Source organism: Caretta caretta, chromosome 13 (assembly GCF_965140235.1).
Source record: "Caretta caretta isolate rCarCar2 chromosome 13, rCarCar1.hap1, whole genome shotgun sequence".
In the NCBI taxonomy this organism is placed as follows: domain Eukaryota; kingdom Metazoa; phylum Chordata; order Testudines; family Cheloniidae; genus Caretta; species Caretta caretta.
The window spans coordinates 17,657,321-17,895,201 of NC_134218.1; the positions used below are offsets into that span (position 1 = coordinate 17,657,321).

The 237,881-nt window shown below is 41.9% G+C and overlaps 5 protein-coding genes, 1 long non-coding RNA gene and 3 other non-coding genes across 16 annotated transcripts; 1 reads left to right on the forward strand and 8 right to left on the reverse strand.

The window, feature by feature from the left end:
• Nucleotides 1-1,132: 1,132 nt before the first annotated feature.
• Nucleotides 1,133-5,963, reverse strand: LOC142068354 (uncharacterized). Its single transcript, XR_007352645.2, has 5 exons — nucleotides 5,895-5,963; nucleotides 5,189-5,345; nucleotides 4,253-4,398; nucleotides 2,941-2,986; nucleotides 1,133-1,573 (listed from the first exon to the last, which is right to left on the reverse strand). It is a non-coding gene; the product is annotated as an uncharacterized LOC142068354 (long non-coding RNA).
• Nucleotides 2,792-2,885, reverse strand: LOC125622686 (small nucleolar SNORD12/SNORD106). Its single transcript, XR_007352775.1, has one exon. It is a non-coding gene; the product is annotated as a small nucleolar SNORD12/SNORD106 (small nucleolar RNA).
• Nucleotides 4,497-4,588, reverse strand: LOC125622689 (small nucleolar SNORD12/SNORD106). The gene has a single exon (XR_007352776.2). It is a non-coding gene; the product is annotated as a small nucleolar SNORD12/SNORD106 (small nucleolar RNA).
• LOC125622685 (small nucleolar SNORD12/SNORD106) lies at nucleotides 5,430-5,521 on the reverse strand. The gene has a single exon (XR_007352774.2). It is a non-coding gene; the product is annotated as a small nucleolar SNORD12/SNORD106 (small nucleolar RNA).
• An 842-nt stretch (nucleotides 5,964-6,805) lies between the features above and the next one.
• Nucleotides 6,806-22,243, forward strand: LOC125622253 (retinol dehydrogenase 10-like). Its single transcript, XM_048820121.2, has 5 exons — nucleotides 6,806-7,261; nucleotides 14,426-14,524; nucleotides 16,911-17,056; nucleotides 20,751-20,882; nucleotides 21,550-22,243. The coding sequence occupies exons 1-5, from the start codon at nucleotides 6,806-6,808 to the stop codon at nucleotides 21,665-21,667; spliced, it is 951 nt and encodes a 316-aa protein (XP_048676078.1). The 3' UTR covers nucleotides 21,668-22,243.
• Nucleotides 22,244-25,639: 3,396 nt separating this feature from the next.
• STAU1 (staufen double-stranded RNA binding protein 1) lies at nucleotides 25,640-79,370 on the reverse strand. Of its 5 annotated transcripts, none has more exons than XM_048819797.2 (16): nucleotides 79,206-79,369; nucleotides 71,637-71,705; nucleotides 60,310-60,586; nucleotides 58,369-58,493; nucleotides 53,847-54,060; nucleotides 46,187-46,325; nucleotides 45,267-45,432; nucleotides 38,050-38,148; nucleotides 36,353-36,583; nucleotides 35,472-35,615; nucleotides 34,360-34,506; nucleotides 31,540-31,612; nucleotides 29,928-30,247; nucleotides 29,039-29,161; nucleotides 27,387-27,472; nucleotides 25,640-26,694 (listed from the first exon to the last, which is right to left on the reverse strand). In XM_048819797.2, the coding sequence occupies exons 3-16, from the start codon at nucleotides 60,500-60,502 to the stop codon at nucleotides 26,607-26,609; spliced, it is 2,148 nt and encodes a 715-aa protein (XP_048675754.1). In that variant the 5' UTR covers nucleotides 60,503-60,586; nucleotides 71,637-71,705; nucleotides 79,206-79,369; the 3' UTR covers nucleotides 25,640-26,606. The 5 variants fall into 5 exon arrangements, with proteins under 5 accessions (XP_048675754.1, XP_048675758.1, XP_048675757.1 ...); XM_048819801.2 differs by having other exon boundaries at nucleotides 36,353-36,565; nucleotides 53,904-54,060; nucleotides 79,206-79,368; XM_048819800.2 differs by having other exon boundaries at nucleotides 53,904-54,060; nucleotides 79,206-79,368.
• Nucleotides 79,371-91,762: 12,392 nt separating this feature from the next.
• On the reverse strand, nucleotides 91,763-95,011 carry LOC125622201 (uncharacterized). Its single transcript, XM_048819986.2, has 2 exons — nucleotides 92,945-95,011; nucleotides 91,763-92,349 (listed from the first exon to the last, which is right to left on the reverse strand). Exons 1-2 carry the CDS (start codon nucleotides 93,516-93,518, stop codon nucleotides 92,261-92,263), a joined length of 663 nt encoding a protein of 220 aa, XP_048675943.1. The 5' UTR covers nucleotides 93,519-95,011; the 3' UTR covers nucleotides 91,763-92,260.
• A 114-nt stretch (nucleotides 95,012-95,125) lies between these two features.
• CSE1L (chromosome segregation 1 like) lies at nucleotides 95,126-130,403 on the reverse strand. 4 transcript variants are annotated; one of them, XM_075118776.1, is made up of 25 exons: nucleotides 130,383-130,403; nucleotides 123,374-123,469; nucleotides 122,444-122,586; nucleotides 116,592-116,693; nucleotides 115,370-115,515; nucleotides 114,956-115,046; nucleotides 114,585-114,692; nucleotides 113,044-113,136; nucleotides 111,670-111,837; nucleotides 111,461-111,590; nucleotides 110,614-110,679; nucleotides 109,117-109,319; nucleotides 107,854-107,938; nucleotides 107,050-107,111; nucleotides 105,753-105,889; nucleotides 105,501-105,604; nucleotides 104,761-104,858; nucleotides 103,588-103,738; nucleotides 101,315-101,523; nucleotides 100,399-100,496; nucleotides 100,135-100,220; nucleotides 98,886-98,967; nucleotides 97,945-98,091; nucleotides 96,580-96,811; nucleotides 95,126-95,660 (listed from the first exon to the last, which is right to left on the reverse strand). In XM_075118776.1, exons 2-25 carry the CDS (start codon nucleotides 123,456-123,458, stop codon nucleotides 95,571-95,573), a joined length of 2,916 nt encoding a protein of 971 aa, XP_074974877.1. In that variant the 5' UTR covers nucleotides 123,459-123,469; nucleotides 130,383-130,403; the 3' UTR covers nucleotides 95,126-95,570. The 4 variants fall into 4 exon arrangements, with proteins under 4 accessions (XP_074974877.1, XP_048675937.1, XP_074974876.1 ...); XM_048819980.2 differs by lacking the exon at nucleotides 130,383-130,403 and adding an exon at nucleotides 130,254-130,360; XM_075118775.1 differs by lacking the exon at nucleotides 130,383-130,403 and adding an exon at nucleotides 129,789-129,903.
• A 2,686-nt stretch (nucleotides 130,404-133,089) lies between these two features.
• ARFGEF2 (ARF guanine nucleotide exchange factor 2) lies at nucleotides 133,090-192,630 on the reverse strand. The gene is made up of 39 exons (XM_075118777.1): nucleotides 192,322-192,630; nucleotides 179,929-179,959; nucleotides 173,889-174,012; nucleotides 172,505-172,651; nucleotides 171,437-171,616; nucleotides 170,241-170,460; nucleotides 169,234-169,305; nucleotides 168,704-168,855; nucleotides 166,721-166,851; nucleotides 165,872-166,106; nucleotides 165,488-165,587; nucleotides 165,032-165,171; nucleotides 162,466-162,574; nucleotides 161,149-161,350; nucleotides 159,849-159,960; nucleotides 158,967-159,172; nucleotides 157,832-157,916; nucleotides 157,561-157,732; nucleotides 155,727-155,878; nucleotides 155,178-155,306; nucleotides 154,510-154,668; nucleotides 152,412-152,559; nucleotides 151,070-151,169; nucleotides 150,175-150,215; nucleotides 149,918-150,087; nucleotides 148,358-148,509; nucleotides 148,039-148,211; nucleotides 145,287-145,447; nucleotides 144,308-144,438; nucleotides 144,075-144,204; nucleotides 143,521-143,656; nucleotides 142,548-142,686; nucleotides 142,415-142,469; nucleotides 142,049-142,163; nucleotides 141,510-141,640; nucleotides 139,938-140,106; nucleotides 138,426-138,564; nucleotides 137,214-137,331; nucleotides 133,090-136,875 (listed from the first exon to the last, which is right to left on the reverse strand). Exons 1-39 carry the CDS (start codon nucleotides 192,458-192,460, stop codon nucleotides 136,699-136,701), a joined length of 5,382 nt encoding a protein of 1,793 aa, XP_074974878.1. The 5' UTR covers nucleotides 192,461-192,630; the 3' UTR covers nucleotides 133,090-136,698.
• Between the last annotated feature and the right edge of the window lie 45,251 nt (nucleotides 192,631-237,881).

The following is a 237,881-nucleotide window of genomic DNA, read 5'->3' on the forward strand; positions in this document are numbered from 1 at the left end:
GCTATCTGTTCTGAGGTTTGGTCTACACATGGAATTTTTCTACTGAATGCATCCAACGAAGTGAGCTGTAGCTCACAAAAGCTTATGCTCAAATAAATTTGTTAGTCTAAGGTGCCACAAGTCCTTTTCTTTTTACATGGAAATTGTATCAGCATAACTGCATTGGTCAAGAGAGTGAAAAACTACATCAGAGTTGCTATAGCTATGCAAGAGTGCTGTCAACATAGCTACCCACATTCAGGGAGGTGTTTCTACACCAACAGAAAAACCCTTTGCCAGCATAGGCTGTGCCTACACTATGGGGCTATGCCAGAATAATTATGCCAACGTTGTTGCTGTAGTGTAGATATACCCTTTACCAATACCATGTGTCAGAAGCAGGGAGATGAGGGAGCCAAGACACTAAGAACTCACTGCTTCAGTGCAAGTCTGGCTATCACAGCGGCCCCAAAGCACGCAAACCATCTGGTGCAGGATGAATTACCAGCTCTAAGACCGTATGTACCGACTAGGCCCCAGAACCTTGTTCTCTTTAGTTTCTTGCTGCAACTGAGGCTCTGGCTCTCCTAAGTTGCCAGTAAGCAACACCCACCTTCCCAGGTGCATGTATTTGATTATGACCATCCAGTTCTGTAAAGTAAAAAGCCCAACAAAACCTAGACAGCTTTTAGAGCCCCCAGCCACCATGTCAGAATCTCATGCAAAGTAGGTTTTAAGAAAGGAGTCTCCAAGGAGGATGATTGAGGGGTAGTTTTATCTGTCTGAAAACAAGTTGACAGTTGGGTATTTTCCTCAATTTAACCATTTAAAAGCTTCCCAAGATATTGGCATCACCTCATGCCAGGGTCTGCATGCCATGTCTAGAACAGGCTATCGAAGTATTTTGTTATCTCCACTACTGTGGTATTTCAGCCCCTCAAAAACACTAATGGATTTATCTTCACAACATAGGAAAGCATAATCCTCATTTTACACATGGGGTGCTGAAGCCAGATCAAATGACTTGGCTGAGGTCCAACAGGAAATCTGGTTAAAACAGCTTGGATTTCAACCTGATGCCTAGAGGCCCAGGCTCTGCTTAACCACACAACCGTCCCATTCATATACAGACAGAAGCACACACTTCAATCCATTTAAGAAGTTACCTCAGTACTTTTAATGATTTTTAGTACAAAAGAACCTTCCACATTACAGCAGTGGGTTGAACCCAGCTTGCATGGGGTGAATACAGCCATTACGGACACAAGAACACTAGACATAGCATGTTACTGCATAAAAAGAGGTCAAGATTCATAGATGGTCAATCCCTTCCACTGAAATGGCTCATGAGCTTTGAGAGAATAAATTACTAAAGCTCCATGGCATGTCTTAAGGAGGCAGGACATGCAGTATTTCTTACTCCACGCAGAAAGAGGGAAGTTTGACCATGAAGTCAGAGCAGAGCAATGTGGATACAACAGCCTAGACTCAGGATATTTTGCTGTTACTGACAAACGTTCGCAATATTAACAGGAGCTTTCTGCTACTTCACAGGGGAACTTCTGCTTCATGCTGACATTGACAACTCCTTCACCTGTCAAGGGAAAGTGAACATTTAGTCATATGAACTCTGCCAATTTTACAAACAGTTAAGGCAGCTCTTGTCACTTTGCACTTCTAGAGTGACACATGGGAGTTTGAGCCAGGATTCAACCTTTTGTGTTGTGTTTTCCACAAGCTAAAATAAGGAACAGCTACTTCTCCCCCTCCATATCACTTAGAGCATCTTAAGACCCAATGCAGCTACAGCAGTAAATGCAAACTTAGTAGAGCAAGACACCCACATAATGAACTGAAAAAAGCAGACTTATGTTTAAATTTGCAAAGGATTTTGGAAAAATTAAGACTATTTGCTTCTTCACAACAGATTGAACTTTTCAGTCCCCAAAGGGAAGCGTATAAAGGAGGCAAACACCTTGAATGAAAAGTTGAGGCACTCAGTAATAATCTTCAACAAAAACTCTTTTTACTCATTGAAGTTAAATTTGGTGTTAAGACCAGTTTCAAAGTAATTTTGACTAAATAATATTCTTTTCCCCTCTTAACTGAGCTTTCTATCCACAAGTCCTGTGACACAAACACTAGTCACTAAAGGATATTTAAGCACCTAAGCAGTTGTAATTTTCAAGAGCACCAAGATGCATCATTCCCATTGATTTCAATGGGAATCAAGTGGTAGGTACTTCGGAAAATTCCACTAGGCACCTGTCTGCATCTTAGGCCTCTAATACTTTTTTAAAACCTGGCCCACATTCAGTCTTTCAGCCAGGATGGGACCTGAAGTACTAACAAAAGTTTACTGACGACCCACCCACAAACACATCATAAACAAGTGAAAACAGCAGAAACCCCAGCCATACCCCTCTCCCCCCCAAAAATAAACTCAGTCACCTTTAATAGAGCAGTAATAGCACACAAGCTATTTTTACAGTCAGCTATGCCAATGAAGCTAGAACAAAATGTAGGTCATTGAAGTTACTAGACTGGTACAGCAGTATCTGCAGGTCCCATGAAAACATGGATTGTGCTCAGTACTGACCAGCTAATGTTTGTTACGCATGTTGAAGACAGTTTATATATAGTCCAAGTGTTACTGAGATGTGTGCAAAGAGCACCCTCAATTGCTGTCTGCCTTCAGAGTAGCCTGCATTTATGTGCAACCATTTTGGGCATACAGGCCATGGGCATGGAGCTCTATATATGTAATGAATTGGTATTTACACAGCAACATGAACAGGGAAAGCTCTCTGCATCTGTGGAATCAGACAGCCTGGCTAAAATGCAAGTTTTGGTCAGCATTGCCGATCTGATGGGGAAAAAAGTCTGAAGTCATCACATTCCACAGAACATGCCTTTCAGGTTGTCAAACACTTTTTTAAAAAAATTAAAACCACAGTTTACCTTTAGAAGATCCTCAAGTCTATGTTTATGGACAACGTAATAGTTCCTGCAGGAGAGATATTGTACAGGAGAATTAATGACTTTCAAGGGCAGCTGGCATTTAAAATATTCAGTCTGCATCTTAGAAAGTCTATGATCTACAGAGCAGCAAGTGGGTGCATTTGCATGACAAAAGGTTTATTTTATATTCCACATTGAGTGCCATTATTAATCTAACTGAATTGCTAAGAACAAGTATCAAATTATGAAACAATTTGAACAGCAATACAGGAGAGATGCATGGATCTGAAGAACTGGGTTTTTTTTACCCACAAAAACTTATGCCCAAATAAATCTGTTAGTCTTTAAGGTGCCATCGGACTCCTCGTTGTTTTTGTGGATACAGATTAACACTGCTACCCCTCTGATACTATGCAGCTGTTCCTACAATATACTTCTGGTCCACTGCTCATCCTATCATTTACCCATTCCGTTCCAGGTCAAACTATTAAGCTACCACAATGGGATCTGTCTAACAGGATGCAAAAGAGATAAGGTGGGTGAGGTAATATCTTTTATTGAACCAACTTCTGTTGATGAGACAGACAAGCTTTTGAGCTTCACAGAGCCTTCAGGTCTCCACAAAACGCAACACACCAGCAAACCCTTTTTTGCTTCCACCCTTGACTGGCCTGCACTTCATGGGAAGTTTGCAAGACATTTCTCAATGCTCCCAGACTTCCAGAAATGTTCCTCATTCACAAACCATTTGCAAAGCTTAATGACCACAATCAACTATGTGCCCATTGCCATCCTGCAACCTGCGCAATGGTAGATTGGCTGGGCCCTGGCTTTTTGTGTTCCTCACCACTGGACATGCACTGCTGTTTACATGCAGTATTTGCCACCGATGTCTAAGGCTGGCAGACTTGGTCAGCAACGTATCTGGGGGCAGTGGAGGGACAAGATATTTCTGCAGAAAGGATGCATCCAAAGAGAAAGGGGTGGTGTTTTTTTCAAATGATACCTAAACAATGTTTAAAAGGCTGCAGTCACTCCTACTCTGGAGGCACTAAGCATAAACTTCTAGCCTGAAGGTAAAGGAATTAAATGTCTGTCTTGTCTATTAGAGCGTAAACTCTCCAGGGCAGCATCTGTCTACTATTGTTTGTACAGTGTCTAGCATAATGGTGCCCCATTTCCAGTTGGCCCTTATGCACTATCATAATTAATAATAAATAAGTGGGATTCATGACTGCTTTAGAGCCAGTCTCTCCCTTGAAGGGAGAAATTATTTGAGACTACTGACAAAGATATTTATTCAGAAACTTACCACTCTCTCCTAGTAGTGGCTCACAAGTGGCTTGTTAACCAGGGCAGTGTCCTCTCTTTCCAAGACTCTTCAGGTCACCATGTCACCTTTCTCTCAGTGAGCCAGGTCTCCCAGGCTCACATTGCTCCACCCTTGCTGCCATGGACCTAAAAAGTACAAAGCCATGGGGTGGGATTAACTACTGAGTATGAGTCAGTGGAGGGGGAGGGGGAGAGAAGAGAGGAAGGAGAAAGGGCCCTTCCCTACTGGTGTATCAGACTGAATCTGGCTAAAGCAGTGAAAAATCAGCACTGTCGCTCTGATGGGGAAAAAAGTTTAGTCATCATGTACACCAGTGAGATCTCAGCACCAGAGTGAGCTGGAGGAGGGAAGTGCCAGGGCAGCATGCGAATGACATCCTAGTTTGCATGCAGTTTCAGCAAGGCAGACACATGGGACGTATGTAGCTAACTGGTTATCTGCACATTAGGCTGGCATACAACTGCACAAATGCACTTCACTTTTTTAATACATCAGCCATAAGAGTACCAGTTACATGTTTCAGATGAAGACTGCAGCACTTCTAGATGTTACAGTGGTAGGTGCTATAGAAGCCTAAGATAGAGGAGTCAGTTGTTTGGTCACATGTGGAGAAAGGAAAACACATGCTGAGAAACAGGTGGAAGAGAAGAAACAGTGTTATAACGGCAGATAGAGACAGGGGTTCACGAAAGAGCAACACTTTTAAAGATGGGTGCCTAATATAGCAAAGAGAGACTAGGATACTGGACAGAGAAAGTGGCAAAAAGGATGCAAAATAAGAGTAGCTTACATCTGTTGGCTGGGGAAATGGTGATATGGCTGCCCTAAGCAAAGTTTCACACTATTTACATGCAGGCACCAAGAAACAAACTTGGAAAACAGCAGCAAAAGGTATTTATTCATAGACGGACTTACGGCTGCCACCTCCACTAGGGTCAGGAAGGGCAATGGACACAGTGGGTTTGTAACCAGAGCACCGGTGCTTCCTGCTGGTTCTACTCTGGAGCCGCACCTGGCCTCGCTCTCCCAGGCCGGGTCCCCAGCACATGTTGCTCGCTCCTGCTCGCTGGACCTGAGAAGCAGAAGACCGAAGAGGCACAAGAGATTTAGCCCCGCTGGCCATCCGGCGGGAGCAAAGCAAAGGCCGCCTCCCCGGGCTGGTGCATCAGACACAATCTGGCTTAGCGCAGCGAAATCAACACTGTCGCTCTGATGGGGAAAAAAGCTTTAGTCATCACGTGCACCGGACTGCGGGGGAAGCCCCGGCGGCGGGACCAGGGAGCCACCAACCCGGTCAGCGGCTACACACTCCCGGGCCCTCTTACGGGGGAGCGACACGCTGCTGGGGGGCGGCCAGCGAGAGGGCAGGCTGGAGCGGCAGGGGCAGCCGCTAGCGAAGGACTCCCCCAGGCAGCAGGGCGCTCCCGCTCAAGGGCCGCGGCCGAGCTGCAGCCGGCTCCCCGCGGCCCTTGCGGAGGGGACGCCCCATCAATACAGGCCGAGTGCCGCAGCAGGGGCTACGAGGCACTGCTGGGGCTGGACAGGGGCCAGGCACCGGCGCCGACGGCCGCGGATTGCATTGGATTGCATGCCACCCCCCAGCCCCGCACAAGCCACTCACCGGCGCCCTCAGCGAAGGGAGCGAAAAGGAGAGCGCACGCCCGCAACACGTCCTTATATAGCGCACTGTGCCTCACTGCGCATGCTCCACCCAAGCGTACCTGGGAAACGTAGTCCCAGAGGCGCCCTCTGTGTCGGGCCACGCTCGCTCCACCACGCCCGGGCTCACCGCTCTGGGCGCTCGCGAATCGGGCTCCCTCCCCGCTGGCTAGTGTGGAGATAGACACAGAAAGGCTCAGCGGTTGTGCAACCCCCTATTGTAGGAGCAGGAGATGGGCCTGGGGTGCAAGGGTCTGGTTTGTCCCTTCTCTCTGGCAGCCACATGCCAGGGCGGGTCTGGGTTGCTAAAGCCCCATCAAGCAGGTCCTGTGCCCAGGTGGGCCTGAGACCACTGGGCGGGAGTCTGGACAAAGACAGCGAAGAGAAAGCGTAACGTGTCCTGGAAAGCAGCGTGCCTGTTTCATTCCAGTCCAGTGCTTTGCTGTGCACGAATCACAGTTTTCGCATCAAAAGCAAGCAGGACTCTGACATTTAGCACGTCAGTGGTTTCAGGGCAGCAACTGTGGCAGTCAGAGGTCGAGCTTGTGCAACGTTTCGTACAAGAAACCCTCCCCAACTGTTACACGTTCAGAAAAGCCCTGAGCTGCAAATCTAAGGGCTGATCCTGCTGCAAGCTGCTGAGTGCTCTCAATTCCTGGTGAAGTCAATGAGAATCAATGGCACTTAGCACCTTGCAGGATCAGGCCCCTAATACCTCCATTGTAGTAGAGATCCCTCCCACTTATTGCTAATGGTGGCAGGCCAGTATAATCTCTTAATCCTGCATTTCCCTATATATCCTGTCTGGACTGTGCTATCTGAGGCCTTCACTACATTGGTGTTCCACAAGATGCTCTTATTTTAAAAGAAACAATGGGTGTGCTTATAGATTTTCTGCTACTCACAGCTAAAGTTGTGGGCTATATAATCCAGTCCCTTGTGCGGTGGATAAAGAGGCCCACAGAGAAAAGAGTCACCAATGAAATATGTTTAATAACAGGTACGGCCAGTTCAAAAGGACTGGGTCGGCGTTTTGCTTTAGAACTCGCCCAAAAAGGTGCGACGCTTGTCCTGTGGGATATAGACACAGATGGTAATGAAAAGACTGCAGTGCAGGTGAGGGAGCTAGGGGCCAAGGCTTATGCTTACACCTGTGACGTGAGCCAGCGAGAGGACGTCTATAACACTGCAGAGAGAGTGCGACGGGAGGTGGGAGATGTCACCGTCCTGATAAATAATGCTGGGGTTGTAGCAGGGAAACCGATCTTGCAGTGCTCAGATGAACTTCTGGAAAGGACCATGAAGACTAACTGCTATGCACATTTCTGGGTAAGTGTCATTTAGTGCAGAAAACCAAGTATAAAATGATTGAGAGGCAGGGTGCTCTTGTGCATTGGGCACAGGCTTGGAAGCAAGCCCTGGTTTCTGTTCCTTACTCTGCTGTCTGACCCTAGAGAAGTCACTTTACCTCAGTGTGCCTCTTTCACTTATTTATGCTCTTTATTAGAGACGAGGTGGATGAGAAAGATTTTTATTGGACCTTCTTCTGTTAGGGAAAGAGATAAGCTTTTGAGCTTATACAGAGCTCTTCTTCAGTTCTGCTCTTTGTGACCGGGACTGACTCTGACTACTCACTCTCCAGCACATCCTGAAGGCAACCGATGTGGCCTATTTTAGACCAACGGCAGAAGTGAATTAGAGTCCAGCGCAGAGAGAGATGTGGCAGGGCCCCTCTACCTAGGAATTCACCCACCCCTTTATCCCTGAAGGCCAAAGTCTTGGCCTTCAGGACATGCTGCAGCAGAACCCATCCAATTGTTCAGGGATTTGGGACAGGGTGGGTTCCCTGTATTTGGGTGCTGTTGATTCACTGTCTGACTTTGGACATTGAGGTGTCTCAAGGAGAAGGGGTGGCGCAGGACAGGGGGCTGAGGGAAAGGGGCAGTGCATCGCGTGCTCCTCCCAGGGGCTCTCGAGCGATGGCAGCACAAGGGCATTGCATCACAATGGGGCGGAGAGGTGGGGCGTTGGCAGACGGGGAGCATGGGCTACTGCTCCGGGGCCGGGCCATAGTTTGGATGCTGGCACTGTCCAAGGGACCCGAGCTTCTGGACAGGAAGTGGCGGGGGAAGTGGGTGCCCCCCAGCCACTGGCCACCAGTCCCCAGTGCACTGCACCCCCAGGCTGCCCGAGCCAGATGCCACAGGCCAGGCACTGCTGGTGAGTAGAGCCCTGCACGATTGTATCCACATCCAATCCACTATCTGCAGAAATGGTCAGTGGCTCTCCATGGATTTGCAGGGCTCTATAATGCATAGCATCCAGCTAGAGCTTGAAGTGAGCACGTCCGGTTGAGACAAGCATCAGAAGGAGGATATTTACCAGGGCTGTCCCACAACATTTTGGCACCTGAGGCGGGGAGCTCAAATGATGCCCCCTTGCCCCCTCACTTGGGCCAAAACTTTAAAACTCTGGGTCCTAGTGGTGGCCCCCTACAGTCTGGCACCAGAGGTGGCTATCTCAGTTCGCCCCATGGTGGTAAGGCCAATCCTGCGTGCGGTGCAGCCTGGGCCTTTGGGGTGGCTGCTTAGGGAAGTCCTTTGCCAGCATGCCTCCTTGGCAGCTGGCCCTTTAAAAGTGAAGGGAGAGAGGCAGCTGCTGCCCGAAGGTGGCCCTTTTGCCTGGGAAGGCTGGTTGCAGGCCTGTAGCTGTCGCTGCCTCGGCTCAGGGCCAGTAAGTGGGAAGGTGGGTGCTGGTCGCCTCTGGGCTGGTCTCCCTGAGAAGGAGGTGGTGGCCCATCCTGCCTCCCCCGGGGCCTTGCGAAGTGGGAGACGGGGCAGGGCGAGGCCTCCGGGGCGCACATCCTGGGTTTCCCGGAGCAAGCAAAAGGCAAGCCAAGTGCAGGAGGGCGTCCCCAGGGAGGCGTGAGAGCTGTGAGCAAAGCGGGTTGTGTGGGAGCTGCCCCTGTAGGGTGCGTGCAGGTAAGGCACAGGAGCAGGAGGCAGCCTGTCCTGGGTGGTGCGTTGCGCCTGGGGGTGGTGCGCGGGGTTTTGTGGCGGGGGGTGTGAGTGTGGCAGGGGAGCTTTGTGAGGGTCCCATTTCAGGAGACAGTGTGTGGTGAGGGTCACAGGGGGTCGCAGGGGGGTGGGGAGGAGGCTTAGGCGTGGTGTGTGTGGGCCAGGGGCTGTGGATGGTGGTGCAGGGTGGGAGTGTTGGTGTGGCAAGGGAGGGGTGTGAGGCTGGTGGTGTGGGCGTGAGCATGTTGGGGGGAGAGGGAATCGGCAGCATGGAGCAGGCAGGGCATGTCTGTGTTCTTGCTTAAAGGCAAAGTGGTAGTCAACAGCGTCTATGGCCATACCACCCTGAACATGCCTGATCTTGGAAGCCAAGCAGGGTCAGGCCTGCTTAGTACTTGGATGGGAGACCTCGTGGGAATACTGGGTGCAGTAGCTTTTGCCTGCCCTTGCCACGTTGCCTGGCTGCAGGTCTAGGTCTACCTCCAGCACATTTGCCGCCTCGTCCTCACTTGCTTCTGCAAAGGTCTCCCAGGCTGTAGCCACCTCGCCTGCCGCAGCCGAGGGTAAGGGCTTTGGACGCCCGGCCCCATGGCGTGTTTGTTTTCTTTACCAGCCCGTGCTCTTGCCCCCTTGGCAGCAGGTGTGGGAGGCCAGCTGGCTGAAGCGGTGGCAGGCACCCCAAGGCCTGTTTGCCCTCGCGTTTCCTACCTGCTGCTTCAGCTCCACCGGGGGGAGCGGAAGGCTGGAAGAAAGGAAAGCTACAAGCCTTACAGTGCGATTAGGAAAAAGAAAAGGAGTACTTGTGGCACCTTAGAGACTAACCAATTTATTTGAGCATAAGCTTTCGTGAGCTACAGCTCACTTCCCACAACATTTTGGCACCTGAAGCGGGGAGCTCAAATGACACCCTCATTCTCCCTCACTTGGGCCAAAACTTTAAAACTCTGGAGCCTAGTGGTGCCCCCCCCCACAGTCTGGCACCGGCTGCCTCAGTTCGCCTCATGGTAAGACCAGCCCTGACCATTTTTTACTACAATCTCTGCCTTCTAAATGGGTCCTGGCATCACAGTTTAACATTTGAAATATTAGTTCCTTCTTAACCTTTTTGGAGGCAGGTTGAGATTCCCTTTTCATTGGGAAGACCCCTCTACTCACTGCTAGAGTTCAATATTTTGTAGTACAAAAAATTCCAAAGATTTGAGTCAGGGTTATCAATAGATCTCAAAGCACTTTGCAAAGTTGGATGAAGGGAAAATGTAAGGTTCAGAAACATTAAGTGACTTGTCCAACAGCATACAAATGCAGTGAAAAAACTGGGAATAGAATCCAGGTATTCTAGTCCTGTACATGATACAGTCTAGATCACACTCGCAGCTGTTTTCCTTCAGGTCTGTATACTACTGTCTCATTTTTAGACTAGGTAGTTATACAATTTGTCATTTTATTAGTCCAAGATGAAATTTAGTATAAAAATTACATTTGGAGCAGCTATCCCCTAGCTAAAATTAAAAGTAATGGCAATCGGTCATTGTACTCTAAGGCTTGATAAGGTCACCAACAGAGAACAGAGATAACCCCCACTGGGGTGGGTTTATATCTTCCTCTGAAGCATCCTGCACTTGTTATTGAGAGAGATCAGATACTAAATTAGATGGATTGCTGATCTAATACAAAGCAGCAAGGTTCTCATGCTCATATTTTTTGAACCAAAACATTAGAAAATCAGAGCATTGAATCCAAAAGCAGTAAATTATCATAACCCTTCCTACATGTGAAAATAGACCCTGTGATCATTTATGATCAAATATTTTACAGTTTAGACTATGCAGAACCTCAAGGTCCTGTGGGACACAGTTCAGGAGTGAATTGATTGTTCTATTTTGGGGTCTCTCCAAGGAGTGTTATAATTTATTATTTTTATTATAGTAACATGTAGGAAGCCCAGTCTTGGACCAGGAGCCCCTTAGCTGCTGGACAAACAGAATAAAAAAAAATACAGTCCCTGATTCATTCATTACAAACTCTCAAACTCACCCTAAGCAGAGTTCAGGGGAAAAGAAATTTCCGATTTTCCAAATCTATAAAACCAACATTTTGAATTGGTTTTACTCAACATAAAAGTGTTAATTTATGGCCAAAAATTAAGTCAGATTGAATTTTCCAGGCTTTGAAGTCTTGATAAGATCCCTTTAAATATTTCTCCACTAAGTAACTTGACTCTTCCCAAGAGAAAGGCATTGATCTTGAATGAGAACAGTCTGTCTCATAAATGGCACACTCAGACATGGCTGCATCAGTGATTTTATATCCATAGATTCACCTTAGTCAGGAGAACTGAATGGTCATCCATATGTTTTAGAAATACTTTGACAGAGCGGGCCACATAGCATCTGTGAAAACACACTGAAGGTATTTCTCAATCTGCATTGCTTGGGCAGTGCCAGCTCAGCTGTGTGTGTTTAGAAAAGTCAGCCAAGCAGAGTGTTCCAATCCCTGTGATAACATATACATGCCAGGGTGGTTTCCAAGGTAGAACTCCGAGCTGCCGCCCAGAATTTCCCTGGTGAATGAAACCTCCTCTGGTGGCCAGGCTAAGATCAACAACAAAAGAGTTGGTGTTGAAGAGACACTGCAACACAGCATAGCAAGGGGGAAAGCTGAAGAACCCTCCCCATTCATGTCTTGGCTTCACGTCGATGAGCTTTGAGAAGCAGAGTGATCAATCGGAACCAACAAAGGATTACAAAGTGAGCAGTCCTGGGTTCCACGTCCCACTATGCTGATGACTCCCTCTATAGCTCCTACCTATGTAACCGCTCTGTGCCTCAGTTTCTTTGTGTAAAATGCACATTGGTTCTGCTGAGTAACCAAATATAGCTATTTGGTTGCTCAGATCTACCAAGTTACAGGAAGCTTTAGCACCATTTGACTTGCCACACTGGTTTTTAAGCCAACTCACCAGCCTATGTTTCATAATTGAGATTCTTGTGACAGCAGCCAAACCAAAACCAAGCCAAAGAAAACTAATGTCCTGAAACCCTAGTGGATGAAGAGGATGGTTTAAGGATGTTATTTAAAATCTGACAAAAGTGCAAGAAGACATCCTGCAAATGTGTGTACTACACTGTGAAAATATACCAAATTCTCTCTACAGAGCTAGCCAGAGGAGAAACCCACGTGAGGTATTCTGTGCTCACTCTCTCAGAAACAACCTAACCCATGTGGTTTCATCCATCTCCTTATTTAGGGGGATCATATGGCGATATAGTGCTGAGTGCATATAGGCATTATGCAAAATGTTGTATTATAAAACTGTCCATTTAAATTCTGGTGACAATTATTGTTCAGTATGACTTAGGTTTGTAGGTGGCTAATTCTGGAAAGTAGCTTATCAACCAGGACTTGGGGAAATGAGGTCTGGATCCCGTTAATCCCAGTTTCACAGCACTGAAAGACAATCAGATGAAGGACATTTTAAGAGGATTGCAGCGAAAACTAATCTTGTTACACCGCAAAACCATCTCACATGTGCAACCGAAAACTAACTTTAAATGGGCATCAGTGTTTCCTAAATTGGCAGGATAGGGGAAGTGGGAGGGGCTAGGATAATCAAACACATGGCTGAGACACATGGCTGGATTTACTTGATTTCCCGGGGTAACATTCAGATTTTTTCATAGAAATCTCTTTGGCTGGAGCAGTGTTTAAATATGGTTTCTTAACTCACTTTGGGTTGATTGTAGCAGGGCCCTTATGAAGGCAGAATAACGTTTGTAAGTGCATGATAAATGGTCAGAACCCACCTCAGCTCCCATTGTTTTTCACTTTTGGATGCAGACAGAGCTCCTCTCTGAGATTCACTGGCTTCCAGCCAGCTTATGAAAGCTTTGCTGGATTCCAGCCATGTACCAGTGCATTACCCAACAGAACACATCTCCCACGTGACAGCCGCACAGTTGTCAGAGTGCTCACTCTCTTGGCATGGATGCTTTTGGCACAGCACTGGAAGGTAAAGATGCTTCTGGGCTGCGTCTGCATTTTAGCTTTGTCTACATTAGAGGTGGCTGTTCTCCTACCAGTGCATCTCCACCAGTGGGAGCAACGATAGGAGTGGCTGCTGGCATTGGAACCACTCCATTGTCTAAGCCTGCGCAGAGCAGCTCTAGCCAACAGGATGGTTACAAGGCTGCTGGCGGCCTGAATTACCCTGATGCTCTCGTTGCTGTCCACAGTAGGCTAATATTCTCAGTGCTCTACAACAGTGGTTCTACAACGCAAGAGGTCTTCCAGGGGAGTGCATCAACTCATCTAGATATTTCCCTCATTTTACAACAGGCTACGTAAAAAGCACTAGCGAAGTCAATACAAACTAAAATTTCATATGACTTATTTATACTGCTCTATATACTAAACACTGAAATGTAAGTACAATATTTATATTCCAATTGAGTTTATGATTATATGGTAACAAGGAGAAAGTAAGCAATTTGTCAGTAATAGCGTGCTGTGACATTTGTATTTTTATGTCTGTTTTTGTAAAGCAAGTCATTTAAGTAAGATGAAATTTGGGGGGTATGCAAGACAAATCAGACTCCTGAAAGGGGTACAGCAGTCTGGAAGGGTTGAGAGCCACTGCTCTACAATCTGGAAAACCTTCATTTGCAGCTGAACATTAAAGGGATGTGTTTTCAACAACCTCTAAATGTGAACACCCTGTATGGCAGACTGTCATTCTTTTGCTCAAGTGCCCAAATAAAAGTTAATAAAACAAGAAAAATGTCTGAGTTGCTAAAACAGACCACACTGGTTTCTGCGAGATCCTTAAGTGTTTAGCATATAAATGGCCAACTGCTAGGTATGGGCTTGAACCAGAACCCTGAATCTGAACTATTTCAAACTTGGATGGAGTTGAAATCAAAACAACAGCTTTGGCCTCTATGTAATAAGAAGCTAAACCAAAACCACAGAGCCAAACACCCCCAAACGTTGGGCAAGTTCCAATCCAGGTTGTAATTTTACAGCTCAAGCTCATCTCTCCTAGCTGCCTCATTTTAAATCACATGCATCGTTGACTTGAAAGCCATGAAAAATCTCTCATCTGAAATCAGCAACGCTGCTCAGGGGCTGTGTGGAATGTTCATAAAAATACACCTGTCAGCATCTTTACTGCATGTTGGGAAAATCTCCATGCAGCTGCCAAATCAGAAACATTGATCATTCGGAATAAGGAAATTGCAAATGCCTAAAAATCATCTACTCCACATAATGGAATAAGGGAGAGTAAAAGAAGCTGCTTCTCTGCAGTAATAGTTGAGCCATGAGTCTTTTAAGCTGCAGCTAAGAATAGAAATAAATGTGTGTCCTAGCAGAGCATCAGCAAAACAGACCTTGGAGCATTGTACCCACTATCTTAGATGTGCAAATGTAATAGACGAATGGTGCACATGAATAAGCTTTCTTCTTTCTGTCCATACAGACTGTCAAGGCTTTCCTCCCAAAAATGATGGAGCTGGACCATGGTCACATTGTGACGATAGCAGGATCCTTGGGCCTCTTTGCAACAGCTTGTGTGACGGTCAGTAGCTATGGATCACCAAAGTGTGTGGTTTCCTTTCACACACACTCCCCCCGCTCCCCCAGCAGCTGGTGCCACAGACCCCCCCAAGATTCAATCAGGGGTATTTATGGTATAAGTCATGAACAGGTCATGTACTGTGATTTTTTTGTTTCTTGCCTGTGACCTATCCATGACTTTTACTGAAAATACCTATGATTAAATTGTAGCCTTACTTTTCAGTTGGAATTAATTTCATGGGTTGATTAGGCCCCCCAAATTTGGTTGATAAAACAGGAAGCATCACTAGGGAGGTTGTAGGTTAGTGGCCCGAGCACAGCGCTGGGATACTCCGAAGTTGTAATACCACCTCTGACACTGGCTCTGGGGGGCCTTGGGCAAGCTACTTAATCCTTTCCAGCCTCAGTTTCCTTATAGCTAAAAGGCAAATAGTAATCATTACCTCCATCACAGGCACCTGGAAAGTCTTAAAGTGCTATGGCAAGCACCCCGATTATTTTCCCAGCATATTTCAAATGTGTGTTGTGGAGTTCAGTCTATTATCCATATTAAAAAAGTAGGGTGTTTATTGAGAGATCTGCTTGTCACAGTAGCTTATTGGTGCTAAAACCTCTAAATATGTTCTCAAGCTCTGAGCGCAAATTACCTGGAATGTACAATAAAAATAGGACATTAGATGCTAATGGAAAGGCCGTCAGAAGCAATCTGATGGCCCAAATTTGGTAAGGGATGGAAAATGAGGTCCCTGAAATTAAGAAAAACTGACAGGTGATTTTTCTTCATTATAAATACAAGATTTTTATGCATCCCTTTAAAGTGCAGTGACAATATTTATTAGGCATTTGCAAAGTATTACAGGAGCAATATTAATGCAGAGGTTGGATTTTAAAAAGCTAGAATGATGGTGTAAATACACCTCACTTCTCAGGTCTGCACTGACCTGATTTGTACGGGGAAGTGAGGCTCACAATTGTGCACACTGCACATTTAAGCGCTATAAAAACCTGGCTCAGAGTCAGATCCAAGCCAATGGAAAGACTTCCATTGGGTTTGAGATCACATCCTTAGCTCATTGGCACCTGCAGTTTATCAGCAGGCATTGCTAGTAAAAGGCATTTCTCCAGGGGCAAAGACAGACATTCTCCTGGATCAAAGAGATGAAGGAGATTATAGAACAATATGGTGGAACAGACAGGAGTTTAAATCAGAGGTAAAAAGGAAAAATATTTTGAGTACAGCCAACTCACTGAAACCTACGAAAGCATCCTTGTGTCCCATTTACTTGGGACCATCCTTTGGCCCATAATATTTACCTCTTTTTTACTTGAGTAACTAGTCAAAGCTCAGGCCCAGAGGATGTTCCAGCTGTGAGCAGAAATTGATGTTGGTGTCTGATGTTTTCTTTGATGTTTTTTAATCAATCAATCAAGGAGTGTATAAAGTCCTGCTTCTCCTAACACAAGAGGAACGGAAAAACGGGATAGTTCTTTGTTTACAGCCTCAAGCTTCTTTATCCAGCACCAGACCCAAAAGTCCCTTCTCTAGTTTCTTCCAGGGTCATACACCAGGTTGTCCAGGCTCTCGCTCTCTCCCAGTATGTCTTGCTTCAGTCTCTGTGTATTCTCTCAGTTTCTATCTGCACTTCAGTTTGTCCCACCCATGTTTAAACAGTACCCTGTCAAAACCCCGCACCCACAGGCACCGGCTTCCTCCTTTCCCAGGGGGTGCTCCATCCTTACCCACCCCAGACCCCACCCCCACTCCACCAAGCTCCTGCCCTGCCTCTTGCTGCCCAGTTCCACCCCCCGCCCCGAGCATGCCGTATCCCCGCTCCTCCCCCTCCCCCCAGCACCTCCTGCATGCCGCAGGAGAGCTGATTGCAGTGTGTGGGAGGTGCTGAGAGGGAGGGAGGGAGGGGGAGCAGTTGATCAGCAGGCCCACCAGTGGACAGGAGGCATGGGGGGAGGAAATTGGCAGAGGGAGCTGGCTGCAGGTGGTGCTAAGCACCCACTGATTTCCTACATGATGGTAGTTTCTGGGCAGACTCCATTATGCCGTGTTTTAGGTGCGGCCGCTTAGATGTTTTGTACAGCTATATTAAGGGTGCGTCACACCCATCACAGTTTCAATGAGATTTTAACCCAACCCATAACAATATTGAAAGGTGGCATGTGGAAAACCAAGCAGGTCACAGGAGTGTCCATTTTCAGTGCATGTTCAAGGGAATGCTTTGGTTCAATGAGCAAACCTGCTCTGTGCAGAGAAGCCAGCCTGCTGCACTCCCGTAGCTAAGCTAGAAATTGCCATCTACTACCTAGGAGTGTTTCCAGTAAGAACAAGCCTCTTCCCCCACCTACCACTAGCCAAAGCCTCTCATTTCCTGCAGGATTACTGTGCAAGCAAGTTCGCAGTAGTTGGATTCCATGAAGCTCTTAGCCATCAGCTGAAAGCCAATCGAATCAATGGAGTGAAGACTACTCTGGTGTGCCCCTGTCTTGTTGACACGGGCATGTTCACTGGATGTAGAATCAGGTAAAACCATTTACATTTGACTCATTCGCAGACACATCATACCTGTCCAGCTGCTACCAGGGTCAGTTCCTCAGTTGTTAGGGAACCTGAAAGAACAACTCCAGCTGACTTTGTAGACAACTAGAATCAGCAGACACCCCCAACATTTAGCCTTGCAGCAATTCTGCCCTGGTTCAGCTGCTCAGATAATGGAGCAATTAAACTCTCCTTTAATTAGCCTAGCGTACTTGTCCCTTAACATTACTGAATTATAGCAGGTTGGATCACTAGTGTAGAACACTGATGTGTTTTTAAGAAAGGGCAGACAGCAAAATCAGAATGTAAAGCTGGCATCTCTTGATAAAAGTAAAGAGAACTTGTAAAATCCTTACCTACAAAAATGAAAGTATGAACCATCCTTCCTCTGAGGGGTGGATGCAAATGAGAGCTTCTGTGAGAATACTCAGGCTAGAAATGGATCATCTAGAATGATTGGCCATGACCAAGAAACCAGGGGAAAATTGTAGCAAACTTTGGCAATTCCAAATTGCAGGAACTGTCAGTACTCACATGTTCCCTCAAGAACAAAACATTTCAAACTAGAGTGAACCTTCTGGATGATACACTAACATGAAAATAAAGATTACCTTCCTGTAAGAAAGGGAGGAACCCTATACTGAAATAGATTTCTCCATTTATAAGACCAGATCCACATTACAGCACAGGACCAGGAGAAAGGATGCCCTTGTTGTATTCCTGACTCTACCACTTTGAGATCTTGGACAAGTCACTCAGCTTCAAGTTTACCTATTTGCACAATCACAGGAGCGTTAATTGCAAAACACCTGGAAGCCCCTGAATGCAAGGTGCTAATTTTGTGCAAAGATTTTTATTAATGAAGTAGCCTGTATAGAATTTGCAAAGAGTGCATGATTCTCTGGCCAGGGGGAGTGGGCATAAATATCCCACGATATGAGAATAAATTCCAGGTGATGAAACACGACAGGGTATATAGTATTTCTCCCCACCACATAGGAGTAATATCATAAGCCATCATACCTTTTAAGTGTGTTTTGCAGGGTTAGGGGCTGGAGGTAGGCCTCCCCTCTCCCGCCACACTCATGTATAACTGAATTTTAATGCTGAGCTCCCAGTTCATCTGTCCAAAGAGGATGAGCACCCAGTAGACCAGAACTCAACTAATGTGGAGGTGTTCAAAAAGAACTACAGCTTGGGTACGAGACCCTCATGTATGGCATGTCTGCACTACAAGTGCTATAGTGGTACAGGTACAGCTAAGCTACAGTTGTGTATGACACTTGTTACCATGATGGAAGGGGTTTTTCCATTGCTGTAATAAATCCACTATCTCAAGAAGCAGTAACTAGGGTGATGGAAGAACTCTTCTGTCGAACAAGTGGTGTCTATCCCAGGGTTTAGGGCAGCTTAACTACATCTTATGGGTCACTTGCTGGTTTAAAGTCGCATAAATGGTGACTTCTCTGTAACCTGAAGTCTTTAAATCATGGTTTCTAACCATCAGAGGAGTGAACTTTTGGAATAGCCTTCCAAGGAAAGCAGTGGGGGCAAAAGACCTATCTGGCTTTAAGATTAAACTCAATAAGTTTATGGAGGAGATGGTATGATGAGATAACATGATTTTGGTAATTAAATTGATCTTTAAATATTCATGGTAAATAGGCCCAATGGCCTGTGATGGGATGGGATCTGAGTTACTATAGAAAAGTCTTTCCTGGGTATCTGGCTGGTGAATCTTGCCCATATGCTCAGGGTTTAGCTGATCGCCATATTTGCGGTCAGGAAGGAATTTTCCTCCAGGGCAGATTGGAAGAGGCCCTGGAGGTTTTTCGCCTTCCTCTGTAGCATGGGGCAGGGGTCACTTGCTGGAGGATTCTCTGCTCCTTGAAGTCTTTAAACCACGATTTGAGGACTTCAATAGCTCAGACATAGGTGAGAGGTTTTTCGCAGGAGTGGATGGGTGAGATTCTGTGGCCTGCGTTGTGCAGGAGATCAGACTAGATGATCATAATGGTCCCTTCTGACCTTAGTATCTATGAATCTATTTGAGGACTTCAGTAACTCAGCCAGAAGTTAGGGGTCTGTGTCAGGAGTGGTGAGGTTCTGTGGCCTGCCACGTGCGGGAGGTCAGACTAGATGATCACAAGGGTCCCTTCTGACCTTAAAGTCTCTGAATCTATCTCAGGGGTGTGAATTTCTCACCCCCCTGCACGACATAGGTCAATTTAAGTTTCAGGTGTAGACCAGGCCTCAGATAGTAAACCTAGAGTCATGACTGTGGAGCACTACTCACAAATGTGCTCTGTGCTTAATGTTGGTCATTAAATTAAAACTAAACTGATAAACAGCTTACAAAAGGACCAGATTCAGCATGCAGCACAACTCCACTAAAAATCAATGGCGTGGCAATTGAGAGAGTTGCAACCAACTTCTGCGTTTGGCCCAGTTTGTCAAGGTGTATCATTTCAGGTAGATCAGGCAACTCTCTTCCTTGCCTGCATGAAGCCAGACTCCCAAAACACTGCAGATTTGGTCTGCAGAAACGAAGCTTTTTTAAAAAAGATATCACATGACGCTGTTCCATTTGAGAGTCAGCCCCTACACTTTGAATGGAACAATCATTACTACACAAATTCAAAGGCTCACTAAAAATGACCGTTACCTTTGACGTTAGCATAATATAAAGAACTCCGCAATTATTGCTAGTAATCCTTACCAGGAGCCGGAATTGTTTAAATTCATTTAAGCCAGGAGCACTTGAAGTTGTACAACACCAACAAAGGTGATATCTGAGCTAATAACGTAAAAGCTTTGTTATCCAGCATGTTGGAGGAATGGGGGTGCCAGTTAGTCAAAAATTATAGTTAACTAAGAGTTGTACTTACCAACGGAATACCAATTTTCAAAGAATTAGAATACAATAAAATGAATCAAGTATAAAATAGTTTACAGCTACTCACCACTCCAGTAGTCGTACTGCACTGCAGAGTGGTTGGTTTCTTGAAGCACTTAGGTGTATACAGGTAAAGTTTTCTCTACAGGAGGTTATCTTAGGACACTACATATCACTATGGGCAGTGCATGGCATACACCCAGATCACTAAAAATACACAACATTAAACTATACTGAACATAATTTAATCCTTGGTGATTCAGAAGGCACTTCAGGATCTTGCAGTGCCTCAGTCATCATCAATCACTGTTGTAGATGTAGGTGGTGTAGGAGATTGGGCTGAATCTGTAATGACTCAGACACACCCTGGAAGTGGCTTTTTTAAATAAACCCCTGATATCAGCTTGTTTACGTGTCTTCTGCCATTTTTCCATAAAAACAGTGCAGAATGTGCAATTACATAACCTCCTGGGCAGTATACTAGTCCTGGTTACTAAATTGAAGACTTGTATTGGGAGATATCAGAAATGCTGGTTAATAGAGCTTTCCGGTTGATAAAACGCTGGATAACAGGATAACACAGCGTTTACTGTAATTAGAACAGGTTGACAGGCTAGACACCTTGGTTTATGAACTCCCCTGGATCTACCTAATATGGTTTAAAAGGAAAGGTTGACACTTTTCCTTTATGCAGTGGTGGTTTCAGTAGGGTTATACAGAATCTAATTTCCCCCAAATTACTGATTTCTTTCTTAATGAAATACTTACCAATTGTTTTTCTAGGCAAGAGCTGGATGGTCTTCTCTCTCCATTAAAACCAGATGACTGTGTGAAGACAGCAATGAAAGGAATACTGAATAATCAGCCCATAATATGTATCCCCAGAGTGATGTACTTTGCAGTAGTTTCAAAACAGTAAGTATTTCCACTCGGGGAATTGCAGCCACATTAATTCATTTTGATGGTACTCTGTTTCAAGATGCAGTTAAAAGTGAAATAATTGGCTGTAGTGTTATCTGATGGTCCCAAAATGGCTAGAACATTCAGATTTAATGGAAAAGCATATCAGAAGGTTCTGGGTCTGCTACTTAGGAAACGCTATTCTCCCCTCTGCTAAAAAAGATTGTTTTAAATATGCAAGATGCTACACCTACATCTTATGTTTGAAATAGCAAAAACCATGGAGGTAAGATGTTTTAGAATAGGAGATATGTAAGATACTCTATCAAAGGCTTTTTCAGATTGTCAGCTACATTACATTTAATGTTTATCAATTAGCAGTTTGGGGAATACGTCCTGAAATCTGACAGGGAGAAGATGGATTATTTAATAATGTTCTAGCTTTTTCACCTTTAATCTTACAAATTTTTACTGTATTAGAATAGTGTTAGTCACATACAAGATTCTTTTCTTTCTTTGGATGGAGAAGGTAGCATAGATATCCTCTTGGGTAAGTTTTGTTCACCTTTCAATATATTATTTAGATCTAGTCCACAAATTCAATCAAGGCCCTAAAAAATTAAATGAATAATGATCTGAGAAAATTAAAATCTTTTCTTAATTACTGAAATTTTATTTCCAGCCTCCTACCATGGGATGTTCAAGTTCTTGTTCACAAGTTTTTGGGTATTGATAAGTGTATGCATCCATTCATTAGACAAAGGGAAGCGAAACGCCATCTCGTAGCAACAGGAAGATGAAGATTGGTACTTGCACAGATTTTTTAACAGCTTCTGGAACACTTTCTTAATCTAAACTCAGCTGGGAAAACCTGGTGAATAAAATCACTTCAGTGTAGAAACACTTAAAGGTCGCATCTTATATTGATCCATACTTGCTCTTTTGGTCTACGTCTGCAGGCTTTCAGGAGAATTCTGGCGACATCCAGCATTTATGTAATAGTTACTACACACAAGGGGGAGGGCTAGTTGAATGGTATAAATACATGCATCAGCACCTGATGCTTGGTGCCTTCACTGCGCACAGGCACTTCTGAACATCCCATCCTTTAGTCTATGCATTAGAGCCGGGAGAGAGATCAGGTCTTTGACTTTGCTCCAAACTGGAGTAGTATTTGGACCTAAAGTCCCAGGAGATGGCAAGGAGATGAGGAGAATACGTCTTTCCGGGATTTTTTTTTTTTAAATTGTTTTCTGGACTTCTTGGCCACCACACTATAAAGCAGGGGAGGGGTCATGTATTTTCAGACATGCTTCCCTTAGCTGCTTTTGGATGGGAAGTTTTATGCTGTATGTTCTCAGCTGGGGATAAGAGTAAGGGGTATGGGAAAGAATCCTCTCGTAGATCTGGATGACTTCTTTTGAATTTTAAAAGTTATGAGAAACAGGAAAATTTCAAAAAAATGTATTTCCCCCCACCTCGTTTTTCATCAGCTGTATCCACTTGGTTATGGGGATATTCCATTAGAAAGCTGGGAGAATCTTACAGGATGGCTGCTTGAATGCCCGTGTTAGGACTTTATAGGAATACCCAGGGTCCTTGTTAGTTAAAGCTAGGTGTCTGGTAAATACATGCTGTGCACATGCTTGTTTTGTGATGTGGATAGATGCTGTGCCAGGGGAAAACCCTACCATCTCCGAGACAGTCCCTTGCCCTGATAGGACAAGGGTTCTTGGGCTGGGAACAGACTAGACAATTCTCTTTTAGTTGCTGCTTGGACAGGCACTTCACAGATGGAACATTTGTTTACATGCTCCACACCCTGCTGCTGTGAGGCAGGGAGAGCTGACGGTTCCAGAAATCACTGGTCTGCTCTGAAGTTTGGAGGAAGGCACCCTAATCTAAAGCTGCTCCCATCCCAGTAGTTTGTAGGATTTGTGCCTAAAGGCAATGGCTGAAGAGAGAGCGCTTGCCTCAGCTTGAGGCAGACCACTTGGTGACAAGAGGAAGAGGCATGGCTGAGCAGATAGGTCGTCTCAGTTCCACTACACAGGAGGTAAACCACTGCTGTGGATACGAGCATGAAACACAGATGCCATTTATAAATGTGAGAAGATTCAATGTGAAGCACAGTGAAGCTTGTCTTAAGTGTGTGTTTTGATTTCAATGCTGAAAGTTGGTGTAAATTGAACTTTCTCACCTACCTCACAGGGATGTTGTGAGGATTAGTGTCTGTACAGTGCTAAGAACACGTAAAGTGCTATATAAATGCTATTACTACCATGTGAGAGAAAGCAAAGACTGAAAAGAAAGATCACAGTCTCAATTGCTGTTAGTGTAATTGTTAAGAGACTGATAGATAGAACAGGACTAGATATTTTAAATGTTAGATTTTCCTTACACTCAGTCACGATTTGAAAGGCAAACCCAGTACAACAGAACCTCAGTTATGAACACCAAAGTTAAGAACTGACCTGTCAGCACACACCTCATTTGGAACCAGAAGTACACAATCAGGCAGCAGCAGCAGAGATGAAAAAAAGCAAATACAGCACAGTGCTGTGTTAAATGTAAACTGCTAAAAAAAATAAAGGGAAAGCAGCTTTTTTCTTCTGCATCGTAGTTTCAAAGCTGTATTAAGTCAATGTTCAGCTGTAAACTTTTGAAAGAACCACCATAAGTTCAGAGTTACGCACATTTCAGAGTTATGAATAACTTCCATTCCCGAGATGTATGTAACTCTGAGGTTCCACTGTATTACTAAATTGCATGACCTTTTGGTCTGCAAAGCTTCTCCCCTTGCTGAAGGTTCGTTAGGTTCTGGGACACTGAAATTGTTATAGTCAGTAACCCTAAACTTAGACAAAAAGATAAACCCAGAAAGATTGTATTAATGAGAGCAGAAAATGCTCCTGGACTGGTTCGACTGTCTGTCAAAATCTCCCATTGCATGAAAAAATAACTTAAACCAATTAAACCAAGAGTCTGATGCAAAGGCATGTTTTTAGAACTATAAATCTTGCAGTCTACTTATATGAGGCTCATTAGCAAAAACAAGACTTACCAGAATTATAGACTTGCAGTGGGATTTTTACTTCAATGGGAGGAGTTTGGCCAATGGTGAACACTGTACATTTTAGTCATGTGTATGCACGTTTTTAGGGTCTAAGAAGATCAAAGCAATAGGAGTTTAGCATAGAAAAAGTCAGAGGCAGTATTGCCTCGTGGATACTGGAGAGGGATTCAGAAAACTTGGGTTCTAGTTTCAGGTCTGCTACTAGCCTGGGCTGGGCTAGTCACTTCAACTTGCTGGGCAAGTCACTTCAACGTCAAGAACCTTAGTTTCTCCATCTGTAAAACGGGGAGAATGATATGGCCTCCTTTGTAAAGCACTTCAAGATCTACTAATGGAAAATGCTTTGTAAGAGCTGGGTATTTATTATACACTTGTCCTATCCTACTCTGCATTAAGAGTAGACTAAATAGAATAGAAGGACTAAATAGAATATAAAACCCAAGCAATAATGTAACAAAGCAGCTCGAGTACAGCTCCAGGTGAAAAAAAAAAAATGCTTTCCTTTTGCACATTCTTGGCCCCACTTACCACCCACCTCCCCATAATCTGATGTCCTGTTATCTGGCTTTGGGCCAGGGACCTTATCCTGTGTCTAATGTCCCACATACACATATGGTGCTAGTGCGTCTAGGAATGCATTAGGTATTTGACAATGGACACATTTGATATTTTTTGTTAAAAGTTCACGTGGAGCACTGTCATACCTCAACAGCTACACAAGCCAAGACAGCCAGAACTGTAGGCTGGCCTGTTCAGCTTAGTGAGAAGAGTTACCCAACTGCAGAACAGAGACCTATGGTGACCACCTGCACCATCGTTCAGGTTTTCCATTATAAACGATTTTCCAGGGAATTTCTAAGTTGTAAGAATTTGCAATACAGAGTCTCAGCCTAGCAAGTCTTTTTTTTAATTTTTAAATTTACAGCATTTTAGTTCTACAAATGTAAAAAAACTTTACAATGCTTTTTGCACTTATAATGATCAAAAACAACTTTGATTTAATAAAAATTTGGTAAGCAGTTAATATGGCCCAATTGCTTAATAATGTGAACAAAATAAGGTTTAATATGGCCGAGACATTTAACTTTGAATAAACAGCATGTGCAGTAACTGCTTTTCAGAAGAACATTTACTTCACATACTGCATGTGGATATTTAGGAAGAGCTGCTACAGGTTACCAGTTAAATATACATTTAAGGTAGTTCACATCCAAATGTTACACTGTTATGTGTCAGTCTATGGTGCCAATTCTTGCTGCTAGAGGGAAGGTTTTGGGTGTTTAAGTAGTACCCCCCAAAAATTACTCAGTGCAAAGCTAAGATTATGACACAAATTACAAGCAAGCAAGAAAACTTAAAAGTAGAGATCTAAGTATTGATATCATTTCAACCTGCTGTGCCACGTTGCTTTTCAAAATCATGTTATAATTTTGTAAGGCTCCCATTAATGTATTTAAGCTAGACATTGTGGCACCAAAGACAGAGAGCGTACCCATATTACTTTTGAATTTCCTTGACCTAGCCAGTTTGTCACAACCTCCACATTACTAAAAAGTAGTTATTTATAGGTTATTGATTAACCATTGTACAGTTACTTCATAGTTTTACATTACAGCCCGTACTATATCACAAGCATTACAAATCCTATCAAAAAGGAGCCCCAGTAATGGCATACAAGAATAAATTAACCAAAAAATTTTTAGTATTACCATTTATTGGTGACAAACACTACGTTTTACTTACATTCCATGGGGAGAAAAAATTCCAGCGTAAACAATGAACTGAAGCAGTACTTAACTTGCAAGGCTATCGTGCTTTACCTGGACCATATGCAAAAAACTTATTGCACACAGAATTGTGTGCAATAACACAACATCAAAAGCAACACAGTTTATATATAAACATAGGTAATTTTTTTCAGCCCTACATGGAGATGTAATTAAACAGTATAAAGCACTCAAGGAAAATCAATCTGCAGTTTTATATGCACTACACTGAGATCATATCCTGTAATGTAGTGAGTTGTGTGCCACTATATATCTCTCTCTCTATATATATAGATATACATAGATATATATCTATATATATATACACACACACACACACACAATCTTTAAAACATAGATCAGAGATTATTTAAACTCCTGTTGCATTCAAGTCCCCCCATCCCCCACAAGAAAACTAGAAATTAACCAAAATCAAACAAAGTTTAAAATTCCTAAAATGTTTAATTCATACAACCGTTGGAGAATTAAGTTAAGTTTGCCGAAGTCCTTGACTTTTTTTTTTTAAATGGAGGGCACACAATTTGTTTCCAGTGAAACTTTGCTATTTCAGTAAAAACAAAATAACCACATACATGGATATGATCTTCCCAAGTTAGTTCACAGATAACATCAGTCTCCGAAGACAAAGTTTCTAAACTGTGCTATTGTTCTAGATACAATTAAGAAACTTTTAAAGGAAAAATTTATAGTGTCATTTCAATCAAAACAGTATAATGAAACTAAAAATTTATCACTTTGAAGAAAAAGCAACGGTTATGATTTAGATACTACAGTAGGTTGGAAAGACTGTAGCACTCTAAAACGGTTAGGTTACATTAATAGGAAGCATTTGATTTTCTCTGGTGCTTTCAGGTTTGGGTCCAGTCAAAAGCCTTTTCAGGCAGTGCTGTCCAGTGTTTGTCCCAAAGTGTTTGAGTTAGCCGGTTTGAGGAGAGGGTCACTTTCCATTTCTTGTTTCACACATCTAGAAATGAGAAACACCACGTTACTCAGAGGATCCTCCTGTAACGCTATTTTCACTAACTGTCTTGACACAGAGGATTTTATATTGCCACGAAAAAAAGAGTTCACGTGAACCAACAGGCTCCCATAAAGTTTTTTCTGAGTTGATAGAAAGTGTGCTGCCAGTTCCATAATTTAATTAGCTCAAACTTCTTGATCAGCAAAGGAATTTGTTTACAATTCCATTGGCAATTTAGACAACAGTAAGCTGGCTAACCTGGATATTCTGTTTATGGTTACATATTCAGAAGACTCTCTGAAAAAAGGAACTACTAAACATTTGTTAAAGCAAGTGGGTAAGAGTAAGATTCATGGAGCATAAGACCAGAAGAGAGAATCAGATGATCTAGTTAGACTACCTGTATATATCATGAGCCATTACATTTCACCCAATTACCCCTATATTGAGCCCAATAACTTTTCTTTGGCCTGTCATAAAAATGTCCAAGCTTAGTCATAAAACTTGTTCTCTCACCCTTAACAAGATAATAGCTTGATATTTTAACTCTCCTGGCCAAAAAAAGCCAAAGACAAAAACAAACCAACCTTACAACATTTTATTTGCCTGAGGTAAGGCTGTCCTTAAAAGGTCACAGCCACTTTTACTTTACTGCAAGGGAAAAATATTGGCCAGAATTAATTTCTTTCACTCACACAGACATTGGTCCATTTCCTTGTCGTGGCATCTCTGTACTTTGTTGGTCCAACTCAGACAGCAACTTTAAAATGTTCAGTGCAGCCTAAAGAGAAGAGTCATTTCTTTTAGTTCATTTGGGGGAAAACAGGACTAAAGGCCAACTTGAAACCAGGCATCAAAGTAAAGCCAAGTCTAATTTTCCTCCTGTGTAGTTAGTATTGAGGAAGGATGAAGGTTTCAACATGTAAGAGCATTTTGTAGCACTAGACAGCAGTAGAATGCTGTGGCTTTGGATTTCCTACTGCATTTGTTCTTAGGGGAGGGGACAATGGATCCAACAGTGCCAAACATGACCACCACCACTGGCCTGCTACTTGTGTCATTAAAGAGGTCATTACCAATTATTTATTTCTAACCATATTGATACCAGGCACAGATGGTTAAAATGAACAGAATCAGAAAATGCTTTGCCGGAAAAGTGAGCTACTATGTTACATTTGGATGAAAATATAGGTACAGTGTGATTACTCTTTAACAGGCTATAGGTGTTTTGTCACAATGTAACAAACAGGTCATCTTCTGGGCTGAACTGAAAAAGATTTTTCAGTAATTTGATTAGGATCAGGCTTTGGACTATTCTCTCTCTTTTTTTTAAAAATTATTTTTGGTTTAATATTAACCTTAAAGGTTAGTTATGTCATATGCATAAATTAAAGATAAATATATGAAAACATGCAAGAGACAGTAAAATTATTTCCTAAGGCTGGTCTTAAAGTTTCTTCCCCAAATTTACAGCTTTTTCTGTTACATCTGTTTGTATGCCTAATCTTATATACATTCTTTGAACAGGATGGGCAGATATCTATGAGTACTTCAAAGTGAGGACATAAGTCAGGTTAAAAAGAAATCTCTAGAAAAATTTAAAAGATTATAAAATATAATAAAATATCCTATAAATAATCCAAGTATAAAGATAAAATATATTTGTGTGATTTAAATTATATTTAAGAGTTAAACTGCCATGTGAGGCTGTCAACACCATTCACCACTGAACAGCCCAGGAATGACAAACTTTTTCAAAGTTGTAATAGACTAGATGCATGTTACCAACAATATAAGCACCTTTCAGACTGGTACAACTAGGTCTCTCCCTCAAAGTTTACAGTCTAGGAGATAATCTCCTTTTAAAACCTACTAGATCTGAGAGTGTCTTGTACTATCTAATGGGAATGACATTGTTTTCATCTTGGTTTACTTTTAGCAGGAAGTCTAGCCTGAAGAATTATAATAGAATCAGATAAAAGTGTATTTCAGTTCCCAATGAGAAAATATCAATAGGTATTTATGTTCTGAAAGTTCACTTTATACATTTTCTTTACTAAATGATCATGTAAGCTAACTAATCACAGCAAGATAAGAAAGCAAGTACATTTTATAGGCCAAAATGGTGAGCATGTATTTAGCATTTTAAATATCAATTCTACATCTGAAGTACATCAGTATAGAGTAAATCAATTTAAGTGCTTCTGAGGTTTGCAACATGTTGGAGAAAAATTAACCAATTACACAGCAAAGATATTTGGCTGTGAAATGACGTCTTGGATGATCAATTGCACCCCTTGCTCAATGCAGACCAAAGAAGATAGTATATCAGTGATAGTTGTCATACCATATCATGGCAAGATTCTACATCCTTTCCAATTCCATGGCTGATCAGTGGTGGCTGAGAGGAACAGTTTATAAGAGATACAAACTCGTTCTTGTTATTTTTTGGAAAGTCTTTGTATTCCACCTGAGGAAAAAAAAAAGAAAAATGCTTCAGTTATTCTCAATGAACTGTGATAAGAGTAAATGTATTCCAGCCACTATGTAGTATCTGCCCTCACCACAAAACCATGTTCAATCTAATTGAACAATGATTCTTATAAAAACTAGTAAAACCATTTATTCTGAAGCCTAACTTTGAACCTGTAATAATTCTTGAACACATAAGAGCTCCTAGATGAAAGGTGCTGTATAAAAGTTACTGTTGCTGTCATTATTCCGACCATGGGTACTTGCCATTTTAAATTCTTCATAGTATAATTTATCCATGAAATTCTTGTTTGTATTAATGCAATGCAGTAGTTGAAATGTAAATTCCGATTAAAGAAAATATGGAAGATGACTAATTTGTAGCCTACAGCAAGTGTCAAAGTACCCAGGGATTTTTCAAAAACTTAAATTTGGATCAGCCAATATTGGTCGGCTATATATTCTCACGTTAAGGAAACACTTTACAAAATGGAACTTAATTCCATTTCTTAAAAATAGACTTTGAAATAGCACTGAATTAAGGTAGGACATGAATCAAAGAAATGCATATTTCAAATACTAAAACTCTAAAATTCAAAAGGTTTTCCAGCTGGAGAAAAATATTAATAGGAAGCCAAGGGCAACTTAAGTACTCTCAGAATCAGAAGCAATTGGTAGAGAGAATTTTATTAAATAACCATCTAATCTAGTATGGTAAACCCTATATAATATTTTTCCAGCTATACCTCAGATTGAACATTTACCTGGATTCCCTGAACACCGGAAAGGTAGTCCAACTGTTCAGAGGGCCTAGTGAGTGGTCCATGGGGTACGTGGCCTGATGAGTTATTATTCTTCAATATGGTCTCAGCAGTAGGAGATGTACCACCATATAACAGCTCTCTAGCAATCATGGCTGTTACTGTAGCCTTGGCAGGATTAGGGGCTGCCCTGTTGAACTCTTTGGTGTGGTGTCCTTGATTGGCTCCTACAGCTTGTGCAACCTCTGGGACCATGGGAAGAATTCCAGCAGGAAGCTGCTGATGGCTGAGATAAGGCATCCTAAACTCATCATCTTTATTACCTGAAGAGAGAGAGGTACACATTAAATAGATTCTAGCCATTTATAAAGGGAGCCTGGTCAGCATACACCTAAGAATTTATAAATCTCTAAACATCTACAAGTTTTTGTTGTGTTTCAATAGTCGTCACACTTACTGGGCTTGATTCATCTCCACTGTTTCGGAAGGGTGCAACTGCACCCTGGGTAGTATTTGCAATGCTGCGTTGAATGAATTATTCAATGCAACGGCTGTTTCTGCCAAAGGTGCCCCTTTATCCCCAAGTGCCCTGACTACAGCCTCTCCAGTGGAGCTATCTTGCGTTGCTGCAGCTACACTCCAGGTGGCCTTTGACATCAGGGTCTCTTATTTTACTATAAAAAGAAAAGGAGGACTTGTGGCACCTTAGAGACTAACCAATTTATTTGAGCATAAGCTTTCGTGAGCTACAGCTCACTTCATCGGATGCACCTGTCATTATTTTACTATGTTATCTGAATCACAGTAGCAGCATAGGGAACCACACAATGACCAGACTTCACTGTGCTAAGCACTGTACAGGTGGTAAAAAGAATCCCGGACCAAGACAGCTTACAATCTAGGTTATGACAAGACACAGCAAGTTGAGGAGAACACATGAGGAGGAACATGAGGTTAGTAAGCAAGCATGTCATACAATAAGCAGAAGTCACAGCTCACCGCCTGCCTAACTGTTGTCAACCAATAGTTATTTGTAGGCACCATGGCAGAAGTTAGATTTAAGAAGAGATTTCAAAGAGGATAAGGTAGTGACCTTTTGCAGAAGTTCTGTCCCTTTATCCCCTGACAGAGGCTCATACGGAGTACCATGGGAGAATATGAGATGGTGTATCTGAGGGGTGGGTACAGTGGCAGATCAAAGGCAGGGGTCAGCATCATGGTAGATTAGATAAATTAGGTAGGGCATGACTACAGGATGAACACTAGAAATGGATGAGGGAAGGGATGACAAAGTCAGAGCACAAGCGAGGAAAATGATCTTGGAAGCAAATAAAGTTTCATAGCCAGAAGATGGGTGTAACTTGGGGCACAATCAAGCCCCTCTATTAATAAACTTTTAAGGACTAATTCACACAAATCCATGCTCATTCATCGGAGACCTGACGAGCAGAACCAGAACTATTTGCAATAAGGCAGCTCCTTAAAGAAAGCTCATCTGGTACTCCATATACACAGCAGGCTAAGTGCAGCAATCAAGTCAAGAAAGAAACATATCTTGCGAACATACACCCATAATAAAATAAAGGGCCAAATTAATTTCAGTCATTTCACTTACTAGCTGAAGTTTCTTCAGTGCCTGGTTCAAAGAAGGTTACTTTTCTTCCATCGCCTGGTTTCTTTACTGGTGTCTAAAAAAAACCCATAAACCAATAACTTTTCCTTAAAGATTTCACGATCTAAGTGGTTCAATTGTCACAAAACTTTAGAAAAGGATTCCAGTTGCACACCCAGAACTTAATCTTTACATAGCCATGCAAGAACAAAACAAATTAAGTGAATCATACACACACTAGGTAGGCAAGACTACATTTAGTCTATGAGTAAGTGCTACTGAAAAGCATTGTAGCTCAGAACTGGATACTCTTGGTTGGTACTGTTAAACTGAGTGGGCTAAAGTGAACCTAGGCTGAAGATAATAAAGCTTAGTCTCAATCTTTAAAGCTGACTGCACAGCCATATGAGTTGCCTGAGATTACTATGCCTTCTCAAAAGGAAGTATTATGGTACTGTATCGTAAATGTAAACTGAAAGGATTTATTTAAAAAACTATCCATTAATTCATGGTTTCAAATTAAGCCAAGTTTTGACCCTGTCCATTCTACAAATCTTGACTTCCAGAGACCTCCATGACATTTTCTGCTTCAGCCCCTGGGGTTGTGGGACTGGAACTGGCAGCCAGCAGGGCCCCGGCAGGGTTCCAGCAACAGGCGACAGCCTCCTCAGGGTGCCCTCTTTGGGGTTCCAGTGACCAGGGACAGCCTTGGGTGGGGGTGGAAAGGAGAGAAAGGGGACGGGAGAAAGAGGAGAACCCTGCAGCTCCCAGCCACCATGGAAGCAGGGGAAACCATGGAGTCGCAGCAGCAAAAGTCACAGATGGGTCACAGCTTCCGTGAATTTTTGTTTATTGCCTGTGACCGGTCAGTGACTTTTACTAAAAATAACCATGACAAAATCTTAGCTGTAGTTATCACTATTCCTAGAGCAGTAATGACATAGATAACATTGGTGTACAAAGGGAGAAAAATATCTTATTAATTTCAAGCATCATTAGTCAGTAGAAGTCAAATTTCTAAATGTATAAACCAAGGGAAAAACTTTTCAATTGTTTTAAGTACCCAACAGAATCCAATATTAAGCTACATAAAAATAATGTTATCATGAGGTCTAATATAAGCCTGCTGAAGCTTAGGTCCTCAGACCAAGGATTTTAAATATCACAAGCTATAAGGCGGATAGAAAGCTGGCTAGATCGTCGGGCTCAATGGGTAGTGATCAATGGCTCCATGTCTAGTTGGCAGCCGGTATCAAGTGGAGTGCCCCAAAGGTCGGTCCTGGGGCCAGTTTTGTTCAATATCTTCATTAATGATCTGGAGGATGGCGTGGATTGCACCCTCAGCAAGTTTGCTGATGACACTAAACTGGGAGGAGTGGTAGATACGCTGGAGGGTAGGGATCGGATACAGAGGGACCTAAACAAATTACAGGATTGGGCCAAAAGAAATCTGATGAGGTTCAACAAGGACAAGTGCAGAGTCTTGCACTTAGGACAGAAGAATCCCATGCACTGCCACAGACTAGGGACCAAGTGGCTAGGCAGCAGTTCTGCAGAAAAGGACTTAGTTTGCCCACCTCTGCACTAATGCCCACGGGCCACATCCAGCCCACAGAACTGTCCTGTCCATCCCTTGAGCTCCCGGCTGGGGAGGCTAGACCCCGGCTCCTCCCATGCTGTCCCCCCTCCCCTGCAGGCAAGCTGCCACACAGGCAGCATGGCTGGCTCCGGCTGGGCTGCGGGCTCCTGCTGCTCTGAGCTGCATAGTAAGGAGGTGGCAGTTGGATAAGGGGCAGGAGGTCCCGGGGGCTGGTTGGATGGGGTGGAGGTCAGGGGGCATTTGGATAGCCATGTGAGTCCCAGGTGACCTGTCAGGGGGCGCGGGTGTGGCTAGGGCAGTCAGGGGACAGGGGGGTTGGATAGAGGGTAGGGTTCTGGGGGTGGGGGGCGGTTTGAGGTGTGGGGTCCCAGGACGGTGAGGGGACAAGGAGCAAGGGGGGTTGGATGGGTCGGAGGTTCTGAGGGAGGCAGTCGGGGGCGGGAAGTGGGAAGGGGCCAAGCTGTTTGGGGAGGCACAGCCTTCCCTACCTGGCCCTCCATACAATTTTGCATCCTGATGTGGCCCTCAGGCCAAAACAAGTTTGCCTACCCCTGTTCTAGACTGTTCTCAGTGGTACCACATGACAGAACAAGGAGTAATGGTCTCAAGTTGTAGGGGGGGAGGTTTAGGTTGGATATTAGGAAATAAAAACCTTTTCACTAGGAGGGTGGTGAAGCACTGGAATGGGTTACTTCGGGAGGTGGTGGAGTCTCCTTCCTTAGAGGTTTTTAAGGTCAGGCTTGACAAAGCCCTGGCTGGGATGATTTAGTTGGTGATTGGCCCTGCTTTGAGCAGGGGGTTGGACTAGATGACCTCCTGAGGTCCCTTCCAACCCTGATATTCTATGATTGAAGCTCTGACCCATTCCGTGAAGAGATGGTCCTCCAGCAACATTATGTCAAGAGCAGATATAGTACTGTCAAGACCCAGGAGGATCTGTATTATATGTGCCCCAACACTACTCCGCACTCAGTGGCTAGTGCACAGGGCCATGATTATACTCTTGTTCAGAAACTCACTGGGGCCTTGATACCAACAGGTAGTACTAACTGGCACTCCCTTTCACTCAATGCATTGTAGCTGGATTACTGCTGTCTCTTGTCAAATGTGCTGCGGTGGGAAGTATGAACTTGATATACTCTTGCCCCCTGCACCTCTGCCAGTCATCATTTCACTCAACATTTGCTGAAATGCAAAGTGGTAGTAATTTAAAAACGTGTTACCTTCTCTTCTGTCTTTAGTGCTGGCTTTGGGGGTTGAGGCTGGGGGACTTTGAAACCTAAAAGCTCCAGCATGTTTTCAGCTGCATTGCGTTTAGCCACTTTCTTGTTCGTACCCATTCCTTCAGCTGTGTGCATGCCAACTTTCACCTGGAAGAAACAGGGACAAAGAAAAAGCAAATAAATCCTTATAAAAGTAAAACCAGTGTATGCTCATTAGTGGCCCATTTGTCTCAAATATGGTCTGAGTGATCAGAGAATCAGCTGAATTGATTTATTGGCCTAACCAAGTTTGTCTTTTGATATAATTGATCGTTCTCCTTCTCCCCAGCACAAAGCCGCATACAAGTACAATAATCAGCTGTATTTCATGATCTCACTTTGGCATTGGCTTAAATGCTCTGTCAAGCCAAGAAATTTATATTCAAAAAGTTACCAAGTTAAAGTAATTGGCTCAGAATTCTGCAGCTTTCTTGGTGCAATGGAAGTGCAGTAAGAATTCACATCCTTTTACATAGTGATAGTTTTCTGCCTTGCTCAGCATAAAAGACAGAGGGCTGGAAAGCATTTAAGCACTTTAACTACCGAGGGATGGTAGTTAATCAGCCACAAATCAGCAGAATACCTACTGTCACAAATGCTACCAAATTACTGGAATTTGCAATGCAGAGTGAGATTTTGGACCACAGCACTTCTAATGGGAGAAGGAAACTAGTGAAAAAAGCCAAGGGATTCTCAGAGCTACATTTCAATGAAGCCCACATTTTAGATGTATGAAGCACCTACTATCATATTCGGCAGCACTTTGCAATTCATGTTAGTTTTATTTTTGCTAAAAAAAAAGAAAATTAGAGCATGATGTAGGTATGAGATAGTGTTCCAGCAACCTATCCAGCTTTTTAACAGGACTCAAGCTAGGAGAGATTTGCTGTCTTGAGTCCTTATCCTGCTCCAATGGAGTCAGAGAAAATATTTCCTAATGAGGTCAGCGGAATGAAGGGTGCAATCCTGCTAGCTACATTTATCATTGTTGTAAAGTCTGGTAACCCTAAGCTAAAAAATAAAAATAAAAAATCAAAGCCAGGCAACCAGAGATCTGAAATCAATATACAAACCTGCATAACAAACTCCCTGCGCCTTGGAAGACCACGTTCTGTGATGAGCATGTACTCTGGCTCCTTCTCTTTTTTGGCCTGCTGTATCTGAGCAAGTCTGCTAATGGGATTCATTCCTTGGCCATATTCTGGGCTTGTTTGCAGCTAAGGTGGAAATAACGTTGAAGAAATAAGCTGACACTTGTGAATATTTGAGTACAGTAATCCTAAATGTAGTGTGCCAATTCATTCATTCAACTCTGGGCTTTAGATTCTCTAAAAAACACCAAAACCTGCTTTATGAAACACTACAAAAAGCAATACCAATAGCCAAACAAAGTAGCCAACTTAGTTCTTCGATAACCTGCCACCAGCAAGCGTCACAAGTTCAGCTTATTTTGAATGTTAGGAGACTAGTGCTGAAAGTACAGTCTCTGAGGGAAGTGGCACCACTAAAACTAATCGACAAACTGCAATGCCCTTAGAAGCTTGAAAATAAGATAAAACTAGTAGTTTATAGGGTAAACATTCTTCTATGTCAGGTTTCAGAGTAGCAGCCATGTTAGTCTGTATCCGCAAAAAGAACAGGAGTACTTGTAGCACCTTAGAGACTAACCAATTTATTTGAGCATAAGCTTTCGTGAGCTACAGCTCACTTCATCGGATGCAACTTCTATGTGTTTTCTCATTGTTCGCAAAGCTAACATAATTCCTCTTTAGTGCACCGAGGCCAGAGCTCCATTAACAGTGGATGCAGGTTAACTAACATCTCAGTTGCTGCTTGGGACTGCTGGTTTAGGTGCAGCATTTGAAAAGGTGATTTATAATCAGCTTGGAATGTCCCTCACCCTATGACATTTTACAGCAGTTAAATTTGAGTCCACCATAAAGTATTTTTTTACCTTCACTATTGATTTTGTTTTCTTTTTGATTCGTGGCTTCATTTTCTCAACCATAGGGAGGGGTGGCAGTTTTTTCAGTTCCTCTAGGACCGCTATTGCAGCATTTTTCTTTGAGATCTTCTTGCTCTTTCCTTCACCTTCACCCATAAATTCTCCAACGAACACCTTGGTTACAAAGCTCTTCATATGCGGAGGACCACTTTCCTTTGTCACCTGTTTCAGAGGGAAAAACTGAGTGAAAGCGTGATAAACACTTATTAAAAATGGTAGGGCACACTGGTTATAACAAACTTCACTCACAAAAACTGTCAAATGCGGAACACTCACATGGAACAGCATTCCTGAAACAATCCAGGTAGTGGCTGTTTAAATGCATCATCACTAAGTATAATGGATATATCACCCACCCATCCATAATTTGCTAAGATATTTATATCTGGAAAGGTTTATGTACAGCAAGCTGTAAGTAGACTTTACATGCTACAAACATCATTCACATATTTAATTTACTGTTTTTACCTTTCAACAGGAAACATGAGTGTTCCTCTTTTTTTGGTGTATATTTTGTGTATATTTCCACACAACTAACATCACCTCTTTAAATGGTTCATATTACAATAATTTGATCAGTAAAGAGTAATTATTTAAGGTCTAAAGTCTACTGTGATTTTAGTTCAAAGAAACAGAGCATATCGCAGAAATGTGAGGAACTGTTGCTTACAACTTACTAGGTCTTTGAACAGACATTCTCTATTTCTACTCACACTTTAAAGACACCAAAGGCCCATATTAATTGACAGTAAAGAGCTCAAATATAAATAAAAATTTAAACTCAAGTGTATGACAAGCAGAGGATTGAAAATGTAACAGATCTGTCATTAATCTAGTGTTTCACAAAACAGATTAAAAGCAATTCAGTGATATGCAATTGTATTTTATCTCATAAGAACTCAGGTGTTTGTGTGAAGACCCACTGTGTCTTCTGCACATCACAGCAATACGATAAATTAAAGTGTTAGTGCAACAAGATATTCCTCTGGCAGGTATTCATTTAATATAACAAATAGTTGAAGGAGAGATGGACAAGGAGGGAACCAAGAGTGAGAAGTGGCAGGACAATTTATGCATATGAGGCCAAAGATTCTGCAGTTCTTGAAGCCAGGAGAGCAAATTTAAAGTAACAGTAACCCCATGATGATTCTTGAGGATTAGGGTAATATGGAATGGGAACCTGATTGTGGGATTCCCCACCTTGTTTATCCCTCACATCTGTGCACAAATAAGCAAAGGCTTCTGTAACTTGCCTTTACAGGGACACTTTAAACTCTTTCCCTTCTTAACTCTGCTTTTATTGTTCTAACTATAGATGTGATTAAAAAAAGTTTCGTGCAAGATCCTTTCAGGATTCATTTTCAAAAAGCACCATACAGGGTTTATCCCGCAACAGAACTACTCACATGTGAAGTAATTAGCATTGGGTGCCAATTCTGGGGTGGCAGAATTTGTTTTTTAAATTATATAGATCTGGAATGATCAGCTTGAAACTCATTAAGATAAAAGCATATTCAGAACTAACACGAAGCTTTAAAGGTCTGTTGTATTTGTCTAAAACAGAGCCACTTTACGTAATTTTAGCTTAGTATCCTAAATTAATATTCTAACAAAGAATAACTCTAGAGCTTGTAAAATAAACATACCTCAAAATTCACAGGCAAGTTCCTTTTAAGTGCAATCTCAAACACTTGGCTTATTTCAGATTTATTGAGATTTTCATCATCTGGTTCTTTTCCATTAACCTAAAAGAAGCATAATTATTTAAATAAAGATCCCACTAATTGACATGTTAGCAAACCAGTTTATGGAACCCATAAACCTTTAAGTTGTCTAACCTTTACTGTCACTTTTCATGAGAATGTGCAATACACCAGACATAGTATAGACACATAAGTTTAAGAACCTTGTTTAGTGAAAAACAGGTTTTATGTAAAAGCCTGATAAGATTCACAAGTGCCCACTGAAGGAAGGAAAAAAAATACACCACAAAGGCCAATAAGCTTCAAAACTATTTTTGTAAGTGTTGAGACAAACTCAAGTGTTAAATTAACCGGTTTCCAAATTGAAATACACTTGTGAAATATTGTAATGTCATAAGCTGATTTAACATTTGTAAGACTGTATCAGATGAAAAAAAGGCAGGAGAAATTTGAATTCCAAGTGTGGGACTCTCATGAGTGATGGTTAATTAGTTTCTGGGATAGTCACGTGTTCTCCACATGCTTCTGTTTAATCATTTGCTCTGCACATATTTCTAACTGCAGAAACATAAGCAATTACAATGCATCACTCGCAAAATGCCTAAAAATTAAATGACTGAGTCTAAGGGTACCTCTACAGTACGACATTTCGAAATTATTCTATTCGAATTTTCGGAAGCTATTTTATACATTCAGTCTTCTATGTCCCCACTAAAGCGCGTGAATTTGGCGGATTGCATTCACAGTACCAAGGCTAGCATCGAATGTCGGAGCGGTGCACTGTGGGTAGCTATCTCACAGTTCCCAACACCCATTGGAATTCTGGGTTAAGCTCCAGTGCATGATGGGGCAAAAACATTCTCGTGGGTATTTCTGGGTGCGTGTTGTCAGAAAGCTACGGCAGACAATTGTTTCGTGCCTTTTTGGTGTGCAGACACCATACTGCTTTCAGCAGACGGTGCACCGCTGCTCTCCTGCTACTATGAATCCACCTTTCATTTCCTCTTATCTTTCTATGTAATCTCTACTATCTACTCTTTCTCATCGAATGCTTCCGCTGCCAACTCTGATTGGCTATTGTGAACCGAGCAGCACAGCTTCCGCCGCCAACTCTGCTCTCCCGCTATTGCCACGCTTCCGAGCTTCTCCATGTTGTCTGTCCTGGGCTCCCACCTCCGTGAAAGCCACAGTAGACAACCATTTTCAGCCTTTGTTCGGCTACCGTGAACCAAACAGCACAGTTTCTGCTGCCACTTTGCTCTCCTACGTTTCACGCCCTTTTTCCAGGATTACCCCTGCAGGCGCCATAGCCATGGAGCCCGCTCAGAGCTCCACTGCAATTTTGACCATTGTAATGCGCATTATCCAGCAGCGTGTGCAGTACCTGCAAAACCGGGCGAGGAAACGACAGCGCGATTACTATACTGATGCGGACATGGACACAGACAGCACGGTATGTGGCGATTGGGAGACCATGGTGCTGTTGGGCCAGGTTCATGCTGTGGAACACGATTCTGGGCCCGGGAAACGAGCACAGACTGGTGGGACCGCATAGTGTTGTGGGTATGGGATGATTCCCAGTGGCTGAGAAACTTTCATATGCGTAGAGCCACTTTCATGGAACTTTGTGACTTGCTGTCCCCTGCCCTGAAGTGCAAAGACACCAAAATGAGAGCAGCCCTCACAGTTGAGAAGCAAGTAGCCCTAGACCTGTGGAAGCTTGCAATGCCCGACAGCTACCCATCAGTCGGGAATCAGTTTGGAGTAGGGAAATCTACTGTGGGGGCTGCTGTGCTGCAAGCAGCAAATGCAATCATTGACCAGCTGCTATCAAGGGTAGTGACTTTGGGAAATGTGCAGACCATTGTGGATGGCTTTAATGCGCTGGGGTTCCCTAACTGCGGCAGGGGGATAGACGGAATGCATATCCCTATCTTGGCCTCGAAACACTGGGGCGGTCAATACATAAACTGCAAGGGGTACTTTTCCATGGTGCTGCAAGCACTGGTGGATCACAAGGAATGTTTCATCGACATCAACGTGGGATGGCCAGGAAAGGTGCATGACGCTCGCATCTTCAGGAACTCTGGTCTGTTTGAACAGCTGCCGGAAGGAACTTACTTCCCAGACCAGAAAATTACTGTTGGAGATGTTGCACAGCCTATAGTTATGCTTGGGGACCCAGCCTACCCCTTAATGCCATGGTTCATGAAGCCGTACACAGGCACCCTGGACAGTAATAAGGAGCAGTTCAACTATAGGCTGAGCAAGTGCAGAATGGTGGTAGAACGTGCGTTTGGACGTTTGAAAGCACGCTGGCGCAGTTTACTGACTCAGATCTCAGCACAACCAATATTCCAATTGTAATTGCTGCTTGTTGTGTGCTCCACAATATCTGTGAGAGTAAGGGGGAGACATTTATGGCGGGGTGGGAGGCTGAGGCAACTCGCCTGGCAGCCAGTTTCGCACAGCCAGACAACAGGGCAATTAGAGTGCAGCAGGGCATGCTGCACATCAGAGAAGCTTTGAAAGCCAGTTTCATGACTGGCCAGGGTACAGTGTAAGAGTTGTGTTTGTTCCTCTTAAAGTTACCTCACCCCTATAAAGATAGAGAGATCTATCTATATGAATGAAAGGAAATAAAGTCACAATTGTTTAAAAAGCGTTCTTTATTATTTGTTGCACAAAACATTGAGAGAAATCAGAAGCTAGATGGGGGAGAGGAGGTATTGGGTTGGGGGGGTGAAGGAGGAGGGAAGGACAAGTCCAGAAACCAAACCAAAATTTAGGATATGCCAGCTTTCTGCTGCTTGTGCAATCCTCTGGGGTTGACTGTGTGGGTCCCTGTAGCCTCCCCGCCCACCATGTTCTTGGGTGTCTGGGTGAGGAGGCTATTGAACTTGGGGAGGAGGGAGGGTGGTTATTCAGGGGCTGCAGCCGCAGTTTGTGGTCTTACTGCCTTTCCTGCATTAGATCCACCATACAGAGGAACATGTCCGTTTGCTCTCCCATGAGCTTGACCAGCGTATCCTGCCTGCTCTCATTGCGCACGTCCCTCCTATCTTCATATTCATGTAATGCTTTACGTGACTCCGCAATTGTTTGCCTCCACACATTCAACTGAGCCCTATCAGTGCAGGAGGACTGCATGAGCTCGGCAAACATGTCATCCCGAGTTCATTTTTTCCGCCTTCTAATCTGGACCAGCCTCTGGGACGGAGTAGATAGGGGCCGCGTTGAAACATTTGCGCCTGCTGCAGGCGGAGAAAAAGGGAGGGTAGTGTTTTAAAAGATCCCTTTGTTCTCTAAAATGTGACACTGTTTCTCAGTGAAACAGGCAATTCATAGTACACAGAACATGTTCTTTCTGTACAAGGTCTCATTTTGCCTCTTATGCTGAAGTGCCTGCCACTTTGGTGTGAGTAAGCCATCACATGTGGCCAGGCAACAGAATTCAGCTTGCAGGCAGCCTGCGGGCTCTCTGGGATGATTGCTTCACACAACACCCTCCCTCCTGTCCCCCACACCCACTGCAGGGCTCTGATGAAGCTCTGAGCAGGGATGAGCCCTTTAAACTAAACGCGAACAGCCCAGCACAGCTGGGTTTCCCTCCACCCCCTACTGCGTGGCTCCAATCAAGCTGTCACTCACCAGAAGTGCCTTCTCCAGGGTCATGGTCCGGGAGCATGCTTTGGGAGTAGGGGGAGGCTATTGGCTCCAGCATTAAGAATTGTTCCTGGCTAGGGGAGAAAACAGATTCCCACTTGCCACTTGTGCACTGTCCTCCTCCTCCTCTTTGTCCTCCAAAAACTCATCCTCCTCGCTCCATGCTACTCCCCCCTTGCAGGTGTCCACGGACAGTGGTGGGGTAGTGGTGTCGTTACCCCCCATAACTGCATGCAGCTCACGGTAGAAGCAGCATGTATGGGGCTGTGACCCAGAGCACCTGTTCGCCTCCCTGAATTTTTGGTACACTTGCCTGAGCGCCTTGATTTTTGTACGACACTGTTCTGTGTTCCTGGAGTAGCCACTTTCCGTCATGGCCCTGGAGACTTTAGCATACGTATCTGCGTTCCTTTTTTTGGAATGTATTTCTGCCATAAAAGATTCGTCTCCCCAACATGCAATGAGATCCAGTACCTCCCAGTCGGACCATGCTGGAGCTTGTCTGTGAATCCGGGACTGCATGGTCCCCTGTGATGGTGGTGACCAAACAGGAAATTCAAAAGTTCCCAGGGCTTTTACTGCCTACCTGGCAAGTGCATCGGAGATCAGAGTGTTGTCCAGAGCAATCACAAGGGAGCATTCTGGGATAGCTCCCGAAGGCCAATATAGTTGAATTGTGTCCACAGTACCTGTAACCCGGAACTGTGATCTCGATTTTAGCGCTACTCCACTTGCCGAGGTGCAGTACAGAAATCAGAGTAAAGAGCCCTTTAAAATCGAAAAAACTGATTTGGTCGTGTGGACAGAACCAGTTTTATTTCGAGGTAACTCGGCTAATTCCGAAATAACCGCATACTGTAGACCAGGCCTAAGATCATGCACCTTCCACTAGTAGAGCAATGCTATCTTGAGCACATCACAAATTACTGTTTCATAAGTTTGTTATGGCCTTACTGCACTCATGTTCCGCACAAGGTACAAAGGTGAATTTGATAGGCAGAACAACAATGACTAAGGAACTCTAGGACTTGAGCTGTCAGGCACTGGTGGGGAAGATACCACAGTGGAGAGGAATAGTGTCAATTTACTAATCACTTCATTCCATAACACCATATGGAAAATGGGTTAGCTTTTTTAACTTGGAAAATAAATATACCCTGAAGAGGCCTTGTCAGGTTAAAAATAGCTAATTAAAAAACAGTTTCCTTGAGTTACTACCATCTTAGGGCTTGGCTACACTTACATTTTATAGTTCTCTAACTTGCTGGCTCAGGGGTGTGAAAAATCACCCCTCCGAGCACAGCAAGTCAGAGCACTTTGAAGCGCTAGTGTAAACAGACTCAGAGCGCTTGGAGCTAATCTCCTTGTGGAGGTGGATTACCAGGAGCGCTGGGAGACCTCTCTCCCAGTGCTTGTGCGCGACCACACTCGCACTTCAAAGCGCTGCTGCAGGAGTGCTCCCGTGACAGTGCTTTGAAGTTTCCAGTGTAGCCATGCCCTTAGATTGAGACATTAAGCATTTAGAAATCTAGTTTACTACTCACCATTTATGGTCCTACATCCCAACCCAAGTGAAATATGAGTAAACAAAATACTTACCATTTTCACTTGTTCTCAGACAGTTTTACTTTCTCTCTCTCATTCACTAATACTTAGTGTGGGAGTAAGTAAATCTCAACATGCTTCTCATAATAAAAACATCCAATATTTCTGGTTCTCTCAGTACTATGTACATCATGCCTGCTTCCAGCCGTCAAAGTCCAAACTACATACAGGCATGTGGGTATGTACTCTTTATGTTCGCAAACTCTGGTCCACACAATAGCACAACTGGTATAGAATTGAGGAACACGCTGAAGCATATGACAGCTGTTCAGGCAGTATCAGAATCAGTGCTAGAGCTAGAATGTTCATCTCTTGGAGTGCACCCCAGGAGAAGATGTAGTTAAGACATTTGGCCTTCCAGATCAAAAAGCAGTAGTCAAAAGGTTTTTACATCAAGTTCTAACACTTTTCTGATTTCAGATTCACTCATTTTGAGTCTACCATGGTGTGACAGAACCGAAAGGAAAGGACATAGAATGACCATTTCAGGTCTTAACCCATACCCCTACAATAGTGAATGCGGTCAACTTCAAACTCCCTAAATGTAATTAGTTCATCAGTGCCACCTCTACTGATGCTATTTCAGTGACTTCCCCTTTTAGTTTCAAAATATTAATTAGCATAATAGTTTTAACCTCTAGTTCCAGATGCATTGAAGCATTCCCTGCTCATAATTTTGAAACTTTACAAACTTTTCCTTGTTAAGATGACCAGATTTTTCTTTATTGGACTATCTTTTCTCCTTTTTTAAACTGCCAAGGGAGGGCAATCCAAGAAATACCCCATAACTTATTTCATTAGTAGCTATGTTATAGTTTGTAGTCTAGATGTGTTCAAATGATTAAATACATATGAAGAATGTAAAGAACAGTTGACACTTCATGAATATAGTGAAAAACAAAATTAATGAAAAACGTACAGAAACAGTTCCACCTTAGCGTTTGCGATCTATTAAGGCAGAAATTTGCAGGTAAATTGGTTTGATTTTTAGTACTCGACTTAGAGAAATACCAATGTGTGGTCATCTCTGGCCTTGCATACTGCAAGCTAATTCATTCCGGCCCCTAGCTTCTTGCTTCCAGTCCATACAGAAAACACAGCTAAAAATCTCTATCTCTAGTCATGTCACTCAGTTCAAACCACTCTGAATTCTCCACCATCCAAATTGACTTAAGGCATTTCTTCCTCACCTTTGAAGCCCTGCACATATCTGTTCTTTTTTACAATATATGTTAAGCATGCACTGTTGCTCTGGGTACTTAATATACAAGTTTAAGCATAAACATTTAAGACAGACGCACAAATTTTCCCCAAGGCATACCTAGAAATGCACCCCCCCAGGAACACACCCGCACCTCTTCATGCATCTTCCATACAATTCCTTATCTTCCAATAGCCTCTCATTCTTCTAAACCTTTTCAAACTTCTACAGTGTTTATCCACACTCCTGGCAAAATTCCTACATCATGTCAAACTCATACTGACACTATGTACTAGAGGTGTCTGAACTAAGCTGCAAGTTGCTTGTGAGAGATCTCTCGCCATAGGTTTGTACAGCACCAACCACACCATCGTAAGTTAAATATTAACAGTTTATCTGTTCCTGCTGCCTATCACCCATCAGGGATCAGTCTACTGGTGACAATCCTACAGGAATTATGATAGCACAAAGCAATGAATATGACCTCACACAGGGAAACCCTGATTGTGTAGATGTAGTTCTATTTGTCCTATAAGTGGCTCCATTAGATACTACAAGTGTTAAGCTGTTAAAATTAAGTCTTCCAAGAAGTGCAGTTTCTTTTTAAACGAGCAAAGAATATTTAAAACTGCATTTCCACTTTTAAGGTACCTCAATTCATTTCAGACATTTTCAGGTTAATTCCTACCTCTGGTTTCTCAGGCAGGGGCTCATTTTGCAGAATTTTCAGTGCTTTAGCAGCTGCATCATGCTTAGCAGCCTGTCTTGTTCTTCCTTTCCCATGAAACTGCTGTCCTCCAATAGAGAGCTCAACTTGATAAAGTAAGGGTCCAACAGGAAATGGGTAAAAGTACCTAAAATTAGAAAGGCAAGTTTGCCTGATTGAAAATTGCTGGTAAGCTACAAAGTCAACATTTAGGGTTAAACATCATCTATTAATGAGTCTCTCAGCAACTGAAGCTCAACAATAAACTCCTATAGTAGAGAGCCAATTTGAATACATTGACCAATTTGAATGACTAATGTAGGACTTTTTAAATACTTACAATATCTACACTAAGTTAAACATTTTTAATACTTTTGAAGCACAGAGAATGATAGCATAGTAAATTAAGTTTTTATACACTTGACAAATGACTAAGCAAGGAACAATGGATTTTTATACTCAAGTATTTCAGACCAAAGTCAGTACTTAAAGGCATACAGCCAACTTCAGAATAAAACATGTCTAAAAATGTTTTTCCTATTTTCCCTCACACCTAAGATTATAACTTAGAGGAAATTTTGTCAGTTTATTTAGTGAAACAACAATGAATATGTTCTGAACTGCACAATTTCATTGTTTAGCTCCTTTCCCTGCTTTGGATTTTTTCCACACAGTAAAGAGAAAAATTTAAAGAAAATATGATTGTAAAAAACAAACTTGCAGAGGTACTTGGGGCAGGAGTGGTTCCTGAAGAATATACTGGCTAAAGTTGAGTGTCCCTTTAAGGCATGTTTTATTTTTAGAGATTATTTTAAAAGTAGCAGCAGCAATGCATGCATATTGAAGAAAGGAACTCAAAGAGTACGGGACTGATTACAAAACTGAAAAACTGTAGTACATACCGTGGAGGATAAGCACCACCTCTCATATTATAGTTGTAGGTAGATCTCATCCCTGTGTAAGGGTCAATAGGTTTGTACATAGGTTTCTTTCCCAGCTTCATGCAAAGAGCATTTAGCTCCACTGTGGGGGTTACACTATCTAGATAAATAGAAATATAGAATATAGCTGTCTAAGTGTCAAGGCAGAGTAAAATCAGGTAAAAATCTCAAACTAGGACAGATTGGGACTAGATTCTTGGTGCACACATCACAATAATCTGTAGTGAATTTGTGAATGAGTATGAGTGAAAGTATGTACAAAAAGTTTACCACATACATAAAATGGATCCCAGAGCAATCTAGTACTGCTATTGGACTGGCAAGTCTTGTTGCAATCAATTGAGCTTTCTAGGTTCTGATACATTTTTAGGATACTTCCTTTATACAATACTACCAAATGTTATGGGAAACCACACAAAAATGAAGGTTTCTTTCCCAAGAGGTACCTTCTTTTATATTAACAAACAGCTGTATAATTTTACCTTTGGCATTTAACTGGAAAGAAATATTCGGAAATTATGAACAATAAGCTAAAGAGGACCTTTACAGTTCTCCATTTCCAAACAATGCAGTTGGTTTATTTGGAAGGGACATACAATGGCATTAAGAGGCACAGCTGTTTGCCTCCAGGTGGGTCTGGCCAGGTTGAAGATTTGCTACACTAGCTTGTAATTTTATTGCCATTTAAGAAATTAATGGCTCTCTAATTTTGGACCCAATGAAACAAAGCATCTGGGCCAAAACTAGAAGACAAAGATAGTTACTTTATACTAACGGGATGTTCTTCCAGATGTGTGGTCTCTATCTCTATTTCACTGTGCGAAAGTGTGCACTCCATGCGTCCGGAGCCAGAGAATTTTGAAAGCAGAATCCCTTCATCCGCACATGCGCCCTGGTTCACCTTATGTCTCCAACCAAGGAGATAAAAGGTAAAGACAGTTATCCCCTCTCCATTGCGAACGAAAAGATGATCCAAAGCAGAGGAGGGAGGACGGTAATAAAATACAGACAGGGACCACACATCAAAGAACCTCCAATTACTACAAGGTAACTTTCTCTTCAAGTGCTGGTCCCTACATGTATTCCACTGTGGGTGATTCACATGCAGTACTCAAGAGGAAGACGGTTAAAGATGCAGATGGCAGAGCCAAACAAAGGAGTACTATTCCGAAGGATGCATCAGAGGAGTCCTGGACCAAAGCACAAAGTCTCACAAATGTGTGGCTAGAACTCCACGTAGATGCTTTGCAGGTATCAAGCAGAGGTACTTCCTGAAGTGATGCCACAGATGTCACTTGCATTCTTGTGCAATGAGCCCTTACCACATGGAGGGAGGGAGAAAGAAATTAGGATAGCTGACAGAGCAAAATACAACCCAAGATCCATTGAGAGATTCTTTAACAGGCTTTAGCCTGACCCTGAACTCTTTCCACTATGGTGACAAATAGTCTGGGAGACTGATTGTTTTTGTCCTTTGCAGGCCAAGGCACACCAAATGCAAAGGGAATGGAGCCTCCTTTCTTCTAAGGATGCGTGAAGTTTTGGAAAGAATACAAGTAAATGAATTGACTGGCTCAGGGGAAACTCAAGCTACTCTGGGGATTAATTTAGGACATAAAGGTAATGAAACTTGTCCCTATGAAACACAGCATAAGGGGCTCCGCCATCAGGGCTCCAAATTCACCAACCCTCTTGGGTGAAGTGATGGCTACCAGGAATGCAACCTTCATGGATAGGAGAGACATGGAAACAAACTAATGGTTTGAGTAACAAAAGAACAAGATTTAAATCTGATTAAGCAAGCTATTTTCTCTCTCTCGCTCTCCCGTGCCTTCAAATCTGCTACCTCAGTGGTTCCCAAACTTGTTCACAAAATGTTACAAGGGTTCTCAGGAAGACAGAGACACAGAGACAGACTGATTCTAACTATGCCTTTCCAGAGTTTGCTAGTCAGTGGGTGCATGATGATCGAGTAACACTGTGAAGGTGGATGGTATGCACTGACTGCTGCCAACTGGACCCAGAAGGAGCTAATAGACAAATCTGGTGTCTTTAAGGAAAGAATATAGTCAAAGATAAGAGGAACAGCCACTGCTTCTGAGGGTACACATAAGACAGAAAAACACCTCCACTTGGCTAGATGACATTTTCTAGTGAACTCCTTTCTACTATTAGAAAAGAAGCTCTGTACTTCTCCAGAACATGATCATTCTATGGATGATGCCCATCCAAAAACCACACCCTGAGGTGAAGTGGACAGGGGTTGGGATGCTTGGTCAGGAGATTGGAAAATATCCTAATAATGATCAGTGCCCAAGATGACATGCACAGAGGTTCGTAAACCAAAACCATCTCGGCCAGTTGTGGGCAATGAGGATGACTCATGCCCTGTCCTGCCAAATCTCCTGTAAGACCGGAAGTAGAAGTGGTAGTGGAGGGAAGGCATAATTCAGGTGGTCTGACCATGGAAGAAGTAGAGTGTCACCCTGTGAGTGGCAACCTAGGCTTCTGGAGCAGTATATTTCGTACTTCCTGTTCATTTGGTAGGCAGACAGGTCCCTAGTGGGGGGGTCCCGTAGAGAGCAAAGATATGGTTCACCACACAGTTGTGTGGCACCAACTTGTGGCTAACAGCAAAATGTCTGCTGAAAGAGTCCTCTAGCATGTTCTGATTTCCCAGAGGGTAGACTGCCCACAGGGTGATCTGACTGCTGATGCACCAGTTGTACAAACTAACCAGTTCTGCATGCAGGTGGACAGATTTTCCTCCCCACATTTGTTGATGCAAGACAGTCATGATGTTGTCCTACACTGAGGACATGGTGACCTTGAATGAATGGGAGAAAGGCTTCACAAGTCTTTCAAACTGCTCACAATTCCAGAACTTTGATGTGCATCCTGGACACTCGAGATGTCCAGGTGCTCTGCACTGTACAGTTGTCCACGTGAGCTCCTCAACCCAACAGGGAGACATTTGTAATGATCGCCCTTGTTTGGAGGGGAGGCAAGAAAGGAAATACCCAAACATACCTGAAGGGGATTCTTCCACCATTGCAGGGATGATATTATTTTGGTAGGAACACTCACTATGGCACTGAGATTGGTGGTTTGATGAGTACATTGTTTGAAGCCAAGCCTGAAACCTGTCCATCTGCAGGTAAGTCCTTGCCATGATCCAATTTAAGGATGCACCAATAAAGGCTAAAGTTTACACTGAGCCCCAATGAGGAGAGGAGTTGCAGCATTTCCAAAGTCGATGCACAGGCTTTTTGGTATATAGGCTGTGTCTCTATATAGGTTGCCACTACAGAGAATACCCTGATGAAGGCCCTGGGGGCGGAAGCAATGCCAAAAGGGAGTACTTCATAATGAAAGTGGTCGAAGCCCACCGTAAATCTGAGAAAACATTTGAGCAGGGTAGATGTCTATGTGAAAGTAGGCATCCTTCATATCAAGAGCTGAAAGCCATATTCTCTGTTCCAGGGATGGGATTATAGATGACAACGTGACCATGGATTCTTGAATCTGCAAATAAAACTGTTGAGATGGCAAAGATCCAGAATGGGTCTCCAATCACTCTTCTTTTGGGGTACTAGGAAATACATCCAGTAAAAATGTGGTACTGAAGAGGAACCTGCTCTATCACTCTTCACTCTAAGATGGATTCTACTGCTTGTTTGAGAATCTTCTCATGACGAGGCTTCTGAAAAGAGATAGGGAAATAGGGTGCCCAAGGTAGACACAAACTATCATACAGCCAGAATGGATGACATTCAGCACTCAGTTTGTTATTGCACTCCAGGTGTGGAAAAAGAGAACTCCCAAAGAGTACATGGAGATTAGCAGGTGTTGAATTTAATGGTTTGCAGCTCTTGAGCGGCCATCAAAAACACTCAAAGGGCTAGAATTGGGAGGAAGAACCTGCTGAGGAAGGCGTGGGGAAGTAGGGCTTTCGAACCCACTGCCTCTTATGGAATGGCTCATAAGGTCACTGGTGGCAGAACTGTTGAGCCATCAGTCTAGATTTGTATAACTGCCTATGAAATTTTCATTTTGGGACAGGAGTATATATTCCCAGGGAGCAGAGGGTGGCCCTGGAATCCTTCTCATCCATCTTCTGGTTAAGTTCATGAGTTTCACCATAGGGCAGTTCCTCAATGGTGTTCTAAACCTCCCTGGGGAAACCCCGACGCATGAAGCTATGATTCCTTGTTCATTTCAATGGCAGTAGCCATTGCCCTTGAAGATTTATCAGCTGCATCTATCACTGATTGAAGAGCAGGATGGAGACAGAGCCACAGCCTCATCTGGGGACAAAGATACAACCTTATTGATTCCGGCAGAACTGCTGGATCAGGCATGTACTATTCCTCTTCAATTGGATCAGGAGGCAACTCCAGTTGCCCCCTCAGAGGGGAGGGATGAGACCACTCCTTAGCAGAAGGAACCAACTCTGCAGGATGGTACAAGTCCAAACCCGCCACTACGGCCAACAGCTAGATTGAATGGGGGTTGCGGAGGTCCCCATGGCATAGACTAACAATGGCTCAAAGGCAGGTGATGAGGTGCAGGCTGATCCCAAGCTGGTCTAGGCCTTGGGTCTGGGAAGAAGCCTTGGAGGATGAAATAGCACTTCATCATGCAGTTCAGAATCTCCCGAAGAAGAGAAAGCCAATTCTAGATCCACTGGCGGTATCTATAGTGCTGCTGGAGGGAAGTCACAACCCAAAGATGGAATGGGAGACAGACTCCTCCCAAAAATTGGCTCTTGAATGGAATTAGGATCTTTCTTGAGAAAGAGGAACTTGACAGAGTAGGAGACATCAGATCTGGGAGAGCAAAGTCCTCAGGAGGAGCACAGGACTTGGCTTTTCGTGGAGTGAGGGGTCCTGTCCACTCAAACCAACAGAGCTGTAAAAGGGATAGTTTGTGCTACGGCCATGGAAGACAAACTCAGTACCACGGCTAGCCAAGGGTCTCAGTGATTGCTCTTCATCAGTGCCAGCAGACCCCAGGTTTGTGCTGGGCAATACTGGAGGCACCATTGCTGCCGAACCGCAATCTGGTGCCAATGGAGCCTTGGACTGCTCCTGAGACTTAGGATGTACTAACTTCTCTTGGGCTGATCTTAGACACTTTCTCGGTTTAGGCAGAATCCTACTTTGCCTCCAAATCCACTCAGAAGGATTTAGTTTCATGCTTTTGAGAACGCTCCCTGCTCTCCCAATCAGACCCTGATGATGGATCTGTAGGGGTAAACTCCCTCACTCCTGAGCTAGACCTTGTGGCAGGAGGCACGTTCTTTGCTCAACCGGGAATATGTCTGGTGGGTTTGCTGGCCTGGGTCCAATTGCGGTCTTTGGGCCCTCTCCATGAGGTGCTTCTTAAGGCAAAATTGACGCTCTTCCCGGATACAACTGGGAAATGAATGGCAGATACTACACCTTGCTGCAATGAGGGTTCCCACAAGGCAATACAAGCAGCATTGGTGGTCATCGCTGACCAAGAAGCAGCGTGGGCAGGAAGCACAAATTTTGAAGCTGGAGTCCTGCACATAGTCCAGTACCCAAAACAGGGTATGGGAGGGCTCCCCATGTCAGGGAGGCTAACATTAAAATTATCAGATAAAACTCTATAAACTTTTAAAATGATTTACAGATACATATTCACAGATTAAGGATAAACCAAAGCTTTGGACACTGACCTGGACCATACGAGGTTAGAAGGAACTGCAGAGGCAGAGAGTCCACTGCACCCTTTATCTCTTCAGTCAAAGGCATGGGATAGGCAAGGAAGCACGTGTGGATTACTTGACATTGTTTTCAAAATTCTCTGGTCCCGGGCACATGTGTAGCCACAGTGAAATACACAGAGGGACAAACACTCTAAGAAGAATATTTATTATGTAGCAATAATGTGTTGGTTATATGAGCAGTTGCCCTATTTGCTTAGGCAGTGGCAAATACAAGGAAAGAGCTGAGTGAAATTCATCTTCTTTATGGGCTAAATGGCTCAACTTATTCATGATTTTTTATCATTTCATTATAGTTTGTAGAGCCCTGAGCAGATACAAAATTTATATCCACAGATGTGGATATCTGCAGAGCTCCAGTGCTGTACCAGGAATGGCAGCGGCAACAACAGCTGCATGTTGGGCCATCACTCGCAGGAGCCAGCACCCCGCCTGGGCAGCTCGTCCAGAATGGCTGTACCGCCTCAAGCTCTGCCCACCGGGGCAGCCAGCAGGCAACTGTCCCTGGTCATGCTGGTGTGCGCAAGTGCCTCGCATGCTCCCAGGCAGGAGTCCCTTCCATGCAGCAGTGTGCGTCTCCAGCATGACCAGGGACAGCTGCTGGCGAGCCTGGTGCCTGCCCCAGTGGGCAGGGCTGGGGGCAGAAGAGCCATGCCAGAGGAGCTGCCCGGGCTGGGGGCTGGCTCCTGCGAGCGACGGTCCAACATGCTGCTGCCGCTGCGGTTCCTGATACAGCACTGCAGCTCCGCTGATATCTGCTTTATATCCACAGATATAAATTTTGTATCCACGCAGAGCTCTAATTGTTTTATAGTGTGTCTTAAAAGTGTGATTTAGGAGAAGGGTTGAATGTTTTTTATCTTTCGTATTGTGGTTTTAAAATCTGTACTAATTTTGTTGATGTTGTTGGTTAATTACCAAGATGTTATACTAATGTACTGTGCGGGGAGGGATAGCTCAGTGGTTTGAGCATTGGCCTGCTAAACCCAGGGTTGAGAGTTCAATCCTTGAGGGGGCCATTTAGGGATGGGGCAAAAATTGGGGATTGGTCCTGCTTTGAGCAGGGGGTTGGACTAGATGACCTCTGAGGTCCCTTCCAACCCTGATATTCTATGATTCTATGATCTGACTGGAAAGTCTTGGATACAAAATATACAGAAAATAAAGCTAAGTCAAGAGCATGCAGTAAAAGAAAGATAAGATTATTCAGATTTCACTTTACCAATTACAAAAAGTTCTTACTACAGAAGCTGAGTGAAATCAGAACATTTTTATTTTCAACACACAGGTCCCACTTAAATGCTGACTTAGCAATTAGAAACCTTTTAACTGAAATGCCAACTACAATAATTTTACATCCAGTACTACAAATTTTATGCATGTATTTTGATTATATTTGGAAGTTCTCATAAAATCCTTCAAAATGTACCCAATAGAAAATGTCAGTAGAAACCAAAGTAAAACACTTTCTGAAGCTGCAAAAATCAGGTTTTCAGAATTGCCCAAGCAAAAAGTCTTATTATCTACCCTCACCATAATTCAATTACAGTAAAAAAAAAATTCTATCCATGGGCAAGTCAATCTTTACAAGGATACTCTAACTGAAGTGTTAGATGGCAAAATACAAACAGTAAAATTGAAACTGAAGTTTCTTTAAAAACTTACTACAATGCATATCTAGGTGTAGGGAACAAATGACACTTCAAAATATTCTCTGGTGGTCAGAGGCATTTGAACAATTCCACATTGCAGACAGGTGACCTTTAGATTAAGATGAAGATCTCACGTATTTTGACAGTTGCCACTGACTGTACAGAATGTCACTTCAAGATCACCAAGTAAGCACAATCTTAAGCAACTTATACATACCAAGTTCAGATGTGGGTATCCTATACACATTTTTAAAGAGCCTGTCCTGGAAAATACCTGGATTCTTTCCTTCACTACGAGACGGGCGAGCTGTAGGTTTAGGAAATTTTGTCCCTTCCAAAGCTTTGGCAGCTGCCGCATGTTGAGCTTTTTTAATACTAGTTCCTTCAGCTTCCCAGTGCTGGTCCCCAAGAGTCAGCTGCACTGTAAACACCTACAAACAAGAAGTCCAAGTTCTTTATTATAACTGACACCACCATTTCGCATTGTTTGTTAGGACCTCTTATGTGTTTAATATGCCTTTTGCTACAATCAGAAAGGTTATTTACTACTAAGCACAACTTAAATAAAGCCTTCTCAACACGGTAGCTGAAGTTACACTTTTGGTTTCCTGGGCTACTGAATGCAGGGATTAACAAAAACTGTTATAACAGTACTAACCAAACAGCTCCCCACTGCAAGACATTTGGGGAGTCTGAATTGAAGGATGTGCACAGATGTAGGTAGACCGGTAATGGCTACACAAAGGGCTGTTACTGTGAGAAATTTATTGTATGATTTTAATGTTTATAATGCCAATACGATTCTCCTAAATCTTCTCAAAATGCAGACTGCTTATGTAGAATTACATTTTATATTGCATAAGTCAGGGGTTCCCAAAGTGCGCTACCTGTACCCTGGGGGTACACGAGACATCTCTGGGGGAACGCAGGAAAAATTGTGTAATGGTGGATTTTATTTCTTGCATGTTCATAATAGGCTACTCAAATGAAACTTTAAAACTCTGTGTGGGAATTTGTTATAAAAAACATGGTAGTTAATTGACTTCAAAATGTACCAATAAGAACACAGAGATACTGACATACAGAACCCTCACCTCCAATCACTGTACAGTGTGGGCTCAGTTGCCCAGCAACTGCCTAGTCTAACTGAGCTCTGAACTTAGTCAGGGTTGGTTTTTTTTTTCAGTTGTATGTGTCACACTAACTATATCTGTACATAACTGAAATATGGACAGATGGCTAAAGACAGATAGTGTTAGGAAGAACAAAGTATCAGTGATGAGATGGGTAGGAGTACACGGGCAGCTGGGGGATTTGGAAGGGGGTATGCAGTAACAAAAATTTGGGAACCTCTGACATAAGTCATTCACTTGTTACTTTAGGCTTTCAATTTGGGTTATATTTTTCAGAGGTCAGAACAAAAATATGTAAGGCACTAAGGAATAACAGTTCTTACGTTGTCATAGGTCAGTGGTTCCCAAAGTGTGGGGCATGCCCCCCAAAGGGGGACATGGAGGAACGTTTGGGGGGTGTCACATGGGAGGAAGGGGGAAGTGCACCACCCAGTCCCAGCTCCGGCCTCAGCTCCCGGCTACAGCCCCAGGTGGACAAGTTCCATTATGGGTAATGTGGGGGGAAGGGAAAGGGAACAGAAAAGGTTTGGGGAATCACTGTCATAGATGCATAGTTTTTCAGCCCCATATGGTGATAAAACAGTTATTTTACACAAGTGTAACAACTACAGAAACTTTGTAATACATCACTGTAAGTAAAGTGGGGTAAGGACAGATCTATTAGCCTAATTTTCACAAGTGAATCAAATCCAAAGCAGGTTAAGTTTAATTTTGATCGGAGTAACAATGCAAATGAGTATATGCCTTGATTATTCTTCCCAAATACTTATTTTTTAAAAATGTAACCCTTTCCTGCTTTGCACATGGAATCTTTGGCTTAAGACACTAGATAAAAATTAATGGAATTGTGTTGATCTTGGAGCAAAATCAATTTAATATGTTTTAAAAACAATCACACCTAAGCATATTCTCCTAGGGCAGTGGTTTCCAACCTATTTTCTTTTGCAGATTCTTAAAAAATTTCAAATAGAGATGCAGACCCCTTTGGAAATCTTAAGGCAGTTTGCAGACCACCTAGGGGTCTGTGGACCACAAGTTGAAAACGACAGTTCTCGTGTGCATGGGACATTCATAATTACTACTACAGCATAGACCTCTTGCCTAAAGCAACTTAAACAGATAAAAACCATTTCACCAGATTTTCCCTGTAGGTCTTAGCCTCAGGATCCACAAAATGCAGAGCTTTACTAAAGAAAAAAGTTTAATATTCCAACTCCTTTCCCTACACTCCTTTTTCATCATCAGAAGCCTCCTGTATATTTGCTACAGCCTTTTAAGGTAGGCATTTGAATGCTAACAGCAGACACTCAAGAAACGAAGTATTTACTACAACCTGCCAAAATTTCAGTGGAATATTATGGCACAGAAAGTACACAAATGGGTCCATGCAATGTAATATTTTTAAACCATGAGCACCACTAATTCCATAAGGCACTGAAGACTAGAATACTAAAGTAATTTATTTCAAAGTGGATTAATGCCCTATGAGATTCCACTGTATTGTGTGTTTGCAGTTAAGTGAAATTTACTAAAATCTTGCTCTCAACTATCTAGAAAGCAGGATTCTAGTAAATTGCACTTCACTGTCAGCTACAACAGGGTACAGTAATTCCTCTCTTAACATCCTCCCAGTTAAAAACGTTGCTGATCAATTAGAGAACACGCTAGTTTAAAGTTCTGCAATGCTACCTTAAAATGTTGTTTGGCAGCTCCCTGCTTTGTCCACTGCTTGCAGAAAGAAAAGCCCACTGAAGCTAGCTGGTGGGGGCTTGGAACCTGGGTGGACTGGCAGCACCCCCATCAGCTCCCCACTCCCCTAAATTCCCTGTGTGGCAGCCACCCAGCAGGCTATCAATTGCCAGCAGTTCAGCTGTCCCACCCCCCACTGCCATGTGCTGCTCCTGCCCTCTGCTTTGGAGTTGCTCCCAGGAGCCTCCTGCTTGCTGTGCGGGGTGGGAAGGGAGGAGGAGGAGGAGGAGGAGAGAAGATGGGTGCTAATGTCAGGGTGTCCCCCTTCCCCCCCGCTCCTGTACCCCACCTCCACAGAGCAAAGTGTGTGTGGGACACAACAGGGATCAGGATGGAGGGAGCTTGCTGGCAGCAGCTGCTGTCTCAACTTGCTGATCTACTTAAAAAGGCAGTGTACTTAAGAGTGGCGTCATCCTACTTAAAGGGGCAATGCACATCTCACACACACACAGGGTGTCTCTCTCTGCCATGCTGTCTCCTCTCCCTCCTTTCATGCTGCCTTGTAGAGTGTGAGGATACATTAACAACAACGTGTTAACCCTTGAGGGTTCAGCTGAGTGCTAGTTCATCATTTAGCAGCCAGGCATTCCCTGGGAAATATCCCACCCTCTTCCACCCTCTGACTCCAGGACAGGCAGCAGCGCACACAGACCACTGGGTCAGGCTGGGCTCTGCAGCCATGCCGCCCAGAGCATTGCGCCGGTGGTGCGGCAAGGTAAGGCTGCGGGGAAGGGGTCGGGGGCTAGCTTCCGGGGCTAGGAGCTCAGGGACTGGGCAGGACGGTCCCATGGGCCGGATGTGGCCCGTGGGCCGTAGTTTGCCCACCTCTGCTTTAGGCATTATTTCAGACTGTTTAATGCTTGAGAATAGACTATTAAAAGCTCTTACAGCACTTCTAATGCACTGCATTGCCTGTGATAAAGGTGAAGTGATCCGTGAAAGCAAGCACTGGAAATGCACTACTTTAAATGAATATGGACACTTTGCAGAATGCAGCAAAAATTCTAGGGACCCCATGATTCTCTCCAATTCTAATTTTCTGGGAAGTTTTGAAAAGATTCTCCCAGACAAAACCGTTCCAGCAGGAGTAGCACAATCTGGTCAATGAAAGTGTGCAGTGATGTACAAGGGGAAAGGGACTGTCTTTACTTCTTAAATTTTAAGTAGCCAACTGAGTATTCCCAGAAGTGATTTTTCTATTAACTTACTATTCCCATACCACAAACAAATGTGCTTGAGTTCTCATTAAGGGGGCAGGGGGGAGGACACAACAAATCTCAGCCATCTTTACTGCATCTGAAGGTACAGTTTTTTGGGGAATGGAATTTAGGTCAAACTTTAAAATAAAATCACTGTCAAGCAGGGAGAGCATGGGAAATTTCAGCATAAAACACATTTGTAACAATTCAAAGTTGGTTATTATAATAGAAACTGATTGCTAAAACATACTCCATTGAACACTGTATGTTAAGGCCATGACCACAATGCAGACAATGGAAAAAAGTAAGTAGTGTACAGTTAAGGGCAAGTCTCAAACAAGATGTTATGCATCTCCTGCAACAACTACAATAAGCAGCTTTAAAAACAATTAATGAGCATTGGAGGAGAAGTTTTAACCCATGGGATAACATCCCCAGCTCAACCGTAATATGCTTCAGCATACCCAATGCGGCTGTACTAAAAAAGCTGGACTGCAATTGGAAACCACTTAAGGCTTTAAATTGTTTTCAGTGTTCCATTAAACCACCCATTACTCTACTACAGTAGATTATTTTGCACAAGAGCTAGACATTTTGCCTTTCCACTCACAAAGTTACTTGTCAATATAAATGCATAACTGATATGAGCAATATTTACCTTAGAGTGAGCTGGACCTTGCTCGCTCAAAAGCTTATACTCAGGCTGAATCTTGTTGAAACGGGCTAACTCATTCACAAGACACATTGGGGTTTTCTCTTTGGGGTTTGCCATGTTAGAAGGAGCTGAATGATAAGGCAAAAATCACAAATTATTAGATCATAATTAAGACTACAGAAAGTCCAGAATTTAAAAAGTTACAAAAGATTCAACAATTAATTTTCTGTATCTTTATGGAAGTACTGATAGATGCTTGCAATCCATGCTGGTTCAGGGGGAACATGCTACTTTACTGTCAGAGTTATTTGCTGGGATAGAGACCTCTAACCATGTCTCAAACCACTGGACCTGTGGATGTGGAGATCTCTAACCATAGTGTGTTGAATGGAAAGCATTTAAATTCAAGATTCAAGAGCAAATGCCATAATTGTGACAGAAACTAAGAGGAAGGATCAAATGGCAATTTGCTTTCAGACATCTATCCAGGTACATGTTGATCTGGTTTAACGCTTAGGAGGCTGAGGCCTCAAGTCTGACCTACGCAATATACATTAGATGTTCTCTAACTGTGCATCATAATGTTCATTTGTTTTGACAATTCCAGAAGGGTCAGTTCTTATTTCTGGGCTTTTCGGTTTCTTTCCTTGGGAATCTATTTTACTATGTTATTCTGGTTTGTATTCATTCATTTTTCCTCCACGCAAACTCTACATTAATTTTAACCTACATATGCTATGTATTTAAACCAAATTAGGACAAGTTCTCTAGCATTTAATTTAGTTTCCTAGCCATATCATCCTTTCCACTTCAGGTCTGTTCCTACTTTCCCAGGAAAACCCTTGTTAAGTATCTCCCCTTTTTGAAAAAGTTTGATTATGCTATTCATCATCCAAATACAAAGTACTCCATTTAGGAAGGAAAAAAAAATCAAATGCACAATTACAAAATGGGGAATAACTGGGTAGGCAGTAACACTGCTGAAAAGGATCAGGGAGTTATAGGGGATCACAAATTAAATGATTTAAAATACAATGCAGTCGCAAAAAAGGCAAATATTTTGGGGTGTAATAACAGAAGTGTTGTTTGTAAGACACAGGAAGTAATTGTCCCACTCTACTCAGCACTGGTGGGGCCTCAGCCAGAAGTTTGTATCCAATTCTGGGTGCCACATTTTAGGAAGAATGTGGACAAAGGCTTAGAAAACCCGAACTATGAGGAAAGGTTAAAAAACTGGGTATGCTTAGTCTTGAGAAAGGAAGTCTAAGGTGGGGACCTGAGAACAGTCTTTAAACATGTTAAGGGCATGTATAAAGAGGATGGTCATCAATAGTTTTCTATGTCTACTGAAAGTAGACAAGAAGTAATGGGCTTAATCTGCAGCAAGGGAGATTTAAGTTAGATATGGGGGTGGGGGAGAACCTTTCTAAATAAGGATAGTTAAACACTGGAATAGTCTTTCGGGGAGGCGGGGGGGAGATGTAGAATTCTCATTACTGGAGGTCTTTAAGAACAGGTTAAACAAACACAAGCCAGGGATGGTCTAAGGTCCAGGGCTTTGCTCACACACCAATCCTCCTGCTGTTATATGTGAATGGAAGACATGCAGTCAGTTTAAAATATTGTATTTAAAAAAAAATTGTAAAGAACACTGATTAAAATGTTGCTGTCAATTCCTTCAACAAAATCATCCAGTTATAATTTTAAATAGATATTTTTAATTCATTCTCTCAAAACTTTTGAAAGCTATTTTTAGATCTGTTTAAAACAATTTCACTTAAAACTATGATCTTAAAACAGGGATAAAACATGGAAGCCAACTCAGGTGGTGAACACAGTTTTTAGAGTAACGTTTGTAAAACGGTTCCTATATGTCTGCAACCTGCTGTATCAGACCACAGTACAAGGCTGAGAAATATAGACATTCATTAACATATAGCTTACCTGCAGCTGCACTGGTGGATGTAACAGATGCAGAAGGTAAAGCAGAGTTTTGAAGAGGTCTACCTGCATTTTCAGAGGGCAGAGAACTAGTGGTAGAAGGAATACTCAAAGGCTGAGAAAGAGACTGGTTCTTATTCAAGATTTGGCTCCCTGAGAGAGCAGCAGATGGATTCTGAATTTGAACTTGAGACATGTTCACTTGCAACCAAAGCGAATTACTGCAGGTAGACAGCTTTGAATGCAGGTTAATTCAGTGCGATGGAGCCTAATGGTCTACCTAAAAGTTGTAAGGAAGAAGAAAAAAAGATTATACCAAATATTTAAGTTCCAATAATTCACAAACATGATTGGAACATCAGTATGTATAACAGTAACTGGAAAGCATTAGATTTCTCTATTATTAAAAAAGAGTCCAAATGTTCTTCAAGCACCCCATTGTTTCCATTTTGTGCACAAAAACCTCTCCTTTATCCCAACAATTTTAACAAAATATTTCAAAGTGCATAAGCTTCACACTGGTTCAACTTACAAAACAGAAAAGTACACTAGGTTTAATTTATTCTTGCTCATTTAATATTACCTAACTGCCCATCTCTTTTCTACATCATTGTTGAATCCACTTTCAAAGTAAATCCAGTTACCCGAGTTGTTGCTAGTATACAAAACAGAACAACTTTCAAAATTATATTACATTTCAGCTTTGGAATTAGTCTATAGCTCTAAAAGATAAGCAATAATGTGGTCTTTTAAGAAGAGCAGTTGTTCAAAGCAAGTACATGCCATCACAACCATATATTTGATTTGGACAGAAGATATACTGTGGCTTTCACAGTATTGTTCACCTTTTCTGTGTAGGAAACAGTATTCAGTGTTAACATGCCATTACTCTACAGCAGTGGTTCTCAAACTGTGGGTCGGGAACCCATTTTAATGGGGTCGCCAGGGCCAGCATTAGACTTGCTGGGACCCAGGGCTGAAGCCCAAGCCCCACCTGGGGCGGCAGGGCTCGGGCTGCGCTTCTCCATCTCCGGTTATGTTGTAACTTTTCTGTCAGAAGGGGGTTGTGGTGCAGTGAAGTTTGAGAACTCCTGCTCCACAGGCCTTCTTCAGAGTATATTTGGTTTGTCTCCAAAAGCAAACATGTCTAAAAGCAATACAGATTACGCACAAATGTTTATGGAAGAACCATAAAATGAATGGTAGCTAACAGAAATCATCTAAGTAACTTTACCAGGAAAGTAGAAGGTGAGAGTTTAACACATGTCAGATATAAAATTCCAAATGCATATATAATTGAATTAGAAGGTGCCTCATTCACAGTTCATACATTAGGATAGCACTGTTCACAGTTTTGTGGCCCTCTAGCCAAATGTCAGAAGTGCTCTTAAGCAACTGACTATTTTCATTAGAAGTAACCGCCAAGTGACAAACTTATACGAGTAATTGTGAAGTACTATATATGATATACTTTTCTCCACTAAACTAGTAGTAGCATTCTGCTTTACATGGGTGCAACATTACATTCATGCCCAAACAGTTCAGCTTAAATATACACTAAAACTGCCAGTTTGAAGATTATTATATCTGCCAGAGCCAGCTGCCAATATCCATTTACCAGCCATCCAGCAATTTACTTTTTCAAAGTAAATTTCTACTGCCAAGTTTACTACTAATGTATTTTACACACACACTTCCCAGCTGCAGATTTCTATAAAAATCTAGCTAGCTGGCAAAGGTTTATGCCTGTATTACTTTAAGATGAAGAATACAAATGAAATTGCTCATCCAGAATCCACCCAGGTCCTATTACTAGCAATACAACTATCCACATATTCTGCAGGCTTCAAATCCAGAGCCTGTGAAGAGACTTCCAAATGTAGGAAAGAAAGGGGGATGACTCAAAGGGTATGTTTACACTGCAACCTACTGGAGGTGGAATGTAGGGTCTGAGAAGCTACATGCCACAGCATGCATGTAGCTAAACGTGCCAGAGAAAGACTCTGGTAGGGGGGAGGCAGCAGGGAGTTGCCAGAGCCTTTCCCTGCATTGAGGGGGAAGAGGGACAGACACTACATGGCTAAAAAGAGCAGTGGAGACAGGAGAGGTGCTACTATGGTGACCAGATGTCCTGATATTCAGGGCTTTGTCTTATATAGGTGCCTATTACACCCCAACTTTCTACTCACACAAAACCGAACACCCTTGCCCTGCCCCCATTCCAGCCTTCCTCCAAAGCCCCGCCCCTTCTTCTAGGTCCCACTTACCCCATCACTCCTCCCTCTGTCATTTGCTCACCCCACCCTTACTCACTCACTCATTTTCACTGGGCAGGGGCAGGGATGCAGGAGCGGGTGAAGGCTCCAGGTGGGGTGTGGCCAGAAATGAGGAGTTCAGGGTGTGAGAGGGGGCTCCGGGCGGAGGTAATGGGTTGGGATGCAGGAGTGGGTGAGGGCTCTGGCTGGGGGTGTGGGCTCTGGGGTGGGGCCAAGGATGAGGGATTTGGGGTGTAAGAGGGGGTTCTAGGCTGGGAGGTGGAGCTGAGGGATTCAGAGTATGGGAGAAGACTCTGGGCTGAGGGCACAGGTTCCGGGGTAGGCCAGAAATGAGGGGTTCATGGTGCAGGAGGGAGCACCGGGCTGGGGAAGGGCCATAGGAGGCATGAGGGCTCTGGCTGGGGCCAAGAATGAGGGATTCAGGGTGCAGAATGGGGGTCTGGGCTGAGGTGTTTGGAGTGCAGGAGGAGGCTCTGGGCTAGGGCATGGGATTGGGGTTCATGAGATCTCCAGCTGGGAGTGCAGGCTCTGGGGCGGGGCTGGGGATGAGGCACTTGGGGTGCAGGCAGGTGCTCTGGGCTGGGACTGAGGGGTTCAGAAGGTGGGTCAGGGATCAGGGCTGGGGCAGGGGGTTCGGGTGCGGGAGGGTGAGGGCTCCAAGCGGGAGTAGGTTGGGGTGCAGGCTAGGCTTATCTTAGGTAGCTCCCAGAAGCAGCAGTATGTCCTCCCTCTGGCTCCTATGCAGAGGAGCAGCCAGGCAGCTCTGCACACTACACCATCTGCAGGCACTGCCCCAGCACCTACCATTTGCCACGGTTCCCGGCCAATGGGCGGCTTGGGGCAGGGGCAGTGTGTGGAGCCCCCCTGGCTGCCCCAACACGTAGGAGCGAGAAGGAGGACATGCCACTGCTTCCGGGAGCCACATGGAGCCCAGGCAGGGAGCATGCCTTAGCCCTGCTGCGCGGCCGACCGGACTTTTAACAGCCTGTTCAGCGGTGCTGACTGGAGCTGCCAGGGTCTCTTTTCTACCAGGTGTTCTGGTCAAAAACCAGACACCTGGCAACCCTACCCCACCCCGATTTTTTACACTTGCTATCTGGTAATCCTAGGTGCTTCTCATGCATGTAGAGAGCTGTGTAAGGCAGTGGTTTTCAACCTTTTTGGGCTCAGAACCCATTTGTAAATGTTTACGGCAGTTGTGACCCAGTAAATAGTCTGTGGGTGGAGGCCCTGGGGTGGTTTCTGTCGGATCCTGCCCCCCAAAGGGGTTGGGTCCTACATGGCACTCACTTCACAGTGGTAGCTTCTGTGCTGTTGGGCTGGCTGGGCTTGGCTCTCCGCTCTTGGCATTGCAACCTCTGGAGTTGCAGAGCTGCTCCGGTTTGGTCCTGCCCCCCTGACTGGACCAAATTTGAGAGAGTGGAGTTGTGACCTGTCTCACGGGATTGCAGTGCTACTCCCTCAAATTTGGCCTACCCAGACTCCGTTCATCATAACAGCTGGGCTCAACTTGAGTAACGTTGGGACCCCAGAGGGTGTGTCCCAGAGGTTGGCAGTGTCTAGAGCAGGGAGGCGAGCCCAGCCAGCCTCATGGGACTGGAGTCACAGCAGCTGCCAGGCAACCATTTGAAACATTCTGCCGACCCAGTTTTGGGTCCCAGCCCATGGGTTGAGAACCCCTGGTGTAGGGTACATATCCCAGGGCTCAGGCCTATCTGTGCTTGCCTACATTGCTATGTATACCCATACTAGAGGGGGCTTGCACTGTATGTATTCTACATGCTGCAATAAGAAGCGTGCAGTGTAGACGTACCCAAAGTGATCTTTTTAGATAACACTGACAAAAAATAAGCCTGTAGTGAGAACTTATATTCATGAATATACAAACACTGATTTGTTTGAATTTAAAAAAGATTGAGGAAAGAAATTTCTAGAAGGCAAAGTGATAATTTTGAAAACAAACTTCCATCGCGAATCCAGTAGACTGAAAGTCATGTAATGTTTCAGTATTTGTATTTGGTAGCATTTCTGATAAATGGATCTCAACTAAAGGTTTTTGGTCTACTAAACTCACTGATTTTGATGCTCCTCTTCATATTCCTAAACTTTTTTGTTTCATCTCTATTAAGTCCCCTTTAAATACTCTTGATTCTGATTCCATGCCTCAACAAAGGTAGTCATTGTTTCTTTATCTACAATTGATTATGAATGAATTAGATTTAGACAACTAGGGGTAACATCTTATATAAGTAAGCATCTTTCCTTACGTTAGCAAAAGTTACTCTGGCAAGAAAGAAATTTCCTCTTTTCAGATATGAGTATCAAGATTTTTGTTTCTTCACACTTAATTTTTTACTGAAGTGGGAACATTCAGTCTCACCTGAATGAGTGAATATATTTTTCATATTTGTCAAGAATGGAACTTTGAAGACTTTATCATACTGTTGTTTAAAGCTTGTGTGGAGTTTCTTTCTGGGACTAATAATTATCTTTCCTTGTTATGTTTTATGTACTCCATGTGTGTCTGAGGATTTTGTACAAGATTGTTTGTGTCTGATACAAATTACTTGCTTGCATATTTTCACCTTGTTTTGTAGTAGTACACAGTTACTTTTTTTTAATATTTGCAGATATATAGATAGTGAAGGATTAAAAGGTTCCCATTTCCATTATTTTAAAGATAAAAATACTAGCAAGCACAACAGGGACCTTATGGCACTTTACAAATATTCAAAGCAGTTTAAGTTCTGAATCTCTGAAGTGCACTTCTCCCCCATTATGTTCTGAGGTTTAAAGAAAGATTTTCCTGCTAATTCAACCTCACTTTAAAAGTTGCCAGTATAAACTCTAAAATGCCATGAGTGATTCATTCTAAATGCTTTAGCTCACAGGAGAGAGAAAATTAGTTCAGACAAACTAGTTTTTCATAAATGCAGCAAATGGTCTTAAATATGAGAGCAAGTTCTGTATTTGCCTATCAAACTTATAAAATTTTCACAATTGATACACCATAATTGTAGTGAATAACTTGTCCATGTTTATAAAGAAGGACCTGGAAGTTGAGAGAAGGTAAGATGCAGTAAATTCAGAAGGTGGCTCCACAGTAATGGCATTATAACCCTTACATCTACTCACAAAGAGTGTGTCTGAAAGCACTGAAAAAGTCTTGACTTTAAATGAAAAAAATAGGCCAAGTGAAATGAGGTCCCATGCTCAACTCAACTGAAGAGTAACATCTTACAAATAGAAGAAATTATTGAATCTTCTCTTCCTTTGGTCTGTCTGAAGTAATATGCCTCTTAAAACAACATAATTTACACCGCTTTTCTGAAAAGCCTAAAGTAGAAACCAAGCTCTAAAGTGCACTGAAAACTCTGCCCACAGCTCCCATATGTATAAACTAGTGCACTATTTTTCAGCTGAAGTCCACTACTGTGGTACCAAATAGGAAGAGGGAATCTCAGGCTACAAAACAAACATTAAATTGTACTTTGAATCAAGCTATCAGCAGTGCAGAAAATAGAAAAAAAATTAATTCCTGTGGGAAACTGCTAACTAAGGCTATGTCTACACTTGAGACATTTTTTCACTACCCTGAGTGACATAAGTTATGCCAACAAAAGTGCAAGTGTAGACACAGCATAAGTGAGTCACCAAATTCATCTCTAGTTCCAGCTCCCAAAAAGGTCTTCAAGGGTAAAGTAGAGTCCTGTAGCAGGTACTTCACTATCTAAAATGTAACTAAGCTCTGATTTTTTTCCCCCTTTAATGATTTTTCTGCTTCATTATTGTATTGCAAATACACTAGATGCTCAAAAAAGCAAACTGAAATGCTGGTGTTCCAAAGACCTTTCAGCTTGCATTGTCACAGTAACAAACACTGTTAGCACATAAATACTAATGAGGTACAAATTTAATCTAACTAGGAAGTTACCAAAGCACTCTCTGTGCTTTTATCAAGGGCAGACTGCCTTCCGTAATTCCCCTCATTGCTTGCTATTTAGTCTATTTTGCTTACTGGCTGATGACTAGAGTTTGATTTTATAAACCTCTTTCCAACGTTTCACGCTGCTCATTAAATATTTCATAGGTTTTCAAGTCAGCGCTAAGGTCCACCAATGAGCATAATTAAGATTTCAAAGAGATTGGCTAGCTAAATTCCACAAGTATAAAAACTAACCTATTCAGATGTTATGTCTCCAAAATTGCTGGTTTAAAAAACACCATACGATTAACTACCGCAAGAATGCACTACATGCTGTATCCCCAAGATTATAGCAGCTACTAAAATGGAATTTTTAAGCAGATTATGAAACAATATTTTATAGAAATGACTGCATCTTTCAGCCTAAAGAATGTACATACCAGCACAAAAATACTGATTGCAACTTTTCTGGACACACTCTCAGTCCTTCTAGCAAAGAGAAAGTTTGACTTTTTTTTTTTTTTTTTTTAACACAAATGTTAAAATATAGGTCACTAACACATTTCTCTCTGTAACAAATGTGGCTTGTTATAGGTTTGTGGATGCCAAATCTAAAATTTGGTGACACTTTATTTTTAGTTATACAAACTTAAGACGTGAATACGTATATTGATCACACATTCACTGTCAAAGCAACCCAATGCCTCAGAGTTAATTTTTTTCAGAAATAGGAGCTGTTTAGGCATAAGCTGCTGAAATTTGTACCAACTTCCTGCCATGCATTCACAGAGCCATTCAACACCACCCAGATTTCTTTTTCTAGGTGGTCATTCTTGAACCATTTCATATGTTACTTGGTATAAGCCTCTGGGGATAATAGCAACACAAGCCTGCTACTTCCTAAATACTGCTTAGTTCAGAATATTGTTAATCACTGCCATGCTAAAAGTGCTGATCCATCTGGGTGCAACCAAGTTAAAAAACACAGCAGAATGCTAATTTAATTCCGTGTGCACATCATTATCTATTGGGATCAGTACATCCCTAATCAATACACTTTTGATAGTCAGGGACATCCATTAGCGGCCCTGCTGCCTCAAATATGTCAGCATGTACTTAACAGCATTAGCCAAAGTTTTCAATGGACTTATGTTTGAGTTCGCTCCATGTTTCGTGGTTTAGCTTAGAATGTTTATGGTTCTAAGTCTCCATACATTTATTACTGTTTTCTTCTGCTCCTTTCATCCACAAGGTGTTTACTACCTTGATCTTCCAAAACTGCTCTAGTATTTTTTGCAGGGAAGCAAGTCTCTGAGTAGGATACTAGTTACTTTCTATATTTACTGTGGAGGACAAAGGGATGGAGTTTCACATACAATCATAGCTCAAACTAAGTTCTATGTGGATCAGTCTCCATCAAGAGTCAGAAAACAATATTAAGCCTGAAAAAGCTTCCCTTGAAACACCTCTAGATAGAGCAATGCTTAAGACAGACAATTCAGCCATTATTCTATAATTCTATGGAAACTCCAGCACATGAGCTAGGGCTTGAAGCAATAAGATTTTAGAAACTAATCCAAATGTGAACAGATTTCATCTGTTCACATTCCAGAACCAGACAACAAAATCACTGTAGACATGTTCATAGGGTCATAACCTGCTGCTTCTTTTCAGCCTACAAATCAACCACTCAAGTTTTAGACAAAGGCCTGGCAGGGTTTAGGAAACAGCTGCTGAAAGTTTACCTCTTTGCTTGGGACAATCTTATGCAGTTTACCTCCCCTCCATATACCCCAATATCCACTCCCCCAACTTTCAAATAACTTGAAAGAGCTCAGCCTTTGTCTATCCTCTGGGAATTTGAGATGACATTTCCAACCTCAGAAGAAACCAAGTAACAGCATTTAAATTAAATGGAACCACACTGCATTTTTCTGTGCCTCAATTTCCACACCTGTAAAATGTGGACAATCTATCCACCCTTCCTTTGAAAAGTGCTTTCAATCTACAGATGAAAAATGCTGTGTAGTTATTGAACGTTATTATGGAGACCCCAGCACACAATGTTGGCAATTTAGCAGGCAAGAAAAATGCACCAAACAAAATCATGAGTGCTCCCTCCCATCACTGTTTATAGGTGGCAGTAATGTCTGCCCAAATTGGAGATTCGAAAAAAAATCCATAATGAGCTTTTAAAACTTCACTTGAAGTATAATTGCCAGCTTGTGGCAGTAGTCATCTCTTAACATTCACCCTATGCCAGCCAACTGCTTGAATACACGAACCCACAGTTTATTTCCATACCTCAAGATGAATTTCCTACTTTTTTTAAAAAAACAAGAGAAAACAATCGTGTTGCAGGTGCAATTTTTCTAATTTTAATCTATCCTTTTTATCTGTGTCTCATATCTATGTACAAACAAGCATTGTGTACATTGATATAACTTGTTGTTTGATGCTGTCATAAATATAAAGGGAAGGGTAAACCCCTTTGAAATCCCTCCTGGCCAGGGGAAAGCTCCTCTCACCTGTAAAGGGTTAAGAAGCTAAAGGTAACCTCGCTGGCACCTGACCAAAATGACCAATGAGGAGACAAGATACTTTCAAAAGCTGGGAGGAGGGAGAGGGACAAAGGGTCTGGGTCTGTCTGGGTGCTGCTCTTGCCAGGGACAGAACAGGAATGGAGTCTTAGAACTTTTAGTAAGTAATCTAGCTAGGTATGTGTTAGATTATGATTTCTTTAAATGGCTGAGAAAAGAATTGTGCTGAATAGAATAACTATTTCTGTCTGTGTACTTTTTTTGTAACTTAAGGTTTTGCCTAGAGGGGTTCTCTATGTTTTGAATCTAATTACCCTGTAAGATATCTACCATCCTGATTTTACAGGGGGGATTTCTTTATTTCTATTTACTGCTATTTTTTATTAAAAGTCTTCTTTTAAAAAACTGAATGCTTTTTCATTGTTCTCAGATCCAAGGGTTTGGGTCTGTGGTCACCTATGCAAATTGGTGAGGCTTTTTATCCAACATTTCCCAGGAGAGGGGGGGGTGCAAGTGTTGGGAGGATTGTTCATTGTTCTTAAGATCCAAGGGTCTGGGTCTGTAGTCACCTAGGCAAATTGGTGAGGCTTTTTACCAAACCTTGTCCAGGAAGTGGGGTGCAAGGTTTTGGGGAAGTATTTTGGGGGGAAAGACGCGTCCAAACAGCTCTTCCCCAGTAACCAGTATTAGTTTGGTGGTGGTAGCGGCCATTCCAAGGATAACGGGTGTAATATTTTGTACCTTGGGGAAGTTTTGACCTAAGCTGGTAAAGATAAGCTTAGGGGGTTTTTTCATGCAGGTCCCCACATCTGTACCCTAGAGTTCAGAGTGGGGGAGGAACCTTGACAGATGCAATCATTGTTATCTAGTTTGCTCCTTCAAGCAAAGCCCATTTATATTTATACTCCAATTGCATGATAACTTGCCAGATGCACAGACATTACTAATCTGGAAATATTTCAGCATCAACACTTATTCTCAGAGCAGAGAAAGCCTAGGAATCTTGTATTCAAGTATTAGCCCTTCTTGTGAAGCAGATATTTAACTAATTCTATAGGTTTTAAGAAGTCTCCATTTATTTCATTTCTGGTACTGCAAACAATAAGAAATATAGGAATGGCCCACAGAGGATTTCTATGTAAAATATATATACTTTGTAAAATCAAATTTGAGAAATATTTTGACAGAACTCCAAATAACAGTACAAAGCAAGGTGTCCTTTTATTGTTGAAATTTAAGCTACTCAGGTAGCCAAACTATTGTAACCTATTTGTACAAGGTACTCATTAAGCTATTGCGCCTGACACTGCCCTCAAAGCAAAAGCTTAATTATAGGCCATGTTTTAGCATCTATAAAAATACAGGCAATAACCTTTACAAATTAAGGCAGCAAGTATCCTGTAACAGAAATTTAGAATGTTTTGGGGTTGCCACATACAACAGAAAACTTGAGACGGAGGTTGAGATTGACATTTTACAAGTGAAGTAGAAAACTAAGAAAATACTCATGTATTAGGTGGGAAAAAAAATAGATAATTGCTTGCTAACTGCATTCAAAAATGAATTTTAAAAAAACCATTTTGAACTCCTATAGGACCTTCTGTTTGATGGCAAATTCCTTACAAACTTTAGGTGACCCTTGTGAGATACAGGTAGCAAAACTGAAGCCTAAAGTCACAATGAACAGACGCAGAGTATGGAAGTGAACACAGGTGCTTTTGCTCCCAGTCCTTTTCTCATTAAGACGCTTTTAGATCAGAGTCTCATACTTTGTAGCTTCTGTATGCCAAGCTCATTGCACATACCAGGGGCTTCTTGTATCCTACATTCCCCCATCCCCACAGTTCCAATTTGACACCCTTACATCCCACCTCCCCTCCAGTTCAGGGACATATGTAAATAGCCAAGAAGTTTATTAGTAGTTATTGTAGAAGTTATTGTAGTTTAAATTAATTTTCTTCTTTCTGCTTGGGAGATAAGGCAGAAAAGAACATTTAAAACTCTATTGGAATGATGGGCAGAGTTTAGATGGGGAATGTTGTTATACTGGAAGGTGTTGGTAGTTTCCATCAACCAGTTTTGTTCTATAAATAGTTACAAAGCTCATTAAAGTTGATGGGTGTGCTAACCAGATGCCAGGGACTGTATCTCCCCACACACACACTTTCCTCCTCCTGGTTTTCCAATTTTTATCAAAATCAATAGGATTCTGTCTATTGATGCCTACAATATTCCCTAAAATTTTGGAAATGTGAGGAATGGTAGTCTAAAGTTATATTACATCCAGAGAAATACTATCAGGTTGAGTTTACGGCCCCATTTCACTCAGCCAAAAATTGACAGATTTCTGTAAGAAAAAGTTATGCAAGAAAGTAATTTTTTCAGGCAACTGATCTTTCTGGATTTCTTTAATGCCAAAATTATTAGAGGTGTTTCAGATAAGTTTAAGTGTGCAGGGGGAAAAAGAGCTCTTTTCCCCCGTGTAACATAATATTGCCAGTTAATAACCTTCTTGAATATTAGGTTAAAAAAAGGTAGATACTATAAGTGATAAAAGTTATTGAATCATAGGTTTAATGTTTCCTGTACCTTTAGGTGATCCAGGGACAGTGAAGTTTTGGTTTTAGTTCCAGGGAGGGTATTTATGTTGGAGAAAGCCTAGGAAGAAAAAAATATGCAGTGTTAGTAATTTGCTTTGTGAAGCTACTGAAGTATTTTAAGGTATTCTATAATTAACTGATCATTGCTAAAAATCATCATCAGGAGAAATGAAGAAACTTCTGAATATGAGGGCAAAATTGTCCAAAGTGTAGCTGAGAGTGAAGACTGCTTGGAAATTTAGGAACTGGTTTGCAGAAAAATGCTAACTCCACATATATTTTAAGTTTCTGAGGCTTGTTTTATAAGATGCCTTCAATATATGCCTTGTAAGTATTTAGGCTGTGAATTTCAGAGGGGCCTAAGGGAGTTGGGTGCCTAACTCCCCAAGGCCATTGAAAATCTCAGCCTTAGACAAGAACATACATAAACATTATATTCTCACTGACAGACTGTTTGCAAATGAGCTTCATTTTTTACCATGCAGAACTACAGCTTTATTTGCCAACCCTCCCCTTCCTGCTCCCCTTCCCTAATCCCAAGTGACCTCCCTTAGGGATGCCTACTGTACAGAGACTATATTGTCATAGTATACTGGCACAGCCCTGTAGTGTAAATGCAGCCTACACTAATGGAAGAGGTTTTTCCGTCAGTATTCGAGGAACACCACCTCCATGAGCTACAGCAGCTACGCTGATGGAAGCATTCTTTCATCAATTTATCTGCGTCTAAGATGGGGTTTAGGTCAGAATACCTATATTGGTCAGGGGTGTGTTCCCTCCCCATCCCTGACTGATATAGCTATGTCAAACTACTTTTAAGTGTAGACCAAGCCTTACACTTGGAGGAATGGCTGAAATCATGGAGTCCATCAATCCTGCTCTTCGCCTGGCTGTAAGGCAGGGGTCCCCAATGTGGTGCTTGTGGGTGCAATTGCACCCGCCAGGGCAGTTGTATGCGCCTGCAGGACACGGCACCTCCAAAATGTCGCTGCCGAAGAACCACCCACCGAAATGCCGCCGAGAAGTGTTGCCGTTTCTCGGCGGTGATGCTTCTTGCCACTGCCGCTTCTCGGCGGCATTTCAGCGACGGGGTGTCTGGCGCCCGCCACAATCTTCTGGGAACAGGAATATGCTATTCCCACAGAAAGGTTGGGGACCACTGCTATAAGGGTTACTTAAGAATATGATGTACCCGCTCCACAGCGAGGCCTGATCTCACTGCCATGTGATTGAACACTGGAGGACTAAGATCAGATAAGGGAACAGAATTTACGTCTCCTCCACAGAAACAATGCATTGCATTGCACTAAGCAGAGAAACATATCAGACAGCCTAATTCAAAAACTGATTTTTGCAACCATCTTTAAAAGTTACAGTAACAGCTGTGCACATAGTATTATCAGTTAACACACTGACACTAGCATTGTGTTGCAGAATTTTTATAAAGTCTGGTTCAGTAGAAAAAGTTTAACAACTATGAATCAAACTCTGCAGCGCTTACTTACTACAAGGTGAGTTTTATCTGTCTTGACTATCAGGGCCCAGGTCAGGCCCCTTAATATTTCTGATTGACTTCTTGTGCTATATATTGATATTATACGGTAGAAATAGGAAAAGTAGAAAGCAGAGATAATAGATAAACTGATGAGTAGAAGTTCCCTAAAGAGATAATGCCTACATATTTTGTTAAAGGTTTTAAACTTATGTAACATTAAAGCAATAATTTCAATGTTCAAACTTGGTCATATCTCATGTATTAAAAATTATGTAGTTAAATGCCAGGTTGTTTTTTAATAAAGAAAAATGCTTTCAGTACTAAGATCAAGTCAGTCACTTGCAACTCCCATTTAGACTAATCCTACTCAACACATTTATGGGGGGTTTTTTTGGACAGACATTACACAGCATGTCCACAGTTTTACCTCTGGGGTCTTGAAAATGAAAATTTGTTTCCTACTCAGTTATTTCCTACTATTTTATCAGAGAAGGTGGATGGTCTCTTGGCACTGCAATGATTTTTAGTTTTGGCTTATGTCAAAAAATAAGTCCCAAAGTAGCGTTTCAGTCCCTAGCATAAAAGTCTTATAACTATCTTGCTAGAGCCAAAACTTTAAAGATAGGTTTAAGTTCCTCTCTCTCCATAGGATTTTCACCTGAATAGTACAAAAAAAGAGAAAAGTACTCCTCTGTTGCAGCAGTATAGCCTCCAAGAATGTATTTTCCAAAATGATTGTAACCATTTTCAATAGCTGGATATTTCTTAAATGCTTGGACTTGTTGTCCTTTTAATCCCCTTCTCACTGTTCTATAAGTGATGTTCCTCATAAAATCCAAATGCTACCATCCCAGAATACTGTGTGAAGCAGTTCAAGGACACGCATCAAGTATTAAATTTAAAATTTTATTTAAAAAGTAACTGACCACATGAAGGTTTGACCTTCAGTCCACACATCATATGTAGTTTTTAGTATAATGTACTGTGTCGAGTTGTAAACAAAGTGGGACAGGGACAATTTCTTCTGTACTTATGACACAAAGCAGTATACAATAGAAGACTGAAAAAAGAAAAGATGACAAAAGGGCTGTGCAATAAATAGCAGCTGACAAGGAATTCTCAATCTACACAAATGAAAACTGTACAAAACATACTAACATTTCTAGCCACCTTTTTTAGATGAACAAATCCAGTTTATTCTACACTTTGGATATTTTGTAAAAAACTAATCAGAAAAATGTTAGATAAATAATACAATATCTTACAGACCCCATCACACTAAATTGAGTTGTTATAGTCATATTCCCCAGAGATATTTAAAAACTAAAGGAATTCTTCAATCACCATAAATATAACAAAAGCCAGTATATTATTAACATCTGTCACCTGTGCAGTGAAAATCTTCAGAGTGACCTATCACAAGGTAGTAGAATAATTACTAGGGCAAGTTTATGAAGTTTAACATCTAATTGATGGATAAGTATTTTCAGAATGATTTTTAAACAAATAAGAGGTTGTAGAAATGTATTTGTCTATTTTTTAGTTCTTAATTTCAAACAACTAACACAAAACCAACATGGCATCATGTTGATATTATTAAGTGTCCTCCAATTTGTGTTTAATATCCTCTCCATTATCATACTTGTCTAATAGATTGTAAATCAAAAGCTTGTAATTATAAAGAACATAAATCTACTAGAAGTTAGCTGAAACTGGCATGTTCCTAGAAACCCATTTCTGAATCTGTGTGTCCTTTCTTTGAAAGGGGTAGTTACTTTTCTTCTAATTTTAAATATGGCATTGGTTTTCAGAAACTAAGTGGGGGAGTAAAAATAGTAACTGATTAATAAGGCACAGCAAAGCGACTATTATGTGCTACTGTACTCAGCTAAAACTAAAGAAAAGTCTAAAAATATGAGTTATGCTGTAGACAGAATAATTTCTTCTAATCATCAACATATTCCTGTTCAGGGGTATAAAAGGGAAGATGGAAGCTTTTATAAAATGAAATATGCAGAACTTCAGTTCAAGATCAGGAATAGTGGTGTTTTTGCCCATTAATACAAAAGACAAATTGAACTTAGGTTTAAATAAATCTCATATGCATCTTAGGCACTTACATGGCCCCCATTATAACAGTACCTACCTGCCTCACAATCTTTCACAATGTCCCTGTGAAATACAGAGTGCTATTATCTCATTTTATAGATGAGAAACAGAGTGGCTAAGTGACTTGCCCAAGGTCTCAGAGAAAGTCTGCGGTGCAGCAGGGTTTTGGTGACATCTGCAATTTTGAAGAAATGGTTTTCATATCACATTCTTTATGAATTATTACTCTACACTCACCATATAAAAAACTGAAACTTGCAATCAGATACCTCTGAAACCTCAGTAGAAATAGTGGTGGTGATTAACGGAAGCCCAAAAACTCAGGTCTTGAAAAATTTACATGACATCCACATAACTACAATACTACATCTACCAGCCTACCCCAATCAGTGAGAACAACTTCCCACAAAACCACTGAGAAGAGGAAGGGTGTGGGAATTCATACAAAGTGCTGTTCCTGAACCCTGCTCAAAGCTTCCATCTCTTATTAAATGAATATTTAATGCCATGAAAAATTACAAAAGTTTTGTCAATGTGTATGAAACTACTCTTGGGTCTGTCAGAGACCTGTACAATATATTTGATGTGCTCAAGATGCAGAAGTGGGATGTTTGGGAATTTATTCAACGTCCACTTGTTGTTATTGCCCATTTTTAACTTGATGGCTGGTGGCTACCAAGAAAGATGCTATTATTGTCTCCAATATCAGCCTCTGGCTAGTAAGCGTAATACATATCAAACCCCTTCCCCGCCATCATCTCAAGTTTCCTGACTGTATGGAAGGATCCATACTTTAGATCTCCTCCAGACTCCGTACTGCAGTGACCAGGGGCATTGTCATTCTATCCTTCACTCAGCTTCCACTTCTGTTTTCTTCTTCTCTGTGAATAGTTCCAGCATCCTGCCTGTTCATAACTTTTTTAAGTAGCAATGATGAAGGCAAAGACATCATCATTGTTAGTTTCACTAATACTAGTTAGAATCCCATGACAACAGTGAAACCAATTAAGTCTTCTGTCTGCAGACCTAGGAAGACAGAACCACACTACAAAGTGTGAATTTTCCTTACTACTATAAAAGCTACACACTTTCTTAAACATGGAAGGTTAAATACTGCAGGAACTGATGGCTTAGCTGCCTCTGCTCCTTTCCAGTCTTCCCCTATACCACATCATTATTGGAACTTCAAGTCCAAATTTCCACAAACTATAATAGCTCTGTAGAGTTGGGTCATTTTACAAAATACTCCATGATAACCCATATCAAGGTACGTTTTCATTTAAGTAGCACAGCTGCAGCTATGCTGCTGTAGCAGAGACACTTACTACAGGAACAAAAGGGTTTTTTCCTCTCGCTGTAGAGCGGGTAGCTAAGTCAACGGAAGAATTCTTTTGTTGGCCTAATTGCATCTACAGTGAGGGGGTTGGCCTAACTGGGTCAAATTTTCTCACAGCCCTGAGCAATGTAGGTACATGGACCCAAGTTTTAGGTGTAAACCAGGCCTCAGTGACAGTGACTTGATAACCTACAGTATGAAGCAGCTCTGATGTGGCTGACTATTTAACTTTTATAATTAGTGTTAAAATAGAATAGCCGAATATTTGTTATTGAAAGGTTTAAATAGCTGCCACAAAAAAGGCACTTGCCCCTTATTTTCTATCAATTACAGGAAAAAATGAGTTATCAGAATGCAAAAACACACTAGCTGAGCCAGGTCGTGTTCCTGGACAAACTTTCTATAAACCACAAACATGTTCCTCTTATAAGATCTTGATTAGCCAAGGAATCTCTCTAATATTTGTGGCACTATAAGATGAGGCGCAAAATAATTCACAGGGATGATAATTTACATGGTGCTTCACAAATACAGATAAGACACTCCAGGAGAGAGGATATGGATTAATGATAAAAAAAGGAAGCACGTGATGAAAAGCCTGAAGAGGGGGATTTTAAACAGTGATCTGAAGGAGAAGCAGGAGCAATACCATGGTTTAAAAACACAAAACCAAGAGCAGAAAAAGATGTAATTAAGGCAAAGAACTGAGATAACATGTAAGCCTTTAAATGCTAACAGTTTCCACTATCACAAAAATATTTTAAATGAAACTTTATTTTTCGAAAACATTACATGGTTTGAAAATACACACTCAAGGCTAATGATTGTAGAAAATACACACTCAAGGCCAATTGTAAAGCTATCAAAAATACCACACAGGTCTTCTTTATTGGTCCAAGACATAACCAAGACACATACATGCCGTGTAAATATCAACATCTTCATGTTTAAGAGAAGTTGTCAATGCAACTGTTGAAAGTATTGTTATAACAGGCAAAATGAACTCCCCTTTTTGGAATGATAAATGTGTAAAAACAGTCAAACCACTTTCACGATATCTAGATTTACCAAGACAGATTATTAGATGCGGCTTTAAAAACCCAGACACCTGCAGAGTAGCATTTATATTATTCAGTGACACCAAAGGTATAGGCAGCCCATTTTTTCAATTTACCTCTGATCCAGTAATTACATCAGCACAATTGCACAGATGTAGGTAAGTCTATGGACAGACTAACTTCTACACAGACTGACTTACAGATGTCCACACAACAAAATGTTTAAAGATATGAAAGACTTTCAAGAAGTCTGGCTGTTGCTATTTATTTTAGTGTGGTTTATTTCATTTATTTACACTTATACACAGTACAGAGTTTTATTTTGTTAAAATGAAATTCTACAACCCAATACGGATTTTGGACAGGAAAGTGTGAAAGTATGTATGTAGAAGGGGTGGGAGAAATCAACTATACAGGATATGTCTACACTAAAGTTTTTTAACCTTGTTAATGGATTGCCAATTAACTTGAAATAGTTAACACTTTTGTAAAGGCTAGTCTGAACACTTCCCAAATGCTTGTGTTTTTTCTTAGCCAATTCCTTGACCAGCTAACACATGTTAAAACTACAACTTGTCTAATCTATGCTATGATGTTATCATCATCATTAACATGTTAAAAATATAGCTTTCTCCCCTTAGTATGAACGTTGCTACAAGGTACTGTAGTTGCATGTTAAAATAAGAATTATAAGAATTTTAAATAAAACTCAGAAGACCTTCGTATATTTATTTTATAAACGTATTACCCAAGCAGTGGATGAAGGATTATATTGTTGGTGTGGCATTTTTATTTGTGTGTGTCACTGATCCTAACCTACTCACTGACATATATCACGTTCTTCCTCCTCTTTAACCGGCCAAAACAAATATAAGACTGTCATCTATGTATCAAGTTAAGATATTGCCTATTGGGGCTCTAACACAATGGGGCAGCAGGTGTGAACTAGCCAAATGCACCTGTCCCACAGGCTCTAAAACGGGCAGCGGGGAAACATCTTGCAAAGGAACCTGTTGCTGTTCCATCTACCAAAAGATTGCCAAAAGATGTCACGACGGGAAAATGGGGGTGGCTGATGCTGTAGCTGTCACCCGCCCTGGTGCTACGAGGGGTGAGTGGGAAGGAGGGAACCTGGCGCTTCAGCTACCACCTGCCTATACACCTGGGGGTCGGTGTCTCCGACAGGGCGGCGAGTCCCAGCCAGCGCGGCCTGCTCCCCCTCAGCAGCCTCAGCCAGAGCCCGCTCTGTAACCTGAGCCAGTCCCCCACCTCCCCCTACACCAGGCCGGGCCGACTCCCCCCAGGGCCCGCCTGCCGCTGCCCGTGAGGACGGGGCACCGATTCATCCTTAGGAAGCGGGAGGCGAAGGGGAACCCGGCCCCTGCCCGAGTTGGCGGCAGTACGACCTACCGAGCACCGACTCCCATCCCCGCCAATCAGGGCCCCCCGCTGCCGGCCTCGCACACCCCACAGATGGAGACAGCAGAGCGGCCGCTGCCCCACTAGGCCCCGCCGCCAGCCCCCCCCCCCGTGGGGAATCCGGAGCCGTCCCCCTCTCACCTGGCTGCCTGGGCTGCGGCTCCCGGGCCGGCTGGTACTGCGGGCGGGCGGGCAGGCGGGCGTCTCAGTCCATTGGCCGGGTCCCGAGGCGGGGAGGGGGTCTGGGAAGGGGGGGCGAATCGCAGTGGCGGAGGGAGGCGGCGGACACAGGGCAAACACTAAAGAGAATGAACGCCGGGGGCAGGTCCCGCCGGGGAGGAAGTGACGGTACCGCGCCTGAGGAGAGAGCAAGCCAATCGGAGTGGCCACAACACCTTATAGCACCCGCCCATCGTAGCACTCGCAGCCAATCCGCCCGCGCACCGGCTCGAAGCCCGGCCCTTATCCCGGACCGCAACTCCCGGCATGCACTGCTCACTGAGACAGCCTCACCTCCAAGGGGACTACAGCTCCCGGCATGCATCGCTCACCCCGACCGCCGGATCGCCAAGGGGCCTACAGCTCCCGGCATGCTTGGCTTCGCTTGGGCACTCGCAGTTGAGGGAGACTTGAACTTGGTGAAACTTTCCCACGCAACCAGCCCAAGACGGGCCCTGGGCTGACTTTAGGCCGGAGACCATTCAGCATACGGGGCCTGAAGCCTCGCTCTAGGTTGAGACAGGCCCTGGTTGCTGTTGGGGGAGGCTTATCCTACTGGCCCATGATGGGGGAGGAGAAGAGACGCTGCTGCAATGTTTGTGGTGTGCGTGGAGTCGTTCCGGCCCTTCCCCCACATTTGGGCCCTTCTTTCAGGTGGCGAGGAACGCCCCCCCCCCGCCGGCACTAGGTGAGAAGGCAAGAAGATGAGGTTTGTGTGTAGTGTGGAGCAACAGCAGGGCCACTTGAGTTCCAGTTGTGGGCAAACCAGAGGGCCAGCCCCTCTTGGCTAGGTGAGGCAAAGCATCACAGGGGTGTGAGGGGGCTCCCAGGGTGTATTTTGTTTTTTTGAGAACACAAGAACAGCCATACTCCATCAGACCGAAGGTCCATCTAGCCCAGTATCCTGTCTTCCAACAGTGGCCAATGTCCGGTGACCCAGAGAGAACAGACAATCATCAACTGATCCATCCCCTGTCACCTATTCCTAGCCTCTGGCGAACAGAAGCTAGGGATACTATGGCTGCCCATGCTGTCTAATAGCTACTGATGGACCTATCCTCCCTGAATTTATCTAGTTCTTTTTTGAACCCTCTTACAGTCTTGGCTTTCACGTCATCCTCAGGCAAGGATTTCCACAGGTTGACTATGCATTGTGAGAAAAAATACTTCATTGTGGTAGTTTAAAACCTGCTGCCTATTCCTGCCTGGGCCAGGAACGGTACAACTACGTTGAATGTGAAGACGAGGTCATAGGCCTCCTGTCAGCTACAGCAGTGGAGCGAATGTTGACTAGTGCATAAGGGAGCGGTAGTTCCAAGGTGGCAGTGTAGTGGGAGCTGTAGTCTCTTTCTTTGATCTAAATGGAACATTGCATAGTAGGAGGTGTAGTTAGTCTACCCCTAATCTCTAGCTTATAAAGGCAGCATGGGTGTCAGCTACTCTATTTAACCCAAGTGAGGTATAGGCCCCCTACCAGTTCCCAGACACAGTAGGTGCTCACTTTCCCCAGAGTAGAGCTGTAGTCCACAAAAACAACAAGGAGTCCAGGGGCATCTTACAACCTAACATTTATTTGGGCATAAGCTTTCGTGGGTAAAAAACCCACTTCTTCAGATACATGGTGTGAAAATTACACACACGCTGCATCTGTAATTTTCACGCCATGCATCTGAAGAAGTGGGGTTTTTACCCATGAAAGCTTATGCCCAAATAAATCTGTTCATCTTTGAAGTGGCACCTGCCTCCTTGTTTTTGTGGATATAAACTAACATGGCTACTCCTTGATACTTGGCAGCTGTAGTCCAGTGGCTCTCAACCTTTCCAGACTACTATACCTCTTTCAGGAGTCTAACTTGTCTTATGTACCCCCCAAATTTTACCTGACTTAAAACTGCTTGCTTACAAAGTCAGACATAAAAATACAGAAGTGTTACACTACACTATTAGGTTTCAGAGTAACAGCCATGTTAGTCTGTATTCGCAAAAAGAAAAGGAGTACTTGTGAGCTGTAGCTCACGAAAGCTCATGCTCAAATAAATTAGTTAGTCTCTAAGGTGCCACAAGTACTCCTTTTCTTTTTGCGAGTACACTATTACTGACAAATTACTTAAATTTCTTATTTTTACCATATAATTATAAAATAAATTAATTGGAATATAAATATTGTGTTACATTTCTGTGTATAGAAAAGTATAAACAAGTCTTTGTATGAAATTTCAGTTTGTATGGACTTTGCTAGTGCTTTTTCTGTAGCCTGTTAAACTAGGCAAGTATCTGGATGAGTTGATGTACCCTCAAGGCTACATGTAGCCTTGGTTAGGAATCTCTGCCATAGTCCATAGCTAGGAAGAGAGTTTATGTCCTAGACCAAGTTTCACATACTCCAGAGTGATTTTTAATATGTTTAGTTTGAATTACTCACTGTACCATTTAGCATCAACAAGGGCCCTGAGAAGGGAGATGAGATTGTAAACTCTGCACAGAAGGAAGTAGCATTTTGGGTTTGTTTTAATTGTTATTGTACATAACCCACAACAGCATCCTGGTCTACCAGTAGCAACCCTTTATACTATTTGTAATACAAATAATTAATTAGTTTAAAACTGTTTAACATCCTTAGATGGAAGGAAATATTGCAATTACGTGGGTGTTAGGGCACAGGTATAAGGCCAAACAACCCAACATTGTGTTCCAGTTCCTGTCCTGCTGAACTTTATACCTTTTTTTTCCCCAAATAAAACAGTTCATACTTAGAAAGCTGCTATTGTATACTTCAAGAGAATGAAAAACTGCAATAAAGAAAAATACAGAATTTAACTGGTCCCTGCTGAGGAGTTTTAGGGATTGGAGAGTTTTAAGTATTGACTTTGAAATAGCAGCCAGTGTGTTATACACTCTGACTACAGAGCTTCTGCCTGAAAGAGCATACAGTCTTATATACACACACACACACACAAAGGGTAGAATATTAAAAAATAAGGCCTATCAGTTTATGGAGACTTCTTTTTCTCTGCTTATTCAGTATTTGAAGTTGAGGGCCATCATCATCATTAGCTTTTAGCATGGTTAAGATTGTGGACTGCTGTTCTGTAAGAAGTCTTGCTTTAAAACGATTTTACTGTTCTGCTGTATAAGTAAGGAATGTATGGCACACTGACAAATAAAAAATAAAAAACGCCTGTACCAAATGGGTCGAATGGTCAAAAGGGAAGTGAAGAAACCAAAAGGTGCCAACCTAATTATCAGAATTGCTCTGATGGCTGAAGCAGCAGCAAATTAACAACCCTAAAGCAAAGGCATATGCTCCCAATAATAAAAATAAATAGTAAAACCAAAAAAAGAATAAAAAAACCCAGCAACTCCCAGTAACGACCCATAATAATGCTGATTGAAAGCAACCTTAACTGTTGCCTTTTAACAACCTCAGCATAACACAGCAAGGCTCAAACTTGCATGGCAACTTATTACTATAAAAAAAAGGGTGGATTACCATGGGACTTTAGGTTCGTTCTGCATTGACATCAGAGCTTCGGACGTGTCAGACAGAGACCCGGCTCTGCCCTCTCCCTTGTGTGTAGTTTCAGCTGGCCACTGGAATTGACCAAGCAATGCTAAGAACTTGTAACTATAAGATCCAGCTGCAGAACATTTGGCTGATGTGTGTGTGTGTGTATGCTAATTTTAATGTTTAAATTGTACTTTCAATAAATGTGGCGTATTGCCTTATCCCCTAAAAAATTTCTGTGTGTTTATGAGCATAAGATTTGTGGTGGAGAATAGTGGAGGGGGAACATGGTGATACACCATGCTTGTTTTAAAGTTTTACCTACAGTAAAATAAAATTCATCAATCATTGCAGAAGTTGGTGTGCACGCCCTCAGTCGTAGCGAGCTGAGTAAATAGGCTCAGAAGAATTTAAAGTTTCTCGCTCTAACCCAAGCACCGGAGTAAACCCTGAAGGGTATAGGAGCGTCAGGCGGTATTTCCTGCATTCCTTGTGTAAGACCGAGCTCTGAAGAATATAGGAGCGTGGGCAAATAGTGGTACACAAGGCCATAGCATGTAAATTGGCACCTTCATATAAATCTAAAGATGATGCCTCCAAGGAAGGACTGGGATCACTGTGTTTTGTTCACGAGATTACTCCTTTTAAACAAATCTTGCAAAAATACAGGCATAGGCCATGGACCGAACAGGTACTGGCAAATGTCCACACTATTTCGGATCTAGAAGATAAATTTGCCAAATATATACGGGTATATAAACCTTCGACCCCAGCAAAGAGAGATTTGGCAGCAATTTGGCTATAATGGGAGGCAAGCAATGAGTCACATCTCTGTCTGGCTGCTTGCTGAGAGGAGAATGCATCCCTGTAGAAGAAGTTTTCCCAAGCAGAAAAAAAGATCAAGAAATGAACAGGAATACAGAGTCAGATTCCCATCGGGACACATTTAGAGAAGGGAAACAAAGGGAAAAGTTAGCAGACCAGGTCGGGAAAAAGAATAAGAAAAAAAAAAGAATTAAGTATTACAAGAAATGGTTACAAAATTAACCTTAAAACAAGGCAGAGCCTCTGTCAATCATAATCGCTCTGAACCCATTAAACACCTTAAGCAAAAATTGGAATTTGCAACCCGCCAACTAGCAGCGGTAACGGCAGGAAAATGGGGTGACAGCCCGCAAGATGGCATCTCGAGCTGGGATAAACCATGGGGTCCTGATGAAGTATGGGACGGAAATATTTGGAACAATTCTAAAAGGACAGGACTTAAAAACCCTGTCACAGCCATGAAACAAACTGCGACCACCAGAGTAAGAGACCGGGGGGACCAAGCACTATCACCACCACCATGCCTGTATCCGCCTCCAATCTCCAAGCCATGTCAAAATGGTTAGAACCCCTAACTCAGAATTTTTTTTCTAAATGAAGTTTAAATGAGCTCCAACTTGCAAGTCAAGAGAGTCTAGAAGCAACCCAAGTGCAGCACCTAATAAGTATCTGTACTGCACCTGAAATTCAGGGTGTGTGTGTGGGGCGGGTCATTAACAGAATAGTATGTGCAGTGGACACAAATCTCATAGTGCTACTGACAGCTTTTGGGGAACAGATGGGCTGCTGCCACTTAATGGCACAAGCGATACTAATGGCCCAAGAGCCCAATGAGATAAGCATACTATACCCTTTGAACCTAAACACCACATATAGAAGGAATTCAAAAATATGAAGCATGGTTGTGGCCTAGACAGCTATTTCCTATTTGTTTAATTTGCATATATGGTTTCATTTTGCACAAATAGTAGCCCATTTCCCTCCCCCACCCCCCAAATCCCATCTGCCTATAACCATCACTAACAAACTTAGTTTTGTTTTGCGTACTTGTGACACAAATTGTACCCACTTGACTCTGAAATTAACACCTGGAGTAAATGTTCTTATTATATACTGGTACTCTGGCAGACAAAAACAAGGTACGAGTCTTTTGATTTTACAGATTCCAAGCAGAACACCACTATTTGAAAATTTACTTTTCTGTAAAACATGGCAAGAGTCTACAACCTTTCATAACCTTAGATTTGTCATAATACGTTGAGCCATTAAATCCAATGTCATCCTTCCCAAAATAGCCTTCAGGTGTTCCAAAAGGAAGGCAAAAAACCAGCAGCATTACGCAGCGGACCAGTTGTGCAAGGTTGTACTGGAAGCTTTTTTTCTTAAGCCACTGTAAAATCAAACTTACAATCAGAATGCTGCATGAGATTTAACCATCACTACCAAATGTTATGCATAATCACTAATACCTCTAGGAGGCTAAGCTTTCCTCAATCTGTAAGTCTTTTGGGAGTGGTTAAGAAGCAGCCAACTGCAGATTTTTATAATAAAAACAAACATAAAATGATTGCAAAATTATGGTTTGATGCCAAAACTAATCTTTATAGTCTTTTTCTGGAAGGGAAAATGCCAGCTAGATCAGGTCAATCTGTTTTGCCAGAGAAAGGTGTTGGGAGGAATTTTCTATTCAGAAATATTTATTTTCTTAATGCATCAGATAACAAAATACCCGCATTCAAAAGTTACAATGTAACATTTAAGGCCCTGTATTATTTAAATCCTTCACTAAACTAAAATTAGTTATTTTTGCCTCTGTTTTGCTGGTAAATTGAAAAAACCCTTGCAGGCAGTCTGCATCATTCAACCGTGTGTAAATAGCTTAGTTATAAAGTGTAAAGGATTCCATATAGGAATAAATAATTCAGCTACAAGCCTTTCATCAAAACAAATAGATGTGGCATTTTCCATACATTACCCAATTCTATATTATTCTGAGGATGCTTTTCAAATAAACCATAAGGAAAATATATTGTACAGCTTCAAGTACAGTGACAAGATGGCCTTTAAAAGATCATTTGCCAAAATTAAAATATTAGACATCCATCCCATGGTGTACTTAAATACCAGTTCCTATCCTATCCTGATCTGTTGTATAGTAATTGCTGTGTGCTGTAAAGATACCTTTGGTATTCCATCCCAGAGATGGTTGCAGTTCAGCAATGTGTGAAATTATAAGAGTTACCTACTTATTAGTTATTGTGAGACTTAAAGGTGACCTACAAAAGAAAAAGCAATTGTGTGCACTTTTTGGGGGATAGAGGAGGCTGGTTTATGATATAGGAGGGATGTAAATTTTTTCTGATTAAATTTTTATATTAGAAATTCAGATCTCATCTACATTGTTTTTCCCAAAAGACTATGGACATCTGAAGTAAAAATGTGGAAACTGAGGGGGGAAAGGATGTGGAAGCCGATTACAAAAACTGAATCGAGTTTTAAACAAATAGCTGTGTAATCTGAAAGTCTGAGGCAACTGTTGGGAGAGGGCGTCATATCTAACAAGCCCAACTCTTCAACAGAGGGCTAAAGTAGCTCCAACTCCTCAAGTAAATAGGAGAGTATATTCCTAGAAAGGTAAAGCAAGCAGAAAAAGTTATTTATAAGATACCAATCACAACTTCTTTATGCATCATTAAGCAGCAAAAATAGGGCACAGATCCATTTCTTTCATTTGCAGGTCACCATAGTAGTTAATTGCTTATATAAAGCACTTTGATATCCTTGCAAGAAGGTACTGAGGAAACAGTACTGTAATCACATTAGTAAATACAATATTTTCGGGCAGATCATGAAGCAATCATTTGGAATTTACCATATAAAGTATTGTTGTAATTTTATCATGCAGTCATTTCTTTAGATACTTGCTTCAAAGTAGTCTAAATAATGACGTCACAAAATCAGATTGCACAATTCATTTTACGGTATTTGAATAATAAAAATTTTCACCAGGCAGTTAAACATGTGAACAATCTTTCTATTTTAGTTTCTATTTTAGCTAGTATGCATCAGGAACATCTCCACTCTCCCCTGCATTATAGTAAACAGTAATACGGACTTCACCTTATTGATCATAAGGGATTTTAATTAAATGTAAGCGCCAAAAGAAAACAAAACAGGTATTTTTCCCTTTTTTGCTGCATAATTGGGCTAAGAAATTGTTCAAAAAGATTTCCCCTCTCCCCCATTACAAATATTAGGTCTGGGACATCTTTTATGAGGGAGGACTCGCAGGATTATATCGCAAGATGGAAATCTGAGCAGTTGACAGACTAACAGTTTTGTTTTTGTTAACACCTATTTAATTTTTGACATACTCGAGAGAAAAAAAATCAAAAGATTCAGCATGCCTTCATCTGAGGTCTGAGAAAGCACATATACCTGTTTCCGGGTTGTCCTCGTGCAATGAATGTGGCAGCAAAAGCAGAGGAGACAAACCCTGTATTCCTGCCATTTTGCAGGTAAAAACAAGTAGAACAAATGTTTGGAGGGAGAAAGTCAAGCTTTTTTATATAGATAATCCTTCCTGCATAATTAAAGTTAACTTAATTATTACTTTAAATCATCTTGCCATATAAGGTTCTCCTCTTACCCGAGATAGTAAAATCTTTCAAGCAAAGAACCTGTCTAGCTATTTTGTAAAGCATCATGCAAGTTAGTTATTTTAAAGGTTATTTTCTCATAACAGTGGTTTTCCACCTGTGGTCCGTGGACTCCTGGGGGTCCACAGACTATGTTTAAGGAGTCCACAAATGGTTGTCACTACCATAGAGCAGCAGTTTTCAACCTGTGTGCTGCGGACTCCTGGGGTGTCTAAGATTTGCAAAGGGTTCCACATCTCCATTTTAAACTTTTTAGGGGTCTGCAAATTAAAAAAAGGTTGAAAAATCACGATTCCTGGCCACTTCAATGGCGTAGGCTGACAGCTTGAACCATGCAGCTTTGGACAGACATGGGGAGAATGAACAACAATTTCTGTACACGTTTTAATTTTTAATCGAAGAATGACAACCTCTCAAGTACACTGTTAGTTTGATAAGCCAGGCAAGTTCCAAAAATCTTGCAAATTATGCTTCATACACCTTACATTTGCACTGTTGCATATGTGTGTGTGTATATATATGATTACACTATCTATCAAAGGCCTGCCTAGCACCATTTCTGATATAAGATTATTCTTCAAAATAGACTGCTTGGAAGTGAATATGATGCATGGTCTCTGGCTTTTGTCAGGCTATTGTTTAATTGCCAGGCGATAAAAAGGAAACAGTGTTGTGATTAAAGCCCAGAAGGGGAAATGAAGAGACCTGGGTTCTAATCCCAGCTGTGTTACAGACTCTCTGTTAGTCTTGGGCAAGTCACTTAATCTCTTTGTGCCTTAGTTTCTGCAGGAAACTTTGGGGAGAGGGAGGAGAAAAAAAAGGGCCATGGAGAATCAGTTATGTAAAGTGATTTGAGCCTTTTGGATGAAAGGTGTTACAGAAATAAAAGCATTAATATTTAAAACCATAAACAATCAAAGTGTCAGCAACACGTTGTGGTTTTAATACAACATAACTTTCATAGATTCCAAGGCCAGAAGGGACCATTGTTACAATCTTGTCTGACCTTCTGCATAATAGGCCATGGAACTTCCCCAAAATAATTCCTTAGGCATGTATTTTAGAAAAATATCCCATCTTGAAAGATCCCACATTTAAAAACGGTCAGTGATGGAGAATCCACCACAATCCTTGGTAAGTTGTTCCATTGGTTAATTACTCTCATGTTTAAAAATTTACACCTTATTTCCCATCTGAATTTGTCTAGCTTCAACTTCCAGCCATTGGATCATATATCTTCCTCTGCTAGATTGAAGAGTCCATTATTAAATATTTGTTGCTAGTGTAGGTATTTATAGACTATAATTGTCACCCCTTAAACATTCCTCTTTGTTAACATAAATAGATTGAGCTGCTTGAGTCTATCACTATAAAGCACATTTTCCTATCCTGTAATAATTCTCGTGGCTCTTTTCTGAGCCCTCTCCAGTCTATCAACATCCTTCTTGAATTGTTGACACCAGAACTGGACACAGTATTCCAGCAGTGGTCACACCAGTGCCAAATACAGAAGTAAAATAATCTCTGCTCCAATTTGTGATTCCCATTTATGCCTCTAAGGATTGCATCCGCCCTTTGGGCTTTGGTCTCAAAAAAAAAAAAAAGTTACAAACCAAATAACCAGACAATCTAGAAACTTCTAGAAGTAGACATAACTCAGATTTGTTGAAGCATAGGGATTACCAGATCGAATCAGTGTTCCATCTATTCCAATATATTTACCATTTTCTTTACTAAGTGCACACTTCTTCAAATTGGACTTCTCAAAATTAAAGCACACAGCTCCTAAAAAAAAAAAAAGCCATCCCCACATGCAATACTCCTTCTGGGAAGGTGAATGGAGGCAGCTCACACAACACCTGGTAGTCACATTATTTATGCATCATTAGCACTTAGGGTGTGTCTACACTACGAAATTAGGTCGAATTTATAGAAATCGTTTTTATATATTCGAGTGTGTGTATCCCCACAGAAAATGCTCTAAGTGCATTAATTTGGCGGAGTGCTTCCACAATAGCGAGGCAAGCGTCGACTTCCGGAGTGATGGGGCTAAAACATTGTTGCGGGTGGTTCTGGGTACATACCGTCAGGCCCCCGTTCCCTCCCTTCCTCCGTGAAAGCAGCAGCAGCAAATAGTTTCAAGCCTTTTTTCCTGAGTTACCTGTGCAGACGCCATACCACGGCAAGCATGGAGCCCGCTCAGGTAACCGTCACCGTATGTCTCCTGGGTGCTGGCAGACGTGGTACTGCATTGCTACACAGCAGCAGCAACCCCTTGCCTTGTGGCAGCAGAGGGTGCAGTAGGACTGGTAGGCATCATCGTCATGTCCGAGGTGCTCCTGGTCATGTTGGCCAGGAGTGCCCAGGCAGACATGGGTGCAGGGACTACATTAGAAGTGACTTGACCAGGTCATTCTCTTTAGTCCTGCAGTCAGTCCTATTGAACCATCTTATGGTGAGCAGGCAGGCGATACGGATTGCTAGCAGTCCTGTTGTACCAACTTCTGCCAGGCAGGCAAGAGATGAGGATGGCTAGCAGTCCTACTGCACCATCTTCTGCCGAGCAGCCATGAGATGTGGATGGCTTGCAGTCCTTCTGCACCGTCTGCTGCCAGCCAAAGATGTAAAAGATAGATGGAGTAGATCAAAACAAGAAATAGACCAGATTTGTTTTGTACTCATTTGCTTCCCCCCGTCCCCCATCTAGGGGACTCATTCCTCTAGGTCACACTGCAGTCACTCACAGAGAAGGTGCAGCGAGGTAAATCTAGCCACGTATCAATCAGAGGCCAGACCAATCTGCTTGTTCCAATAAGAACAATTACTTAGGTGCACTATTTCTTATTGGAACCCTCCGTGAAGTCCTGCCTGAAATACTCATTGATATAAAGCCACCCCCTTTGTTGACCTTAATTCCCTGTAAGCCAACCCTGTAAGCCATGTCGTCAGTCGCCCCTCCCTCCGTCAGAGCAACGGCAGACAATCGTTCCGCGCCTTTTTTCTGTGCGACGCCATACCAAGGCAAGCATGGAGGCCGCTCAGCTCACTTTGGCAATTAGGAGCACATTAAACACCACACGCATTATCCAGCAGTATATGCAGCACCACAACCTGGCAAAGCAAAACTGGGCGAGTAGGCGACGTCAGCACGGTCACGTGAGTGATCAAGACATGGACACAGATTTCTCTGAAAGCATGGGCCCCGCCAATGCATGCATCATGGTGCTAATAGGGCAGGTTCATGCTGTGGAACGCCAATTCTGGGCTCGGGAAACAAGCACAGACTGGTGGGACCGCATAGTGTTGCGGGTCTGGGACGATTCCCAGTGGCTGCGAAACTTTCGCATACGTAAGGGCACTTTCATAGAACTTTGTGACTTGCTTTCCCCTGCCCTGAAGCGCATGAATACCAAGATGAGAGCAGCCCTCACAGTTGAGAGGTGAGTGGCAATAGCCCTGTGGAAGCTTGCAATGCCAGACAGCTACTAGTCAGTTGGGAATCAATTTGGAGTGGGCAAATCTACCGTGGGGGCTGCTGTGATGCAAGTAGCCCACGCAATCAAAGATCTGCTGATATCAAGGGTAGTGACCCTGGGAAATGTGCGGGTCATAGTGGATGGCTTTGCTGCAATGGGATTCCCTAACTGTGGTGGGGCGATAGACGGAAACCCCTATCCCTATCTTGGCACCGGAGCGCCAAGCCACCGAGTACATAAACCGCAAGGGGTACTTTTCAATAGTGCTGCAAGCTCTGGTGGATCACAAGGGACGTTTCACCAACATCAGCGTGGGATGGCCGGGAAAGGTACATGACGCTCGCATCTTCAGGAACTCTGGTCTGTTTCAAAAGCTGCAGGAAGGGACTTTATTCCCAGACCAGAAAATAACTGTTGGGGATGTTGAAATGCCTATAGTTATCCTTGGGGACCCAGCCTACCCCTTAATGCCATGGCTTATGAAGCCGTACACAGGCAGCCTGGACAGTAGTCAGGAGCTGTTCAACTACAGGCTGAGCAAGTGCAGAATGGTGGTAGAATGTGCATTTGGACGTTTAAAGGCGCGCTGGCGCAGTTTACTGACTCGCTTAGACCTCAGCGAAACCAATATTCCCACTGTTATTACTGCTTGCTGTGCGCTCCACAATATCTGTGAGAGTAAGGGGGAGACGTTTATGGCGGGGTGGGAGGTTGAGGCAAATCTCCTGGCTGCTGGTTATGCGCAGCCAGACACCAGGGCAGTTAGAAGAACACAGGAGGGCGTGGTACGCATCAGAGAAGCTTTGAAAACCAGTTTCATGACTGGCAGGCTACGGTGTGAAAGTTCTGTTTGTTTCTCCTTGATGAAGCCCCCCGCCCCTTGGTTCACTCTACTTCCCTGTAAGCTAACCACCCTCCCCTCCTCCCTTCAATCACCGCTTGCAGAGGCAATAAAGTCATTGTTGCTTCACATTCATGCATTCTTTATTCATTCATCACACAAATAGGGGGATGACTACCAAGGTAGCCCAGGACGGGTGGTGGAAGAGGGAAGGAAAATGCCACACAGCACTTTAAAAGTTTACAACTTTAAAATTTATTGAATGCCAGCCTTCTGTTTTTTGGGCAATCCTCTGTGGTGGAGTGGCTGGTTGGCCGGAGGCCCCCCCCACCGCGTTCTTGGGCGTCTGGGTGTGGAGGGTATGGAACTTGGGGAGGAGGGCGGTTGGTTACACAGGGGCTGTAGTGGCAGTCTGTGCTCCAGCTGCCTTTGCTGCAGCTCAACCATACACTGGAGCATACTGGTTTGATCCTCCAGCAGCCCCAGCATTGAATCCTGCCTCCTCTCATCACGCTGCCGCCACATTTGATCTTCAGCCCGCCACTTACTCTCTTCAGCCCGCCACCTCTCCTCCCGGTCATTTTGTGCTTTCCTGATTCTGACATTATTTGCCTCCACGCATTCGTCTGTGCTCTGTCAGTGTGGGAGAACAGCATGAGCTCAGAGAACATTTAATCACGAGTGCGTTTTTTTTTTTTCTTTCTAATCTTCACTAGCCTCTGGGAAGGAGAAGATCCTGTGATCATTGAAACACATGCAGCTGGTGGAGAAAAAAAAGAGACAGCGGTATTTAAAAAGACACATTTTATAAAACAGTGGCTACACTCTTTCAGGGTAAACCTTGCTGTTAACATTACATACATAGCACATGTGCTTTCGTTACAAGGTCGCATTTTGCCTCCCCCCACCGCGTGGCTACCCCCTCAACCCTCCCCGTGGCTAACAGCGGGGAACATTTCTGTTCAGCCACAGGCAAACAGCCCAGCAGGAACGGGCACCTCTGAGTGTCCCTGAAGAAAAGCACCCTATTTCAACCAGGTGACCATGAATGATATCTCACTCTCCTGAGGATAAAAAGAAAAGGAGTACTTGTGGCACCTTAAAGAACGGATGTTGTTTGAACGCCAGCAAACATACACTGCAATGCTTTGTTGTACAATGATTCCCGAGTACGTTTTACTGGCCTGGAGTGGTAAAGTGTCCTACCATGGAGGATGCAATAAGGCTGCCCTCCCCAGAAACCTTTTGCAAAGGCTTTGTGAGTACATCCAGGAGAGCCGCGAATGCCAGGGCAAATTAATCCTTTCACATGCTTGCTTTTAAACCATGTATAGTATTTTAAAAGGTACACTCACCGGAGGTCCCTTCTCCGCCTGCCGGGTCCAGGAGGCAGCCTTGGGTGGGTTCGGGGGGTACTGGCTCCAGGTCCAGGGTGAGAAACAGTTCCTGGCTGTTGGGAAAACCAGTTTCTCCACTTGCTTGCTGTGAGCTATCTACAACCTCATCATCTTCTTCATCCCCAAAACCTGCTTCCGTGTTGCCTCCATCTCCATTGAAGGAGTCAAACAACACGGCTGGGGTAGTGGTGGCTGAACCCCCTAAAATGGCATGCAGCTCATCATAGAAGCGGCATGTTTGGGGCTCTGACCCGGAGCGGCCGTTTGCCTCTCTGGTTTTCTGGTAGGCTTGCATCAGCTCCTTAAGTTTCACGCGGTACTGCTTCAGGTCCCTGTTTTGGCCTCTGTCCTTCATGCCCTGGGAGATTTTGACAAAGGTTTTGGCATTTCGAAAACTGGAACGGAGTTCTGATAGCACGGATTCCTCTCCCCATACAGCGATCAGATCCCGTACCTCCCGTTCCGTCCATGCTGGAGCTCTTTTGCGATTCTGGGACTCCATTATGGTCACCTCTGCTGATGAGCTCTGCATGGTCACCTGCAGCTTGCCACGCTGGCCAAACAGGAAATGAGATTCAAAAGTTCGTAGTTCTTTTCCTGTCTACCTGGCCAGTGCATCTGAGTTGAGAGTGCTGTCCAGAGCGGTCACAATGGAGCACTCTGGGATAGCTCCTGGAGGCCAATACCGTCGAATTGTGTCCACGGTACCCCAAATTCGACCCGGCAAGGCCGATTTAAGCGCTAATCCACTTGTCAGGGGTGGAGTAAAGAAATCGATTTTAAGAGCCCTTTAAGTCGAAAAAAAGGGCTTCATCGTGTGGACGGGTGCAGGTTTACATCGATTTAACGCTGCTAAATTCGACCTAAAGTCCTAGTGTAGACCAGGGCTTAGATGGATGTAATACAAGAACTTGGATAGAACTGTATCTTGTCTGTGACAATACCCACTACCAGCTGATTCAAGAAGTAGAAGCAAGCTATGAAGTAGGTAGGTTTATTCCTGTCCATAAGAGAAGTAACCCCATATCAGATGTTGCCTTGTGCCCCCAAAACATGAAGATATTAAAAAAACAAACTAATATTTACATGTGCCTTTAGTGATTTACCTAGCCACTGTGGCTAATTCAGGAGAAATTTTGCTTCCAGTAATTTGCCACCAAGCATAAAGGCCCCTGGATTTTATTTTATTCTATTCCTTAAAAGAAAATTTCTCCCACCCCCTTCCCCAAGACATTGTTAAAGCTCCGAGGTGTTCTCTCTGGTTCCTTTTTGCAGAGTTCCCTGATCCCAGTCTCAGGAGTTCAAAGCCAGTTTTAAGAAAAGGAGTACTTGTGGCACCTTAGAGACTCACAAATTTATTTGAGCATAAGCTTTCGTGAGCTACAGCTCACTTCACGAAATCTTATGCTCAAATAAATGTGTTAGTCTCTAAGGTGCCACAAGTCCTCGTTTTCTTTTTGCGGATACAGACTAACATGGCTGCTACTCTGGAAAAAGCCAGTTTTATTTGTCTCACTACAGTATTAGTGCTCTAAGGGCCTGATTTTCAGAAGTTATGGGTGTGCAAATTGGGCATTCAAGAATACAAATGAGCAGAGCATTTAATTGTACATTCGCCTGCATGATCATAAGTGCATGTCAAAGTTAGGCATAGACCAAGATGCACCTAAAATGAAAAAAAAAAAAATTTCAATTTCATCAATATAAATTTGAAGGGGAAAACACTTTAATCAAGTGCACAAGAACTATTTTATATGATTGCAATTTTAGTACAATGCATCAGTAAAAACCCATTTAAAGAAAAGAATCTACTAGTTTTATGTAAAATTTTAAGAGGGAGGTTTTTGTTATGTTTCTACTACATTATGCTACTATTCATTGCTCAAAAAGAAGGGGTGCTTTATAAGCACAATTACTGCTTCCTACTTCTATTTTTATTACTAAAAGAACAATACTTTGATTTCAATTTTCCTCAATATATTTTTTGTTTTGTTTTGAAGGGTGCTTAGAGTTAGAAGCACCAAAAAAAACCCAAGAAACCCACAAAACCCTGACGTCCCACTGTTATCTGTACTAAATTTTAGAGTTATTTTCTGATGATTAGATTACCTTACAACAGTAAATGCACATTTCTAGACATTTTAAACAAGTGTTTCTTATTTATTCACAATTTAGACAGTTTAAAGAAAGACACAAAAGAAATACAAATGACAACATCAAAATGAAAAGGAATTTTAGTGACAGAAAGTGAGTTTCTATAGCCAGTGCTCTCCTTACATTTCAAAATATTATCCAAACACTGCAGATGCAGAACTCAAGTCAATGCCACACGATAAACTGCTGTTACTATTCTCTTTGAAATTAAAATGGAAATGGAAGTTAGCTGCCTCTTTATTTATGATCATATGAACCACCTAATTTTCCATTTCTGCTTAAAGCAACATTTAATATCTTTTACAAGATGGGTTCTGCGATACATTTTGAAGTAGCAACTTCATTTTGTCTGAGCTCTGCTTAAAAGAAAGTCAGTGTCAATTTTCTTTTTAAATGAACAGCTTTCAATCTTGCTTGTCAAACATGCAATTCAGAGCAGTGTTACACTTGCGGCTTGGAGGTATCCTTGGAGATACTGCAGGGCTTCTGCGTTCAGACTAGTACTCAGCATTGATGGAACCTTAAACATAAACAAGACAGAGGCATTAATATGTGTATGCGTTAACCAAATACCACTGTATTTCAGGATTGCGACAGTCTGAGGGAATACGGTAAGGAGCTAACTGAAGTCCTGACACAAGGGGTTTTGCAACGTGAAAGCACTTCCTGCAACAGACCTGCTAGTACCAGAGATTAGTATCAAAGATCTTAATTTCCAGCATTTTTCAATACTGCACCTTGAAATTGAAATTAACATGAGCAGCTTCACTGATATTGCTATATTACCAGTTTGGGTAGAATGTGAAAAATGAAAACAAACCAAGTACAAAATTCAGGTGCCTTACACAGTAGGCTGTACTCTGATCTCTTCGCTCCTCAGAATCTTGAAGACTTTTAAGAGTTATGAAAAAACATTAATATTTTTAAGTTAAGGTATTTTTAACTGCAACCTACTAGTATGTGCAGGCACATAACTTTTCATCCCGAAAAGGTGTTTTCCATGCACCAACAACATAGATGAAGATACTGATTTGGAGCTTTACCATTCTGTTTAACTCATTAGTGGCACTGGATGTTTTCTCTGGATTCTGCTTCAGGTCCAGGCACCATCTTCTCCAGCAGACCAATAAATGCATTAGAATCTTATTCAGAAGAGGGTTTTTTCCCAACTCACCCTTTTCCCTAGAGGAGATAGTTTACCCTAAGAAGTGGCAACGTTTTTAACCCTTCTCAGAATCCAGCAGAAGTACCTGGGCCCTTATTAGCATAGCAAAGCATACCTTACAGAAAAATACTTCAGTTGCAAACTAAATGAGTGAAACATCCACTCAATTTTTCTGGCTAGCAAGACAACTTGCACAAAACAAATCGGTTGTCAAAAGGGTATCTTTTCTCTGTAGAAATGGAGATTAATCTGCCATACATTAACTATCACCTACCCTGCCTGGACACGCAGTAGATAGTTTGTGAAGAGACTGTGCCAGGTGGATTTTAGGATTGTTCACCATTTGACCCACAGGATCATGTTCTTTTTTTCCAGCAAAGGCAAGCTGAGAGAATGCAGTCTGGTATCCGGGGGTATCTTCTATATCAATGAAGTGTTCTTCATCAGGAATGGTATCATCTTCAGGCAGTTCAAAGAGACCAATTAGAGCCTGCAGTAAAGGAATCCTAACACAGGAGGAAGAAGGATAAAACCAAAATACACACACATTATGTCTGCATGGGTAGACTTTAAAAGAATACTGAAAACTCAAATTTATCTGAACCTCAGTGAGTACTAACAAAGGGCCAGATGTTCATAGATTGTGTCCTGATTTGGGCAAATATGGGCTTTGTAGGTGCAATGGATTTACACAAAAATTTACAGGCACAACTTGGGTGCTCTTATTAAAAAGATGGAGAATGTATTAATCTTGGATTGTCTCATGTTCTCTTAAAGTGTCTAAGGAAAGCAACTCTTTTAGCCTATTCCATTCATGCGTTTATTTCATTTTTTCCTAATATTAGGTTTCAGAGTAACAGCTGTGTTAGTCTGTATTCGCAAAAAGAAAAGGAGTACTTGTGGCACCTTAGAGACTAACCAGTTTATTTGAGCATGAGCTTTCGAGAGCTACAGCTCACTTCATCGGATGCATACTGTGGAAACTGCAGAAGACATTATATACACAGAGACCATGAAACAATGGTCTCTGTGTATATAATGTCTTCTGCAGTTTCCATAGTATGCATCCGATGAAGTGAGCTGTAGCTCACGAAAGCTCATGCTCAAATAAACTGGTTAGTCTCTAAGGTGCCACAAGTACTCCTTTTCTTTTTCCTAATATTCTAACACTAAGATCAAATCATTTTAAATATTACTTATGTTACTTGCCATTTGGACAATGGAATTTATAAGAGGCTTGATGGCAAACAGGAATTTTATTCATGGAACAATGGCAATGTCAGAACTAAAGTTAAATATGGGCTCAATTACATTGCCATTCTGAAGACCAGTGAGTCAAAACCTAGCTTGATTTTTCATACGTAATGTAAAGGTAAAAGGAAAGTACTATTTTCTCAAGCAGGGTCCTAGCTGACCTGTCCAATGCTGCATTCCTGTCAGATAGGTTTCAAAACAATACTGACACCTGCTCTGGAAGGAGCAGTGTATTATTTCTCTTAGTAACAGCAAAGAGGCTTGAACACTCACTCCATATTGCCGCAAGCATATGAAAGGACCACAAAAGCATATTTTTTTAAAAATTTTTTAGCAACAATCAGTATCTTCACCAACAAACCTTCAGGAGTTGTTCTGCACTTACCACAGTTTTGTGTATTCTGTATCCATCATGGGAGGGCACTCTGTTAGTATTTTAGTAATACCAACAGCACAGATTTTCTTCTCTACTTGTCCAGATACTTTCTGAATTTCAGGAATTATAATTTTCTCCAAAACCATTCCAAACATCCTATTGTGATGTTGTAAACAGAAAAATAAGTATAAATAAAAATGGTGAAGGGGGAAAAAAATCCACCATTTAAAATAAACATATACTAAAACTGTGTATATAATCTTCAGGGAGTGATCTAAAGAAAAGCAATGCTATACCATCACAGAGGTGACCTGAAATGGGTTCATTCAAGAATCCAAACCAAGTCAAGTTTAATTTCCTAACAGAAACAGAATCAAACTTCACAGTTCCCCACGATCATCGGTGAAGTGATCTAATGAGTTCATTCAACAGAAATTACATGGAAAAGTAGATTTGATATGCTAGGAAGAAAAGAAAGACTAGAGGATATGAGAACAACCCAACCTTAGAGAACAAATAAGGACAGCAACAAGGGGCATCAGAAAACCATACAAAAATGGGGAATCTAGCATGACAGAGCAGTCCCAGAGGGCCCAAGCTGCAAATTCTGTGTAGGCAGCACACTCTTCCCATGGATCGAAGTGAAACAGGGAATACCTCTTGCCCCTTTCAGGAGATACTCTTTGGCAGATACTCAGACAATCAGAATGATTCAGGGAAAAACCACAATCAGCCAGTCTCAGCAGAAGAAACTATTACTGCTACATGGAGCCTTTGATTTGGTGACAGAAATCTCAGAGGATAACCTCTCCTCCAGAATAGTGGGAGAATAAAAAGACTATTTAGTTGAAGGGACAAGTACTTGTTTTCTGATTTTTAAGTAGCAGACCAACTATTTCCAACTTAAAAGTAATAAATATACAGAAGTCTTAAGTAAGAATGATACTAACTTTGGCTGTATGCTGTCAAATATTTCTTGAAGTGCTAACGCCCCATATTTTACACAGTACAAATTAATGAAGACTAAGAAACCTATTGAAAGAAAAGGATCATGTTAAAAACTATCTAAAGAATATTTATACAACAGTATGTACAACAAGAGACTTCTCTGAACTAGCTTTAGAATGAGCAACAGATTGCACCATTACTACTCAACCTGACATAAAACATCTGTTTTCAAAAAGTGGAATTTTTTTAAAGGATTAGAAATAGTGATCCAAGGAATGTAAAATTTTACTTATAGGAACTAGATTCATTCCAGTTATTGAGATTTGTTCAAAAAGTTACGTACAGGGTACAATTTTAGATATCAAAAAAGAAATGAACAAAGATTAACTTTCTCATGCAATGTGTTAAAGCTTCTGCCGTAATTAGATAAATTAAGAATTATAGCAATTGGAACCCTACAATTGTCAATCCTCTTTCCTATGTGGCTGTTAGGAAAATCACTTAATTTTAGTTTCATGTAGGTTGTAATAACAATCATATCATTCTCATTCCTGCCAAAGACACACATTTAACTACAAAACTAAAGATTTTGTGGCATACTGTATGATTTACATAGTGAAAGACAAGATTTTATACTGAGTAACTATGATAATCTCTAAATTATGGTGTAAATCACCAAAACATTTCACATTTCGGTTATTTGCCACACATTTTGCTTGTGTAATGCAAAACCATAACAATGACCACAGCTGTGTTAAAGCAGAATAACTTCCCAAATACATGAAATGTGAGAGTCCTATGTGCTGATCTGTTGATATAATTGACATATAAGCACATCAGGTCACTGTTAAGATCACTGATGAAGTGGAATAGATGTTGCTTCTGAGTATCAATTTGAGATGAAAATGAGTCTTATGAAGTATTTTATTGATAGTGGTGTCAGCAATATGAAGGTGGAAAGGAACACACAAGTCCTTCCCCATAACTTCTTATTTCCATTATTTTAAGGTTTGGGATCAATGGAGTGTGTCCTGTTGCAACCTCAATTGCCTCAAGATGTAGCTTTTGTTCGCTAATGGAAATAAATTGGTATAAATCACAGAATTTCAAGATGCAAAAGGTTAGGTCATGTAGTCATCCCCCTTGGCCACTGCAGGATTCTTCCCTATGGTAAGTTCACCCAGTCACTTTTTGTGTTCCAAGTTATAGGGCTTTCCGTATATCAGAATTCATATACGGCACAGAACTTACTTTTGATAAACTTTGTTGTTTTGGAATTTTGAAGTCTTTGGAATAGTAGAATGAAGATTTGCTTCCTGTACTGGTCAACTGATTCTCTAGAAATTTAAAACAATTATTCAAGTTACAACTGTATCTTGCTAATGTAGTTTTATAGAAGGTGTATATAAGAGTTTAATTTAAAATTGAATTCAGCACTAGTATCTTTCAAAGTACATAAACATGTCTGGTCTTCAGTAATTAGGCTTGAACCTAGTTTCACACAGTTGTACTCACGGAGGCATATGCTCAATAATACTGTTGAGAAGATAGAATCCTTGATGGTCATTAGCTTTAGAGGCAATGAGCTTCTGGAACACACCTAATAATCCAGGCTGTAAGTGAAACAAATAAAAGAGCATTTTTCTCTGGTGTGACTTAGCAGATATGATAAGAAGAACTAGCAAAAGTCATGCACCTGTTTTCCTGAAAAGTATATCGAGGAGAATCAAATAAATCAATCTAACAGACAATTTAATTTTTGCAGTTAGGGACAAAAAGATTTAGTAAAAGGACATTGATGGAACCAAGTGTACAAGAGTTAGGGCTAACTTTGAAAGCTATTTGAAAGCCAAAGCTAATTCAGAACATGGCTGCCTGCCTGTTCAATGGCATTATCTGTTCAAGCCTGACTCTGTGAGGCTGGTTGGTGATGGAGGGTCAGGACATGCAGAACAGCGCTGCTGCTGCTGGAAGTTGCAGGGAGAAGCACGGAGGACATATTTGTTCCTCACCATTCCAATGCTCTTTCTGGAAGAAATCTTTGTCCTTTCCTGTTCCAGAGCTCTAATGAGAGGCACCAGCTTCTCCCATCTCACTAGCAGAACTGGGGAAACCTATTTGCATGCCAAAAGCAGCAGGGACTGGGCACAAGAATTCTACATCTACAATGGTTACTGTGTGACGCAGTGGTTGCCATCAATAAAGAAAAACGGAATGAAGAGGATGTGCAGTGTACATTGTGTTGTGTACATTATTCTTCAATTTACTATATGAGAAGTTTGAGTTTACAAAGGGAGTAAAATCTCTGCATTAATCTTGGTATCTACTAAATTTGTTAAGCTTTGGAAAGTGCGTTAGAATCTCATTTGTCTGAATTAAAAAATGCAGTGAGTTTAGATAGGTATGTTGCAGTCAAATTAACCCAACTTACAATTTTGTCAGCTGCAGCACTTGCTATTGTATTGGCACCCTTCTCTAAGTAGGCCTGGAGGAGTCTAACCAAAGGAGGAATGTTTCCTGTCCTTTCCCACAGTACTGGCTGGAGGAGATGAGGAAACAATGCCATGTAGGATGACGGGATGTCATTTTTATGCATTTCCAATAGTAGAGACATCACTTGAAACACGTATGGAATAAACTCTGTTATGAGGGAGTAGAAAATGACATTTACACACAGTTAAAAGGGTCATTATAAATTCATACAAACATTTCTCTCTGAATTATTTTTAAACCTACTATTGTTACAAGTAACACCTAAGATCCCTGTAATGAAATCTAGGAAAAAAGGCTTCTCTGCCCCCACATTTACTTATTGTATACATTTGCAAGCACTATGTAGATGTTAGAAAGCTGGAAAAACTGACAGGACAATTCGGGAGTAAGGGTAGTAAACAGGGCTATCAAGCAATTAAAAAAATTAATCGCACTCTTAAACAATAATAGAATACCATTTATTTAAATATTTTTGAATGTTTTCTACATTTTCAAATATATTGATTTCAATTACAACACAGAATACCAAGTGTACAGTACTCACTTTATATTTTATTTTGATTACAAGTATTTGCACTGTAAAAAAACTAAATAGTATTTTTCAATTCACCTAATACAAGTACTGTAGTGCAATCTCTATCATTGAAGTTGAACTTTCAAATGTAGAATTATGTACAAAAAACCTGCATTCAAAAATAAAACAATGTAAATTTTAGAGTCTGCAAGTCCACTCAGTCCTACTTGTTGTTCAGCCAATCACTCAGACAAACAAGTTAGTTTACATTTGCAGGAGATAATGCTGCCCGCTTCTTGTTTACAATGTCACCTGAAAGTGAGAACAAGCATTCTTGTAGCACAGTTGTAGCCGGTGTCGCAACATATTAATGCGCCAGATATACTAAAAATTCATATGTCCTTTCATGCTTCAACCACCATTTCAAGGGACATGCGTCAATGCTGATGACACATTCTGCTTGGTAACGATCCAAAGCAGTACAGACCAACGCATGTTCATTTTCATTATCTGAGTCAGACGCCACCAGCAGAAGGTTGACTTTCTTTTTTGGTGGTTTGGGTTCTGGAGTTTCCGCATCAGAGTGTTGCTCTTTCAAGACCTCTGAAAGCATGCTCCACACCTCGTCACTCTCAGACTTTGGAAGGTACTTCACATTCTTAAACCTTGGGTCGAGTGCTGTAGCTATCTTTAGAAATCTCACACTGGTACCTTCATTGCATTTTGTCAAATCTGCAATGAAAGTGTTCTTAAAATAAACAACATGTGCTGGGTTATCATCCAAGACTACTAGAACATGAAATAGATGGCAGAATGATAGTAAAACAGAGCAGGAGACATACAATTCTCCCCCAAGGAGATCGGTCACAAATTTAATTAACACATTTCTTTTTAATGAGCGTCATCAGCATGGAAGCATGTCCTCTGGAATGGTGGCCGAAGCATGAAGGGTCATACGAATGTTTAGCATATCTGGCACGTGAATACCTTGCAATGCCAGCTACAAAAGTGCCATGCAAATGCTTGGTTCTCACTTTCTGGTGACACTGTAAATAAGAAGAGGACAGCATTATCTCCTGTAGCGATTGGCTGAACAAGAAATAGGACTGAGTGGACTTGTAGGTGCTGAAATTTTACATTGTTTTGTTTTTGAGTCCAGTTATGTTACAAAAAAAATTTACATTTGTAAGTTTCTCTTTCATGACAAAGAGATTGCACTACAGTACTTGTATGAGGTGAACTGAAAAATACTATTTCTTCTATCATTTTTACAGTGCAAATATTTGTAATAAAAATATACCCTTTGATTTCAATTACAACACAAAATACAGTATATATGAATATGTAGAAAAACACCTAAAATATTTTATTTCAATTTTTTTTTAACACTACGATTAAAACTGATTTTTTTTTTTTTTTAGTTAATCGCGTGAGTTAACTGCAATTAATCCACAGCCCTAGTTGTAAGTTAATTGATTTTTTAAAAATGGGTTAAATTTTCAGTTGGCATGTCCTTTATGAACAAGGAGATGTTGAGATACTGTATTTTATAAATAAAATGTTTTGGGACTGTAGATATAATACATAATTCAGAATTACTACATTAACAAATATATATAGTAAGTCATTGCACAGTAAATCTTATATATTACAACACAGGATGAGAACACAGAGAGCTACTTATTGCTTTTAGTTACCTTGCACGTCATTCTGTAATATCTCAGTAAACACCATAAACAAAGCCTCTTCGAAGCTTCCAACAGCAGCAGGGTTTGCTTTGCAAGTTATCCTTATCGATAAGCATATTGATTCAAACATGTAATGGTTAAAGTGAGGTTTGCTTGGGTTCTAAAAACAAGTTATGAATAAACAATCAACTCAGACTTTGAGCCAAGTCACTTATTTAACATAATGTAACTTATACTTACATAGAAATCTAAAGCAGCATTAATCTAATTTTAGTCAAAGAATAAGGGCATTATGCTATATTTTTCTGACAAACAGTAATTCCATTGATGCTGTGGGATAAAACAGCAAGATCCACTAATATTCATTTTCTAAGTTTTTATCAGTTTTGGAAATATACAAATACAGTTTTCATAACTGGTCAAACCAAACAAATCTAAAAGTAGAAACAGCATGGGGAAAATATCTACTGAAAAAAATAAAATATTTTTCAGTTATGTAACAGTGTTCATTCAGTTCTTTATCTGTATGGAATGCTCTTTATTCTCTACAGCAAAATATAGGCTAAAAAAAGTTTATTTGGTTAGCAGTTGAAGGTAGTCTGCAGTCTTCACAGGATTGTCTATATAAAGTATAGCAGTCCAACTTGAACTGAAAAAATCTGTTAATGATCAAGAGATTTAAACATTTCAAGAGTTAATTTCTTCTTTTATGCATAACATGTCCAGCCTCCATATTTCATTGATTTAAACAACTGCCTGAGAAGTCCCCAATATAAAGGAAAATAGACAGTTTTAAGATGTGACTACCCATGACAAATCTAGATTTATATGCTAGCTGTTTGTGTATAAACAAAACCATGTACTAAAATAATTGTTATATTATAAATACACTTACAAGCTTATTTATGAAGCTTGTATTTCAAATGAAAGAGGGGAAACTTTGCAGGAACCTGTGTCTACAAGAGAGATATTTCACTGTTAGGTATGAAGAATGAGTTCCTACCAAATGTAAAAAAGCTGCTTTTATTACTTTAATTGGCAATTTATTGTGCCACAACCAGTATTTTAACAAAAACAAAAATCAGTGATTTTTAAGAAAAACAAAAGAGATTTCTGCCTTAAAAAGTAGCAGAAGCAGCTAATAGTGAAGTGAACGTTCTGCTCAGATAGCTTTCTGTTTACCTTACTGACAGCCAGCAGTTTCTGTGTAAGCTGAGCGATGAGAGAAGGGATATATGGGATTATAGCTTCCTGTAGCAGAGAAAAACTTCTCATGATAGCTGTAAATAAATTGAGAAAGAATTTTACATCCATGAAGATGCACCAGCTTGCCAGTTATACGTATACATCCTTTGATCTTATATTTGTATTATAGTAGAGCCTAAAGGCCCCAGCTACGGTTGATGAGAGAGAGAGAGGGGCCTTGTCTTGAAGAGTTTACAATCTATAGTCAAGACAAAGATTTGGGCAAATGATCATTATCCCCATTTTACAGATGGGTACAGAGATTTATATTGGGCAAATCACATAATCTGTGGCAGAGACAAGAATTAAACCCAGATCTTCTGAGTCCCAGTCCAGTGCATTAGCCACAAGACAGTAGTATATTTAAAGTCTGCTGTTAATATATTTTCCATCTAGCCTTCAGAATGAGGGACATCCCTCATCTGAGGCCTTGCTACATTTTTATCACATACAAGCCTGCTGTAAATACTATTTTGGGGGGTTCCACATTTGGGCCATGGCAAAATTAGCTATGTTAACCTGACAAATAAGCACCTGCATTTAGTATGTGTATCCACTTTTTTAAAAAAACTGCATAAATCAGGCGTGTCAAATCAGGCTTTCTGAGGCCCATAGCTACAGCAGCTTCTTACCTCAAATTAAGTCAGTTTCTCAGTGCAAAGTCTGGAGTTTCTTACCTTTCATAATATACTCATTTTCAGATGAGCCGGGAAATGTCAGGGCTTTAAAAAGGTTTGTTAGTAGCACTTCTACAAATGGTACCATTTCTGCAGCTGTAATGCTGTAGATGAAAACATAGTTTTGCAACGCTTCAGTGTTTTATTCAAAACACAATTTCTGAACAACTTAGGATATTCTGATATGAAGAGAAAAAAATCCCCATAAATGATAAAAACCCAGAGTAAAATTACTTCTAACTGAAAACTTACAGTGTAGCGTTGTTAGTCCCCCTCATAGTAAACAATCTCTCAAGAGCATGGGCTGCATAAGTATGAACCACAATACTTTCTGCTTGAAGATGATTGATTAAGAGAGGGATAGACACCAAAAGTTGTTCTTTGGGTACCTACAAAAACATAGTGACATTTATATAATATTAAAATTGACATTTTAGAATCAGATACCTGTATTTTGAGAAAACATTCACCCTAGAATTTATTTCGTTGGAACATTGCAAGTTCTGCAGGAAATCAGAAGGAATCTCAGGCAGGCTTCTCCAGTAGCTAACATCACACCCTGACCACCGGATAGCCAGAGGGCTACTACCTTGTTTCTGTCATCACCTATGTATTGCTCCCTATCAGTATGATTTTTTAAAATAATCTCTTTCTTTTGTGTTTTAGTATGATTCATAAATATTAAGGTCAGAAGGGACCATTAGGATCATCTAGTCTGACCTCCTGCACAATGCAGGCCACAAAATCTCACCCACGCACTCCTGCGATAAACCTCTCACCTATTATGCAAAGAATCTCTAAATTAAGATCTCAATATTTTTTCTCCTCTTAACTGTCTTTATGATGATCATTCTTACAGACTTCTCTAGCAGCATTTGATATACCTAAAATACTTTTCTCCCCCATTATTAGAGTGAAAAATAGCTCTGATATCCCCTATGATATCAATTTGATCAGGAATGCTTGGGGAATAAGGTACTACTCAACATGATTAAGGTAGCAGAATCAGGCCCTCTGATTTGATTTTGGGGCCCAATCCTGCTCCCACTACAGTCAATTAAAAAAAAAAGTCATACTGATTCCAATGGTGTGGAATCAGGCCCTTTTGCCTTCTGAAATAATACATAGCTGTGATTTGAAAAGCTTAGTAAAAATAGAGTATAAAACTGAAATACCTAATGTCTTCTCTTGCTACATCTCAAAAGTCAAAGGGGGGGGGGGGAAATTATTGTACTTCCTGTAACAACAGATGTCATGACAAAGGCCACTGGGCAAGCCCCAGCTAAAAGTCACTTCACTTCTCTGTGCACCATGGAAGCTTATGAGTGGAATAGAAATCCTAAATGTTCACTAATCCATCAGTAACTGAACATTAACAAGCTTTTTATACCACCTTCAGATTTAATTTATCATGGAACATGTCGTTATTGAATATCTGTTGAAGTAATTTATTATATGTTGTGTAGAAATTAGTTCATTAGGCTTGATAAGTATAAAATGACTGCAAGCTAAACGACATTAGTAATGGAAGATTAAGAAAGCAACTTACTTGGTTCCTGAAAATCATGATATACTTGATGCCATCAGCTTTAAGCACAGGAAATTCATTCACTACAAATGGAAAGGATGTTTAGTGAGCTTTCGGGCATTATTGTATATGGAGTTTATTATTTAACATAAAATTACCTACAGAGTTGACAGCAGTTCAAAGAATTCTTCACGTATCTGTACAATACATTTTCAAAATTGTATAGCGTGGACATTGCTGCAGAAGAACTTGCACAGCATGTAGCAGCTGTAAGAATGTAGTGGCTCTCTCCACATTAGCTTCGATTTTGCTTTTTATAACTTTACAATCAGATATATTAAACTCTGGATTTTGAGTTAGTATGGCGAGTTATTCATAGTCCTGACCTACAACAACATGACATGGCAGTAGCCACCACACTGATGGTAGGCCATGGAACTGATCAAGGTAACCTCGTGACACAGTTTAAAGAAGTTCCTCCAAAAAAAATTTAAGGTAGTTGGTACATGAATAGTTAACTGTATTTCTAGGATGAAGACAGCATTCTATCATGGATCAAATGGCAAGGGAATATAAAAAACCTCCCATCCTCATCCCCACCAAATACTTCCATAGAATGAACGGCTGGAGCAGAATACAAAACATTCAGTCTCCTATAACCAAACTTTTGACTTTGCTGCCTTACTCAAAAATGGGTGGGTATACACTGCAGGAAAGCATCAGCATTGTTACTCTTAAAAACCATCACTAAAAGTTAATGGCCACCAAAGAGGTTTTAGGTATGCTACAAAAGGAGCATTATGCCATACGTAACCCTGAGCTTACCATTAGCAGATTTTAAGTCGGGTTGAATATGATTCACAAAGAATTCTGTCAGATTTACAAGTTCATTGGCTTGTGTTATTCCATGCTAGAAAAAAGAAAAATCAGAAAAATCTTTTTAGACATCAACATTTATCTATTTTTTTTAACTTATTTCCAAGTGGTTTTACAGAAGGCACCCAAATTTATCTAGTTATTTATAAAGTGCTAAATCACCACAGTCTAGGTGCTACACAGGTACTCTCATTCAGAACATCCTCTCCAATTATTCTGCACACATTTGTTTTAGCATCCAGTTTCTAACTGCAATGCTAAAAGCTCAACATAAAATAGGCCCTGAATTGAGAAAGTTCTTATTACACTTGCTAATCCTATGTCAAAATACTAAATATAAAATATTAGAAAACCGTTAATTTGAATATTGAGATGCGGTCTGTTGCACAGAAATGGAGGTAAGAACTCCTGATTTCTAAGTCTGGCTTTGACAATGGCTCCTTCTCTAGGTTTGGGCAAGTCAATTAAGCTCACTGTGTCAGTTTTTCAATCTGTAAATAGGGAATTATATCTACTGAACAAAAGGGGTTTGTGGATTAGTTAATGTTTGCCAACCGAGTGTGCCAAATAACATAAATGACAGTGTTAACCACTAAATGAGGTAGGAGAGGTAAAATGGATGCTACTGTAGATTAATGTCTTAATTGCCCCAATATAGACGTGAAATCAAGTGGAGAAGTATTTCACGGCAGTTTCATAATCCTTGTAAGACTTCTCTATATCACAACCACCTAATGTATCATAACTGAGCACTGCTCTTCAGATGCTCACAACTGGAAAGCAAGAGAGTTTTGGGCAGAATTGGGGTTCTCTGGCAGAACAGCAAGAGGGAAGCTCGCATAACATTTTTTACTATGCTTGATTCCAGACAATTTTATTAGTCTCTCTTAAGGCCATTCTAATTCATATACTGTGGGCTAAATTCTGATCACCAATTTTAAACTGGTGTAATGTCATTCCCTTCAATGAATTTATTGCCAGTATATACCATGTAACAAACTCAATCAACCTTTGGTACATAATAGTTTAGTCTCCTGCAGACTGTAATACTTTGGTCTCATTTTCGTCCTTGAGTTTAATGTGCAAGTGCTGGGTGACGGTAGCAGTCTGTGATATGTAGGGGGTCAGATAATCCAGTGGTCCCCTAGTGTCTTAAACTCTGATGTCTGTATAGATACATTATGGTTTAAAACGAAAGGCATGTAAAAGTACCTTCTGTGTCTGAGCTTTGGATGCCAAAGATGTTACAAGGTAAATGGCTGCATCTTTATGCTTCCAGTTGACAGATGGATTCTTTGCATATTCTTGCAGCATGGAATTAACATAGCCAGAGAAGATCCCTGTTACAGGTCCTTCAAAAAACTTGCATAAGCCTCGTACTAGATCACAGGCTGCTCTGCGTCTGGTATCAATATCTGTATAAAAAAATAAATAAAAAGATTTGTATATGAAAGAATGAATGGATCTAGGTCACATTCCTACCTAATATAGTTTATACGGACTACCAACAACTATTGCCATGTACAGTATTAAGTTAAATATTTTATTTACTGTTATGAACATAGAATGGATAAGTTTAAAATCATGCATAAAATTTAAGCAGTAGATTAACAGTGTTAAACAATATTCTAGGATATAGGCAAAGATATGTAACACTGCTGATAGCATGCACTCCAGATTTACTGCCTAATGAAAATTTTTTGACAGGCATGCAAGGAGTTTTCTTTTTTATCGTAATTTTCTCTTTACCCTTACAATAAAGTGCCTTGGCTAGTAAATTTGCATAACAATTTTGTAAAGTGTTCTTTTTGTTTCCAAAGAGAAAATGTATGCACTAGAGCTTATTCTAGACAAAACTCAAGATATGGAATGACCTTTTAAAAAATGGATTAAAAACGTAAGGTTTCCAACAGGCTAACACAAGTACCAAGTAACACCCTACTTTCCGTAACTGTTTGCAGTCTTTTTGCCCAACTAATTTCCAACATAATATAACTAAGGTAAGGGAAATCAGAACCAGATTCAGATGCAACAGGCTATCTTCCTAGTACCCCAAGTAGCCTCAAAGTTCATATAAAATGTAACCAATTGCCTAAATTCAATAAGAGTGATATACTAGGTCATAAGAAGTCTCTCTACAGCCCTGGGACCAACATGGCTACCCCACCACCGCCTATTATGTCATTGAACTTCAGGATCATCATGAATAAATGCCAACAGCGGAGGCAGTGTTGCCCAGTAGATAAGAGCTCAGAAGACCTGGGCTCTATGTCTGGCTCTGCCACGGACCTTTAAGATGACCTTGGGCAAGACACTTCACCTCTACACCAGTTCCCCAACTGTAAAGTGAGGCATTTTGAGATCAAAGGCTGAAAAGCACTCCATAAGAACTAGGTATTATTATTGTTGTACATCTGAAGTGTGGCTAATTCCAGATAAGAGTGGTAGTATTTAAACTCTGCTATGTCTTTCAGTTGCAACACAGATTTTTAACCACTCTCTTTCCTATTAGTTTAAAAAAAACTGATCAATGTTATTTTGCATGATGGTCTACTTTCTCAAGATTTGGATAAAGACTCTTTAGAATTGATTTTGGAAAGGACCTTCTCCAAGTGTAAAAATAAAGATATATAAACTTCAGTAAACTACTTCAGTTCTTTGGCATTATGTTTAAAAGTGTAAAATATTTCCAGTATACATGTGCATTACCAGATCCTTCCAAATCCCTTCTTATATATTCTTCAGAATTATCTTCAAAAGCTTCTTCATCAGCAGCTGCAGAGAAAATAGATCATTTATGAGATACACTAATGAGAACTCACTTGTTTGTTTGGTTCTTGGCAAAGAATGGAGATAATTTGGGTCAACATCTATGGTTTAACAGTGTTTTGTGAAATTAATGGGATTAAGAAATCTCGTGAGCTACTACGCAGCATATTGGCCTTGATACCTAACAAGTGACACAATGAGCTTTAACTGACAAATGTAACTCCTTTTCTTTCACGTTCATGAGCTGTTGTACATTGGATGTAGAAAAGATGGGGCACATTCAATATATTTTAAGTGTATTTGAATCAAGAGGCTTTCAAACTCATGCACTAGAAAAAAAGGAAGCTTCCAATTGCTGCAATAAATTTTCGTTACAAGTTAAGTCTTGCTGGCACCAGGATCAAAATGATTCAGATGAGCTAGACAGATGGACCACTCAAGCTTGATGGGGTAAATTCTCCATGCTCCACCTCGTTACACTGCCTGAATTATTCTGGTGTTCGCTCTAATAACTTTAAAAATTCAAAGTAATAGCTTGATTTGAAATTACAAGAGAAAGAACTGCCATCATTCCTTCCCAAACTGAATTTTCCTACTTGATCATTTCCACAGCAACTCAACAGATTAGCATACTATTAGAGAGACTTGGTTTGACTCTTGTGCAAGGGTGCATAGGGCCCAATCGTGCAGCCTTTACATTATTAACAAAACCACCACTATACCCAAAGTTATCCTTTACTGGTCATAGTCGCTACTAATATGCCTTAAAAAAAAAAAAATTAATTACCTCTAAATTCCATGTTGGGAACAATAACTTTTTCACAGATGCTTGTCAGGGTATTCTGATCTTCAAACAGATGTTTATAATGTGGTCTCTCACAAACTGAGGCCAGAAATTGGATTGCATTGCTTACCAACTAGAAGATAAAACAGACCCATTTTTAGCATAACTGAACTGTTTATTCTAAAACTGGATGGAAATATATAACAACTTACCAAGTCGTATTTAACTTCCTGGCCTGTTGTGACCAACAAATTCCAGATCGCTGTGACAAAACGAGGCAGGTAAGGCTGGAATTCTTCATCATATTTTTGAGCATACAAAGCAGCATTATCACAAATTTGGGATTTCAGTAGCTCCAATAATCCAGCTTCCTCTTCATCCTCATAAAACATAACTAAAAACTCAAACACGCAAATTTCAACACTAGTGAACAGTCAGCTTCCAAACCAAAAAAAAAAAGAGGGAATTATTTTATAATGCTGTTGTACTGGTGTTTCACAATTCTAAATATAAGGAAATATAGGAATAAATGGTCAGTTCTCACAATAGAGAGAAGTAAATAACAAGGTCCCTCAAGGATCTGGACAGGGACCAGTGCTGTTTAACATATTCGTAAATGATCTGGAAAAAGAGGGTGAACAGTGAGGTTGCAAAGTCTGCAGACAATACAAAATTACCCAACATAGTTAAGCCTAAAGCTGTCTATAAAGAGTTAGAGAAATTTCAGAAAACTGGGCAACAAAATGGCAGACAAAATTCAGTTCTGAAAAATGCGAAGTAATTTATATTGGAAAATATAATCCCAATTATACAGACAAGATGATGGGGTCTAATTTAGCTGTTACCACCTAAGAAAGATCTTGGCGTCATTGAGCAGATGTTTTCAGAGAACTATCAACAATGTGCAGCAGCAGACAAACAAGCTAACAGAATGTTAAGAACCATTAGGAAAGAGATAGATCAGACATAAAAGCATTACGTTACTATATAAATCCATGATATGCCCAACACCTTGAATACTGTGTGCAGTTCTGGTTGCCCCATCTCAAAAAAGATACATTAGAATTGGAAAAAATACTGAGAAGGGCAACAAAAAATGATTGGGGTATGGAGCAGTTTCCATCTGAGGAGAGATTAAAAAGACTGACTGTTTAGCTTGGAAAAAGAGGCGACTAAAGGGGGATATGATCGAGGTCTATAAAATCATGACTGGTGTGGAGAAAGTGAACACGGAAGTGTTATTTATTCCCTTCACATAACACAAACTAGGGGGTCACCCAATGAAATTGATAGGCAGCAGGTTTAAAACAAAAAAGGAAGTACTTCTTCACACAACACACAGTCAACCTGTGGAACTTATTGCCAGGGGATCTTGCAAAGGCCAAAACTATAACAGAGTTCAAAAAAGAATTAGGTAAGTTCACAGAGGATAGGTCTATCAATAGCTCTCTCCCAACACTGTGCAGCAACTACACAAGCCACATTAAACCGCAGCAGCGCTTTAACATTGCCAGTGTAGACAAGCCCTTAGTCACTCCTTCCCTCTGCAAACATTTGAACAGAGGCAAATTTTAAGGAATACTTACATCAGTCTGTAAAAGTTTGTTATCTAAAGTTAAAAGACTATGAAAATTTGTCATCCAGGTTTCCATGTGATCTTCAAAAAACTCAGGAAGATCCTGTGAGGGGAAAAAAGTATGAAAGAAATGCACATTTTAAGTTCATTCCTGGTTATATTAGTTTGGTAGCTTTATACAGTTACTGTCCACTGTTCATTAACAATTTATTTTATCAAAAAGGAAGATGGACAAGGACATAGGAAATAATGCAAGACCCTGGCATAGAGACTTCACACTATAGCTTCTATCTCTATTATTTGTTTGCAGAATCCACTTCAGGGGATGTTGGGAGCCGTGAGGGATTTTCCTCTCTGAAAGATGGTGGGGGAGAGGCGATTCCTGGTCCTTTTTGTCCTAACTAAAGACACCCTCACTCCTCGCCCCCTTAGCCTCAAAACACAAAAGCACAGGCCACCCCTTTTGCTCAATCCTACTCTTCAGTCCAAACGAAGGAAACAGGAGTAGACTCCAACAGTCTAAGGGGTACATTTATCACATTTCAAGGGCCTGGACTCACATGGGTGCTTTGCATAGTATAGAGAGTCTAAAAGTTTGCTTTTAGCGTGTTTTTAAACACAGATATGCTTGTTTTATATCTTAGTGATTCTGTGGCAATAAAAAAAATAGTGAAATTATGCTGCTATCAAACTTAAAGTTAATAAAAAGAAAAGGAGTACTTGTGGCACCTTAGACACTAACCAATTTATTTGAGCATAAGCTTTCATGAGCTACAGCTCACAGCCAGTTTATTTGAGCATAAGCATAAACCAGTTTATTTGAGCATAAGCTTTCGTGAGCTGTAGCTCATGAAAGCTTATGCTCAAATAAACTGGTTAGTCTCTAAGGTGCCACAAGTACTCCTTTTCTTTTTGCGAATACAGACTAACACGGCTGTTACTCTGAAAGTTAATAAAATCCCTTCTTATTTGATTTGCTTGAGACGGTTTATAACTGTTTTCTGTCAACCCTTATTATACATGCAAAATAGTTTGACGCTTGGGAAACAATGTCCACTGAACCTTTACCACTACTCTTATAATTAAGGTTGAAGACTCCTACAAAACCAGAAAAGGACAAAATTGACATTCTCGATCATTTTCATTATTGTTCACCTTACAATAAGCAACAAAAGCTTTTCAGGCTCCTTTATGCATCATGAAGAAGCAGAGTGGCCACAAATTCAGGGTTTTTGTTTTTAATAGTCTTTTGCAATTCACCTGTAACTAGCTACCCTTGTATTTTTGCCCCTCTGATCTGCTACTTAGAGTTTACTAGATCAGGAAGAGAGACTAAAATTAACTATAGGTTGGCAAACATGTTAGTCAGTCTCAAGCTCTGCCTATTCCCTAGCGTAGGCACAGGTTACTGCTTTTTACCTTGACCAGATAACATGCACCAGAGGGGACCTTAAATTGATTGTACAGCAAAAAGCATAACAGCTTAAAGCATAACAACTCTGGCTCTTTCAGAGCAGACCCAATAATTACGAACAATAAATTAAGATTCACCTGAAAATTTAAACTGTAGAACAATTTTGCAATCTGAATTAGAGAAGAGAAGAGAACCTTCAAAGCACTGGCATCATTTGCATGGGTGCTGCAAAGTTCAATGGTGGCCTAGAAAAGAAGAAAGGATTAATAGGAAACATGAACAGAAATGTATTGGGTGTATTGCAAATGCCATGTAATGTTACAATTTTATTGACAGCACATGCAGAGAACTGATTATTTTAGTTCTGTCATCCTGGTTTCAGTTTAAAATTTAGTATGTTTCTATTTCTAAATAACTTGTATTCCATAAGAATTCACAAGTAAGTCAATTTAAAGTGTTAAATCATCCCTAAAAGAAGATCAAACAACTCTCAGAAATAATGCTGTACCTTAAAGAGATTTGTCAAGGGCTGTGCAAAGGCATCAAGGACAAGTTTGATTTCTGTCCACAGTTCATTTGATTTAAACTCATGGCGGTATCTGGCAAACAAAGGGAGAGGCAGGGAAAAAAAATAGTAATAGCACTTCATTCCAATTTAACTTGCATCTAATTATTTATAAGGAACTCTGAATCTTGAGACAAGTCAAGTCAGCAAATACAAGAACTAAATGCTACAGTTAAAACTGTCCATGTAAGGTATGAAATTCAATAACCACTTAAATAAAGCTACTAATCATTATAAAGTCAGTAACTTCAATTAGAAGCCACAAATGATTAACACAACCACAAAATTCAATTTAATAAGCAGAGGTACGTGCATTTTAGTAGAAATTCTGGAATCCACACACTTATCCGTTAATACCTTTTAAATAACGAGTGTGCAGTGCGAAGGACTCCATTAATGACATGGAAATCTCCACTCTGAAAACGATTCACCATTTCGGTCAGCAGGTCTGGCCATTTCTGAGGGAAGTCTTCCCTGCCAATAATGCTAATGGCGTCACTTAACTGGAAAGGAAACATAACCATTATATCATACCATTTGTGAATAGCATAGTGATCAGTACTTAAATACGACAGTTACTCTTGGGGGAATTTTGCATCACTGCTGGTGGCTCCTACCACCAGCTGGGTAGGGGAGTATAGGACTTCCTCTTCCCCTGCAGAGAGCAGCAAGGGTTGGGTCAGACCCACCCCCAGAAACCTCCCCACGCTGCAGGAAGCTCTGCACTCCACCCTGCGCTTCCTGCCCCCATCGCACCTCAGCCATGGTGGGAGGGGTCACAGGTGCTCAACCCCCATGCATCCGGACCCCCCATATCCAGAGCGCCCCACTCCCCCCGAAATGCCTCAGTCTCCTGCACCAGAACCCCCACCACAGTGATCCTCACCTTCCCTGCAACCGGACCCCTGCCAAGCCCCTCCCCCCTGCATCTGGACCCCCACCCTGCACCCAGACCAACCTGCTGAGCCCCAACCACCTTCACCTGGATCCCCCTGTAGAGTCCCATTCCCCCAGCACCAGGAACCCCCACCAAAGAGCCTCTGCATCCGTATCTCTCCCTCCAACCACCCAAACCCAGATTGCCCCACACAGAACCCTCTCACCCCGCACCTGGATTCCCCCACACTTGGATTCTACTGGGCTAAACCTGCTTGCCTCACACCTGGATGAGGGCCAGGGCTAGGCATGCAAGACTCTGCCCCCCTCTCACTTGCTATCTTGGTACATATGGCATGAAGGGGCAGGGCCCTGGGGTGTTTCTGGGGCAAGTCCGGCCCTTGCACTGTGTTAGGGTCTGGTGCAGCCTCACCACTGAGTCCGTGTCCCGAGATGCAGGGCAGCTGCAGGGTGATCTCCCACCTCCATGCAGCCAGTGGCCTATGCTCCACACTGCTGGAGTCTCCACATTTACTTATTGACAAATGAAATATGCAGAATTTTGAAATACTGTGCACAGAATTTATTTTTTTTATACATACACACACAGTAAACTCTTTGGGAGACCCCAGAACACGACTGATCTCCCATTAGGGCTTCTAGGCACAACATCCTCCCGAAGGTCTCAGTGAAGCAATCTTACCTGTTTTTGAATTTGTTCTGGACTGCTAAGCATCAAGTGTACTATGTTGCCTTTAATAGCTATCCTGTCTGTTTCACATATTTTGTTTGGTTCATCTTCAATCTAAAAAGTAAAACATTAGTTAATTATGAGACATCTATTACTCCTCTGTGCAATGAAAGGAAAAAATACTCCAAATATTTTTAGTTTTCTTTACATAAATTGAGCATGTTGCACCACAATAAGGAAATCCAGTGTAGAAAACTGAGTGTCTGCCAACATGTTTATTTTTAATGATATAACTCTGCCTGTGATGGAACTATAATAGCAATCTCCACAGATAAACCAAGAAAATTAAATGCTTCTATAAAATTAGGGACTACACTTTCTCCTTCAGAATTACTGGTTTGAAGAGGCTGGCCAGCCACCTCAAAATGGACACCTATAGGTGAATTTGAATTAAATTAAGGTATTTCTCTGTTGGGTGGGTGAAGTTAACCTAGAATCCAGTGAACTTCAAACAATGAATAAGTAATTTCAAAGCACTGCCACATACACAAAATAAAACTGAAAACTACTAGAGAAAGGTTTTTTTTTTTTCAATCTGAGATTTATAGTTATTGACCCCTTGCTGAGCAGTAGCAAAACTCAGGGCCTTGCAAGATCAGCTTCCTATTTGGAGCAGAAATAAGTGAGAGTGAACCTCTTAATGTAAAAAGAAAAGGAGGACTTGTGGCACCTTAGAGACTAACCAATTTATTTGAGCATGAGCTTTCGTGAGCTACAGCTCAAGTTTGTTTATTTACAAGACGCATAAATCCTGTTTCCTTGAACAGGACTTATAATGAGCAGCACATAGGCATCCCCCTCTTACAGCAGCCTCGGGAAAAGTAGCTCTGCCCTGTCACCAGAAGCATCTTGTGCCTCTGACTCTCTTCTCCAAGGCCTATCAAGTCTAAAGCCTGGTCTACACTACAAAGTTATGTCATCATCAGCCATTTTGCATCAGCCTAGTTGAACGTGTCCAATTTTGTCTCCCACCAACGTAAACTGTCCATTATGCCAACATAGTAACACCACCTCCCTGAGCAGCACTGAGCCATGGTCAACGTACTGAGGTTGACACAGAGTGAACGCAGACACTGCATTACCTATGTTGACCCTAACAGTCCTCCAGCAGCTGTCTCATAATACCTGAAACTGACCATTCCGGTTACAATTGTGAACTCCACTGCCCAGGCATCAGAGAGACCGGAAGCACCCACCCCCCCGTTAAAGCCCTTCAAATTTTTGAAATGTCTTTTCCTGATTGTCCATCTTGGTGAGGACAACTACCAGTTTTCCATTGTTCTGGACAACTGCCCAGCTCACCACATCAGCTACATGCTCCAGACATGCCCCTGCCAGGAGCAGACAGGATTGGATTTCCTGGGCCTGTGCAGTCACAGCTACAGACCATCCATAGAAACATGGACGTCTATAAGCAGATTGCATAGGGGAGGCAGAAGGGGTATGACAGGAAGCAGTTTCAAAGCAAAGAAATGGCGGAAGACATACCAGAAGGCCAAGGAAGCCAACAGTCGATTCAGTGCCAAGCTGAAGACCTGCCACTTTTATAAAGAGCTGCATGCCATACTTGGTGGATACTCCACCACCATCCCACACTTCCCCATGGATACCACTGAGAAGCCCAAATCACAGGCCCCTGATATGAACAGCAAGGATGAGGATGACGACGGGGGACATGCAACTGGAGGGGCGGGGAGAGGGTGTGTCCAGCTATGCCACAAGCCAGGACCTAATTGAGACTTCACTGCAGTCCAGGCAGTTGAGCAAAGACAAGCCCATGCCTGCGTAAAAATGGTGCCAGTATTCAGTGCCATTGCCCTATACTCATAATTTTATGCAACTGAGCAATTCCCCCCTTCATTTCCCTCATCCCTGGCAGGGCATATCATAGCTGAAGCTGTGAGTGGCGTTGCGCACAAACACGCTGAAGCAGGAATGTCAACCTCTTGTTTAACATTTTAGGGGAGCAAGGGAAGGGAGTTCTGAATCTTAACTTTAGTTTTCCATTGTGACTATACTGAAAAAGGTACCTCTGTGTTTTATCTGTTGCTGCTGCAGTTGCAGCAATCAGGGGTTTCCCTTCCACACCAGGGGAGCGTCTGAGCCAGAGAAGGAAGAGAAAGAGGAGGACTTGGGACAACATTTTCAGCAAGATCTTGCAAGCATCAGACTGTGAACTGAGGACCTGGAGGATGAATATTGCAAAACTGTAGGGAGATGGAAAGATCAGACAGGAGAAGGGCCCAGGAGTTGGTGAGGGAGATGCACCAGGTCATAAAGGGGCTTCTCTGGCAACAAACACAGATGCTGCAGACTCTTCTGGACCTAATGGTTCTACAATCCAGGCTCACCTCCCGCTGAAGTCCATGGAGAACTCCAGTATACCCCACATTCCACGTGGCATCAGGGGCCACAATCCTACCCCTACTGCTTCACACTGGGGGACATTAAAGACAACCACAACTTCACATACACTGACCTGTTAAGAGCCACGACTGCTGTATGTGAAGCTAAAATGGACATGAATGTTCCTTCCCCTTCTTTAAGCTCTGTTCCACAAGTCTATTAAGGTTTTAATGCATTTAGTTTTAATTGGCACAGAATTTTTTTTTTTTGAAGTGTTTTCATTTACTCAAGAAAACAGTATTGTTTGGAAAATAATTCATCTTTATTAGTTTCCAACATATGCTGCAGAATGCCTGACTGTACTGAAAGCACACACTTTAGTTGTTATTATACATTGTAACACAATTCACAGGATCAGTGAACAAAGTGTAATCATCAGACATGTACCAAGCACGACACAATTTGTAACAAGCCCCCAAACTATAGGGCCAGGTAGAGCACTGTACAGCACAAAGCATTACTGTGGCTTGCTGTTAATGTGCTCTTTCAAAGCCTCCCTGAGCTATATAGCTCCAAGCTGAGGTCTTCTGATAGCCCTTATGTCTGGCTGCTCAAACTCAGCGGACAGCTACTGCACCTCTGCCCTCTACCCCAGCAACTACTATTCCCCCTTTGCTTCACAGATATTATATAGGACACAACAGGCAGCTATGACCATTGGGATATTTTTCTTCCCAAGATTAACTTTCGTGAACACCACCAGTTCCCTTTCAGTCTACCAAAAGCACATTCATTCAACTGTCATTCTCCAACTGCTGAGCCAGTAGTTGAATCTTTTCTTGGTGCTATTGAGATGGCAAGTATATGGCTTCATGAACCAGGGGAGTAAAGAATAGGCTGGGTCCCTCAGGATCAGTATTGGCATTTCAACATCCCTAATGGTAATCCGCCGATCAGGAAAGAGCCCTTGCTTGTAGCTTTCTGAACAGTCCTGTGCTGTTAAAGATGCAAGTGTCATGCACCGTCCCTGACCAGCCAACACTGATGTCAGTGAAGCGTCCCTGGTGATCCACCAACGCATGCATAACCATTGAAAAATAGCCCCTTCTCATGATGTACTCTGTGGCAAAGTGGTCTGGTGCCAAAATAGACACATGCATGCCGTCTGTTGCTCCACTGCAGTTCAGGAAACCTCCAGCTGCAAATCCACGCATTATGTCCCGCACGCTGCCGAGAGTTACAGTCCTGTGTAGTGGGAGATGATTAATGGCCCTGCACACTTGCATGACAACAATCCCCAAAGTGGATTTTTCAACTCCAAAATGACTTTGCAATGACAGCAGCAATCTGGCATTGCAAGTTTCCACAGTGTGATCGCCACTCACTTCTCCACTGTCAGTGCAGCTCTCATTCTTGTGTCACTGCTCTGGAGGGCTGGGGCAAGCTCAGCACACAGATCCGGGAATGTGGCCTTGCACATCCAAACATTCTGCAGCCAGTGCTCATCATCCCAAGCCTGCATTACAATGCGATCCCATTAGTCAGCACTTGTTTCCCAGGACCAGAAGCAGTGCTCCACCACTGGCACCTGCTCCACATACACCAAAAAGAATCTTGAACTAGTTCTCACTATGTCCCACAGCAATCTGCTCTTCACAAAATCATCAAGTTCTCCACGGCTCTTCAAATACCAGAGGATTGTGTGTCCTATGCCTGCAATACTCACGACAATAGTTCAGAGCTGTGCATGCTCCATGCTTCTGTCAGAGACGGTGGACAGCAACAAGTTCCACGTGGGGTCACGGGATTTTCAAAACAGGCATGAAAATTATGGGATAGAGATGGCATTATGGGGTAGAGAAAGTCGTATGAGGAGAACTTGAACCCCACAGTCCCAGTCACCCCTGCGTGACTCATACCCCACCACGAAATGCCAAAACTTTCCAAAACATAGGGCACTTAACGATGGGGAGCTGCACACTGGGTTACCTACCCATGGCGCACCGCTTCGTTCCTCGAAACAAGCATTCCTGGCGCATACGTGAAGCGCTGACATAAGGAGCCAAGTGTGCATTTGCACAAGTGATAGACTAACTGTGGCAGCTTTATGCAAGCATAACTTGTGTCAATAAAAGTTTGTAGTGCAGACGTGACCTATGTGCTTGATAAACTCTTTTTCCTCCCTTTTTCCTCCCCCAGCCCTTGAGCTTTATACCTCAGAGATACCTAGCCCAAGGCTGCTCACTAAGACCACATGGCCTAGAAAGGTGAACCTGGGCACATACTCTGTACAGCTGCTCTGCAACACAAGTGAATCCCAGCATTTCAATTGCCAGACAAAGGGAGTACTTGAACCCACATGGCATCCTTAATGACTCTTTGGATGCACCTACTACATGGCATCTTTATCCTGAGTGCTTGTAATAATTAGGAAACCATTGGCACCTTTTGGTATAACTGTATGCTGGGTACTAATTATGACAACAACAAATGCAAGGTTTCATATAAAGAAGTGTGATATGACAGCGTCCATTTAAATTGTTGTAAGACAGACACCAAAGGCCTTCAATTTTACATCACTAATATAGTCATCCCATTTGTAATGGAAAATTCACATTCTGATTTAACAGCTAGTTTGTGTTAATCCTAAAGCATTTTTTCCAGCATTATAAAATTTATACTTTGAAGATTTTCAGACACACAAATGACAGTTAGGCATCTAACTCCCATTAACTTTCAGTGGGAATTCAGCATTTAGCTGCCAGGTATACCTACAAAAATCTCCCCACATTGTCAGGGTTGATAGGTCCCAAATGTAGTTGATTTATCCATAAATTAAATTTCACTACAGCTGAATATTTTGAACAAAGAACGCTCCAGGATCTCCAAAATAAGAACAATTTTAAGTACCAACATCTCTGTAAGTGAGAGACTAAAACGATATAATGCCCATGTGTGGACACTCTTTAAACTGGTTAGCTTAAGTCAGTTACAACCTGACCTAAGCTAAACTGATTTAAAGAGCGTCTGCATACAAAATTCTTTTGGTTTATATCAATTGGTTTACAAAAAAAATAATCACACCTTTAGTTGAAATGAAGCAACTTTGTGTTTAGACCAGGCTTGCACTACTGTCTTCTGTATTTTTTGCAGAAATGTGAATGTCAAATGCTATATTCTTCCTTCACCATTTCATTATCCTGCTCTATTCTCATGATTCAGCAAGGGAGTGAAATTAACAAGAATCCTACCGTCTTCTCTCAAGCTTCAAGAACCCAAATGTTGTCAATTCCTATCCTATCAATAAGTCAAGATCTGTACTTGTTTTCTGAACGATCCATCTATTATCTCTCAAAGCACGGGTATGCAACATTCTCCATGATTACTGTTCACATAAGAATAGTTTACTGCGAAACCTTATATTACATTTTATCACAACTATTCACCAAAATACCTACAATTCTCCAGTTTCTTTTAATATAATTCTTGAAAGTTACAGAGGCACAGACTTTGATGACATTATCTTGCGACTTTTCCAGCAGCGTTAAGAGTAACAATGGGTAATTCTGGTTTCCTTCAACTGATTCGAGAAACTTCTCCGCTGTAAGACAATATGCTAAATTTAACAAAAAATGCATTAGCTTTTACACAGAGCCCTATCATTCTTCAACATTGAAATAGAAAACAAAGCACCATTTAGTAATTAGACTAAATTCATGAGTGTGTGTCTCAAGAAGAGAAGTATGTAAATAGAATGCATTTTTATTTCAACACAAATTGACAAATATTAAGTAATAGTGGTGCTAGAGCGTTTCCCAAAAGTTTTGAATGCAGAGCGAGCTGTGGAAATATTGCATCCTCACCATTTCTAAAAAGCCATGAACTCCCAGCAGCAAATCCCAGATTTTTAATTAGCATTATCCATGTTTGGAAATAGCATTTGCTTCTTTTCATTAACAACCATATGAAGATATATAAGATAATTTGAAATTAGGAAAAGAAGGGAAATGGAACAGAAGGAAAACAGGGAGAAGAGTTATGGATAGCTTTTATTTACACACTTTGTCACAGGTTCCTTAAAAGACTCAACTCCTTTAGAAACTAACCCAAAACAGTTTAAGGCAGGAAAAAGATCACATCTAATAAACTGCAGTGGCAGTTCAGGCAGACAGAAGAGCTAAGCAGATACTATGCACAGGACTGGCTCTAGGCACCAGCAAAGCAAGCACGTTCTTGGGGCAGCACAATTCCAGGGGCGGAATTCCGGCCACTTTTTTTTTTTTTTTTTTTTTTGCTTGGCCAGTTGTGGTCTCGGAGCAGCAAAAAAACCTAGAGCCTGCTCTAACTATGCTTTTCAGCCAAGTGCTACGCATTTTTAACTATTTTACCTGGACGCCGTATAGAAGGATCTGGGTCTAGTGTCTTCTTTAGATATTCTGTTAAAGTCTGTAAATTGGCATCACTGAGCTCCATAACTGCAGAACCTAAAATGCATAAAATATTTGGTTAAGAATTCAGAGTAAAAAATGGTTTCTATGCAATCTATTTACCAGCCCAATAGGCTGTGCACAAAATTATTTAGGATTTACATTTTCATTTGAAATTTCAGAAAGTGCATTCATCACCTGTATTATATCCAAGCAAAGCTGATGTGAAATTAAATACATCCCTAAAGCAGAAAGCATGACATTTTTCTCAATTATGTATGACTGCTAACAACTATTTTATTAGTTAGCCGAGCACCTAGAGAATTGAAAACAGAACAGTTTTAAGTTCTTTGGAGAGTTGACTCTTGTTTAAAGGCACATTACAAAAGAAACTGCTGGTAAAAAACATTCAGTATAAAATTAATACCCTCTAAACAGAAAGCTGTTCCAAGCCGAAACCAACCTATGTTACTCTTCCTCTCCCCTCATTGTCCTATACATATTTTCAGGTTCACCTCAGTGAGCTGTTACCTTCACAGCTTAGTTGAGATCATTCAAGTGACAATATCATCATTCAACCAGAGTCAAGACACATTTCAATTTTGTTCAAGCTCTTTTTCTCCCTCTCCTTTTCCCAGATTGGTCTATTTTTCTTTGCTGTTCCAAGCAGCACTTTCTTATCCTATTGTTTAGGCAAAAATAAGATTGGACTTCTCTTCAGTGAGCCATCCTTAGACGTCTTCCTTCTCAAAAAGGAGATGGTTTTAATTGTTGCTGCCAACTGAAGAATGTATAATCTGCTATGAGAACACACACAGGCACTTTTCCACTGGAGTATCAGCAGATACTACTACAATCCAAACCAAAGCCTGGTGTCCCATTTTAGTATTGATCACCAAGCCACAGCAACTTCTAACGTACCTACAAATGCATTCAGCCTCCATCTTGTTGAGCTAATTTTTGCCCGATGGTATAGTATGTACTTATATGCCATTTTAAAGGGACAGTAACGCCACAGGAGTTTCATTTACCTTACTGTGGGCAAGTATGAGTGTGACCACTGCATGTTGTAAAAGCATAGAATCCTGTCCCAAAACAGAAAGGTCAGAGGCATCGCTTTTCCCTGCAGTTTTCAGCTGACCTGACTATAATCACATTCACTAGCTCATATCAGCTAAAAAAATCCTACTAAAAGGTAATATTTAATATGAGACTTTACCAGCTCCATGACAAAATGCCCTCATCCACCATTACCATGGTAAAACAAATATTTGATGCATCCATAATTAAAAATTACTTACTCCAGCAAGTATAATTTTGCAAGGCCAGGGAATCAACCAATACATAAGTCATTCAGTTTATCTTCCAAGCCTGAATGAAGTTCAGTGCTCATGAAATAAATGGACTGGAAATACTAGCTAGGGAGAGCCTGGCCAAGCAGCTGTATAATATAGATATGTAGATATACTCCACCCTAATTAAACTCATGTCACTTATGAATTATATAGACTTGAATACATGGCTGCAGTGGTAAAAACTGAACCCATAAAACACACACAGCCCCTTTCCCACAATCCCATGGCAGATGGAATTTATAGTAACTACAAGAATTGTTGCTGATTTTTCATCTTTACAACTTGTTTCCTCTATTTCTCGCTCCACTACTCATCTACTACTTTTGTCCTTTTTCTGTTATAATCAGGAAATAAAAGACACTTTAGCCAAAAAATGTGTTCGCTCCTGACTTAAGATTCCATTCCCTTCACTCTCAACCTATTTGCTTTCTAATCAGAGATTTTCTTCTCTGGGACACTGTAGGTTGAAACAACTTTGAACTCAGATGACTATGCTTTCCTCCTCTGAGCTCAGAGCAGGAGTTTAGAATTTCAAAGCCCTTTCAGTTGCATCTGGCATGTCAGTCAGTACCTGGTCCTGTAGGGCCACAGGAAATCCCATCTCTCAGTCTCTCTTATTTCCACAAAGATAGAATGGGCTTTTCTCCCTGGAGAGCTTACTATAAAAGTAACAGAAAAACCTCAAACAGAAAGAAATTGAAGTCTGTTTTCACAGTCCCATTTCAGACATAAGAACATAGGAATGGCCATACTGAGGTCAGACTAAAGGTCCATCTAGCCCAGTATCCTGTCTTCCGACAGTGGCCAGTGTCAGGTGCCCCAGAGGGAATGAACAGAACAGATAATCATCAAGTGATCTATCCCCTGTCGCTCATTCCCAGCTTCTGGCAAACAGAGGCTAGGGACACCATTCTTGCCTATTCTGGCTAATAGCCATTGATGGACCTATCCTCCATGAATTCATCTAGTTCCTTTTTTAACCCAGTTATGGTCTTGGCCTTCACAACATCCTCTGGCAAGGAGTTCCACAGGTTGACTGTGCGCTGTGTGAAGAAATACTTCCTTTGTTTTAAACCTCCTGCCTTGTAATTTAATTTGGTGACCCCTAGTCCTTGTGTTATGAGAAGTAGTAAACAACACTTCCTTATCTACTTTCTCTACACCAGTCATGATTTTATAGACCTCAATCATTATCTCCCCTTAGCCGTCTCTTTTCCAAGCTGACAAGTCCCAGTCTTATTAAACTCTCCTCATACAGAAGCCGTTCCATACCCCTAATCATTTTTGTTGCTCTTTTCTGAACCTTTTCCAATTCCAATATATCTTTTTTGAGATGGGGCAACCACATCTGCACACAGTATTCAAGATGTGGGCGTACCATGGATTTACATAGAGGCAACATGATATTCTGTTCTATTATCTATCCTTTTCTTAATTATTCCCAGCATTCTGTTTGCTTTTTTGACTGCCGCTGCACACTGAATGGATGTTTTCAAAGAACTATCAACAATGACTCCAATATCTCTTTCTTGAGTAGTAACAGCTAATTTAGGCCCCATCATTTTATATGTATAATTGGGATTATGCTTTCCAATGTGCATTACTTTGCATTTATCAACATGAAATTTCATCTGCCATTTTATTGTCCAGTCACTCCGTTTTGAGAGATCCTTTTGTAGCTCTTCACAGTCTGCCTGGTCTTAACTATCTTTAGTAATTTTGTATCATCTGCAAATTTTGCTACTTCACTGTTTACCCCTTTTTCCAGATCATTTATGAATATGTTGAACAGGACTGGTCCCAGAACAGACCCCCAAGGGACATCACTATTTACCTCTCTCCATTCTGAAAACTGACCATTCATACCTACCCTTTGTTTCCTATCTTTTAACCAGTTACCAATCTTCACTCTTATCCTGTGGCAGCTTACTTTGCCTAAGAGCCTTTGGTGAGGGACCTTGTCAAAGGCTTTCTGAAAATCTAAGTACGCTATCTCCACTGGATCCCCTTGGTCCACATGCTTGTTGAGCCCCTCAAAGAATTCTAATTGATTGGTGAGGCATGATTTCCCTGTATTAAAACCATGCTGACTCTTCCTCAACAAATTATGTTCATCTATACGTCTGACAAATATAGTGTCAACCACCTTACATAAATAATCCCACTGAAATTAATGGGCCAATATCTGCTCCAGCCGAAGGACAATGAACTCATTCACATAAGTATTGTGAACAGATGCTCAGTTGGTAGCTGTGGTGCTATATAGCCAGCAACTTTTTTCCCCTTTACATTAATACACACCAGGAAGCCGTAATAACGTATCTTCCTTAACAGACCACTACTTAAGCTAGAGAGAGTAAAAATGATTTTGAGTTTTGACCCAGGCTAGTGTCTATGCTGACAGATGCTAAAATAATTCACATATTAAGGAGGGAAACAAATTAACTGAGGGCAAGGATTACCATGTCAGAAAAAAGGAAAAAAAACCCAAACATTTCTCCCCACTCCACTTTCATGGAACACTACAAAGAACAGGGGCAGGCAAACTTTTTAGCCTGCGGGCCACATCAGGTTTCTGAAATTGTATGGCGGGCCGGTTGGGGAGGCTGTGCCTCCCCAAACAGCCAGGCGTGGCCTGGCCCCCTGCCTCACCCACCCCCCTGTTCCCCGATCACCACCGGAACCCCCAACCCCTGAGTGCTCCCTGCCGCCCCATCCAACCCCCCCTCCTTCCTGACTGCCCCCCCGGGACCCCTGCCCCCATTCAATGCCCCATTCTCCACCTTCTGACTGCTTGGACCCCTGACCACACCCCCCAAACTGCCCTGCCCTCTACCCAACCCTTCCCCCCTCCCCCCCACTCCCTGCCCCCTTACCGTACTGCCTGGAACACTGGTGGCTGGTGGCGCCCACGGGAGCCAGCCATGCCACCGCGCAACACAGAGCACCGGTCAGACTGGGCTCTGCAGCTGCACTGCCACAGGAGCTTGCAGCTTCGTCACCCAGAGCCTTGCACTGATGGCGCAGTGAGCTGAGGCTGCGGGGGAGGAGGAACAGAGGGGGAGGGGCTGGGAGCTAGCCTCCCGGGCCAGGAGCTCAGGGGCTGGGCAGGAGAGTCCCGCAAGCTGTAGTCTGCCCGCCTCTGATAAAGAACTTTTGAGAATACTGCATTTCTGCTCTAAATTGTTAGATCACTTATCAGGCATAAATTTCATTCCCAGGAATACTTATTTCCTTAATTTAGTGAAAAGACAGTACACGAAATAGCAATTGACTAAGCCACAATACTTTGGAAACAAGTATTAGCTGGGATTTTACCTGAAGCAAGACAAAGTGAGGGCAAAGTCAAGAGGCAGAAAGAAATGCCATGTGCTATGATTTACTGTTCATAAAACCCATCTTCTCTGCAAACCAAAATACCACAAAACCCACTGTGAGGGAAACGGAAGGGGTTTTTCTATCCATGTAGTAAATCCACCCCCTTGAAAGGGGGTAACTAGGTTGACAGAAGAATTCTTCCATTAACCTAGCCGTATGTACACCAGGGTTTAAGTTGGGTTAACTATGTCCCTTGGGAGCATGACATTTCTCACACTCCTGAGCAAAGTAGCTAGGCTGACCTAAATTTTAGGTGTAGCCCAGACCTCAGATGCATAGAAGAGCACGATGCCAATACACGTTGAGGTAATGGCTGTCTCGTGTTCTGGTACTTTTCTCTTCCCCAGCAGCTATTTCCCATTCTCTTAACCCCATCTTTTCTTAAGGTTGTAAGTAACCACATTTACTTAAGCAGTAGAGCTCTTGTACCCACTTTATGTTGTAGTGAGCAAGAAAGAGATGGAGGAAAGAAAATTGTTAAACACATAGAAGTCCATGCATGTTTTAGAGTAATTAGGCCTAATATGTTTTCCCAATCACCACTACTCCATCATCCATTCCAGGTTTCTAAATCCCCACTTATATTACAGTGCCCAGAGTATTACACAGATTTAAAGATTGCTCCTCCTTCCCCCTCAAACCTTAGCTCATTTTCACTTCTTTTTTAATGCATCCTAGCTCCTCTCTTTCCTTTCAACTGCAGCCAGTAACCAGACATAGAGTTAAATTAGAACAAGGACTAAGTGCACACAAGTATTTTGCAGCAAAAGCTGGTGCCTTCCCACGCCTACAGTGCTAGGAAGTGAACCCAGCTTACATCCAGAGAGGAGTGCCTGAGTTTCCTCCCTTTGGTTGTACTAACAAGCGAGTGTTTAGTATGCAGAAAGAAGCGGGGGAGAGAGGGGAAAAGCAGGCAACACAACAGTGAGAGGGAGAAACTCAGTGCCAGACTTCTGCAGCAAAGACTGAAAAGATCCCACCCATGTGGTGAGGCTTTCTCCAGTTCTCACCCAGCCACCTCCGAAACGCTGCTGTGCAAATCCCCTCCTGTGCTCCTCTACCCATCACACTGCAGTAAAGCCAGGCCACGTGCCCGAGGGACAGGAGAGAGAGAGATGCCCGTAAGGGAAGGCAGAGGCTGCCCCCTTATCCCCTCCCTGCAACGATCGGAGGACGGCGGCTGCCCCCTGGCACCCAGCCTGTCCCCGAGCGCGTGCCGAAGAGGGGGTAGGAGGCGACACCGTCACCCTCAGTCGCTACTGAGGAGTCGGGGGCCGGGGCAGGCTGGCACCCCAGGCCCTCCCGCCAAGGGGGCGCGCTCGGGGCCTCGGGGAAGAGAGACTGAAGCAGCACCCTCCCTCCAACTAACTCGCTACCCGCCAGAGACTGACAGCAGCGCAGACCAATCAGGGAGGACCTTTCCCTGCTCCTTCGGCCCAAGAACCAACGCTCGCGGGCGCAAGCGAAGAAGGCGGGCCCCGGTAGGCCCAGCATGTTCAGCTGCGCCTCCCGCTGGGCCGCGGGCCCAGAGCCCATCCCCAGTCCGGAATAAACGCGGAACCGCCGTGAAAGCAGCGAAAGGGAGCCGCCCTCCGAGCCTCGCCCGCAGGGGCCCTCGCGCTGCGCGCGCGGCTGATCCTCACCTGGAGGGTCTCCCCAGCGGCGGCAGCTCTGAGAGCTCCGGCTCCGCTACACATTCAAACCACGGTGAGAGGGCGCGGCGGCGGCGGCGGGGACGCACTGACCGCATCACGCTACGCGTGCGGAGCTCAGCCAATCAGCAAAGACTTAGCGCCTCGGGCTTGGGCCAATCGGCGACATCTTCGCTCCTGAGGCTGGCCGGCCAATCGCCAGCCTCCTCCCACAATCCAGCCAGCGGGGCCGGGTCAGCTCTGCCCCCCTCCGGCCTGGATGGGCTGCCGCCGCCGCCCCTCATCCCCACAGCCCCAGACGGGCAGCCCGAGAGCGGCTCTAGCGGCCTTGACGGTGGAGCTCTCTTCAGTTCTCGTTTTTCAGCTTTTCTCGCCGACCCCCCGCCCCCCAACGGCCGGAGACTTACATTAAAAAACCGCCCCCCACCCCGCCCAAGCAACCTGAGAGAGTCTCACCTCGTCCCGTGACACCCCGCCAGAGCGTTAAGAAAAGCAGCAGCTCTCGCCTGGCTCGGTACAAAGCCGTCACTTGAGTTGGTGCCATGCTACTGCTCCTTGCCGGGCAGGCGAGCCCGTGCAATTTACCTTTCTCTCCAGGAGCCGCTCAGGAATGTCCCCGTCTGCAACTCATTTAATCTCCAGCTTCAGGCATCAAGGCCTGCCCCTGTCCCGTCTCTGCTAAGCAGCCAGCCAGCGCTCATCCACCCCCTTAATTTCTACCATCATGCTTCAGGAATAGCTGGAATGGCCTCGTGTTTTTTTTGTGGAAAGATGACTAAGAATTGCATGGAATTTACAAGCACCTGTAAATAATTTTAAAAAAAAAGAGGAAACTGACAGCATCAGCTTCCCACTTGTGCTCAACAAGACCATTTAGTTCAAGCTGCCACTGTAAGTAGTATGGTGGGTGAGGCAATATCCTTTATTGGACCAACTTCTGTTGGTGGCAGAGACAAGCTTTTGTGTTCACACAGAGCTCTTATCAGGGGAGGGGAAGAAGCTTACTCAGTGTCACACCTAAATACAAACAACAACAACAACATATTATTTAGCTTAAACTACTTAATACATTTCAAGGGACCATTCAAGGTGAAGGGGCTTGTTAAAACCTCTCCACTCAAAGGCAGGAAAGGGGGGGGGGGAAGTGGGTCATAGATTTTTATAATAAACCATATAGCCCATGTCTCTACTGAGTCAGTGATTCTTAATGTCTAGCACAGTTAGAAATTTTAGCTCTCATGCTCCTCTTTTGAAGGTGTGTGCAGGTTTCCTTTACAGAGAACTGATAGGACAGATGGAGTAATTGCACTGTAAAATATGTTCACCCACAGATGATGTGATATTTTTCTTATTTTCCTGTGTGAGTTTGAGAGTGTAGTGATTGTCTGGTTTCACACATAGCTTCTATGAGAGCATTTAGTGCACTGGAGGAAGTACCCATGCATCCAAAGCAGCACCGAGGATACTTCAGTCTCACTCTGGGGGAGCTTAGACTCCTGACAACCTTTCCTCATCCCCTTGCCTTTCCCTGTCCCTGTCCCAGCCCCTCTCTTGGAACAACCTAGCAAAAGCAGGGCTAGTATGGGGACCTTTGCTAAAATGGAATCAGTTTTAAACGTAATCATAAAACTGGATGCTATAGAAATCAGACTACACAAAGGGTTTGGATATAGACCACTCTAGTAACTTTACAGCAATATTAAGGAATGCTAGAGGAAACTAATAGCGGACAGTAAGCACTATCTCAACCCATAACATTTTTGGAGAATTATGTCAAAGTAAGATGGTCATTTAATGCACTTCCCACGTAATGTTACTGATTCCACAGACTACTAGACCAAACAAGTTATGTAATATTTTGTGTGCTCAGATTAAGTGTGCATATTAATGTTCTCCCACTTGCATTAAAAACTCTGATCCCAGGCAAAATGTTTAAGATGAGATGCAGACCCATGGCAACATGGTAGTTTGTGTTACACCCATTGTGGATATTCTATTTCTCAACTCCCATTTGTATGCAATAATTATTACCACCCTGTGGTTGCTGTTACACCTTTAGGTCTCATTTTCCCTGAGAGAGGTGTTTTTCTTGACACTCCAATTGTGGCACACAAAAAAATCTGTCAGCTAGTGGCAAAATAAGAAGTCAACAGAAAACTAGACTGGCCATAATCTAAAGCTAATAAAGAAATTCACACTTAGGCAAATGACATCAAACTAAGCCTCAGGGTTCCACCTCAGCTGACATTGTGCAAGCTAGGCACCATTTGTCCAATTTGGACAGATAAGGTGTTATGGCCTGAAAATGTTGCAAATCAATGTAGTAGGAAAAGTTTAAGACTATTGTAGAGGTTTTGCTATAATTGCAGTGGTACTAAAAAAGCACAGAAAGGTCTGTACTGCACCCTAATTAAAAAACCCACACATCTATCATCAGATAACCTATGCCTTCTATTTTCTCTTCCTACAGTAGAAGAGATTGTTCTATTTTATAGTTGTGCCCAAAAATATTTTAAATCCATGAACATCAGATGAGTGTCAATGAGGATTAAGTCAATTTGAGTTAAATTTAGCTGAGCATACAGTGCTCATGGCAGGAGCCTGCTAGTTAGAAGTAGCTTTCATAATATATTATTCTGCCTACCCAGGCACTCCTCCTAGCTTCTGAAAAGCTACTATTCAGGTGAGTAGTAGTGGCAGTTAGAAATGATTGTTGTGGAAGTCAAAGTGGTAATATTCTGATTCCTGAATCACCTGTTCTCAACCCTTCCTCTTCTCCCCCTCCCACCAAAAAGAAATAAAAACACTAACAGGTACTCTATGGAATAGTAACCTGGAAAAAGACTCCTCTAATCATGGAAACATACATAAGAACTTATACTTCATTGCTCGTAGAAGAATTATAGGAAATTCACAATAATAGAATGGAATTCTCTTGCCAGTGACCACACACACTTAACAAAACGAGATATGAATAGTGGACAATTCTGTATTTGTAAGTTGCCACTGATAAGGAACTGCCCCAATTTAAAGTTAGCACAATTTTTCCTACATATACCATTACATTAGTGTTTAAGCAAATCACTTTGGTTAACAATATTGCATAGGCAACTTTATGCAGATACATCTTGACTATCTGCCTTCTTTGAAAATTTGTCAAGTGTTTTGTTTTGTTTTAAAAAAGCACATTACCACCATTTCTATTTGTTACTCACCATACACCAAAAGCTTTGATGTTCAGACGTCTGAAAACATGAGTGATTACATCTCACAAACTGGATATACCACAAAATAGTTTCACATAAGATTTAATTACTACATTAAAAACCACTTCACTTTTTAAAACTTTATTGATTTACCACCTGATTAAAGCATGGATTATAATAGTATTATACACAATATTTGTATGTAGAAAACTTTACATAGTTTTTATTATATAATTTCTGCTATTCTCTCAAAAATGTATACATCCATTGGGCAAGGAACGCTTTTCATTAAATTACTGCTATTAAATGCACTTAATATGGAAATCTTTAAGAAAAAGTAACTAGTAACTAACAGGCATTTTACATACATAAAACATACATTGTGCACAGAAAGTACATTTTGTTTGAAGTGGCAGAAGTGATTGAAAAAATTTAAAGACATTTTAAGTGAGTTGTACCTTAGAAAGCTAGTAAATTGACTGCAGGCCAAGGATGGAATATTCTTTTAAAACATTCATCAGTACATCACTACAATGTTAGATTTTTTAAGCTAGAAGAGTTGTACTAGAATCTTGTTGTGTCTGCATTTTAGAAGCTACAGAAATAAGTGAAATCACATAGGGAGAAAAAAAAACAAGGTTCAATATAACATTTTACTTTCACCATAACAAGCAATAGAAGCACCAAGATGAGGGTAATTTGAAGGTTTATCCTAATCAGCAAACAACTCTCCCACTGTCTACCACCTTCAAAGGGTTCCAGTAAAAAAAAAAATAGTAAAATCATAAACATGCAGATACTCCACATTAATACCATTAAATTATAAGTCTACCTGTCATTTGGGGCATAACATTTAAAATACAGTATCTGTGTACTGCACACGGAGGCCTAGATCCTTATCAGAATATGCTAACATGGACCCCTGTTCTCATGCATAGTCCCACTGGAGCCAGTGAGACTCCACACAGGCAGTGGGAGTTTGTGCCAGCAGACCCTGGTTCAGGATCAGAGCCAGAAGGTGATTACTCGGAGTTTTGACTGAGCACTCTTAGCTTTGTTATTATGATGTCCATGGGTTATGGCCTTTCCAAAAGGTACAGAGAAGCAAACAGCTGGTGTAAAATTAAGGGCTTCAGACATTACATTTACTAATGCACCATTCCCTATACAATCAGAATGGTTTTAGAAACCTCTGAGACAGGAATAAGTCTGTTATAGTCTTTCCTCACCGCATACACTACATGGTAAAGCTAGAATGTTTCAGATGTCACGTATGATCAAATATCAATTTTTAGCAGTTTATAAATGGTATATAGACCAATAAAATCCTTTCATAAGGAATCAATCTAAGGAAATAGTCACTCAATCCTAAGGCTGTATTAAAGGCGCTCCAACATTGATAAAGGCTCTTAATTTTATTATCTTGAGTATCCATATATGTACAAAGACATGTTTATTAAAACCACTTCAAAACTATTTTATGTTGAAAGAAAACCCATAATGCCATTTTTGTGAAAGAATTTGGAGAAAAAAATAAAAAACCCAATTCTCATCTCAGATTTTAAGACATTAGTTGTATTGCTTTCATGCTGCCTAATAGGGATAGAAAGCATGCAATCTGAAAGGTAATGTTTTAACAGGAGACAGGACTAAAATCATATACTGTACATTAACAGTGAGAGTGACATTCAAACATGAGAAATAAAATCTAAATAAATAGTCCTATTTATTTTCTTACTGTAGTTGATGAAACAATACAGTAGAAGGGAATAAGTGACTGCTACACTTTACAATGCCACATAAAGGACATACACTGACTTCAAATGTAGCAAGTTAGTTATGTGCACTTATTTTTCAGTTTTTATTCATGGTAAAATATAGCCATATATTCTTTTCTACTGAAAGAATTTATATATTTCTAATTTATACTTAAAGTAAAATCCCAGTTACTTTTCTTTGGTATTAAAATTAAATAGACAAAATAAGGTAAGTGAAAACCTTAGAGCACTACTGGCCAAAACAAACTACATTCATATAAAGTAAGAGCACCATTCTGACTCTGAAGAAACCCACAAAAAATGAATCCCCATCAAATCCAAAGCTTGGATTTTCCAATGCTATATTCAACTTTGATTGCATTAGCAGGAAAAAAAAAATCTCTATTTACAAAGCAAAAAGATAAGTACTAAAGCCACAAATGTTTTATTTCATTCAATTAACACTTATATAGTTCTTGTATGCAAATATGGGTAGAACAAACGGTGCTTGGTAACACTTTTTCCATCCTTAATACATTCAAGAAGGTGGCGACTTTCCTCCTACCCCTCCACGTGGATCCTATACTGTCCTTAGAGCTATGGTTTTAAGTCACTTGCAAATACAGATAATCCTATGGACAGGTTCAATTCTGTTGAACTTCAGTTAAAACTGAAAGTGCATCAGAGGAATCATTGTAACAAGAACACTAGAGTCTGGTATTTCCAAAAAAAAAAAAAAAAGGAAGTCACTAGGGCTAATAAAATTGCAATGTTAAATCACAAGTTTGCTTCTTGGTTGCTTCCAATAAACAGGAATGTATTAGAACGTGTGTTATAGTGTGTGCTTAAGTAAAAAAATTAACTAAAGCGGTCCTGGTGGGAACTAGACTTTATTTCCCCACGCCGTACTGACATAACTTGAAAGTTGAGGCAATAAAATAACCAACACTGTCAAACTGGCAGTAAAAACACATGTCCTGATATGTATTAAAGAGATTACTTCTGGCTAAACAGACATCTTTGCTACAATATATATATTCAAAAGGAAAGAGGTTGACAAACCAATGTTATTTTTACTTCATCTCTTCAGTGCACATGTTAAAGAAAAATCAAATAAATAACCCTATTCTTTAATTTTACCATCTCATCTAGATAATCAGGCAAAATATAAAAGGCAACGAAGAATTTAAAAAGCTTTCCAACTCCTAATAACTTGAGATTTTTCTGAGTTCATTTCAGAGTATGTACTCCTGACACATCTAAACCTTCCATGAAAGCTGACCTTGGAAGGTTAAACACTGCTACTAAAGTGTTTTAAAATGGCTCACTACATAACCTGCAGGAGGAAAGCCTTTCCCCCCAACTGGTGTATCTACAGCCACTCCACAATAAACTAAAAAAACACACTAACTGTTCTAGTCATGTGTACACAAAGAAAAAAATCCAGCATGATCTTTTGGTGGCCACTAGCCATTGCAGTATATTTTATTATTAACATGTGCGCTAACATCACAAGCCTATACAACCATATTCAGTATTTCCAAGAGGAATAATTTCCATTGAGGAATAATTTCCAGAAGATTTATGGGAATAAGCTAGAAGGTACCAGACCAAACAACTGAAGTAACTGATTTGCAGAAACAGAATTAATCATAAGAATGACTGGCACTGAAACAGACTTTACATCTATTATGTTAATTCTGTAGGCAACAACTTAAATAAAAATCACTGAATCCTGCTGATATAGCTCTATTTTTGTAGGGTGGGCAGAACAAAAATGTGTTTTTCCAAAAATGGCATCTTGATCCAGATGATCTGCTGCTCTCTTGGCTTAGAGACAGATATCAATGACTTTTGTTCCTCCTCTTGAATCCATTCCTTGAATGTAGCATGACTAAAGCTTTGTGAATAAGCAGCAATGGCCAGTCTTACTTGGGGCTACCATGAAGGTGAATGGGTCCCAGTTGTCCGTAACTGCTCCTGTGGTATCCAGATTTTGAACACTACACCTATACGCAGGAAGAACTTCCGTAGCACAGCTCGGAGCTCAGGAATCAGGTCAAACTGCATGATTTCACAGAGGTACGGGTAATAAGTTGAAGCATGTGCTTTAAACTTTTGTGGAAAAAGAATAAAATGACTTAATGCAAGACAAAAATAAAAAGAAAGTTACTCCCATTACCTAGAATGTTACAACAGTAAAACTCAGGAGTTGGCATTGTTTTTCCCAGTGAAGAGAAGGAACTATCATCAAATGCTCAGGCCACCACTAAAGCCAATTTCTTAACTCTGTAAAGCAGCAATATGATATTTCAGACAATGTGACAGTGCGCTAGTTCAGTGCTGGGAATTTCCTATTTTGATAGCTATACATAGTTAAGTAAAATATTTTACATTTAAATATTTAAAGTATATTTGGATGCAAGTATAAATTATTTCTAGCTTTATCTTACCTTTTCATCACTGATTTTAAGTGTTTTTGTTAAAAGCAACAATAGGAGATTGGTCCAGGCCTCTCTATGGCTTTCTGAATTTACTGTTATAAAATAGGCCAGTGCTTCACTGCACACACTAGGGAAAAAATTACACACATTAGCACAGATAAGGGTACAAGCAAACAAAACAAATCAAGTTGATATACATGTCCCCATCTGTAACAACAGTATTTTGTGTTTAAATGCGAGCTGCACTAAGCTCCTTTTTTTCCCCTAGTTGTCTATCTACGTTTTTAATCAAGTTTGTTATTGAGATTTGCTTTAAAAACCTGATGGTGCTCTACTAGCAGAATGGGAAAAGATTTTTTTCCTCAACCTCCCTCCCTCCATACTGAAAATTTTTAATTACATCACTATAGTAATCATTAAAGAGATACCAGTTTGATAGCCCAATGAAGAGAAATCCTTTTCTGATCCTCAGACTAGGTATAGCAGTGCAAGATTCCCCCTCCAAACCAGCACTCCTTTAACAAAGATCTGTCGAGACCTTTTAGGGACAGAAGCGGGGTTTTTGGTCCCTCTGGAAAGGGCTGCCAACAAGAGGCACAATCAGTGCCATTTATTGTGCTGATTTCTGCTATAGTGACTAGAAATGGATAGACGTGTCCTGTTACGCACACTGATTTAAGAAATCAACTATAAGCCAATAGGTAATGGTAACCAGACTACTGCCAGCCTCAGCTGGATTTAAACTAACAACCTATAAGTTCTCCCTACACAGACTCAATATCAATCCTCTGAGCCTCCAGTCAGCAGCAAATCATCTTTAGGGTAAGGATGAAGATATCTTTATTACCTCTTGTTGCCCAAAGTTCCAAACTGTGATGCAACAGATACCTGAAAAAGTTCACCAGGAACTGGGCTATATGGTGATTGGTGCTCACACCCTACCCACCCCCCACAGCAGAAAGGCCACATAGTATCCATTCTGAATCGACTTACTTCTGGTTGCCAAAACCCTTTTATTAGAGTGCCCACTTTTCTATCCCTAATCAATTTATGATCCATCTGCTCAGCTACTTTGAATAGCAATATGATTAGTACTGCACTGGCACCCAGAAGTCCCAATCAGGATCAGCGACCCACTGTGGTAGGTGCTCGAAAAACAGACAGTCCCACTAAAGAGACTTCTTGAAGCCCAAGATTCATTAGGTAAAATACCATTCTTACTTTAGGAGTCGTCGTTGTATAGCATCCCAAGAATCTCTGCGGCTTTCATCAACGTACATTCGGAAGAGGATTCTCAAGCAACAGGCCAAGCTGCTGGTCTCTTGTTTTAAAAGATTGGGTTTTGACTTACCCTTGAACCCTAGAAATGAATTAAAATTGGATACATTCATACATCTTTGGATATAGTTTAGAAACAGTAAAAAGCATAATTAAACTTCTAGATACCAGCTAGGCAGACCAACTTACTGTAGTGCTGCCTAAATCATTTTAAGGGATAACTTAATTACACAGAAATGTTTAAAACAACTAATCCTGCAGGCTGTTGACATGACATCTGATGGGAGCATGGTCAGGGTTTATCATGGAGCCTTAGGTGGTATGCAAGTCACTTGTGAGGTTTAGATTTGTAAACTACATAGGTTTGGATTTGCCTCTAAAATACCTGTGTATTTTACTATTCGATCCAGATATGGTCCCACAAAACTCAGCTCAGCACACACAACTCTCCTTACATATTTTATATGGTGTTTTATTCAAAAAACCAGACCAGACACATACACACCCCCAAAGTCAGAAGCAAGAGCCTTGCAAAACTGCTTGATATAACTTTTTTTTTTTTTTAAATAGCTCCCCAAGTTGGTACAGAATTACCACCAAGTACCAGTATTGGTCAAAGATACTGCCACAAGGTAGCCCAGTGATTAGTGATGAGCAGGGATCCTATAAATCCATTTGCCATGGAAAAAGGTAGAATTTGCATTTTTACAGATAATCTTCCGTTTCTACATTTCGTGAAAAAACAAACACATATATACAGTAGAACCCCGTTTATCTGAGCCTCCATTATCCGGCTCTCCATATTAACCAAACTGAAGTGGACAGCCCGAGCCTGGCTGCCACCCAGGGCTGAAGCTCTATGGATTATCCAAATATTTGATCATCCGATCTGACCTCAGTCCCAATTAGATCAGATAACTGGGATTCCACTGAACCTATATGTATTGTGGTTAGAGAAATTAAAGTTCAGAGTTTCATTTTAATCATGGAAAAAAATAGGTTTTTATACCTTTGTATCAGACAATATTTTTATTGTTATTTTTTTTAAATCATGGAAAACTGGCATCTCTGGTGATGAGCACTTCCATGCAAGAAGATTGGATTCCACTGATCCCTGGGCCAACTCCCCTACCATCAATAACACCCTCCCGACAAAGTTATATTGATGAAACTGAATTACATAAATAAAATCCAATGTTTCCCATCGTGTTTCTATTTCATTGTAAATGAAGTAGGTCTTTTGATCAATATTTCAATTTTGTAATTAAAGTAATCAGAAAAGTGACAAGTCTAATATAGAGCAGCTAAGTAGCACTATGTGATTAAAAACATTAAAGATATACTATATTTGGAAAAAGTCACTTTGCTATACTACATATTCCTACCTTAGGGTAAATATTTAATAAACCCACAAGCAAGAAAGCTCAAAACCATTACTAAGTAACATGTGCTCACCGGCTCTCCATAGGACAGTTCGCTGCTCATAATTTGAGTTAAAGGCTTTTGAAAATGAATGAGATTCTTGCAAACAATCCAATAACTTAAAAAGATGTTGTGAAGTTATGTACTTATACATTCCTTGCTCTTCTGTGTCAATGTGGATATCTGCATCCAGTGTGTCCCTCTGCATAGAAAATCAAGTTATTAGTGGTGATTAATGGAGAAGGGGTCCAAAAGAACTCAGTGTGTTATACAGTGAAGTACCTAAATCCAGAATAATTCCATTGTCAGAGATGTAAATGAAATTTACTCAAGAGTTACAGAGCAAAGTTCTGCCCACAATAACTACACATCTGTTTTTATGAGACCAGTGGGTTTGGAGAATGTTAGGGCTGTGTGTTTCAGTGTTGTGCTGTGATTTAGTGCTTTCCTTCCTACTAGTGTATTTCCAAAAATACTTGATATAATTTATTTTAGCAATTAGCATAAGATTAGATCAAAAAAGAAGACCTCTATTTCAAGGCACAGAGAGGTCCTGTTGAGTGATACAAAGCACTTGCCTGCCCACAAGGGCCGATTCACTGCCTCTGCAGAGCTCTGAAGACTGTCAGACAAGTTAACTAGTCAGATATATAGTTCCACATGCTTAAGCAGATGCTGTACAATGTAAGAGTTCAGCTTCTTTGCCTTAATTAGAGGTTGCATGTATAGAATCTTATTCTCTAGATTTGTAAGACATGCACCCATTACACAAGCCTCTGACATAACACATTAATAACAGACCTGCCAACTGTCAGGAAGCAGACAATCCCAAAATATCAGCTTCACCTCTACTCCCAAGCAATAGAATATAGGAGTTAACAGGTTTGGTGAGGGTGGTTAAGACAAACCCCGATCCAAACCCCTAACCCAGCCCTCTACTGGAACAAGCAGGTGGGCCTTGCACAGTGCTCTCAAGATCAGGGTATTTGGACCTGAAACATGGAGTTTCAGAGTTAAGGATTTGTCACTGAAGACAGCCTGCTATCAGCCTCAGAGGTGAAGCCTTGCTAAACAAAGAATAACTTCTCCCCCCACACAGTGTGCATTCTAAGAGAGATGCTCCTTTCAGAAAGTACAGTGCAGAACAGTGGTCCCCAACCTTTCTTGTGGGAATAGCATATTGCTATTCCTAGAAGACTGTGGCGGGCGCTAGATACCCTGCTGTCAAAATTCCACCGCTGGAAAGCAGCAGCAGCAAGAAGCGTCGCCGCCAAAATACGACAACGCTTCTAGGCGGCTTTTAGGTGGCAGGGTGTCCTGCGGGTGCACAAAAATGCTCCGGCGGGCGCCATGGCGCCCTCAGGCACCACAGCACCCATGGGCACCGCATTGGGGACCCCTGGTGTAGAAAGTCTGTTCAGAAATGGGAAGTTCATACAGGAAGTTACACTCTATTGAACCCATTTTAAAATTATTATGATTATAGTCTTAATGGTTGGAAGGCCTTCCTCAAACTGTAAAGCACTACAAAAAGTGCTAATTATTACTAGGATAGTAAGATGCAAAGACAAAAGATTATTATGTTCAGAATCTAAGATAAATTACCTGGGCTGCAGCCATGTGCTCAGCATCCTCCTTCTTGCTAGTTGCTGGGTAGAATACTATGTTGTCAATGGTCTGTATCAATTCCAGCTGCACCACACATTTAATAAGGAGGCCAGCAAACAGTTTCTGGTCTAATAGAATAGAGGAACTCTGGTTTTCAGTCTAGTTTTAGAAGTGACTTATGATAAAGTATGTGTTAAACTAAAAGACTAAAACTCATATTTCCACCAGCATCTCCATACCCACTTATTTTGTGTGTTATCTTTGAAGTACAGTACCATATTGCATAGTCAAATATTTTCTCCATTATAATTATAATCATGGTAGAAATGGGAGAGTAGATTATGTGCTTTGGCTGGTAAGTTTTCATTAAAACATTAGGGCACATGAAGCACCGATTTAGGAACCTCAGAAAGTTAGGTGTTTTTTTTTAAAAAAAAAGTTAGAGCAATTTTTTTTTGTTTTTAATTAAATGACTTGGGTCAGTGACTAGAGGTTGTGTTGAAGCTAAAAAACTTTACAGTGAAATACATCCTTACTTGCATAAGGACCGCCTTTCCAGCTGTCATCTGTGGGATTTGAAAACTGACTCTGTCCCCTTTCCGAAGCATTTTTATCAATACTGCTTAGAGACTGGCGATCCAGGTCCACATCCTAGAAGTGACAATTGAAGATAGAATTCTGTTTATCCAATGTACTTAAAATTTGTCACAACTCAGTTTTCACATGACATAACTAATGTGGCTTAAGTTTTCTACTATCAAAGTACTGAGATAGTCTTGCATTTGACTTTATGATCTTTTGGCCCTGGCATAGAGCATTAGTCTGTATTTAATTCCAGTATGTGTCTTTACAAACAGATTTACCACATTAAGTATTTCTAAACAGAACAGTTTAAGTCTTACCAAATGCTTTTCAGATGAATCATCCTCCATTCCTGCTGGCTTCCATGTCAGCAAGCTTCACAGAGAAAAGAAATCATAAATAACCTTTGCATGACAGCTGGTCTCAAAACAAATTTATGTTGGACTAACTTACACATGAGGAATGGTGGTTTTGAAGATTTCTAGCATACAATTGCATGTTTGGTCCCAGACTTCAGGACTGAATTTCTGTCCATTTAGTATCACCAGGTTTTCTAGACAGTTTGTACCTGATCGAGCCAGCTGTTCATTATCTGTAAAATAAATTATCCTTATTTATTAATCTCTCAGCTCTTCTATTCAAACAATGTGAATTAAACATCTACTGTGCTTGCCAGTCATTATGCATGTTTGTTATTATGATGCAATTTGGTATTTTTACCAAATTTCCAATAGCTCAAAGCTTAGAGTGTAATCGTTATTTGTGTGACAGTAAGCACCAAGATCAGGACCCTAGTGTACAAAGACAGTAAGAATCCCTACTGTGAGGAACCTGCAAGCTAAACAGACAAGACAAATGGAGAGAGAGGAAAGAAGCACGGAGAAAGAAAGTGTCTTGCCAAGGTCACAGAGCAGACCAGTGACAGAGCTGGGAATAGAGACTAGATCTCCTGACTCCTAGTCCAGTGCCCGAGAGGCTCCAAGTCATTTTCCCATGAAATAATAAACAAGGCACAAATGGAGGATTTAAGGACAGTTTGAGTTTAATTCACAAGCCACCCTTTCCCTCCCAGTCTTCCCCACATATTCTGTGCTGTCTGCATAAAAAGGTTATGGTAGCTGACCCCTTATGTCTCTTGTTCAAGTAAGTATTCTAACTTTTTAGAATGCCGTCTATATAGATAGAGGGACAATTTTCAAAAGCGTGAAAGTAATGCGAGATTAAATGTTATTCATGCAGGAAACAAAAAATGCTGAATTTGCCAAAAGAAAAGACAGAGAAAAGTCACTAATAGATTAAACAGCATGAAAAACATTCTTGCAACAGTTTTAAATATATAAATAGTGGTTTATTTTCCTTGCTTTGATTACCTCGAGAAAAGAAAAGTTAAAGCAAAACAATGTGTATATGTATGTAAATAAGCTACCTTGTTTTACACACCAGTGTAACTGTGCAAATATGTCAGGAAGAAGGATCTCATTTAAAGCTTCATAAAACTGCGTGAATACATCACAGATTGCATAAAGTGCATGGTTACATGTAGTTGTCATCCATTCAGATTTCTGCAAGACAACGACAGGCCTTTATTTTTGTTATGGTAATTTTTGTTATGCTGAATGGAAAGAACGGGTTCCCATATTATGGTGGTACATGGCATAGGATTGGCTTTACTATTCATGTCTCTCTGCATACAGAGGAATATAGTTTGGATAAAATTGAACCATCTTGTAAGTACCTTGAGCCAGGGGTGATTAGAAACTAGTTACCATTTGGGTGTAGGAACACACACAATACCACTGTCCAGGCTGAACCAGTTTTGTTTTTTAAAAAGTACCAGACGTCAGTCTACCAGGCCTAAGAATCTGGCTCCTTCCAGGAACAGTAGGATTTCACTAAGTGGAAGTTTAGGGGGTTTATTTCACAGTTGTATGGAACCTCTTACTTTTGTCATAACAAGATCCTTCAGAGGGCTTTCATTACCTCAGTTTGTTGTTCAGGAAGCTTCATATTGTCAAATATCCGAAACACAATCCTAAACAGATCTTGCCACCAGTGTTTTTCAAAGGTATGGCCATAGCTCTTCATTATTTCAAACATCACTGTTAGGCCTCTACAATAAGGAAACAGGAATACAAAAATAAGATGCTAAAATGGTTGCCTCTGATCAGAGTTTTAATAACTGAATGCAGCTAAAAAGCAAAGATCCTCTTTACCTTGTCCGAACATCTAATTTGCATCGATTAATGATGCAGGAAAGTTCAAATAAAATAGGGAACCATCCTCTGACCCAGACCCTGTCTCCAGTAGCAACATTCATGTCATCACTTGTATATTCTCGCAATACCTGAAAGCCATTTAGAGAAAGATTATTACCTTTCTATTAAGTCACATCTACAAGACTTCAGAATTAAACTAAACTAAATTGCATCTTCTAAACAGAATTTGGCTATTCAAAATTTAAGTAAGTAGTGAGAAGTCAAAGCAGATATGTGATTAACCCTTTCCTAATTTGTTTCTCCAAGTACCTCCATGAACACTTCTAAATAATAAAAATATTCATCTAGTTCTTTTCCTACTCTAGGTTTAAAAAAAAAATATTTGGCTCTTTTGGTACATTGGAGACAAGATTTCAGATCAACCTCTTAACTGCACCCACATTTACACACAATTGCTCATCCAAACAGATGTGTGTGCGCAGTTCTGCAGAAGTCAATGCTGTGCTTGTGCATGCAAGAACTGATGAACCTGCAAATCTTGCAAGATTAATGAACCATGTTAATTAGGTAACTTCAGCCTAGATTCTTTTAAACAGAATTACTGTAATATTACATATTTATACAATAGGGATTTGGCATTAAGCTCTAACAGGATAGAAAGTGACATGCAATATGACCGTAAAATTGCGAGAGTCCTAATTTAGAGTTAAAAGTTTACAATTTTTGTTTAACAAAGCTGCAACAGCCAATTTTATCCAGCGATTTCCACACCTGATTGAAACAAGGTATTCCCCATTTTCTAAGGAGGATGTCTAAGGTTGACTAGCGTTAAGTATGTTCTGCTAGTGCTAAACAAGTGTCTAATTTGGGGTAAACTTATTCACTAAGACCATAAAGTCCACGTTTAAGAGCAGAGTCTTGGCTATAGGAGTAATCACAGTTTAAAACTAAAAATTATTACAAGAACAGAAAATACCTGTGGTCTTTCTGAAACATATTTAGCACAATAACGGATAAGTCGGATTGCTTCCATACTGGTGTCCGGAAATGCTGCATTACAGGCAAATTCAGATAAACATTTTACAGCATCCTGGAATGAATCTATTGCTGCTGGAAAATGCTGCTGAAAAATATTGGCTGGGGAAAACAAAGGAAAGAGAAATGTCTTAAATATACTAATATTGTATCAGACTTTTTGAGCCAGAGCCTCCACTGATGTAAACTGGCATACTTTCACCGAAGTCAATGAAGCTATACCAATTTGTATCAGCTGAGGATTTAGCCATTTGATTGCATCAATATTAAACACTGAACAGTATTACAGAAACACAGCACAATTTCTTAGTGTATACAACATGTAAACAGTATTAATATAAAAAAAATCCATGGGGGGAGATGGAAGAGAGGAAAGAGGAGAGAAAAAAGTTATTCTGTTAGTTTATAAGTATAATGCTATTAAATGCAAAGAGCAGTTAGGCCCTACTCTATACATAAGGCAGATCTAACTATATCAGCGTACAAACTCCAGCCTTGCTCCCGCCGATGTAAGTGCCCTACTACACTGACATAACTCCTCCACCTCCACGAGGGGTGTAGGGCTTATATCAGTGTAGTTAGGGCCATGCAGTGTCAATGTAGACACTGTGTAACTTACATCAGCTACTGGCGGTCTTGTCAATTTCACAGCTCTGCTGGAGCTCTGAAATTGATAAAAAAAAGCCCAGCTCCCCAGTGAGGATGCTGCTGGGTCTCTGCTCCAGGCCGGGCTGTCACCTGGGCTCCTGGTGGTGCTGCTTCGGATCCCCACTCCCAGCTGGGAGCCCAGCAGCACAGAGGCTCCCAGCTGGGAGTCTGGCTGCCCCCCAGCAGGCTCCCTGCTTCCCACCAGAGGCGAGAAACCTGAGTGGCTTCCCCCCCGGCTTCCTACTGGGAGCAGGAAGGCGAGAAGCCCCTGGGGACAGCTGGGCTCCTGGCAGGGGAAACTTCACAAAGCTGAGCGCCCTGGCTCTAAGCCCCCCTACACTGCCACTCTTCAGTCGGTGGAAGCACTCCTCGTGAGGACACGCACCACTGACAGAAGGAGGGTAGTGTAGACATCAGCCACCACAATAAATTATTGTGGTGGCTGTAAGTCGACCTAACCTAGGTTGGTTTAAGACAGTAGTGTAGACATGCCCTTAGTTTCACTTTTTAACTCGTATAGTCAATTTCTTCCCTGCTGTAAAAAGCACTTAAACAGCAACAGAGCAGAACAACAACTTTTACAAAAGTACACAGAGAATGTTTAAAAATAAGTTTCAGGGCATATATTACAAGTAATATGCCATTAGAAACTAGAATTACTTCATTTCAAAAATTTTGAGTACACAGTGTCCCTCCTTTTTAATTAGAGCACCAATTTGCCCAAATATCTTTTTAATAGAAGAGTAGATGGCTCTGTAGGGCTAACTCAGCAAGTAAAATATCTAGGGCTGTTGAGTAATCGCAGTTAATTCACACGATTAAAAAAAATTATTTGTGATTAATTGCAGTTTTAATCGCACTGTTAAACAATAGAATATCAACTGACATTTATTATAAATATTTTTGGATGTTTTTCTACATTTTCAAATATGTTGATTTCAATTACAGCACAGAATACAAAGTGTACAGTGCTCACTTTAGATTATTTTTGATAATTTTTACAGAGCAAGTATTTGTAAACAAAAGTGGTATTTTTTCCAATTCACCTCATACATGTACTGTAGTGTGATTTCTTTTACTGTGAAAGTGCAACTTACAAATGTAGATTTTGTTGTTGTTGCATAACTGCACTCAAAAACAAAACAATGTAAAACTTTAGAGTCTATAAGTCCACTCAGTCCTACTTCTTGTTCAGCCAATTGCTAAGACAATCAAGTTTGTTTACATTAATGGGAGATAATGCTGCCTGCTTCTTGTTTACAATGTCACCCAAAAGTGAAAACAGTTTTTTGCATAGCACTTTTGTAGCTGGCACTGCAAGGTATTTACATGCCTGATGCGCTAAAGCTCCAGCATGTACTGTTTAAAAGACAGAGTGGATAAAGCACTGGGTATTCGAGGGGGTATGGGTGGGTTGCATTGTACTAACAATCTGACATGACAAAGAGGGTGGGGGGAGAGAAAGTACTACTGCAACATCTGATCCAGCCTTGAAATCAAGTCATTTGTAGTTTTTTTTCCCAGTCTAAGGAGAAGTGAGAGGGTGGAGTGTCTTAAATCGCAGTTAATTATGATAAAGGGCTGTGAATAGATTATGCTTGGACTGGGAAGAGTTTTCCTCTAGCCATCCATGACATTTCTAAGGCACCCATCACTGCCTTTGCTGGAGGCTATATATCAGAGACACAGTACTTAACTAAATCTGGAAGGCTAATCTAGGTGCCCAGATGTATTATATAGGGTTGAGAGAACACTTTCATATTACTATTAAAAGTATTTCATATACCCAATTGGATTCAGATTATATTCAATGATACTTACAGATCATGCCATAAACTATCAGGCATTGTACAATACAGTTTGGTCTTCCTTGATACAGAATTGTTAGAGCCAGGGGAGCAGGCAAAACTTAACCACATACTTTAAGCAATTTGGACATTTAAAAACACAACCCCCTCTACCACAATAGAGTTCATGGTGTAGACAGGCCCTTTTAGCACAAGAGTATGTTAGTTAAGGTGTTCCATCTGCCAACCACTACTTACTAACTATATGTCCTGTTGTTTGGAAAGCCAACTCTACAATATTCCCATCATGGTCTGAAGCAGCTTGGTGAAATACTGCAAAGATATTCTTCCAGCCTGAGCGAATGTTACCAGCCTGTGAGTTCACCATCTGAGCAATACAGCGTATCACCATGTCACGTATGGTAGGAGATCTTAAAGACAAATGAACCATGTTATTTGCCATTGCCTACACACTGGAGAGCACCCCACCCACATTACCACAGGAAACCTGGTCACATTTTAAGTTGCTGCTTAAAAAACCCCCCAAGCCAAGACAGAAGTTTCAGTGCACGCACACCTGTTTTTCTTCATTATGTGCTCAAATGGCCTCAAAAAGTCTTTCTGGAAACGGAAGTTGGCTAATTCGCCCTTCTCGAGAAACTTCATTGATAGCTGCCTTAATGAATCAACTGCAAAGATGGCCACATCTTCATTAGGGTTACATCCAACCTAGTAACAGAGAAGGAAAAGGCGTGTGTGTGTCTTAACGAACATTTAAAAGTTAGTGTGAACTATATTACACAAAGCCACCATAAGCATTTCATTTCCATGACCCAACCTTCATATACGTAAATGGTTTTTACAAACGTATAATGGCTGTCTAAAGAACCCCAGGGATTAGTTTACTAAGGGGCATGAGGGAAGGAGTACACCACCAAACTATCGGGATAGGACATGCAGAATCATTTTATGTTAGAGAGTTCGCATATTTGAGTTTGCAAACACTCAGTTTCCCTGTATACTCACTATTTTTCTAGTTTCAGTAAGATAACATTTCATAGCAAGAACAAACCTCATAAGCTTGAGCATTTTGCTTAAATGCCTAAAGATAGGAACAGAGATCATAATGAGCTGATTTTTTCAGAGATTCTGACCGCTCAGTCACTGACTTCAATAGGAGCTACAGGTGGTCAGTATATCTTGTCAGGAGTGGAAGGAAGTCAGATAGGCAACTAAATCAGAGTTAACTTTAGGCACCTACATCTGAATGTTTTGGCAAGGATTAAGTGAATGCGGAAATATTAAATTAAAAGATTCATTTAGAACAATCCAGATATTTATGCTGCACATCATCGATGTTCCTAGGCTAGATGTTGTGGTTAGACCATGTTTTTCTGAACTTGACATGTGTGCTTTTGCTCATGTTCAAACTAAAGAAACAGACTCCTGAGCTGGTAAAACAAATTGAGAATTCAGATTTTTTTTTAAAAGAGAATCAGATGGGTATTTTTCTTGCTTTGATTGATTGTGTGGAAAAGGATTAGCAGTGGAGACTACCAGGAGAGACAAATAAATTCATTATCCAAGCATGTCAAAAGGAACACACATGGTTGCTGTCCCTCAATCTACACACATTTTATAAGATGAAACCTAACCAGGCATTACTGATTCCAAAAGGAAACTCCCTACACATAGTTTAGAAAGAAGGGGACAACAGAAATCATGTCCTGACATGCTCAATAAGGGAGAAAACAAAGGATGAAGAGAGCTGTCATAGGATTTCCCAAAAAAAAAAAAAGGGGGGGGGGAGAAGGAGGGCGGGTGCACCATGGGGAGAGACTGGGAGTGGCAGGGGGGACGATGATAGACATCTTTCCCCTCCTCCTTAAGATAATACCAATATTATAGCATAGGGAACACTTAGGACTTCTCCAACTCAAATGTAAAGAATGGCATAGCCTCAACTAAATCCATATTGATCAATACAGGTCAAAACCTATGATGTTCTGAATCAGGAAAGCCCTCCAAGACATTCTCTTATGCATCTTAATAAGGGAAAGCTGATGAGCATGATTCCAACTAGACTCAAAAATAGTACTACAAAAGCATGTTGCGTAACCTTTAAGTTCTGAAGTACCTTATTGAAATGATCTCCAATCACATGCCATATCCTTGACCATTGCAGTCTAATTCGATTCATATTGTAATACGAGATCTCTACTATCTTCTGCAGGCTGAACATGCGAGGATGGTGGGGGGAAGCCAGCTCGTCCATGGAAACAGCACACAGCCATCGGACAAAATCAACTGAATATTAAACAGATAATACAAGCCATGAGTTTGGGGTGTTCTAGTGCAACACAGTTAATTTCCTCATATGTTCAGCATACATACCTATTGCATTTCCGTCCAACCGTGTTGATCCTGTAAATATTCTGTAGAACAAATCAAGATGTGTGATAAAGTATAAGTTATATTTAAAAAATAGGAGAAGGACATAACACACTAAAGTATTTCCAGGTTAAAAGGTTCAAGTTTATAAAGAAACCTTGATGCTGCAAAATAGACTAGCAAGATAATGCTTTGGATTTCCACCAGTGACTTACGGGTGGAAAGAGTGAATTATGTACAGGGAGGAAGTAAAACAGGAAAGCTGAAATACAGAAGGCAGCATGGTCTAATAGACTGAGGGCATTGATGCATTTCAGACACTTTGACTTGGGTTAATTACCCAGTAATGACAAAAAGTCTAACTGTAAAGTAGTGGCTCATGGCCAAATATAAAAAGGACAAACCCAGTGTAGCAGACAGCCTTTATAAAAATCACCAAGTGTGCAGTACAAAGGCACCAATTTAATGAATTCGGGTCTCCATTTCTCCAAATGGAAAGAGTTAAGAATACACAAACGTTCTCTTTCTCTCTCTCTCTCTACTTCCCACCCTCAAAGCCCACTTAAATTAATGCGCATAAGTTCTTTTTTCCAATTATCCAGCTATCAATGGTAACACCAGACTAGTTTACTGGAAGAGTCTTTCCCTCTCTTTAGTGTTGCAGGACCGAAGTTTAAGAAAACCCACAACAACAACAAACCACCAGAATATTTTACCATTGTCAGGTCCAGGAGATTTGGCATCATTCAAGGTGAATGCCAACCTGTTCTTAAACTGGTTTTAAGTTAGGCTTTGACAGCCAACCACTCTGTTGCTCTGCAGGGGGAAATCAGGACAGTTTGGGTAACTCTTGATTTGCAAGTTGCTACAAACAGGAAGACAGAAAGCACTACAGTACCTGTCCACTGCCACCACCACACTTTGCGAGCTGGTCTCACCCACAGACTCCTGAATGCTGGCCATATGCCTTTTATCAACTCCACCCCCAACTAGGTTACCTGTAATAAAACATTCAGATCCAAACGTTTAATCTGATGAAATATTCACAGTTAAATACCAACAATATGCTCAATTTTATACAAAACAGGAATTCAGATGGGTCCCTGCTCCCAAGCAGCTTAGAATTTATACAGGACAGGTGCTATAGGTCAGAAATGATGCACCTGATTATTCTGCATTTGAAAGTCCAGTCTCAAAGTAGTGTACCTCTTAAAAACATTAATTGCCTGAATATTATTTCAACGAGTTCATAACAAAAGTTATGATCACGTGAAGATTTTGTGGGGGAGGGAAGAGAGATGTTTTAACGGATACAGTTCTGCATCCTTAATTTTGGTGGCTAGTATCCATTATAGGAAAGCAGGCCATCAAGATTACAATAGTGGTGCAAATTATCTTTAACATTTGAGAAATGCATTAGTAGTTAAATAATCTTTGTCATGACAATTATGCCTAAAGCCTACAATAAAAACATTTGAATGTAATATTTGTAATTAACCTACAGTGTAACACTGGTACTACATAAACATTTATTACTGAGTATGAGCAATTAGTACTGGACACGTTGTTTAATTACATTCATATACAGAATGTGATACTGTCTCAGTGGAACTCTAGAGTAGTTCTACATTATGTGTTTTTTCATGGAGAGAGTTTATTTCTTTTCTCAGGTAAAGGCAGACTACCATCGTCCCCCTAATCCCCACTTACAAACCAGATTTTAGACTACGCAACATACATTAGGGTGAAATATCTAACTTGAAAACCATCTATCGCCACATCTCAAGGCAGAAAATTGTTAGTATCAGCAAAATGTATTGGTATTCAGACAGATTAAAGTAATTTCAACATTTTTATTTCAAAATGGAATGAAAAAAGTAGAGCTTTTAATGTCTGTAACAAGACTATGGCCATACTAGATCTGATGTAACAAAGTTATGACCACACTCAAGTTCCCACAAGGCAGTTAATCTGGGTAGTCTATGAAGTAATTTCTCATAGCTGATTTATAGAAAGTGGAACGCGTTCAGATGTTTAATCATTACCAAGCTAGTTGAAGTAACGGGTACCTTCATTAATTATGTAGTGACACTAGTCTCCACACAGTTAAAATGAAAGCAGGTAAATATACGACCCAACATCATGTGAAGAACTGATCATTCGTTCTCATAGTGACAAATGTTTAGGTTTAATTAACTTGTAAATGCAGGCTTGTTCAGTGACAGAACTATTAATCTTACCTAGTCCCAGGCCCATGAATTCTTCTCCTCCAGATGTATAGCTTTTAATGCTGCCTTCCCTTTCACGCCCAGAGCCCGATAAGTATCGAGTTTTAACCCCAGTCCCTATAAGCTGTGCTAGTTCCAGCTGGCTGATGCATTTCAAGATCTAATAACAAAGGCACATTTCAATAATGTAAGTGACCGCTACCACATTTTACCTTATGAGACTTCACAGGTTCACAAACCATTTTATTCCTCAACACTTCTGTGATATAGGCAAATATAACTGCTAACTTACAATGGAATTAAGCAACTTACCCAAGATCATAGTGAGTCAGTAGCAGCTGTGAAACACAGAACCCAGAAGTCCAACTCTTAGTTCTCTGGTCACTAGACCAAGTTTCCTCCTTAGGGTGTAGTTTAAGAATTTATACATTATGGGGCTTATTATCCAATAGTTTCTCTTTCCCCCACAGATAAATAAGTGAGCTCCCATTACTACAAATGGCAGCTGCAATGAAATTCCCACAATGCATCAAGTGAAGACAACCACAAGTTTACAACATGATCATGATTCCAATTTGGTTTGACAAGTCTTGTCTTCTACTTCAATTCTAGCCCAGTCTCTCAAAGCTACCTATGCACGGAGGAGCCTATCTACTCTCTCCATGATAATACAAAAATGTATTAGATTAATCTCATGAACACAAAAAAGAGACTTGATTCAATATCTAAATGCAAAATTGTTTCTCAAAGTTGAAGCAGTTGTAAAGATCACTGGCAACATAGACATAGATACCAGATACTCGCATATGCCATCAAGGCAGAATTCATGGCCTTCTACTCTAAGACAGACCATATTCTGAGGAGCTAGAGCTAGCAGGGCAGTTTCTCAGCCAATAAAAGAGTACTTTAATATCTTCAACTAGTCTGATATCCTTTCCACTAGAGGACAGTGCTGCACTCATCCATTTACCTAGGTACTTATATGGTCTCTATTGATGTAGCTTCCAAATACCTTCCAACTATTAAAGACCGAAATTATTCTTTCCTTCCTAGATTGTAGGTGACAGCTTGATTACATTTATTGTGGGTTACAGGAGAAGCGGGGTGTTTGTGAAGAACTGAATCTCTCACACAGTGTTTATCTCAGATAGCATTTACTGCCACTCACACAAGTTTGCTTCCTTCCTGCTTTTTCTCTGCTGCAAGCTGTCCTAACGGTACGGCTATCCATGTGGGCAGTGGGGTATGAGGGGATGCCAATTCATTACAATGGCGAGACACACACCAACATTAGGTGAATTTTATGCTTTCAGTGGATCCCTTTGAAAGAATGTTGAGAGAAATACAAGAAGAAAAATTAGTTGGACTATGAGGAAATGGAAACGCCTCTTGCCTTCAGTTTCTGGCATCCATTATGGTGCTTAAAAGTAAGTTTTAGACAAGTCTTTAAGGAAAACTGAAGAGGCACTCTGGACAGAGTAAATGTACAACTAGTCAGGATCCTGTGTGCTTTATTATGAACTGAACCTAAATTCTGCAGCAAGGTCCTTTTGGATTGTGCAGAAATCTCCAGATCAGTAAACAAAACAATATAAATCCCAATTTTTGACTATTTTCATATTCTCTTAGTCACAGTAGTCTTTGTATGTGTTTTCAGATTCGATTCAGTTTTACCCTTCTCCCGTTTTTCCATTTTCAATGTACAAAAGGTGTATGCACTGACAATAACTGCACTGCAGAGATTTCTGTGAGGAAAGGTTTGAGGGATGGACTAACCATATATTTTTCTGCTAAAGTGAAGAGCACAATAGTTTACATATTGACTTTTGAAATGTCCTTAGGTTTCAGTGTTTCATGCTGTCTACAAAAAGCACAGTACTGGTTTCACTGTTCATGTCTGAGGTACCTTCACAACTACAAAGGATAGAAAGAATTTTATTAAACAGTGAAAATGAGATACCAGTGCACAGTTTGTGGAATAAATCCCTTCATCGCAGCAGAGTTCTCTGGTGATGGAGTTTCAAAACCTGTGGGCTGTGCAAACAGTAGGCATAGCTCGGTAAGCTGTGAGCACACACTGAAGCCTCACATTTACTATTCAAGTTTTTACCTCATGCCAGGAATTCCCAAGATAGTTGCCATCTGTATGGGCCACAGTAATAAGTGTCTTAATGGTGTCTATGTTTTTCTGTTTCATTTCTGTGATGCTAGAGCTGGCAGTCAACAGTGAGAAGCGAGCAAGGGCCTGCACATAGGCATCTCGTTCAAGCTAGAATGCAGATACAAATATGAGAACAGAAATAAGCCAGAGAAATTGAGATGTCTGCAAATACTAAAGAAAAAGCACACAACCTCCTCAGCTTTGAGTAACTTCTCTTCCAAGTATGCCTCTGTGATTGCAATTATGGCAAAGTATTTCCCAGTCAATATAGTACAGAAGAGCTGGAGACATACTAGAAAATTATCTTAATGGGAGCATCAGAAGTGGGAGGCATTTGAGGATTAAGAATAAAACTCCATTATCTTTATTTATGATCCAGAGCTCTGGACAGTTTAAAACTAAAACTGTTCTGCAAACAAAAACGTTATACATGTTGATTAGCAGAGCAAGTTATTTTCAAGCAAGTTATTTGCTTGAGATGACCGGTAGCTCAGTTACTTCAGCCCCTACTTTGACTTTGGCGTAAGCTAACATTTTTATAAATTTTATTATTCCACATGTCAGAGTCCATGATGGCCTCCAGTGACCTAGACATAGCATGTCTGACATATACAAACCTGCATTCCAAAAATGCAGGCTATTCGGATTGCACATCGAATTCCTTCCAAACATAGAGATGCAACATCAGTGTCATCGCAGTTCTGAAGGCCAACGCTGTAAGCTGCCAATAACGGAGTCCATACAAGCTAGCAAAAAGAAAATCTTTGTAAGTTTAGCTTCATTACCACCAAATCATGATTCTCCCTAATCCACTGGCTAGGGCAAACATTGCCCATGCCAACACTGTATCCTCCCATTCACATAATGAAGTGCCAGAATGTCATTTGCAGACTTTCTGTAGCATTGAGTATATTAATATCCCCTATAAAAAAAATAAGGCCCTTTTCCCGCCTCCGATACTCTCGGCTCTTCTCTTCACACTCCTGAGCCAGAAACTCTCATGAAAGAATGCAACACTTCTAGCCCCATCACAATATCGACACCTTCATAAAAGAGATGCACTGCTGCTCTCTATGGCTCAGTTATCACAGCTCTCAGTGAGGCATGTTATGAATTGAAGAGGATTACTGCCCAAACATACGTGACGGAGAAATCCATACACTCACTTTGAACATGGGTCTGACGTGATCCAGGTGAGTGGCACTAGTAAAGGGAGCCTTTGCATGGCTTACTGCCTCCATGAGGGCTTTAGCTGTTTTAGCCATTTGCTCCATCTCCAGGTTGTACAATAACCGCCGCTGCTTCTCATTGGCTACACCTACGAAGACCACCACAAAACCTGCATCATTATATGTATTTTTGCTATCAGGCTCCATTCCTGAGTTATGGGTATCAGATGCTGAAGGTAGATTTTTTAATTTTTATCTAGAGACTTGTTCAGAAGCTTTTGAATTTACTCAAGATGCTGTCATGGGACTTTGCCTTTCATATAAGGTGTAAGCCTCGGGATGAAAAAAAACCCCATGTCTAGTACAATAATCCACATAGATCGTAAGGTACACTATCGCAGCTATACAGCTCTTCCCTTAACAGTCTCACACACTTTATGACATGCTTCATAGAAAAACTAAAATCCAGAGGCGTATTTCATTAAGTCATTGAGTTCATGTGAATTGTTTAAGAATGCTTCAAAGTCTCAAGTTTGCAAAACAGACTCTATGGCTAGGTCTATACTAGAAAGCTTACAGTAACGCCACTGTATTGATGCAGCTGTGACGCAGTAAGATCTGTAGTGTAGCCACTCTATGCTGATGGGAGAGAGCTCTCCCGTCAACATAATTAATCCACCCACAAAGAGCAGCGGCATTTACGTCAGTGGGAGAAGCTGTCCACACCAGTACTTATGTTGGTGTAACTTATGTTGCTCAGGGGGGTGTTTTTTTCACTCCCCTGAGCAACACAGGCGGTAGTGTAGGCTATGTCTACAGTGGCAATTGAATGACAAAACTTGTGTCTTTCAGGAGGTGTTTATTTAAAAAAACCTGAAAGACAAAAGTTTTGCAGGCGACAAGCACCAGTGTAAACAATGCAAACACTGTTCATTGGGGGGTGGACATTTTTTGTCACCAGGAGAGCCGACAAGCAGTGGCTACACTGGGCGATTTTTAGCGGCATGCCTGTAGTGACACAGCCATGTCGCTAAAAGCTGTGTCGTGTAGACATAGCCATAGCCTATTAAAATAATCAGAGCTGTTTCTTTATTCCTGTAGCCATAACTGCTCAGGCTGTGACCGAGCCAACTCTCAAGATAAAGAGAGCCAATATCTGAATGCAAGATCTCGAAGGAGCATGTAAGCACTGAAGGAGGCAGTGCCGATTATTTGGTACTTGGTTCTCTTCCTTCAATTGGCACTACATTAATTCCCCAATATGCTATTAAGAGTACAGTGCAGCTGGAGGTGCTGTCTTTTGGATGTGACATACCACTGAAGTCCTCATCTATTCTAGGTATGAAAAGGTCACCTAACTTCATGTTTCCAACTGCTAAGCCCTCCCTGTGTTATCACTTCAGACTGCAAACTCCTTAGGAACAGCAATCAGTCTCTCTGAACTATGAGGTACCATTGTTAAACATGGCACAACATGAGATAGTTGCATAAAACTCTGAAGAGAACGACTGTCAGCTCTTTTCTCCAAGTGCCAAAGATTATTACATTCTGCTCCCCTTAAGTCCCTCTTCTTTTTCAAATAGCTACAGTATTTTTCACTTCTCCTCCTTAACTGTGTCTAGTCATGCCACATGCTCTTAGATGGAAGTGGCCACATACCAGTGGCCATGTTTCAACATTGGATGAAGTGGGCCCCAGATAGCCTTTGTGTACTTCACACAAGTGTTGGCAAAGCTGAATTAAAGCATTTTATAATGTTAATCCTTGAATACGAGATACTATTAAAAAAAAAAACTCGGCGCATTATATTGAGTTTCTAATTAAATCTTACTTGGCTTAGTAGATTTAGTTGTAATTGCATATTCTTTTGTCTCTTTCATTGCAATTTTTTTCCCTTCTATTTCTTCATAGATAGTGGACAGATACTCTTCCGGCAGGTCTTTACTGTCATTGATACCTCGATTCATTTTAATATATTGCTCTTTTGTCATTTTATTCTTTACCTTTAAACAGGTGAGAAGGATAAAAACTCAGGTGTCAAATTTTGAGAACAAGTTCTAGAGAAGAGCACTTGTAACAGTTCTATAGTGATTTTTTCCTACCTGGGGACTGTGCAAGTCTGTAGTCAGCATTATAATAGAGTATGCTAAAACATATGCAGTGTCAGCACTAGCAAATAGGGTTTGCCTGAAACAGAGAAACACATTTTAGAGGTCTAGATCCTCAATCCATTAGCTCTCTCTGCACATCCAGGAAAGAGGTGCAGTTCAGAAGCATTACACACTCCTGACAAAGTAAAATCTGACAAGGAATCTCATACTTTAGCCTTTTATATTAAAAGATGTTTAAAATTAGCCCAGCTACTGCTTAATATGTACTGAAAGCTACAGCAAGGCCAACGAAGGGGAAAGGGAAGAATTTGTGAAGAAGCCACACATTTACAAGATTACAGAAAAAGACATTTAAAAAAAAAATGCTATTCCTTACTATTCTTGCATGTTCTTCCACTGTTTTCAACAAGCAATTAGAATAAGATTTATCCACTACTGTATCATTCACTCACATCAAGGTTTCCTTTCTAAATATACTCATTTTTATTAAAACAGTGATGTGAGATTGATCTGGGGAGTGGAAATTCATTAAGGATAGATTCTTAAGCAGACAGTGTCAAAGTTTTCAAGCAAGAATTGCATTTTCAAATTTGGTTTAGAGTAAAATGGTCTGTATCATCACAAATTGGCCCATCCATGCACATTTTCTGACTGGTTGAAGGCAAGTGGGAAAACGCCTCATTACACAGAGACACAAACCAAACCAGATTTTTAAGCTTCCACTAACAAACAATTAAGGCTCACAAAACTTTGATTTTGTTGAACTGATTACGTACAACATGGATAAACAGAATATGCAGTATCTGAAGCACTCAGCAATTCTTGCTCAGTTAGATCCCATGCACCTGTCAGAAAGTGCTCTCTGAAGAGCCAGTACCGCCACACCTACCCTGCAAGACTTCATGTTGATTTAGCAGCTACTTACAGGAACATCCCATGGGTCTTCCATTTAGCTACGGAACAGGGTATAGCATAGACAGCAGCAACGAAATCTGCCCCCCCACATCCCTGCAACGTGCCTTGCCGTTGTGGGGCAAACGTGAGTCAAGCCTTACTTTATTTCCTAAGGCTGCCAACAAGGTGACCATTCCTAAGACAGTTTATCCAATATTATGTTTCAAGTTACCCTTGGTTGCATTCAATGTATCTAGCGGCAAACTTCTCCATTAATCTATCAATCTTCTGGGCTTCGCCTGGCAACCGGAAGCCTTCCAGAAATATCCGTAGAGCAGAGACAAAGTCTTTCCCACAGAAATCAAGCTGGTCTACGTAGGCATACATCACCTCCTTGTTAAACCTGCTGCTCTCCCCTAGAAATTCTCCAACTTGGGTCTAAACACAAGAGAGACAGTTATGAATATTACATATCAAATTAACTGTATCTTCTCCCTTTTATATTTCAGTGAATTTACGGTATAACAGTTGCACTGCAGTCAATTTCCTCAGAAGGCTGGTATGCTGCTCAGGACAAGCAGAGCCACTACTGGAAATGGAAGGCGGAGTCTGCTCAACTGTCCCAACGTTCCATTAAGTGTCATTAGCACCAACTTTGGACGTCAATGCTGTCAAATAACCGGCTCCAGTAAGAGGCCAGCTCACGCTTCTGGTCAATCTAAAAAGCAGCATTAATAGGCATGAAGGGAATCCCACCCAGTCCCCTCCATTGCCAAAAGAAAGGTTCTGCAAAGGGCCTAAAAGGAGTATGTAAATTGGGAGTAGTGGCGCACAGGCATGGACGCCCGGGGCTTTGCTCCCGGCCTCAGCGGGGCGGGGAGGACAGACGACTGGCTTTCCGCGCCCCCACTATTAAAAATGTTCCAGCACCACTGTGTGGTAGTGGTTTGAGATTAACCTAGGGGGAGGGAGTGGAGAACCTTCATTAGATTCTCTACCATAAAAGGTAGTTAAAGTAAGGTGGCATGGAATATGAAAGAAGCAACAGCTGAATTGCTGGGGAAGGAATATCTTTGTAATACAAATTAATCGCTTAAGTAGCATTCAGTCTTACAAAACACAGACGTTCTTCTTGGTGCAGAAACTGTGCAACGTCTTCTGTTGTGGTGCCAAGCATGCCCTGTTCTTGAAGATACTGTATTCCTCTTTTTGACTTTTTGTTAAATCTATTCATACAGACAGAATATTTAAAAAAAAAAAGGCAGAAAAGGGGGGGGGGGAGGGAGTTAATGCATTAGCTAGGTAACACTAGACATCCCATCCTGTGTATTATGTGGTATATTCAAAGACCACCCTTTTAGAATTAAGGATGTCAAGATAATTTAGGTTTAATAAAAACCTGATTTTTCCAAATGCTATTAATAGAAGCTTTTTCATAAAATAAAAACAGTTCTAAGGAGGTTTGTGTGCGTGTTTGGATGTTTTTAAAAGGAACACTCTTCTACAGCATTTGAAGCATAGCAAATACCCAGTATAATTTAACTTTAAGTGATTAGAAAACAAATGTAATTGGACCAATCATTTTATTCTCCCAGGTGTGTGTGTGTGTGAGTGCGAGTGTGAGTAAAAGACAGACCCGCACGAAAGGCAAAAGCACTTGCAGAATTCAGTTTTCATTTATTATTAGTAATACAACCAAGAAGGATTTTTAAATATAGGAATTTGAAAGGGTTATTGCCAACTTGAAGTCTAACCATTTTTTGAATTAAAGAGCAGTCTGATATTATACCTGCTCCAAACCAATTAGTAATTTACAATCACATTTTCTTTAAAAAAGGTCTCCCCTCCTTTGTGGCTGAGTCAGTCTAAAAGGAGACCACCACAAAGTTGTGTCAAGAGCACAGAGTGAGCATGATCATCCCCCACCCCCAATTCCTTTTATTTACAGTAGACTTCGGGGACTGCAATAAAAAACCCTTCGTGCAAAGTCTCAGAACCCAGATCAATTGACTCAGGCACACGGGGCTCGGGCTGCAAGGCTAAAAACTGCAGTGTAGACGTTCGGGCTCAGGCTAGAGCTTTGGCTCTGACACCTGTGAGGGGGGTTGATCTCAAAGCTCGGGCTCCAGCCTGAGCCCAAAACATCTACACCACAATTTTTATCCTGGAAGGCTAAGTCAGCTGACCCAGGTCAGCCGCAGGCATACCCTCAGGAGTTAGCTTGTGTCAGGAGTAAACAAAGGTTTTCAGAAGGAAGTGTAATTTTTAGTTGTCAGTGCTACTTTAATATGACAACTGTCCCTTTAAACTGAACAAACACGGTTCCTAGAATACATAGTGACTACATCAGAAACAGTGAAAATGCAGCCAACATTCACACTAATTAGCCTTTATTTCCTTGCCAATCCACTTACAATTCTATGCCATGTTCAATTATCTCTTTTTGTTGCTTGATGACCTCAAATTGCTCAGGATCATCAGGGACAGCAGTCTGGATGCCAATGCTTCCAATCCCTGAGGACACAGTCGAATCCAAGGAACTCACACTACTACGTCTTCTTCCAGTTTCCAAACATTTACCTTCACCCATTTCCTGATCTGAAGGCCTATCTGGACCTGTATGCAGGTGAAGAGTACAAGAAGCATAAAAATGGATTAGTGAGAAAAGCCAACATGCCCCCAAGGAGCATTTGAACACGCATGCACACACACACACACACACACACACACACACGCTTCACCCACAATCCTCTTAAGCCATCCAATCCTCCTCCTTGCCATCCAATCCTCCTCCCGCTCTCTCCAGCAAACAGCCACCAAACATTTAATCATTAGGGATATCTTATGCCTCACGCTACTTTCCCAAAGCAGTGAGGGAGAAGAGTGGAGGAAAGATCTCGGCTCCTCCGCCTAGTGAAGAATGGTGTACAGGGTGCAGAACAGCTATTGCTACTTAGAATAGCACCAGTTTCACCACCTAAGTGATCGGGGGAGAGCTGGCCAGCACACTACTCAATATGAGGGCCCCACCTCGTATGTGGTTTTTAAAATAAAAAAAAAATCTATTTGAATTCCTGGGGCCTACACACACTACTAGTGCACATAAGAATTATCCTGTTCAGTCTCCTGATCAACTCCTAGAACCTCAGCTTTTAAACAGAAAAAGAAATATCTGTAAACAGGCATCTTTCCCCATGTTCACTGTGAATTATCAGTTTGTAGACAAGACACTTTACTTTTCATAAAGCTTTGATATTCCTCAGTCTACCAAGTACATTGTATTTTTAATCTTAAAGCTTCCACAAGTTTCGCTAGCTTTTTTTTTTAAACCACACCTATGTCTCAAGGAGCTTATAACCCTGTCAGTGGATCTGCCACAGAAGTGAGGATCACACACCAGGAATGGAAAGCAGAGGAAGGAGGACATGGGTTACCGAAATAGAACTTTATGCTTAAGCAAATAGCCACAAAATCCTATTTCTGTAACCAATGCTCTCTGTTTCCACATCCTCCTCATTCAGAGTCTTTTGTCAGTCCATTATCTAGATTGTATGCTCTTCAGGGCAGGCACCTCTATTTGTTTCCCATGGGAAAAAACCACACACACGCTAGCTAGTGTTATAACAGCAGCAAAAAGGTGTACATAAAAAGTTAGATATATTTATTTGCTGGAGACACATCCACATTTTAATGCATTGTTCTACTGTTGGGGGGTGGAGGGGAAATCTCACCAAGACTGGCCTGATGGTTAGGGTTCACATACAGGTCTTTGCTCCATTCGACCATGCACTTTAAAATAGAAACCAAACATTCAAGACCTTTTTTCCGCAGGCTGAGTTCCTGCAGAAAAGAAATAAGGAAAAAAAAATCAATCACATTGTACTGGACAGGTCAAGTCCTAGATACTAAAATTTAGAAGTCCTGTGCTGAGACAAAGTACATCTAAAGCAGGAAGAGAACAAGCCAACAAATTCTCTCTCTCGTTAAATCACACCGTAAAATCTTAAGAAACGAACTCACCTCAGAGAGACTTAATAGTAGAGAAGAGCTGTTCTGATGTACAGCACTACTGTTGGCTTTAGACACCAGTAATGACAGCTTGTGGGGTTTTTTTCCAGTTTGAAACAGTTTTAGTATTTTCAGTTGGAGAGCCATATTATATGCAACTATTGATAAAACAGTGTTTCCAGGGGTAAAGTGGACAGTCTACCTGCTGTTACCAGGACTTCCAAAGAATGGGAGAAGAGACTCAGGGCTTGTCTACATTACCCGCTGGATCAACGGGCAGCAATCAATCCGGGGGGGGGGGGGGGGGGTGTAGATTTATCGCGTCTAGTCTAGACACGATAAACTGACCGCTGAGGGTTCTCCTGTCAACTCCGGTACTCCACTAGGGTGACAGGCACAGGCAGAGCTGACGGGAGAGCGTCGGCCATCAACTTACCACAGTAAGTAGATCTAAGGTACGTCAACTTCAGCTACGTTATTCATGCAGTTGAAGTTGTGTAACTTAGATCGATCCCCCCGTAATGTAGAGCAGGCCTAAGGCAAGAATGTCATTAGGGCAGGAATACAGAGTTACTTCAGTTCTTTGATCTAGCAATGTTTTATTGATATTGGCCCAGGTCTGTTTATAGTAAGTCCTGGATCATGGATCACCAATTTTTAATCCTTGTAATTGCAAGAAATATTGTTGTAAGCAACATTCATATTTTCTAAACGCCTCTACTAATAGCTGCGAAAGGATTTACAATTCAGACCTTCTCCAAATAAAAGCAAATAGGTGCATCCCAGTAAGCTGCACTGCATTACCTTGACAGGCAGGTAATCAAGCTATAAATCCTCAGTCAGTTTCATTCCCTGGCCAACAAGGGGATTGCAGGGGGATAGTGTTAATGAACCTGTGACTGTGGGGAGAGGTGTGTTCAGCTCCAAGGTGAAGAATGCCAATGACCGGTCCCTATAATTTGCTTTCAGCACTACTGTTAGCAAGAAATAGGTTACCATAGCTCAGGGTCAATATCGGAAGGATAGTTTTGCACTTGCTGAAGAATGATTGTTATGCCCCATTATTATCTATGGCTGGGAGAGTGCCATTTTAAAGAGAGGAAAAAACACAGCTTGTGATGAAGAGATGATGTCAAAGCCATGGACTCCACACAATGCAAGTACTGTAACGCAGAATGTTACTGCTCTCGGGGTAAGCCGCAGAAGGAAATCAGATGACTCAAATCACATGAGTGATGAAGTAGGGAGAAGCCTCACATCATGGAAGCGTTAACTCTCCCTTAGCACCCCCAACAAAAAGAGTGGCCTGAACATGTATAATATAGTATTATCATTGGGCATTCAACCAACTAAATTCACTAGGAGATGAAACAATAGGACTACCTCCCCGGTGACAGTCATCGGTGACTCTCAATAAAACCAACTGTAGCTGCGTTGCACACTATACAAGCGTATACTAAGTCGCGGTGGGCAAACTTTTTGGTCCAAGGGCCACATCTGGGAACAGAAGTTGTATAGCGGGCCACGAATGCTCACAAAATTGGGGATGGGGTGTGGGAGGGGGTGAGAGCTCTGGTTGGGGATGTGGGCTCCAGGGTGGGGCCAGAAATGAGGAGTTCAGGGTGCAGGAGGGGGCTCCGGCTGAGGGTGCGGAGTTTGGGGTGTAGGAGGGTGCTCCAGACTGGAACCAAAGGGTTTGGAGGGCGGGAGGGGGAATCAGGGCTGGGGCAGGAGATTGGGGTGCGAGAACGGGTGCTGCCTCCGGCTGGAGGTGCAGGAGGGTGCTCCGGGCTGGGATCGAGGGGTTCGGAGGGCAGGAGGGGGATCAGAAGTGCAGGCTCCAAGCAGCACTTACCTCAAGCAACTCCCGGAAGCAGCTGCATATCCCACCACTGGTTCCTACGTGGAGGCGCAGCCAGGCAGCTCTGCATGCTGCCCTGTCTGCAGGCATCGTCTCCGCAGTTCCCATTGGGTGTGACTCCTGGCCAATGGGAGCTACAGGGGGGCGCTTGGGGTGGGGGCAGAGTGCAGAGCGGAGCCTCCTGGTTGCCCCTATGCACAGGAGCTGGAGAGGGGCCATGCTGCTGCTTCCGGGAGCCACATGGAGCGCCCCCCACCTTGCTCCCCAGCAGAAGCTCGAGGGCTAGATTAAAACAGTTGGCAGACCAGATCCAGCCCGTGGGCCGTATTCTGCCCACCCCTGAACTAAGTGGTACTCATTATTTAAAGGAGGCGGCACTGAAGGGAAAAACAGGCCTATAGTGCAATTTCCAATGTTGTTGCTCTTACCTGCAGAGGTGTCATTCCCAACTCATGTCCACTCCGTCCCTGAGCGATTTTAGACAAGTCATTTACAAGGCGTTCAAAAATATTAGCAGCGTTTAAATCACAGTCGTAGTTAACATAAATATCCACCACACACTGAGCATCTTAAAAATGAGAAAAATCAGAATATTAGAATTCAAAGATCTAGAACTTTTAAATAAAAAAAAATAGCTGGAAAGAACCTAAGTATGTTTTTTAAAACATGCTCATCACCATGATATCAGAGCACAGTTATTTTATGCATCATTTCTTGATTAAAAAAAAATCTTGAATTAAAAGACAGATACTTCTCCAAGGACACACACTTAAAGCTACCACTACTCTGACATTAGCTGCCTTCAGTATTTCCAGATCATTGTCAAACCACAAGGAAAGTTATTTCTACATTGTGAAGAAAAGGTAACTTTTATAACTAAATACCTGCACAAATTCTAGTCAAGGTCTGAATCACCATCCATTTGTGCTCAAAAGAACTTGAGGAGGTCTCCAAAATATTCAGGAAGATCTCTTTGAAAAACACCTGTGCACAGCAAATGAGACAAAAGACATGTCTGTAGTTTTCTACAGAAGAATTTTAAAAAACATGCTAAATGAGCATATTCATTTGTACGCAGTAATTTCACTTGGAAGAGAGTCCATCTCATGCATGTCCAATCTGTAAAGGAGATAGTACTTCAAGGTGAAAAAAAAGCAATATTTTGAAGCAGTAATTTTTAAAGTATTGTGCTTTGCTTTGCATTAGTAGTAAAATGTACTGAGTTAACAGAACACTTTGTACGTAAAATGAAGATAAAGCATGCTTACCTCAATCTGCATTTTTAGATGGGTCTTAAAGTTTGAAAGCAGTGTGAGAAAGATGGCAAGAGACAGCTCAAAGACATCAGGAACAGAAGAGACCCCGTTTTTAGATAATGCTACACAGAGATATTGCTTGATTGCATTGATGAACATTTCATGTGTCCTGAATACTCCACCAGCATTCTGCAATACTGAGAGAAGCAGCTGGAGGGACACGATCTTAGAACGCAACTCATGGGATCTGGGGAAGAAAGCGGAAGACTATCGTTAAAAAAATAGGTTACTTTCATCTCTCACACACACACGCGCGCGCGCGCACGTAAGTCACAGTGACTCTTGAGGCCAAGCGAAATGAGCACTAGCTCAGTTGATTTCAGAGTAACAGCTTGCTTGACTTCTCCGCCGAAAATGCTAGGGAAGAGCAACCTTCTTACCTTGGAGATTCTTCTCCTTCAAGAGAATATTAGATGCCTGCAACCCATGGGATGGGGTCAGACAGTCCTACTGGTTGCATAAAAGCATAGGATTCAAACTGCAGAAGGAGTAAAATGTTCTTTCTACAGAACTGCAGAGATATTACAGCTAAGGCAACTTTTGTTGAGACCACATGAACTACAGCCTAATGGTTTCCTGCAGTACTGTATCCCTCTGCTATTTGGTTTATCCAAGTAAGAAGGTATGCATACAGGGAATTTTCAATGCAAAAAGATCTCTGAACGTATTCAAAACAGGGGAGTAACTCGGAGATCTGGATGACCAAGACTGTACTATGAAGTACCTAGACAATCTGTTTCCCTTTGTTCCTAAAAATAGCTATCTGGAGAGCATACAACTCAGTAAATATAATCTCATTACTTGGGATCTGGTGGTCCATCACCAAGCGGTTTCATTGAAAGCTTGCACAGTGACCGGAACACAAGGAAAGCATCCTTCTGCAGGATATGGGAGAATTTGGCAGCTGACTGGGATCCAGGTACATCCATTTCCTAATGAACAAAGAACCACCACATCAAATCTTCATTACAAAAACTGATAAGGCGAAAAAATGAGTCACCATAAAGCCAAGTTTAGCCACAAATTTAAGTTCAGCAAAAGTCATCTTTACCCAAGCTAGCAGGAATGCAATGATTTATTTTTAAGTTCTAGTGGAATCTGTGGTTAAAGAACAAAGTCATCTGTATGCAGTGTTCATAATCAAAGCAGCATCATGGTGGAAGAAAACCCAAAAGTGAAACTAATTTGTTTACACTGTCGAGTGTGAAAAATGTAAAATACCACGCAAACAGAGTAAATTAGATTTTTTTCAACTCTGTTTCAATAATCTAAGGGTTTGGCTATATAAATACTTAGTTTGTGGCAAATTGGGGCCTAAAACTACTCTGACTAGCTGGCTGTGCACTAAGGGCATGTCTACACTATGAAATTAGGTCGCTTTTATAGAAGTCGATCTTTAGTAACCGATTTTATACAGTCAATCGCGCATGTCCCCACTAAGTGCATCAGATCAGCAGAGTGCGTCCTCAGTACCGTGGCTATAATCGACTCACAGAGTGGTGAACTGTGGGTAGCTATCCCACAGTCCCCACTGCCCATTGGAATTCTGAGTTAAGCTCCCAGTGCCTAATGGGGCAAAAAAATTGTCGCAGGTGGTTTTGGGTATGTCGTCAGTCTCCCCTCCCTCCCTCCTGGAAAGCAATGGCAAACAATCATTTCACGCCGTAATCCGTGCAGACACCATAGCACGGAGTTCTGCCTGGACAGATTCTTCTCCCCATAGAGCAATCAGATTGAGTGTCTCCTATTCGCTCCATGCTGGAGCTCGTTTATGATTCTGGGACTGCATGGTCACCTGTTCTGCTGAGCTCGCCACACTGACCAAACAGGAAATGAAATTCAGAAGTTCCCGGTGCTTTTCCTGTGTACCTAGCTAGTGCATCGGAATTGAAGGTGCTGTCCAGAGCGGCCACATTGGAGCACTCTGGGATAGGTCCCAGAGGCCAATACCATCGAATTGCACAGCACTGTGTCTACAGTACCCCAAATTCAACCCAGGAAGGTCGATTTTAGCGCTACTCCCCTCATCGGGGAGGAGTACAGCAGACATTTTTAAGAGCCCTTCAGGTTGGTGGAACGGGGTTGGTTGTGTAGACACATTCATTATAAAAATCGACCTAATGCGGCTAAAACTGATCTAACCTCGTAGTGTAGACCAGGCCTAAGTGTCTGTGTGGACTCTCCTGCTGCGCACTGAATGTTCCCTAAGTAGATCAGAGCACACTAGGGAACTTTTAGTGTGGGCCACTAGGGTCTACATGGACACTGCATGGCAAACTAGTGAGTGGTATATTTACAGCCCAGCCTGACACGAACTATGTGTTCATTTAGACAAACCTAAGATGCTAGTAATATAACTAGGGCACTTAATAGTTTTTATTTTTACAGCCCCTTTTAACTCACCATAAATCTTAAAGGGTTGTTTTTCCAAGTTACCCATCAAAAAGAAGTAATTCCAAACTTTCAAATGAAAAACTGAAAGCCACTAGATCCAGGTATTGAGACAGACTAACTATGTAGATACACTAATTAATCTACAGGCATTCAGGAAGGCGGCTATTTTATCACTATTCAGACCACAGCACTCATATGAAAACAATGCAACCTGATCTTATTTTCATGCTCTTATAATGCAAACTTTCAGTTAGCAAAGCAAAACTTAAGAACATACTGTTCCACACCTAATTTTAAATACCAAATGCTGTCCTTTTGCACACATTCTGATTTATCTTTTCCCCCAAAAGACATTTGCAATCTTCAAGAGTCTGGGGTTTTTGTTTTTACCAGATTATCCGTGGAGGAGATAGACTGTCTGTCATCTGGAATTCCATTCGTTTGTACATTTTCATTAATACCACCATCAGGGGCAAGATCCACTGCTTCTAATTCAGATGCAGGCCTAGCTATTTCAGCTAAAACATGCTTTTCTTCAGCCACTTAAATTAAAAAAAAAAAGTCCAAATAAATACTTGCAATAATAAGTTCACTAACATATCAATGTCATTATACAAATTCTTAGGGTGCACAGGTGACACTCTTGTGGTTGATGGACAAGAGCGGCACTAATTGGCTAGAGGGAGCTTTACCCAGAGGAAGGGTTACTGTGATGCATGGGAGGATATTGACAGTGTTCCTATTGCAGACCTCAGTAGGTGCTTGACAACATCAGTGGATCTCAAAATAAATTCTTAAGGAAAAAGGCATTCCATACTTTTAAAAGCACCAAGCAAAAGTTGGAGATACATACATACATACACACACACACACACACACACACTTACTTGGGAAAGGTTCTTCCCATATGGAAGTTTTACCTTTAACAGCCGATATGACCACATCCTCCAGGATGGCTGTAACCATTTCCTTGCCTCCATCAGTGGTTTCCTCTGGTTAAATATGCCAAGAAATAGGATTTTTTGCAGGGGAGGTAAGAAGAATACTGCAATTTAGTGTTTTCTTGTAAAGGCATTTTATACACACAAACGCACACGCTATGTAGGTAACACTACATTTTGTTTTCTACAGTCAAATGTTATTGAGTTAAGCAAAAATTTGTTAGTAGTACTATTTTACCAAATATAACAAAAAACCCTACAGTAAAGAACATTAAATATGAAAGTCAAGCAAAGATTAAGAAATGCCAGAATTAAGGCTACCTCTGCAACCTCCATTGTGTGTAGAATTAGGAAAATCTTTGAAGTAGACGTTCACATACTATTTGTTCCCCCATAGGACTTTCAACTAGCTTCAGCTCTGTTGTTTCTAGACACCTTACCCCACCTTCTCCATTCCCCCCACCCACCCCATTTGCCCCACAACTGAAAACAACAAGGTCAAAACCCAGCACACACAGATTTTATATTACCAAGTAGTCTAAGACTAACATTTCACTCATTTTAAAGTGGTTACACTTCGGTAAAGAAAATGTTTGAGTCCCAAGGATATCTATCCACTTTCACTGACAGGTTTGCAAGACAAATGCTGTAAATGCCTAGAATATTTGTCTTGGCAGTTACAGAGCTAGGTAAGACTTGCACTTTTGGGAACTACACACCCATTTCAACAACGTCCCTAACATGATCATGCTTTTTCACACCAAGAAATTAGAGCCATGTTGGGGTTGTGCTCCAAAGTAGAGAATAGGAGGGAGGAGAGGGGAGGCAGACCAGATTGCCAAAAGAAAGGCAGTGTTATTTTCATGATTTAACGAGCCATTAAAAAAAGATGGGTGTTTAAAGAATGTATAGGGACATACTCAGAATTACCTCTGTGGGCAACTCATTTTACTGTAAGTCAGCACAAGCAACATTATCTTATTTACCGGAGACTGAAGGAGTCAGATCTCTTTCTGGTTTCTGGTCTGCATTTTCGGTTCTCTCAGGCTCGCCATTTGTTAAATCTGTTTTTTCAGGGGTTGAGGGTTTCCCTTCCTGTGAGCTGTGTCGCAGTAGATTAATCTTTGGAGATCCTACCACATCTTGAATCATGGGAGACTGGGGTTTTTGTTGATTTGGTTTTTCTAATTCTCTGGCCTCTTGTATCTAAAAAACAAGATAAACACTATTTTTACAAAAACACCCTATAATAAAGCAAAGAGAAGCTGAACACATAACTTAAGCATCAGACAGTGAAATACACCAAGAATGTATACAAGTTCACACTTTAAGGCAGAGGTAGTCAATTATTTTTTGTCCAGGTCCAAATTTCTTGGTCAAGGTACAGACTCCAGAGAAGAAAAATAATAAAAAAACCCACCCAATAATGGTAAGAAAATTAAAAGATTTCAGGATCTGTTCAAAAGCGTCTGGTGGTCTGTATTTGGCCCTCGGTCTGCCTATTCACTACCCCTGCTTTAATGGCTATTAGATTTAATTAGAAACCAATCTTTCTGCTCTAGGTACAAGCTTTGTGGATTTTTCATCTTAAATTTTATTCAAGTTGCTTTATTACACTTGACAGATTAGCTTTGCATAAACATAACCCCCCTTCAAATTTGAGCCCTGTTTTTCCCTTACTTTCAAATCTTGACGTTACTGAGTTGATTCACTAATCATGTTTAATAAAAGTTATATCTGCTTTGTCTACAGTCTCTTCTATGCTTTGCTTGTGTAATGAATTGCTTTATTTTGAAGATCAAATCAAATATTTGTACAGTATGCCTACATGTACAGTATTTGATTAGCAAAGATTAATAGAGCTGCGTTTCCTTGACATTTAAAAACATACAATTTCTCTAAGGGCAAACCCAGAATAAAAAGTCCTTTTGTAGTTGTCAGTGGGAGGGAGCTTTATTCTAGACTGTGTGTCCATTTCTTTACGCAGCTCTGTTAAGCATAAGTTACAGGGTCAAATTCTTTTACCAGGAACACATTTCAAATCAGAATTTGTCCCTGATTTTCTTTACTATAGAACAAGAGATATTGTATCACAACAGCACACAAAAAAGTAGAGTAGTAAGTTCATTTTTCAAGGCTAAATATTAAAGATGATAGATTGGTAAAAGCAATAATGACATACAGCTTGATTCTCCATCCGGGTGAAAATAACATTCAGCATCTGAGTGAGGGTAGCCTTGGCAGTAGTCTGATTAATGAGATTTTTACTGGCTAGATAGATGTTGTAACAGGTTCTAACAGTCTGAAGGATGGTTCCTTCATGAATTTCTATATATGGAGATGTCACAGCAGTAAGAAGAGCCTAAAAAAAATATATATATAAAAATATATATTACACACACACAGGAAGATTGAAATCTAAATAAGTAGGAACAACCATATTTTAGAAGATTTACACAGGTAAATAAGTAGGCTGTGGCTTTGTTATGGAATACACACGTCTACTCCAACCTACCTTTATAAGACTATTTCTTTGAAATCAAAATTAGATTGGAGGAAGTTTACACAACAAATCCTGCATTTTGGCAGGGGGTTAGACTAGATGACCCTTACAGTCTCTTCTAACCCTATAATTTTATAGCTGAAATTTGTAAAGAGATTGGAGATATGGAACGATCTATTCCATGCAGTTATTTTAAAAGTACATCAATGTTTGCCTCGAAGACGACCTATTGTGATGAAAGTAAGGACTCTCTCCACCTTCACAATCAGTCACCGGTTCCTTTCTCTGACCAAGGGAAGCTTTGAAGTTGGGCATCAAATTATTAGATCTCCACCAACCAAACTTCTGCTCTCACCTGCAATACCCTAATATTCCTGGACCAAAACCAGACTAGTGATGCTACTATAGCATGTCAGATCTTCTGAGCACAGTGTATGGTGGACTAATATCTACTGAGCCACTGATATATGCCTCTAATTTTATAGTTTCAAGCAATTGCCGATCAATTTGTTTTCATTTTTATCAAAAGAAATAGATTTATAGTCCCCATTCCTCACCAGTTTACACCCTTTGAAAACCCCATTGAAATCAATGAGACTGCATAAAGTGTAAGCAGGTGAAGCATTTGGCCCTGGCTTTCAGATTTAGGAATTCTATTGCTGCAGTGCAACATGCAAGATGGAAAAAGTTTTCCATTAAGCAAACAAATTCCTAAAATGAATCTTAAAAAATAGTGAACTGAAATACCTTAATTATTTGTAACTGCACTCCCTCATCTGTTTGAGGACCCTGAAAGCAATTGCAAACGGTCTCAACTATCCGGTCAATCAGGCGCTTTCCAGGAGCTCCGCTATCCGGAGCGTTGCCAGTGATATGTCCATATGCAATGAGTTTCTAAGTGGAGAACAGAGATTAGAGCGTTACACACTGTCAGTTACAAGACACGGGCAATACAGCGCAGGGAAAGATTTTTGTATACGGTTCTCCTAACCGATTACAGCCTCCTACAAGACAGTGCTCACCTTTGCTGACAGTACAAAAATGAGCCAGACCAGACTGAGTCATATGTATGCTTGGATTGTCCATATGTCAGACAACTAAAGCTTTAAAGAAACCAAACATTTTTCCAAGTTAAACAGCCTAATGTCTCCTTTGCAAGCTTTATACCAGCAATGAGCAGGTAGATACAAAATGCCATCATAAAAGGACTCCATGCCAGTCCATATTATAGTCAATAGAATACAAATGTGCATTAGCAAAATTTTCTGCTATAACAAACAAGTTTTGGTTTTTGGAGGTATTTTTAACACCCCAGAAAGACCAAGTCTGCTTAAACAGTGAAATTCCTGAAAAAGCCCATTTTAAATTTTTAGAAACAGCCGATTAAAAAAAAAAAAAAGGACAATAATCAGAGGCCGTGATCCTGCACCCAAAACTCCGACTGATTTCAGGTTGGTGCTACAAGCCAGTTTAAGGGTTTACTATAATGGCCCCATTAGGAATGTTAGTTTCCACCTACAAATCTGTATAGAGAATGCTTTGCCACGTTATGCAAAATGTTGAAGTGCCTGAAAAGCTAAAGCTGATGTATTCTTATTCAGTTCAAAAACTGCTTCAAGAAAGGCAGCTGAAAAGGATCTTCTGGGGACAAGCTTTCAGATCACAGCAAGATTTTTCAGCCAAGTTTTGTAAAGCCCTATTGTGTGATTTACATAAGTAAATTACTCCTGGGGAAATTCTGTGCCAAAAACATTAAAAATTCTGCACACAGTATTTTAAAATTCTGCAAAATGATGTGTTGTTTTGACAAACCACAATATAATCACACTCCTGGCACCTTAGCTGCCCAGGGCGGACAGTTAGCGGGAGTGCTGGAGTGGAGGGTGAGGGGGGAGCCTGGTGAAACCAAATTTTGCAGGAAACATCAATTCTGCACAAAATTCTCCATTGCGTCAGAGGCACAGAATTCCAGTAGGAGTAAATACAGAATGGTTTTGGTCAGAGCAATTGTACGTATTCTGGCTAAATTCACTCCTTCACTGTCACGATTACTGATAAAAAGGACAAGATTTTAGACCGGTAATCTTGCGCATAATACCTCACCCTATTCCAGTTTAAACAGGATACTTACCTGCAAGCAGTCTAGTGAGGTACTGACGATGCGTGGGGACTTGGATTGGCAGGCCAGCTCAAATGGAAGGAAATACTTATCGGCTTCGATGAAGTTTGCTTTTGGTGGAGAGACAGTGCCTTGCCTAGTTTAAGAGGAAAAAAATGCATTGCTTGTGTTCTGAAAATTACGACTACATTTTCACCGGCTTCAAAATTAAAGCAAGTATAAGTGGCGCACAGCAGCATGTAAAAGGGATGCCATTTTCTCCCCACAAAACTGAATACATTTTTAAACCCTGAAGACTCAATCTACTTTAAAATCCAACTTCAGATTTTCTTATATTACAGCTATTCATTTTGATACTTCCCTCCTCACAAATAGCATACAGTCAGATTCTCCTTTCACCGATATTGTTTAAAGCCATTGTGGTTTCAGTTGAATTACTCTCCATTTACACTAGTACAAGAGAAAAACCAGGCCCACTCCACCTCTACCCCCATAGAACGTGGTCAGATAGAACGTGAATTCGGACAGAACGCGGTAAAGCAGTGTTCTGGGGAGCGGGGCTGCTTTACCTCGTTATATCCGAATTCGTGTTTCCACAAGCGGTTCCTCAGCACCCCCCACTTACTTCTGCGGCCCCCCCCACCCCAGCTCACTTCCGCTCCGTCTCCTCCCATGAGCGTGCCGCAGCTCCGCTTCTTGGCAAGCCTGGGAGGGGGGAGAAGCGGAGCTGCGGCGTGCTCGTGGGAGGAGATGGAGCAGAGGTGAGCTGGGGCCGGGCAGGGGCGCAGAGGAACCGCTCCCGGCCCCAGCTCACCTCCGCTCTGCCTCCTCCCCTGAGCACACCACCGCTGCTCTGCTTCTCCCCCCCGCCCCACACTTCCTTCCAGGCTTCCAGTGCCAGGGGAGGAGGCTGAGGCGAGCTGGGGCAGGGAACAGTTCCTCTCCCTACCCCGATATAACACGGTACCCGGGAACCAAAAAATCTTACTGTATTATGGGTGAGACTGCGTTATATCGGGGTAGAGGTGTAACTCAACAATTGATCTCATTGAGTAGGGAAAACAATAAAAGAAAATGTGGAAACGGCAGAAGTGCTAAATGACTTTTTAGTTTCAGTTTTCACCAAAAAGTTTTGTAGCAAATGGAAATCTAACTTAATGAATGCCAGTGAAAAGGAGGTAGGCTCAGAGTCTAAAATAGGAAAGTTAAAAATTACTGTTTTCAAATCACCGGGGCCTGATAAAATACATCCTAAAATAAAGGAGCTGACTGAGGAGCTATCTGAGCCATTAGCAATTATCTGTGAAAAGTCATGGAAGACCCGTGAGATTCCACAGGGCAAATATAGTGCCAGTCTATAAAGAGGGGAATAAGGACAATTACAGACCAGTCAGCTTAACTTCAGTACCCAGAAAGATAGTGGAGCAAATAATTAAGCAATCAACTTGCAGACACCTAGAAGATATTAAGGTGATAAGTAACCGTCAGCTTGGATTTGTCAAGAACAAATTATGTCAAACCAACCTAATAGCCTTCTTTGACAGAGTAACAAGCTGGCGGGGGTGGGGGGGGTGAAGGAGGGGAGAGAGAAGAAGCGGTAGATGTGGTATATCTTGACTTTGGTAAGGCTTCTGATCCTCTCTCACATGACCTTCTCATTAACAAAACTAGGGAAATACAACCTAGATCAGGGTCTCAAACACACGGCCCACAGGCTGCATGTGGCCCGCGGGGTTATTTTCTGTGGCCCGCCAGCTCCCTGTGGCCCCCCCCAGCATTTACCTAGAGCGGCTCCGGCCCAGCGCACACCGGGGGCAGGGCAAGCTCCCTCCCTGCCTGCCCTGCCCCAGAGCCATTCCGGGAAGCGGCCGGAAATCTGGGGGAGGGGCGGCACTCGGGTCTGTATGTTGCCCTAGCCGAACCGTGGCCAATGGGAGCTTCGGAGGCGGTACCTGGAGGAGTGGCCAAGGTAACACACAGACCCCTATGCCCCCCCCCGCCCCAACAGGCCCAGCCATTTCCCAGAGCGGCGCAGAGGAGGGGCGGGGCAGTGAGCCTGCTCTGTCCCCGGTGGGCCGGATCCGCCCCCCCGAACCCCCTGCCCTGAGCCCCCTGCTGCACCCTGACCCCCTGACCTAAGCCCTCTGCCGCACCCCACACCCCTCCTGCACCCCAATCCCCTGCCCTAAGCCGCCTGCTGCACCCTGCACCCCTCCTGCACTGCCTGGGGGCAGGATCTCACAGAAGGGGTGGAGTGGGGCCATGGCCAGGGCCAGGGGTAAGTCAGTGGTGCAGCCCTCGGGCCAATATACTAGTCCTCATGTGGCCCTAGTGTTCATTTGAGTTTGAGACCCCTGACCTAGGTCTAGGTTTGAGACCCCTGACCTAGGAGCTGCTACAGTAACTCCTCACTTAATGTTGTCACATTGCAGATCAATCAGGGAACATGCTCATTTAAAGTTGTGCAGTGCTCCCTTATAACGTTGTTTGGCAGCTGCCTGTTTTGTCCACTGCTTGCAGAAAGAGCAGCCCGTTGGAGCGACCTGGTGGGGGCTTGGAACCAGGGTGGACCGGCAGACCCCCCCCATCAGCTCCCCTAAGTTCCCTGTGCGGCCGCCACCCAGCAGGCTATCAACTGCCAGGCAGTTCAGCTGTCTCTCCCCCACTGCCATGTGCTGCTCTTGCCCTCTGCCTTGGAACTGCTCCACAGAGCCTCCTGCTTGCTGTGCGGGGCAGGGCAGGGGGGGGGGGGGGGAAGAGAAGGGAAGGAAAGAGAAGAGGGGTGCTGATGTCAGGGTGTTCCCCTCGCCCCGGTCCTGACGCCCATCTCCACAGAGCACTGTGGGACAGGACAGGGCTCAGGACGGAGGGAGCTTGCTGGCAGCAGCTGCTGTCTCAACTTGCTGATTTACTTAAAAAGGCAGTGTACTTAGAGTGGGATCAGCATACTTAAAGGGGTAATGCTCGTCTCTCTCTCTCTCAAACACACACACGGTGTGTCTCTGTCCCTCCATTTGTGCTGCCTTGTAGAGTGTGAGGCTACATTAACAACGTGTTAACACATGAGGACTCAGCCAAGTGCTAGTTCAACATTTAGCAGTAAGGCATTCCCTGGGGAATATCCCACCCTCTTCCTCCACCACGTCAACCAAGCTTCACAATCATCATTGCTGTGTACAGTATTAAATTAATTATTTAAAACTTATACTGTATGTGTGCGCACGTATATATCACACACACACACACACACAGAGTCTTTTGTTTGGAGCAAAAATTTCCCTGGAACCTAAGCCCCCCAATTTACATTAATTCTTATGAGGAAATTGGATTTGGTTAACATAGTTTTGCTTAAAGTAGCATTTTTCAGGGACATAACTACAATGTTAAGCAAGGCGTTACTATATAAGGTGGGTGCACAACTGGTTCCAAAACCGTTCCCAGAGAGTAGCTTTCAGTGGTTCAGTGTCAAGCCGGAAGGGCATATTGAGTGGGGTGCTGCAGGAATCACTCCTGGGTCTGATTCTGTTCAATATCTTCATCAATTATTTAGATGAGAGAGTATATTTATAAAGTTTGCGGACAATACCAATACATGGGAGGGGGTTCCAAGTGCTTCGGAGGATAGGAATAAAATTCAAAGTTATCTGGACAAATTGGAGAAATGGTCTGAAGTAAATAGGATGAACTTCAACAAGGACTAATGCACTTAGGAACAAATCAGTTGCACACATACAAAATGGGAAATGACTGCCTAGGGAAGAGTACTGTGGAAAGGGATCTGGGGGTCATAGTGGAGCACAAGCTACATATGAGTCAACAGTGTAACCATATTGCAAAAAAACCAAACATCATTCTGGCCTCTATTAGCAGGAATGTTGTAAGCAAGACATAAGAAGTAATTCTTCCGCTCTACTCCACGTTGATTAGGCCTCAGCTGGAGTATTGTGTCCAGTTCTGGGCACCACATTTCAGGAAAGATGTGGACAAATTGGAGAAAGTCCAGAGAAGAGCAACAAAAATGACTAAAGGTCTAGTAAATGTGACTTATGAGGGAAGAGTGAAATAATTGGTTTGTTTAGTGTGGAGAAGAGAAGACCGGGTGGGGGGGAGGGGGGAGAGAACGGGACATGACAGTTTTCAAGTACATAAAAGGTTATTACAAGGAGGAGGGAGAGAAATTGTTCTCCTTAACCTCTGAGGATAGGACAAGAAGCAATGGATTTAAATTGCAACAATGGCAGTTTATTTTGGATATTAGGAAAAACTTCCTAACTATCAGGGTGATTAAGCACTGGAATAAATTGCCTGGGGAGTTGTAGAATGTCCATCATTGGAGATTTTTAAGAGCACGTTAGACAAACACCTGTCAGGGATGGTCTAGAGATAATACTTAGTCCTGCCTTGAGTGCAGGGGACTGGACTAGAAGACCTTTTGAGGTCCCTTCCAGTCATATGATTCTACAATCTTGGTGATAATGGAGAAAGTCCTACAGAGACCATGTGAAGATTTCTGGGGAAGTGGTGACTTTACTTAAAATATTTTAAGTAACAAGCAACATTATGAGAAGTGAAAACGCTAATAAATGGAGAAGTGTTCAGTCCCTGGCCAGGAGGCCACGTGTTTGCAAATTTTTTTTAAGAGACCTTTATGAATTCCTTGTATTTCCAAATTTGCAATCTGAAAACAAATATTGAGATTGAGATGGACATTTTTATTCTTGGTAGGTAGCAGAGCGAGAGGAGAAGCCAGTGACGATTTTGGAAACTGATTTACAGACACCAAGAATGTAAATCTGTGAAACTATGACATATACTAGCTGGAGACTAGGACTCAAATGCGAAAATAAATTTTAACTGCCATTTATCCATTTAGGAATTAGTAGTGCTTTTCATCTTGCTCTTTACTCCTGTCAGAGTGTTTCATTAAGTGTAGCTTCTCTTAGCATCAACAGGTAAATAGGCCTTGACAATTAATCTCTCCAATTTTCCACTTAGTTTGTGAGTCTCAGATTCAAATGACTACTGAAGTTTTATATGGCCATAAATCTGCTCTTAATTCAAAGAGAAAAATTACAGCCCTCAGATTATATTTTGATGTTCATACTGAAACTTCATTTCTAAAGGAAATACAATTAAATGTGATACGACTAGGGAAAGATCAGTCTCAGAGACTCAAACATCTTCTGTTGATCCTGAATTCCCCCTCCCTATACCCCAAGAAATGTAAGACTCTTTTGGGAAGTACTTTTAATTTTGCACTTAGATCTTAAGCGCGTGCATGCACACACACACACTTTCTTCCACAAAAGCCATCTCTAGCTTTTACTGTCAATTTAGGTATTGGTGAAATATTTTATTAGATTCCGCTTTATCAAGTTTTAGAACATCACCATTTGTCAGCTTATCCCCATCCAACTCCAAAACACCATCCTAGCATACTGGGGGATGCATAGAATGTAAAGATTTTCCCACTAAGATACTATTAATCCGGCTATACCATATATGTATATGTGTGTGTGAGTGTGAGAGAGAGAGAGGGGTGATGTAATAACACTGATTCACAGAGTTGCTAATGTCGGAAAGAAATCCAGTGACTTGGCTGACCTGTAGCTAATTAAATGTTATCGCAGACCAGCATTTGTGATCAAAACAACTAAAAACCATGAATTATTGAACACAAAAGAACTACAAAAAGAAGAGACTAGGATTTTCTATTAACAAATATGGTTAAGTCATGACTATTAAGAGACAAACCTAGTTAACGAAAGGAAGTGAAAAATTGGCATCCTTCAGAAATGTGGCAATTATTTGTAATGAAATGTGCTGGCAGTTACGGCTTGATTACCCACAACCACATGCATTACATAATTAGTACTCTCCACAAACACGTTTCCTTACACAGACAGTACCAAAGCTATTCAAACTCTCTCCAATAAGCTAGCTTGTTTGTACTTTGCAAAAATTGCTGCTCAGATACTTGCACACTCACTACTGTGCAATCTTTGACAAATAGCAGCAAGAGAGGTTGCTATTAATTGTATTAAGAACTTACCTTTGCTTTTCTAGATCTGTTTTTATTTCATCTAGGAAAAAAAGAAAAGGCAGAACAATGAAGATACCACAACACTCAACAGAAATGACACCTTCTGAATTTACATGCAATTGTCATGAAGTAAACTAGTCTCAAACTAGAAGTTATACATCATTAGTGTCTGCTATTCTTTCTGCTGTACATTAAACAAAGCTTCCAAACATAAATAAATCTGCTTGGGTGTACATTAACAGCAGAACTTTCTAAATACAGTAAATTTTCAGGAGTGTAAATACAGCAAGCCTCATTGCCAATCAGAAGTACATGTTGCAAATGTTACCTTAGCGTTTATGCCACACTCGCAGTGAAATCAGAGCACCTAATAATCTAAGATCCCAGTACTTTAACAGTGACCTAATTTTCACAAAAAGAAAAGGAGTACTTGTGGCACCTTAGAGACTAACCAATTTATTTGAGCATAAGCTTTCGTGAGCTACAGCTCACTTCATCGGATGCAACTGTAGCTCACAAAAGCTTATGCCCAAATAAATTGGTTAGTCTCTAAGGTGCCACAAGTACTCCTTTTCTTTTTGCAAGTACAGACTAACACGGCTGTTACTCTGAAACCTAATTTTCACTAGCTGTGGATGGCAGCCTTATACTCCTATAACTTCCAGACGGGATACTGTCGGTATCTAAACTTGTTTCAAGCGATAATCCTGGACAATGGGCAATTCACTCTGTACTTGCTCTTCAAAACCACCTTTGGAGGAGTGTCATTAGCCTTGGACTCGATGTGCATAAATTCAGATGACTTTGGTGTCACCTGAGTAGCCTAATAACTTTTCTCATTCTCAGGAGTGCTATTATGCAAGAAATAGTAAGTGAATGGAGGAAAGCAAAGAGCTCCTATGAGCATTCCAGGACTCAAACGCTAGGTCATACCTCCTCCACTTGGAGCCTGTAGTTGTCTGTAAAACACCATGCTTAAATACGGATACACCTCTGTGGTGTCAGATATATTTCTCCAACAGAATCCCTCCAGTGTCATGTTAATATTATGAACCTTGGGTGCTATCGCCCCAACCTTTGTCAAGTAGCCCAGAATACATATTTCCATGGATCCGTGTACTTATGAAGACTTGTTACCATATCACCGTGTATTGGTGACACTGTGGCACCAATGGTGGGTTACAATTGATACATCATTACTATTCCAGAAGTACATTTTGAACTTCTACAGTGCTCTCCATCCAAAGATCTCAAAATGCTTTAACAACCTAGTTAGGCCTCCCAACTCTCCAGGTGGTATTAGACACATTTTATAGAAAAAGACATTGACATTTTCTAAATCTTGGATCTTTCCTCCTCCCACTGTGTTTCTGTAGCTTGTGTCTGTGTCTCAGTACTGAACAATATTACATATTCAACAGCTCCTTCTCATTCCAACTCCCTTCAAATCAACCCCTCATGCTTCCTTAGCCTCCCTAGTATTTGACCCACAACTGGGCCTTGTCCACCGAAACTTTAGACATTTCTCACACTTCCCAGAAGTGCTCGGGTAAACAAAAAGCAGTCACTGAGACCAGGGTGGGTGGGTAGGAAGAAGCTTCTACCTGGTTTTTGCTAACATTTGTACTAGACCAAGATGGGGAACTTGCTGCAGAAGCTCATTGTAAAACACGCCACAGCTAAACAAGAGATGCTTTTGACTGGTACAGTATCTTTCAGTGTTTCAGACAACTATATATCCCTCACATATATTTAGCATTTATACACAGGACGTTACAAGAATGAATCCTCACAGTGTGCCTGTAAAGTAGGTGAGTTAGTGCTATTATCCCCATTTTACACATGGGGAGATGGAAGAGATAGGAAGTGACCTGCATAAGATCAGTTAGTGACAGAGCCAGGACTGGAACTTGGGACCCTCGACTCCTAATACCACACTTATCCTTCCATATCACACTACCACAGATCAATGTGTTCAGTGGTTAAAAGAAGGGAAAACAGACTCCGGCAATGAGCAATGGCACAAGAACAGACTGAACTCTTTGGATAGTATCCTACCTATTCTGCACAGAATACCATCAGAGGTAGCAGCAAGCTTGAGTAACATCCTTTGAGTTAATGAAGTTCAAGATCTTGAAAAGCATATAATGAGACCCATAGCACGTCATGGCTAACTATCCAGTTTCCATGTGGTTTGTGGAGATACAGGTGGGCAGTGTAGCTTAATGTATAAAATACGTTGAGCTCCCTGGATGGCAGGAACTATAGAAATTCAGAGTTTTATTATGAGATGACTGCTGAGTGGTTCTGTCAGACAGATTTCAGTGTAGACCTGGCATAGTTGTAAGCAGTATTTTTGCAAAGTTTTCAACTATAAGAAATGATTGCTTGCTGATCAGTTCTTAATTTTCAGAAAGAAAAACAAATGGTTTATAAACAGGTGGTAGCTTCTCCTTATAGTGCTATCAAAAGCTAGATAAATTTAAACAATACTCTGTGTTGATTAAACTAACTTTACTCACATGAATAGTCCTATTGGCTTCAACAAGATCACTCACATTAGTAAAATTAAGCATGTATGAGAGAGATGGGATCGAGATTGGGCTGGATTATATAGTCCTCCAGATGGAACTATGGCAGTGGCCCAAAGTGGTGGGGCAGGGAGAGAGAGATCTATGTGGTTAGTGAGTTTGGTAGAGGTTATTAAAGCCCATTTTGTCATAAAAGAACTCTGTACCTAAGTCTTCCTTTCAGTTGTTTAAAAACTAATTTTTTAATTTTGTTAGAATTACACAGAGTTAATCATTCTCTGAAACAGTCATGGTTGTATGTAAACTGCTCACTATCACTGTTACACAACGAGGCTTATCTCCTACCGCTTAGGCTAGCCATTTCTTGGCTCAAACAGCAGGTAATGCAAGGCCTTGGTTATGCGGGGAATTTAGCCAGCACAGCCATTCCAGAGTAATTCCCCATGTAACTCTTATTCCCGGAAGAAGACTTCCTCTTTCCAGTTTAGTGTAAATCTACAAAGGCATTCTTATTGTGAAATAAGTGAGGAATGGGGAGTTACTTTACAATAGTTATAGTTAAGGCTACGGGTCTGTCACAGAGGTCACTGATTCCGTGACTTTCTGTGACTTCTTCAGCAGCAGCACCTTGGATGTGGGAGGGGGCTCAGGGCTGGGGCACGGGGTTGAGAGCAGCGGGACGCTTACCTGGGAGGGGAGAGGCTCCTAGGCAGAGCCCCACCCTGCAGCTCCTAGGCAGAGCCCCACCCCAGCACCGGCGGGGGTCCTGGGCCACCCCCTGCAGTACCTGCAGTGTCCCAAGCACCTCCAGCCCAAGTTTTAGTTAGGGGTATATAATAAAAGTCATGGATAAATTAACGGCCCATGAATTTTTGTTTACTACCTGTGACCTGTCCATGACTCACTTAAAATACCCGTGACTAAAACATAGCCTTAGCTATAGTAGTTTAAAATCACACCCTACCTTATTCTGGAAATAACTTCCCCATGTAAATAAGCCCTCAATCTCCCACATAGAAACAAATGATTTGTTTCTGAGTTTCAGTCCCCCACTAAACTGGTTTATCTTGCATGTAATCAATTTTGTTTAAATAGATCAGAGCTATCCATTTTCCCTTCTAATGCTAAGGCAGATACCACACTGAAGTTTGCAGACGGATGAAAAATTATGTTTCCAACTGAATAGTACTGGCCTTAGCTACTTCCTGTATTTCATCAGATAGCAAGGGAAGCTACCGTGCTTCTCAGTCTTCAAGGCTCAAAATACACTCCTTGTTATGAATATACACTAGCCTGTTTCCCCATCACAATTCTGATGAAAGGTTAATATCCACATAGTTTTGTATTAAAATCCTGTACACCAATACTAACTGAATATACAAGTCTATATATTTTTCCAGAACTTCTGAGCGGATGATTTGAGATTATCACCAGTCATTGCATAAGGCATTCTGTTTCAAGGATAATGCAGCAGAGTAAGCAAAAGCTTTAAACACAAGAAAGTAAACTGAGCTGAAGAGACGGTCTACAATATTACGCAGCTGAAGATTTAAAGCATGGCAGGACCCATTCAGGAAGTATCCAGAGACATTCTAAGATCAAGAGAAAGATTAGCTATATGCCAGTTCCGGCTCCGAGACTGACTCACTGTGGAAACTTGGGCCATACATTTAATAGCTCTACCACAGTACACCATCTGTAAAATAGTGATAGGACTGGCACACCACAAGCATGCCGGGTGGCTTCATTAGTTATCTGTAAAGCACTATTGGGCAAGAAGAGTTAAATGTTGGACCCTCTGTGGCATGACAGCATCCCCTTCTGTAGAATTCCATGGAATATAGGCTATAGTAGATTTGTAAGACAAGCTTATGAGTTTAAAAACCATTCTGGAACACGCTGCACATCAGGAGATTTGCCTAATGTCAAGGTGAGAACACAGTGTATAGCATTAATTTCTTTTGCTGGCAAACTCACAAGGTGCTACTGGCAACAGCCCAAGACAAACCTACTTCTCTCAAAAGATGGACTATGCCACAGTATACTCTTGGGGGGAGTGGAGCAGAAGAGAGGCAGTCCAGAATGCTTCTATTATTTCAGCCCTTTAAATCAGTTGAAACAGTAAGATTACAACCAAACTTCCTGAGAATTACTTAATCAGGGATAAAAGAATGCAGGGAGCAGCTCTTTTGACATAACTGAGCAGTTTACAAAGAAAACGGATTTTTAACTACTAGCCCTGCAAATTCAGGCTGGAACGCAAGACCCAAACTGTTTGCTTTATGGGACATGTGTTATCACTAGCAATTAGCTAAATTTAAGTCCAGAATTTCTGCTACAGACAAACAAGCTAAAATAGAATCCTCCCCACTCTCCCTAAGCTCTGCTGATTCTGCACTGTTAACAGAAATAAAATTATTTTTGGTCACAAAAGCAAGACTATATGAATCCAAACACATAGAGGGTGCAAATCCATTGAAGAGGCGGCTATTTTTTAACAAAATCCCATCCCCATGCTTTAAAAATCTTGAAATGTCAGAAAAAAATTATCTGTAATCCACCTTCATGCATTAAAATTCAGAAGAGAAAAGCTGAACCAGGTGGCTTCCTTTGTATTTTGGCAAATAATGTCAAGTAACAAAGGCTAACTCAAGAAGCAACAGGGAGTAGTCAAATTTATCCATAAAAGACAAGATTGTTGCTTTTGCTGTCTAGATGCCACAACGATGGGAATGGTGAGTATAGTGACTAAAAAGGCAAAGCTACCTTAAGAGGACTCTACAAGTTGTGCTGGAAGCTGAAATAAATGGGAAATATTTTTTAATAGAGTTGTTACTGCATAGTTAATACAGGTAACATGTTTATAAACCATCTGTTTGCCCTTTCTGCATGGTGGACAGAACCTATACCACTACAGTGGAATGTTGCTCACATACACCGCACTTTGAGGATGGGAATAATTTGCTTAACATATTGGCATTTTGCTAGACATATTTGATTGTTCAAAAACACTGAGGTCCAAAAGTCAGACTAGGCAGGGAATGTGGAATTTAAGCTCTGCCCACAATCCCAAAACAACTGAATCTTTCTATGATGTAATCAGCAGTGACACTTAAAGACAACATTTCAGTTATGTTAGGCTTCAGAGTTTACTCCATTTTAAATGAATAGTGTATTTTCACATTTCTCTGAGCTGTTTTTATTTGCAGACTCAGGCAGTCTGCCTCAAGGGATTTTCTTCGCAACTATTAGGACTACAAACTTTATTTCAAAACTATTAAAGCTTCAATTCTGCATAGTTTAATCAAGCCGTACTAGAGAGATACTGATGCCATATGCCGGCTAAATCTGACCCCTGCCTGATGATTTTTGTTTTATTAATCTAAATACAGAGAATGTTGCTAACATGTAATTAAGATTGTGTCTTGGATAGTTCTGTGGCAATGAAATTCAAAACTATGTTTAATAGTTATTGGAATATGTTAGTTATTGGAAATGTTTTCCACAGCCTTTCTAGACAAAGTTGCTGGTGGTGATGCAAGACCCTCCGCTTGGAGGCACACCCTGTCTATTCTCAGCTGGTACTGGTGAAGACTTAGAATTTGTCTTAACTAGAAAAAGGGTGAGATGGGAGGAAAGTCTTGTTTTTTGGTTTTTAATTGACCCATATTGACTATGTTGGGGTTAATAACAGCTGTTATACACAAACACACACCCCCATCCATCCATTCATATGGGAAGTCTAGTGAAGACAGTGTAAAACTGAGGGGTTTTATTTTACCACGTTAATTATTACGTTAACTAGCCATATAGAATTTACTATCATACACCACAGAGATGTTTGTTCAAGGCCACTGCAGCTTAAGGTTAAACAGGACAAGCAACAAATGTGCATGCCCTATCTAACTTTGATTTTAGAGTCAATTTAGTTAACGTGTTCACACACAACTAAAAAGGAAGTGTAGATACATGTGAGATTTCCTATGCATTCACCCGCTACGAGGCTGGCTGCATATTTTGTCATTTAAAAATATTGTCACATGTCACTTTAATGCAACCATATGCATGGCTAGTTTTGTGCCTCTCTTTTAATTACTGTCCTATGTTTCAGCTTGTCTATATCCCATTGTAAGCTCTTCTAAGCGGGGACTGTTTTCTAATACATTTGTAAAGTGAGGAATTCCACCATGATTTCAACAATTTCCATCCCACCATCAACCTCAGCCTGGACCAGTCCACATAAGAGATCCTCTTCCTGGACACTATTGTGCTAATAAGCAATGGTCACATAAACATCACCCTATACCGGAAACCTACTGACTGCTATGCCTACCTACATGCCTCCAGCTTTCATCCAGACCACACCACACGATCCATTGTCTACAGCCAAGCTCTACGATACAACTGCATTTGCTCCAACCCCTCAGACAGAGACAAACACCTACAAGATCTCTATCAAGCATTCTTACAACTACAACACCCATCTGCTGAAGTGAAGAAACACATTGACAGAGCCAGAAGAGTACCCAGAAGTCACCTACAGGCCCAACAAAGAAAATAACAGAACACCACTAGCCATCACCTTCAGCCCCCAACTAAAACCTCTCCAACGCATCATCAGGGATCTACAACCTATCCTGAAGGACGACAGGAGACAGGCCAGTCCTTGCTTACAGACAGTCCCCCAACCTGAAGCAAATACTCACCAGCAACCACACACCACACAACAAAACCACTAACCCAAGAACCTATCCTTGCAACAAAGCCCGTTGCCAACTGTGTCCACATATCTATTCAGGGGACACCATCGTAGGGCCTAATCACATCAGCCACACTATCAGAGGCTCGTTCACCTGCACATCTACCAATGTGATATATGCCATCATGTGCCAGTAATGCCCCTCTGCCATGTGCATTGGTCAAACTGAACAGTCTCTACATAAAAGAATAAATGGACACAAATCAGACGTCAAGAATTATAACATTCAAAAACCAGTCGGAGAACACTTCAATCTCTTTGGTCACTCGATTACAGACCTAAAAGTTGCAATTCTTCAACAAAAAAAAACCTTCAAAAACAGACTCCAACGAGACACTGCTGAATTGGAATTAATTTGCAAACTGGATACAATTAACTTAGGCTTGAATAGAGATTGGGAGTGGATGGGTCATTACACAAAGTAAAACTATTTCCCCATGGTTATTTCCCCCCCCCCCCCCACTGTTCCTCAGACGTTCTTGTCAACTTCTGGAAATGGCCCACCTTGATTATCACTACAAAAGGTTTCTTCCGCACCCCGCCCCCGCTCTCCTGCTAGTAACAGCTCATCTTAAGTGATCACTCTCATTACAGTGTGTATGGTAACACCCATTGTTTCATGTTCTCTATGTATATAAATCTCCCCACTGTATTTTCCACTGAATGCATCCGATGAAGTGAGCTATAGCTCACGAAAGCTTATGCTCAAATAAATTTGTTAGTCTCTAAGGTGCCACAAGTACTCCTTTTCTTTTTACATATGCCTATAGTACTCTATAAATGCTTATTATTCAGCTATTTATCCAGAGATTCTGTATACTTGTCTATTTTTCACCAATTTTCTTGAGTTCACTATCCTCCAGAGAACAGAACCTCTGTTTAAAGACTCCATTTCTCCCATTCAATTTCTTCTGGGTTTACAAGCATTAAGGGTACAAGCTACTATTACATGCACCGGTGAAGCAAGACTCCGAATGACGGAATCATTCAGACTCCATTTATTCTACACCCAATACCATACAACTCAACTAAGAAAAGTCTACAGGAACAAGTTGCTACAGATAACCAGCAGGACAGTTCTCACCGCACAGATGATTCTGACATAGTTAGGAGCATGATTGGAAGTCCTTTCCTTTCATTCCTCTCGACTCCTGTTTAACATACTGTGAAGACATTTAAGTTGTATGTTTCTCATTTCTATGATGAGCTTTATGCTAGATATTGAGAAGTTCTGAGAAAACTGCAGGTTGCTGATCTATCTGTAATCAGGTAGAGTGGGAATCTTGCCACAAAATCATCAGTTACCAAAGACTTGCAATTACAGAGCAAGAGTACCTCCACCTCTTTTGGACAAGAAATACCACAACATTCAGGGGCAATTCACATGTCAAGGGACATTTTCTCATCAACTGACTAAAGCTACATACACATTTGGTAGATTTCAAATTTCATAGATGAACATTATTCCCCTCTGTCAAAAGATGTCCTCAAGCTTAATAGAAGTAAGTCCAGCTTTTCACAGATCCTTTCATATTTTTATAGTATACCTGTGGAACTTCTCAGTTACCTGTATACATTCAATTTGGGAAGACTGAATTATTCTGATAATGCTTTTAATGGACCTGCAGAATATCAACAAATTTATTTTCTAAATCAATTTAAAGACACTTGCATTATCTTGTCAAGGCTCAAAATGCCACACATAAATTTAAAGAACAGCTGTACAATTTAAAAGATTTGAATGTGCCCCTCAAATAAGACAAGAGTTATAGGAGTGGGATTTTAAAGTTAGAGAGAAAAATTAAGCTCCCAAATTTAGTGCTATAAGGTTCAAGTTTATTACATACGAGATTGAAAGTTTTATTGATGTGTTAAATATCAAGATAGTTAGTAATCAATAGAACTAAATAATCATTTAGAACAATGGAGTAGCCAACCTCACCCCCTCCAGTTATTTAGAATGAGAACCCATCATAAGTGCACCATGTTCTGCACTGGTGCAGGTAGTGTGGTTCACTGATATAGGTGTGTGTTGTAGTCTCACTCGCTATTTTATGCTCTGGCATGCTATTAATTCAAGTCTTATTAAACAATAAAGATCTGTTAATAAATTAGTATTTTAACAAGAGGAATTTCAAATAAGAAATTTCAAAAGAGACAGCTGACAACTGCATGATGTTAGTTACACACAAAACAAAATTCATCTTATTTCACTGTGCTCTTCTTTCACTAGAGTAGCTCTGCTGGCAAATAATTTTTAAAAAGTGCTAGATTGTTTCTTTGATGTTCTGCAACACAATTATACGAACGTTTAAGAATTGAGTGGCAAGAGAAAACAGGTCTAATTAACGGAAGTCTCTTAACAATTCTGCAGCCTTATTCTCCCATAGTAGTCCTCTTGGATTAGGCAGTCTCCCCTCAATTCCCCAAACTGAAAGGGTTGTGTTACTTCCAGACTCCCCAGTGTATTTCATACTACACATACTTGATAATTTTGTTATTTAAAGAGCTGAAGATTCATTAATTGTGAATTACACCACTGAACTCCAATGTAACTTATTTTTCTTCACTCAGAATAGAAAAGAGTTCATCTGATATGAAGTAAGATTTAGTAAGTGAAGTATTAATACCTGGATGCATAAATAGAAGAGAATGTAATCATGTTGCTGCTGAAAAAGTTATTTGGCAACACTCACCAAACAGAACTTTTAGAGATACCTTCAATGTAGCAATCAAGGCTCTACATGAGCAGAGATAGTTGGGCAATAGATTCTCATCTGCCCAGGCCCAACTTTCTCCCTGACACAGGTTTGGAAACATAAATCCAAAAATGTGTAAAATCAGCTTCATGCCAACCATCAGCACCAGTGTCCCCCAAAGACAGTCTATGTGCAATGACACAAGAAATTAGTTCCAAATTCATTTATATCACTCTTATCATAGCCTGAGTCACGGGGAATTTTATTAATAGCCTTATTGTCTTTGACCACTCCTTTAAGTGCTTTTTGATATTCTGCAGTTTAACAAAAGGAAACTAGACAATCATTTTATCAATTATTCACTAGTAGAAATAATCCCATGCAAGACAAGTACAATGAAATTGGGTTCCCCCCCATAATTAGCATCACAGGATTTCAGTTTTTTTGTTTTACTTCAAGTGTCATAAATAGTCAAACCAAGATCAATACATCTACTGGTAGCTAGTACTGTATTACCCATATTATTAATATCTCTTGTTTATTAAACACATTTTTAAGAACTAGAAACATGCTATTGATCACAGCTGTTGCATCTTACTATTTTAGACAACAGGCCTACAGCTGGATCAGTGTAGACTCCTGCACCTATATACAAATCCAATTCCGAAATTGGAGTTTTAGATTGTGAACTCTTTGGAGCATAGATTATTTTTTCATGTGCATTTGTATAGCACCCAGCACAATGGAGCCCCAAATCCTCATCGGGGTTTCTGAGTCTGGGATTGCTAAGGCAATAAGTATAATACTACCAACACATAACAGAAGTAGCCAACTTAAAAAAAATCAAATCACACTTATTTCTGATTCCTGATCCCACCTCCCAATCTACTGTTACTACAATTAACTCCAGAATATTTCTATAAGGCAGAGCTCAGGTGGAGTGTGTTTTGTTTTTGTTTTTTTTGGGGGGGGGAGTGTTATTTACAGAGTGCACCTGGCAGCACTTCATGTCTAGTCAGTTTCATTGTTTTCCCTGCATACTCAATGATTCTTTCCACTTATTATGTATTTCACACAGCTCTAGAGGAAATACACTTAAACAAAACAAAAATCAGTTTCAGAGTAGCAGCCATGTTAGTCTGTATTCGCAAAAAGAAAAGGAGTACTTGTGGCACCTTAGAGACTAACCAATTTATTTGACCATAAGCTTTCGTGAGCTACAGCTCACTTTATCGGATGCATCCGATGAAGTGAGCTGTAGCTCACGAAAGCTTATACTAAAACAAAAATAGCAACGCTTGGTTTTACAGTTTTTGTGGCTTTACAAGTACTCCAGTGTAAACACTGAACCTGAAAATCAACTGATTAAAAAAAATAAAGTTGATGTTATCCCTTTAAAGAACATAAAACAAAAAAGTCACTTTGAATATAAAAACTGGACTGGTTAACCTAATGCCATTCCCTCTCCTGCCCAAAACCTAATTTCCATTATTTTATACACTGTAACTTTTCCAAAATCCATTAAATTGGCAGATATAAAAGAATCAATTATAATTGCAAGACACTTCTGCGCTAACACTGTCAATTCAAAAACTTTTGGAATTCAATAAAATATTGCAGACAACCTACATGCCTGAAAAGTTAATAGTTTTCAGCCAACATATGATTTGAAAAAGAAAAAAAGATGCCAAAGAATTATCAGCTTGATTGACAGAACTGTTCTTAAAGTTGATAGTTTTTTGACAGTCCCTCCTGGTTTCCAGCTGTATGGCCCCTGAACTAGTTTAAGAAGACTCCACAGACAGCATTTACATTTTACATTAACATCAGAAGTAAATCAGTTGGACCTTGTTCTTTTCTCCCGAGTTTAAAAAAGGGCCTCTTTTTTCCCTTCCCCCAAGCAAATTTGTCCAGAGAATAAGAGAGTTGCTGTGAGTCAGGAAGATCCAGAGTCAGGCTGTTTGCTCACAAACCGAAGAGTATCCAACGTGGCAGATTAACCTGCAGAATGGTAACTAATGACAGTCGCAGTCACTGACAAAGCCACTGCCCATTGGCAGAGACAGGCTGCACGCTGGCTGTACGCAGCTGGGGGAAGTGGGGAACTCCCGGCCCCGGCAGGGCTCGCCCAGCCACACCTGGCTGGCTCTCCCCTGCCGGGGCGGGGGCACGCAAAGGGGATGGCCATCCCCCAAAGGAAGGCGAAGTGTGATCCTCATCCAGACTCACCCCCCCGCCACCTGTCAGGGTCCCCGCAGCTGCCGAGGAGGGAGAATGGGTCCCCCCGCAGGGAACACAGGGGACCTGGTGCGATCCGGACTCACCCTCCGCCACCCGTCAGGCTCCCCACAGCTAACCCCCGCGGCGCGGGGGAAGGGGCTTCCCGGGGAACGGGGCCCAGGCGCGGACTCACCCAGCGCCACCTGGCAGGCTCTCCGCAGCTGGCCGTGCGGGGTCCGCTTCGCCTCTTTCTCTGCTAGGATCTTCTCCAGGGCCCGGGAGACGAACATGCTCTTGGTGCGGTTGTCCTGTTCCCGGGCCGGGGGCTGCATGGCCGAAGGCCCCCGCGGGGGTTAGAAAACGGGGCTCAGAGGCTCCGGCCGCGTTGGGGCCCCATGATCTGCAAGAGGCGCGATTCCCTCAGCAGCGGCAATAGCGCCAGGGACACGGCGCCGCCATATTGGCTCCGTCACGTGACTCCTCCGACTCTACCTTCCCCCGTCTTCCGGCTTGACCTCTGACCCCCCCAAAGTTGCCAATGGTGACGGAGGGGGGGGGGCTAGAGTGGGTGTGGCTGACGGAGGGGCGTGGCCATCGTGTCTGGAAAGAGGGGAGGCTGGGCTGCTGATGAGGTCACAACTGGGGGGGGGGCCTGCCCAGGAGGAAAGTCGCTCCTCCCCCATCTCACACTGCTTCAGCCATTACTGGCGACCCACAAGGCTGCTCTTGGCCAGGCCGCAATCGCTTGACTTCTAGTTAGCGAGGGTGCCAGCGGGGTATGGCATCCGGACTTCCGCATGGGCTAGCAATGCAAGTGCATACGCTGGGTCCTCAGTGGGCTTGTACCTAGGCTGCTGTGTAATTGTTGTCTACACTACTATGGTTACTAGGGTTGCCAACCCTCCAGGATTGGCCTGGAGTCTCCAGGGATTAAAGATTAATCTTTAATTAAAGATTACATCACGTGATTAAATCTCCAGTAATATGTCCAACCAAAATTGGCAACCCTAATAGTTCCCTATGCTAGCTAGTATGGGTATGCCTAGCCTGTGCTACGATGGCAGCATAGACATACCCACAGTCAGTGGGGAAAGGGAAAGAAATGGGAAAAACCAAACTATTATTTTTGTATTCAAATTGAAAAAAAATGAATTTTTGTATTTGAAATGAAACTTGAGGGGGCCATTTAGGGATCTGGGGCAAAAATTGGGGATTGGTCCTGCTTTGAGCAGATGACCTCCTGAGGTCCCTTCCAATCCTGATATTCTATTCTATGATCTGAAAGCTTTCTAATCAAGATTATTTAAATGTTTCATGTTTCATTTCCATTCATTTTGTTGAAAAATGAAAATATTGAGAGTAAATTAATAAAATTAAAATGCATCATTGTGTTGGAGCTACTTAGCTGCTCATTTATATAAATGACTCAGTAGATAGTAGAAGGTTTGTATTTGGGACCAGCCCTGTACAACTGATCTTATGTGGGAAAAGGGAGCTCCAAATCCCTAATGGTACTGATGCTGGCACCTGTTGGACTTTTGAAAACTTGGCCTCATTTCTCATTTAAAATGTGTAACTGATCTGTGGGAACCATCGGATCTTAGATGTCCACATAACTTCAGTTGCACCCAGAAACAGATGCAGGAACAATTTAATGTTGCTTATTATTTGTATGACCAAAATTATGAATACTGAAAGAGAGGCAGTTTAACACAATACTGTTCACTTGTATAATGCCTTTCAGCTCATGATCTGAACATGCTTTAGCAGTATTAACTTTCACAGCATTATCCCTATTTTATAGATGGGGAAACTGAGAAACTGTAAGGTTAAGAGACTTGGGAAAGATCTTACAGTGAGGTAGGGCCAGAGCTGAGATCAGAATCCAGGATCCCAGACATGCAGTCTCCTTTTGTAACCACTAGGCCCCTTCCTCTCTAATCTCTTTACCCTTTGGCCTCAACAATAGAAACCCATTGTGACACACTGTACCCCATGTGATACCCTTATCCCATGTTCTTGCATGTAATATGGTTATGATATATTATGTACAAAGTATGGCTGGTGAGGTATCATTTGAAAACTCACAAACTGCTGAATATTATTATCCTGCTGAAATGTGTGTTTAATATCACTGCATGTAAAATTGTAAGCTCCTGCTATATGATTGTTACTGAAATATGCTGTAGTTCTGGGTAATGCCCTAAGACCATTTTCTCAATGACAAAGGCACACTGGCACACTAGCTGGGCGCTAAAAGGCCATTACCTGCTTAATCGGAGATTCACCACCAGGGGAGTTATAAACAAAGTATTTACAATTCACCTGATGGACAGCTTGCAGAGCACGTACACAGTGGAACTGCTGACCCCAGGACCCAGCAAAGACTTTTCCAGTACAAGGGGTCAGAATATAAGAAGGGCGGGGAAAGGCCTCTGGCCACCTCTACCATCTCCTCTCCTCTCCCATGACATCAACAAATACTTAAAGAACACAGACTTAAGAGGAGTGGTCTCAGGCTGGAAAAAGAAGTAGCCTGTGAAATGTATTGTAGCTAAGGGTGAGACAACCTATTTGGCTTTTAGAACGATTAGCCTTGGTAAAGTTTAGGAATTAGATTGGTTTTATCTTTTTATTTCCTTTGTAACCAATTCTTACTTTTACGCTTTATCACTTATATCATTTAAAATCTATCTTTCTCAATAAACTTGTTTATTGTTTTATCTAAACCACTGTGTTTGTTTGAAGTGTTTGGGAAATCTCTACTTAGGTCAGTGGGGCTGGTGCATATGGATTATCCTTTGTTGGAAAGACACACTAATTTCTGAGCTTGTGAGCTACTGAACAGTACAAGACGCACATTTCTGGGGTACAAGGCTGGGACTGGGGGATATGTGGGTGTCACCTGCTATCATGAATGGCTGGGAGAGGATTCATATAAACATCTGGGAGTGATTTTACATGCTAGTGGCAGTGCAGGAGCAGGCCAGGAGTGGCTGTTCTGACAGTAAAGCAGTGTAAAAGGCACCCCAAGCTAGAGAGATAGGGGACACAGCAGTTCAACAGTCCAGGTTGTACCTGGGGGAATGTCACACTTTTAACACCCAAAATGATCTCTGGAGTACTTTTTAATGTATTCCTATGGCTACCCCTACTGGGTGCTTGAGCTGCTACATGAAACACTTGTCATCATGGAAATGCAATGACTTCAATTGTATCAGACATATTACATGACATTTTAGACAAAAAAGTGAAGAATGTATACTATCCAGTTGAAACTACTGGGGCAAATAAGGTTGTCTAGATTGTTGTATGAGTGGGAATATTTCCAGGTCAACAGGGCTTACACTCAACCCTTTCAAATGGCACCAAAGTGTCCTCAGGCAGTCAGGACTTTGATTTTGTCTTAACCAAAAGACACCATCAGGCGTCCAAGGTTAACATCTTTCTGAGGCACCTGTTCAGTACTGACCTGGGAGAGAGTGACAGGTGCTTTGTGACTAACCCCACTGTCCACAGGCCAATGAGGACTGCAGACTCAACCAGCACTAAAACAAAGAACTCAGAGGGAGTAGACTCAGTCACCAGTAATAATGGAGAATCAGAAGTGGCAGATGCAGTATTCAGTGGAGATCATTTTAAGGCCTGTTCCCATAAGAAGTCCTTAGGTTTTCTTTGGAGATCTCCAATCCAAGAACGGACATGGTATAAGAGTGATTAGCCTTGAGATCACAGTCTACTGTAGGTGTGAGTGCAGGCAAAACCTATTAGTTATCAAAGTAGTCTAGCTGCTAATAGTAGGTTTGGCCTTTTGCTCATAGGAATAGGGTGACCAGACATCCCATTTTCAAAGGGATGGTCCCATATTTAATCTCTCCTGCAGGAGTCCCGACTTTTTCTTAAAAACTGGCAAATTGTCCCATATTTTCTGTCTCCCCCCATCGGTACTGGTAGTCTTATTGCTGGCCGGATCCCTGCTCACCAGTTGCCTGCCCACCAGCAGTGAGTGTGGGGGTCCAGTGGCCAGTGATGGGGTGGGTGTGCAAGGCTGGTGGCGGGGCAAAGCTACAGTGCATAGGACTGGCCGCTCCCCCTGCTGGTCCGTCAGCACAGCCCCCACTGCACGCTGGCTCTCGGCCATCAGGGCCCCCATCCCCATCCCGTTTCCGGCCGGCACTGGCTATGCACTGTGACCTGCGGTGGCTGGTGACTACGGCAGGCACCAAGTAGTGGCTTGTTACGTGTCGCCTCTGCTGCCCACCCATCGGGCTTTTACTTGCGTTCCCTCTCGCTGTCCTCTCCCTGCTTGCCCCTTCACCCGCCCACCCCTGCTGCTCCTCCATATCCCCCCCGGCGGAGTGTGTCCTGCTCCCAGAGCTGTGCAAAGAACAAGCACCTGGTTGGCACGCTCAGCTCACCAACAGCCTGGCCAGCAGGCTCCTTCCTTCCCCCTCTGCCTTTGACTGGGCTGGCGCCCCGGGAAAGCCCACAACCCTCTGGCCTGGGGCGCTAGCCAGGAAGAGACAAGCCCTGCTTGTGCCAAACCCCCACACAGTGCTGGCGTGGGAAAGCCTCTCCACCCCTCAGCTACGCTCTGGAGGTTGTTGGGGGGGGGAGTGATTGCTAGCCTGTTCGCACCCAGACCCTGCAGGTTTCAAGGAAGCCCCCCAGGAAAGGATTAAGCACCCTCTTCAACCCTCCCCCCGGGTCCTGCCCCAGGGAACCTGGGGCTGCTCCGTCCCCTAGACACCCTCCCCTGCTGAGTCACCTCTCTGGCCAAGTCACTGAAGCCCCTGCAGTCAGGTTCCCTGGGTCCTGGTACACAGAGAATCCTTAGGGCTTAAAAATTCCCTGCCTGTGCTGTAGCTGAGGGACAGGAGATGGCAGGGTTATGTCGGTGGCCAGCAGCAGCCTGGAGGTGTTAGCTGCCTTTTGACACTGTGAGGGCAGGAAGGGACAAGCTGCTTCCAGCCACAGGGGAGTGGCGGGTGGGGGGAGAGAAGAGATGAGTTCTGCAAAGACACAGGCCAGGTCATCCTTTCCCACCCCCACCTGCGGCTGGAAGCAGCTCCCATCCCTTCCCTCCTGCACAGTGCCAAAAGGCTGCTGCTGGCCACATTCTGATGTGAACCCTGGCAGAAATCTGGGGAAGGGGGGCATCTGACCCTGCATGCCCCCACCATGTGTTGCCTCGGGAAGATGTGACACCAGGTACCAAGAGAGGCGGGTCCATCCTTTAGGCCTAGCCAGGCATGGAGGGCGAAGAGCACCAGGCAGGGAGGGTTGGGTCAGTAGATCACCCCCCACCCCATGTGAGAGAGGGATACGGAAGCGTGTGTGTGTGTGTGTGTGTGTGTAGGTAACCTCTCCACGTGTGAATCCTAAACCCTTAAAGATAAGAAGGTAAATAAAAAGAATCCAACTATGCTGTATTTCTTTTTAACAGGGGCTCAGTCAACTTGATGTTAATTTGAACGTTTGCACGGCATAGTTCTGATTGATTGCCGCTGAACTTGCTTGAATGAAAGTAATTTTGCCAGGTGTCCCATATTCAGCATAGGGAAATATGGTCACCCTAGATAGGAAATACATAGTGTAACAAAAGGAGAGATTATGTGGAAAGGTTAATATCCTCCTGCAGGGACCATCTGCTGAAGTTGTTGTACGGCAGCTGATGGGTACTTCCCTTTGCTTGAAATCAAAAAGGTGAATTTACAATGAGTTTCTGGAGGAAAAGTGAAGTAAAATAAAAGTTGCACATGTATTGGATTACTCTCACAGTCAAGAATCAACATTCCCCAAAAGCATTATCCCAGTCCCTCCATTCCCTGCCCCTTATCAGATCCTCTCCCAAAACATTCCTGAATTACACTATCTTGGCTGCTCAGCTGTTGCTTATCTTTTCGGGAATAATAATATTTAGCTATATTAAAGGGAGGAGGGTTGTGAAGCTTCATTCATTAATAATGCTCAGAATGCTCCGAGACCTTTGGAGGAAAGATATTACAGTAATGTGAAGTTTTGTTACTATTTTAACCAAAGGTCTGTACATAGACAACAGGTGTGACTCCCCTCTGTTGAGAGATGCTGTACAATTCCACAGAGAAGGTCAGCTGGAGCCACGGATAACAAACAGATGTCCTGGCACAGGTAAAGGTAATGAAAGAAGAGACGTGATTTCACACATGAAGAAAATTAAATTCTCATTTTAAAAGGCCTTATTCCCCTCACTGAGAGCAGGAGAAAGGGAATGACTTAAAGAAAACTGTTTTTTATTAGCAAGGGGCTGACATGCAGTTTTAAAGCAACCAAGTTGTAGATCATATACAACAGGAAAACTCACCTGCTCTGGAACATTAGATCAGCATCAATTTTTCAGGAAAAATTCCAAACTGATGGCTATCAGAGTGACACAGACTAAGCGTGCTGAGATAGAGAAGCAGCCTTCACTGCATCATCTTTGGCTCCAACCCAGCGCAGTACACTGTCAGATAATTATTTTGGTATGTTAAAGGTGCCTTGCCTTCTAGTGGAAACCTGAATCCAGAGCCAAGCACAGAAGTAGGTGCTAAAGTCATTTACTAATTAGGTTGTGCGGGGTATTGATAAAATAACACAATAGATAGAAAAAACAAATGCAAATGATATTTAATATAGAAAAATAATAATAAATAAAGAAACATTAAACTGTGGAAAAAATGTGATTTACCTAGGGTTCCATAGGTCAGCTCACTGTAAACGTGGCATTTTCTGGTATTTGTGACATCCCAGAACGATGCGTTCTAGGGCAGGGGGTCTCAACCTTTTTCTTTCTGAGGCCCCCTCAACATGCTATAAAAACTCCAAAGCTCACCTGTGCCACAACTGTATTTCTCCATATAAAACCAGGGCCGGCATTAGGGTGTAGCAAGCAGGGCAATTGCCCGGGGACCCATGCCACAGGGGGAACCGTGAAGCTAAGTTGCTCAGGCTTCAGCTTCAGCCCCAGGTGTTGAGGCTCAGGGCCTAGGGCTGCAGTCCCACATGATGGGCTTCAGCTTTCTGCCCTGGGCCCTAGCAAGTCCCAGGCTGGCCATGCTTGCTGGACCCCCTGGAACCTGCTCACAGCCCCCCAGGAGGCCCCAGACCTCTGGTTGAGAACCACTGTTTTAGGGTGTAAATGCTGTAGCAGACAGGAAGACTTATTTGAGCAGGAGGACTTTGGAAGTTATATATCATGGTGATGGGAAAATTAGAAAGACATAGATAAATAAGATCAAGCAAGATTAAATTAAATTGTAGGAACTATAAAAATGTTTAAAAGATGGGGCTCATTGCAGGATTGAGGCTTTAATTTAGGTTTCATTTTCTGCTGAACGTCCTTCTGCAGCCTGGTATTTTGTGTGCTTAGTTCAGGTTTTCTGTACAGAGCACCTTCATTCTTGTTAGCATTTGAATTTGAAACATAGGCACCTATTAATCCCCAGCATAACTCCATTGACTTCAGTGTGTTTACGGCAGGGATAGATTTGGCTCACACTCTTTATAGTAACCATATGAGTAACTGATACTTTCTCTGAAAATTCAGACTCCCTACAACGTTGGACCACTATATAAAGAAAACGTGAACTTCTGGAGTAGCAACTGACTTTATTAAACACCGAGAGCAGAGGTGGGCAAACTACAGCCCGCGGGCCGGATGCCCAGCCCCTGAGCTCCTGGCCCGGGAGGCTCGCCCCCATCCCCAACCCCGCTCCTGCTGTCCCCCCTCCCCTGCAGCTTCACCGCCGCGCAGGCAGCGCTCCGGGTGGCGGGGCTGCACTCATGCCAGGCGGGGCTGCACTCATGCCAGGCAGTGCAGCAACGTATCTAGTTCCGGCTGGGCGGCGTGGCTGCCAGACATGCTGCTCTGAGTGGCATGGTAAGTGGGCCGGGGCGGGGCCGGGGGGTTGGATAAGGGGCAGGGGGTCCCGGGAGGGGGCGGTCAGGGGACAGGGAGCAGGGGAGGTTGGATAGGGGGTGGAGTCCCGGGGGAGCGGTTAGGGGCGGGGGGTCCCGGGAGGGGGCGGTCGGGGACAAAGTGGGGGGGGTTGGATGGGTCAGGGATTCTGAGGGGGCAGGCAGGGGGCGGAAAGTGGGAGGGGGCAGATAGAGGGCAGGGGTCAGGCTGTTTAGCAAGGCACAGCCTTCCCTACCCGGCCCTCCATACAGTTTTGGAACCCTGATATGGCCCTCAGGCCAAAAAGTTTGCCCACCCCTGATGTAGAGAATTGCTTCAAATTACAGAATGCTAAATATTCCAGATTCTTCTGATATTTTCCTGTGAAGTCCCAGTTTTCTACTGTTTCTCTATATCCAGTACACTCCAGAATAAATCATGAAGCTAGATTCCTTAATAATTTTGTATTTCCCTTGTTTAATAAAGCATAGGTCATTGTTTTCTATCCTGCATGATCATTTGCGCACTTTGTTTGAGTGTTTAATTACCAACATTGCATGTACAAGTAACCACTTAGATATCTTAGTGATGCAATTGTGCCTAAGCATTTCCGAAAAATCAGGGTTATATGTTGTTTTTAAATTGTGACATTGTAGAAAGATAGGGATTGCTGTCCAGAATCCACATGTGTGGATTCTCCCAGATCCAAACCACTGATTTTCATGTCACTCTTTGGACATGTGCAGTTTCACAGTGATACTTCCTTCTGCATATAGTTTTAATAGAAGCCTGACTGCCTTGCAGAACTGCAAAGTCTCCTGGGGTCACTGAAGGCTGTGAGACACAGCTCACAGATGTATAGCTCTGCAGCCTCTTTGCATAACTGTCTACTAAACATTTTAGGAAAAAAATATGCAAAACCATAATGTGTCACATTTGTTGGAATAGCAGGAAATCAGCACAGTTTGTAGAACTGTAAACAACTGCACGACTGACTGCTGACTTCAGGATCTTGCTATGGTTCTAAATTCAGTTTCAATTTCCTCTCCCCCTTTAGAAGTGATTCTCCCCAGTTGTGTCTCAGATAGATATGGCCACATCACTGCTCTGTCAGTGTTACATTTCTATGATTCTTCTCTTCTCAACCTCTGCAGGGAAAATGAGAAAACGTCTCTTCATACTTGAGAAGGGAATTATGTTTCCATGCATCCGGCTCCCTTACTCTCCATAGAATCAAAAATGTGTGCATGCGGATGTCAAGGGTTAGAATTCAAAGCACTATTCCAGGCAACTGCAGCAGCAGCATAGAGAATAGGAGCTTATTTTTTTCCTGACTCAAAAGAGGCAATATGACATGTTGTACTAGCAGCACCAAATACAGCCCTGTAAAATATTAAGGAGAAACTGCTACAAATACCTCATGATACACACAGAAGCCGCACACCTGGAGACTGCTACAATAGTAAGAGGGTGCAGAAAATGCATATGGAATTTTATGCCAACTTTATGTATGTAATTATTACACCTATGTGCTCAAATAGCATAGCAGTTTCATTTGCATGTACAATTACCTAGTTTTCAAACAATCACAGAAACTACACATGCAGTTTTATTCACAATTACATGTCTAAATTATTTGAAAATATGGTCTCCTCTATTTTTCACTGTTTATGCTGTTCACATTTAGCATTTCAGTGTGGACACAAACAGATTAGTGCATTTCAATTTTGTTTAGTCAAACTTTGAGATTCTTATGCATTAACAATCCTGCAGAATTTGGATTATGAACACTGCAGAAAAATGTCTGTTTAATATATTAGGGCTGTCGATTAATCACAGTTAACTCATGCGATTAACTCAAAATTATTAATTGCGATTAATCCAGTTTTAATCGCACTGCTAAACAATAGAATACCAATGGAAATGTATTAAATATTTTGGATATTTTTCTACGTTTTCAAATACGTTGATTTCAATTACAACACAGAATACAAAGTGTATATTATTTTTATTACAAATATTTGCACTGTAAAAATGATAAACAAAAGAAATAGTATTTTTCAGTTCATCTCATACAAGTACTGTAGTGCAATCTCTTTGCCGTGAAAGTGAAATTTACAAATGTAGATTTTTTTTTGTTACATACCTGCACTCAAAAACAAAACAATGTAAAACTTTAGAGTTTACAAGTCCACTCAGTCCTACTTCTTGTTCAGCCAATCGCTAAGACAAACAAGTTTATTTACATTTACGGGAGATACTCCTGCCCTCTTCTTATTTACAATGTCACCAGAAAGTGAGAACAGGCATTTGCATGGCACTTTTGTAGCCAGCATTGCAAGATATTTACATGCCAGATATGCTAAACATTCATGCTTCGGCCACCATTCCAGAGGACATGCTTCCATGCTGATGACGCTTATTAAAAATACAATGTGTTAATTAAATTTGTGACTGAACTCCTTGGGGGAGAGTTGTATGTCCCCTGCTGTTTTACCCGCATTCTGCCATATATTTCATGTTATAACAGTCTCAGACGATGACCCAGCATTTTAAGAACACTTTCACTGCAGATTTCACAAAATGCAAAGAAAGTATGTAATGATGCAGACCCACCACTGTTGCGCCTCCTGCTGGGAATTAGCTCTCTTGGACCACCGGAGTGCCTTTTACTAGTAGGCTCTCACTCACTGTTACTTCCACTTCCTCCACCGTCTCCACCATCTGGACCCGCATTGCTCCCAGACCGCAGCATCCTCCACAGGACACCGCCCTCCTGCTGTGCCCCAGCCCACTGTCTCCCCCTTTTTGGGGGACAGGCGGTCCTCAGTCCCTCCACTTGCCTCAGCAGCCAACTGCAGCCTCTAGTCTAGCCCCTGGCTTCAGGGGCAAACTGCAGTCTGGATTTAGGCCACTCTCCTCATCGGCAAGTAGGGGTAAAAGGCAGGAGGGGGGGTAGGGGGCGGGGACCCAGGCCCACCTGCCTCTCTGGGTCCTAGCCCAGGAACCCTATAGCTGCCAGCCACTTACTGCCTCTCCTCCTATTCCCACTGCCGACTTTTTCTGGGCCACTTCCCCCGTAGCCTTAGCGCCTTCCCTGCCCCTGCTTCAGGGCCTTAGTCTGGCCATGGTCGGCCAGGAGCTCCCCTATTGCTCCGCTACCCTGACCAGCACTGCAGCATCTCCTGCGCTCCTCAGCCAACAGTCCTTCCCCCTTGCCCTCTAGGAAGAGACTGCCTCTTAGCCTGCTGAGCAGCCCTTTATATATGGGCGTCTCCAGCAAGCCTTTTCCTGATTGGCTATCCCAATAAACCCTTTCTTGATTGGCTGAGTGCTGCACAGTCTTTCTAACGCTGCCTTAATCCTGCTCCTGCCTGTGTGGGGCAGCCACCCCACCACAAGATACCAATATGAGATTTCTAAAGATAGCTACAGCATTCAACCCAAGGTTTAAGAATCTTAAGTGCCTTCCAAAATCTGAGAGGAATGAGGTGTGGAGCATGCTTTCAGAAGTCTTAAAAGAGCAACACTCTGATATGGAAACTACAGAACCCAAACCACCCCCAAAAAATCAACATTCTGCTGGTGTCATCTGACTCAGATAATAAAAATGAACATGCATCGGTCCACACTGCTTTGGACTGCTATCGAGCAGAACCCGTCATCAGCATGGATGCATAGACCCTGAAATGGTGGTTGAAGCATGAAGGAACATATGAATCTTTAGCGCATCTGGCACGTAAATATCTTGTGACGCTGGCTACAACAATGCCATGCAAACGCCTGTTCTCACATGCAGGTGACATTGTAAACAAGAAGCAGGCAACATTAACTCCTGCAAATGTAAACAAACTTGTTTGTCTGAGCGATTGGCTGAACAACAAGTAGGACTGAGTGTATTTGCAGGCTCTAAAGTTTTACATTGTTTTATTTTTGAATGCAGTTTTTTTTTGTACATAATTTTACATTTGTAAGTTCAACCTTCATGATAAAGAGATTGCACTACAGTACTTGTATCAGGTGAACTAAAAATACAATTTGTTTTGTTTTTTTACAGTGCAAATACTTGTAATTAAAAATAAATATAAAGTGAGCACAGTACACTTTGTATTCTGTGTTTTAATTGAAATCAATATATTTGAAAAAGTAGAAAACACCCAAAAATATTTAAATAAATGGTATTGTATTATTGTTTAACAGTGCAATTAATCACGATTAATTTTTTTAATCACTTGACAGCCCTAATATATATATTTGGAATTTAAATTCATGGAAACATTTCTGTTTGTCTTAGGTTTTGCAATGATTTTAAAACTAAAAAACTAAATTTTGAGCCAATTTTGACCTGACAAAGTTTCTTTCAACAGAAACACAATCCCAGAATGCACTCTGCTCTGCTGTGATGTTAAAACAACAGTGTCTAGCAACTTTCAACCAAGGATCTCAAAGCACTTTACAATGCAAGTTAAGTTTCACAACCCCTATGTGTGGTAGGTCAGTATTAAAGGGCAAAATTCATGCCTGCTATAAATTTGTTGAAATTAGTGGAGTTACAATAGGGATCAATCTGGCCCATAATATCTATTTTGCAAATGAGGAAAGTGAGGCTCCGAGAGATTAAATGCCCAATGTCACCAGCCAGACAATGGCAGAGAGGAAAATAGAGCCCAGAAGGGAAACAGAACTGACTCCCAGTCCTGTGTGGTAACCACAAAAAGACTGGAGTAGAGGACTGCAACTTTGGAGAGTATTTTTACAGGTCTAAAGGATTGTTTTGAAAATGCACTATAAGGCTTAGTATTTTTCATGCTGGACTATTAAATTGCACGAGCCATTTTCAAAATACCCCTCCAAATTTGTAACAATATTGTGCAGGGTTGCAGCCCTGGTCTATGTCTTGATGCACTGAAGTGTCCCCACACGCTGCAGAGTGGACAGCTTTTTGTGGGGTCCCACAGCACTGAAGAATAGTTTTGGTGTCATATGCCCCATTGGTAGACTGGATTTGCATTAAAGGCTAAAATACTGATAGTATTATGTGGGGTCTGATTACAGTTTTCAAACCAGAAATCTGGGTCAGAAAGGCAAAGGCTGGGAATCAGCTTTTCAGGTTAGTGTTGATTCAATGTGTTCCTCACAGTGAATTAGTTAGGAAAGTTACCGTGCTTTGTATGACTCGGCTGCTTCCTTGAATTCTTCCTCACAGCTCCACTTTCAAATCCTTTCCACAGGCTGTCTCAGTGACTGAGCCCCATCTAATTTAATTTGTTCTGATCTGTGGGGCAAGAAATTCAGCACAAACCTAAAAGCCTCATCCCTGATAGAATAAAAACTAAGTGACAATTTCCATTTTTTTTCTGACTGGTTTAATTTAGAAAAGAAAGGGATTAATATGTCTCCCCAATGGTTGGAACTCAAACTGTGTCACCTCCAGTTAAGTCATCCCTCACTGGGGAAGGGAGAAGGAAAGGAATTGAGATGGGCTAAAATGCAGAGTAAGGGAGAGATGGAAGAGGAGAATAAAGAAGAGAGAGCTAGGTCAGCTGTGGTAGCGAGTTCTGCAGTCAAAGGGAAATCTGTGTCTGTGAATTGATTAGTTTCACAAGACACATCGGTGCTGTCATAAATATAAAGGGAAGGGTAAACCCCTTTGAAATCCCTCCTGGCCAGGGGAAAGCTCCTCTCACCTGTAAAGGGTTAAGAAGCTAAAGGTAACCTCGCTGGCACCTGACCAAAATGACCAATGAGGAGACAAGATACTTTCAAAAGCTGGGAGGAGGGAGAGAAACAAAGGGTCTGTGTGTCCGTCTATATTCTGTCTTTGCCGGGGATAGACCAGGAATGGAGTCTTAGAACTTTTAGTAAGTAATCTAGCTAGGTACGTGTTAGATTATGATCCCTTTAAATGGCTGAGAAAAGAATTGTGCTGAATAGAATAACTATTTCTGTCCGTGTATCTTTTTTGTAACTTAAGGTTTTGCCTAGAGGGGTTCTCTATGTTTTTGAATCTAATTACCCTGTAAGGTATCTACCATCCTGATTTTACAGGGGGGATTTCTTTATTTCTATTTACTTCTATTTTTATTAAAAGTCTTCTTGTAAGAAAACTGAATGCTTTTTCATTGTTCTCAGATCCAAGGGTTTGGGTCTGTGGTCACCTATGCAAATTGGTGAGGCTTTTTATCCAACATTTCCCAGGAAAGGGGGGGTGCAAGTGTTGGGAGGATTGTTCATTGTTCTTAAGATCCAAGGATCTGGGTCTGTAGTCACCTAGGCAAATTGGTGAGGCTTTTTACCAAACCTTGTCCAGGAAGTGGAGTGCAAGGTTTTGGGAAGTATTTTGGGGGGAAAGACGTGTCCAAACCACTCTTCCCCAGTAACCAGTATTAGTTTGGTGGTGGTAGCGGCCAATCCAAGGACAAAGGGTGGAATATTTTGTACTTTGGGGAAGTTTTGACCTAAGCTGGTAAAGATAAGCTTAGGAGGTTTTTCATGCAGGTCCCCACATCTGTACCCTAGAGTTCAGAGTGGGGGAGGAACCTTGACAGGTGCTGAAGTCTGTATCCTAGAAGTAGGTAAGCATATGCCATGGGGTAAATGACAGACCTGCCTGTACTCCTGGCCAAAGGCAGTATTTGGCCTTTTAGTGTAAGTTAAGTAGGCAGCATCAGATGAAAAACCTCTGGTTGGGATTGTGACAGATAACCTTTGGTCTGTCAATAATTCATCTTTGATAGAGAGCAGAAATAAAATCAAGAGGGAGCTACATGACAAGTGAATCCTGTATCTTTCAGGGCAAACAGTCCAGCCAGGGCAAACTAACAGGATAGAAAGTGTGGCCGCTGGGTTAGAAAAAGAAGCCAACTGCCTATAGAATGGGGGAGGCATATTAGGCACTAAGAGGCCCGATTCTTATTTACACTAAGGCCCTTTCACACAATTACCCTCGTTTTAATGCCCCTTTATGCTCCCAAAGTGGTGTAGAAGGGGCCTTAGTGTACATACGAATCAGGCCCAAGATTGGCAGGTTTACCGGAACCTGCAATGTTTATCCAAAGCAGTGATGGGGAACCCATGCAATGGACATGTCAACAGACACTGGAATATCCCCTTCTGGAGAAAACGGGGCACACCTCTGTGTGTGTGGAGAGGTTGGTGGGGAGCCTGTCTGGAATTAATGAAGAACATGTCAAAGAAACATAAAAAATATATCAGCGGTAAGTCAGGTAGGAAGAGATGAGCGCTGCCTTTACACTGGGTCTCACACGCAGTCCTGTCATGAGGACTGGGAGGAAAGGGACAAGCTGGACTGGAGAGGGCACATTCCCTAGAAATGTCAGATGTTACTTATTTTTCTGTGACAGCACGAAGGGGACTGCTCTAGATTAGCTATTGCAGACCACAAGACTAGCTATTTTATACGCACTGTTTCTCTTGCTTTAATCTGATTCTCTTGCTCACTCTGTTTTTAATAAATCTTGTATTACTGCAACCCATGTGGTTTTAGAGTGTGGTTTGGGAATTTCACCCAGGCTATCCCGAAGAGGGGAAACCTTTCAACTCTGGGTTTGTCTAGATTAGGAAAAGAGGCTGAGGTTAGGTGGGGTTAGCTAACATGTGTTAACCCCAATTTAACCCTGATCTTTCCCCTAATGTGGAGAGAAATTAACATCTTGTACCTGGATTTAGTTAATGGAGATTGATCCTAGTGGGGAACCTAGGGCTCACCAACGCAGCCCTCTCCTCAGGGATCCAGGAGGCCTTTCCTTCTGCCCTCTGTTCATGGAATTCAGACGGTCTTTCCTCCCTTGACACAAGCTCATCTCTCTGGGCCTTTCCTTTCTTAAGGCCTTCTCTGGCATCTTACATGCTGTTTCTCAGCAAGGAATCACTGGCCCCAACCCCAGCCCTGGGAGAGCTGCTGCTTTCACCAGAGTCTTCCTCATGCTGAGCTCATAGAGATCTTATATCCTGCTTCCTCCAATAAACCTTTCTTGCTCCAAGTCATATGCTCCTTCTCAGTCAGTTACTCTAGCAAGGGACTACAACCAGCTTGGGAGCATGTCCAAAGCTTCATAATAGGTGTGGTGGGCCATGCCTTCCCTTAAAGGACCAGCATGCTCTGTTACAGTCTGTCAGATTGCAGACAGTTTCTGCTATCGAGTCTGTAGCTCCTGAGAATAATTCTTGCGCTTCTGAAGCTAATTATACTCCTGTTCATAACTGTGTCTCACTGCTGGTCACAACAAAAACTTTTTTCAGCAAACACACGATGGTATCCTGTGCCTTAGTTTCTAGGGATGCTTTTACAGAAAACTTTCTCTGGAGTTTGAGGCCTTGCACATATTGTTACTCAGACGAGACTCAAGCAGCTCTTGCACATTAATTCAAAATTGTTAGCTGTGCATTGGGAACCAAAGAGGTGTGGAAAATGGCTGGTTGAAGGTAATTCCCTTTCTTTTCCATCAGGAGTGGGGTACAGTAAGCTGCTGCATGTCTGTTAGCACCTAACAGGGTAGTATTGCAGAATGGCCTGTGCTCAACTAGTAGTTAATGTTGGGCTTAAGGCAGAGGGAGTTAGATTGCCTGTTACATGATTTGACTAGGTAGGTGTCCTGGATCACCGTAAAAGACGCCAGAATTTCAAACAGTAGCAAAAATCCGTTTATCCAAGCCATAGAATGAGAAATGTATGTATGCTAGAAACCCTGATTCCATGTGTCCCTGCCTCACAATGCAGCTGTGTGTGCATGAATCCATTATAACTGTACACTCCTGCTTATACTGTTGTTATGATATTAAACATTGCTCTGATATTACTGTGGACACATGAGCTTTTCTGACTGGCTGCCAATGGTTACACTCATGTGAGTAATGCGAAATAATTGCACAGACTATCTATTCTTGTTTATTGTGACAATCCAGGCAGACCACTTCTAAGGGACTGCATTTATGAGGTCGTCAAAGTCAATAAGTCTTTGTGACTCCTAAGAGCCATTAAGGCATGCAACAAAACACTGTGCCTGTTACAGTTTGATTTTATAGTCTGGGATTTGCACAGATCTGATCTCCACACCTGAATTGTCAGTTTCTCAGAACATCACCTAGCCAGGGAAGTTGATTTTTAAAATGCATTATAACTTATAGAGCTCTGTTCATAGTGGTTAAGAGTCACATTGAAGACAAGGTCCTTTCCCCAGAAAGCTTGCAATATACTTCAAGTAACTACAATACACTGGATAGCAGTTCAAATGCAAGAGGTTGAGAGGTAGTATTGGTGTGTAGAAGGCTGTAGGAGGCTTCATGATAAAAGTTCTTATAGATATATGAAGAAGGTAATGGGGTGCATGACTCAAAAGCAGTGCCAATCATAGAAAGAGGCAAGAAAAAAAAGTAATGAAGTCAAGAATGGGAGAAGGAGCTAAGGGAAGAAGTGAGAAAATAGAATTCAGAGGAATGTAGGGAATGAGAGCTGGAGCATGTAGTGTGTAGGAGATCTCTCTCCATCCGTCCATCCATGATATTTCGAATGTATACATCGCAACAGAACCTAAGCACTGGTATTGAGATGAAGGCCGGGTGAAGTTGTGCACAGCCTTAAAAGTGTGATCACCAAAGCTTGAACTCAATGTAGAAAAAGAAAGGAACCCTGTGAAGGGCTTCAGAGGAGGAATGTGGCAGGCATGAAGTCTCACTTCCAGCCTGTAGAGAGCAGCAGGACACCATGGGGCTCTGTCGACTACTCTTGCTTCCTCTAAATCAACCATCTGAAGATGCTGGCCATGGAGAAGGAATTCCACCCACTCCTTCACCACTAGTCAATATTAAGCTATCTCTGAAGCGCAGTTGCAGAAGGTAAGTTAGGTCACTGTCCTGATTGATTCCGAACACTTTTGCAGAAATGTACTGGCAGTCTTGGGTAGGTTTAATGTTTTCCATTGAGTTCAATCTGATTCTGTATAATCCATATGGTGGACCTTTAAACTGACATGGAGCCCTTGTCAGGAGGTCTGAAATGCAGAGAGAAGAGCGAATCTCTTTTTCTTCTCTAACTACTACTACACCATAAAGATGTCTGATTTTAAAGTATATAATAGGGGAGGTTTCCTTGAGGATTCTTTGTTTTAAATGGTGCACCATTGGATGCACCATTGGATCAGGAAACAGCCTGGTGAAGTGGGAGAAAATTCAGTCTCCCCCATACGAGTCAGAAGGCAGCAGTGATTGCAGTCCAGCTACAAAACTGGGAAGGGAAAGGGGATGAGGACTCCTTGCCAACATGTATCACCCATGCCACAGGGGGTGGGATTTTGGAATGCAAGTTAATGGTGGGAGAAAAAAGCTCACTAATTGTCCTCTGGCTCTTGGGCACAGCTCGATCAGCAGCAGTCAGCTAAAGGCACTTGCTTGTGTCTGAATACAAACCTTTAAAGTGTCCAAAGGCCCAGGCAATCTTTCGGGGTGGAAAGGAATATCCAAGGGAAAAAAAGCCAGATTTTTTTTCCAGAGCACAAAACCCTGAAATAATATGTAAATGAGCCATTTCTAGTACATCAGCCTAGGGTGCGGGTGGGCCCTGGGGCTGAATTAGGAGAAGATGCCCCTGGTAGCACACAAAATTTAAAAAAAAAAAAGGCTTGTACTAACTTAGCTTTCAGTTTTCCAGACTGGTTTCACTCTCCCCAGAGGCTCGAGGCACCACCAGTGCTGAGGCGTCTGTGTTGAATGCCTGTCATCAGCAGAGTTGCTTCCTCTCACCATAAATTCAAAAGCTGCTTGAATCCCAATAACTTGAGATGTTCCAGCATGTCCAGTTCACAGAGAGTTCCCAATTCAAAGGTATCAATTCATGACTGCAACTGGGCAATAAACGGCACTGACAGGCATGTCTTCATGCAAGCCAGGAGAGGTTAATATGAGAAGCAGTGAATGTCAGGACAGTTTATTTCCAGGCTGGTAGCATTAAATTGATATCCTTGGGTCTCAAATCTCTGGAACGGGGCTCACCGTATCACATTGCACTGTTTTTCTTGGCAGGAGGAGTATCTGATCAGCAGGAATTACTGAAAACGAAAAGGTGAGTTCCAGCCTTACAAAGCTATATCAAAATCGCTTCCAGGCGTTCTCAGCCATTTGTCTATAATCCCCTATTGTGGATGTGTCAGCAATGGCTCCTTGTGCTTTGTGTGGCAAAACTGTGGTGCAGGGTGTGGTGAATCCCTTGATGACGATGGATCGGTTGTTATACATGCTAAGAAAAGAATTAGGGACCTTCCTGAGAAAGTACAAGAGCAAATAACCCACTCCTTTCTTGTGACTTGTTTGGTCTCAGTTCCAGCTCTTCCTACAATTCCGTGGGAGTCAGCATGATGGATCCTTGCTTTTGAGCATCCGTGCAATTCTATCCTATTGTTGGTCATGTCCATGTCTAACCAGAGACCAGCCATTACATAAACAATCTATAGCTTACCGTTTGTGCTTTGTCTTCTGGAAGGCCCCATATGCTCACAAGGGATGGATGAACCATTTCAGATTAAACAAGTACTGGCCCAAACTGAATAGATATGTAATCTTTTAGAAACAAATAACGTTTTAAGTGGTTTATTTTAAATGTTCACACACTATTGAATTTCCTGGCTTTGTCTGGATGCAGAAATACCATAAACAAGGCTGCTGTTCGATTGAAAATGCGGCCAGGTTTGCTGGGATAGCTCGATATGCTGTTGAGGTATTTGTGACCTGGCTGAAACCAGAACTCCCTGGTAACCTCGCAAGAAAACCTGTTCTTATGAGATTTCCAGATCAAGTCATTTTGAATAAGCACCTGCACTTTTCCCTTCTTCTCTTACCCTCCAAACTTTGGTGATTTATCCTTACTGACCCTTACGTTTCTTCTTCCTTTCTGCCCTTCACTCTAGCTCCAATGTAACCATCTTTCAGATCTTCACCATTAATGAGTGCAGAATTCTGTCTGCTGGAGACTGATTCATCTGTGTGAAGCACTCAGAACCCCAGAGGATGATGATTGTGGAAGAGGCGCTGGTGATCATGAGTCTCTGCTGCCCGAGCTTCGAAAGTGTTCTGCTTATCCAACTCATCAGTTTTCTCCATCACAGTGGACTAAGATTATTTAAAGGACAATTTTCAAAGATGAGTGCATTACCAGGACAACCATGTCCTCTGCATTTGCACCCTCAGAGCGGCACATAAGTACTTGTTTTATTCACTAAAGTGCAAATCCACTCCCAAGCAACCAGCCTGAGTATCCAAGGAGAAACCTTTTTATAAAGCCGTGGAGCAGAAGCAAAGACACTACCTGGAGGCTACTCCAGCCTAGCACTCTTCCTCCACTGAGAGATAGGCCATACTCAAGGATCTTCCCTTCTTAGATTCCCAACCAAATCCAGCCTTCTCCTTGCACTGCAAAATTGCACTAGTCCTTCTGCTGGGAGGCCTTCTGTGCCTACCATAGAGGGGAATAATGTGCCCCTCAGCATTAATCTGAATTTAGATAGGTCATGTCCTATTTAAGGTTTCATATTGGAAACATGGGTCCATGCCACTAAGTGGTTTCAGCCTGAAATCCAGGTTTTGGGGAGAGGGGTATTCATTGATTTTACCAGCTCTAAAAGGAATATAAATGGTTCCATGACATTTAAAACATAAATTAGTTCAGTGAAGGAGGAGTGGAGAGTAGCTTAAGCCTTCCCTTCCAGTGGTAGGAATCCAAAACTCACAGCATTGCATGAGAAGGAAAATTGGAAACTGACTATACTAGTTTCACTGCCAGAGCTGAATGAGGTGCACACAGTAAACAAACTTCAGTGGTGAGAAAAAGTACATTTCACTTTAAAAATTCTTTCAGCTTTAAACATCTGAGACGTTATAAGTAACACAAGTAACAATATTTGTTATCATTTTGTAAAATATTATGTTGGCCTTGCCCGCAGACCTTTAACCTGTGTTGAAGTTCTTTAACTCAAATATCAAATATGAAGAATAATTAGTAAACAATTCCCCAAACACTGCTGCTTGATTTTTTTATTTATTTTTTTTTTTTTGGAAGTAACTTAACTCAATGAACTTGTCCAGAGTTGTTGGAACTCAAGATGAACTCGACTGAAAATAGGGCCAGGCTTGCTGATATAGCTATACCAATATGCTATGCTATCAAAGTGCTCCTAGTTTATACCAGCAAAACAATGCTTTTTGCCAGCATAATTTATTCCAGTCCAGACCCCAAGTGAGATAAACTGTACTAGCAAAAGCACATTTTTCCCAGTTTGCAGAGTTATTCCTAATTTACACTAATGCAAATGAGAGAAGAATCAGACACACAGACAGCAGGAGCAAATGTGGACAGTCCCAGTGTGATCACTTTTGCAGAGTGACATTTCTGATCATGAACTCGTGAGTTATTTGAAACGTACCTATTTGAAAACCTTATCCTCAATAGGTACATAGAAAATATCAAGACATTAAAGTGAGTAGTACTATCTCTACAGAGCATTGAGCAGATCCTGTGGAATGTTCAGGGGACTTAAACTCCTTAACTTCTCTGTCTTTCTTACAGTCAGTAAATACGTTCCAGGGGAACATGCTTGCTCTTTGCTGCAGATTTTGAAGAAAATATATATATACAGCAGACATCAGGCCAGATCCTCAGCTGGTTTAAATCAGCATAACACCATAAAAATCAGTAGCTCAATGCCTATTTACACCAACTAATGATCTGGCCCACCAACTCCATCTCTTTTGCAAAGAAAGAGTCATAAATGCTTGAAAACATAATGAAATAAGAACTGAGACTGGACTCAGCTACATGCAGCTTTTAGAAGATGTGTCTAACTATGGGAACAAATGAACTGCTGGAGCCTGATTTTCCTGTGCCTTACACCACTATAAATCAGAAGTGAGTCCGTTGCAGTTAATGGAATTTACAGTCATTAGGTGAGTGAAGAATCAGGCTGTGTGTTATTGTTAAGAGTTAGGCCAGGTCGACACCACACATTTTTGCCAATTATGTTGGTCAGGGGCGTGATGAGGTGTGACTTGTGACTGACATAGTTGTGCTGGCCAAAACCCCTAACACTGACACAGAGGTCAGTGGAATTACAGTGGTGTACCACTGACATAAGTGAGAGGAGAATACGGCTCCACGTGTCTTTTGAGTGACTTTTGCTTAGTTTATTGACAAAAACAAGGTTTTTAGTCCTGTCAGCAGCATAGCAAAGCAAATAAAGCTGAAGAAGACAGAGCTAGATTCAAATCCGCTTCATGCATTGTCAACCAAATTACCAGTTTTGTTCCGATTTTAGGATCTGTATTGTAGGGCAGGGTTAGCGCGGATGTAAAAAACAGAAAGGATGCCACTGGGTTTTCTGATATTGGCTTGGGCTGGCAGTTTTACAGCAATGTTTTTTGACTTGTAAACCAAATGAATGTTTTCCTTTTCAACTGATATATTCGTATCTGAATTCCCAGGGAGCATGTCTGTCCCTGCCTTCATGCCCTCTCAGGAGCTCAGTCTATGTAAGGCACAAGAATAACTTATTTGGAAAGAAAATATTCTGCAGCAAATTGTGCATCCTTTGGCAGCTGGGTGACATTCCCAAGGACAGGCTGACAGCATCTGAAAATGGCCATATAAGTCTCCAGAAGGCTTTAAGGACCCTAGTCCTTAGCAAACTCATTCACCACACTTTAAATTGACCTCACATGAGTAAGGTAGAAAGGAACCTATGCATTCCGTGGGATCCATTCTGTCTGGCTGAGTTATCATTAACCCTTTCCATTCTCTAAACAGGTCCCCTCTGAGTTATTTCCAATGCCTTAAAACAAGACTTGATGCTTTTTGGACTCATTAAATCAACTGGTTTGGTAAAATGCATAGGGTCATTTTTACAGGCTCAATAACATTAATAATCCTGAGGAACTGGAAAATGCAACCTGGACCATCACTGGAAGATAGATTATACTGGCCCAGTAATATCATACCCCTCTTATATTTCCAAGTACCAGGGACAATGTAACAGAAGACATCCCTCAGCTATAATAAAAATGACTCTGATGTTTTTCATTGTATCATAAGGGAACTGCACTTCCAAAGCAGGTTCCCACATAACCTCCCCTAAACTACCCAAACTGGGTAAAGCATGGGTTCCATGGGGGAGAATACTAATGCTGTTATTTATAACAGTGTTTTTTGTGAGTGTGTCACCTACTTTACTGTGCCAGAAACTTGCCTCCCAAGTAGGTAATGTTATTATAGACACACCAGCTGTGCCCACATGTGGTCAGGGGGAGGAGGACCTGGGATCTCCAAACACAGCAATGCGACCACAGCCTTGAGGTACTCTCATTTCTGTTTTCTTGAAATAGAATCTTCTTCTTTTTCATTTTATCATCATTTTTTAAAATAGAAAATGTATGAGTCTGTCAGCCTGCCACAGAGATGGCAGGATGCAGCTGGAAATAGGCTAAAACAAAGGATGCTTGATCTGTTTATACCAAATAATCAAGTGTTTTATCCACACTGTGGTTTTGAAGGCTGCATGGAGATACGGAGGAGAGGTAGTTGCAGAGGGAGAAAACAGATATTTTTAAACTTGTAATGAAAAAAAAGTACAGACTGAACTTTAGGGCCAGATGATTATAATTGTTTACTTGTATTATGGCAGTTCCAGTAGGGCTGGGCTCCTACAGCTGGGTGCAATACACAGTAAGTTGAGATGGTTCCTACCCTGAAGAGCTTACATTCTGAGTGCTCACAACTGCCACAAAACCTTTCCCACCAGGACTGTAGTATGACAAGCGAAACTACAGAAAGCGGGTCAGGTTTTAGGAGGGACCTTGTTTGGTGTGATAGCAGGGGCTCAGGAACATAAGCTAGTGACCAAGGTGCCTGCAACCAGACAAATGCAGGGCTCTCAGCCTGTGTGCTGGCCTCTCCGCATGCCCAGTAAAAAATTCTTTCCTACAACTCTGCCTGGCTGGCACATCTTTCATTGCTAATGGAACAAGTATGTGCTTGAATTTTAAAATCCCTTTGCTCTGGGTGCCCCATGAACGTGGGAGCCACTGAGTTTTGTTCACACAAATGCTTGCAGAAAGCAAATACTCATCTTGCACACTCGAGTATTCGCACTGGAAGTGAAGGGGTTTTTATTGAAGAGGACACTGCTTGACTCAGCCAGCAGGGATGTTCTGTAAAGCCCCCTCACGAGAGCCTTTGCACAGAGATCATTAAACAAGCCAGAGAGGGATCTAGCTGCACCTTTTGCAGGTAGCATCACACACATACAGTTAATTTGTGTGTATGTGATCAGAGTAAATTCCATTCAAACTCTGTACCCAGCCAGTAATATACAGGGTAACGTGACTTTTCTAGGAACAATGCCCTGCATAAGCTCTGCGTTGCCCAGAAAGGGAAAAGCTTTCAAATTTTCTAAAATGCTTTAATCCTGTTTATCTGCTACCTGTGCCTAAGCTACCCTGGTGTCATTGTCAAGCCATCTTTTGGCTGATTGGCGTCTCACTGGTCCAACCAGGGAACCAAAATATTTCTATGCAGTTTACAACAGCTACAAAGCACAGCTTGAATTCCAGCCACTGATTGTCAGATGCTTGCTGTGAGCTGCGAATGTTCAAACAAAAAATTTGCAAAATCTGGATAAGTAAATGGGCATAATGAATAAGCCTGAAAATTATGGTCTGTATGGGAATAATGGGTCTGTTTGGGAATATTCCATGAACAGAAAAAATTTCCTTTGACCAAATTATTTTCTGTGAATTATTTGCCCAGCTCTGCTCACAGCTCCCACTGACTTCAGTGGGAGGTGCCAGGGGCCCAGCACTTTTAAAAATCAAACCACTTATGTAGGTGCCTAGATGTGGCTATAGGATCCCTTCTTTAAGCTTGGTCCTGCTTAGGGTGACCAGATGTCCCGATTTTATAGGGACAGTCCTGATTTTTGAGGCTTTTTCTTATATAGGCACCTACTACTCCCCACCCCCTGTCCCTATTTTTCACACTTGCTATCTGGTCACCCTAGTCCTATTCCAAGCATGGTTAAATGACATAGCACTTGAAAATCAGCAGCAGCTGGCAGCCCAACTGCATCAGAGTTCCCAGTGTTGCTAACGCCTGGAGAGCTGGATGTCTATGCTCAGAAACTTGTTTCCTTCCTCTTCTGAAAACAATAGTAACTATTTCCTAGTTAGGTAGATTTTTCCAATCTGTCCTTGCTTTGGTTTAAACCAGTTTCCTCCACTTGAGGGCATCAAAGATCTAACCTAACTCCAGAAAGTGAATGGGCCCAAATAAATTTCTTAGTCTCTTAGGTGCCACAAGTACTCCTCGTTTTTCCTGTCTCTCTCTGAAGGACTTCATGTAGCATGAAAAAAATCATACCTCAGGCGTAGGGAAGCTAGGGAAGGGGTGAGGGAGATTGAATCTCACGCTGAAAGGCCATCTCCAGTTCTCCCAGCTGCAAAATAGGTGCCTTATTTACAAATTTACAAATAAATTATCTTCAACCACCCACACTAATGATGAAATCTCATGTGTGGGTGTTAGGGTGATCAGATAGCAAGTATGAAAAATCAGGATGGTGGTGGGAGATAATAGGCACCTATTTAAGAAAAAGCCCCAAATATCGGGACTGCCCCTATAAAATCAGGACATCTGGTCACCCTAGTGGCTGTGTGGGTGAGAGGCCATTTCCAATAGTTCAGAGCCCAGGGCATACTTTGCTCTCAACCATGCTGGTAGAACTAAAAGCAGAATTAAGTGCCCCCAAGACAATTAAGGTAATATCTTTGGCGCTCACTTTGCATGAACAACACTCGTTCACACGTATGAATCAAGGCATCTGCATGTGCAAAACTTAGCACATTTGGGCCACATCTTAAAGTCCCTTCTCAGCTTTCTTGGAGTCCTTCCTGAGACAAAACAGTCACTGGTCTCTGTCAGAGTTTTGACTGAGTAAGGGGCCTCAGTGAAAACTGAATAGGGACCTGAAGATTTGACCCTTCATTTTCCTTTATCACACATGTCCACAGTTTGCTCACAGTCTTTATAGGTCTAAATTACTTGTGAAGCTACCCTTCAATAAGTTCATCTTTGGCAGACTCTGATTCCAATAGCACATTTCAAGGGTTCATTTCATTCAGCCCCTCCCTCTCTATCTCCCCACTCTCTTCTTTTCAAGTTGCCATTTTTTCCCCTCGATTTCCCCAGTTATCTATATGGCAGCCTTTGTTCAGATAAAAATGATCGATAAGCAGAACCTTTGCTTTCCTCACAATTGCATTTTCATGCAAGCCACATAGCACTTGCTAAACCCAATTTACAGGCCCCATAGGTAATGAAATCAATGTTAAATTAATGTCATATGCAAAGTAATATTTCTACAGATAAATCATATGTGACTAATGTCTTGGTCATGCTGAGTATGTTTTAAATAACAGCCTGTGACTATTTATAAAGTATTTATTTGGATGAATCTAGCAGTTCATTTGATGTATTTACAATGCACTTGAGCTACTGCACCATTTGTTTAACATGCTGACATAACTGGTTCACATATTTTATTCCTCTCTTTCCTCTGTAAACTTTTCAGAATGTAGCCTCTGATTTTGCATCCAAAATTATTTACACTCATAGAGTAGTGAGATATTCATGTACAAATCATTATGCATGCAAAATCAGAGGCTGTCTTGAGGACCCTTGTAAAATACATCCCTCGAGACATTATTTTCACTGTGTTAATCTAATCCATACTATTTGTTACTTGGACTATGTTCCCCACTTCCTATTCCCCACTTCCTATCCTGGAGCATAGGCATGTGTTACTAATGGCCCCTCCTCCACTTGTCAGTGTGGCATGCAGTACTGTCAACCCCGAGCACCCAAAAATCATGAGTTAGGTCCCAAAAACACACACACAGTTTTTCAAGGGAACTATATTAGCCAAGTACAAATAACAGACTCCTAGCTGCCAGCATGCTGGGAGGGAATGGGTTTCATCTACACTCACTGGGATTACACTAAATCATTCACACTGCTGTCTGGATGTTAAACTGCAATGGAGCCTAGAGGAAGTAGTTTCCCACCAACTAGTCATGATACATTAATTTTCTGTGTGGTCTCCTGAATTTCAGGGTCCCTCACTGAGCTGGAGATTGAAGGCACACAGGGGATTAGGAGTACAAAAACTGTTGAAATTGAGAAGCATGAAAGACCCCTTCCAAATGTGCTTGGATGCCCTTTGACAGGTGAGTGCTTATCTGCATTCCCAATTAAGCAAGGTAACTACAGTGTGTCTGTGGTCACTGAAGACAGAGAGAAAAGGGAAGGAAAAGGAAAAGCAAGGGGAAGCCAGAACAAAGGGAGCCAGCTGAAGCAGATGATGGCCCCGAACACTCTGGAGAGAGAACATCAAGACACACACAATCTCCTACTCCTCTCCTACTGATCTATCTTGTAATTAGTACAGAGCTACATCACCACCATTCATCTCAAGAGTCCCCTTGATTCCACTGCTGACCAGAGAATCTTAATCCTGTCATACCCACATAGCGACAAAAGGGACTATGAGCCAACTAGCAAACTTGGAAGGAGTCACATCAGCACTCATGAGAGAGGACAAGATTTTCAGAATTGTATACATCTGATCTGTATGTACAACTACAGTGATTGCAATGTAAACTGTCAGCACCGACTACAACTGGACATTAGTGACACCCTCCCTAAGCAGGTGGGCTGTCACCTTTGGCACAGGTAAGAAATCTCTCATCAGATGTCTTGGGTCAGGTGAAAAGAAGAGGGCGAGTGTTATTATTATATATATTGCTGTAGCCCGTAGGAGCCCCAGTCATGGACTATGACCCACTGAGCTAGGCATCGTACAAAATGAACAAAAAGATGGTCCCTGCCTGAAAGAACTATGAATAAACATAATGAAAAGTATTATCACTCTGCAATATAATATGGCTATTATCCTATAGTTTAAAACATTTGGGTAGAGTCCCACAGTAAAAAACACTGTCCTGTACTTAGCATGCTACAGAATTTGTCCTTTTCCCTCCAAGCTTTTCCTAATCTAAAGTAAGATAACACTTGTCCTCCTAATAATAAGCCGTGTTTGAACCTTTGCTAGGGTCCCTGGAGGAATCCATGCCTCTCTCAGGCTAAAGCACATGAGGGGAATTTGGCATTTCTTCCACAGCAGGTATAGTGCTTCTAGCAGTGGTTCAGAATATTGGTCATGTTGAAATGTAGTGCTGGGAAGTTGCAAGCATGTTAGTACTGGCAGCTAATTGAGAAGCATTTTCTAAAAATAATACAAAGAAGAAATTGGAGACAGAAAATGGAAGTGCTACTTCCTTGTTGCATCAATTAACTCAGACCTAAAATATCACAAACACATTTGCAGGCATACAACTGTATTTCACTAAGCTACAGCCACCCTGGAGTCTCGATGGCAAAGACCTGGAGTCTCTTGCCTCCCCACACTCTGGCAAGCTGAGCTTTGGTGCCTCGCTTCTGCTCTGTAGAGGATGCATGTCAGTTCATGGTGCTACTGATTTAGGAGAATGTGAGGGCAATGCAAAAAAATCCCGCTATTGCAAGAAAACAATGTGCTTAGCAGTTTCACAAGAAGTGAACTCCCCTGCAGTTTCACATAATCATAGAAATGCAGGGCTGGAAGACATCTCGAGAAGTCATCTAATCCAGACCCTTGTGCTGAGGCAAGATCAAGTAAACCTAGGCCATCCCTGACAGGTGTTTGTCCCATCTGTTCTTAAAAACGACCAATGATGAGGATTCCACAACCTCCCTGGGGAGCCCGTTCCAGAGTTTAACTACCCTCATAGTTAGAAAGTTTTCCCTAATATCTAACCTAAATCACTGTTGCTGCCGATTCTGCCCATTATTTCTTGTCCTACCATCAGTGGACACGGAGAACAATTGATCACCATCCTCTTTATATCAGCCCTTAATATATTTGAAGATTGTTAACAGGTCCCCCCATCTTCTTTTCTCAAGACTAAACATGCCCAGTTTTTTATCCTTTCCTCATAGCTCAAGTTTTCTAAGCCTTTTATCATTTTTGTTGCTCTCTTCTGGGCTCTCTCCAATTTATCCACCTCTTTCCTAAAGGGTAGTGCCCGGAATTGGACACAGTACTCCAACTGAGACCTCACCACTTTAGAGTACAGTAACTCTTTGCTTAACATTGTAGTTATGTTCCTGAAAAATGCTACTTTAAGCGAAATGATGTTAAGCAAATCCAATTTCCCCATAAGAATTAATGTAAAAAGAGAGGGTTAGGTTCCAGGGAAAAAAATTTTCACCAGACAAAAGACTATATATATACAGTAAAAGTTTTAAACAAACAATTTAATACTGTACACAGCAATGATGATTGTGAAGCTTGGTTGAGGTGGTGGAGTCAGAGGGTGGAAGAGGGTAGGATATTTCCCAGGGAATGCCTGGCTGCTAAATGATGAACTAGCACTCGGCTGAGTCCTCAAGGGTTAACACATTGTTGTTAATGTAGCCTCACACTCTGCAAGGCAGCATGAATGGAAGGAGGGGAGACAGCATGGCAGAGAGACACAGAGACACACACCTTGTGTGTGAGAGAGAGAGAGAGAGATGCACATTGCCCCTTTAAGCAGGCTGACCCCACTCTAAGTACACTGCCTTTTTAAGTAGATCAGCAAGTTGAGACAGCAGCTGCTGCCAGCAAGCTCCCTCTGTCCTGAACCCTGTCGTGTCCCCCATCCTGCCCTCCCCTCCACTCTGTGGAGATGGGGTAAAGGAGTGGGGGAGGACACCCTGACATTAGCCCCCCTCTTCTCCCCCCCCCCCCCCCCCAGCAAGCAGGAGGCTCTGTGGAGAAGTTCCAAGGCAGAGGGCAGGAGCAGCACATGGCCATGGGAGGAGGGACAGCTGAACTGCCGGCAATTGGTAGCCTGCTGGGCGGCTGCTGCACAGGGAACTTAGGGGAGCGGGGAGCTGAAACGGGGGCTGCTGGCCCACCCTGGTTCCAAGACCCCACCAGCTAGCTCCAAGGGGCTGCTCTTTCTCCAAGCAGTGGACAAAGCAGGTGGCTGCCAAACAACGTTATAAGGGAGCATTGAACAACTTTAAACGAGCATGTTCCCTAATTGATCAGCAACATAACAACGTTAACCGGGACGACTTTAAGTGAGGAGTTACTGTAGCAGGACAATTACCTCCTGTGTCTTACATACTACACTCCTGATAATACACACCAGAATTATATTAGTTTTTTTTCCAACAGCATCACATTGTTGACTCATATTCAATTTGTGATCCACTAAACCCCCAGACTCTTTACAGCAGTACTATCGCCTAGATAGTTATTCACTATTTTGTAAATGTGCATTTGATTTTTCCTTCCAAAATGAAGTACTTTGCACTTGTCTCTATTGAATTTCATCTTCTTGAATTCAGACCAATTCTTCAATTTGTCAAGGTTGTTTTGAATTCTAATCCTGTCTTCCAAAGTGCTTGCAATCCCTCCCAGCTTGGTGTCATCTGCAAATTTTATAAGCATACTCTCCACTCCATTATCAAAGTCATTCATGAAAATACTGAATAGTACTGGACCCTTCAGGACGCCACAAGATACGCCCTCCAATCTGCCAGCAAACCATTGTGTATCCACTGTATAGTAATTTCATCTAGACCCCATTTTCCTAGTTTGCTTTTGAGAATTTCAGGTTGGACCATGTCAAAAGTCTTACTAAAATCAAGATATATCACATCTACAGCTTCTCCTCTGTCCACTAGGCCTGTAACTCTGCCAAAGAAGGAAACTGGGTTGGTTTGGCATGATTTGTTCTTGACAGATCAATGCTGGCTGTTTCTTATAACCCTGTTCAGATGCTGTGAAGACTTCTCTCCTGAGAGATCCCTTTAGCACTCCCATAAAAGCTTCTTATCTTCTGCCACCAACCATGTCATAAACATACAGCTAAGCATAGCATAAAATCCCTCCTTTACCTGTAAGGGGTTAAGAAGCTCAAATAACCTGGTTGGCACCTGACCAAAAGGACCAATAAGGGAAGAAGATCCTTTCAACTCTGTGGCAGGAGGTTTTGTTTGTGTGGTCTTTTGTTGTTCTCTCTTGGACAGAGAGGGACCAGGGTAGGAAAAATAATCTCCTAAAACCCTACCTGAAATAAGCATCCAAGAGTACAAAAATTGTAAGTAATAGCAAGGAAATGTGCTAGCTTATCTTTTGTTTTAGCTTGTGAATTTTCCCTATGCTAAGAGGGAGGTTTATTCCTGTTTTTTGTAACTAAAGCTTTGCCTAGAAGGGAATCCTCTCTGTTTTAAATCTTATTACCCTGTAAAATTATCTTCCATCCTGATTTTACAGAGGTGTTTCTTTTACTTTTTCTTTATAATAAAGTTCTGTTTTTAAAAACATGACTGGTTTTTAGTGTCCTAAAAACCCAAGGTTTGGTCTTGTTTACCTATTTGGTTGGCATATTATTCTTAAGCCTCCCCAGCAAAGGGAGTGAAGGGGCTTGAGGGGATATTTTGGGAAAACAGGAACTCCAGGTGGTCCTTTTCCTGAATCTTTGTCTAACTCACTTGGTGGTGGCAGCAGTCCTGTCCAAGGACAAGGAAGAATTTGTGCCTTGGGAAAATTTTTAACCTAAGCTGATAGAAATAAGCTTAGGGGGTCTTTCATGGGGGTCCCCACATTTGTACCCTAGAGTCCAGAGTGGGGAGGGAACGCTGACAAACCACAAGTCCCAGCTTTTGCTGGCCCTTCATCTAGCCAAGGTGAGCTGCAGCCAGCATCATTGCTACTCTTGAGGCACTGAGAAGAGTCACTGCAATGTGATGTGCTGCTCTCTAAGCCTGAGCGTGCCACACGTGCAGGACTCCCAGCTGATATAGGGTTATTTGTCTAGCAACATAGTATCATGCTACTGCAACTCAGAGAGATAGTGGAGATTGGAGATAGGGCAGAACTGGAGTTAATTTTTGCAAAAGAACTTCTTGGCCAGGGGTCATTTGGACCTACGTTCCATTCTATCCAAACCCTCAAAGTTGAGCAATGGAGGAAGAGCGTTAAATAGCTTTGATTGGAGTTCATCTCTATACTGACTCTCTTGAAGTTGTAAATATATAGGATTGTCTAATTCTGCCCTTAATGGTGTGTGTGTGTTTTCCATACATAAAAAGCAACAACATGCTGATTCGGTCTGCAGGTGTTTTACTCCAGATCAAGGAAAGCTGTACAAACATCCTATACATTTGTTTGTTTTTTTTAAAGAGAGGAGAAGAAGTAGAAAGCTAAAGCTAAAAGTCTCATGAATCACATGACTCCAGGAACTGGGGCTATAAGAAAAAAAACACTAAATATTGTGAGACTAACAATAAAATCATGGGTAACATGGAGTAGCTACAGTGCTGAAGCAAACGTGACCCCTACACTAGAGAATGGGTAAGCCGGCTCAACAATTATCTGCTTCTGAGCAGAAGCTCTTTTGAAAACGCTCTGAATAATGGGCCTGAATCTGTGATTTCACCCACAGGTGCATGTAGAAAAGGTGCTTGAAAGCTGATTTTCCACGACTCATTTAACATCTTTGTACTTTAAGAGGACAACAGGAAACACATTTATTTTGTAAATGAGCAGCAAGTAAGGGTATTGTTGTGACTGCATGAGGACACCCCCTCTTGGAGCTTCCAGAGAGAGAGCAGTACCTAGCCGTGGCAATCAGCCAGGTGAGCAAAGACCTAAAGAGCCTACAAAAGGGAGGGAAATGGTACATGGCCTTTGCCCTGTGAGACTGCCAGATGGGGACTCAAACCAACACGCCCAGCTGTGCGTGTGTGTGTGTGTAGTCTTTCTATTGTATGTTTTTCCAAAGTAAAAGCAAAAGCATCACAAAGGGGCCATGCTGTTAGCCTGTTAAAGGAAGTAACATCAACACCGCAGAGCTTTCCAAAGAGTTGGGAAGAGTGCAAAGCTCTTCTCTGTACATGGATGTAGGATTGTTTGTTAAGGCGCTCATCTACAGTCCTGAAGATAGGAAAGTGATTGGGGGGGGGGGGGGAGGGAGAGGTTGAATCTCACACTGAAAGGCCATCTCCAGTTCTCCCAGCTTCAAAATAGGTGCCTTATCCATCATGTTAGGGCAGTCAAAGGTGGTCAGACGTGATGCCGGCTATGAAACTGGCATGCCTTAACTGCATCAGCCCGCTGAGCCATTGGCTTGGGGGAAACTTTGACCCCCAACATATAATAAAGAGTGATTAGTTTATGGATATAGCTTGGTCTGTGTTAAGCTATTTAATTTCTGAAATGTGCCACGTTAAGGGTTCCTCTGTCCCAGGTATAATCAGCTTAAAACTTCAAGAGTTTCTCAGCTCAATCTTGTGGTCTTCAGGGCAATGGAAAAATTTAAGCCCCTATCATCACAGGATAGACCGTTTAAATGTCAGGTTAAGCACATTCAGCAAACTAGGATCTGATCCCATTGAATTCAATGAGAATTTTTTCCATTAACTTCAGTGGGAGTAGGAAGAGGCCTTATATGTCTCTATGGACACTATTTGTTAGCCTTCTGGGTTCTTCTCAGAATAATTATGATGAAATTAGCTGAGTGGATGAGATGGGTTCCCAGGGCTAATTCATCAGAGGCATTTAAGAGCAATATAGGCTATTTCAAAATTCCCACTGTTAAGAATCCATCACAATGCTATCTGCAGAATTTCACTGTATGGAGTGTATTCCTGGAGGGATAGCTCTACAAAAAGAAAGTATTTTAAACTTAAACTGAGTGAGAGCTTATACGGGTGTACATGAATAGCAGTGCCAGTTATAAAAGTCACTTTTGAATTGATGTATAAAGCTAGTTGTGACAGATATATACATAGCACAAGACATAAATCAAATGTGTACAAGGCCTAACAGGCGGACACAGTTCAGTTTGTATAAGCTGCTTCCTTGGCAAGTAGTTTCATCTCTGGATTTCTGCCCAAAGACCAGGTGCTCCCCACTGAGTGACAGGGCTAAACCTCGTTACACTTCCCCCACCAATGTTAGCGTTACACTTTTCGCAGTAGGAAGGAAACCTCTCCCTAAAGGTGTTCCACAGTGGGGGGGGGGGAGGCGGCACGCGCCTGGGAGGACATCTCTGCTCTGCAGAGAAGCCCAGTTCCTAATCCAGTGTTACTATCGCAAACAGAAACTTCACTGAGCAATTTCTTAACGGAACTTCTGCTCGGCTTTCATCATTTCATAGGATTTTATTCTCCTCCCTCTGCTTGGCTCCGACCGTGACGGCTGCTAAGGGGAGTGCTAGCCTCTAGTTCATGACCAGGAGCTTCTCCATGCTGCCTTTCCATCTGCTCAGCCACACAGCTCTTATCTCAGCTGCTCAGCACTGCAAGTTCCAAAGCCTCAAACCTCTGTGCCTTGTGGGGTTTTGTACAGAGTTCTTCCTTTCTTTATAGGACAATAAGTAGTAACTGGAGGATCAAAGAACTGTGTCAGCACGCAAGTCTTTAGAGGATAATCCAAGCAGCAGAGGCAAAACATTCCCGCATTGAATTTACCGGTGATGGTCTCTTTCTTGCTCCCTCAGTTCCCCTTTAAATCAAGCACCGGATCTCTGGCCTTTTGCACCTTTATGGCCAACTTACTTTCAATAGTCCTCACATTCAACCCCCATTGTCATGAGTGGAAGCTCTGCAGTGGACCGAGGCCAGGATATTGATGGCCCTCACAGAGGATAATAGGAATGTTGGGATTAATAAAATAGTGAAATTCTGTGAAATTCTCAGATAGATAAGGTCAAATTCAGCCTTAAATGTGCAAAGATTAGAGCTGGCCAGATTTTTATTTTCCAGCAGAAAACTTCAACTTTTGTTGAAAAACCAACACCTAAAAAACTTTGCCCCAAACCCAAAAACTTTTCAGTTTTGGGGTTATTGCTGAAAATTTTAAATTTTCCATGAGAAGCAGACACTTTAAAAAAAATTATTCTGTCAATAATCCCATTTGCAGCACCAGCGGCGGGAAGGGTTAGCTGCCCTGAGTATATGCTTGGGGTCTCAGATGGGTACACAGAGCAGCTAGCCCCTCATGCTAATCTATTTTTAGCATGCTAGCTCTCATGGAGCTAGTATAACTGTTTATCCTTGTGCTGGAATTTACACCTTCCAGCTACAGTGTAGGCATACAGTCAAAGAGCAGGCGATTTAGGGTAAGCTCTTTGGGGCAGAGGCTGTATCTTCATGTGTGTTTTACAGTGCCCAGCACAATGGGATTCATCTGTGACAAATCTTGATCCTGTATTGGGGCCTCTAGCCCTTTCCATAATAATAATAGATAACAATTCATGCTTTCATGTTGAACTTAAACCCATTTGCATTTAAAGGCATTTAAAAGGGGTAAACTTTTAGGCAAGCCACTGACATTTTAGAATCCCAGGCCCAGATTTTCAAACGTAGGTGCCTAAAGTTAGGATTCTAAATCCATATATAAGTATCTAAATCAAAGTGGTCTGATTTTCATAAGCACTGAGCACCCAGAGTTCCCACTGAAGTCAGCAGGAGCTGCGGGTGCTCAGCTGCTCTGAAAATCAGGCCTTTTTAATTTAGGCCACTTCAGATGCTCGGGTTTGAAAATCTGGGCCAGTCATCCTTTCACAGAGAAACATTCTCTAAGTGTCCAGGTCAAAGAAGGATTTCAAAAGCCTCCAAGTATCTGAATACATAGATAAGAAACAAACTGTCTTTCTACAAAAATAGTGTATATTTATGGAGCAGAAAGAACAGGTGGGGATTAATATTCACGCCAATCATTGCCTTTGCTTGAGGAGTGGGAGACCTAATCAAGTGGAAAGACAAGAATGAACGAGTAGCTCACACAATCCCAAGTGCCTGAGAGGTGGAAGACCAAAGGATGGATAATCACTCACTTGGGATCTTTCCTACCTCCACGAAAGGTGATAATGAGACTCTCCTGCTACAGAAGGCTGATGTAGCAGATGTTGTTAGACTTCCATGTATCTGAAGGCCACAGGAGTGACCAGTTACATGTTTTATCTTGTGCACTTAGAGGAGTCTGCTGCATATTAAATTTTGCTTTTCAGTTAGGAAAGAAGTGACAGGAATACTGATACAGCCCTGGACTCCAGGGACAAAGGAAAGACAGAATAATTCACTCCCAAAACTAATAAAGGTCCTGTCGACACTGACTAAGGAAATCATGTTAACATTTTTTTTAAAACACAGAAAGGTGCTAAACAGTGTGGAACATAAAATGCCATGTGACAATGCAGGTGGTAGATCCCAGATCCAAAGAACTGTGGCGTTTTCCTTAGCAATTGGTTTTCACTTGCCAAATGTGTACTCCCACATATTAGTGGGATAATCTCAGTGGCAAGTGTAGTGGTTAAAAAAACACAGGAAGTAAACAAATAAAATGCCCGTCTCTTTAACCTTTCAGCTACTTTCCACATCAAGATCATGTCCAAGTCTTTTTCTTGGAAGAAATAGGAAGTGACATCAAGCCTGAGCAATGTTGCTTTGTGAGGGCCCTTGTGGCATGGGGCCACAGGCAACTGCCCGGCTTGCTACCCCCTAACGCCGGCCCTGGATTTTATATGCAGAACACCAGGTATCGCGGCACAGGTGGGCCCGGGCGTTTTTATAGCATGTTGGAGGGCCTCAGAAAGAAATAGGTTGAGAACCCCTGCCCTAACGGGTTTCCGTGTGGCTCTCGATTCCCCCTCCCTCTCTGTTCTTGCCTGTACTCAGCTGGTGAGTGATCTCTTCCCACCCCCCACCCAACACAATACTCAGCCAAAAGCTCCTGGGAGCGTTCACCCGCACCTTTTCTCTTCCGGTTTTGCCTCTTTCTTCTCATGCGGTGCAAGGATTAACAAGTGCAACCCAGCGGGAGCACTGTCCATGTCCCTGGGGATCCTCAATACAATTAAACTTCATTTTGTCGAGCGTCTTTCCTGGTAGAGAGAGATTAAGGGATATAGGCAAAAATTGTACTGTTATCCCTGTGGAGCACCACACTGATTCTTGCTCAATCATTTGAGGTCTAATTGGCTCAGTTTAAAGACCAAAAGGTGATTTTTCTAACTGGCAATGCAGCAAACTCCACCCAGGATCTAAAAAGTGATTCTCCTGAGGTTCCTGCCATTTGGAACAGCCCTCCTGTATCCTACTCTCTCTTCTGCTCCTTGCCCATCTTAGTCACTTCACACAGTCTCCACAGTGCTGCAGCAAGAGCCATATCCTCTTTTACTTCTCTGCCTCCTTCCTAGTCTGGCCCTTCTTAGATTTCGTTTTAAGCCTTCTGCTTTAGTTTCTCTCTCCCCTTGATATTTGACTCTGTGGTTGTATTATTTAACTCCAGGATACAATCTGTATGCAAGATCCTATACAAAGTGATGTTGCAGCGTACAGTGTCGACTAAAAGAGAAATGAAACCACAAATGTCATAGTTTGGTGTTATTAGGAACTTGAAACTGAAATTGTTCTGCAGAGTGTTCACCTAAAAGAACAGGGTTGTGTGTTATTTTCTCTCCAGATGTTATATAAATCAATTGTATTTGGATGGTTACTCTCAGGACCAAGCACTGCCCACATTATTCATGTGTCATCTGCTAACTTCAATGGCAGTAGGAGCAGGAAACCCCTGATTTCTGTATGTCTATCTGGAAGAATAAACTGAGCAGGATTTGACCCTGAGCTTATTTGCAACTGTGGCCTGATGCATGAAGGACAAAAATAAGGCCTAAGGCAACTTTCTAAATTCCCTGCACTAAAGGCTAAATTGGGCCCTACCTCAGTATAGGTGCCCAGGGCAGGTGGGGCTGTGCAAGGCTATGCAAAGCACTGCATCAGGGCCTTGGTGCTAACTATCCCCAGAAGGTAGGAAAGAAATAGGCTCCTCTCACTCCAATGCTGGCCAGTCCAAAGAGAGAGTTCTCATCGCACTTGCGCAGGGATGGTGCAGCGGCTGCTTTCCCCCGGCACCCCGGAGGGCTCTAGAAGGTGAGGTGGTGTGGCTCCATATGGGGTAGTGCTTGCAAGATTCAGTCCAGCCCTAATGCTGCTATTTCAGCTTGGTGTGGACTTTCAGAGAGGGATGAATCATTTTGTGGCTGCACAGTCAAGCCTAAGGGTATATGCAAGCATGTGGGACTCACCGCTGTGGCATCTCCTGCTGGTGTCCTGGGAATTAGCTCTACTTCCAGTCTTGGAGCACCCTCTGCAGGCCAGTGTCCCACTTACACCGGGCCCCCATGTCCCTCCTGGACACGGTGCCCCTTGTACACTGGGGTGCTGCCCCCGGCAGTAACCCCTCACTTGCAGGGTCTCCCCTCCCTGGGGAACCCCCACCCCCATCCCTACCTCACTTCAGTCATAGGCTACTACCAGTCACCAGCTAGTCCCCGTGCCCTGGGGTAGACTGCAGTATAAGCCACTCATCACAGGAAAGGTTGGGTTTGAACCTGCTGCCTCTGTCTAACCTTGGGCTGTCCCCTGCAACTGCAGTACCTGTTGGGCCTAATACTAGGCCGCAGCCTGGGGCTTTCCTGGCTGGAGCCCCCCAGGCCCTTCCCCAACCCTGCTCTCATCTAGGTACTCTGCTTAGGTCCCTGCAGCCAGGTCCCTCCCTCTCAGAAGCTAGAGAGAGTCTTTTAAGCTTCAGCCCAGCAGCCCCTTTATAGGGTCAGCTGAGTCTGTTTGGGGCGTGGCCACAGCTGAGGCTGCCTCCCAATCAGCCCAGCCTAAGGCTCCCAGCCCCAGCCCTCTCCAAGGGCTGGCTTTTAACCCCTTTGGGCCGGGAGTGGGTGACCACCCCACTACAGTATATCTACATTACAAACACTACCTCAGCACAATTGTAGATGCTGTAAGTCTGTAAACACTTATGGGTTTTTCTGTCACTGTAGTAAATCCATCTTCTCAAGAGAAAAGAATTCTTTTGTCAACCTAGCAGTGTCTACACTGGGGCTGGGTTGGCTTAACTATGTCTCTCAGTGGTGTGTATTTTTTATACCCCTGAGCGATGTAGCTAATCAATCAAAGTGTTAGGTGTAAGCCAGGCTTTAGTCAATATCCTAAAAAAAGGAAACAAAACAGTTCTTAGCCTGTCACATGTTTTTATTCACCTTACACTTATCCTAACAGTGGGGAGTGTCTGAGGGCTACAAGAATCAAACCACATGTTAACAAGAAGTGTCTGGAACTCTGGAAGGTCCTTTTTGTTCACCCAAAGCTTTGCCTTTGCAACATCCACTTGATACTTAGGGCTTGTCTACACCACGCAGCTTTTAGTGACAAGGCTGTGTCGACACAGCCTTGTCACTAAAAGTCAGCGTGTGTAAATGCTCTTTGTCGGTACTGTGTCGGCACTTTTGCCAACAAAATACTTCCAGCCCCACAAGCGGCATTAGCTTTGTTGGCAGGAGAGAGCTCCTGCCAACAAATCCACGTTCACACTACCACTTGCATCGGCAAAACTTTTGTCTTTCGTGGGGGAGCTTTTTTAAGTACCCGTGAAAGACAAAAGTTTTGTCAACAACTTCGCAGTGTAGACACATTCAAAAGGGATGTTAATGCAATGTTAAGTCTACATGGTGATTTTTTTTTTTTAATCGGGAATGGAAAGAGCATTGTTTTCATCCTTGCCAAATTCAAAATGTCTCAACAAAATGTCTTCAAATTTTCTGCTTTTGGGCTGAGATCAGGCATGGAAAGTTTTGGCCTAGAAAGGAAATTCTCCTTACAGTTATGAGCTTCAGAAAACAAGGGGTTATAGCTGCAACATTTGCAGCCTTCACTCTGATTTGTCACAAAACTCTGATTTGTCACAAAAAGCTGTAAGAAGAACATATCTGGTCTGTTTCCTTACATCTTCCGGCAAATACCTACATCTCCTTTATGCTCTGCACTAAGACCCAGATCCTCAAAGGTATTAGGTGCCTAACTCCCATTGAGGATCTGGGCCTAAGTCATTATGCATTTACATACAGTAACATCTTCCTCAGCAGAGCATGCAGGCCTCGCCTTACGTGTTTAATTTACTGCCAGGGGTTTCGTATTATGACTTGTCTGGCATTTGCAGTGAGATTCAGTTGAAAGTACATGAGTGATACTGTCAGTTTATCGGTGGTTTGTACTTCATCAACTTTTAACCTTTTTGCGGGAAATTTGCAAGAGAAAAGATAAATCATGCCATAGTGATATCAATCAGGCAGAAAATGTATCATTCCCTGTCTCTGACTTTACCTAGTGTGACTTCTTTAGTTGATTAGTATTTTGTTGAAGCTGCATGACATTTTCCCAGGATGTCTCTCTACTCCTACTCTTTGAGATCTTAGCTCAGATTCTGTCCTGATATAAGTTCCACATTTCCCTCCTGAAACCTTTAGCTGAGAATCCCTTCCCATGCTGCACTACTCCTCCCCCTGTGCCAAGAGGAATATGTGGTCCAGCAGACTCTGGATTCTGGCCAAGTCCAGGGAAGACTCCAGTATCTGATTGATTGGGAAGCAATGTGGTCCAGAGGAGCAGTCTCGAGAACTTGTGGAACATGTCCATGCCCCGGACCTCCTCCATGCCTTCTACCAGGCCTACTCTGAGAAACCAGGCCCAAAGATTCCTAGAATGTGACCCCAAAGGGAGCAGGGGCAGTCAGAGTCATACCAGCTAGGACCACCCGCTGGCCTGCTCCATGACTGACTTTCTTGCTAGGCAACAAATGACCCCTCTACACTGCCTTGCAACTGATGGAGTAGCCACAGCTCCTGATTGACTGCTGGTTAGCAGTCCTGCTTATACGCCCGGCCCCCACAGCAGATTAGTGGCTGCTCACTGCATACCATACCCACGGCTGTGCTTGCCATTGTTCCAGTCCCTGCTCTTGTTCTATTCCAGCCATGCTCCTGCTCTGCCGAGGGCCCTGTTACCCTCCAGCTTCTGAGTTCCGGCTTCGATCCCTGTCTGTCTCAGGCTTACGATGGTGGTTGACCCTCTGGCTTTGGCATTTGGCTTCTGACCCTCCTGGACTCTGCCCATCTTGGACCAGCTCTTACCAGTAGGACAAACTCTTGTTTCAACCAGTAGGCTTGACAACCTACAGCCCGGTCAGCTACACCCACATGCAGATGTACAGTCTGGGTGCATCAGTCCTTTGCTAAACCAACTTGTAATGTAGCATTTTACATCATGTTGTGTACAGCTAAGAGACACATTGAAATGCTACTTATCTCAAATCCGGAAGTGCTGAAGCCCCTCTGACATAAGGTTGTGTTGACCCTAGAACTTGTCCCCTAATGCACTGGTGGTAGCACGAGCTTGTGCGCCAAGCAGCAGTCAGTGTTTTAACTACCGTGTCATTATCATGCTCAGAAAAAGTCTGGACATCAGGGTGGTTAAAATACCAGTAGCAGCTTGGGATCCCGTCTACATAAGTGCTGCCACCAACTGAGTTGAACAGGGGGTGGCCACAATGGGAAGCTCTTTGGCAACAGATCCTCTTTGAGTGGGATATGTTGGTTAAAGGAGGGGACTGAGGGTCAGTACTCAAGAATTCTACTCCTGACTTATTGTGTGGCCTTGAACAAGTCACGTCATCTCTTTGTGCCTCAGTTCCCCCATCTTTAAAATGGGCATGATAACACTTATCTCCCTTGCAGAATGTTGTGAGTCTAAATTAATTAAGTGTTTGATGATCCTCATGTGAAAGGTGCAAGCTATTTTTATTCTAGACTGAAAGGTTTTTTTTATCCAGTCCTAACCAGCATGTCTGGTTTTTTGCTCTCTATCTTTGTTCAAATTCATTTTGCAGTCTAGGAACTGGAAAACATTTTCTTTGCAAGGAATTTTTTATGCTGATGCTGAAAAAGGAAATGCAAATACTCTGTTGTCAGCTATGGTTCCTGGAGAGTGAGAACTCGAGAAATGATTTCTGCAAAGCTCATTGAAAACTAACACACTTTATCTTGGTTGTAGAGAATTAATTTGTAGGACACAAAGGCCTGAGAATGGCCTGATTATGAGCTGCTTACCGGGGAATAAATCAGGAATGACTCCACTGAAGTCAATGAATTGGCTGTGAATTACACAGAGGTAAATTTAAGAAGATTCATGTCAACTATATGTGGGCCAGATTCTGATCTCTGTTATACTTGTGAAAATCTGGAGTAACTCCATTATCTTCAGTGGAATTACTCTGAATTTACACCAATGTAACGAAGAGCAGAAACTGGGCATCTTTGACTCAGTGAATTTGCCCACTCTACCTACCAGTTAGCCTTTTATCAGACTTCTTATGCCCTGAAAATCCTAAAATGTAATGAACTGTTGGGGGCAAAGTGTTATTTTTAGGTAAGTAAAGAAAAAGTATATTAGGCAGAATTCTCTTCTCACTGATACGGGTGTAAATCCATTAACTTTGAAGGAGATATTCTGGATTTAGACCACATTTGTTTACTGAATTTGGCCGTATATGTGAGAAATCTGTTTTCATTTCCCATTTCTTTTAAGTGGTGTGCACTGTATAGGGATGCATGTTATACCAAAGTGCATGGAAGATGGTATAATTATGCCTCTTCCATTAGATCAGTAATGCCATTATTAAAGTTGCACAAGGGCTTCCGTTACCAACCCTAGTTTTAACATCTCATCTGTTTCAAGTCTCACTAGGAAGAAACCTTGTACACAAGTTGTCAATCAGTTGAGGTTTTTGTTAAGGATCAATGTAGATTGTTCATACTTCTTAATATATATAGTGCTTGCTATGCCATGCCCCAATATACAAAAATACAGATTTTTAAAGGTTACATAATTTAGAAGCTTTTCTGATTAATTCAATCTAAAAAAAAAGTTTAATTTTAAAAAGTATTTGCTATTCAGGCAACATGTGCCATATTGTCAGATGCCAACAGGAAGACTTTGAAGAAAAGAAAGAAGATTGAAAGTAGCCAAAATATTTAAATTAAGAAAATAATGTCACCAGATGAGACCAACAAGGGGAACCATTATAATGTGTATTATGGAAGAGAAAGAATTTCAGCAGAATTCAGTGGAAAACAAAATGATGGCAACACAATTTGTCCTGGGGTAAAAAGGAAAACAAATAAATAAACGGAGGAAATGAAAGACCAAAAAACTAGGTTACAGTTGGTACGGTGATGCCTTAAACCCAAATGACCAAGTGAATTTAGTTTGAAGACCTTACTTTGCCTAGCTAATGAAGCACCTAGAACATGGCTCTCCTGCTGCTTCTCTTTGACATTTTTACATATTACAACTGTTGCCGTACCTAAGCCCAACAGAAATGTTTAAAGGGTGTGCCATTGTCCAAATTATAACTGTCCTTGACTGATATATGCTACTTATCTAATATTCTTTGAACAGTGTACTATTGTAACATGACTCAGAATTTATAAACATTTGCAACATTCCACCAGACAAAAGCTTCTCTAGCTGGAGTCTCATCTCACTTTGGGTGGTTTTATACTAGTGTAATTCCATTAACTTCAGTGGGTTTACTCTTGATCTATATCAGTGTGGGGGTCAGGTTCTAGCCCCCTATTTCTCTTATTTCACCATCAGAGGGAAGCCTCATCGGGCTAGAACCATCAACTATGTCTTTGTTAAAAGGTTTCTAACAGCAGACCATACCAGCAAAGTATTTATAGTCGGTATGGGTCAATTGGTGCTGCTGAAAACTGCTAAGGAAGTAATCCTTAATCAGGGACCTTGCACTGTTGAACATCATCTGTGGAGTGGTCCCCACTGAAATATATGGACCCTTGAAGATCTACTGGTCCAATGTGTAAGTACTGTGCACCTCAGTTCAAGAATGAGTGACACTGTAACATAGGCTGGCTTTAGGCAAATACATGCTAAGTCAACAGTGTCCAGATGAAGATTTCCTGTGGCCCATATTCACAACGAGAATCTGCAAAGCCATCTTATATAGTAAAATACAGGTAGACACTATTTAGCTGCTTTTCTGACAGAGACACACACACAAAATAGCACCAGTCATGACACAGGGGAGAACCCTCCCCCCCACCCCAACACACAGCCCCATTACAAAGAAATGCACAGTTATATTGCTCCTATTCTCATGCTGTCTCCTAAACTTTCTTCACTTGTCCAGATACTTTCAACCACAGAGAGATTCAATAAACTGCAAACCTGTGATGCAGTCAATTCCACTGAAAAGCTGCATAAACATTTTCATAAGTCAAGGTACGTGAGGCTGGTGTTTATTTGGCACCACAATAAATAAATAAATACATAAACAAATGTAGGGGATTGCTTCATATAAATCACATATGCAATGTGTGAATGGATTATGGGTCATGACAGATAGGTAATGTAGTGAACATCTGCCCTCATCCCCAAACCACCAAGTGGTGAATTTTTGCTCAGCCAGGAATAGGGGCCTGATCAAAAGTCCACCGCAGTCAATGGAAAGAATCCTATTGGGTTCAATGGACTTTAGAACAGCAGGCAACACTACAGAATAGTGTGCTTTTGGGAAGACTTTCAAGGAGTCATTCTGATTCTGCTGAACAGACATTCTCCCAAAATTGGATAATCCAAGTCTGTTAAACAGAGAGAAAGAAGCAGAGAGAGGCAGGTAGACAGCTTATGGGCTCTGGTTGTCTCTTGAAGTACCTACTTCCTTCATAAGTCTAAAGGATGAGTCCACTATGGATAAACACAACAAGTTCCCCGAATATCACCTAATACTTATTCCTCAGCATCTGGACTCCAATCCAAACCTCATTGAAGTCTGTGGGAGCCTTTCCATTGACTTCAATATGTGCTGGATGAGGCCCTTACTGCATAACATTCTACAACAGTAGAACTTTACCCTGGTTGTGGACTAGGGCCAATAAGGACATAGACATACAATGGATTATTACTATTATTTGTCATTCATACTGTGGTAGCACCTAGGGCCCTTAATTCCATTGTGCCATTGTGGTACACACTGTACAAACCTATAACAAAAAGACAGCTCCAAACATCTTACAATCTACTGCAAATTAATTCAATCTTTATGAAAAACAGGGAATTTCATGGCATCTAATACTTTGACCCAGTGATAATCCTTGACATGGTGGATGTTTTGCAAAGTGGCCAGTTGCATTTTCTTTCAGGTTGTCTTGTCAATCTTTGGTTGGAAAAACATGTTGGCAACGAAATTGTCTTTTAAAATTAAACAGCAATTGTGTCAAGCAACAAAATTTTCATTTTTTAAATAAAGAAACAGAAAACAGGCCAAAAACAACTGAATTTTTAGTTGAGACACCATCCTGGTAACACACAGTGTCCTTTTAAAGATGAAAATTCCTACTGACAAACTACAAGTTTTCCCTTTTAAAATGAAATTCCATGCTGGCAAGCTATAAAATTTCCAGTCTAAAGCAAGGATCATGGGTATTCTAAAGTAAATGCACTGTTTTAAGAGCAAAGGAAGACACGTTTTATAAAGGAATATTGATTTGCTAGGAGAAAATAGGAATTAAAAAAACCTTCACCCAAGCAAAATTAAAGTTCTGTATAAAGACTAATGAAAATCTTTTTAGAAAGTATAAAAAAAAGAAAAATGATCCCCCAATGTTTTGAAGATGTTAAAACTTTTTATTTGGAAAAAAAAGTTATCAAAAAGACATCTTACTTTTTCTTCTCAGGTCTCAATTCAGCAAAGCACTTAAGTGTATGATTTAATTTTAAGTACCTGTGAAGACAATAGGACTACTCACTATTTGAA

What these genes read in the sequence shown, in the direction of transcription:
- LOC125622253 (XM_048820121.2), top strand. Translation starts at nt 6,806, where the DNA reads ATGGGTGTGCTTATAGATTTTCTGCTACTCACAGCTAAAGTTGTGGGC. An exon ending in ACTGCTATGCACATTTCTGG is followed by an intron (nt 7,262 to 14,425) that starts GTAAGTGTCATT and finishes CTGTCCATACAG; the next exon opens with ACTGTCAAGGCTTTCCTCCC. An exon ending in TTTGCAGTAGTTTCAAAACA is followed by an intron (nt 20,883 to 21,549) that starts GTAAGTATTTCC and finishes TTTTATTTCCAG; the next exon opens with CCTCCTACCATGGGATGTTC.
- STAU1 (XM_048819797.2), bottom strand. Translation starts at nt 60,502, where the DNA reads ATGTCTCAAGTTCAAATTCAGAATCCATCTGCTGCTCTCTCAGGGAGC. An exon ending in GGTGGTGCTTATCCTCCACG is followed by an intron (nt 45,433 to 46,186) that starts GTATGTACTACA and finishes TTCTAATTTTAG; the next exon opens with GTACTTTTACCCATTTCCTG. An exon ending in TAGAATCTTGCCATGATATG is followed by an intron (nt 27,473 to 29,038) that starts GTATGACAACTA and finishes TCTTCTCTTTAG; the next exon opens with GCTGCACTGAACATTTTAAA.
- LOC125622201 (XM_048819986.2), bottom strand. Translation starts at nt 93,518, where the DNA reads ATGCAGAGCTCATCAGCAGAGGTGACCATAATGGAGTCCCAGAATCGC. An exon ending in AGGCGGAGAAGGGACCTCCG is followed by an intron (nt 92,350 to 92,944) that starts GTGAGTGTACCT and finishes TTTCTCCACCAG; the next exon opens with CTGCATGTGTTTCAATGATC.
- CSE1L (XM_048819980.2), bottom strand. Translation starts at nt 130,341, where the DNA reads ATGGCACCAACTCAAGTGACGGCTTTGTACCGAGCCAGGCGAGAGCTG. An exon ending in TTTGACAGCATACAGCCAAA is followed by an intron (nt 98,092 to 98,885) that starts GTTAGTATCATT and finishes ACATCACAATAG; the next exon opens with GATGTTTGGAATGGTTTTGG. An exon ending in ACAGAATACACAAAACTGTG is followed by an intron (nt 96,812 to 97,944) that starts GTAAGTGCAGAA and finishes CTCCTGTGTTAG; the next exon opens with GATTCCTTTACTGCAGGCTC.
- ARFGEF2 (XM_075118777.1), bottom strand. Translation starts at nt 192,460, where the DNA reads ATGCAGCCCCCGGCCCGGGAACAGGACAACCGCACCAAGAGCATGTTC. An exon ending in AACTAAATCTACTAAGCCAA is followed by an intron (nt 155,879 to 157,560) that starts GTAAGATTTAAT and finishes TGGTCTTCGTAG; the next exon opens with GTGTAGCCAATGAGAAGCAG. An exon ending in GTTGGACGGAAATGCAATAG is followed by an intron (nt 150,088 to 150,174) that starts GTATGTATGCTG and finishes TTTAATATTCAG; the next exon opens with TTGATTTTGTCCGATGGCTG.